This window comes from Sapajus apella, unplaced genomic scaffold, assembly GCF_009761245.1.
Source record: "Sapajus apella isolate SASKATOON/1434 unplaced genomic scaffold, GSC_monkey_1.0 scaffold32, whole genome shotgun sequence".
Taxonomy (NCBI): domain Eukaryota; kingdom Metazoa; phylum Chordata; class Mammalia; order Primates; family Cebidae; genus Sapajus; species Sapajus apella.
This window is the reverse complement of record NW_022436972.1, coordinates 16,976,514-17,262,504: the sequence shown is the minus strand read 5'-3', so window position 1 is coordinate 17,262,504 and position 285,991 is coordinate 16,976,514. Positions and strand designations below refer to the sequence as shown.

Below are 285,991 nucleotides of genomic sequence, written 5' to 3'. Positions count from 1 at the left end.
AAAAAATTAGCCAGGCATGGTGGTGTGCACCTGTAGTCTCAGCTACTTGGGAGGTTGAGGCAGGAGAATCACTTGAACCCAGGAAGCAGGGGGTGCAGTGAGCTGAGATCATGCCACTGCACTCCAGCCTGGGCGACAGAGCAAAACTCCATCTCAAAAAAAAAAAAAAAAGCAAGCCCAGGAATGGTGATCCAAGGATGGTGACACCAAAGTGAATCCTCCTAACAGTGTCTTAAGTTGTGATTTGACTTGAAGATAGATGTTGTCTGTCTTCTGTCATGGTTTCTGAGCAGCCTCCTAAGGCTCTACAACATAAGGCAGGACTGTATTCGTTTTAAGACATTTTCTCTGACACAGATGAAGCTAGTGTTTATCTAAGGCAAGCATTCTTTTATCTGTCCAGATTCTTGGTTCCAAAGGGAAACTCTATACCTGATGAAGAAATCCACGGTGAATTTCCTATGATCTAAAGATGTGTTTTATTGGTGTTTTGAGTTGGACTGCAATGTATTTTCCTATGGACACATGCTCTACTTAGACATCAGGAGTGAGCGTAACATTGGTGCAAGGATCTGAAATTTAAAAATTTTAAGAGCTGCATTCTTATGGGTAAATTTAAAAAAATAAAATAAGAACTGTATAATTTCAAATATTTTGTCTCATTGTCCTTGAGAGTTCTAATATTTTTAGTACTTCATCTTGTTTTAAATCCTGAAGATGTATAAAATTCCTTTGAAAGACCTCATGGTTTGGAAAGTATAGTTAGCATATAATATGATTCAAGAGGGCTTCTGAATGTTGATTTAGCAATGAAGCATTACATAATATCGTTTCTTGGAAAGAATGATTACAAAGTCATGAGCTACTGACTTTCAAAGAAGCATTGTAAAGACATTCTGTTCAGGCTAGGCACTGCGGCTCATGCCTGTAATTCCAGCACTTTGGGAGGCCAAAATGGGAGGATCACTTGAGGCCAGAAGTTTGAGACCAGCCTGGGCAACATAGTGAGACCTCATCTCAAGAAAAAACTTTAAAAAAGATCAGTGTGTGGTGGTGTGCACCTGTAGTTCTAGCTACTTGGGAAGCTGAGGCAGGAGGTTTGCTTGATCCCAGGAGTTAGAAGTCACAGTGAGCCATGATCACACCATTACACTCCAGCCTGGGCAATAGAGTGAGATCTGGCCTCAAAAAATATAGACAATCTGTTCATATAGAGCAGATGAACTGTTTATATATGTCCTCTCACAGCTACCTGAAGCCAGCTTATTAAAAATGCAGATTTGCCACAGGAGGAAGAAAGTTCCCACCTGTGTGTCCTTGATATCTACTGGACAATCCCTACTTTCACAAACCATGTCCTTCCCTTATAAGCTATTTATATGGTATATTTGTCAGAGTTTTCCTGAGAAACAGGATGCAATATATGTAAATACGTAAGAGGAGATTTATTAGGGGAATTGGCTCATCAACTATGGTGGCTGAGGAGTTCCATGATCATCCTTCAAGCTGGAGAATCTGGAAAGTTGATGGTGTAATTCAGTCTGAGTTTGAAGGCCTGAGATTCAGGGGAGCTGGGGAACCTAAATGTCTGAAAGCAGGAGAAGATGAATGTGTGACCTCAAGAAGAAAGGGTGAATTTATCCTTCCTCTGTACTTTTGTTCTATTTAGGCCATCAGTAGGCTGGACAGTGCTCACTCACGTTGATGTGGGCAGTTCTTCTCATTTAGTCTCCTGATGCAGCTGCTAATCTCTTCTGGAAACAACTTCACAGACACACCCAGAAATAATGTTTGAACAGCTATCTGGGCATCCTTTAGCCCAGTCAGGTTGACACATAAAATTAACCATCACAGATGTCTCTTGGGAGTTGGGCAGAACAAGTGGCTTGAGTCTGAAGTCTGCATTTCCTGGGTATTTTTGTCAGCTGGTTTCTGGCTGGGTCTGGCCATTGGAAGGCTTTGGAGAGACAGAAGAGCAAGAGGGAGAAGCAGTGATATTTCTTGCTTCCCTCTTTGTCTTGACAGTGTTTTCACCAGTGGCTGCATCTGTCCACCTTCACAGGACAGGTCTTGAATGGTCCTAGCTTCACTGGCTCCAAGATCTAGGAGCACTATCTCTTTTCTTTGTCCTTCCAACCTAGGGGTGGAGGCAGCTTACTGTTGATGCTAATCTCTGGTTGTAGTTTCACTGTTCTTGTGTTTGATTCTCAGCCTCCTTCATTACTTGTTAACCAGTTTGATGCATTAAATTCCCTCTTTTTTAAATTCTGTGTTTCCTGGTTGGACCCTGACTGACATAGTGTTGTATTCTCTTCTATTTTGTCTGTTTTACCAATAGAGATGAAGTGCCCAAGTGGTGCTGTCCAAGCGGGACAGGAGTGACATGCAGAGGAATATTTTAAGATGTGAGAAGAGTTTGTGGCAAATAAGAACAAAAGTAAAACCGTCAAGTCAGCATTTCTTTTTTTCTCTCCACCCCCCTCATTTTCTTAATCTCTTTTTCTATATCCTTTTTCATCATCTCCCATCCTAATGACTTTGAATATCTGGACTATTGTCTCTCCATTCACCTCTTTTGCTGCTTTTCCCATTCTCCTCCATCCCTAACCTGGCTTATCTCATTCTCCAGTTACCCCTGGATCCTGAAACGTAGGGGAAGGGGAAAAGGCTGTGTTGCTAGTAGATGGGGGAAGTCACCAGTAAAACCTAACCCTTTAACCTCTTTTCTATTTGTTTCCTGATCTGTCTTCTGATGTATCACTGTTTACTTTACTATTTCCTCTGAAGTCTCTCCGTAATTTTAAGGTCAGCATTTTAAAAGAGGAGCTTGTCTGCAGAGCTCAACTGGGTAAATGTATACTCAGCACCTAAGCTACAAGGTATCTTCAAAGTACTGTGAGATTATAAAAGGAAGGGTATATCTTACCTGTAAAGAATGTGCTAGAGGCAGGAGAGACCATTCCCTCCCTCTGTTTTCCCCCAGGCTGTGTTTCTATCAGCCTTCTTGCTGAATTTGCCATTCTGTAAGGGCACTATTTTAAACTGATTGTCCATGAAACCTTACATTTGCAGACCATTTTTAATTTATAGTTAATTCATATTCTGAAGATTTCATCCCCTCCTCACATCCTCTTTAGAATAAGCTGGGCATAAACACATGTTTACCAGTAGCCCCTTCTGCCCTGCAGCCTCTTGAGTCTTGGGACAGAGTGAAGAACACTTTGTTCAGCTCAGAGGTCTTTAGGGGAGCACCTTTCCCTCATGATGCTGATGGCATTATGGGAACAAGTGCCATAACAAGCCCAGCTCAAATATAATAAGTACATTTGACCAAGTAAAAAATTCCTTAGTCCTAACGCATCTCCTCCTCCGTTCTCATACATTGCTCCATATTTGTTTGTAGCAATATTCTCAGTTTCCTCTTAGTTTTTTCTCATTCCCCCGACTGCTCTTCATTACCATATAACGTCAAGAGAAGACTCTGAGACAAAACCATGTAGGAAGGATATAAACTTACTTTTAAAGAAACTCGCAAAGAAGGTTCTAGAAGAATGACTCATCGATTTAAAAAAAACACAATAGAAGTGTTTGTGTAATGATTTGTCTTCTCAAGATTACAAAATTCCAGAGAGATAACCATTCTCCACTGCACAAATCTGCTTCAGTGTTTAACAGACTCCTTACCAGCAGGGGAGACCAGAAAAACAATTCCACAATTACAGAGCTTCTGCTATATTCAAGGCTCTGTACTTAACATAAGGAACACAAAAATGCAACAGTCTGCCTTTCAAAGATCTCCACAATGGACTCCCAATGGCTGGGTGCTGTGTGAATCAATGACCCAGGTCCTGTTTTAGTTTTTTTAAGACACTTGCCATATTGCTTTGTTCAAGACAATATTTATTGATTTTGATTGATTGGATCCCTTCTCCCATAATATCCAATATAAGCTTAATTATTCTGCTCCATAAATATTAATTGCTTAAGCTATTGAATTACAGCAACATTTTATCATTCTAAAGGGCACCCAGATATGGCATTGAATGGTTTAAAAACAAAGACATATGGCTCAATATCTTTATTCGATAAGAAGGAACTACCTTTTTTACTCTCCTTACTGGTTCGTCCTTTATCTCATCACCAGAAAAATATTGAAGAATCTGTTCTTGGGACCAACTCAACTCCATCCCACTGTGCTGCACTCCCAAGTTCTCCACAAAAAACTACCAGCAATCAAACACTCCTGGGTCACAGTTATAGCAACATGATTCTGCAGGGAAGAATCTCGGAGTCACATCCAATACACAGAACACAAATAGGCAGGCTGGCACGAGGCTCATCTGGTTTAGTTTTAACCTATTTAGTGAACACTTGTCCAGCCCACTACTTTTTGGCCCCCAGTTCTTGCTAGATTCTAAGTCCCTGGCCACCGCTGAAAAAGCTCTCACCAAAGATGCTTCCATGGATAGTGAATCCAGAGGAACCTCAACACTCTGCAATGTTGATTTCCTCATAAATGAGGGAATCATTTATGTATTCAGCAATGAGTTTTAGAGCCTTCAGTGTGTACCTTGAGCTATTTTAGGCTTTGAAAGCACAACAATGAATAAGAAAAAGTCATAGCAGAAGGGGTAGTCAGATAACATGCAATGATAATGCTACAAACAAATATGGAGCAATGTATGAGAATGAAGGAGATGCTACTTCAGAAAGGGTTAGGACTAAAGCTCTAACAATGTAATACTGTAGCAGACAGCTGAATGTGTGAGATAGAAGAAGAGTTGATGGGTAGAGATAACTCTGTCAAACAGTTTTGCTGAAAATGAAAGCAGAAAAGGGTACTAGTAGTTGAAAAGGGGTCTGGAGTTTCTGGGAGGATCATTTTAGATGGAAGACACTGTAACTTCCTTGCACACTAATAAGAATGATCCAGTGGAGATGAGAAAATTGATGATGCATGAAAGGAGAAGGAAAATTTCTGGTCAATGTCCCTGACTAGGATTGAGTGGAGGAGGCCTGTGTGCAGGTGGTGGGTTGGCCTTAGACAGGAGTTCCAGTGGGGTGCTTATCTTCCCACCCTAAGAATAGATAGGAATCTCTTACTGAAATTTGTTCACCCAACTGTTTTTAGTTTTTGCCAAAATATCAAAAAAAAAGTGTTATTTTATTGTTTTAACTTGCACTTTCATGATTACTGGTGAAATTGAGCCCTTCTTCATGTAGTTCTCATCCACTTGCATTCCCACTTCTATTCATATCCTTTGTTCATTTTTTAATTGTCTTTCTTTTTGACTAGCAAATAATAACACATTGACGGTTTTGGACATTGCAACTGCTTTCTCTTGGTTGTTTGGCATGAGTTCATTAACTCTATCACAGTGTACTGCGCTAAACAGAAATTTCTAATTTTTACCTAGTCAAATCTATCTGATTTTTACTTCATGGTTTAGGTGTTTTTGAATCACAAGGGTATTCTCCTACATGTACTTTTTATTAAGTTAACAAATTTACCTTTTACCTCTTTAATCTAGTTGAATAACACTTATGTCTATTAGATAAACTAGGGGTTCAAGAAGGTCAAAACAGAGCTTGAAGCATATCTACACATGCACATTTCCAGCTGTGATGGTTAATATTAGGTGTCAACTTGCTTGGATCGAAGGCTGTGAAGATGGCTGTTAAAGTATTGTTTCTGGGTGTGTCTATGAGGGTGTTGCCAGAGGAGATCAGCATTTAAATCAGTGGGCTGGGAGAGAAAAAACTCACCTTCAATGCGGGTGGGAGCCATCCAGTCAGCTGTCAGCGCAGCTAGAAGAAAACAGAGGGAAGAAGGTGGGATAAGTTGGCTTACCGGGTCTTCCAGCTGGATGCTCCCTTCCATTTCTCCTGCCCATGGACATTAGACTCCAGTTTCTTCAGCGTTTTGACTCTGGGACTTTAACCAGTTGCTTGCTGGGGGTTCTCGGGCCTTGGGCCACAGACTGAAGGCTGCACTGTCAGTTTCCCTGGTGCGAGGCTTTTCAACTCAGACTGAGCCACTATGGACTTCTCTCTTCCCCAGCTTGCAGACGGCCTATCGTGGGACTTTACCTTTATCGTGTGAGCCATTTCTCCCTGATAAACTTCTATATAAATATAAGCATTTGTATATATACACACAATATAGCCTACTAGTTCTGTCCCTCTGGAGAACCCTAAAACACTAGCTTTCCAATTGCTACCACACTTGTGTCACTGAAAATAACTACCATCTTAGAATTCTACACTCAGCAAAATTATCCATCAAGAATGAAGTCAAAGTGAAGACATTTTCACACAAACAAAAACTGGGAGAGTTGGCCACCAGGGGCCTCATCAAAAGAAATTCTAAAGTCTAAACTTCATGTCAAAGGAAAATGATTGCCAATGAAAGAAATGAAGACCAAGAAAAATGGTAAATATGCGGTAAATTTAAAAGAATATCTTATAAAACTATAGTGATATTATCATATGATGTTTTAAGCAAAATGAAAAAAGAATTAAAATATTGGTCACCAGTAACATATTGGTCAGGAGAGTTAATGAACGAAGTTTAAAAATCTAAAGTCTTCATATAGTTGAGAAAGGACGATGTTAACTTTAGATTTAGATATGGTAGGATTCATGACATGCTTTCTGGAGTGAAAAACACTGAAAGAATAGAAATGATTGTGTAACTGTTAGTTCAAGTCCACAGAGAAGAAGATGCCAAGACAGGGCTAGAAATGCAATCCTCCCTGTTGGGGAAAATGCCAGGGAAGGGTAAAAGGGAGGGAGTCTCAGAAAATTAGGAGAACCTTAAACCTATGATGCAGGCTGACATCTGTGAAAAGGAGGAAGGAGGGACTGAGTAGGATCCAAACTATTATTTAGGGAGGATGTTCTAGGACAAAAAGGAGCAAATACAAAGTCAGAGAGGAGAGAGGGCTTATGAAACATTTCAAGACATGCAAAGGTTTCAGCATTGCAAGAGCATCATGCAGGGAGCTCTAAATAGCAAGGTAGAAGGAGATTGAACAGATCAGTAAGGGCACTGTTACAAAAGGCCTTGCATGCCATCCAAGAAAGAGTTTGGATTTTAACCTGAAAGCAATGGGAAGTCATTGACTGATAGCTTCTGAGAAAACATTTACTCAACAAGTATCAGAGCATATACAACATCTCAGGCACTCTGTGGCTACCTCAGAACAAGACAGACACAGGCCCTAACTTCCTGCTTCCATCAGGATTGGGAAGCAGGAGACATAGGTTTTGGAGTAGGGCCAATCAGTAGATGCTAATGTGGGGGAACAGCGGGTTACAAAAATGAAGCCATGTAATAAAAGAAACACAAGGTTCAACCAGGGGCAGAGCTCCACAGTGTATCAGCCGGGCTTGGACTAGGGTAAGGCAAGCAAGGTACCCAGGGGTCGAAATGTAATGAGGTGCTTACCCTTAGGCTCATGCAAGTGCAGGATTGACGCCTGAGAATGAGTACCTCCTTATATTTTTCTTTTTTTAATTTTAATTTTTATTTTAGAGACAGCATCTCACTCTGTTGCCCAGGAGATAGTGCAGTGGCACCATCACAGCTCACTGCAGCCTCTACCTCCCAGGCTCAAGTGATCCTTTCATCTCAGCCTCCCAGGTAGTTGGAGGCATGTGCCACCATACCTGGCTAATTGCTGTATTTTTTGTAGAGACAAGGTTTTGCCATCTTGGCCAAGCTGGTTTCAAACTTCTAGACTCAAGCAATCTGCTTGTCTCAGCCTCCCAAAATGCTGGGATTACAGGTATGAGCCACAATGCCCAGCCTTAGTTTTCTTTTAAATAATAGTTTTATTAAGATATAATTCATATGCCATACAATTCATCCTTTTAAAATGTGAATTTCAATTTTTGATATATTCACATCCATCACCACTAGATAACTTCAGAACATTTCCATTACCCCTCCCATACTCCCCCCAAATCTCTGACAACCACTAATCTATTTTCTGTCTCTATGGATTTGCCTATGTGGACATTTCATATAAATGGATTCAGAAAATATGTCTGTCTGGCTTCTTTGACTTAGCAAAATGTTTTCAAGGTTCATCCATGTTGTAGCATGTATCAATTCTTCCTTCCTCTTCATGCTGAATAATGTTCCACTGTATAGATATACCTTTTGCTTATCCACTCATCAGTTAGTAGATGTTCAGGTTGTTTCTCCTTGTGGCTATTATGAATACTGCTACATGAACATTATGGACATGTTTTCACATGGACGTTTGTTTTTATTAGTTTGATGCAAAAGTAATTGCAGTTTCTGCTATTACTTTTAGTGGCAAAAAACAGCAATTACTTTTGCACCAATCTAAATAGCTCTCTTGTATATATACCTAGAACTGCTGGGTCATATAGTAACTCTGTGTTTAGCTTTTTGAAGAACTGCCAAATGATTTTGCAAAGCTGCTGCCCAATTTCACTTTACCACCAGTAATGTATGAGCGTTCTAATTTCTCCACTTCCTCATCAATGCTTTTTATTTTCCTTCTTTTTCATTATAGCCAACCTAGTTGGTGTGAAGTGTTATCACATCATAGTTTTAATTTGCATTTTCCTAATGACTAATAATACTGAGCATCTTTCCATGTGCCCTGAACTACTCACCACCACCCAGCATCTTGGAATCTAAAGAAACGAGGGAGATAAAAGCATCTCCTCAATTATATAGGAAATTCTGGGCATAGAGAGTTCTGTGTCTCTTCTATAGCAACAAGGTGCTTAATTCCTAGCAGGAGTTCAAAACTGATATATTTACCAATATGGAACAAACATTCTTAGGTTTTAGTCACAGGCTCTGGCTTATATCAAAATCGCCCTATAATTTCATTTACTTTACTGGTTAACAGAAGTCTCAGGATTTCTTTAAAAACAGCTTGCTTAGAAAGCCCTTAGAAAGGATGCTTTTTTTTTAACCCTCGTAGTTGGCATAAATTACTTTTTGCTTGCACAAAGTCTCTTCTCAAACACAGGATAATAAACCTGGGCTTTTGTTTTTGTTTTTCTGAGTTGAATTTAAATGTCAAATATTCTTGGTTTAGACAAAAACACTTGCCAGACTATCAGGCTAGCACAGTTAAACTTAAATGTTCACGTGTGATTTATTTGGTAGCAGAGTAAATTATACAACTTGTTTATATCAGCCTTGTCAACAGCAAAATGAAGCCATTTACCAAAAAGCCATATTGATGCAGGATGCCTCTGTGGCACAACACTGAAATCTGACTAAAAGATATCGAGACACACCATCTGTGTTATGATTTATGACAATGCTAAAGAAAGAGGCTGTTAAACTGTTTTGCTAAATACTAAATACATTAAGGGCTAAATGCAACATTTGGTATTGCATTTTATTATTTGAATTCATATTAAGTATATCTTCCTCTGAAATGCACTGCACTTGGGGGAAAAATATTTTCCTTAAATCTGATTTCTTTTGAATGAGGACATTCATGGAAAAGTTAGACATCAGCTTATTAAAAAACTTCAGCCAACATTCAGAACAGTTTAATTACAGAGAATTCTTGCAATTAGACCCTGCAGAAAACTTATCCCTGAATGAAATGTTTCCATATTTTGCTCTTTATTTTTAAGGTCGACTTCATCAGCTATGAATCTATTATGAACCACTGCATTGGAACAAATGTATCCTAAGTAAAAAGAAAGACAGCCTCTTGTAACTAATGAGGTATCAATTAAATTTGAGTTTTGCCTTTTAAAAGAGTTTCATTGCAGTAAGATTTTATATGGAATCAGTAGCATGTCAAATGCAAAGTATAGAATAAGGACAAAAATAAATTCTACATTGAAATGAAATTCCAGCTTACATTTTTGTCTATTATTTTCCCTTTTAATTAAACCATTCAATCCCACATTTTTTTCAGATTTCATTATTTCTATCATTGGAACATGAATTCCAGTTCTCACAAGTAGTAAACACAATTCTTTAAAGATTTTTGTTTATTAACATTGAATTCCTGAATAAATATCTACCCCTAACAAGGTAATACTTATTTTTAATGGTTTGCAAATAAATGTTTCTTTACTTTCTCATAGACTCAGAATAATAAGAAAATTGAAGAAAAGAGTCAAAGAGGGGTCTGTGTGATTGTTCCATGGCTCCAAACCCACCCTTCCATTCTCTGCATTGCAGTGCTGATGCTGGGACCCCACAAACAACATTTCTGCTTTTCCAGCTGCCTCTCTGTCAGATTTTGCCATAAGATTTTGCACTTGAAGGAGATTGCAAGGCTGGAGATGAAGAAAGGACTTGTGCTTTCTGTTCACTTCTTCCTTGCTTCTTGTTTACTTCCTGTTCCTGTGAGCATCACTCTAGCACCTTGGTAACATAGGTCCCTTCTTTTAGCAGCAGTTGAACCCAGCTTGCAATTCTTCCAAAATTTGCGGAACCATCCTCATTATAGCCCCTCAGAGACACTAGTCTCAGTGTCCCCTCCTCAGAGGTGTGGGTTCAACCACACAGAGCGTCTCCTTCAAGTTCAGAGACATCATCATGAGTCAAGCTATGGCCCCATCTCAAAGAACTGAATTCCAGCTCTGAGGGTAAGGGGGCAGGGGAGCTTTTCCTCCAAATTTATGTTTCAGTAATTCCAGCTTCTTGCCTTTGATGCCCTGCCCATAGGGATGGTAGCTGTTGCTGCAATTGGTACCTTCATGATCGATCATTGTTTCTTTGTTGTCTCTTCAATTATCTAATTAGCAATTTAAGACATAATTAATAATTCTTTCTGTTAAATTGTATCTGTTAAAATAACTGGTGTGACTTCCATCTCCTGAGTGGACACCAACTATATGTGAATTTATCCCAGGAATAGTTCCAGGAACAAAAAACATTTAAAACTGTGATTTGGAGATTCGTTTGGTTATGTCTTTGGGCTTGAATGTGACGGTAAACTCCCTAACAATGGAGCATGGGGACTAGTGATCCGTACACTGGCATTACAATTCACCAAATTACACCTGTGGTTGGTTATAATGACGTTTTTAATGAATTAAGTACTTTGGGGGAAACAAGGGATTGCTTCCCTTCGTTGTTTTTATTTTCATTGTTTAGTTTTCTTTTATTATTTTGGCTTGTCCTGTAATCATTGCAGCCAGCTGTCTTTAAAGAAACATCTATGGTTTCCCATTATTATTATTTTTTATTTTTCCATAAGTTATTGGGGCACAGGTGGTATTTGGTTACATGAGTAAGTTCTTTAGTGGTGATTTGTAAGATTTTGGTGCACCTATCAGCCAAGCAGTATACACTGCACCATTTGTAGTGTTTATCTCTCACCTCCCTTCCCACATGCCTCCAAAGTCCATTGTATCATTCCTATGCCTTTGTGTCCTCATAGCTTACCTCCCACATATCAATGAGAACATATGATGTTCGGTTTTCCATTCCTGAGTTACTTCTCTTAGAATAACCGTCTCCAATCTCATCCAGATCACTGCAAATTAATTCATTCCTTTTTATGGCTGAGTAGTTTTCCATTGTATAAATATACCAGTTTCTTTATCCACTCATTGATTGATAGGCATTTGGGTTGGTTCTACGATTTGCTGCTATATTACGTGTGCAAGTATCTTTTTCATGCAATGACTTCTTTTCCTCTGGGTAGATACCCAGTAGTGAGGAATCTCCACACTATTTTCCACAGTGGTTGTGCTAGTTTACATTTCCACCAGCAGTGTAAGTGTTCCCTGTTCATGGCATCCATGCCAATATCTACTGTTTTTTGACTTTTTGATTATGGCCATTCTTGCAGGAGTGAGGTGGTATTGCATTGTGGTTTTGATTTGCATTTCTCCGATCATTAGTGATGTTGAGGATTTTTTTCATATGTTTGTTGACCATTTGTGTATCTTCATTGGAGAATTGTCTATTCCTGTCCTTATCGCACTTTTAGATGGGATTTCTGTTTTTTTCTTACTGATTCCTTTAAGTTCATTGTAGATTCTGGATATTAGTCCTTTATCGGATGCACAGATTGCGAAGATTTTCTCCTACTCTGTGGGTTGTCTGTTTACTGTGCAACTGTTCCTTTTGTGGTTCAAAACCTCTTTAGTTTAATTAAGTCCCAACTATTTAATCTTTGTTTTTATTACATTTGCTTTTGGGTTCTTGGTTATGAAATCCTTGCCTAAGCCAATGTCTAGAAGCGTTTTTCCAATGTTATCTTCCAGAATTTTTATAGTTTCAGGTCTTAGATTTAAGTCCTTAATCCATCTTGAGTTGATTTTTTTATTCTTCTACAGCACCATTTGTTGAAAAGGGTGTCCTTTCTCCACTTTATGTTTTTGTTTGCTTTGTTGAAGATCAGCTGGCTGTAAGTATTTGGATTTATTTCTGGGTTCTCTATTCCATTCCATTGGTCTATGTGCCTATTTTTATACCAGTACCATGCTGATTTGGTGACTATGACCTTATAGCATAGTTTGAAATCAGGTAGTGTGATACCTCCAGATTTGTTCTTTTTGCTTAGTCTTTCTTTGGCTATGCAGGCTCTTTTTTAGTTTCATATGAATTTTAGAATTTTTTAACTCTGTGAAGAATGTTGGTGGTATTTTGATGAGGATTGCATTGAATTTGTAGACTGTTTTTGGGGATATGGTCATTTTCACAATATTGATTCTACCCATCCATAAGTATGGGATGTGTTTCCATTTGTTTGTGTTGTCTATGATTTCTTTCAGCAGTGTTTTGTAGTTTTTCTTGTAGAGGTCTTTTGCTTCCTTGGTTTGGTACCTTCCTAAGTTGTTTTTTTGTTTGTTTGTTTGTTTTGCAGCTATTGTAAAAGGGGTTGAATTCTTGATTTGATTTTCCACTTAGTTGCTGTTGGTGTATAGAAGAACTATTGATTTGTGTACATTAATCTTGTATCTGGAAACTGCTGGATTCTGTTACTAGTTCTAGGAGATTTCTGGAGAAGTTTTTAGGGTTTTCAAGGAAAACAATCATATCATCAGCAAACAGTGACAGTTTGACTTCCTCTTTACTAATTTGGATGCCCTTTATTTCTTTCTCTTGTCTGATTGCTCTGGCTAGGACTTCCTGTACTATGTTGAAGAGGAGTGGTAAGAGTAGGCATCCTTGTCTTGTTCCAGTTCTCAGAGGCTTCCCTTAACTGTTAATGAAATAATGTTAATTACAAGGACTATGGCATTGAATAGATTCTTCTGAGTGCCCTGGACATTCATAGAATGAAAATTACAAGCTCAGAGCTTTACATGCTGTGCTTAAGCAACAGATTTCAAAGAATTTCCATCATAGCCCTAAGATAATCTCGTATTTCTTACAGCCACAGGACCAATATTGTTGAAAGCCAAACTCAAAATTTAAGTGTACGGGCTTCAGAAATACAACATAAATTAAATTCACCCCTCTCTAAGTCTCTCAGGTAAATTGGGCCATTGATTGGATAGGAGTGAGTCTCGAAACTTAGAATAGGAACATCTGCTTGGGTGCAGAAGACCTTGAGAATTTTACACTTTCCTGCCATCCCTGTCATCATTCTGAGATTCTCTTGCCAGTGGGAGGAGCTTGCATTCTGCATGTCTACTTAGACTACATGTTCCTTGCTTAACTACCCTGTAATAATCTCATCTGAGCCAGTGCCTTATAAGGGGACATTCATTGCCCTGAAGAGTTACCTTAACACTCCTTGTTGCCACCAGGTTCATAATGAAGATCAGATATTATCATGCTTAAAGGGGTAAAGGAAATAGTCTGACCTAAGAGATTTGCTTTTTTTTTTGAGACAGGATCTCACTCTATCACCCAGGCTGGAGTATAGTAGCACAATCATGGCTCACCACAGCCTCGACCTCCTGGGGTCAGGTAATTTTCTGACCTCAGCCTCCTGAGTAGCTAGGACTATAAGCACCTGCCACCACGCCCAGCTAATATTTGTATTTTTTGTAGGGACAGGGTTTTACCATGTTGCCCAGGCTGATCTTGAATTCCTGGGCTCAAGTAATCTGCCCACCTCAGCCTCCCAAAATGCTAGGATTACAGTTGTGACCCACTGTGCCCAGCAAAGACTTGCTAAGTATATTTACATAAACCTGGAGCAAATGTGTGAGAATGCAAACTAAAAAATGGAAGATAAGCCCCATGAAATTTCTGATCTAGAACATGTCATCCTCTGAGGAGAAAAACAAGTTGTATCTTTTACCACCTAAACTAAAAATGTGGCATAACACTGGATGTGCCTTTTTTTCAGATTTTTAGAAGGAACTATTTTTCACTTTCCAGTGTGCTACTTCAATTCATTTACCAAATACATGTAAGTCTGTCTGCTTTGAGTGGGGAGCAGAGGAGAAAAAGCTCTAAAGCAGATCTGGACTGGTGTGCAAATTGCTCTTCCAGTGGGTTTTATCACCCAGCATTTACATATAGGTGTAGTATTCCACCCTACAGGCAGGGGAAATATAAGATAATGAAGTTACAGGCCAATTTGTTCAAGAGCTTGGATGCAGAAATTATAAACAAAATTGAGCAAACTGAACTCAGTATGTGTAAAATACTACATGTAAGCTCCATGAAGGTAGTGATTTCTAAGTTTATTAGTACTGTATCCTAACACCTTAAACACTGCCTGAAACATCATAGGCATCCAATATTATTATTTGAATGACTGAATGACCAAATTCAGTATATCCAGGAATTCAAGGGAGGTTTAACAATAGTAAATCTAAAAATTATTTCGCCACATTAATTGATTAAAGAATACACATATGTATTCTTTATTAATACATTAATAGATGCAGTAAAAGCATTTGACAAAACCCATTACCCATTCATTAAAAAAAAACTTATTAGCAAACTAGAAAATAATTTGAAAATAGAAACGACCTATAATGACAAAGAATAAAATATTTAGGAATAAATCTAACAAAAATGTATAAGAACTTTAAGGAGAAAATTGTAACTTATTATTTACAATAATACAAAAGACCTAAGTAAAGGAAGAAGTAGTTTCTCAAGCACAATCTTAAGACTAAATGTGTTGATGGTTTTTTTCTTCTTCTTCTTCCCCAGCATATATTTTCACCCTGGAGGTCTGTTGTCATTCCCATAAACTTGGAGAGGCACAAATGACCCAGTTTGGTAAAAGTGCATTAGCGTCTGTAAACAACATTTTACAAGTCCTTATTGCTCTAACCAAGTCTTTAGTAGCCCTTTAAGAAATGTATACTATGCTTTTGCCATAGGAGCAGAGATTCTGGGGCCTATGTGGTTTTTGTAATGAGACATATTGGAGGAGCAATTAATATGCATGATGTCCCTTCTCTTTCTTTCTTTGTCCCCTTTGAAGGTAAAAAGGTCTCCGAAACAAACAAACAAAAAAAGTCGGTGGAGGTAATTATTCAAGTAATGATAGTATTAATAAGTTAGAAATTCAATCTGACCCATAAGTACCACACATACTACCTTAATAATAATTGCTAACATTTTTTGAGCTCTTACCATGGGACAGATCTTGTGCTAAGCACTTTACATGTATTATTTCATTGAGTCTTTACAATAACTCTGTAAGTAACAGAGGGTGGAAACGGAGATAGAGAAAGAACTAGTTAATTTGAACAACACAAGGGTTAGGGAAAAATAAAATAAATAAAAATTTAAAAAAGAAAGAGCTAGTTAACTCAAAGTCACACAACTAGTATATTAGTCTCTCAGGGCTATCTTACCAGAACCTTGGGAGCTTAAAAGAAACAAACAAAAAATTTATTCTCTGACAGTCTTGGAGGTTAGAAATCCAGAATCAAAATATTGGCAGATTTGGTTTTCTCTGGAGGGTCTGAAGGTCTGAGGGCCAATCGACTCCACATTTCTCTTCTAGCTTCTGGCAGCTGCCTCAGTCCTTGGCTTTTCTTGGCTTGAGGGTATGTAAATCCAGCCTCTGCCTTGACGTTCACATGGCTTTGTTCTATGTCTCTGTCTGGCCCTTTTTCCTCTCTTATAAGGTCGTTTGTCCTTGGATTTAGGACCCACCCTAATACAGGATGGTCTTATCTCAAGAGTCTGACCTTAATTACATCTAGAAACACTTATTCCTGGTAAGATCACACATTCTGAGGCGTCAGGTGGACATTATTTTTTGGGTGCCACAATTTAACCCACTATAGTTGGTGAGTAGTAGGACCAGGGAAACAAACACACATCTGTTTGACTTCCAGATCTCAATCTCACCCATCATTCTAGACTTCTCTTTTTACCAAATCTCATGAATAGTAAATACTCAATAAAAGATTAATGGCTGAATGAGAATTAAAGAGTAAATACAATATTTCGACAGTCTCTTGGATTGTGTTATACTGGAATTTATTTTATAGTCACTTCTCAGAAAACTACTTCTGAGTAATCACACTGTGTATAGTTACTATTCCTTCTACAAAGATGTCACTAACTTGCCACTTCCTCCTTGTCATTATCCTCTTTGATCCCTCACAATCTGTTGTTTTAGCATCAGAAATCAAAGGCAAATTACAAATTCACTCAGGAAAGAATCAGAGAGAGAGAGCCCCACTAATGATGTGTGGTCAGAGAGCCCCACTAATGATGTGAAATCAGTTAGTACCAGGCTTACTCTCCTTGATCAAAAGGCAAAATTAGCAGTCACAGGCCTCTCTCAATGTCTCTGTTCTTAAATCTTAAGTAAATCTTGGACTGCAATGCTAATCTGCCTCTCATGTTTTCTAAGAACTCTACTTGTAGAATTCCTAGAACAAGAAGATAGCAGGGTCATGAGTTGTTTTTAGTTTTTATGGTTTTCTTTCTTTTTTTTTTTTTTTTTTTTTTGTCATTTAACATGATTTGAGCTCCAGGATGTTTCCGAGGTGACTAGTCTTTCAAGTCTGTGTACCAGAAGTATAAGGCTATGGAAAAAATAAGTTTTCCATCTCAAGTATTTTTTTAATTGAAAAATGTGGTGATATGAATGGTGAATAAAATATTTGAGATAAGACTTTTAGTAAATGCTATCACCTCTTTCTTTTAAAAATTATTTCTAAAATCGATGATGAGAGACTTATATACAAAACCATTAATCATGTGAGATTACTTTAGTTTCTATACCTTGATGATGAACAGTGTATTTTCATAGTCAAAAAAGTAAGACCATTTAAAAGTAAATTCAGTGACTATATATATTACTGTAAACTATCTAATTGTAATATGCCAAATATGATCATATTCTTAAATAATGACAACAGAAAAGGATTTTTTCCTATATATTGTATGAAATTAAATTCTTAAAAATTGTCTGGGGCTGGGCGCAGTGGCTCACGCCTGTAATCCCAGCACTTTGGGAGGCTGAGGCAGGTGGATCACGTGGTCAAGAGATCGAGACCACACTGGTCAACATGGTGAAACCCCGTCTCTACTAAAAATACAAAAAATTAGCTGGGCATGGTGGTGCGTGCCTGTAATCCCAGCTACTCAGGAGGCTGAGGCAGGAGAATTGCCTGAACCCAGGAGGCAGAGGTTGCAGTGAGCTGAGACCGCACCATTGCACGCCAGCCTGGGTAACAAGAGCAAAACTCCGTCTCAAAAAAAAAAAAAAAAAAAAAAATTGTCTGATTACCCTATTCACTCCCACAAAAGCAGGGCTGGGGAAGGAAGTGGAGGGCAGAGTTAGGTGCGGGTTGATTGGTTTTATCTATTATGTCAAACTTTCCAGAAACTTTCTATTTCCAATTTTCTCACTGGAAAGTAAATAGTGATATCTAACTTACTGAATGAGAATTAAAGAATAAATACAATATTTGAAAGTTTTTTGGGGGGGATTTATTTTATAATCACTCTTTTTTTTTGAGACAGGGTCTTACTCTGTCACCCAGGCTGGAGTGCAGTGGTGTGATCTTGGCTCACTGCAGCCTCAACATCCAGGGCTTAGGTGATCCTCCCACCTCAGCCTCCCAAGTAGCAAGGACTACAGGCACAAGCCACCGTGTCCAGCTAATTTTTAAAAAATATTTTTGTAGAGATAGGTTTTCACTATGTTTCCCAGGCTGGTCTTGAACTCCAGGACTCAAGCAATCTTCCTGCCTTGCTCCCTAAATGCTGAGATTATAGGTGTTTGTCACTGTGCCTAGCCCATCACTTCTCAGAAGACTACTTCTGAGTAATCATAATGTGTATAGCTACTATTCCTTCTACAAAGATGTCACTAACTTGCCACTTCATGTCTGAAGATGTCAAGACCTACGGGGAAGTCAAGGCCTGTATGATTTTTAGCACTGTGTTCACGTTTTTGAATTAGAAAATAAGGTAATTGGCCAGGCGCGGTGGCTCACGCCTGTAATCCCAGTACTTTGGGAAGCTGAGGTGGGTGGATCATAAGGTCAGGAGATGGAGACCAACCTGGCTAACATGGTGAAACCCTGTCTCTACTAAAAATACAAAAAATTAGCTGGGCACGGTGGCACGTACCTGTAGTCCCAGCTACTCAGGAGGCTGAGCCATGAAAATTGCTTGAACCCAGGAGGCTGAGGTTGCAGTGAGCCAAGATCGCACCACTGCACCCCAGCCTGGGCGACAGAGCAAAACCCAACTCAAAAAAAAAGAAAGAGAAGAAGGTCATCAATTTCACAATCTCACCACCCCAGAACACAGAAAATTTGCTATCCAGTAATGCTGACAGTTTGTGCATTGTGAGCAAGCCCTGGTTCTTATTTAGCCTGAGACCTTCACCTTTCCTCTTCTGGCTCTAATTGTCTTTGAATGGCCTGGATCCTGGGATTGGGCTTCAGTTTAAGTTACCCTAGTTCCAGCTTCCTGTTCATCCTCATCACAAAGTACCATGGTCTCAGGATGACTGATGTCCAAAGTCACTCAAATTTCAGCTTATCCTACTTCATCTCTCTATAGCTTCTGATGATGAAAGAGGTACATTGCTACTTTGATAACTAGTCTTTCAAGTCTGTGTCCCAGAAGTATGAGTATTGAAAAAGAAGGGAGAAATCTACACTCTAATTTTCTTCCAACCTCTTTGTCTATGCATTCTCCTTCATTGAATTCTCTTCCCTAGACAACTCCTTTAGTGCTGATATTCCTCTGGATTCTGTCAGGAGCCCCTGGCTTTCTCAGGCTCCTGTCACAAGCAATCTCATCCAATCCAAAGGCTTAAATCAGGCATTGGTAAAGGATAGCCCCCTGGCCAAATCTGATCGACTCACTGCCTTTGTAAAATTTTATTGAAGTACAGCTACACTCATTTATTTACATATTGTCTAAAGCTGTTTCTACTACTCACCCACAGTAGAGTAGTTAGACAGATCATATGGTCTGCAAAGCCTAGACTACTTACTATCTGGCCCATTATAGAAAACATTTGTTGACCCTTGGCTTAAACAATCACTTCTACATAGATGATTTCAACTTCAATAATTGCACCTAGCTGGATGGGAGACTGGGCAGAAACGAAAGGTAAGATCAAGGTGAAAAATCAATTAGCAGGCAATGAGTTCAGTCCTTGGCCTAAAAATCAAGGCTGAGATTGAGCAGCAAGTGTCTATAGCAGGATGCCACTGGAAGTCACTTGGAAGATTCCCAGGTTTCTTTTTGGCCCTGAATGATGAATAATTGTTAACACTAAAGAAAAGAATATAGGTGGGGAAACAATTTTAACAGGAATGAAAGGTAGAAAGGGTAATGATTGACTTTGGGAATGTTTCCATTGTGGTACCAACGGGACAGCCAATTTATGTCCGGAAAAGAGTCATATGTACAAAGCTGAAACTCAAGAGGAAGGTAAGGAAAGATATTTGGGAATCATCACTGTTCCTGTGTTAGCTGAGTCCTAAACTAGGAATGAGAGATCAACCAGTAAGCATGTGTAAAGTATATTTTAGCAACTCCAGGTAAAAGAGGCCAGGGTAAATTAATATCTTCCTGGATGTAACACTAACTACTAATTTGGCAAATACTATACTGCTTAAGAGAAGAGATAAGGTAATCTGCAGTAAAAGACAAGAGAACTGTGCCCTAAGTGCTCAGTGCTGGGGATCAAATGCTAAAAATCTTCGTTGCTGCAGTAGCGGCTGTTGCTTTAGCCAATCAGTCTTGTAACTTTAGATGGTTTGATAAAAAGATAAGCAACTCTTTGGTGAATTTAATCTGTGTGGACCACCGGTTTAGATAAATCTCAACATTCATTCTCAATAACAAATTCTTTTATCCGAATTACCTGAATAACCATTCTTATCCTCACTACATTTTTTTTAACTAAATAATTGTATTTTGGCAAATATTGTTCAATTAAGATGTAATGTTTACATTTATATGTAATTGGTTTATTTATTAAACAAAGTATTTTGGAATAATTTTAGATTTACAGTAAAATTGCAAAGATAGTACAGAGAGTGTCTGAATATCCCTAGTTTGCACTAATGTTAACACCTTACATTACAGTAGTACAATTGTCAAAATTTAGAAATCAACACTGGTGCATTACCATTAACTAACACTCCAGATTTTCTTTAGATTTTATCAGGTTTTCCACTAATGACCATTTTCTATTTCAGGATGCCCACCCAAGATACCATCATGCATTTAGTCAGAGTGTCCTTAGTCTCCTCAGTTTCTCAGTCTTTCCTTATTTTTCATAACCTAAACAGTTTTGAAGAGTACTGGTGGGATATTTTGCAGAATATACTTCAATTTGAATTTATATTTTCTCATTATTAAATTGGGATTATGGGTCTTGGGGAAGAATACCACATGAGTCACTTTTCCTCACTTTATATCAAAGGATACACAATATCAAGGAGGGAATTCTTTAGAGGGAATTCTTTAAAGAAGATTTGTGTCTTCTTTTCCTTGTATTTGTTAATTCCACCATTTATCTATATCACTATGGGTCAATATATATTTGTTTTCTGTTTTGAGTTGCAATCTATTACTAGGCTATTTCATTTGCTGTTCTAATTATTATAGGTTTGACCATTGGTAGTTCTTTCAGTTGCACCGTGTGTGTGTGTGTGTGTGTGTGTGTGTGTGTGTGTGTGTATTAGAAACATGACAGATGGAAAAACACCTTAACTGAAGTCTAAAATAGAGGATACTAAGCTCTGATTTCAGCTCTGTCAAGAATCTACTCGAAGATGGAAATGGGTAGTCCAATTCTCCCTCCCTCTTTTGAAAACAAGTATACTTTTATATGGCTACTTTTCATGAAAATAATGGTCATAATCACTGCATGAAAAACCATTAGTGCAAACTAAGGGATGTTTTCTTGCTTTCTGGCAAGAAAGCACACACACACACACACGGAACATGTCTCAAGCACCTCTTACATTTTCTCCCAGGAATTACCCACTTTTTTGCTGTTTAAAATAAAGAAAATAGTTTTGTTTTCTAAAATAAAGAAAATGTTAAATGTATAGTTATCATATGACCCAGCAATTCCATTCTCAAAAGAACTGAAGACATACTTCTACACAAAAATTTGTATATGAATGTTCACAGAAGCATTATTATAATAGCCAGAAGTGGAAACAATCCAAATGGCCATCAACTACCAAATAAACAAAATGTGGTATACTTATATAATGGAATATTATTTTACCATAAGAAGGAATGAAACACCAATACATGCTGCAACATGTACAAACCTTGAAAACATTATGCTAAGTGAAAGAAGTCTATCATAAAGTTCACATATTGTCTAATTCCATTTATATTAAATGTCCAGAATAGGCAAATCCATAGATACAGAAAGTAGATTAATAATTTCTAGGAACTAGGAGAAGGGAAGAGGGAGTGATTGCTAATAGGTACAGAGTTTCTTTTGGGGTGATAAACATATTATAAAATTAGACAGTAGCACAATTCTGTAAACATAGCACTGCATTGCATACTTTACAAAATGTGAATTATATCTCAATAAAGCTGTTATTTTAAAAAATAATAAAGTATGTTATGTAATTGTTCTTTGGATGTCTAAAGGTCTTCATCAATATATAAATGTTTTGGTTGGGTGCAGCGGTTCTTGTCTGTAATCCCAGCACTTAGGAAGACTGAGGTGGATGGGTCACCTGAGGTCAGGAGTTCTAGACCAGCCTGGCCAACATGATGAAACCCCATCTCTACTAAAAATACAAAAATTAGCTGGGCATGATGGTTCATGCTGTAATCCCAGCTACTCAGGAGGCTGAAGCAGGAGAGTCACTTGAACCTGGGAGGCAGAGATTGCAGTGAGCTGAGATCATGCCACTGTACTCCAGCCTGGGCAACAGAGCGAGATCCCATCTCAAAAAAAAAAAAAAAAAAAAATATATATATATATATATATATATATACACACACACACACACACATATGTTTTTATGGCTGACCATGGTGGTTCATGCCTGCTATCCCAGGGCTTTGGGAGGCTGGGGCAGCAGGATTACTTGAGGCCAGGATTTCAAGACCAGCCTAGGCAACAAAGCGAGACCCTATCTCTACAAAAACAAAAAATTAGCCAGGTGTGGTGGTACACAATTGCAGTCCCTGCCAATTGCTACTTAGGAGGCTAAGGCAGGAGAATCACTTGATTCCCAGAAATCTGAGGCTGTAGTAAGCTATGATCTTACCACTGCACTCCAGCCTGAGTGAGAGAGCAAGACCCTGTCTCTAAAAAAATTTTGAAGTTAAAAACATTTTTGTACTTTCAAGTAGATAAATAATTAAAATATTGAATGAACATGGCAATAATATGGCTACCATTAATTGAGCATCCACCATATACCAAGCTGTACCACATGAAATTGCTGGTATCTGAAATACCTTTAAGCCTCAAAATGGCAATTTCATACAGTTTAATCTAATTCAAGAGTAAGCCCTTGAATGTATATAATTTAAAACAACAGAACTGTCCCACCAGCTAGTAGCCAGGCCCAAGGAGATTGAATTGCCTAAGGTTACACAGTGAGTACCTGGTAGAAATGGAATTCAAATCCAAATCTGCATACTGTAAAGGCTGAGCTCATTCTGTTTGTCCACATGGGCTCCCATAGTAAATGAGGCTCTTGAATTTCTCATGCAGTAATTATGACCATTATTTTCACTTGAAGTATCTATATACAAGTATACTTCCATTCAAAAAGGGAAGGGAGAATTGGACCACCCATTTCCAACCTGAAATGGATTCTTGGCAGAGCTAGGATCAGAGGTTAGTATCCTCTATTTTAGACTTCAATCAAGGTGTTTCTCTGTCTCTCACGATGCTAATAGTCCTGTCATCTCTAGATAGGCAGGACTTCCCATTTATAAATCCTTGCTTGTTTTCCATGACAATAGAATGAAAGAGGGAGCCCAGGAAGTAACAAACAATCAATGATGCACAAGTTAGCTAAGACTGTTAACTTTGAAATAACAAACTGCTTTTAATCTTACTTGATTTGTTTCTAATTTTATCTCAGGGTTTCTCTACCCTAATCCGGTCTTGCCAAAAATTCTAAGAGTTGGATGTATAAGTGCAAACATTTTAATAACTAGAATTTTTTCTCCTCTGTTCCTTCCCAGTTTCCTCTCTTATTTGATGCTTTCTTATCAATTCTATCCCTGTTTCCTCCAATTTTCTACTTTAAGAGTTAGCACAAGCGTCTTGCTAGTGTTAGTTGCATTAAATGTCACATGAATGCAATGAAAAAATATTACGTTCAGACCATATCATCAAATATACATTTATGAGTTGGGGTTTTTACTTATTGGGTTTTGCTGAGGTTTTGTTTTGTTTTGTGTTTGTTTTTACATTTTTTTCAGAAGGAAGAATGCATGGCCTTACAATGTACAGAGTAAGGACATGTGTGTTTGGGAAAAGATAGAAAGGAAATTACAGCTTCCTCACCCAACCCCCACATTTCAACGTTTACCCTGTTTTATTCTTCTCTTTAGAACCTGATATCATCTGACATATTTACTTATTTCTTTATTTTCTCTCTCCCCACATTCAAAGGAAAACTCCATGAGATCAGGGTTGTTTGTTCTCTGCTCTATCCCCAGTGTTTAGAATACAGCCCATTCTATGGGAGCCTCTCAATACATACTAATATTTGTCAAATAAATAAATGAATGAATAACAAGGAAATAAAATAAACAATTATTTTAAGAAGAATTATAGGCCATTTTCCTCCAAATTTTTTATTTAAAGTTATTACACTATTGTACTTAATAGCAAACAAAAATCAAAGAAAACAATGCTCCTTATTCCTCCTGAAAATGCTTAATTTGAATGTTGACAGCCTTTGTGAGTGTAGCTGACTGGTCTGAAACATGAGAGGAGGGCAGAGATTAAATGATTTACCTAGGGGAGAGGAGCCGCTCTGGGGGGCCCCTGGGCAGAATGACTCGTAAAGTGTAGGCCAGAGAAAAGGAAGCTCACTTGCCGAGAGCATGGAATAAATTCTCTTGCTTTTTTTTTTTTTTTTTTTTTCCCACCTCTCTCTTTTCCTTTGAAGCATAGCTGATTTCTTTGTCTTCAAAGTAATTGTTATAGTTAGAAAAGACATTAATTAAGAACACATTCTGTTTTAAACAGTATGAGTAGATTGCAACCCTGTTTGAAGAAACCTGTGATCTTTGGCTAGGGGAAGAAGTGATTTTGAATGGCTGAGAAAGTCAGGCCATATGTTCAGAGCCAATTAGATTCACTGAATGTCCAAAATTTAGCAATCTCTAATTAAATAATGCACGTTCCCCCCACTAAACAGCCTCACTATCAGTTAAAAACAAGCTCCTTACTGTTGTGAGAATTTTTTTTAGTAACTATAACCTGTCATTCACCAAAATGACATCTTAAAAAGTCAATTTCAAGAATCACCTTGGCTGTCACTCAATCTCATAAATCTTTCCAAATCCCTTTAGAGCCAGCCTTACAGCACAGCCTCATACAATCTAGAATATGTCAGCTACACCTGTTGCCTATAAAATGCAGTTTATTACAACAAACACAATTGTAAACTTATGCCCCAATGCCGCTTTTATGGCAGAAAAGCAAGCACCCCTGACTCTTGTATTTGATTACTAATGGTTGTCTTGAACAATGCACAATGTTCAATAATTCCCAATTTGGCCACTTTTGATTCTGGATTTGGTGGATCATAAACTGTGCTTTTGTGAATTGTGGCTTCCCTAAGATAAACCATATTACGCATGAAATGATTAAAAACTAAACAAAGCTATGACAACATGATCTCTCTAGAAAGACTTGCATTTTTCTCAAATAAGAACACAGGATCTCTCTGACACAAGTTTCCTGACCAGATTACAAATCTACTAATTATTTCTTGATTTCATAAATCTACCCCTTTTCATTTCAAGTGAATGAATTATATTCATCTTATCTTAAATGCTATGGAGATTTGCACTGCACAGTTAAATTGCTGCCATGCTTCTCCCCAGATAGTCACAACAATTTACATTTGTATAACTCCCCACAGTTTGAAATTCCTTGCACATAAATTTTTAAACTTTAATTCATGATGGAATACCGATAAGCTAATTATTATTAATCCCAGTTTTACGGATGAAAAAATTGAGGTATAGAAGACTTTCCTTCACCCATTTTTGCTTCAGAGCTTTTGCCAGTAGCTTCATACCTGTCAGGTTTCTGACCAAGTTAGACAGTATACATGCATTAGGAACCCCAGGTAGACAGTGTACATGCATTAGGAACCCCAGGCAGGCAGTGTACATGCATTAGGGCCTTGGAGTTGGTCTTGCTGCAGACCTGAATTGTTTAGCCCTGGCATTCTGATGCCCTTTGATCTGCTGCTCTTCCTTAACCTCTGCCTCAGCCCTGTCCCAATAACTGGTTTATGTCTTAGTTCTCCCTCTGGCATGGGAGCTGTTGTGACAGCCCAGTTCTGCTTATCTTGGCTTAAGACCTGACAACACACACAGCCCAGGCCAGCTTTATCTCTGTAGGAGCTAAGCCCAGTACTCAAAGTGCTAGCTGGGAACTTGCTCCCTAACCCACAAAATCCCCTTACAATTATGACATGATGAGGCTGACACTCACCTGCCCAGAGCAAGGCATTCTCTAGAGAATCCTACCAAAGTGCTCTAGATACCATATTAGACCTGGTCCAGATGAAACCTATGGAAAGAGGCCAAACACATAAATATCTCTCAGAGAGCAAGCTCCTCCTGTAAAATGCTGAAGAAGTTGACCTTGTTTAAGAGTTGATTATCCGCCAGGCGCGGTGGCTCACGCCTATAATCCCAGCACTTTGGAAGGCCAAGGCGGATGGATCACGAGGTCAAGAGATTGAGACCATCCTGGTCAACATGGTGAAACCACTCTCTACTAAAAATTAGCTGGGCATGGTGGCACATGCCTGTAGTCCCAGCTACTCGGGAGGCTGAGGCAGGAGAATTGCTTGAACCCAGGAGGCGGAGGTTGCGGTGAGCTGAGATCGCCCCATTGCACTCCAGCCTGAGAGCGAAACTCCGTCTCAAAAAAAAAAAAAAAAGAGTTGATTATCAGAATGTAAACTTGCTCTCACTCATTTGATAGGAAAGGAAAAAGCAAGTAAAGAGAGATAACTACCTCTTATTGGGATCCTTCAGACATATATATATATATATATATATGTGTGTGTGTGTGTGTGTGTGTGTGTGTGTGTGTGTGTGTGTGTGTGGTTTTTTAGAGAAGAGGCCCTGCTCTGTTGCTCAGGCAGGAGTGCAGTGGCACAATCACAGCACACTACAGCCTCAAACTCCTGGCCTCAAGCAATCCTCCCACCTCCGCCTAACGACATGCTGGAATTACACGAGTGAGACACCACACCCAGCCCAGACATAAATATAGAGAAGAAAAAACTTCCCTGTATCAGTTAGGATTCGGTTCAACTGTAAAATTAGCACACTCTAATTAACAGTGGCCAAAACACAAAATATGTTATTCTGTTAAAAGTTCAGAATTGGTCTTATAGTGCAGGTATGAAATCCCATAAGGAACCTAAACTACTTCCTGGAGTCAGAACTTTTGCATGTGCTATTAACTAGACTGCAGTTATTTTTAACATCAACTTTACTGAAGGAAGTATTCATGTATTCACCTACCAACAACTAAATCCAGGTGTAGAAAAGATAATAAGAAGGTGTGACATAAAATATTATCTGATGATTTCTTTTTAAAAAGTTTAAATTTCGCCTGTAATCCTAGCACTTTGGGAGGCCAAGGCAGGCGGATCACCCGAGGTCAAGAGTTCAAGATGAGGCTGACCAACATGGAGAAACCCAGTCTTTACTAAAAATACAAAATTAGCTAGGCATGGTAGCACATGCCTGTAATCCCAGCTACTCGGGAGATGGAGAATCGCTTGAACCTGAGAGGCAGAGGTTGCAGTGACCCGAGATCACATCATTGCACTCCATCTTGGGCAACAAAAGCAAAACTCTTGTCTCAAAAAAAAAAAAAAGTCTAAATTTATTCTACCATTTTTAGCATCTCAGAAGCATTTCAGGATATATTTTGTTTAAATTTCTCTTTGGTTTTCATTTATTTCTCCTTCTTTACTGGCTTCTCCCCTCTGCCTGTCTGAGTCCATGTACTGCTGAGAAAGAAACTTGTGATTGTCATAAAAAGTGGTGGAAGTGGTGCAAAGGTCAGATGGAGAAAAAAACTCAAGTTATGGAAAAGGGGATTCTGTCTACCCAAGCCAACGTAGCTGTGCCTATGAGGGAGATTGATGTAGTCCTTGTCAGTGTATGAAATGACAGGAAAGAGCCAGGCACGGTGGCTTACACCTGTAATCCCAGCGCTTTGGGAGGCCGAGGCAGGTGGATTGCCTGAACTCAGGAGTTCGAGACCAGTCTGGGCTACACGGTGAAACCCTGTCTCTACTAAAATACAAAAAATTAGCCAGGTATGGCAGTGTGCATCTGTAATCCCAGCTACTCAGGAGGCTGAGGCAGTAGAATCATTTGAACCTGGGAGGCAGAGGTTGCAGTGAGCTAAGATTGTACCACTGCACTCCAGCCCAGGTGACAAAGGGAGACTCTATCTCCAAAAAAATTTTTAAAAAAAGAAATGACAGGAAGGTACACCGGGCAAAGCATTACATCAGGAACTTGGGGCTCTATTTCTACTTGAAGTGGCAAAAAAGGCTTTCTAAGAACATACAGTATGACAGAGGACTGTCTGGGAATAAAAAATATTAGAAAATCTAAAATACCTAGCGTTCTGAGCATAGAAAAAATTAGCTTATTCCACCAAGCCTTGCTTTTCCCATTAAAAATTTTGGGTGGAGATGTTTTGAAATACTTGCCTATCTTATCAATCCCAAACAAAACATTCACTGCAGTCATAACAATTTTTACCTCAGATCCATTTTGAAATGTTTGCTGATGGTGCAAACGTTCCCTCTTGGAAATATGCTTGCTTTTAAAACAATGCCAAATTAAACTATTTTCTGTGCATATAGAACATTTTATTTTGAAAATACTTGCTGATGTATGCAGAGCCTGTGCAATGTAAAGAAATACATTTAATCAAACATCCCTGGGAGAACAGCTTAGTACCATTAGCCTCATTATACAGATAAGAACACTGAGATCTAAATAGATTAACTAGAGGTTGCAGACTACTTCCTAACAACAGAGTGCTCTAAAAACATGTGTACAGAAGGAAAAAATGTAATCTCTTGTAGGAAAGAGACTACGGAGAATAGCCCAGAGGTGAGGAGAATTTATGTTTTTGTTTTGAAAGCTTTCATGGTTCATGTCAAATAATACATTGTCCTCCTGAGCCATGTACAATTTTCTCATCCAGTATTTTGGGGAATTATACTACTTCATCTCCAGAATTCAAGCAAATTAGATGTATACCCATGGCTTCCCTCTGCAGAGTACAAAGCGCTAAGAAAATTCTGGTTATGTTATTGTTGTCAATATTGTGCATAATCAGCACATTTCTGATGATGCCATATCTCATACAAACCTAATAAATAAATTTCAGGAACATATCAACTCTGGTTTCGTCATTCAGCAAGCATCTATTGAATGACAATTCTGAATCAGTCAATGTGCTAAGCCTGGAGATATAATAATAAATAAGATAGTCCCTACCTTCCAATAGTTTAGTATGTAGAAGAGAAAAAAAAGTGCAACCAAATAATTAAAAGATAAAATGATTAATTAAATTAGAAACACATACAAAGTAACTTGGTAGCAAAGAGAAGATTGCAATGTGCTCTGCCTGGAGAAAACAGCCAAATCATTAGATGATGTAAAATCTGAGCAACATCTTTAAGCAAAACAAGGTGAAAGGCATTCCACACAGATAGTGTCATACATCTAAGGGCAGAGAAGTACAAAGAGGATATTACATGTCCTGGGCACATCAAGTACAGATGGGAAATAAAAATGAAAAGACAGAATGAGATGCGCTTGTGAAGGGCTGCATTCTATCACTAATGAGGAATCAAGGAAGGATCTAAAACAGGGAAGGGACATAGTCACATTTGTGCTTTGAAAAGGCAACTCTGCATGGAGAGTGGGCCAAATGGGGAAGCACTGGAGACAAATGGAGCCAGTTAGGAAATCCTGAGTCTGTGCAGTCGTCCACAAGAGATGGTGAAGGCCCAAACCATTGCAATGGCAGTGAGAGTAGAAAAGTGCCAACAGATTTCAAGAGGTGTTTGGGAGGTGGATTCTACAAGACTTGAAGACCAATACTGGGGGAGGTTACTTGGGTACTACACATGCTGTTGTTATCTAAGTTAGAATTATGGGAGACAGGTCAGGTTTGAGAGAAGATAATGTCTTGGTATTTTACATGTATATGATTTTCTGAGTAAATAGAGTACAGGACGTATAACTGATTCTTTTACTGATTGTCTTAACAATACCTTACAATTATCATCTTGAGATGAAGAGCTTTCCAATTCCATCAGTAATTTATAAGTTTATGAGTTCAGTGGTGCTTTTTTTGAGGTTTCCTTTTGCTTATGAGAGAGAGGCTCTTTATCCCCAAACATCAGCCTTGCAGACCTATTACTTCATTTTATAAATGCTGCTGGAAGTCAGGGTAGCAAAATGGCATGTAAAATGAGAACTGAAAGAGGCAACTCATGACACACCTTAACCATCTTTGTGTTCCCAGCTTGTTGTATAGGAAAGGTATATACACAGTGCTCATGTTTAATAAGTGAATAAGGTTTAAATCTTATTATCATCTGCAAAGGTGATAATAAGATGTAGCAGATCATTGTTGGTGGTCCCGGTTCTGACCATTAGAAACAGTAGCACAGGTTTGGAGATATTATAATTCAGAATATATCTTCAAAAGGAAAGGTTCTTGACACCCTAACCTTGTGAATAACATTGGCCATGAAAGGGTTTAACAATAGATGTCCCTGGGTACCTACAGTCGTGTTTAATAATCTGTCCCAGAAGTTAATGTGGCACCCTTGTTTCTCCCTAATTTTCAATCCAGACTCCACTCGAGAAATTATTCCATCTATAAGCACAATGTAGTGAATTACAGCAGCTGGCCAGAGCAATTAGATTAAAGACAGAAAATGTAGAAAGCCACACAAAGAAGGAAACTATTTCTGGGTAACAACTAATAATAGTGGAAAGCATTTTATAGATCATACATAAGGAAATCAACTTCTTTTATTTATCATTAAAATGACATACTTAAGCTCTGAACAATCACATAAGCAAAAGTTGAGAATTTTGGCAAATAATAAGAGTTAAGTTCTAGGACAGAGCCATCTTAATTGCTCATTTGAGGCTGGGCGCGGTGGCTCAAGCCTATAATCCCAGCACTTTGGGAGGCCAAGGCGGGTGGATCACGAGGTCAAGAGATCGAGACCATCCTGGTCAACATGGTGAAATCCCGTCTCTACTAAAAATACAAAAAACATTAGCTGGGCATGGTGGCGCGTGCCTGTAATCCCAGCTACTCAGGAGGTTGAGGCAGGAGAATTGCCTGAACCCAGGAGGTGGAGGTTGCGGTGAGCCGAGATTGCACCATTGCACTCCAGCCTGGGTAACAAGAGCAAAACTTCGTCTCAAAAAAAAAAAAAAAATTGCTCATTTGATTAAAAATTTAAAATTAAGTGGCATACATACTGAAGACTTCTGTCACTCAGAACCATTCAAAGCCTGCTCTAATTAATGCACTGTCAATACTGACCTACCTGCGTACTCCAATTACCTTCACAGGTATAATCTCATATGTAAGGATACAAACGCAGTCTCTCCTTTCTTCAAAAATTTCCAAATTTTCAAATTTGGAAATTCTCTGTTCCCTCAAAAGTTCAAACCACTCAGTTTGTAAGTCATTCTGTCAAAATCTTAGATCAGCTTCCCTTCTCAAACTGCACACCTGGGCTTCTCAATTCATGATTTTGTTCAAGGACCAAAGCGTTTAGGTACAATTAGACATTCACTGATTACTGTCATATTATTTACCTTGTTGTGAAATCTGTGAAGAATAGCACAAATTGTAAACCTTTTTGTTGACTTTCCTTTGAATAAGCTTGAGAACAAAGGCTGGTTAGGGACAATGAAACATCGACACAATTCCAGTTATTGATCCCAATATGTAATGTGCATTTTAATACTACCAGTCAAATTCAAAGTCCCCTCTCAGTTCAGATGAAAGTATCTAATTTCTATTTCAGTTATTTGGATGTGCGGCCTCTACTTTCTCTCTATCTCTCATGTTGTAAGACAAAATTATCCACCACTACTAATGATATTTTTGTTTTGTTTTATTTTATTCTACTTGTTTACTTATTTACTTTACTTATATGTTACAATATCTAATTATCTTCAGAGAAAAAAGTCTTCATATAAGTCTTTGAAACTAAAATTATCTTTAAAATGTCTTTCAAAAGACAATTGGCTCATATTTTCTAATTCCAAACAAAACATTAATCCATTTAGTAACTTGAATTATATTGTGAGTTCATCAGAAAGCCAATTTGTCTTTAAAAAATATATTCCATGGAAGCATTATTGAGGTTTTTCTTGGCCAAAATATTTCAGTAATGTTTGATATGGAAAAACTTAGGGAATTCAATCATTCAGCCATATTTGTTCATGGGCTCAACAGGACTCACTCTTCCTTGAGGAAAGCCTTTTTCTCTAGAAATTGCTTTTGATATTAAGTCAGTGCCATCCCCAGCTCTTTCTGTAACTTTCCTGTTTTTCCTAATTATGGACTACAACAAATGCATTTCAGGTTAACTGCTGTTTCTATGTAATTAAGTTCTTTCTACTGTAAATTATTAATAACTTTCAGCATATATTCCATTTATTGAATGTGGCTTTACATGTGTCATTTTTAAAATAGCTTGTCCCATTTCAAATGAATAATGTCACAGCAGACCACCTTAAGGGTTACGGCAAGACCAAAGCAAGGAGGGAGCTTTGGTTCTTTTGGTCTGACGAACATAAATGCTTTAACCTTTTAGAAAGAGATTATTATTGGTTAAATATTACACCCACTCACATTTACATCTGTTTTGGGTAATCATATGCAAAGGATTACACTCACAGGTTTTACTTTATGAATACATGCAGACTGATTTTAATATTTTTAGTTTGATATTTGATTTGGAGGAAGGAGTAACTGCAGAGTGTTCTTAATAAGCATCAATTAAAAAAGAAATTATCTTTCCTGGAAAAATGGAGTGTGGTAAAAGGGGACGGTTATTATCCTCATTTCAAACTATTCCTAGAAATGTTTTACCTGAATATTTTGGTCAGTGGGATTAAGGGGAAGAAAGGAATGTACTGAGACTTTGTCCAAGAGAAATAGGAGCCTGGTTATTTCATCTGGAAATTGAGTCATTTTACAGCCATTTAGGCCCCTAGACACAAAAGTGCTCTGCAGTCTGCATCTTTGTTCTCAGTGGCAGGGCAGAGCCCTGTGTTCAGCAGAAGGCGAAGGTGCTTCTGTAACTTGGCTCCCCAGAACAAAAAGAAGCCGTTTATGGCTCAGAGTTTACATAATGCATGTAACTATCCAGTAGGTCTCTTACTCTCACTGAGCTGTAATATGTACTGAAATTACATGAAGCCCATTATCTCTTATAACAAGATAGTTAGATCACCTGCAATTTAGGATTGTAAGTGCCATCTCAAAAATATAATTTGGATTCAGTCAACATCAAAACATATCTATGCATTGATTCTTACAAAAAATATTGTGTTAAATTCACATTTTAGGACCTTTGGATCACTAATGCTTTTATCTTTTCTAACTTGGTATTCCTTCCATCTTACATTTATTCATTCATTCATTCAACAAGTACTTATTGAACCCCTATTCCCTGCATAGTTTTACATTAATACTATAAACATTCAAAAGAAGTATGAGAAAAGGTATATTCCTGTATCCTATCAAATATTTGAATGACACGTGACAAAATAAGATTGAGCACCAAAATAAGTGGGAAAAGGAGTTCAAAAGAGAAATGTATCTGTGTGGGCAGTATGGTTTAAAGTAGCTTCATTTTAGAGTCATCTTAAAGCAAAAATTGTCAGTTAGTTCCATGCCACAGCCTCCTTTTCAGCGTCCCTGACTCCAGGTGCCCACTATCCCGATGTGATCTTTCTCCCATCCCTCCCTGAGTCACATATAAATAAGGCACCAGGGAACCCCACTATGAACTTCTCTTCCCAATTAGGCCTCATAAAGCCTTTTTCTCTCCTTTCCTTTTTCTATAGCTCATCCAATTTTACCTAGACAGCAGAATAACTTCTATCCAGTTTTCTGCTAGGAGACACATATAGTAATTAAAGGTATAAATTTCTGACATATCATATACTTTCAGGACTAATTCAAAGAGACGGTTTGGTGATGATAATACTGAAAGCCTCTTAGGCAGGGTGGTGGTAGTAATATTTTTGACCAGAAGTTCAATCTATGAATCCACATGTTCTGCCAATACAACAGGTCAGTGCATGATGACAGCCTCTGTCTTAAATTGGCTTCCCTGAGAATGGGAAGAGATGAGGTGTTGACTGGAATAGATGAGGTGTTGATTGCAAAACATTCACATGGAGAATGCTCTCAGAAGATACACCTGTAAGGAAGTGAGGAACGCAGTTGGGAGCAGAGGAGCTGACCCTCAAAGCTGTTGCAATTGAGACCTCATTCAATCCTACAAGGAGCTCTGGGGCTGGGATGACCCCTCAAGAGGCCTCTTTTTCCCATACCAGCCAGTCATTGACTATAAGCTGCCTTAGAGGGAGTGGTTCTTTGAACATGGCGGCTCTCTGCAGCAGCATGTAATTTCCAGTGAGAAACGCTGTGAGCTGAAAGCAGCCAATATGCCCAGCAGCTGAGGAATGGCGGAGGTGTTATTTCAAGAGAAGAGAGAATCCGAAAGTGACCAAAGTACAGGTGAGAGATCAGGAGAGCACCTGTTAATGTGAAGGTGAACGTTGAACTCTCAAGTTTCTTTTTTGGTTTTTCTTTTTTTTTTTTTTTTTTTTTTTTGAGATAGGGTCTCGCTCTGTCACCCAGGCTGAAGTGCAATGTCGCGCTCTCTTCTCACTGCAACCTCTGACTTCCAGGTTCAAGCAATTCTCCTGCCTCAGCCTTTCAAGTAGTTGGGATTATAGGTGTGCACAACCATGCCCAGCTAATTTTTGTAATTTTAATAGAGACAGGGTTTCACCACTTTAGCCAGGCTGGTCTCAAACTCCTGACCTCAAATAATCTGCCCACCTCAGCCTCTCAAAGTCCTGAGATTACAGGCGTAAGCCACCATGCCTGGCTAAAGTTATTTTTAAGACTAGGCTCCCCACACTGACAGAGAGGACATTGATATTATTCTTTTATATTTAGCTTACATTTATATTCCATGATTAATAAACTAAGTTCAATTACTCAAGATGATTGTCCCAAACTTCTTAATAGCACTCCTAGCTGATATTAATATCACATAATGAACTCTCTAGGTAGCCCAAATGATGTCATCAGGTTCTGGATCATCCATCTTGCGGGACATAGAAAACATTTAATTTGAGGCTTCTGTGTTATAACTGCAAGAATACCAACATACAATAAGTTAAGGCTTTTAACTTAAATTTCTGCTTTGTCAGCTCTCATGTGTTCAGAAGGAAATCATATTTTGAACTGAAATTCTACTCTTGTAATGAGGCAAGAAGAAGTTTGGTTTTATGAAATCTATACATTTATGCAAATGGAGGGAAAATAGCCCTCTGAACAACCATGATTTTGCAAGCCCTTAATTACTCAAATGATTGAAGATGGAATTTCATACTTTCAATTTGGTACACAGTCTAAATTTTAATTTATCACACCACACTTCTAAATGGGAATATCATGAAGAGAAAGAAGTCTTCATTTCTGAACAGGTAATTTAACATGGTGCTGTTTCATTTGAAATATTAGGACCCTATCTTCCACCAAAAATAACTGGTGTTGACTTCAAAACACATCCCACTGAGCCAAAAATTATATCCTCTAATTATCCAGTCTAAATTTATGGTCATTTCAGTTGAGTCTCTAATCTGCTTAGACATACTCTTTTTTGAATCATTGTACTTTTGACAGTTATTTGAAGTTGCTTTTTGGGACTTTAACATCATTTTAAAATTTAACTTGAACCCCTCCAAGTATCAGTTATATCAAATAATGAGCTCTTTGGCGAGCTTAAAGCTGGATGCCTTTGGAATTGTAACTCAGAAGGTTGAAAAACTATGGGGGATGGCTGGATCCCCGTAAGTATCACACGTGTACCAGTCATAAAAATTGACTTCATGAAAAGGGTATGATCATTCAATTAATTTAACTGGCAATTGTATTAAGACTATTGCCTATTCCCTGAAAAAGAATAAAAAACTTCCCAGTAACTAATCTCTAAAGGTATCTTTGATGACTCTTCCAGGAATGATTATTATACTCACACAAATCTACACTACCATATCATAGTTAAAGGACTTGGCATATGATTTGTGAGACCCAAGCTGTCCTGTATTACCCACTTATTTTGGGGGGCAAGTAGAGCTGCTTATGAGAATATTGTTAAACCTCATTAGCAGAAACTGATCCCTCCAAAGTTGTGCATACAAACAGACATTCAGGAAAAACCTGTAATAAACATTTTTACTAGTACTAAAAGGAAAATTACAGGTTGGGTTTACATCTCTCTCCTACTGTAGATTGGACTGAAATCAAATCAATGGTGGAGGTGGTGGGGGCATGTAGAAAAGATTAGATGGTTTGAAAATAATTTATTCTTCCCAGTTTAATTTGAAATACTAACAAAGACAGGTCCTTTTGTCTTTCCCTTTGAGCTTTTAAAAGGCAGGATGTTCATAACAATGCTTAATACTTAAATAACACCCTTCTTCTTCAAAAAGTTTTAAATACAGTAACTACCTATTAGGATCTGTTCCAAGCAGATCAGGAGAGCCCCTTCACTCAAATCCAATTAAATTGTTGAATGTCACATGTTACAGTACAGCAACAGTGGAAAATAGAGAGAAAATAATTGATCTACAATCACCCTGAACCATGGACAGTGGTGAGTAACTGGTTAAAATCTTGAGCCTTTTTATATCCTTTAAGATCTACTATATTTTTCAATAAAATTTAACATTCTTTTCCCCTTATTGCAAAACAAATATATATTCATTGCAAAACAACAACAACAACAACAACAAAAAAAAAACCTCAAAAATGAAGACAAAGAAAACATTTACTGAATTACGAATCAACTTTAAAGGTTGTGATGGTGACCTCATAACTTCTACCAGTTCAACCTCATAACTTTAATCAGTTCTTTGTTTTTAAAGAGTAAAGTGAGTCACAGTGACATATTGGAAGTTAAACCCAAAAGCAGTTCTAGCATAACTAGAGAAATGCAGCACATCTATCAAGAAATGAGAACTGGCAAGAGACATTTAAATTATGCAGCTTGCTTTTTAAAAAGTCAAAGTCCTCTATTCATAAACAAGATAATTTGGTTTCAATTTTAGCAACCTAAATATTTACTAGAATGTGTTAACCACATTTTGCTATTTCCTTCCTCTGAATCTTCCTTGTTCTTTATTCATGTATTTCTTCATTCAGCAGCTATGAGCTGAGAATATGATGTGTGAACAGCCTTGTGCTGCCAGCGAAAGAGGTAAAAAAAAAAAAAAACGAAAGACTGAGAATCCTGCTCCTATTCCCTGAGTTGGATTCATCTAATTTGTAACATTATAAGAAACTAATACTAATATATGAAAGACTCAAATAAGTACTCAGAAAATAAAAACCGTTAAGGATCTCATATTTCTCGTTTCATTTATAAATGTAACATTTCACGACAGATTCCACATCGAGTTAATTTAAGGGTTTGCTTTTCATACTACTTGAGAGCCTTTCTACTCTCTTGAGAAACTAGTTATAATACCTGATATATAATACTTTGTATAATGTAAGTTTTGCCTCTAAGAGAAAGTGTTTAAATGATTAGGTAGGAAAAATATTATTAAAGGGCATAATAGGTAAAGACGTTCTAGTTCAGTGACCCCCTTTGAAACAGGGAAGGCATTTTTCCCTCTTGTATGCCAGTAAGATCCCTCTTTACCTGCAAGGGTCAAATGGATATCACCCTTTCTAGGAACTTTTTAGGTCATGCTGGCCTACAATGAATCTTTTCCATTTTTTAAATCCTATGGCATTTGTACATGTATTGTGTATGAGACATGCATACAAGACTTTTTAGGCCAGGCATGGTTGTTCATGTCTGTAATCCCAGCACTTTGGGAGGCTGAGGCAGAAGGATAACTTGAGGTTAGGAGTTCGAGACCAGCCTGGCCAACATGGCGAAACCCCATCTCTACTAAAAATACAAAAATTAGCTGGGTGTGGTGGTGCGTGCCTGTGATCCCAGCTACTCAGGAGGCTGAGGCAAGAGAATTGCTTGAACCCAGGAGGTGGAGGTTGCAGTGAATCGGGATCATGCCACTGCACTCCATCCTGGGGGACAGAGTGAGCCACCATCTCAAAAAACAAACAAACAAACAAACAAAAAAACAGAAGTTTTCTTGGTTATCTTTATCCTGCTGTCTGACTACATTTGCCCTCCCAAGCTAGATTATAAATACTTCGAGGGAAGCCTGTATGCCTTACATTTATTTCATTGAATTTTCCCAAAGTGTCTCCCAAGCCACTGTTGTTATATAACTTCAGGGAGTTCCATTTCCCGAAAACCCAAAGACATTGCAGTGCAGTAGCCCTGCTGATCTTCACAGTGATGACTGAACATTACAGTACATGTTTTCTTTAGAACTACATTGTCATTGATTCTTTTAATCAGTGTGCCTTTCTTCTTAAACATATTGATAATGTGTGGCTTTCTGTGTTTAACAGTAGAAAGGTTTTAAGATAGACACTTGTAAAACGGATGGAACAAGAGACAGAAATTCTGCCAGGGAGCCCTCAATTTCAGGCAGGCTCTAGACACCAAGCAAGAGAGTTACCCTAAATCTCCAGCCTCTAAATCTCTTCTAAAGGGGGTTCCTGGGTAGATAGAACCACTGTACCAAAACAGGAGAATGATGAGAATTCAAGTCTTTTTACCCTAACAACAATCACTTTATTGTATATCATGATGTTATATGTCAGGATTTAGGTGGGTCATTCATCTGTCCCATGTAGAGTTGACAGAAATCATTTTGTGGCATTCTGTTGGCCAAGAGCCTGGTTTAGAGGGTCTAAGATGGCTTCCACTACTGACTTGTACTTTGATGGGGATGGCTGGAAGGCTAGACACAGATATGGTAAACACCTATATGTGGCCTTCACAGCATCATGGTCCAGTAAGACTATACCATGGCAACTTAGAGCTCCCAGGGAGTAGTCCAAGAGCTCAAGTGCTTTCTGATGACTTAAAATCTTGTCCTTTTGCTTTATCCTTTCAAAGTGTTAATTAATTAAATAAGATTCTTAGAGAAAATGTTTTATGTTCTTACTATACTCTACTTTTGTTAAAAAGAAGAATTGTTTTTATTTTTGGTATTGTAAAGATCATACAATCACAGTCATTTGGAAATGCAAGCAACATGTAAAATTAAATGACATAAAGTAAAAATCATCTTAAATCCTACCACAGTTAGTTACTGGAGGCTATAGTAAATATTGTTCAGGTAGCTGCATATGTGTATAAATATATATACATGTCTCATATATATACATACACACATACACATATGAATGACTTTTATAAGTGAGATTAATTTATATGCTATTTTATAACAGTTTTTCACTTAACAATATGTCATGGTGCTCTTTTGGTGCCAATCAACATAGACAAACAGCATTCTTTTTAATATTCATATATTACTATGTAATATAAAATAATTTAGCTAATTAATCTCCTATTTGCAGATATAAGACACAATTTCTTTTAATGAAATATTTTCGAGCATCAAGTATTTCAGAGAAAACCCAGTCAAAATACAGCCATTCATTTTACTTCATCAAATAAGTTTACATGGCTAAAGTGTGAGGAGGTTTTAGGTAAGTTTAGGGACAGAGAAGCCAGATAGAAGAGTCTCTGTTTTAGTCAAATAGGTAACTAAATAATAGGCAGTTCTTTAGTTTGTTTTCTGCTATACTAACATAGGTTAACTAATACCCTAGACATTGATGAGGCAAAATAACTATCAGTCAAGGTTTGCGCTATAGTGCAGAAACCTGACAGAGGGAATGAGAGGAGGAAGAGCAGGAAGATAACAAGGAAAAAAAGGAGGAAGAGGAGAAAAGGAAAGAAAGGAAGGAGGGAGGAAGAAAGAAAGGAAGATCTGTCAGAATCTGTTTGAGTGCTAAATTTTTTTTAATTAAAAAAAAAAGAAAGAAAGGGTAACTTAAATGAATCAGTGTTTCATTTTCATTTAGTTACAAGAAATAGCGAAATAAAAAAGCCAGGGTTGGTCAGCAACTCACAATGCAGTCAGGACCCAGGTTCTTTGTATCTTTTCACTCAACCATCCTATGGTCCGTATCACCTTGTGGCCCCAATGTGGCTGCTTCACCTCCCAACATTGTGTCCATGTTCCAGATATGAAGGGGAAGGTGAAAGGGAAAAGGACAAAAACATGCAAACCAGCTAAATCAGTACTCCTTCTAGGGGGTCTTTTTGGACGTCCTATTCAATAATTTCTATTCACAGTTCACAGCTGGGTAATATGATTGCCATTATTTGCAAGAAAGGCTGGGAAATACAGGTTTTTGGTTTGTTTTGTTTTTATGGCTTGTATGTAAGAAGGGAAAAATGGGGACGATCCAAGATGGCCGTTTAGGAACAGCTCAGGATTGCAGCTCCCAGTGAAAGCGCAGAGGGTGAGTGGACGCCGCATTTTTATTGCCCACAGACTAGGAAATTCCCGGGAAGAGGTGCTCCACGGTCGCCAGCGCGGCTGTTTCGGCCAGCGCCGCTGCTTTGCCCCGCGCGGCTGCTTTGTCGGCGCCCCAGAGCCGCGCTTCTCCGTACAAAATACACCGGTCCGGGTGCCCTTTTGGCTGGCGATTGGAGCAACAGGAAGTCGCCCGTACGCCGGTTCAAAAAGGGGACTGAGCAGAGAACCAGGACAGTAGATTCCAGGGGAAAAAAACAAAAAAAAGCGCCACAAACCTCAGTGCCGCTGCTGCTTAAGCCAGCGCAGTGAGTGGCCGCAGGGGAAAACAAACAGACCCCGGCGCCTCTTCAACAGGCGACTGGAACACCAACTTAAAAAAGGCTCTGAGGCAGGGAGCCAGGCGATCAGGCTCGGCTGGTCCCACTCCCACAAAAGAACAGCAACCAGAAACTCTGGATTGAGACTTTCACAGCAAGCGCAGCTGAACCCGGGACGGTCCAGCTCTGTGTGGGAGGGGCGTCCGCCATTACCGAGGCAGCCCGCCGTTGCCAAGGCAACCCACCATTGCTGAGGCAGCCGGCCGTTGCCAAGGCAACCCGCCACAGCAGAGACTCCGCCCCAACAGAGGCGGGCCACCATCCCCAAAGCAGTTCTAACTACACCCATATAAACAGGACTGCAGGGAAGTTCACTCGGCAGCAGGGCGGAGCCCACAGCAGCTCAGCAAAGCTGCTATAAGCCGACAGTGACTAGGCTGCCTCCTTGCTGGGCTGGGCAGGTCTGAAGGGGGAAAAAAAAAAAAAAAAGAAGGCGGCAGCATAACGGAAACTCATAAATAAAGCCCTAAATCCCTGGGACAGAGCACCTGGGAACAAAAAGCAGTTTATGAGTACTGCTACAGCAGACCTAAAAGTACCTGCCCAGCAGCTCTGAATGAACAACAACAGAGCTCGCAGCTCACCGTTTGAGCTCCTATAAAGAAGAGACCGTCTCCTCAAGCAGCTCCTTGACCCCTATATATCCAAAAAGACACCTCATAAAAGAGAGATCAGATTGACACTAGGCGGGTATCCTTCTGGGACAAAGATAGCAGAAGAAGAAAACTGGTAACAACCCTTGCTGTTCAGCAGCTGCTGCAGGTGAACCCCAGGCAAGCAGGGCCTGGAGTGAACCTCAGCAGACCTACAGCAGAGGGGCCAGACTGTCAGAAGGAAACCAAGAAACAGAAATAACCTCATCATCAACAAACAGAACGTCATCTGAAAGATTTGAGACCCAATCTGAAAGCCAACAACCACAAAGTCGACAGGTGGATAAATCCTTAAAGATGGGAAAAAACCAGTGAAAAAAGGATGAAAACACCCGAAATCAGAACACCTCTCCTCCTAAAAGGGATCACAACTCCTCACCAGCAAGGGAACAAAGTTGGAGGGAGAACGAGTGTGATGAAATGACAGAATCAGACTTCAGAAGGTGGGTAGTAAGAAACTTCTGTGAACTTAAAGAACATGTTCTAACCAAATGCCAAGAAACTAAGAACCTTGAAAAAAGATTGGACGAAATGCTAACAAGAATGGACAAAATAGAAAGGAATATAAGTGAATTGATGGAGCTGAAAAACGCAACACGAGAACTTCGTGAAGCATGCACAAGTATCAACAGCCGAATGGACCAAGCAGAAGAAAGGATATCAGAGGTCGAAGATCAACTCAATGAAATAAAACAGGAAGGCAAGACTGGAGAAAAACGGGTAAAAAGGAATGAACAAAGTCTCCAAGAAATGTGGGACTATGTGAAAAGACCTAATCTACGTTTGATAGGTGTACCCGAATGCGACGAAGAGAATGAATCCAAGCTGGAAAATACTCTTCAGGATATTATCCAGGAAAACTTCCCCAACCTAGCAAGGCAGGCAAACATTCAAGTCCAGGAAATACAGAGAACACCACAAAGATATTCGTCAAGAAGAGCAACCCCAAGGCACATAATCGTCAGATTCACCAGGGTCGAAATGAAGGAGAAAATACTAAGGGCAGCCAGAGAGAAAGGTCGGGTTACCCACAAAGGGAAGCCCATCAGACTCACAGCAGATCTCTCAGCAGAAACCCTACAAGCCAGAAGAGAATGGGGGCCAATATTCAACATCCTTAAAGAAAAGAACTTTCAACCCAGAATCTCCTATCCAGCCAAACTAAGCTTCATAAGTGAAGGAAAAATAAAATCCTTTGGGAACATGCAAGTACTCAGAGATTTCGTCACCACCAGGCCAGCTCTACAAGAGCTCCTGAAAGAGGCTCTACACATATAAAGGAACAACAAGTACCAGCTCAACTAAAGGGCAAAACAGCCAGCTAGCACCAAAATGGCAGTATCAAATTCACACATAACAATATTAACCCTAAATGTAAATGGACTAAATGCCCCAATCAAAAGACACAGACTGGCAAATTGGATAAAAAGCCAAAACCCATCGGTGTGCTGTATCCAGGAAACCCATCTCACATGCAAGGATACACAAAGGCTCAAAATAAAGGGATGGAGGAAGATTTACCAAGCAAATGGAGAGCAAAAAAAAGCAGGAGTTGCAATTCTCATCTCTGATAAATTGGACTTTAAAGCAACAAAGATCATAAGAGACAAAGAGGGACATTACATAATGGTAAAAGGATCAATGCAACAAGAAGAGCTAACGATCCTAAATATATACGCACCCAATACAGGAGCACCCAGATACATAAGGCAAGTTCTTAATGACTTACAAAGAGACTTAGACTCCCACACAATAATAGTGGGAGACTTTAACACCCCATTGTCAACATTAGACAGATCAACCAGACAGAAAATTAACAGGGATATCCAGGACTTGAACTCAGACCTGGACCAAGCAAACCTAATAGACATTTACAGAACTCTCCACCCCAAATCCACAGAATATACATTCTTCTCAGCACCACATCACACCTACTCTAAAATTGACCACATAATTGGGAGTAAATCACTCCTCAGCAAATGCAAAAGAACGGAAATCATAACAAATAGTCTCTCAGACCACAGTGCAATCAAGTTAGAACTCAGAATTCAAAAACTAACTCAGAACCGCACAGCTTCATGGAAACTGAACAACTTGCTCTTGAATGTTGACTGGATAAACAATGAAATGAAGGCAGAGATAAAGATGTTCTTCGAAACCAACGAGAATGAAGACACAACATACCAGAATCTCTGGGACACATTTAAAGCAGTCTCTAGAGGAAAATATATAGCAATAAGTGCCCACATGAGAAGCAAGGAGAGATCAAAAATTGACACCCTATCGTCAAAACTGAAAGAGCTAGAGGAGCAAGATCAAAAAAACTCAAAGTCTAGCAGAAGACAAGAAATAGCTAAGATCAGAGCAGAACTGAAGGAGATAGAGACACAAAAAACCCTTCAAAAAATCAATAAATCCAGGAGCTGGTTTTTTGAAAAGATCAACAAAATAGACAGACTACTAGCCAGATTAATAAAAAAGAAAAGAGAGAATAACCAAATTGATGCAATAAAAAACGATCAAGGGGATATCACCACAGATTCCACAGAAATTCAAACAATCATCAGAGATTATTACGAACAACTCTACGCACACAAACTAATAAACCTGGAAGAAATGGATAAATTCCTGGACACTTTCCTCCTGCCAAGCCTAAACCAGGAAGAAGCCGAAACCCTGAACAGACCCATAACAAGGTCTGAAGTTGAGGCAGCAATTAAGAGCTTACCATCCAAAAAAAGCCCAGGTCCAGATGGGTTCACAGCTGAATTCTACCAGACATACAAAGAGGAGCTGGTACCATTTCTTCTGAAACTATTCCAAACAATACAAAAAGAGGGAATTCTTCCCAAATCATTTTATGACACTAACATCATCCTGATTCCAAAACCCGGCAGAGACTCAACAAGAAAAGAAAACTTCAGGCCAATATCCATGATGAACATAGATGCAAAAATCTTCAATAAAATACTGACAAGCCGATTGCAACAGCACATCAAAAAGCTTATCCACCATGATCAAGTAGGCTTCATCCCGGAGATGCAAGGCTGGTTCAACGTACGCAAGTCTATAAACGTAATTCACCACATAAACAGAACCAAAGACAAAAACCACATGATTATCTCAATTGATGCAGAGAAGGCCTTTGACAAAATTCAACAGCCCTTTATGCTAAAAACACTCAATAAGCTAGGTATCGATGGAACATATCTCAAAATAATAAAAGCTATTTATGACAAACCAACAGCCAATATCATACTGAATGGGCAAAAACTGGAAGCATTTCCCTTGAAATGTGGCACCAGGCAAGGATGCCCGCTCTCACCACTGCTATTCAATATAGTATTAGAAGTTCTAGCCAGAGCAATCAGGCAAGAAAAAGAAATAAAGGGTATTCAAATAGGAAAGGAGGAAGTCAAATTGTCTCTATTTGCAGACGACATGATTGTATATCTAGAAGACCCCATCGTCTCAGCCCCAAACCTCCTGAAACTGATAAGCAACTTCAGCAAAGTCTCAGGATACAAAATCAATGTGCAAAAATCACATGCATTCCTATACACCAATAACAGACTTAAAGAGAGCCAAATCAAGAACAAACTTCCATTCACAATTGCCACAAAGAGAATAAAATACCTAGGAATAAAACTAACAAGGAATGTAAAGGACCTCTTCAAGGAGAACTACAAGCCACTGCTCAACGAAATAAGAGAGTACACAAACAGATGGAGAAACATTCAATGTTCATGGTTAGGAAGAATCAATATCGTGAAAATGGCCATACTGCCCAAAGTAATTTACAGATTCAATGCTATCCCCATCAAGCTACCAATGACCTTCTTTGCAGAACTGGAAAAAACCACCTTAAACTTCATATGGAACCAAAAGAGAGCCCACATAGCCAAGTCAATTCTAAGCAAAAAGAACAAAGCAGGGGGCATCACACTACCAGACTTCAAACTATACTACAAGGCTACAGTAATCAAAACAGCATGGTACTGGTACCAAAACAGAGATATAGACCAATGGAACAGAACAGAGGTCTCGGAGGCAACACAACATATCTACAACCATCTGATCTCTGACAAACCAGTCAAAAACAAGCAATGGGGAAAGGATTCCTTGTTCAATAAATGGTGTTGGGAAAGCTGGCTAGCCATGTGCAGAAAGCAGAAACTGGACCCCTTCCTGACACCTTACACTAAAATTAACTCCAGATGGATTAAAGACTTAAACATAAGACCTAACACCATAAAAACCCTAGAAGAAAATCTAGGCAAAACCATTCAGGACGTAGGTGTAGGCAAGGACTTCATGACCAAAACACCAAAAGCATTGACAACAAAAGCCAGAATAGACAAATGGGACCTAATCAAACTCCACAGCTTCTGCACAGCAAAAGAAACAATCATTAGAGTGAATCGGCAACCAACAGATTGGGAAAAAATTTTTGCAGTTTACCCATCTGACAAAGGGCTGATATCCAAAATTTACAAAGAACTAAAACAGATTTACAAGAAAAAAACTAACAAGCCCATTCAAAAGTGGGCAAAGGATATGAACAGACACTTTACAAAAGAAGACATACGTGAGGCCAACAAACATATGAAAAAATGCTCATCATCGCTGGTCATCAGAAAAATGCAAATCAAAACTACATTGAGATACCATCTCACGCCAGTTAGAATGGCGATCATTAAAAAATCTGGAGACAACAGATGCTGGAGAGGATGTGGAGAAATAGGAACACTTTTACACTGTTGGTGGGAGTGTAAATTAGTTCAACCATTGTGGATGACAGTGTGGCGATTCCTCAAGGACATAGAAATAGAAATTCCATTTGACCCAGCAATCCCATTACTGGGTATATATCCAAAGGATTACAAATCATTCTACTATAAGGACACGTGTACACGAATGTTCATTGCAGCACTGTTTACAATAGCAAAGACCTGGAACCAACCCAAATGCCCATCGACGATAGACTGGATAGGGAAAATGTGGCACATATACACCATGGAATATTATGCAGCCATCAAAAACGATGAGTTAGGGTCCCTTGTAGGGACATGGATGAACCTGGAAACCATCATTCTCAGCAAACTGACAGAAGAGCAGAAGATCAAACACCGTATGTTCTCACTCATAGGCGGGTGTTGAACAATGAGAACACATGGACACAGGGAGGGGAGCACTACACACTGGGGTCAGTTGGGGGGAAATAGGGGAGGGACGGTGGGGGGTGGGAAGCTGGGGAGAGATAGCAAGGGGAGAAATGCCAGACGTAGGTGATGGGGAGGAAGGCAGCAAATCACACTGCCATGTGTGTTCCTATGCCACAATTTTGCATGTTCTTCACATGTACCCCAAAACCTAAAATGCAATAAAATAAATAAATGGAAAAAAAAAAAAAGAAGAAGGGAAAAATGTACATTGGGAGGCAACTAACTCTTTCACAATAATTAATGTAGGGTATTTCTTATAATATATAAGTGTATGTACATGTATATATTCCCAAGAAACTTGACCTAAGAGAAGAAAAGGTAAAATGAGTAACACTCTTATTTAACTAAGTTTAAATCTACAAGAGATTGATTTTAAAATAAGTCTGTGAGAATTCTCAATGAAAAGAGAATTTCTTTATTTTCTTTTTTTGAGACAGAGTCTCTCTGCTGCCCAGGCTGGAGTGCAGTGGCACAACCTCGGCTCACCGCAACCTCTGCCTCCCTGGTTCAAACCATTCTTCTGCCTCAGCCTCCCAAGTAGCTGGGATTACAGACATGCACCACCATGCCCAGCTAATTTTTCTTGTATTTTTAGTAAAGACGGGGTTTCACCACATTGGCCAGGCTGGTCTCGAACTCCTGATCTTGTGATCTGCCCACCTCAGCCTCCCAAAGTGCTGGGATTACAGGTGTGAGTCACCAAGCCCAGCAAATTTCTTTAATTTCAATTCAAGTTAAGTACCTAAGATGTAGGTGGGAAGAAAACCACAATGGATAGAAACAGCCCCAATCTTCAGGATCTCACTATAGTGACATCAACTTTTAAACAAACAATTATAACTTCATACCAAAAAACCCTCTATTGCATTGAGAAATGTGTAAAGGACTATGGAAAGAGTGGGAAGGCTTTGGAAAGGAATAAATGTGGAGGAGTCTAGCTGTGTTCTAGGCTTAACAGATAAGAAAAAATGTACCAAGGGAATGAAATAAGAGAAGGACTTTTCAGAGCAATGGAGCAGTAAAATGCAATCTGGTGCTGACTCGTTCCTTTAACACGTTGTATAAGAGGTACATGTGTAGCCCAGGTTTCTCAGAGTTTGGTCTATGAATCATATACACTACGAGTTTGATGCACCACCCCCAGTGATTCCAAATCAATTGAAGCAATAATACCAAACAAACTCTTCAGAATTGGCATACACACCAAACTCTGAGAACCCAAGGTTTAACCTGGTGAAAAGAGAAAATGGGTCAAAGAGACTGTATCTAGCACTTTGTCAATACCTTCTTTCATTCCTGTCTCATGCTAGTCTAACGATACTGCTACAAATATGTTCTAACTATATTTCTGAGTTATGTTGATTTTTTTTTCCCTCTGATGCTCCTCTTGAACACTTCCTCACTGGGGTCCTGGTTCTGATCCATGATCATACCCCTTAATTTAATGCTATCCTAAGGAGCTAACTTGTGCAGAACAATACCAAGATATTGAGGTCCTAGTTCTAGAGCTATAGACTTATTTTTTTTTAGTATGATAAACCCCTTTAGCTATCCAGTAAAGCCTATGGACTCCACTTTGAAAAATAATGTTTTTATGTGCACAAAATAAAATACATAAAACAATACGAAACAATTATATTGAAATACAGTTAACTTTTTTAAAAAAGAAATGTGCTTCTTTACTAATTCTCTAAATAGCAAGCAAATACATATAAATTATAGGCAAAGAAATATTAATGTGAGGGTTATTGTTGCTTAACTCGAATAAGAGTATTAAATAACAGTCTTTGACAAAGCAACAAGTATGCCATATTGAACACGAAGCCACAGGTTTTGTTTTTTCCTTCCAAGTTCATAGGCCTTCTGAAAGCATATGGGTCTCTGCGGACCCCATATTAAGAACCCCAACAAGAAGATCATTTAATAGAGTGGTCTGCAAATGGGGCAGTGCTGTCCCCTGTGGTGCATTTGAGAAATGCAAGGGGGTAATTTTGATAATCAAAATAACTGAGGAGATGCCATTGGCCATTAGAGGCCATGACGTGTAGAGTACCTTTCAAATCCATCAGCTCTGAATTTAATCAGCTTAACTAAAGTCTTCAATAAAGTATGAGTTGATGGAAGAGATAGATATTTCTTATTATGCTGAATCTATCTCATTCTCTTGTTAAAGAGGAAAGACGTTACTTGAAAGCATAAAATTAACTGGAAGTCCAGTAAAGTGTTTTATATTCTTTTCCTGATCAATAATCATTTCATTCTCTTGAAAATAGACCATTTCTAATACGAGGCATCATTTATAGGTCTTTGCCTGCAACTTTTCATGTACTGTTCAATGGAAAATTACTGAAACAATTTTTACATTTCTATTCTAGAAAAATTTCACCTACAATATCCAAATGTCTTTTTTTTGAGATGAAGTCTTGCTCTGTTGCCCAGTGTGGAGTGCAATGGCATGATCTTGGTTCACTGTAACCTCCACTTCCCAGGTTCAAGCAATTCACCCACCTCAGCCTCCTAAGTAGCTGGGATTACAGGCGTGCACCATTATGCCCGGCTAATTTTCGTATATTTAGTAGAGATGGGGTTTTGCCATGTTGGTCAGGATGGTCTTGAACTCCTGACCTTGGGTGATCCGCCCGCGTCAGCCTCCCAAAGTGCTGGGATTAGAGGAGTGAGCCGCCACTCCTGGCTTCAAATGTCATTATTAAGATGAGTACTAGGCAGTCATTCTAAGAACAATTGACTCAAAATGTTTACTTTTTGTTACCTCTGCATTGTAGAGACAAACTATATGCAAAAAGAGTATAAACAAATCCTATCTTCCATTACATGTTATAAATACTTAAATATTTTCTAATTCTTATAGACAAAATGTTTCTTCTTACAAACAAAATATTTTCTTTCTTATAATTTATTAGGCCCTTATTGGAAAAAAGTTATTGGATTTGCCTTTTCTTCACACCAGATGGGTTGCTTTTTTAAATGCCCCTTTCCCAAATAAATTATCGGATTTGAAAGAAAGGTACTACTAGTTTGAAATCCTCTGAGATTCAGTGGAGTTAAAGCCCTAGTTACAATAGACAATCTACATTCAAAGCACAGGCAGTCCCCAAGTTGCAAATGGGTTATATTCTAAAAGTTAATTTGAAAGTCTGCTGTTTAGAACTTGTAGAAGCATTTTGCCATGGAAACAAAGTTATAAATGACAGCTGAATTTCTAGACTAGCCCACAAAAGTCTGTCTAACCCCTAACGTGGCTGAATCCAATTGCTTCAAGGAGAGGTTTGTAATAGAACATAAGAGTTCACTGACAAGCTGAGTGGTGTCCCATTTTACCGGTGTTTCTCAATTTAGCGTTGTTGGCTTGTTGTTTTACTATTTCTTCATTTTATTCCCTAAAGATATATTAGTCAAATAATAATACCTTTCTTTAAAAAGTACTTATTTCATTTCTTATAGGTATGTAAATTATTTTAGGTCTTTATCTTAAAGCAAGGAATAAATAAATATCACTTTTTCCCCTAGGATAAAAATCAGTTTCCTGGCTGGGCATAGTGGCTCACACCTGTAATCCCAGCACTTTGGGAGGCCATGGTGGGTGGATCACCTGAGGTCAAGAGTTCGAGACCAGCCTGACCAAAATGGCAAAACCCTGTCTCTACTAAAAATACAAAAATTAGCCTGGCATGGTGGCAGGAGCCTGTAATCCCAGCTACTCAAAAGGCTGAGGCAGGAGAGTCGCTTGAACCCAGGAGGCAGAGGTTCAGTGAGCCGAGATCACGCCACTGCACTCCAGCCTGGGCGATAGAGCGACTCCATCTCAAAAAAAAAAAAAAAAAAATCAATTTCTTATATAAGATTTTTGTTTGTTTGATGTCTGGGTTTTTTTTTTTTAATTTATACAAAGTTAAAATTCCTTTTCTAATGGCAGTAATCTATAAAAAATTTTTTTAATGTGTTGCTTATTTAAAATGCCTTTGATAACAACCATGGCTTGACAAGTAATAATGAAAAGGGACATTAAACAACAATATCAAATAGCTCTTTCACTTTTGCCATTTTACTCCTTTGACCATTGATTAAAAATAAGTAGTTCCTAAATGTATCATGTGCCAATCAAAATATTTCTCAATCTAGGCCAAACTTCTTTTTCTGCCCTGTATCTACACATCACAAATGTTAGTCCTGGCTCATTTCTTACCCCCAGGCATACTTGGCATTTTCCCACTTTCATACCTTTGTTAGGTTTCCTTCCTACAAGAGTGTTGTACTCTGGTCATTCTATTCTTCAAGGTTCACTTTAAATTTCAACTCTTCTGACCTAACATGAAATAATGTAAAGAGTGTGTTAAGAGTTGTTAAAGAAAAAGGGACTGCTGCAATGGGGTCTTGCAGCGGGGGAGAGAGATAGGACACAATTCCCAGTAAAGTATGGGCAAGTAAGAATTTGGAGCCAAGGAGCAGTGTGCGGGTCAGCAGGTGAGCCTTGACTTTTAAAAACTTTATAGATAACATCAGGGGTACGAGTGATTCCTGCTAAACTGACCCAACAGGATTCTTGCTGAAGACAGGCCAGAATGTTTGGATGTCACCGAAGAGATAGTGGAGGATGAGAAACTTGATCAGATATGAAGGATAATCAGCTACTGAGAATAGGAATTCTTGCTAAACTCACTTAGCAGGGTTCTTTGCTAAAATAGAATTTTACAAGGAAGTGCACAGATGGGCTTACCAGAAGATCTAGAAGTCTAAGGCTTGGCCAGCAATGAATCTTTGTCAGAGTCATACAAGCCTAGGTATGAAACCCAGCTCTGTCACTTTCTTAGCTGTACATATGTGTATGTAAATTTAACCACTCACAGCAATGTTTCGTGTCTAGAGAGTGAGACTAATAGTACTTTGATCACAATGTTGTTTTGAACATTAAATAAAATCAGTTAAAATTTAAAAGCACAATGCCTATCTTTGATCATCTCACAGCAACTGATTGCTTGTCCTTTTGAGCCCTATAGCAAATGTTAGCTGAGCTATTCATGTCAAATGTTATCTCTCTGAATATATTTTTGCATGAATGTATTTTGTCTCCATGACTAGGTATTTTAAATCTCTCTGGTTAAAATATATTAGTCAAAGTCCTGGCTAGGACTTCAGAAATTAGAAACCATGTCATATGGTTGTTGTTTATGTTGACAAGGAGCCACAGCTGACTGGTCCTGGTAGTCTTGCTTTGTGCCCAGGCTGGAGTGCAGTGGTGCCATCTCGGCTCACCACAACCTCTGCCTCCTGGGTTCAAGCAATTCTCTGCCTCAGCCTCCTGAGTAGCTGGGATTACAGGTGCCTGCCACCACAGCCCAGCTAACTTTTTTACATTTTTAGTAGAGACAGGGTTTCACCATCTTGGCCAGGCTGGTCTTGAACTCCTAACCTCGTGATCCACCTGCTTCTGCCTCTCAAAGTGCCAGGATTACAGGCATAAGCCACCATGCCCGGCTGGCACTGTTTTTTGCCCGATAATTTCAGCATGTTTCAGCAAATCTGTAGAACTGGCAGAGCAGAGGAAGAAAAAAACTTATCCTAAGTGAAGAAAGCTATGAAAAGTTTCCTTCAAGATCAATTGCCGAAGGTTAGAGGAAAGGGCTTCATGGAACATGTTATCTATTCCATGAACTCATGCCTGAGTCCTAGAGCAGCAAACAAATTGTATAACTAAATGCTTCATTGTGATGTACCCGGGACTTTTGGAACTGAAGACAATATCAACAGGAGATGATGCCTGTGAAAAACTGTATCTTGGTACAGGTATTAGTGCCATTAAAATTAGGGGTTGGTGGCTGGGTACACTGGCTCATGCTTGTAATCCCAGCACTTTGGGAGGCCGAGGTGGGTGGATCACCTGAGGTCAGGAGTTCGAGACCAGCCTGGCCAACATAGTGAAACGCCATCTCTACTGAAAATACAAAAGTTAGCCGGGCGTGATGGCGGGCGCCTGTAATCTCAGCTACTAGGGAGGCGGAGGCAGGAGAATTGCTGGAACCCGGGAGGTGGAGGGTGCAGTGAGCTGAGATCGCGCCATTGCACTTCAGCCCCAGCCAACAACAGAGAGACTCCAATTCAAAAAAAAAAAAAAAAAAAAAAAATCAGAGGTTGGTAGCCTCAGCACAAACAGCACTGCAGTTGGGGAGCTTTGTTGCCTTTGGAAGCAATAAGAGAAAACAATTCAATGAGCCAGAGGAGGAAGACGGTGAATGAATTAGAGGACTGTTTCTTAAAGTGTTCCCTAAAAGCAAAGGAAATAAGGCATAGAATACCAAGCAAATCCCTTGGAGTTCTTAAGATCTTCTGGAAGAAATCTGAACGTGGATGAGGAAAAGTATCAAAACTCTTTGAGACTTTTACTTCAACCGTATTTTTACTCTTAGTCTTCTGTAGGTTGGGAACATGGGCCATATTTGAATTTCTTCCTGTGTTTGTTTCGGGTTTTTTTATCTTGATGTTTTTTCCCTTTTTTTCCTTATTTTATTTTTTGTTTTTTGGAGACAGGGTCTATCACCCAGGCTGAAGTGCAGTGGCATGATCTTGGCTCACTGCAACCTCTGTCTCTTGGGTTCAAGTGATTCTTGTGCCTTAGTTTCCTGAGTAGCTGAGATTACAGAAAGGTGCCACCACATCCAGATAATTTTTGTCTTTTTAGTAGAGACAGGGTTTCATCATGTTGGCCGGGCTGGTCTCAAACTCTTGGCCTAAAGTGATCCTCTCGCCTTGGCCTCTCAAAGTGCTGGGATTATAGGCATGAACCACCGTGCCTGGCAAATTTCTAATGTTTTAAGCTATTAGCTTCTTGATTTGAATCTGAATATTTATTCAGTAAAGTCTTAGTTCATTATTTTGAAAGAGTCTCTATTTTACCTTCTTTTAGTGATGCTAAGTATTATTAGTAATTAATTTTAGCTTTCATTCTTTTTAGGTAAAATAATTCTGGATTTATGTCATATATACAGTGTAAAGAAAAAAACAAAAGCAAAATACAGATATGCCTTGATTTTTAAAAACTTTATAAAAATTTGAAATCAGTAAAATTTGTATTTTATTTCATTAAAAGCCTTCAATTTATAAGTGATTTTCCTAGTTTTTCCCATTACTATATGTCATTGTCTTCATTTCAGAGATGCCTGTTTCAATTTTACATAATATTTTTAAATAATAAAGGCAATTTGATCTTTATCTGCCATGAATAGATTTCTGTTTTGTCTGGAAGCTTTAAAATGTGATTTGGTTTAAATATTTACCTCTGAAATTTGAGGAAGACCTTTCTCAAGTTTGGTGACTTGTAACTGGATTTAGAAATCTGAATTTTCATTTCCTAACTCATTTAAATTTTATTTTTATTTTGTCCAGATTAAAGTCTTATTGTTATCTTGGTAAAGTAGTGCTCTGGTTTTGAAATTTGATTTTTTGAGGGAAAATAAAAGCCAGGCAGTTGGGGAGAGTTTTTAAAATTCCAAGTCATCCAGTGCCTCGTTATTCTTATAGATGCCTATCTCCTTCTTCTGTCTTTAAAATTGATTCACATGTCATCTGGTTATGCTGGATAATGATCATGGTGTGTTCAACCCCAGGGCTATTATCAAAGCATCCTAAAGTGGTAAAAAAACATCAAAGAGCTGTTGACAGTCCAAAAGACAAATATAGAAACTTTATTTTTTCAGCCTAGAGAAAATCCTTATAATCTGTCTATTATTGTATAGCCCCTTCAGATCCAGAAGCTATTCAAGAAATCCTGGCCAGTAACCAGATAAGTCTTTTCCTTTTGGAAGTAACTGTCTCCAATAGCACTCCTTTGAAGCCATATTATTAACATTGACAAATTTGGACATTTAGGATTATCATTTTGTGATTAGGGAATTCCTTGGTCTTTCCTAATTGGCTTCCCTATAAAAAATACACAATATAAAAGACATGGACCATAGATGTGCAGTTTTCCCGAACACTTGAGTCAACCCTAGTTCAACACTATGTTACAGAGGGAAAACAATTCTTATCTGTGAAAGTTGACTTTTGTTTGAGCTGGTTGCTCTAAGATGCTCAAAATATGGCCCATGGACTACCCTCATCAGAGTCTCCTGGAGCGCTTATAAAATGCAGATTCTTGAATCCAAATTTTGGGGTGAGAAGGGAGTATGTAGTAGAAGCACTGTAGCTTAAACAAGTGCCACAGGTGATTTTTATTCATGGCAAAGTTTAAGAACTACTTCTCAAGGACAATTACTCTTTAGTTTAGGAAAACACTTTAATGAAACATGTTGGTTTTGAAATAAAGCTAAGGTTCCAAGGCTATTCTGGATAAAATTGAGAAAACAAGAAGTCAAATTGCTTTGAGTAAGAATAAATTAACAAGAATTTGGGAATTGCCCTTGGTGGTTTTAAAGAGAGGTCACTTTAGGAGTCCCAGAAATTCAGAAAAAATATAGAGAAGGTTCTTGTTAGAGTGAGGGACCACAGCAATATAGTGGTAGGGTGTGGTCTGAAGAAAATGATAACTGGTGAGAAATTCCCTATGGTGGAAATGGCCAACATTCAATGTGAAGTTGCTTCCTATTCTGTGCCTTGTTTCCTTTGCTTTTAGGGAAGGAGCTGTTCCATCCACAGGAAAGCACAGCGAGGGATGGAAATGGCAACAGGATCAAGAATTCAGAGCAAGTGAGGACCCTGGCCAAGCTCCTTTCCAAGAATCCTTGGAAATGTGGAGGAAGGTTCTGGATTTTCCAAACCTCACCAAATCACAATTAGCTAGGACATCCTAATCATGTAGTTCACATTTATTTATTGAACATCAAGCATATAACAGGCATCTTCATGCATTATGCAATTTAAACCTGCAAAGTAGGTATTTTATCCTTACTTTATAGATGAGGAACTGAGGTCAGAAATGTTGGATAACAAGCCCAAGATCGATCAATCAGTTAGTTAGTAATAGAGCTGCAACTGAAGCCCAAATCCACCTGACTCCAAAGCTTGTCTCTCCTGCCCCAAATTATACTACACCCCTTCTTGGAGATAAAAAAAAAAAAAAAAAAAAAAAAAAAAAAGCTCTGGCCACTTTAAGTGGTGTACCTCCAGGTTAGCCACTTCCACCTCCTTCTCCTCTTTCAGACTTGCACCTGCTCCCTAAATAAAGCAATAGTGTTCTGTCTGGCTCTGTTCAGAGTTAAGGCCCCCAATATTGTTCAGAGAATTCAATCAGCACACTCCTCCCACCACAATCTGCTGTACCATCTCTCCTCTTCATCACCAAGCTTTTTTCCAAGCTTTCTAAATAGTCTCCACTTGCTGTTTGACTTCTTCATCTTAGTCTTTCTCTTTAACCTACTGTACTTTGTCAAGAACTGTGAAGGGTCTGATATATTATCCTCCTTGCAAGCTGATCATTTAACCTGCTATAGTTTCATGGAAGCTGGCAGAAGATGTGGGATTTGGGGGTGAAGGGGATGTATTACTCATGGCACAGCAAGCAGCACCAGTGTCATGTTCAGTCAGTTCCCTTGCCCCCAGGTCTCACCTGGAGCTACATGGTCTGGTTCAGGTGAGTGATACGCCTGCAGTGGGTTTGCCTCATAGCTGAGTAACTCAAACTTAGGAAATCCCCCATCTTTTTATAATAGGCTGCAAGAAAACCTGCTTGACCTTTACCTCCAAAGACATTATCTTTACTATATTGGATGGTAAACAAATGTGCCCCTGCTCTGGGTGGGGTGGGGGACACTATGTATATTTTCCAAGGCTGTTTGCCAAAAAAAAGAAAAAAATCCTTGAATATATGGTCTAAAACAATTACAAAACAAAACAAAAGCTGTTAGTGCCTCTACTCACAAGACATACAGAAATACTAGAGTCCCACAGAGAATTGTCTCCCAACACATTTGTGCTTTTCTTCCCAGTAGTCATACAGAAAGAAGATCGGTCTCTTGAAAATGATCAGTAATACAGTCATACAGAAGATTGCTCTCTTGAAAATGATCAGTAATCTAATTTCACGACCCAACAACCTTCTAGAATTCTGGAAAATAAACTCATAGAACAATAATCATTCAATAAATACGTATTTGGTAGCTCCTATGTGCCAGGCACTGTGCAGGCCCAAATAGACATGGTCTTTGTCCTAATGTGGGGAGCCACAGACATTAACCTAGTAGTTACCATACCAAAATGTAGTTACAAGCTGCAGTAAGTCCTAAGAAGGAGAGTACATGGTGGTAACAGAGCTGACATAATAAGGGATCTTGAATGTATCTGGGAGGTCAGAAATGTTTTTCAAGGATGTCCCTTTCAAGCTGAGAGCTGAAGGATGAGTAAGAGATAGGATAGCAAAGGAGAGAATGGCATGTGCATAGAGGCTTTGGCTGTTGGGATCACAGCGTTTTTGAGAAACTAAAAGAAGACCAGAAAGCCTGCCCGGGAAACAAGGTGAAAATGAGACTGGAAAAGGCAGGTAAGGCCACACCTCGCATGGTCTTGTAGGCCACCTTAAGAACTCTAGACTTAACCTAGAGCAATGAGAAACTGTTTAAGAAGTTTTTTGGAGAAGTGACATAGTCTTATTTGCTTTTAGAAAAGATCATTTTTGCTGCAAAATGGAGACTGACTGGAGGAGCCCACACTGTATACAGTGAGACCAAATTAGATTTGTGGTGATTGGAAATAAGTGGATCAATTAGATTTTAGAAATAAAATTGCCGGGAGCTGGTGCTGCAACAAATATGGAGAATGGAAGAATGGAGGTGAGGGAGACATCAGGGATGACTGACTACTAGATGTTTGATTTGAATAACTGGGGGGATAAGGGATAAGGAAAGCAAGAGTTCATGAACTTAGTTGGACCAAACTTTGCAACTTTGAGCTACTAAGTGGCCATGTCAGCAAAGCACTTGGAATTTGGAGGAAGAGTCTAACTTTGGATTAGTGGATCAGATTTGGAATTTAGAGGAAAGGTCTGGGCTAGAGGCACATATGTGGAGATCACTGGCATATAGATGATAACTAAAGCCATTGGTGTGGGTGATGTTGCTTAGGCCAAGAGATTATAATGAAAACAGAAAAGAATCTAAAACTGAATTTTGAGGTACTTTTATATTTAATAATTAGGGAGAGGAGCAGGAATCTACAAACGAATCAGAGAAGCAGTGCCTAGGAAAGTAAGGAACAAAACCAAGAAAATGCAGTGCCAAAGGAAGAAGAAATGTTTTAGACAGAATAGTGGTCAAAGTGTTGAGTATTGTTGACAGCCCAAGAAAGATGAGGATTGAAAATGGCTCTTATTTTATTAATTAAAAAAAAAATGAAACATTGAGAAGAGAACTTGTTCTAAGCCAACATAAATTCTTGACCCTCTCTGTGTTCCCAGAGAACTCATACTGGTGCATATGCTAGGGTCATTTATGTGTGGGTTTTATTCTCTCCAACGGGCATAAATTCCTCAGTCTTCACTTCACTTCACCTTGCTGCATTGCATATTATTGACTACAAACTCTAGGTCTTCACTAACCTTCTTAAATTATGTGTTAGTCTCCTTCAGAAACAGCTGGTCTTCTTCAGTCTGCTTTTACATGTAGACATGTCCCAATACCACTTTTAATATAGTTTTTAAAAGTGCCATTTCTTGGCCTCTCCCTGAACAAAGGAATCAGAATCTTGAGGGAGTAATTGCAGGATTCTATACTTTCAAAAAGCTCCTGAGTAGGAAAATATGAGGTTAGTGATAAGTATGGAAACCACTAGCTTCGATTCAGATCAAACATAGCTGGGCAGCAATATGGGGAAGCCACCCCATCCACCCACCTCTTATAAAATCCTCATACTTTGAAATAATATACAGTCATACTTCAATTATTCCAAGATCAACTTGACAGCTGTCTGGAAGAGGGCCAAATCCAAAAGTTAAGAAAAGGAGGCAGGGCGCAGTGGCTCACGCCTGTAATCCCAGCACTTTGGGAGGCCGAGGTGGACGGATCACCTGAGATTGGAAGTTCGAGACCAGCCTGACCAACATGATGAAACCCTATCTTTACTAAAAATACAAAAATTAGTCGGGCTTGGTGGCGCATGCCTGTAATCTCAGCTACTCGGGAGGCTGAGGCAGGAGAATCACTTGAACCCGGAAGGTGGAGGTTACAGTGAGCCGAGATCGTGCCACTGCACTCCAGCCTGGGCGACATACTGAGACTCTGTCTCAAAAAAAAAAAAAAAAAAAAAGAAAGAAAAGAAAAGAAAGAAAAGCAAGAAAAGGAAACATCTCTCACAGTGAAAGAACTTCTGATAGTGAAGAGCAATGAAAGTATCTCAAGCTACCACTTGATATAGAGTCACCGCCCTATTTACAGCCAGAAGAAAAGAAATCTCTCATTGGATGCCTGTGGATATAAACATCCCATCAATCTTCACCTCGAGCCGCGGAGAAAACCAGCCAAGGAGAAAAGAGTAAAAAATAAACAGTAAAGCAGCAAGAGTAAAAGGAAGGATCAGAGTGGATACAGGCAGATGAGGAGACGAGAAGCAGTGACAGATTTTAGAAGATGTGATGAGAACATTCCAAAGAGGAAAAAAGGGAAAGCACCGAAGTACGGATTCTGTGCATCCCAGCAATCCTTTGGGACTTAAACGTATGGCCAGGGTATCGGTTTGAGGGTCAGTCATTAACATAGGATTTCATTAACCACTGTATTCTTTATAGAGAATAAGCAAATTTAAAAGAGATCTCTGTGAAAGTTTTTTTTTTTTTTTTAATATAGCTATTTTAAAAGATCACATAATTAATAGACTGAAATAAAGCCCAGACATGCAGCTTGGTTACATCCATCACCATTTTTGAAAGGACAGTTCCTGAGGTAGGACTCCCCGGTCCAAGGACGACCCCCTCCCCAGGTCTTCCGGTGGCAACCTTAAGTCAGTGCCCTCAGGCCTTATTGCAGCGCCCCCCATTGCTTGAGGTTCCAGGAAGTCGCTGCTGCGCTGACTTACAAGTCTTCGCGCGGTTGTAAAAATTGAGGTCGTGGTTTTCCACGCGATTTGGCTGGCGAAGAGACTACGAAACCACCCTCCCACGTTTCAACTGAGTAAATAGCTAAATATTTTTGCTTGCTATCCAGATCCCGGGTTCTAAGTGTTGGGGATTAGAAACCTCTAAGCACATTTCAGAGGCTTCCTAGTCCTGGGGGGAGTGTCTTTTAAAGCACCTGCCAGCCTTAAGTTCGGGTGCTTTCGGAAAGGGTCTGACAGGGTGAGTCTCAGGGGAGCCTTTTGAAATGTGAATTGAGAATTGTGTTAGTGGCTCTAGGAACGTCCATGAACTCCACTTACTGAGTGTGGCTCCGAGCCTGGCCGCAGCGATGCTACCACGAGCCAGGCGCAGACGGGCCGCGGAGGAAAGCCGGAAGCCCGAGAGAGTGTGGGTGCTCCGTGAGCCGAACGCGGCCACTTGGCCGCCACGCTCCGGCGGCTCCGCAGGGACTAGCGTTCCGGTGAGGGGGCCCCGGCGCAGCGGGCGCGAGGCGGGAGTTCGGGGTGCTGGCCGGCTGAGGGCGCAGTCAGCGGGGCCCGCGCAGCCGCACTCGGCGCGCCGATTTCGGGCTCCTCCTCTCGACTCCGTAGTAAGCATGGCGGCTGCGGCGTTCGTGGTCCCTCGGGTGAAACAGAAAGCGGGAGCTACGCGGAGAGGGAGCGAAGAGCGGGGCTGAGGCGGCGCCGTCACTGCCGGGAAACAACCCCAATAGTCAGCGCGCCGGCGGCCGCGGCGGCCCCGAGAGCTGACTCTGCAGCTGAGGTAGAGACAAAACGATCGGGAACCTTAAGAAGAGGCGCCAGAGGTGCCGCCTTCTTCTGCCTCAGAACGGCGTGACTCCGAGGTGAGAGCGCGGGCACTCCCTCCGCGCGAAAGGCGGGGGACGCCGAACCGTCCCAACCCCGTCCCGCCCCGGATCAGGCGCCGCGGAAACCGTTAGGTTGGGACTGAGGGCCCGGGCACTCTCCAAGGCTTGGCCCCGTCGAGGGGCCCGGCCCACTCCCTTATGTGGGCGCGCTGTTGGGCACAGGGGCAGTGGGGCCGGGGACAAGACCCGTCAACTTGTCGGGCACCTGCTGGGGCCGAGCCTCGCCGGGACGCGCTTACGGGGGCGCGGCTGGGGGCGCCATCCAGCCCAAAAGGAGGCGGCTTCTAGCACGAGGGAGGCGTCGCGGCTGCGCGGGCGCCACTCCTCTCCGTCCCCAGCCTCCTCCCCGCGGCGAGCCGCGTAGCTCCTGAGGGCTCGGGGGCGGGTGCGGAATCCTCCCGCTAGGATCGCCCGGCACTCGCTGCGACTTCGGCTTTGGCCGCCCGGCATCGGCCGAAGTTGAATGCTTTTCTGAAGAGAGTTTCCCCCGCTCATCTTGGGGTTAAAACCTCGAAAACCCGCCCTCTGTGTTTGATCCTCCGTGGCTGCTGCCAGTACCTGGCAGTTCGTCTCCCCGGGCGAGTTAACCACCTGTTCAATCGGGAGGTGGACTCCGGGCTGCAGTCCTCGCCCGGTTTAACAGCTTGGATCTTCGAACTTTTGACACGGCTTTGGAGACGACGTCATGTGTTAGGTAAAGGAAAATGAACAAATAATTTCTTTGTCAGATTGCGAGCAGAAGAGGGGCTGTTTTAATGGATGTGGTCGTTAATTGTTCTTTTATTCAACTGTTAGAGTTACAAGCCTTGGGATATTTTAGAGGGGGAATGTGGTTTGCTGGCGGTGCTAGGGATTGTGAATTCGAGGTTTTTTGTGAGATTTTGGGTAAGTTTCTTTGGACACCTTTGTGTCTGACCATCTATTAAATAAGAGCCACAGGCTGATGAGATTTTTTTGTTCTTTTTACAATATAATCCTCATGTGTTCTCTATGGGTTTTAAAAACTGAACAACGTATTTTGCTTCTTACTGTGGTCTGTGCTTTTAGTTCTTGAAACCAAAGTGTGTGTGTTTCTGTATCGTAGGAATCAAATAACAGTTGAACTCTTACTATAATATTTTATCACCATGCTGTTACCAGCTCCAGTACTAAACATATGCCACTCAGGAGTTTGAGCCATATGTTAGGCAGAAACGAATTGAGTTTTGTGGTTCTGATCTTACGTTTGGATAAATGCTTAGTTTTTGTGTATTTACTAACTCTGTAATTCCTGTCATCTTGTATCACCTACAAAAATGTTCAAGTGAGTTGAATCCCCTGCCTTTTGGTTATTTTCTTGGTTGAATTAATTTTTCTTAAGTAATGAGATAAGGTGCTCACTGAGACAGATGGTGGGCCTAACAGAAAACAGTGATGAAGGATTTTTACTATATCTTTTGTAAAATATAACCTAAAATGTTGCTTTTAGCTTTGTAGCCCACTGATAGTTCTTGCTACCTAATAAGACCAGTTAGTGGGAAAAAGGGATGATGACAGGAGAAACATCTTGTTAAAATGTTAATATTAAATCTTATATTTAAATTTTTCAGCACTACCACAATTAATTTTACTATTTTGTCTTATTTCATAGATCATCTGTTAGTTTTCTATGTGTAGGTTAACTGGAAATTTTTAAATTCTAGCCTGGCTGTCGTTAGCCACCTGTATGCTTCTGAATTAACTCCCTCTTTTTCCCTTTTGTCTGAATCCTCCAAATTATTGAATGCTCAGGAAAAATAAAATCCTGTTTAACACGGGTCTCAGTCAAGCATAGTTATAAGGATGATTAGTGTCTCCCAAATTAATGATAAGCATTAAAAAAAAAACTGATTCTAGTATTATCTTCTTTTGGTGATGTCTGTGTCTTCACTTCTCTCTCCGTGTGAGTAATTGAGACCTGATTTATTTTAACACACATTTAATGATTACTCTTTACTAGTCACATTTCTGCAATATAATAAGCATATTTTATTACTAATTTAAAAATTTCTTCCTCTTCTCTGACCAGCCAGATATAGCTAAAGGCTGAGAGATCCTATAAAACCCCATAAAAAAAGAGGGAATGCCTGATTCATATTCTCTTTGTTTTTTTATGGTTTTACTTAGGCAAAGAGCATTTAATTTATACTTTATCCATTTTTAGTAATATTTACTGTTTTAAAACATTTGTATTTTTTTAATGTTCATAACATCCAAGGTTTGTGCATCTTTCAATTTGCTTGTATTTTTAAAATACAATTTAATGAAGTAATCAAAAGGTTTTTTTTTTTTAAACATTCTTAGTGCATGTTTGAATGAAAATGAACCTAGATCATGTCTTTGAGAATGGTGTAGGGATATGCACATTATTTCCAATTTTATTAACCAGATAACTAAGTGATTGGTGATTCTCGTTTTTTGTTTTTAAGCAATGGCTAGTGGAGTTCAAATAAATTCACAATATTGTAATTCCAAAGGTTTAGAATATGGTGCATGTTTATTCCATTGAGACTTTTACTGCTTCAGTTTATCACATTGCAAAACAAGAAATATGGCCCCCATGTGTATTAATGTCAAGAACTACTTGTTAAAAGAAAATTAGTGGCCATTAATATTGAAAGGCAAATTTTGTACTTTTACATGTATTGTGAGCTTTTATAATTTTCTTAATATTTTGGTCTTATTTCAGAGAATTATTCAGCGGTCTCTTTTTATATTTTTCTTCTTACCTTTCTGTCCTCCCACTATCGTGATTTTGCTCGTCTTTAATATATACTTTCAAGTTTGCTGTATAGCCTATGGTCTTCCACCAAGTTCCTTTCTGGGTGTCATCTTTCGATGTTTCCAATCACTTATCACCCATTACCAGTCCTTGGGCTGTTTTTTCCTCCAAGATTTGAGAAACGCACTTGGGAGATGGCATGTGTTTACAGGGTGATGTGATGTTATTAAAGTGGGGATACAAACATAGTGTGATGTCTTCCTTCAAGTAGTTTACAAACTAGTTGATACTAAACTAATAGTATCATTAGCAAAAAATGTAATGTGGTATTATTAAGTTGTGTGATACCAACTGGAATTTAAAGGGAAGTGAAGCCAGTGAGGGCTAGAACAATCTTGGAAGGCATCTGGAGGAAGTCAGAGGAAACTAGAATGGATTTAGATAACAAAGCGAAAGGCATTCCAAAAGAGATTCACAGGCAGAGTTGGAAGTAGTAGTAGAATAAGTAGTCCGATAACATCCAAACACAGAAATTGGGAGGAAGAAAGAAAGAAAGTTAGGTTGAGATGTTAGCTTAAAAACCAGGGCATCAGAAGAGGAAAATAGGCAGAGCTGGACAAGACAGTTTGTATCATTAGAAACCTATCACTAAAAGAACTATACCTCAGCTTTGACATATTAATGGCTTAAACTTTATGTATAATGGATAGCTTATATGTGTTTGTTTATATGGCTTAGATCAGGGGTCGCCCAACTTTCTCTGTAGAGTGCTGGATAATTAAATATTTAGGTCTCTCAGGCCATTTACAGTCCCTGTTGAATGTTCTTTTTTGTTCGTTTTTTATAATCTTTTAAAAATGTAAAATTTTACATTGTTAGCTCAAGAACCAAACAAAAACGAGCCATCTGTGGACTGGATTTGGCCAGGGGGCCTAGTTTGTTGATTCCTAGGTATAATTGGCAAAGTAATTGTCCATATAGCACTTACTGTGAAATGTCTTCCATCATCTTGTCTATATAATTGTTTGGTGCATTGTAGGACTATTGTGTATATATTTTTCCTCACGTTATACTAAAAGAAAATATGCAGAAATAAGTGCTACTGTAATTGTTTTGTGGCCAGACTTCTAACAAGAGCCTAGAATAGGTCTCAGAATTAGGAAGTGAAAGACGAAAAGCCTTTGAGTCAGGCCTTACTGCAGTGAATATAGCTACACAGTGGCTTAATTTAGAATTTGTATAAGGTTAGGTATATCAACTGCCTGTGCTGGTTTTACATTTTTTTAAAACACAGCTGGCAGTTTAAAAACTTTGTCTGGGTGCTGGTGGTCTGTAAGTTACAACAGGGGAGCAAGCTGTAGGGAACTTTGTTTTTAGAAGTAGGCTAGAATGAGTTAATAAAGGGATAAACAGTTGGACATTCTGCACTATTCCAGGAAAAATCACTGTGTTATGGAACAGTCTAATAATTGATATTCACATTGATGAGCTTGGGTCATCAAGAAAAGATTTTATCATATGCACATTAAGACATGGAAGAAAGACCTAAAAATCTCCTTACAAATATTTCAATTAAGATTATTTTAAGATAAGCTATGGTGACTTAAAGGATAAGTATGGGCTATTATGAAAAGTAATTTATATGAAACATCTCTCTGAAGTTTCTAAATATGTAGATATGTATTTCCAAGGCAGTTCTGTTTCCTTCAATGTACTATGTTTCACGTGCCATTACCAGGTGAATAGTGATGCCTCAGACTGTGGCTGCACAAATCGATTGGCTGGGGCTACTCTATTTTTTGTGGCATCTAGAGAGCAAAAATACAGCATTAGAGCATTTTTTCATTAAGCAGGCATTAGTAAGTATGTTCCGTATATCAGGGTTAGTATTAGGTGCAGGAAAAAGTACAGATGTATAAGATGAGAAGCTACCTGGATAAAATCAATTATGTTTCTTTCTTCTTGTTAAAAAGCATTAAGACCAACCAAACAAAATCATGAAACTTAACTTTTATACTTTAATTTGTGATTAGCATTTTTCATACTTGGTAAGTACATACACTACCATACTTTTTAAGGCAATATAAACCTTTTGAACTAAGTAACAACCTTTATAAATTGCTACTTAATACAATTTTTACTTTTTAAATTTTATTTTAAGAAGAAATTCATGCTCTCCCTCTTTTTGTTTTTGTTTTTGTTTTTTTGTAAATGCTTGAAACAGCTTCACCATTCCAGCTGTTTCCGTTTGCTAAACAAGAGATAAAGTACCTTGGATGGTGACTCAAAAGTCTAGTTCTTGGTTCCAACTTCACCACTTATTAGCTATATGATTTTGGGTTAGTTTCTTGCAGTCTTGGTTTTCTAATCATTAAAATAGAGAATAATACCTATTCTGTTTTTCTCACAGATATTCTGAGGACCCACAGAGATGTTGGAAACCATAAAAGCATTAAAGTACATATCACAAAAGTGCTTACATTAATACTGCTATATTGGAAGCAATGCAGCCATTTTTTTTTTTTTTTTTTTTTTTTTTTAAAAAAAAAAGGGACCAGAGTTCAAGCTTTATCCTCCGAAGTTCTGTAAACATAGTATGTTTCCAGTAAACATTGAGTTTACTCAAAAGTTTTAACATCTTTCTTGGCAAAAGAATGCATATAAAAACTTTCCATTCTTATTAATCTTTCAGTACAGTCCATATCCAGTGCCTCTGTCCCTTTTTGCAAGGGAGACTGATCTTCTGTTTCAAACAACTTCAGTTGTTCTTTCCATAGTGGGACAAAAATATGCAAAAAGTGCATTCCGTATGGTTTTCTTTTTTTCAAGGGGAAGACTATTTCTGTATTTATAGTAATAAGATCCACTTGTTGAGCTCATTGAATTTTAGGCCTATACTTGCTTATTTTTAAAATCCTATGCAAACCTACCAGCTATGTGGCAGTATTCTCATTTTACAGATGAACTATACTTCTGATTGACTTCCATATCGCTTCCTCCCTCACTTCTTGAGATCTCTTACATGCTAGTTGCTAGAAATATAAAGTATGATATATACTTTGGAGTAAGCTTTGGTGTAAAAAGTTACCTAAGTTTGATAAATTAGATTGTGTATGTTACTTAGCTTCTATCAGAAATGTTTGAGAAAAAAGTGTTTTATCTGTTTTCTTTCTTCAGAATCCATATTTTAATATATATTTTAACTTTTTAAAAGTTAAATGATTTCACTATCTATTTCCTCAGTGAGGGATTACTTTAATTGGTTTACGTATATTGTCTTCTAAACCTACAGACACATAATTTGGGAGGCAAAAAAATCTTCCTACTTCTCTAGGGGTTCTAAACAGATATTTAAGTACATTTTAAATCACAGTTTAGACTTCTATTAGAAAGTAATTACATGCTTTGCTTCATAGAAGTGTATGTCATATACAACAACTGCTTTCGCTGAGCCATAACTTGAAGGTTAGTCATTTCATTTACTTTCAAATCAGTTCTTAAGATTTGCTTAAATAAAAAGTGAAAACAGTTCATAATTTGTAATTTTGTTATGTTTAAATTTTCTAATTTATTTTTGTTTTCTGAAGACAGATATTCTCCATTATGTCTTTGTTCTTATGACTTGATTTTTTTTCCATGTAATATTTTCATTTGCAGTATATACTTAGAAAGGCCATTTTAGCATAATACCTTCATAGTTTAGGAAGTACTGTTTTGTTTCTTTAGTAACTGTTAGGAACAACTTTTCCTGATGCTTCAAATTGGTATTCCTTAAATGCCATAGTATGTTAGCAATTTTTTTTTAATCACTTGAACCTTAATAAAACTGGCCTAATGTGTGTGACGGAGTAGCCTTTGGGAAAATATAGGGGCAACTGCCCTTCTAACCATCTTTTAGGCTGCTTCCAGGATATTTAAAAAACATGAATTATTCAAATCATTCTCCAGATTCAGAAATTAAAATCACAGCACAATTCCTGCTGCATTAATTATAATCTCCTTTGTCCGTGACAGTCCATACTGTGTTGATATCCTATTATTGTGTCATCATTTCCTACCTCTTTACAACTTTGTAGTATAGTGTAGAAAGCATGTTTCACATTAGGCAGCCATAGGATTGTTTCTTGATTTCTGCTCATACTGGCCGTATAGAAACATGAGTGTGCTACTTTACCTGTATGAGCCTTGGTTCCTTCATTTTACAGTGTAGTAGTAATAGTAGCTGTCTCCTAATATAGGCTATATAAGAATTAAAAGATAGATCCTATTTATCATGACAAGTAAAATCCTTGCCATAGGACATTTATATCTAGAATTTTGACAGACATGCCTAAGTCACTCAGGCGTTCTGCATATCATTGATTTATTCATCTGTTGGTCATTTGTTGAATATTTAAAATGTTCTACTTAGAATATGAATGTCACATTCCCTTCCCTTTAGAAATTTACAGAATGGGATAAGAGATAATATATAAATAAATATCCATTTTAAAATAATTAAAATATCTTGTGTCTTTCCACTTGCGTGAGTCCTTCCTGTCTTTTAGTACTTAACTGCCAAATGTTTCCGTAATACCCGCACAGTATCTGGATTGTATATATCATACTGTAGTGTATATATGTTTTTTACGTCTGAGTCAGCCATTCAACTATGAACTCCTTGGGTTTGACCAGTACTGCAGGAGTCAGCAACTTTTTTAATATAGGAGAAGATAGTAAATATTTTAGGCATTATGGGCCATATGGGCTCAGTTGCAGCTACTTAAATTGTGCTATAGAAGCACAAAAACAGCCATAGATAGATGATAAACAATGGGTACGACCTTGTTCCTATTGAACTTCATTTATGAAAATAGGCAGCAGACCAAATTTGGCCCACAGGCCTTAGTTTGCTGACCTCCACAATGATGCATGCATACCCTGTGCTTGACAAATAAAAGGCACTCAGTAAATAGTATGGTTACTAGGTATTAAACACTTTCTATGTTCTGGGTGCTGTTGCAAAAAACTTTAGATTTATCACTTTACTTAAGCCTTACAACAACTCTCTGCGGTAGATACTAATATCACCAAATGTCATAGAGTAATAGTAGAAGCATTTTCATTAAAAGACAGGAACAGGACATTGGTCCAAAAGTTTAGGCAATACATTAAGAACAAGAAAAATAATTAACGTATAAATAACGGGGGAAAGTGTATCACTATTACTATTTAGAGATAATGTGACTGCTTACAAATACAAATAAATATAATACAAATAACAAAAAAATATAAAATAATCAACCGAAAATGATTTGAGTTAAAAAGTTTTCAATAAGCTGATTGGCTCTAAGATAAACTTAGAAAATTCATTAGCCTTCTTATATATCAATAATAACCAACTATGAAATACAGCAATAAGAAGTAGCAGCCTAAATTATAAAAACTTAAGATTTTAAAATGTGTAATAGCTATGTGAAGGAAACTACAAAAAGATGTGAATGGTTGGAGGAATATTCCTGAATATGTCAACTTAATGCTATAAAAATGGCAGCTTTTAACTAAATTATTCTGTAAAGTCAGTATAGTTCTAATCAAAAATTCAACAGGATTTTAAAAATGGAATTTGATAAACTGATGGTTCAAGTTTTGAGAAGGGAGCATGCACAAGAATGGCTAAGTAAATTTCAAAAAGAAGTATAATAAATGGGAATATCCCCATCAAAGATCAAAACATTATAAAATGACAATTAAAATAAGAATTTGGAGTAGGAACAGGCATCCTGATCAAAAGATAGAATAAATTCAGGAGAAGATTCATGGATAAAGATTTGTAGGATAAATGAGTGATTAATGGAAGTACTAGTCTATAAAGGGTGTGGGACAATTGACTGTCTAATTGAAGTAAAGATAGGTACCCACTTCATGACACTCTCAAAACTAAGTTCCAGGTGGACTAAATGTCGATAAATAAAAAATTTTTGAGTGGAGAAGGCCTTTTAAGTGAGACATCAAACTTAGATGCCATTTAAAAAGGAAGGCAAGCAATTGACTGGGATAAAATATTCCACACATAATAGACAAAATTAATATTCAAGGTATACAATATGAAAAAGATAACTGATAGAAAATGGGAAAGAATGTAAGCAGGAAATTTATAGAAGTAGAAATATCGGTAGCCTAAGTTTTGAATAAATACTGTTGAACTGAGAATAAATAGTATCATCTTTATAGGAGAAAAGTTTAGCAGTATCTGTTCATTTTAAATGTACATTCTCCAGAAGTCTTATTTCTATATGTCTGTAATACAGAAATACTATCATATGTTCATGGAGAGTATTACATGATTATTCCATGCAGAGCTGGGTGCCGTGGCTCTTGCCTGTAATCCCAGCACTTTGGGAGGCTGAGACAGGCAGATCACGAGGTCAGGAGTTCAAGACCAGCCTTGCCAACATGAAACCCATCGCTACTAAAAATACAAAAAACATTAGCCGGGTGTGGTAACGGGCGCCTGTACTCCCAGCTACTTGGGAGGCTGAGGCAGGAGAATTGCTTGAACCTGGGAGGCAGAGGTTACAGTGAGCTGAGATTGCGCCACCGCACTCCAGTCTGGGCAACACAGTGAGACTGTCTCAAAAAAAAAAAGTATTACATGATTATTCCATGCAGAGGAGGAAATGTGTAAAGGAAAACTGGAAGTAATAAGGTCATCATTAGAACAGTTAAATTACGGTGTGCCGTTACACTGCAATATTAGATACTTATGAAAAAACGTGTAATAGATATAGATGTACTTCTCAAGATATTTTACATGAAAGGGCAAGATACAGTATAATACATACACAAAGACAATTCATACACACACATACACAAAAATACACAAAAGCAGAAATTGTAATTTTGTTTATGTAACACCCAATCCCAGGAAACCTAATGAAAAAACATGAAATAGATATAGATGTACTTCTCAAGATATTTTACATGAAAGGGCAAGATACAATATAATACATATACAAAGACACAGTTCACACACACACACACACACACACACACACAAATACAGTACAGAAAAGTGGTATATGTAATTTCGTTTATATAGCACCTAGTACCAGAAAACCTAATATACAGGTAAGTGCAGAGAAAAAGACTGGAAGGGTGCACCACAGTCATTAGCTATAGAAATAGAAGTTGGATTAGGGATCAGGAAAGAGTTAAAAATAATATTTGTATGTATATTTTCAGATATAAGCAAGTACAGCCTTTGTGATATAACAAACATAACAACACATGTGAGGCTTTGTTATGATTGGTCCTGGTTAGGACCATTCCGTCTAGATGGACAGCTTTGATTTATGTCTGTTTTCCCTGTGTAATTTTTAATAGCACTTGCAGAAGCTTCCCAGTTGGTGTCTGAAGTCATTGGTGTTTTTAGAAATAGCAATTTCAGAATAGTATTAGATCTGAAGCTGTGTTAAAGTACGTGAAAAAAGTGAGAATTGTACTAGTGATTTGTAACCTTTATAACCACAACTCAAACAAGACAAAGTGCTTTTTATTTTCAGAGTTTCTGTTATAAAAACCCTTTTCAAGTTATAATATTGAATATAATTGTTTTCAAGACCCATATATCTGGATATTTTGATCCTTACCTTTAATATTAGAACTTAATATTTTAAGACAGTTGATGATAGAGGTCAAGAGAAAAATCAGAAGCTTGAGAGGAAAGTAAAGAGATGGAGGTTTTTGTTTGTTTGTTTTTTGTTTTCGCTTTCTTTTGGGAAGATTTTTTTAAAAAGAAGGTGAGGGAAGATGAGTATGTTTAGAAGTTTTCTGTTGTGAATTTAGTTGCCAGTGTGTTACTGTGGCCAGAAAAAAATACAGAAACTGCAGTTTTAGTCTTCAGTTCAAATTCACACTGGTAGATATAACCAAGAATTTGAAGTTCTACAAGAGCAAAGTTAATCTCTAATATAAAAACTAAAGTTTTATATAATACTTCTTAAAAAAAAACCGTAAAATAGTTGGAGGTGAAAACAGGATTGTCCCAGGTGTAGTTGCCTTTTGGCTCTAAAGGGTAGCCTATGTGCTCCACAGACACTAGGTACCTAAAGCTATATGTGGAATTTAAGAAGATGTTACTTAAAAAGAAAAGGCTGGCTCATGCCTGTAATCCCAGCAGTTTGGGAGGCTGAGGCGGGTGGATCACCTGAGGTTGGGAGTTCAAGACCAGCCTGACCAACATGGAGAAACCTCATCTCTACTCAAAATACAAAATTAGCCAGGCATGGTGGCGGGTGCCTGTAATACCAGCTACTCGAGAGGCTGAGGTCGGAGAATTGCTTGAACTTGGGAGGCAGAGGTTGCAGTGAGCCAAGATCTTGTCATTGCACTCCAGCCTGGGCAACAGGAGGGAAACTGTCTCAAAAAACAAAAAGAAAAAGAGAAAGAAAAACTGATCTAGGTGCACACTATCAGTCCTTTAAGGGATTGGGGTTGGTTTCTTGGAAGCAGCTCTTTCTCTCTTGTTTCCATAGTTTCCTGACTAGAAGTATCTTCTTGATCAAGATTTCTTTTGAAGTCTATTTTAACAAGATTTTCATGTTAGTATTAAGGTATAATTTGTTAGTGGGAGAATGGGGACTGTATCTCCTAAATGCTGAATTAAATTTAAATTTAGTATATCTGACTAAGAAGCTTAAGGACAGTGGCTCTGAATGCTCCCTTCCCTTTTAAACCTTTTTTCACTTAGTAGGCATAAAAGAGTGAGGCCCATCCATCCTACCCACACTACCCTTTCCTTCTTTCCAGTGGATATGGGATTGGAGAAGAATAAGATAAATAAATTATAGTAAATTTGTTGCTAACAGTCTGTGTAAATTATTAATTTCTTTGTAAGTATATGAATACTTTCATTAGGTTAAATTGTTGATATTTTAAAGGTTTCTACCTGAGTGGCAATTTCATATGGTTTGACCTATTACACTATAAAACTATGGCTATAATCTCTGCCCTATATATAAAAATGTTACTGAACTTACACAAAAATATACTGTAACATTTAAATAGCATGCATTTGTGCTTGCTATGGCAGCACATATGCTAAAATTGGAATGATGCAGAGAAGATTAGCGTGGCCCCTGCGCAAAGATGACATGCAAATTCATGAAGAGTTCCACATTTCTCAGACTTTAAACCAACAAAGGTGAAAAACAAAGAAGGACATTACATAATGGTAAAGGGATCAATGCAATAAGAAGAGCTAACTGTTGCACCCAATACAGGAGCACCCAGATTCATAAAACAAGTTCTTAGAGACCTACAAAGAGACTTAGACTCCCACGCAATAATAGTGGAAGACTTTAACACCCACTATCAATATTAGATCAATGAGATAGAAAATTAACAAGGATATTAAGGACTTGAACTCAGCTCTGGATCAAGTGGACATAGTAGACATTTACAGAATTCTCCACCCCAGAGCATAAATTCATGAACAGTATATCACTGATGAAATGTACAACATCCAAGCAAAATTGGAATGTTTATGAATACCTTTAGCAACAGTTAAAGCCAAAAATATTGTTATTGCAGATATGCATCATTATACACTAAAGGGTTACACAACCTTCTTCAGAAACTAAGTTGCGTATGAGAATGATAAAAACCAAAATGTAGTAATTTGTAATTTAAAAGCTTGTACTATGGGTAGGTGCTGTGTGGCTCCCACCTAATAATCCCAGGACTTTGGGAGGCTGAGGTGGGAAGGTTGCATGATCTCAGGAATTTGAGACCAGCCTGGGTAACATAGCAAGAACTTGTTTTTACTAAATAATAATTAAGTAAGCAAGCAAGCCAGGCATGGTGACATATAGCTGTAGTCCCAGCTACTCTGGAGGCTGAGGTGGGAGAATCACTTAAGCCCAGGAGCCTGCAGTGGGCCATGATTGTGCCACTGCACTCCAGTCTGGGTGACTGAGTAATTTATTACTTAAAGTTGTCAGACTTGAAAACCCTAAGTGTTCAGCAAAGTACTGATAAAAATATACATTTAAAGAAAGTACCCAGGGCTGGGAAAGAGCCAACTAAAAACATTGTATAGAGCAGTATCCAAGCTCACACAGGGCCAGAAGAAGAGCCTGTTTCCACTAGCTAGAACAGAAAGCCTGATAATTCACAAGGCATTCAGTAGAGTACTCTGGAGGGTTTTGCATTAGTAGTGGGTAATAGTTACAGATTAAATGCAACTCTGTTTTTGCCTAACCATGTTAAAACCAAGTCCCAAAGGATCAAACTATGTCCTAGTCCCTTAGCCACATCTTAGAACAAATCTTGATATTATTTATAGGAATACAAAAATATCCAATAGCCAAAAAGAAAGTTCACAGTATCTTACATTCAGTTCAAATTACTGAATCTGCAACGAAGCAAGAAAATACAAACCACATTGAGAAAAATTAATCACTTCAAATTGGCCTTTAAATGATACTGATGATAATAATCATTAAAACAGTCACGACTGTTGGAGAAACTAACAAAAAGATTGAATATGTTAAGTAGAGATACTGTCTAGATTAAAATTATGTGTCAAAAATATACTACATGGGATTAATGACATGTTAGACTTTGTCAAAGGAAAGATTAGTGTACATGAACATAAAGCAATAGAAACTATCCAAAATAATGCACAGAAGAAACAGAAGAGAATTTGGAGAACTGAAAAAGCATTTGAAATAATGATCATTTTCCAAAGTAGATATAAACTATAAACCAATAAGCACAACAACCATAAGAAAGATGAATACAACTCTACTAAGGCACATCATAATCAAGTCACTTAAAATAAATGATAAAGAGAAATCTTAAAAGTAGCCAAAGAGAAACAGAACAAAGATAAGGGTGACATCAGATCTCTCATTAGAAACAATGTAAGCTAGAAGACAATGAAGCAATATCTTTAAAACATTTTTTTATAAAAACTGTCAACCTAGGACTTTTTACCCGGTCAAAATATCTTTCAAAAGAGAGGCAAAATAAAGATTTCAAATTTACAAAAGCTGAAAGAATTTATCACTTTCAATCCTGAACTAAAAGACATGATAAATAGAGTCCTTCAAGCAGGAGGAAAATTAAACCACATGAAAGCTTGGTCACAAGGAATTCAGAGTACTGGAAATGGTAACTACCTGGGCAAATATATAAGATTTAGAAAAAAATTATTATATAAATATCTTTAAAAGACAAATGACTATTTAACATAAAAATGATAACAGTTGCCATGTGTGGTAGCCTGTAATCCCAGCACTTTGGGAGGCTAAGGCAGGCAGATTGCTTGAGCTTAGGAGTTTGAGACCAGCCTGGGCAACATGGTAAAACCCCATCTCTCCAAAAAACAAACAAAAATTAGCCAGGCGTGATGGTACGTGCTTCTAGTCACAGCTGCTTAGGAGGCTGAGTTGGGAGGATCACTTGAACCCAGGAGGTAGAGATTACAGTGAGCTGAGATCACCCCACTGCATTCCAGCCTGGGCAATAGAGACCCTGTCCTCCCCTTCAACCCTCTAAAAAGTGATGACAATTATTGTGAGGTTTAAAACATGTAAAGGTAAAATATACAATAATAATATCAAAAATCCCAGAGAAATTGCAGATTTATTGTTATAAGGTTCTGATATATATTCCTGAAGTAGTATATTACTTGAAGGTAGACAATAATAAGAAAAGACACATATTGTAAACTCTAAAGAAATGGCTCAAGTAACAAAGTTGTAGTCTATAAATCAACAAGAGAGAGGAGATGGTATAATAAGAAATAATTGAAAATGAAGCAGATAAAGAGGAAAAAGGGGACAAAGAACATTTCAAACATATAGCAAGATAGTGATGTAAATCCAATCATATCAACAATCACATTAACATAAATAACCTAAACACCACAGTTGAAAGTCAGGGATTGTTGGATTCAATTTTTTAAAATTAAGACCTAAATATATCACATCTACAAGAAATCCAATTTAAGTAAGTTAAAAGAAAGGAAAAAGATAATACCATGCTGACACTATCCAAAATAAAACTGAGATCACTAAGTTAAACCAGAAGTTAGGGTACAGAACAAATAATTATTACCAGGGATAAAGAGGATTATTTCATAATAACAAAGGGATTAATTAAGAGGGCATACAATTCTAAATGTTTATGCATCTAATACAGGAACTTGCCTGGGCGCAGTGGCTCACACCTGTAATCTCAGCTCTTTGGAGGCTGAGGGGGTGAATCACTTGAGTCCAGGAGTTCAAGACCAGCCTGGGCAATGTGGTGAAACTCTGTCTCTACAAAAAATACAAAAGTCAGCTGGGTGTAGTCCCAGCTGCTAGGAAGGGTGAGGTGGGAGGATTCCTTGAACCTGGGAGGTTTAGGCTGCAGTGAGCTATGCTCATACCACTGTACTCCAGCTTGGTGACACAGCAAGACCCTGTCTCAAAAAAAAGAAAAAAAAAAAAGAAGAGAGTGTTTCTTAATGTATGTTAGAACTTTACAGAGAAATATAGATGCTCTTTAATTCATGATGGAGTTATGTCTCGATAAACCTGTAGTAAGTTAATAATATGTCAAAAATGCATTTAATTCACCTAACCTACTGAACATTGTAGCTTAGCCTAGCCTATCTTAAATGTGCTCAGAACACTTACATTATCATATGGTTGATGAAAAAAATCATCTAACACAAAGCCTATTTTATAATAAAGTGTTGAATGTCTCATGTAATTTATCGAAATCTATTGAAAATGGAAAACTGAATGGTTATATGAATACTTGATATATGGTTTCTACTGAATGTTATCTCTTTTGCTTCACAGTAAAGTCCAAAAATTGTAAGTTGAGCCATCATAAGTTGGGGATTGTCTGTACACAAGTATGTAATTTTAGCAGAGATTTTAGTACCCTTCTCAATAATTAGTAAAACAAGTAGAAAGAATGTAAAGCCTAAAACGTTGAAATTTGTTAAATAAAACGTAGGAGAAAATCTCTCTAACCTTTCATTAGGTGAAGATTTCTTAGGTACAGCATCGAAAGTACCATTCACAAAATGACAAATTCATAAATTGTACTTTATCATCATTTAAAACTTCTCTTGGCAAGACATTGGTAAGAGAATATAAAAGCAAGCCACAGGCTGGGAGAAAAATATTTGTAAATCACTTTTCTGGTAAAGGACTGCTATCCAGAATACATAAAGCACTATCAAAATGCGATAATAAGAAAACTGTCTAGTAACTAAATGGGCAAAATAATCCAACAAATATTCAACCAAAAATATACCTGGTTGTCAAATCAGCACATGAAAACAATGTCATTAGTCATGGCAATGCAAAGGCTCCAGTTTACAAATGGTTAGTAGGAAAATTTGAGGGATGACAGGTAAGTTCATTATCTTGATTATGGTTATAGTTTCACAAGTGTATTTATGTGTCAAAATTTATCAAATTGTACACTTTAAACATGTGCAATTTGATATATGTCAGTTATCCCTCAGTAAAGCTATTTCAAAAACCAAGAGTAGTTGACACATTGTATTAGGTTGGTGCAAAAGTAATTGTGGTTTTTGCCATTGCTTTCAATTAAAAGTACCATTTGCACCATTAAAAGTAATGGCAAAAACTGCAATTACTTTGGCACCAACCAAGTATTTATGATAACTACTTGGTGCATGTTTGTTTAATAGCTTTAACTCATTACTCTGCCATTTCCCAAGAGTATTTGACAGTTTCAATTTTTTTTTTTTTTTTTTTGGGAAGGAGTTTCGCTCTTGTTACCCAGGCTGGAGTGCAATGGCGCGATCTCGGCTCACCGCAATCTCCGCCTCCTGGGTTCAGGCAATTCTCCTGCTTCAGCCTCCTCAGTAGCTGGGATTACAGGCACGCGCCACCATGCCCAGCTAATTTTTTGTATTTTTAGTAGAGACGGGGTTTCACCGTGTTGACCAGGATGGTCTCGATCTCTTGACCTCGTGATCCACCCCCCTCGGCCTCCCAAAGTGCTGGGATTACAGGCTTGAGCCACCGCGCCCGGCCCTCAACTTTTTTTAATCTTTAGGAAATAGCAATTTCAATCTGAGGATAGTGTATCATACTCTCCTAGTATATTGATTTGACCATAATATTTAAAAGCAATTAAAAATTCTTCGTTAAACTTGATTCCTTTACAAATACTTTTATCCTTAGGTCAGTATTTTTATCTGTTTCTAGTTCAAGGATAAGAATGTATTCACATCTGGTATGAGTCCTTCAAGAATGAGGTATATACCTTACATTGTTATCAACTAAATCCTTATTATCAGTTAGTACTTAACGTAAAAATTTGTGTAGTCTTAGATTTGTATGGTCCAGAAACTAACTGCATCAGCCTAACCTGGAAACTTATTAGAAATGTGATTTACAGGGCCCCACCACACACCTATTGAATTGAATTGCTGGGTGTGTGGCCCAGGAATCTGTTTTAATAATCCCTACAGGTGATTCTGATACATACCAGGATTTGAAAGTGGTGGTCTTAAGCAACAGTAAGACTTTAGATTTTTAGATACTTATAGTAGTTTCATTTTAAAAATCTCATATGATAGCACACTTACGATTTGTACATTTCTGGTAAAAGGAATTTGGCAAAAAGAATTTTTTAATGAAGATTTGTACATGTCATCATATGTGAACTTTTTTTTTAAAGAACTAAAATATTGAATGCTAGTTGCACATGCCAGAAGTGTTTAGAGGTGAAGTGTACTGATGTCTGCTACTTTGAAGTCCTTTAAAAAAAGATCACTAGAGAATTACATGCAATTAAAACATGTCAATTTTAAAGCCTAGGTGACAAGTATATGGGTGTTTACTGTTCAGTTTTTTCGGCTTTTCTGTAGATTAAACAAATTATCATAATATAAAATCCTTCCATTACCCCTTTTTATATTTTTGATCAAGAGAGTGAAATGTGCTCAGAATGTGCTCTTAGACAAAATAACGGTAGATGGTAATGAAGTTTTAGTATTTTAACAGCAATTATGAGTAAAAATATAGAAAACTGTGTTTCATTAGATGGATAATACATTTGTTAATCTTAGAAATTGGGCAGAGATTTTTCTAATCAAATTAAAATTAGATATTAAAGTGTGATCTTGTTAAAGTTCTTTACCTCCATTGACTGTCTCTTCATATATATAGATGAAAAGATTCATCAGTTATATATGATCTAGTTAAAGTCAGTTTTAAGAACAGATACAAATTACTGATTTTTTCAGACATTAAAAAAAGACTAATGTGGTCTTCAGAAATTAAAAAAAATCACTTACTTTTAAAACATTATTAAAGTCATGACAATCAAATGGATAGTACTTAGATTAAAAGAGATTTTTAAAGACGTGGCAAATAGTAGTGTGCGCATCTAATATGAATCCTGATTCAAACAAATTTTAATAAAAATTAACAAGACAATGCAAAATTTGAATACTGACTACATATTTGATGAATATTTGATGAATTATTAATTCATCAAATATGTACTCAGTATTCAAATATGATAATTCCTTATTTAATAAGGAATTATTAAAGTATGTGTATGATAATGGTTTGTAATTATGTTTTAAAAAGGAGTTCTTTCAGAGATACATAATTGAAAATTTGCAAATGAAGTTTTGGAATGTCCTAGATGTGTTCACAATACTACAAGACAGGAAGTGGGGTGTAGATGAAACTAGACTGATCATGAGTGGAAGCTGGGTGATGAGTACATGGGGTTCATTATATACATTATGTTTACATTGGTGTATGTTTAGAATTTTCCACAATAAAAGGTTTTAAGAAAGGTAAAGGTTAATTTACCTCTTACAGCATGATCTGAGAACTGAATCATTACTTATTACAGTTTTCAGTGGGAAAATATTTTCCAACTATATCCGACTTCAAAACAAATAGTACTAAGGTCTTAATATGTTGCCCAGGCTGGTCTCAAACTCCTGGGCTAAAGTGGTCCTCCTGCTCCAGCTTCTCAAAGTGCTGGGATTACAGTCATGAGCCACTGGCAAGGATCAAAGGCCTTTATACTTATTTTTTTTTTTAAACTTTCAGATATATCTGAATTCTAAAAAAATACTGCAAAACAGCCTATTTCTTAATTGAGGACTGATTTATTTTATTTTACTATTTTTTTTTTTTTGGCATAACACTCTTAGTTGCAGCCTGTTTTTGTACCAAATCTTACACTGTTTCTTTTCTACTTCCAATATCCAAAGAAATGAAAAAAGTGAGCATGAGGGAAAGAAAAGGAACTGGAATAAGCATAAATGTTTTGAATTATAAAAAGTTTTTTTTAAATTTAATATCTGTCATTGAAAATGATTCATAGCACTGTCTTCTTCCCATCCTTCCCCCTTCTTACTTTCTCTACCAGTAAACATTTCTTTTATAAATCTAGAAGAAAAAAGCAAGATTGCCTATTATGTCTTTATAAAATTTCACATTAACATATGAAAATTTAAGGTGAACTGAAATAATCCATATAATTATATTTTTAAGAGCCATTTTTCTGCAGTACAGTTGATATCAAAGAGGGTAATTCAAAGAATTAGTCTTGGCAAAAATATGAAATAACCTAATATCCTATTCTTATTGTTAAATATAGTCTATGAAATACTTGTTTTAGGTTTCTGATAAGAAATGATAGGATAATTTCGCAGAGAGGTTCCCATGACTTTCATCTCAGGAAATTTCACCACAAATTATTTCAAATACCTTTTTTTAGTCTAATATAGTCAAGTTTAGAAGATAAAAAATCCAGGAGTTAAAAATGTTACAGAAGTCTAAATTGGAAAAGTACATTTTAGGATATCAGTTCATGAAAAAAATTAGTAATTTGGATAATGTCCAAGTTCAAGCAAATTTATTTAAATTCTTCTGAAAGGGTATTTAGATGGCTGAGAAGCCAGGTATGTGTGATTGCTTGTGGCTCTTCAAGACTATTAATTTTTAGATCAAAATTTTGATGGTGGTAAATGCCCATTGATGATAGACTGGACAGGGAAAATGTGGCACATATACACCATGGAAGACTATGCAGCCGTAGAAAACGGTAAGTTCGTGTCCTTTGTAGGGACATGGATGAACCTGGAAACCATCATTCTCAGCAAACTGGCACAAGAACAGAAAATCAAACACCACATGTTCTCACTCATAGGCAGGTGTTGAACAAGGAGAACACATGGACACAGGGAGGGGAGCATCACACACTGGGGTCTGGGGGGGCAAACTAGGAGAGACAGCTGAGGGTGGGGAGTTGGAGAGGGATAACATGGGGAGAAATGCCAAATATAGGTGATGGGTAGGAAGGCAGCAAACCACATTGCCATGTATGTACCTATGCAATAATCTTGCATGTTCTTCACATGTACCCCAAAACCTAAAACGCAATAAAATATATATGAAAAAAATTAAAAAAATTGTTGGTAGTATAAATCATATCCATATTACCTTGAGAAATAGAGAAAATTGGTTACCATAATCTCACTGTCTTCTTACAATTGCTACTGTAATTTTAATATTTTTACCTAACATCATATGTATGTTTTTAAATACTCCTAAATTCTAGAGTTAAATGACTAAAACTCTGGAGTACAGTCAGCCTTCCATTTCTGGAGTTCCACATCCATGTAGTTAATCAACCATGGATCGAAAATATTTGGAAAAAAATGGATTGTTGCATCTGTACTAAATATGTACAGACCTTTTCTTCTCATTCCCTAAACAATACAGTAACACTGTTTACATAGCATTTATATTGTATTAGGTATTATAAGTCATATAGAAGAGATAATTTAAATTATACAGGAGAATGTGCACAGGTTATATGCAAATACTATGCCATTTATATAAGGAGCTTAAAGTTTTGTGGATTTTGGCATCTTTGGGGATCCTGGAACCAATCCCCTGTAGAAACCAAGGAACAACTGCATATGATAGGCTTGTGGTTTCAGATATGGCTCTGGAGACCTATAGTTTGAATAGACATGTCAATAAAACCTCATCAAAAGACACTGGATTTCGCCTGGTGGCAGTGGCTCACACCTGTAATCCCAGCACTTTGGTAGGCCTAGGTGGGCGGATCACTTGAGGTCAGGAGTTCCAGACCAGCCTGGCCAACATGGCAAAACTCCATCTCTACTAAAAATCCAAAAAATTAGCCTGGTGTGGTGGCAGGTGACTATAATCCCAGCTACTCAGGAGGCTGAGACAGGAGAATTGCTTGAAGCAGGAGGTAGAGGTTGCAGTTAGCCGAGATCATGCCATTGCACTCCAGCCTGGGCAACAAGAGTGAGACTCTGTCTCAAAAAAAAAAAAAAAAAGACATTGGATTTTCAATCTAAATGTGCATATTTTTCCTATCAGTACTTCAGTTATGCTATTGCTGTAATCCAAAATGTAATCCTGCTTTGCATTTTCCTACGTGTTTTTTAGACAAAAATAGCTTAAGTTTCAAATCCCAGGCCAAGCCTATTCTCATGAGCTATTTATCTGAGTTTTTAGGTCTAAGCTATTGTTATCACATATATAACAAATCTAGGTGGAATTGACAGATATGAATAATAAGGTTAAGGAAAAAAACTAGCAGAATACATGTGTAAGGAAACAAGAACAGATTAAGAATTATGGCAGCAACTGAATGAGAAAGCACCTAATAGTGTTATGAGCTGAATGTTTGTGTACCCCTCAAAATTCATATGTTGAGCCCTAATCACCAATGTGACAGTATTTGGAGGTGGACCCTTTGGAGATAATTTGACTTAGATGAGGTCCTGAGGGTGGAGTCCCAATGATCGGATTAGTGTCCTTGTAAGAAGAAGAGACCCGAGCTCGAATGCTCTCTACCTATGGATAGGAGGAGAAGGTAGCCATATGAGAGCCAGAAAGAGGGCTCTCACCAAAAAGCCAACCATGCTAGCATGATGATCTTGGACATCTTGGCCTCCATAACTTAAAAATCATGTCTCTTGTTTAAAGCACCCAGACTATGGTATTTTGCTATAGTAGCCTAAATTGAGTAAGACAGTAATTGGTACTGAGAAATGGGGAACTGCTACAACAAGTACCTAAAAATGTGTAAGTAGCTTTGGAACTGCATAATGGGTAGAGGCTGGAAAAGTTTTCAGGTGCATCCATTAAAAAAAAAATGCCAAGATTGCTGCAACCAGACTGCCAAGGGCAGTTCCAGTGAGGGCTCACAGAGAAAAGAGGAGAGCTGGAGAGAAAGCCTCCATCTTGAGGGAGCACACGTAAAAATAATCATGAACAGAATGTTGTTTGAAACAAGGGTGATAGGCCAGTTTGATAAGGTCTCAGATGGAAGTGGGAAGCATGTTTTGGATGATGGAGAAAAGGCAATACTTGTAATAAAGTGGCAAAGAATTTGACTGAATTATGTTTATATTCCAGTGTTTTCTAGAAGGCAGAACTTGTGAATTATTAAATTGGGTATTTAGGTAAAGAGATTTCTAAGCCACGTGTTGAAGGAGCAATTCGATTTCTCTTCACTGCTTATGTAGGTTCAACATCACTAGTTTAAAAACCTGAAACCTAAAAAGCTCCAAAATCTGAAACAGAATTCCGAGTTTTGACACAATGCCACAAGTGGACAATTCCATAATGTGACGGATTGCAGTTAAAATAGTCAAAACTTTGTTTCATACACAAAATTATTTAAAATATTACATAAAATTACCTTCTGGATATGTAAGATGTATATAAAACGTTAATGAATTTCATGTTTAAACTTCAGTTTCATTCCTAAATTATTGCATTATGAGTAGGCAAATATTCCAAAATCTGAAAAAAATGTGAAATCTTAAACACTTTTGGGCCAAGCATTTTGGATAAGGAATACTCAACCTATAGTAAAATGTAAGAAGAGAGAAATTAATTGAAAAAAGAATTATTAAGCAAAAAGTCACCAGAACTTAAAGATTTGGAAAATTCTCAGCATGTCCATATTGTAGAAATGAGAAAGAAAATTTGGAAGAGAACATCAAACGTGTGGCTGGCTGACCATTTGCTAAGGAGATTAGTGTTGGTATGAACCATGGACCTAATCAGCCATCTCAACTGAAGCCAGGAATAGAGACGGATTATATTAGCAGAAACACCGCCAGCCGAGATGAAAGGAAATGAACACAGGATGGAATGAAGGAAGGCTGTGATCATGAAAAATCATTTCAGAAAAGGGAGGACTCCAAAGGCAATTCAGAGGTCATCAGGGCTGCTCCTCCCACTACAGATCCAAAGTGCATGGGCTCAGAGGGCAAGGCTGCTTCCATCTCAGTTGTAAAGGGCAGGACTGGCCTGCAGCAGAGCTTCATGAGAAGGTCCCTACGAGAGCAATACATGGGCAGGGCCACCAAGCAGAAGGTACCGGTCACCTCGCTGAGCCATGGGAGTTATGCTGCCATTTCAGTGTCTGGAAGGCAGGACCATCACCCCAGTGGATATGGAAGGCAAAACATTGAATCAAAGATGATGATCTCAAGCCTTAAGATCTAACAGCATTTACCTTGGTAGGCTTTGGACTTGTTTCAGATATGTCATCCCTTTTGTTCTTCTGATTTCTTTCTTTTGGAGTGTGAATATCTGTCCTGTGCCTGTTCCACCATTGCCTTTTGCAAACACTTAACATAACTGGTTTTACAGAAGCTGGAGAGGAATTTTAGCTCAGGATGAATCATACCTCTACCTTCACCCATATCTGATTTAGTTGATATTTAGATGAGACTTAGGACTTTAGAGTTGATACTTCATTGAGTTAAGACTTTGGGAGTTGTTGGGATAGAATGCAAAGGACATGAATTTTGGAAAGTCAGAGGCAGAATATTATAGACTGAATATTTGCATCTATCCAGAATTCATATGGTGAACCCCTAATCCCCAAAATGATAGTATTAAGAGGTGGAGACTTTGGGAGATAATTGTTGAAAATAATTAGGCTTAGAGGAGGTCATGAGGGTGGAGCTCCCATGATATGATTAGTGTTCTTATATAAGAAGAGTAAGTGACATAGAGCTTCCTGTCTTCCTCATGTGAGGCAACAGCAAGAAGATAGCCATCTGAAAGCCAGGAAGAGGATCCTTACCAAAAACCAAATCTGCCAGCACCTAGATCTTAAACTTCCCAGCCTCCAGAACTGTGACAAATAAATATCTGTTGTTTCAGTTATACACTCTGTGTTTCTTTTTTAAATAGCAGACCAAGCTGAGACAGTTTGTAAATGTTTTCTCCCATTCCATAGATTGCTTCTTTACTCTGTTGATTGTGTCTTCTGATGCACAAAAGTTTCTTAAGTTTGATTAAGTCCCATTTGTCTGTTTTTGCCTTTGTTATGTGTGTTTTTGCTGTCATATCCAAGAAATCATTGCCAAATCCAAAGTCATGAAGCTTTTCCGCATGTTTTCTTCTAGAAGATCTACAGTTTGGTTCTTAATATTTGGATCTTTAATCCATTTTGAGTTAATTTTTGTATATAGTGTAAGATAATTCAAATTCATCCTTTGCATGTGACTATCTAGTTTTTCATACATCATTTGTTGAAGAGACTGTTCTTTCCTCATTGAATGATATTGGCACCCTTGTTGAAGATTTATTTCTAGAATCTCTATTTCACTAGTTTGTTGTCTTGCTTTATGACAGTACCACACAGTTTTGATTCCTGTGGCTTTGTAATATGTTTTGAAATTAGGAAGTGTGAGTCCTTCAACTTTGTTTTCTTTCAAAATTGTTTTTGCTATTTGGGGTCCCCTGAGATACTAGAATTTTAGAGTGGATTTTTCTTTCCCTGCAAAATAAGCTATTGGGATTTTGATACAGATTGCATTGAATCTGCAGATTGCTTTGGATAGTATGGAGATCTTTAACAATATGAAATCTTTTACTTCATGAGCATAGGGTGTTTCTGAATTTATTTGTGTCTTTAATTTCTTTCAGCAGTGTTTTGTAATTTTCAGTGAATGGCTTTCACCTCCATGATTAGGTTTATTTCTAAGTATCTTATTCTTTTGGTTGCTATTGTAAACGGAATTTTTAAAATTTCTTTTTCAAATTGTTCATTGTTATATATAGAAACAATGGATTTTTATGTACTGATTTTGTATTCTGCAACTTTGCTGAATTCACTTATTCTAACAATTTCTTATGTGTGTATGTGTGTGCGCGCGTGCGTGCACGCACTACCTATAAGATTATATTACCTGTGAGCAGAGGTAAATATGATAGGGTTTTCTACATATAAGATTATGTTATCTGTGAACAGTGGTAATTTTAATTCTTCCTGTCCAGTTTAGATGCCTTTTCTTTCTTTTTCTTGCTCAGTCGCCCTGGGTGGAACTTCTAGTACCGTGTTGAATAGAAGTAACAAAAGTGAGCAAGCATCCTTGCCTTTTCCTAATCTTAAAGGAAGAGTTTTCAGTCTTCCACCATGGAGTGTGATCTTTCCTGTAGGTTTTTCTTACATGGTCTTTATTATGTTGAGGTAGATTTCTTCTAGTACTAGTTTATTAAGTGTTTTTTATTATGAAAGGGTGTTGAATTTGTCAAACGCTTTTTCTGCATCAATTGAGATGATCATGTGGTAACTTTAACTTTTAAAAATAATTTTTGAAGGATAATATACATAAAGAAGTGCATACATAAACAGTATACAGCTTAGTGAATAACTTAATGGCAATCATGACATAATAGCCCCCCAGGTCAAGACATAGAACAGTACCGTCACCCCAGGTAATGCCTTCATGCTTTTGCCCATGTTCTCATCCTTTCTTTCTTTTCAGAGGCAACCACTGTCCTGACTTTAACATGATAAATTGGTTTTATCTGTTTTTGTACCTCCTGTAAGCAAAATTACGCAGCGTGTATTCTTCTGTGTTTTTCACTCACATTGGGTTTGAAAAATTTATCCATGTTGTTTCCTGTATCACTAGTTCATTAAATTTCATTGCAGTATATAGTCCATTGAATGAAACAATCACAGTTTATTTACAAAGGACATTTATGGCCGTTAACAAGTAATGGCTTCTATGAACCTTCTTGTATCTATCAGGAATCTAATAGCTGGATATATTTTTTTTTTTAATTGCATTTTAGGCTTGGTGGTACATGTGAAGAACATGCAAGATTGTTGCATGGGTACACACGTGGCAGTGTGATTTGCGGTCTTCCTCCCCTTCACCTATATCTGGCATTTCTCCCCATGTTATCTCTCCCCAACTCCCCACCCCCCACTGTCCCTTCCCTGTTTCCCCCCAACAGACCCCAGTGTGTAGTGCTCCCCTCCCTGTGTTCATGTGTTATTGTTCAACACCTGCCTATGAGTGAGAACATGCGGTGCTTGATTTTCTGCTCTTGTGTCAGTTTGTTGAGAATGATGGTTTCCAGGTTCATCCATGTCCCTACAAAGGACACAAACTCATTGTTTTTGATGGCTGCATAATATCCCATGGTGTATATGTGCCACATTTTCCCTGTCCAGTCTATCATCGATGGGCATTTGGGTTGGTTCCAGGTCTTTGCTATTGTAAACTGTGCTGCAATGAACATTTGTGTGTATGTGTCCTTATAGTAGAACGATTTATAATCCTTTGGATGTATACCCAGTAATGGGATTGCTGGGTCAAATGGAATTTCTATTTCTAGGTCCTTGAGGAATCGCCACACTGTCATCCACAATGGTTGAACTAATTTACACTCCCACCAACAGTGTAAAAGTGTTCCTAAGTCTCCACATCCTCCCCAGCACCTGCTGTCTCCAGATTTTTTAATGATTGCCATTCTAACTTGCATGAGATGGTATCTCAATGTAGTTTTGATTTGAATTTCTCTAATGACCAGTGATGATGAGCATTTTTTCATAAGTTTGTTGGCCTCATATATGGCTTCTTTTGTAAAGTGTCTGTTCATATCCTTTGCCCACTTTTGAATGGGCTTGTTTTTTTCTTGTAAATCCGTTTTAGTTCTTTATAAATTCTGGATATCAGCCCTTTGTCAGATGGGTAGACTGCAATAATTTTTTCCCATTCTGTTCGTTGCTGATTCACTCTAATGACTGTTTCTTTTGCTGTGCAGAAGCTGTGGAGTTTGATTAGGTCTCATTTGTCTATTTTGGCTTTTGTTGCCAATGCTTTTGGTGTTTTGGTCTTGAAGTCCTTGCCTACACCTATGTCCTGAATGGTTTTACCTTAAAGCTGGATCATAACTAGATCATAGAAGATGCATATGTTCAATTTTGGTAGATAATGTCAAACTTTTCCTAAGTGATGTTTATGAATTTTCATTTCTGTTCCAAATGAGTTTGCCTCCACAGCCTCATTACCACTTGGTATTGTGACTCTTTTTCATTGCCTTTTGTTGGCCTCTTGCATTTCCGTTTTTTTTTTTTTTTTTTTTTTTTTTTTTTGAGACTGAGTCTTACTCTGTTGCCCGGGTTGGAATGCAGTGGCATGTTCTCAGCTCACCGCAACCTCAACCTCCCAGGTTCAAGTGATTCTTCTGCCTCAGCCTCCCAAGTAGCTGAGATTACAGGTGCCCGCCACCACATTCAGCTAATTTTTATATATTTAGTAGAGACAGTTTTGCCACGTTGGCCATGCTGGTCTTGATATTCTGACCTCAAGTGATCTGGCTGCCTTGGCCTCCCAAAGTGCATGAACCATTGCACCTGGCCACATTTCTACTTTTGTGAAGAATATATCCAAGTCTCTTGTCATTTTTCTATTGTTTTTTTAAAAATAAATTTGTAGGAGGCTGGTATATATTCAAAATATGTGTTGTATATGTTGTAAATATCTTTTTTCAATTTGTGACTTACCTTTTCATTCTCTTAAAGCTTTTTAAAATAAATTATAGCCCTTAATTCTAATGAAGTTCAGTATATCGGTTTTTTTCCTTTATAAGAAATATATTTTATATCCCATTTAAGAAATCTTTCTCTGTCCCAAGGTTATGAAGAGATTCCTCTGTGTTATCTTTTAGAAGATTTTCTTTGGTTTAACCTTTTGTAGTCAGATCTGCAATCTCTCTGACATTTTAAAACAACATTGTTTAATTTGACAGTAATTAAAATATCAGACTTACAAAAAAAGTTGCAAGAATAGTACAAAGGTATCCAGGTTTTTTTCACCCAGAGTCTGCAAATGTTTATTTATTTATTTATTTATTTATTTTGCAAGCTTCCACATGTAGCACTGATCCAAACATTAATATTTCACATTATTACTACATAAATAAATGTTGATATTATCAACAGTGCTATGCCGGAACTATCTTAACTTGTGTACAAAAGTTCATTGTTAAAATTCAGGAATTTGCAGGTCGATTTCTAAATGATTGGTAGTTTGAAGTGGGCTGTGGCAGGGAAGTATTTACTCTGCAGACCTTAACACATGCTGTAAGTTATTCTTTTTAAAAACACATCAAGTACTACATTATAAAAATAAGTGTGTAACTAAAACTAAGAGGCTGTTTGCAGTCACAAGATAAGACTAGAATGTAGAAAGTGAGTAGTAACAAAATTAGAAGTAATTTATTGAAGGAAGAGGCTGACAGTATTCTCTACACAAGGAATGAAAGGAATGTCTGGGTTTCTAAATGCCAGTATTTGAGTTGCAGAGTAAAAGTTTTGAATTTGCAAGCTTAAATAAAACCAACTACTTTGCATGTAGGGTGATAGATATGGCCATTCAAGAAACCAATTTATAAATGAAACTTTAGTGTGTTCTAGTTTTAAAAAGACTAAAATTAAAGATAATACCTTAGGCAAATTGACCAGTGGGTTGAAAATTTTAAAAAGGTAATACCTTAAGTGAAATGGTAATATTGAAATATAGCATGTGGCTCTATACCCAATATCTAATAGCACTAGTATTGGAATTAACTTGAAGATTCAGAAGAAAATCTGTATTTCTATTTGTAAAGCTACCAGTACATCTCTTGAAACCAAACTGGTTGTATCTTCATTGTTACATTTTTCAGTTTAAATAATAATGGTGTCCTGAAGTTTTAGCTAGACACAGTATATAGAATATTGCAATTAGAATAAAATGACAAAATCTAAATGGCTCAGTGGTGTTTTTTTAAAATTTATTAAGAAAATTGAATTACCTACACAATCTCTCCTATTAATCCAAAATTAGTTTCCTAGAAATGGTTCTTACACTAACTGTTGTGAATGCAAGTGGGAGAACTAATACATTTACTCTTTCTCCTAATTGTTTGTGTATTCCACAGAGCATCATTATTTGACAAGACTTAAAGTACTTAGTGATTTTATTGGACTCTAAGTAATATAGCAATACAGGTTATGCCAGAGTTAGATTTGCATTAGTATATATATAAACATTATGTTTAAAGAATGTGCATTTTCATGAGACAGTTAAATAATATAAAATGTCTCATTTTTTATTATCGTGGTCTTAATTATGAAATCTTCAAGTAGATACCTATACTGAATAATTTTTAAAACCTTATAGTAGTTATTATATATCTACATGAAAAATTACTTTCAAGTCAAGTTCTGAGTTTCTGCAAAGATTCAAGACTTTAAAATAAATATGAATTTAATCTCTTACAAGAGTTAACCCTCTTGACACTACTGAATTGTAGAATGTTGTAAACATTCCAAAATGTTTATTTTACTTTTCAATATAGATTCAATTAATTTATGATTATACTCAATTTTCTCATCTTGAAATGTAATTTGCTGATGTTTTATTGATTAACATTGTATATGATAGACTAGTATTGCTCACATTGTCTATTTTTATTTTTTGTCTTTTTGTGTGATAGTTTGTCTACAGTTGAAGATTTCTAAATGTATATATTTTTTCACTGAAATTATTGATTTATTGTAAAATGGGTGTCACTTAGAAAAGAGAAATAAAACCAGAATAAATAAATAATATAAGAACTTGAAACTTCACACTTGATGGTTCTTATCCTAATCCTGAGCAAATTTTTCTACCATTGTATTTTGTCTGAGGAATCAGTGATTCTAATTATTGTTATTCTTGCGGTTTATAATTATTCTTGTGGAGTTCCTATTGACAGATTGGGTCTTCATAATTACCTTATCTGCCCATAGAAAAAAATTAGTGACAGTTGCCTCACTCAGCCACTGTATTTTAGTGCCTATCCCAGTGTTTAGATTAAGTAGTGGTGGTTAAATTAAATAAAATATTATATAGAGATGGAAGGGGTAGAGATAAACAGACATGGAATTTAAATAGAGCCTGCTGATAATTTGCTTTAACATATCATGTAAACTTACTACTTTGACAACAAAATAATTTGAATTGTAAGAAATGTACTTCCTAACTGACCTATTGATTGTGAAAAAGATAAGTAGTCAACTGAGTATTCTAGAATTTCTTTTGACAAGAATATCTCTTTAGGTTAAAGAATGAGACATCTTGAATGTACAGTGTTTTACTATATTTTAAGCATGTTTGTACAAATGCCTATATATGTTTGTTTTTCAGAGTTGGAGCGTTATTCAGTATATTAATGTCTTATTGATAATGGCAGAACATCCACCACTACTGGATACAACTCAGATCTTAAGTAGTGACATTTCTCTTTTGTCTGCCCCTATTGTAAGTGCAGATGGAACACAACAGGTAAGAAAACTGAAGTGTTTCTTTATGTCTAATACACAAATATTTATGCAAAATTTAAAATCACAATAGTGAGTTCCTGTTAATTTATGTTTTAAATTCCCATTCAAAATGTTGTTTCAGTTTTATGAGATGATAAAAATAATGAGACTGTTCTTAAAGTCTCTTCTAAAATGTCTTGCTAATTAGTGGTCAAATTTCTTATGTATATATTTAGTTGCCATTCAAGTTGTTTTTGTTTTCCTTTAGACAAATAATGTGCTAGTTCCTGAGTGTTAACTAAGTTTAGACTTGTACCATAATGATTATTATAAATCATTTCAAATCATCACGGAATTATTATTTTTGCCTATATTATATAATAATAAAACATCGTCTTCTTTTCCTTCCCATTCTCCTCTCCTCACCAGACCCTCTCAAAAGTAAATACACAATTCCTGAAAAGCTGAGATTGTTTTTCCCCAGCCCAGGGCTTTATTTAAAATGTGGTTACACTGATTCACTATTCCCCCAGTAATCCTAGAAGGGATAGGAGTAATAAGCTTTCACAAGTACTTATTATGTGCCAGGCAATGTGCTTAATTTTCACAACTATCTTTCGTGGTAGATATTTTAACAGTAGGTGAGGAAACAAAGAGTAAGAACATAATAAATGATAATGAGGAGGAGAAAGAACAGTTTAGGTGCCCATTATGTAATAAACATTGTGCTAAGAGCTTTATGATCTTATCTAATGCTTTCAGCAATTCCATGAGGCAGGTACACCTGCCCTCATTTTGCAGATGAAGCAAAATGAGTTTCAGAAAGGCTTAAATAACTTGTTCATCATCACACAAAGTTTGTGCTCCTAACCATTACTTATACTACCTCCCTGGGAAAAAGAAAGATTTTCTTACTTTTTAAACTTGGTGTCTATAGTAGGCAATTATGATTTGCTTACAAGATAAAGGGCTGCTATTGAAAAATTAGTAGCAATTGGCTTAGGTTCTAAATTTTTCTACTCTGTGTAACGTAGCAAAAAGTATTGTGTCCTGGTTTTAATTTTTATACATGCTCTGATCCCAGCAGTTTAATTCTACAAACTTACTTTTAATGGTCAAATTGAAGTCTGTTCAGATTTTCTGTTTACAAAAATAATAGATGTGGCAGGTATTCATTTACTTTATGAGGTTCTTTGAGTCTCAGACCAGTCACTGGTTTCAAGGTGCTGATAACCTAATATATAAAAGAATCTATTAAGCTGTTAATTGCAGTACATTGATATAGTTGCTATAGTTGTATATTCTGTTAAGGGGAAGACAGCAGGCTGAAATAACACCATGATGTCATCCCAGGACTTTACTCTCCTTCCCCTAGAAGGAAATCTGATGAGCAGAATTCTCTTGAAATCTTCAAGGCACCATGGCTGTCATGTAACAGTAATGGTGTAGATGCTATAGAGAAAGGATCTGGGAATAGAAGAACCTACTAGCAACGTTTAAAGGAGCAGGTGGAGTTAGGAGGCCTAGGATCAGGTTTTTTTGTGGAGTTAAAGAAAAAAATCAAATAGAATTCAGGAATTGTAGAGTAAAGCTTTGAATTCTAACTAGCAGGTTGCTATGTAGTTCTGTAGGGAGAGAGCTAAACACAAGTGGAAAACACACTGGACTGGCATGATAGATTTGGATTTGATTTTGGTTGCCGAAGACAAGTTATTTAACTTCTCTATGTTTGCTTCTCTAGAAAATGGAGGTAATAATCTCTTAAAGTAGTTATAGCTATGAGGGTGAAATGAGCCTGAAGGAGCTCAGTAAAGGTTTGCTGAATCCTAAGTAAAGCACTCAATAAATGTTTAAAAGACTGAAGAATCTTTAGATATCCCAGTCAGGATTTAAATCAATAGAGATAGTTATAATAAGCAGTGGATCAGAAAATGTGGATATAGTTATGAAGGATGCATATGAAGTACAAAGAGTGAACCAATAGCTATGGCAGAATGTAAGGGATTACATACAAAGTAGATAATAATTAGAAGTGAGAGGGCAATAAGCTTGACAGCAGACGTTTCTTTGTCTTAACACAAGAACTTATTGATATACCAAGTTACAGCTTATCTATGGAGACATGACACAACCTGGTTGATGCCTATTTAGCCACAGACTAAAAGACTGTTCCTGGCAGATGGAACTGTCATGCACAAGCATGATGTTAAAAATTCAAGGTGACATTTTTTGTCCCTTACCTTGACTTTTCTTCAGAATATTATACTATATGAAATGATTTCTCTTCTTCTCTTCTACCTCTTGGGATCAAATTAATTTTCTTATAATTGGCTATGAAGATTATCTGTCTCCTCAATATTTTCTGGTTTAATACAGTAAACATCTTTCCTACTATATCATATTACACTCAGTGGGTCTTTTGGCTTATGAATTATACCAAAGAGAATGTCTCCTGACGTCACTGCTAGTGTTGCTTTAGGAAGGCTGTAAGAAGCATGTATTATTCATCTTGACAAGAAGCTTATGACCCTTTTTTTGTGGTTATGGAATCTGCCTCCCTTTTTCGTTATTATAATAGACTTTATTTTTAGAGCAGTTTTAGGTTTATAAGAAAAAGGACAAAGCTCTCATATACCACCTCTTTTCCACAGTTTCCTCATTAACATCTTATAGTAGTGTGATATATTTGTTACAACTGATGAACCAGTATTGATGCATTATTAGGTAAGATACATAGGGACTCTTGGTGTTGTACAAGAGTTCTTCAGGTCTTAACAAATGGGTAATGTCATGTATCATCATTGCAGTATCATACAAAATAGTTTCACTGACCTAAACATCCCCTGTGCCTCACCTTTTCATTCTTCTTTTACTCCCCACAAATCCTTGGCAACCACTGATCTTTTACTAACTCTCTGTAGTTTTGTGTGTTTTTTAGAATGCAATACAGTATGTAGCCTTTTCAGACTGGCTTCTCCCACTTAGCAGTATGGTCTAAATAATTTCTTTTCACGGTTTAGTAACTCATTTCTTTTTTATTATTGAATAATACTTCATTGTATAGATGGACCAGTTTGTTTATTCATTCATCTGTTGAAGGAAATCTTGGTCACTTCCAGCTTTATGCTATATAAAGTTACTTTAAACATTCATGTGCAGATTTTTAAATGTACATAAGTTTTAACTCATGGATAAATACCTAGGAACATAATTTCTGGATTGTGTGGTAGGACTGTGTTTAGCTTTGTAAGAAACTACCAAATTGTCTTCTAAGGTGGCTGTACCATTGTACATTCTTTATCATATGATTGACTTGAGATATCTTTTCCTGATAGCAGAAGAAAAGCCTGTATGAATGTTTGTGCCCTGTCAGAACCTCCAAATCAGTTTTACAGAACATGAGTTTCAAGTACAAGTGGAATGCTCAGTTCTATTCTCTATTGACACCATCAGAAGAACATTTCAGATGTTTTAGTTTCTTGTGTGGTTCAGCATTTTACTAATTTATCTTCTCTTAATTTCTGCTTATTTAACTTCCAAAAGGATTGAATGCATTTAAAGTTTTTCTTAAGATCTTTAAAAACTTAGCCTGCCTATTATGCTTCTTTATCAGTATCTTCTCCATTGCATTAATCTTTTAAAATTATTTTTATAACTTGTCCTCTCTCATTTTTACTCATGGGATTTTAATTTATGGAAGTAAGTTAAGAGATGGCACAGAGAGGCTAATGCCATTGAAAGAAGATTTTTATTACTTCAGTTTCCCAAAGAAGGGGACATGTCATGTCACACAGGCAGGGCCAAAGGAGAAGCATCACATTTTGGTCAGGAGGCAGAAGAAGATGTAAGAAGAAAGCCTGGACCTAATCCTTTGTTGGGGTTTCCACAGGAAAGGCAAGGCAAGGTGAAATAAATAGTGTTGGATTAGATAGTTTTAATAATTTTAACAGTCTTTGGGCTATAAGGGTGATCTCTGGTTGCCCAGTACCTGGCTCTGGAATGATTTAGGGTAGGGTAAATATTGCCTTGGTGTATAAAAGTTAGATAAGGTGGATAGCACTATAGACTTGGGATTGGATGGTTTGCATATAGGGAGTATGCCCCAGCCAAGCCTTTTGTTATCTGTAAGAATTGGCTATCCATACGAGGGACCATCCCTCCCTGCAAGTGAGGCCACAGGTGCCAGAACATCAAGAATACAAAAAATAAGAAAATAGGGTCAATATAATTGGCCCTGTGCTGAATGGATGCCAATGGACAAATAAAGAATCTAAGAAAACACAGAACATACCCTCACCTTTTAAAAACGTGTTTTAAATGATGAAGTATAACATATATTTATAGAAAAATATATAAAATAAGCATGAAGTATAGCATATGATTATAAAGCATAAATCTTGTAACTACAAGCCAAGCCAAGAGATAAAATTCTGCCAATATCCTAGAAATTGCTTGTGTGTTTCTTCCACATCACAACACCCTGTCTTCTTCAAGGTTACCAATATCCTGACTTGTATGGTAATTGCTTACTGACTTTTCTTTACAGTTTTATCTATGTATACTTCATTATACAATAATAGTATAGTTTTGCCAATTCTTGATATTTACATAAACTTTATTCTTTTGTGACTTGCTGATCTTATTCAATATTTTTTTTAAGATTCCTTTTCACTGTTGTTGAAATTTGTTCTTTATATTTTACTGTGTAAGATTCTATTATGTATGAATATAACTCAATGTATTCATTTATCTGCTCTCTTCTTGGTTTCTGTCTCAGGGGTTTCTAGTTTGGAATTATTATGAATAATGCTATTTTTTCTTTGATTTATCAAACTGTTAATATATATTCTGGCCACAAATTCTTTGTCAGTCATAAGTGTAGTGAATATTCTCTCCTTTTCTCCTGTTCTGGTTGTCTTTTCACTCTCTTTGATGTCTTTTTTTTTTTTTTTAAAGACAGAGCTTGCTCTGTCACCCAGGCTGGAGTGCAGTGGCATAATCTCAGCTCACTGCAACCTCTGCCTCCTAGGTTCAAGCAATTCTCCTGCCTCAGCCTCCAAAATAGCTGTGATTACAGGCATGTGTCACCTCACCAGGCTTATTTTTGTGTTTTTAGTAGAGACGGGGTTTCACCATGTTGGCCGAGCTGATCTCAAACTCCTTACCTCAAGTGACCCACCTGCCTTGGTCTCCCAAAGTATTGGGATTACAAGTGTGAGCTACCAGTGGCTGGCCTCTTTGGTGTCTTTTGATGAACTGTCTTTAATTTTAATGTGGCTGTATTTACCAATTATTTTCTTCTAGAGTTATGTTGTGTTTCTTCTTTGTCTACAAAAAATTTAAAAATTTAGTTGTGTGTGGTAGTGTATGCCTATAGTCCCAGCTACTCAGGAGGCTGAGGTGGGAGAATCACTTAAGCCCAGGAGATCGGGATTGCAGTTAGCCATGATTATGCCACTGTACTCCGGCCGGGGCGGCAAAGCAAGACCTTGTCTCAAACAAAAAAAAATTTAAGGTATTTACGAACAGGACTTCCCTATACTAAGGCAATGAAAATATCTCTAAAAACATATTCTAAAATTATTCTAAAATCTGTACTTTTGCCTTGAACATTTTATGCTAAAATACACTGGAATTGATTTTTGTAAACTATATCAAGCATGGGTCCAATTTGACTATATTTAAAATACATATGTATACCCAATTATTTCAGCACGGTTTATTTAAAAGACTATTACTTTCCTGTTGCTCCACAATGATACTTTTGTCATGTATCTATGATACATTGTTACAGATACGATCAAATATCTGTCACCATATATTTGTAGGGTTGTTTCTGGATTTTTAATTCTCTTTCATTGATCTGTTTTATTATCCCTGTGCCAAGAATACACCAAGTCTTGGTATCTGCTAAGCAAACCATCCCACCTTATTTTTTGAGAAGGTCTTGGTATTCTTGGGCCTTTATATTTACATATAAATGTTAGAATTAGCTTATAGATAGACACACACAACACCTGCTGAGATTTTGATTTAGATTGCCTTGAATCTATAGTTTGATTTAGGGAAGAATTGACATCTTTACAATATTGAATTTTTCATTTGTTGAAGTTGTTGTATTCATCCATTTATTTAGGTCATAATGAAGTTTCATAATTTTTCCCACAAAGGTCTTCAATATGTTTTGTTAAATTTATTCCTGGGCACTTGGGTTTTTATATGCTGTTATACATTGTGTGTGTGTGTTAGTGTGTGAATCATTTTCTGTTGTGAGTTAGAAACGCAGTTTATTTTTGTGTATTGCTTCAATATCCAGCAACCTTGCTATACTCTTACTCATTTTGAGACTTGTTCTTAGCCTCAAAGAGAATGTTTTCAGTATATTATTATTGAGCATGATGTTTATTATAAATTTTTATAGATAATTCTTTTTTTTTTTTGAGACGGAGTTTTTCCCTCTTGTTACCCAGGCTGGAGTGCAATGGCGCCATCTCGGCTCACCGCAACCTCCGCCTCCTGGGTTCAGGCAATTCTCCTGCCTCAGCCTCCTCAGTAGCTGGGATTACAGGCACGCGCCACCGTGCACAGCTAATTTTTTGTATTTTTAGTAGAGACGGGGTTTCACGACGTTGACCAGGATGGTCTCGATCTCTTGACCTCGTGATCCACCCGCCTCGGCCTCCCAAAGTGCTGGGATTACAGGCATGAGCCACCACGCCCGGCCCAGATAATTCTTTATAAGATCTAAAAGGGTAAGCCAAGTGCAGTGGCTGATGCCAGTAATTAAAAGGGTAAGCCAGGTGCAGTGGCTGAGGCCAGTGATCCCAGCATTTTGGGAGGCTGGGGCAGATCACTTCAACCCAGGAGTTGGAGACCAGTCTGTGCAACATAGTAAGACCTCGTTTATACTAAAAATAAAATTAGCTGGATGTGGTAGCACACACGCCTGTAGTACCAGATACTCAGGAGGCTGAAATGGAAGAATCACTTGAGCCTGGGAGGCTGCAGTAAGCTGTGATTGTGCTAATGTGCTCCAGTTTGGGCAATAGAGTGAGACCCTGTTTCGTATTTTCTACATTTCTAAGATAATGATTTTTTTTCTTCAAATTTTGATATCATAACTTACATTGATCTTTGAATGTTTAACTGATTGTATATTTCTGGCTAAACCTAACTTCATTGTGACATGTTATTCTTTTAATATATTGCTGAATTGGAGTATGCTAATATTTTTTCTAGGTTTTTATTTTTAGTCTATGTTCATGAGTGAGATTGTCCTATAATAGGCTTTTCCCTAGTATCCTGAGTTGGTCTCAAAGATGTGCTAACTTCATAAACCAAACTGTGGAGATTGCCCTTTTGTTTCTTATTCTTTGGTTAAATTTGTATCTGTTTAAAATTGTTTCTTCCTTATTTGGTATAACTTATTCAGTAAAATCTTCTGAGCCTAAGTTTCTTTAACTGAAGTACGGAAATGAAGAAACAAATCAGATGTATGCTCTGAATGCTTTCATCCTAAGTTTGGAAGTACATTTTTATAATACTGAGGTAATCTGTGTATATTTGTTATGTAAGTGGTATGAAAATGATTAAGAAAATTTGAGTTTTTAAATACATTTAATAATAACTAAGCACTTATGATCAGGCATCTAATGCATTTAAAATAAAATTTATTAATGTTATTAATGCAGATTAAAATGTTTAAGAAGAGTGAAACCATGGAAAGAAAATATAATAGATGAAAAAACCTGAATTAAAGTTATATTAATGATACATAATTTGAGAAATATTAGGAGGTAAAATTGGCAAACAAGTCATAGAACAAAACTAAGAGAGAGGATAAAAATTTCCCCAGGCTTGTTTTGAAAATGCGAGTGGATAGCAAGACTGTTTACTAAGAAGTCTTATCAGTCAGAATAGGCAAGATTATTTTATGTTAACAACCTCTTAATCTCAGTAGTTTACCAAAAGGTTTATTGCTCATGCTGCATGTCTGTCACAGATTAGTTGTGGCTGTGTGTCACATCATTTTCACTTGAGACCCAGCCTCTATATGGAATGTTGCTGGTATCCTGGTTGCTGTTATACCTGCTGATCTCCATTCCATTTTATTGACCAACACAAAGCATATGGCCAAACTTGCCATCGGTGTTGGGGGTTTATAAGAGCAGCTACTGTTTGAGCCCTTACCATGTGTTTGGACACTGAGGCAAGTCATCCATTATTTCATTTAATCATCATAACGTTAAGTCCTTAGAAGTAGCTTTAATATTTTCATTGTATGGAAACTAAGAATCAGAAAGTCATTAATTTGTTACTAGGTTAAGTAACATAGCATCTGAAGGGCAAAAACCATAATTCAAAGCTAAGTCTTTAAAATTCCTAATCATTAATTTTGGTCTTAATCACTATAAAAATAGCAAATTAATGGATTAAATTTCAGGAAAAAGATGTGATTTGAACCAGGCATACAGAAATTATCAGAATAGTAGGGGTAGTAATAATGAGTTTATTCATACCAAGGGAATTTCGATTTGATGTGGGGTAAAAATGTTAGTAATTTTTGATATAACTAATAGTGAGTAGAAGGTTTATATAATACTACACCTTAACTTGAACACACTAGAGCTTCTCAACTCCCCCGACATGAACATCTTATTCAGCAGCTTTTCCTTTCCAAGTTTTTGGTTAGCTTCTTGTTTTCCCAATTGTTAACATCACCACAAGCAACTGTGATGTTAACCAACTGGCACTGATTGTTTTAGACATGCTACCCAGGGAGAAAACTATTTGTGATAAGGGAGCTGTGAGTTAGGACAAATTGAGACAAGCCCTGGGACTGGGTGTTTCCAGGGGAACTGCCAGACAGGTCAAATATGACAGTTTTGTGGAGATGAGACTTTTATGGTGTTCCAAACCATTCTTTCCCTTCCAGTGGCTGCTAGTTTGCTGGCTTTCATTGCTGCTGTGATTCTGAGACTTGTCTGAGACTTTCCAAACTTCTGTGAAGCTGGAGAGGTGGAGTAGGGAATAGAGCAAATTAAAATGACACAAAGTTCACTGTCCATATCATGAACTAGCTGTTTTCCCTGAGCATACTGTTGCAAGCTTTTGGTTAATTTCTGGAGTTCTGAAAAAAAAAGTTAAGTTTTGACAGTCTGCGCCTGTGTTCTTACTGCTGTTATGGAGGAGTGGATTTTTGGAGGTTAACACTGTGTCATTCTTAATGATATCATCCAAAATGGAGTTTTTGTGGAATAAAAATGCAATATGATCAGAGTAGGGCCAATTCTCTGTGTAATATAACATTTTTCTAGTGTCATTTTATATTTTTATGTTGGCATCTAAACTTTGAAAAACAGTGTTTATTATTTACCAACAGGTACAATGAAATAATTTCTTCATCATATGACTGTATGTATAGAATAAAACTGTGTTAAAAGCCTGCTGGGTGAATAATTGTAAAAAGAAGATTTTTTTTTTAAGTGTGACTCAGATCCTCACTTCAGAAATTTGCAATGAGTAAACCATTTCACAGGTCAATAGGTTTCCTTAGTTGAGGGCCCTCATCATTTTTGTTGATACATGTTAAGCTTTCATGCATAGCAGGCTTTTTAGTTGGACCCTTGATAGAGAATTGTCTCAAAAACATTCAGAGCTGTTTGTCCAGAGGAAACTATAGAGACAAACCAAAAAAAGCAGAGCAGGGTAGGGGAGTAAAGATATTTCTCCCTTTCTACTCTACCTAAAACAAACCTAAAAACAAAGCTCTAAATATCTGTTTCTGAGATTAGCTTTTATAAATGTTACTTTGGATTAAACTTTATCTCCATGGAAGTTGTGTTTGGCTTAAATGGAAATAAGAAGGAAAAACTTTCACTAATAACCAAAAACCAAATATAAAAACTTTAAAAAATGATCACATTTTTAAGTTTCAAAAGTTGTAAATTTGTAAATATATGCATTAAAAAATCTGATAGCTTATATGCTAAGCTATACACATAAACCTTAGCAATGAGATTACTGAGACTGAAGTAAAGCTTATACTTCTGTGACAATAATTTTGTGCCTCAGAATTCTAATCCAAACCCTCAATCATAGATGTTATAGCCCAAATTAGTCATCTTCTAACTACTATGCAGCTTTGTCTAGCAAATAAATAGTGGTTTGCTAGATTTCACATTCTTAGAAGCTTAAAAGCTAGAATTTAAACATTAAACCACTCTCTCTTCTTTCAATTAGCTTTTTTCTCTCACATGCCTGCACCATGCCACTTTCTGTGACATTTCATTAGAAAATCAAATGCTTTTGAAAAATTCTAGTGCTATTGCCCATTAACTTTTCTTTAGACATAAAAAGGCTTATACTTAAGATTCATATCTGAAAATCTGCTTATTTATCACATTTTTGTAAGCACATATTTATTAAAATTGATGATAAAGATTCAACTAGGCTGTCCCGGAAAAAAGTTAACTTCAGGTTCTGCCTGTGTTTAAAATATTGCACTGGTTCTTGTTCTAAGAGATGATAAAAAATTAGACCTACAAATTGGATGTAAATATCAAGACAGTCTAAAGGGAAAAAAGGTTTGTAAAATACCAGTCAGGAACAGAGTTACAAAGAAGGGAAACTAGAATTTAGTTTTTATATTTTGCACAAAATAATAATATATTCTTATTGAATGATTTGAGACCAATACCATTTCGTTTGCTTGTTGTTAAACTATATATGTTTCTAAGAAAATAAAAATTGGTATCTGGACGTGGTGGCTCACACCTGTAATCCTAGCACTTTGGGAGGCTGAGGCAGGTAGATCACTTGAGGTTGGAAGTTTGAGACCAACCTGACCAACGTGGAGAAACCCCATTATTGCTAAAAATACAAAATTAGCTGGGCATGGTGGCACATGCCTATAATCCCAGCTACTCAGGAGGCTGAGACAGGAGAATCACTTGAACCTAGGAGGCGGAGGTTGCTGTGAGCCGAGATCACGCCACTGCACTCCATTCTAGGCAACAAGAGTGAAACTCCAACTCCAAAAAAAAAAAAAATTGGCAAATTATTTTATTTAGTTGAAAAATTATTTCATTTGAAAAGTGGACCATAAAATACTTTCATGTAATTCAAGCTAATATGATGAAACTGAAATATTTTGTAGCATTTTAATAACTATTTTAATATACATTTTTATATACTTAACATGTTTTTAAAACTGTTATGAAAGAAAATCACCAAACTCTAAAATAAACATTTTAAAGAAGTGAAACTTAATGGTCCTGGAATTTTGATAGATTCCTAGTCTAAAAGCATTGATATTCTATTAAACTTCTACATATTCTACAGTTAAGTTTCAAACTCTCTGACTGACTCCAGAGTTAGTCAGCTCCTGTGCCCCAGAATCCTGTAGAAGTTGTTGACTTTTAAGTAATATGGTTTGGGCTAAAGTGAGGTGAAAATAAATAATGACTTAAAATCAGCACTGTATAAACATGGAAATGGATTCAACTAAAAAACAAAGATAATGTTTCCCATTTTTGCATGTGTTGTTACATTAGATTAATATAAAGCAAGATGATTTTTGTCCAAATCGTACAGATGTTAAAGTAGAAATTGAGTTCTGCTTTTTCAGCTTATAACATTTCCTTTCATATAAAAATACAAAAGATTAACAAAACCAAAAGTGAGTTTCTTGAAAAGATAAACAAAATTGACTAGCCATTAGCTAGGCTAAGAAGAAAAAGAGATAGAAAGATAGATAGATAGATGATAGATAGATAAAAAGGAGACATCACCGTGGATACCACAGAAATACATAGGATTATTAGAGACTACTGTGAACAACTATATGTCAACAAATTTGAAAACCTAGAGGAAACGGATAAATTACTGGACACATTCAACCAACCAAAATTGGAACAAGAAGAAATAGAAAACCTAAACAGACCAATAACAAGTAATGAGATTGAATTAGTAATAAAAAGTCTCCCAAGAAAGAAAAGTCCAGAACTAGATGGCCTCACTGCTGAATTCTACTGAACTTTTAAAGAAGAATTAATACTAGTTTCCCTCAAATTATTCCAAAATGTTAAACCAGAGGGAACTCTTCTAACCAATTCCACAAGGCCAACATAACTCTGATAACAAAATAGAACCAAGGACACAGCAGAAGCAGAAAACTAAAGACCGATATATCTGATGAACATAGACACAAAAATCTTCAGCAAAATACCATATAGCAAACTGAATACAACAATTAATCAAAAAGATACACCATGATAAAGTGAGATTTATCACAGGAATGTAGGAATGGTTCAACATACGTAATTCAGTAAACGTGATGCATCACACTAACATAATGAAGGACAAAAACCGTAAAACCTATCAATAGATGAAGAAAAAGCATTTGATAAATTCAGCATCCCTTCGTGATTTAAAACCCTCAATAAATTAGTTACAGAAGAAAAGTACCTCAATGCAATAAAGTCCATGTATGACAAACCCACAACTAATATTATACTGAATGGGGAAAAGCTGAAAGCTGTTTTCTCTAGGAACTGAAAAATAATTGGTTTTGATGAGTTCCAGGTTAGCCAACCCACTTATACTGTTGTTTTTTCTTTCAGTGATCATTTTTAATTAGTAGTAGTTCATGTTTTTTTCCATTTTTCTCTTTGCTTTTAAATGTGATTACGAAAAATATTTTGTTGTCACTACTGATATTTTCTTCAGTGTTTTAAATGGTCTCCTAAATAGCTTTCATGTACTTGCTCCGCATAGATAGATAGAGAAATTATGGCTGTGGGACAAATCATAAATCATTAGATTTAAAATTGGTTAGTTTTCAAATAGTACTTTTCTGGAATTGAAATACAATTCCATTTCATAAGTATTTACCAAAGTAACCACTGTTAGATATAATTTATGTTCCTGAAGATTTGTAATTTAGCATATGACTGAGCTTATGCACACTGGTTTATGACATTATAAACCAATATATGGAAATTTGAACAAAAGTGATTTAGATAGCTTTTCTCATCACTATTGCCTTGGTAATACTTGAATATACTTGAAAATGTATATTCTAATACTTTCTTTTTTCAAGATTTCAGCATGGCTTTAAGCAAGGTATTACATTCTAAAGTAATACCTTTAAAATGTCTGAATAATTTGAGTAATCTATTACTGAAATAAAATACCTGTTCTTTAACTAGTAAGCATAGTACGCATCAATTTCAGTGTCTTATATATGTCTGTAAACATTTTATTGACCACTTAATAGTCTGTATACCTATATAATACAAAAACTGGCATTTACAGCTAAAACATCTGGTAAACTTAACTGATACATTAATGAGTGCCGACTGTTTAAGGAAAGAATTTAACATTAGCCACAAAATTGGCCACAAAGTGCCTGTATATGAAATACTCTATCTTGAGGTGATTAATTGGACTTATCAAAAGTTTGGGGAAAGAAAGGAGATTGGAGTTATGTTCTAAAGGAGAAAAATGCAAATTAAAACCTTAATGAGGTTGTAGATGTTAAGAAACCTGACAGCATAGTAAGGCTTGTGGAGCAATAGGATCCCTCAGACACTGATGGCACAGTCATTTTGAAGAGTGATGTAGCAGTATTTAATAAAGCTGAAAAAGTGTATACCCCAAATTTAACATAAATACCTCTAAATATTTATCTTATAAAAAAATCTTATACATATATACAAGGGCACATGTGCAAAACTGTTCTCTGCATCATTTTGTATTAATGATAGAACTAGAAATAATATAAATGTTTACTAGTAGGGAAATGGAGAAGATTTGAGAGGATTTATATAATGGAATACTAAAATACTGTATATATACCAGTATTTTATTGTATGAATCTATAGTATGGGTAAATCTCAAAAATACAACATTGAGTAAAATAGCAGATTAGAAAGGGATTTGTAAGATGTGATGTCACTGATATAAAAGAATAAAAATAAAAGTTTCAAAAATGGCAGTATATACAAATACTGGATGAATACAGCATGCATATGAAAAATAATAAAACACTGATGAGTGTGATGCACTCCGAGTTAAGAAAAATGATCTGTAAAATTATTTTTCTTTTTCAAAAGAGCATTTGAGGAAAATTCATCAACATAATTCTAGTTGATTCTGGAAAGTAATGGATACAATACTGTCTACTTTTCTGTGTGTTTGAAATATTTTATAATAAGAAAATTAAAGACCTAAGATTAGGTATTATGGATAGGGTAATTGCTAAGAAGTTTTGTTTCATTTTGTTTTGTTCTGTAGTTTTTTTAGACAGGGTCCTGCTCTGTCATCTATGCCAGAGTACAGTGGTATGATCATGGCTCACTGCAGCCTTAGTCTTCTGGGCTCAAGTGAGCCTCCTGCCTCGCTAGAGCTACAGACATATGCTACCACACCCAGCTAATTCTGTTATTTTTTATAGAAACAGAGTCTCACTATGTTACCCAGGATGGCCTTGAACTCTTGGGGTCAAGTGATCTTCCTGCCTCGATAGAAGGTTTTGAATGTTATATTCTAAGTTTTAGATTTGAGGTAGTAAGATATAGGTAGTAAATAAAGCTTCAAAAGTAGATCAGTGAAAAGATGAGAATAACCCTTGAGGACAGTTATTTGGTTAACTACATAGTTAAATGCAATGGAGTGGGGAGACAACAGAGGAAGGACTGATTGGCTTATATATCCACCCTACCAAGCATAACGTGATGTAGGTCTAGAGGATACCAACTGTGAAATTGAAAATGAAGGGGGAAACCTGATCATGTTTTTTTTCAGAGAAAGAATGAGTATGATGAAATTTTGGAAATTCAAAACTGAAAGCATGTACAGAAAAAATTCACATTTTTAATAGATGGACAAACTAAAGTCTCATAGTTAACTAGCTTACACACTAAGTGGCAGATTGGAGACTAGACTCAGTATCATCTGATCCCTCAATCTCAGCCACTTTGGAGTAAGAGGATGTTGAGTTTAAATACAAAATTTGAAAACACTTGGTTCTAGGTAAGTAATGATCCAGTTGATACTAATAAAACAGTTCAGAAATGGTGGCACCTGACTGATAGGAATGGTTAGTAAATGCCTCTCCAACACTGTCTCCTTACATCCAGTAGGAATGCTTACAAGACAGTTGAATAGATACGAAGAAATAAAGAGGACCAGTAAACTAACCAGGTAAATATAAAAGACAGTGTAAATGTATTAAAATTTTTTTGTATGATTTAATTTGCAGAAAGCAATAATTATGCACTGTTGATTGGCTTATAAGGTATAAAAATGTAAATGTTATAACAGAGGATGGGAGAGGGAACTGAGGTTTAGAGGAGTGGTGTTTTTTACAAACAATTGGAATTAATTGGATCAACATTATGAGTTAATTATAATCCCCAGGGCATCTACTAAAAAACAAAAAAAAACCTCAAAAGAATGTAGTAAAAGAATCAACAGGAGAATTAAAATAGAACATCAAAATATGTTTAACATAAAAAGGGCAAAAATGGAGGAATTGAGGAACAAAAAAGACATAATATCATAGAGAAAACAGCAAAGTAGCAAACTGATAAGGTAAATCCTACCTTATCATTAAGTACATTGCATCTAAATGGATCAAACATGACAGTGAAAAGACAGTTTGACAGAATGGATAAAAATTCAGGCCGGGCATGGTGGCTCACCTGTAATCCCAGCAGTTTGGAAGGCCGAGGTGGGTGGATCACCTGAGGTCAGGAGTTTGAGACCAGCCTAGCTAATACGGTGAAACCCCATGACCATCCTGGTCAACGTGGTGAAACCCCGTCTCTACTAAAACTACAAAAAAAATTAGCTGGGCATGGTGGCGCGTGCCTGTAATCCCAGCTACTCAGGAGGCTGAGGCAGGAGAATTGCCTGAACCCAGGAGGCGGAGGTTGCGGTGAGCCGAGATCGCGCCATTGCACTCCAGCCTGGGTAACAAGAGCGAAACTCCGTCTCAAGAAAAAAATAAAAATAAAAATAAAAAATAAAAATACAAAAATTAGCCAGGTGTAGTGTCATGCACCTATAGTCCCAGCAACTCGGGAGGCTGAGGTGGGAGAATTGCGTGAACCCAGGAGGTGGAGATTGCAGCCAGCCAAGATCACGCCAATGCACTCCAGCCTGGGTAATAGAGTAAGACTCCATCTTAAAAAAAATTCATGATGCAACTATGTGCAGTCTGTAGGAGACACTCCTTTTATTTTTTAAGAGGCAGAGTCTTGCTCTGTTGCCAGGCTGAAGTACAGTGTTGCCATCATAGCCCTGAGCTCAAGTGATTCTTCTGCCTCAGCCTCCTAAGTAGCTGGGACTCCAGGTGTATCCAACTTCACCCAGCTAATTTTTAAAATTTCTTGTAGAAACTGAGTCTCGCTTGTTGCCCAGGCTGGACTCAAACTCCTGACTTCAAGCTATCCTCCAACCTCATCTTCCCAAATGCTAGATTACAGAAATGAGCCACATAATGCCCAGCCCAGGACACTCTTTAAATCAAAGACATAAATAGGTTGAAATTTAAAAGATAAGAGTAAGACAGATTGTAACCCAAACAGAAATGAAATGACTATACTAATAATTGACTTTAAGTCAGAAAAATGTTACTAGAGACAAAGAAGGATGTCTTATAATGATAAAAGGGTCAATCTGCCTCTAATAGTCGAGCCCCCAAATATCTGAAATAAAGATTGACGGAATTGATGGGAGAAATAGACAGTTGAACAATAATAGTTGGAGATGTCAATAGGTAGAATATTAACAAGGAAATAGAAGGTATGAATGACCCTTTAAACCTAATAAATAGCTGTGGAACATTCCACCCAACAACAGCAGCATGTATAATCTTTTCAAGTGTACATGGATCATTGTTCATTATAGGTTATATACTAGGTCATAAACCTTAACTTCCCAAATACCTAGGACCACAGATGTGTACCACGATGCCAGGCTAAATTATATGTTTTTTTAGAGCCAGGTTCTACCTGTTTTGCCCAGGCTTCATTAAATTTAAAGAGATAGAAATAATATGAAGTATTTTCTTCAAACTTAATGAAATGAAATTAGAAATCAATAACACAGGGAAATTTGGGAAAATCACAGATATGTATAAAGAATATATTTTTACAAAGCCAGTAGGCCAAAGAATAAATCACTAAGGAAATCAGAAAATACTTTGGTATGAATGCAACCAATGATACAACATACTAAAATTTATGGTATACTTCTAAAGTAACGGTTAAAGGAATATGTATACCCTTAAAAGCCTGTGTTTAAAAACAAAGCTCTGAAATCAGTTATCTAACCTTTTATTTTAGAAAGCTATAAAAGATCAAACTAAACCTAGAGCTAGCAGAAAGAAGAAAATAGTAAAGCTTAGGGTAGAAATAAATGAAATAGAGAACAGAAAAAAATAGAAAATCAAAAATAGAAAAGTTGGCTCTTTGAAAAGATTAGCTAAATTGCCAACCCTTTTAAGTAGACAAATCAAGAAATAAAAAGTGTTGTTAGTATAATGGTGAGCATAGCTGCTTTTCAAGAAAAAAAGATTCAAATGACTAAAATCAAGAATGATCAAGAATGAGAGTAGACATTACTACGGATCTTACAGAAAAGAGACGATTATTAATGAATACTATGAACAGTTGCATTCCAACAAGTAGATAGTCTAAGTAAACTAGAAAAATATCTAGAAAGACATAACCAACCAAAACTGAATCAAGAAAAAATATAAAATCTGAATAGAGGTATAAGAAATAAAGAGATTAAATTTGTACTACAAAGAAAAACTCTCCCAAAGTAAAGCTGAGACCCACATAGCTTTTTTGGTGAATTCCACCAAATGTTTAAGGGAGAATTAACACCAAATCTAAATATAAACCAGATAGAGACATCATAAGAAAACTGCAGACCAATATCCCTTATGAATATAGATATAAAATCCTCAACAAAATACTAGCAAACAAAGTCCATCAACATATAAAATTATATTTTGTCCATCAACTAAGTGGGTTTTATACTAGGAATGTGAAGTTGGTTCAACATACATAAAACAATCATTGTAATAACCACATGGTCATCTCAGTAGACTCAAAAGAAGCACTTTTTAAAATTCAACAGCATTTCTTAATAAAAGCACTCAGTATACAAGCAATAGAAAGTAACTTCCTCAACCTCATAAAAGGCATCTGCAAAAAAACCCACAGCACTGTATGGAATGGTAAAAAACTGTATGCTTTTCCTCTAAGATGAAAAACAAGATATGGGTGTCTTGCTCTCACCACTTGTATTCAACATTGTACTGGACATTCTAGCCAAGGCAAATAAAAAACTAAAGGAATTAAAGGCCTCCAGGTTGGAAAAGGAATAAAACTCTATTCAAAGAGAATATGATCTTGTAAAAAGAAAATCTTAAAGAATTCATTAAAAAACTATGGAACTAATAATTAGTTCAGCAAGGTTGTGGGATTCAATATAGAACACGATATATTGAATACAATATAGAATATATTGAACACAATATATATTCTATGTGAACACAATATATATTCTGTGTACAGTAGGCTTCCTGTCATACATGACTGTATTCAGTCACCATAGCAAGCAAATCAACAAAGAACTGTAGTAGCATTTGCTTCTAGATAATCCAATACATAGGCTATATATTGTGTTCAATATAGAATAATAAATTGTATTTCTATATACTAGCAATGAACAATCTGAAAATGAAATTAAGAAAACTTTTCCATTTACAACAGCATAAAAAAGAATAAAATACCTAGGACTAAGTTTAATGAAGTATGATATGTATACACTGAAAACCATAAAACTCATTGAAAGAAATTAAGGAAGACTTAAATTGGAAAAACATCTCATGATCATAGATCAGAAGACTTAATATTGTTAAGGTGCAATACTGCCAAATTATACATATCCAATAGATTGCCTACCAAATTCCCAACTGGACTATCCACATGTAAAAGTGTGAAATTGGACCTATACTTCATTCCATCTACAAAGCTAATTCAAAATCAATTAAAATCCTTATTTTAAATTAAAATTAAAAATCTTATTTTAAAGAGCTAAATCTTAAGACTGTTAGAATAAGACATATGCGTAAATCTCCGTGATCCTGAATTATGGAATGATTTCCTAGATAAAAAACTTAAAAAGCACAGGAAAGAGAAGAAAAATGACATGTAATATACTTCATCAAAATTAATTTCGTGTTACAAATTTTGTGTTACTATCAAGAAAAATTCACAAAATTGTATGTGTTTATATAATTTAAATGTGATTGTTAATAATCCAGAAATAAGTTATTATAAGACTAAGTATTATCAATCTTTCTTTGATAAATGAGTTAAGTTTGTGGAGTCAGTTTTAGAATTAAAGCGTTAATAGATTATTTCTAGGTGTATGATGTTAGTTTGCACACTGATGCTTGTTTCTTTTATATATATGTATGTATACATATAGTATATATAAACTACAAATATACCGACATATTCCAAGATCAGAGCAAAAACAAAATAACTAAAAATATAGCTTTAAAATAAAACATATTTGTAAGCAGTATACTCTTAAATTCTAACTTGTTAACTGACATTGGATTATCTAGAAGCAGATGCTACTGCAGTTCTTTGTTGATTTGTTTGCTATGGTGACTGGATACAGTCATGTACAACAGGAAGCCTACTGTACACTGGATAATTTGATAGAAAATGAGGTTTGAGGTAAGTATTGATGAGTTTACTGGTAATCAGTTGTACCTTTAATATCCTGTGTCTATGTATATTTTCACTGGGCAAGTGTAAAATGATATAAGAAGCCACCAGAATGGAGTTTGTAAAGGGTGACTTGTCAGACTAAGGACAATATGAGGTCAAACTTCCCAGTGAAAATTACCTTAGTATTCAGTGAATTGAAACAAATTGGAACAGATTGCTGGAGCAGAAACTTTAATCTTACAGCAGCTGTTGATACCTGTAGAAGCAGCAGTTGAATGAAAAAAAATCAGAGAATGCAACCAACAGTAAGTAAAGTGGGTTTTAGAAGTGGCTTTACTAGATAAGCAAGTTTATGATTTAATACTTCAATGAAATTTTATAATTTATACTTAAATCTTGTCTATTTATGGGTCAAGGAGTGAGATCATGTTGCTGTTTTTTAATGTTAAGTGCTGATAGAGATAAGAGCTACAGATTTGCCAGTTGTAGGGTGAACTTAAAACTATTAACCTTTTATCGTAGAATAATTGTATTAAATCAATAGTTGTAGATTAATTTCTAGAAAATACTGTGATTTAAATGAAAAAAATTGTAAAAACCACTTTGTAGTTACAACTGTTAGGATACTAATACTTTAAATATGTAAATTATTTATAAATGAAGTTGTTTTAGCTTATAGCTTACAATTACTGCTAAAATAATTATATTTTAGCATATTATCATGAAGTTAAAATTTGTAGTCTTTAATATGCTGTGTTTTTTAGTATAAAGTTTTTATAATTTGAATATAGAATTTCAGAGTTTATGAATCTGTTAAGAACAATTAGTCCAGCTGCATTCTTTGTGAAATTATAAATGTGGAAATTTTTAGAAGCTATATTATGAAGAAAGCTATTGCAGACTGCTGTAAGACACCTGAAAGAAACATAACTCTTACAGAAACTAATTATCATTCACCTTTAAAGAATGATATTTTATTTAATTTGTTAATATGGTTGAAATTACTATTTCATACAGGTACATACACTTGTCATTTGGGTAATTTGTTGCAGAGTTCAAAATAACAGTATTTGTTATCCATATAACTTTCATCTCAAAACTTCTGAAACTTAGAATTACTTCAATAACTTATTTTGACTTGATCCTATTCCGTTGTAAGATACTATCCTCATTGTTTTAATTCTAAATTGCAATATAAAAACTTGTGTTTTTGAGTATTAATGAGCATAATGAATTGCTTTTGATATAACGATGCAGTTTATATAAGAAAACTTCTTCTGTGAAGAGACTATCAGCATTTAAGATAAAACTTTTACTTTATTAAGATAAGGCAGAACTTTTATTAAAAAGATAAATTTGTTTATTTTCAAATGCAGGCAGTTTATACTGGGTGCATTACATGTTAAAGGGGTACATGTTATTGCTCAAATATAAGCTGTGTGAATGGTGAATTCATATTTTAAACTCAAACCTAAATCCTAAAATGAATAAAGTAAATGAGTGTGAAAGTGCTTTGTTAGCAATAAAGTAAAACACAATTTTAAGCTGGTGATACTGTAATTATCCACTTGGGTAATCTTGATACCCTGGACTTATTCTGAGTATCAGTTTTTAAAGAATGGTAGAATGGTTAAAAGATATGCAAATCCAAATGACACCTGAAACTTGGAATTGATGCTGATATTCTAATTACTGTAAAGTCCTTATATTTTTTTCTTTAAAGTGGAAAGTATTTTAAGTCTAACTTTTTAATAGAACTGGCTTTAGAAAGATAGATTTAATTGTTGACAACCTACACATGTATATATGTTCAATAAGATACATGGCACACGGCCAGGCGCGGTGGCTCAAGCCTGTAATCCCAGCACTGTGGGAGGCCGAGGCGGGTGGATCACGAGGTCAAGAGATCGAGACCATCCTGGTCAACACGGTGAAACCCCGTCTCTACTAAAAATACAAAAAATTAGCTGGGCATGGTGGCGCGTGCCTGTAATCCCAGCGACTCAGGAGGCTGGGGCAGGAGAATTGCCTGAACCCAGGAGGTGGAGATTGCAGTGAGCCAAGATCGCACCATTGCACCACTTCAGCCTGGGTAACAAGAGCAAAACTCCGTCTCAAAAAAAAAAAAAAAAAGATACATGGCACACATGTGCAGATAATGACACTTTTTAGTAGGATTAGTAAGAGAATGAAAAACAGATCTACTTATAAGCCATTCTGCAATAAATGAGAACAGAAATCCTTAGTTGCATATTTACATACTGTATATACATTTATGCAGACATTGTTTATAAATGTGTATGTATGGGATAATACCTCATTAGAATATTTTAAGAGTCTCCTGTATGTCAGGCAGTATGCTGACATACAGAATATATAGAATTTTCCTTTTTAGAAAAGACACTAAAGTTCACAGTTAAAAGCTGCATACCTATTAAAAGTTACAGAGTAGAATTTGAATATAGAATAGTCTGACTCAAAATTCATTTATCTTTTCTATCAAAATGACTTTATTTCTATAGAAACAATTATGAAGACAAATGAGCCTAAACAGGAAAAAAAGTTTTCCAATTACTGCATATTATACCCTGTATTCTGCTTAGTATTGTAATTGCTGTAACTATCTTCCTTACTGATTCATCCTTGTATCCCCACTTCCTCAAAGAGTGCCTAACATATAGTAGTTGCCCATTAAGTTTGCTAAATAAATGAATTAAATGGGCGATTGGTTGACTGTTCCCAATTGTTTGTCTATATGCTGGTATCAAGCATATATTCTTACTTAGATTTAGTTACTATTCATCATGGAACTAAAATCCAAATTCAAATTTATTAGTTTGATAATTTTCTTATCTTTTATTTACAAATCTTAATCTCTGTTTCGACTTAAGCTGAAATACGTTTTATCAGCCAGTCAGTCTACAGATTGACAAGATCTAGCCAAGTATAGTTAAAGCTTAATTCAAAGTTCATGTGATCAAATTAATTTAATAGCACTTTAATATATAAATAATTTAGACATATTTATAAATTGATAGGTTCAAATGAAATAAATTTTCTAGCCTAATTTCTCAGGAAACTCAGATAATTAATTCAGATTTAGACATAGTGAGATGGAGGTGCCTGCAATTTATCAAGGTGAGTAAATACAGAAAATAGTTGAAAATGGAATTTTAAAGCTTGGGGCATCCCAAGATATGTTGTCTAATATAGTAGCCATTAATAACATGTGGCTATTTCAACTATTAGAGTTAAATAAAATTACAAATTCAGTTTCTCATCCTTACTAGTCACTTTTCAAATGTTCAATCGCCACATACAACTAGAGGCTATTATATCAGACAGCACAAATGCTATAGAACATTTCTGTCATCACAGAAAGTGAAGCTGAAGGAAAAGATTTAGGAGTCACTTGGAGATGGACAGTAGTTAATTCAGCAAACATCTATTCAACTTATGTTTTTGTGAATGTACCACTGTAGTCTCTGTAACTACAAAAATAGATTGAGGTCTAAATGTACCACTCTAGTCTCTGTAACTGTAAAAATAGATTGAAGTCTTATGAAAGACTTGTGTTATAGTGGAGGTGACATCATGTAAGCAACTAAATACAATTTAGTGCTAAATGTAATAACAGAAGGATGTACAGAGTACTTTGAACCTTAGAATGGGAATAATCTGACTTTGCTTTAGGATGTCAGAATTTTGAAGGATGAGTAGAATTTTCTGAAGAAGAGATTCTATGTTCACAATCATAATGGTTGAGAAGCCCTGTTTAGGAAAATATTAGCAGAAATCAAGTCCAAACTAATTGTTATGCTAGTGAATAGTAAGTCAGTCACAGACCAGAAAATGAAGGTGAAGCAGTTGACCTTTAGAACTAGATTGAAAGGAGTAGAACAGATGGATATCTGGAAAGCTAAAGGATCAGTATGGGAAGATATGAAAAGTAAGCCGTGATTGTGCCACTGTAGCCTAGCCTAGGCAACAGAGTGAGACCTTGTCCCCCCCAAAAAAAAAAAATTAATTTTTTGTTGTATTTAGAGGTCTGTATTTTTTTTTTTTTTTGGAGACGGAGTTTCACTCATGTTACCCAGGCTGGAGTGCAATGGCGCGATCTCGGCTCACCGCAACCTCCGCCTCCTGGGTTCAGGCAATTCTCCTGCCTCAGCCTCCTGAGTAGCTGGGATTACAGGCACGCGCCACCATGCCCAGCTAATGTTTTGTATTTTTAGTAGAGACGGGGTTTCACCATGTTGACCAGGATGGTCTCGATCTCTTGACCTCGTGATCCACCCGCCTCGGCCTCCCACAGTGCTGGGATTACAGGCTTGAGCCACCGCGCCCGGCCCCGAGGTCTGTATATTTTGATGAATACAATGTTGTCTGCATCCCAAGGTTTTATTGCACAATGTTTTGGTTACAGTTTATGTCTGTTCCTTTTCTGTTTTTCATTATAATTTGTTCCTTGACCTATGAATTATTGAAACTTTTACAAACAGTTTTTGTTTTTGTTTTTTGAGAGCCAGGGTCTCACTCTGTCACCCACGCTGGAATGCAGTGATGCAATCAAGGCTGACTGCAGCCTTGACCTCCTGGGCTCAAAGAATCCTCCCACATCAGCCTCCTAAGTAGCTAGGACTACAGGTGCGTGCCACCACACTCAGCCAATTTTTTTTTTTTTTTACTGTTTTCTAGAGACAGGGTCTTACTGTGTTGCTTAGGCTGGTCTTGCACTCCTGGGCTCAAAGTATCCTCCCACCTTGGCTCCCAAAGTGTTGGGATTACAAGCATGAGCCACTGCATCCAGACTGTAAACATTTAGCTTTTAAAAAATTATTTTAATTGTGCACTTTGAAGATATTTAATACTAACTTCTTTGTAATTTGTGAAACTTGATTTATGGTGTTCTATGTGGCCCATGCTTAAAATTTTTTGCTTCACTTCTTTTGGTGCTTGAAATGAAAGTGTATATTTTAATTGTTAGGTGCAGTGTCCTTTCCAAGACCATTTAGGTCAAGCTAATTGATAATGTTGTTCTGATATTCTGTATCCTTGATAATGTTTTGTCTGCTTATTCTGTTAATCACTGAGTATGAGTCTTCAAGCAGCCTATAATAGTGTGATTGGAATGTGATATCCTTGTAATTTTTTTTAATTCAACTTGATTTTCTCTTTTTTTTAAGTAAGCAAAACTTTGGCCATTTATTTTTCTAAGTCATGAGGTTTATTTATACTCATGATTGCATTCTAAAATTCTGTATAATTTATATTTACAACCCCCTATAAGATTTTTGTATTCTGGATTATTCCTTCACATTTTCTGATATTTGATATAATGATCAACCATACTTCATATGCATTGCCCTCTTCTAACTCAAAAGAGTAAGTTAATACTGTAAAAAAAAATTACAGTTACCTGAAGACTTGATTATTTACTTTAAGATGGCACTAGAGTCAGTTCTTTGTAATGAAATACTGTAAGAGTGAATAATTAATAAATTATAGTATACCAGAAAAGCATATTAACTCTTTTTGAGAACCACCAAATAAAAGTAAAATGAATCCTTTTAAGTAGCATTCTGATTAGCAGCAGACTAATTCCTGTATCCCATCATTCTCATAGTCTTCTGTTAGCATGTCTTCTTCCATTTCTTCTTGGAATGAAAAGGTGCTCAACCTGGTTGGCAGGTGATTCATTCCCACTATTCTGACTCAAAGATAACAGGTTTCGGGTTCAGTGGTTTCAGTGAGTTCATCCAGAGCCTCCTCTACAAGCTGTCCTCCATTAAGATGTGCATCCTCTCTGCTGTCAGAATCTTATTATTTTGTGCTTACCATCAGGTAGGACTTCCATTTTCAATTTTCCAAATTGTTGCTCCAGAGGAAGCTTTCCAGTTTCTTGGATAAAGGATATCTGAGCTTGATTTCTCATTGGAATGGTTAACAGAGCAAGGTAAAGCAATTGCTAAGTTTGGAGGCATAAAGCTGGTAGGCAGAAGTCAGGAAAAAAGTGCTTTTGTTGCCAGGCAATTTTTTCAGTACTTTTTATGTATTACAAACCACTGGGATTTGCGCAAGATTCAAAAACTTTATCCTTCTTCTTGACAATGAGTAAATCCTCAAGATTTGTCAGAATGTATCATCTCTTTCATCTTTCACAGCTATAGATGTACCATATTCCCTGAGTAAAGAGCATGTATTCCTGTCACAATTGAGAGTATCTGCAGAACTCAGAAATTCACTGGCTCTGGCTCTCACAAGATATCTACTTTTTTTCTTTCTTTTTTTTTTTCTTTTTCTTTTTTTTTTTGAGGAGTCTTGCTCTGTCACCCATGCTGGAGTGCAGTGGTGCTATCTCAGCTAACTGTATCCTCTGTCTCCCAGGTTCAAGCAGTTCTCCTGCCTCAGCCTCCCAAGTAGCTGGGACTACAGGTACACACCACCATGCCCGGCTAATTTTTGTAGTTTTAGTAGACACAGGGTTTCACCATGTTGGCAGGTTGGTCTCAAACTCCTGACCTCAAGGATCTACCCGCCTTAGCCTCCTGAAGTGCTGGATTGCAGGCGTGAGCCACCACGCCCAGCCAAGTTACCTGCTTTAATTTAAAAAATCTATGTATTTTGGTGAAGATATAAATTAAACATATAAATTAAACAAATAACCCTCCTGGCATGTGTGACATTTCTACTACTTACTCTGATTGAACAAGTAACATATCTCATACCATACTCTGTTAAATGAGAAGGCAACCAAGGTGAGTCTAGTTCTGTTAAGGATGCTCTTTTTACAATACAGAGTTTTTCCCAAAGTTCTGAAGAGAAACAGAGAAACAACTTTGCCACCAATAGCTTGGACCTCTCGATTTTCAAAAACCCTGTCAGGATATTTTCTTTGTTTTGATTTTGGTAGCACAGCATCTGATTTTAATGACAGTACTTTTTTTTCATTGGCAAATAAATTGTTCTTTTCTTTTGCAGGACAAAACTGGAGGTTGTTTATTACACTTTAGATATTGCCAGAACATACTTGACAGAGCAATTCTAGAGAAGTTTTATCGGGGACAATACTTTTTCCTTCATTCTTGTTACCATCTGAAGTCAGTATTTAATTAAGAAATTTCATCATAATTGTTGCCACAGGGTTGGAGCTAATATTTGAGATAGAACACTCTTGAATTACTCTGGGAAATAGCAACCTTTGGTTATTTCTGTTGAGACTGTCAGAGATTATAAATGTAAGAGGACATCGGCCAGTCTGCACATACTTCCTTAGAACTTCATGTAAAGTATGAGAATCTCAACAGAACTGGTTAGGTAAATCATCAGCCAAAATTATGTTTTTATCATTTCTCAGATCATCTCCAAGCATTTGTAGCTTGCAGTACTTTGTTGCCGTTAGTAGCAACTCTGCAAACTGTGATCTAAGACTGATAGGGAAATCTAAGTCAGCTTGATTCAGGATTAAACATCTTGAGACAGTCTTTTTGGAAGTCTCTTAAAACTGGATTAATCTGCTCTTGTACTTGAATACCATGCTTCTTTGATGGTATTTTTATAGTAATTGTTTTTCCATATCCAGGAGGACTTGTTATGAATAAAATAGTTATACCCTGTTTGGGTTGCCTTTCTAAGACTTGAACTTTTATCCAGGTTTCAACTTCAGTTATCTTCTTATGCACATCAAATTCATGCAGAGTTTCTGGTTTTTATTTATCCATTGTTCGTTTTCAGATAGATATTCTTTTAAATTTTTCAGAGTATAAATCTGTTCTAAGGAAGATAACTTTTTTTCTATGTGGAAATCTGTTACTTTCTAGCTTTTCTTGTATGATTTGAGTGATTCACACCTAATGATGTAGTAATAATAGTGTTCTCTCTGTTCTTTGAAAAATCATCACATGATGAATCTACCCAGTCTTCCACCTTTGTGGAATGAAAACAAAAAGTACCTGAGACAAGTCTCTCTTAAAAAATGTGTTGAATTTTTTTTTATTTCAGTAGGTTTTTGGGAAACAGGTGCTTTTGGTTACATGAATATGTTCTTTAGTGGTAATTTCTGAGATTTGGGTGCAGTATACACCTGAGCAGTATATACTGTACCCAATGCGTAGTCTTTTATCCCTCACCTCCTCTCACCCATTCTCCTGAGTCCCCAAAATCTAATGTATTGTTCTTATGCCTTAAACTGAACATACATTTGGTTTTCCATTCCTGAGTTACTTCACTTAGAATAATAGTCTCCAGTTCCATCCATGTTGCTGCAAATGCCATTATTTAATTTTTTTTATGGCTGTGTAGTATTCCATGGTATTATATATACCACATTTTCTTTAACCACTTGTTGATTGATAGACATTTAGGCTGGTTACATATTTTTGCAATTGCAAATTGTACTGCTATAAATGTGTGTGTGCAGGTATCTTTTTCATATAATGACTTACTTTTCTCTGAGTAGATATCTAGTGGAGTTGGAAGATCAAACAGCAGATTTACTTTTAGTTCTTGAAGGAATCTCTACACTGTTTTCCATACTATAGTGGTAGTACTAGTTTACATTCCAACCAACAGCATAAAAGTGTTCGCTTTTCACCACATCTGTGCTAGCATCTATTTTTTTTTTTTAATTTTTTATTATGGCCATTCTTGCAGGAGTCTCTTGGTATTACATTGTGGTTTTGATTTGCATTTCTTTGATCATTAGTGATGTTGAGCATTTTTCCATAGGCTTCTTGGCCATTTGTATATCTTCGAGAATTGTCTATTCATGTCCTTAGCCCACTTTTGTTTATGGGATTGTTTTTTTCTTGCTGATTTGTTTGAGTTCTTTGTAGATTCTGGATATTAGTCCTTTGTCAGATGTGTAGATTGTGAAGATTTTCTCCCACTTTGTGGGTCGTCTGTTAACTCTGCTGATTACTCCTTTTGCTGTGCAAAAGCTTTTTAGTTTAATTAAGTCCCATCTATTAGCCTTTGTTTTTGTTGCATTTGCTTTTGGGTTCTTGGTCATGAAGTCTTGGCTTAAGCCAGTGTCTAGAAGGGTTTTTCCTCAGTGTTATCTGCTAGAAGTTTATGGTTTCAAGTCTTAGATTTAACTCTTTGATTTATCTTCAGTTGATTTCTGTATAAAGTAAGAGATGAGGATCCAGTTCCATTCTTCTACATGTAGCTTGCCAATTTTTCCAACACCATTTGTTGAGTAGGGTGTCCTTTCCCCACTTTATGTTTTTCTTTGCTTGTCGAAGATCAGTTGGCTGGAAGTATTTGGCTTTATTTCTGAGTTTTCTATTCTACTCCCGTGGTCTATGTCACTGTTTTTATACCAGTACCATGCTGTTTCTGTGACCTGATAGTATAGCTTAAAGTTGGATAATATGATGTTTCCAGACTTGTTCTTTTCATATAGCCTTGCTTTGGCTATGCAGGCTCTCTTTTGGTTCCATGTGAATGTTAGGATTTTTTTTTAAGTTCTGTGAAGAGTGATGGTGATATTCTGATGGGAATTGCATTGAATTTGTAGATTGCTATTGGCAGTATGATCATTTTCACAATATTTCACAATCTACCCAATATTCTACCCAATATTAATATTAATTAATATTAATTCATGAGCATGGGATGTGTTTCCATCTGTATTGGCTATGATTTCTTTCAGCAGTGTTTTGTAGCTTTTCTTATAGAGGTCTTTTACCTCCTTGGTTGAGTATACTCCTAAGTTTTTTGGGGTTTTTTTTTGCAGCTATTGTGAAAGAAGTTGAGTTCTTGATTTGATTCTCTGTTTGGTTGCTGTTGGTGTATAACAGACCTTCTGATCTGTGTGTACTAATTTTGTATCCTAAAATTTTGCTGATGCCGGGCGCGGTGGCTCAAGCCTGTAATCCCAGCACTTTGGGAGGCCGAGGCGGGCGGATCACGAGGTCAAGAGATCGAGACCATCCTGGTCAACATGGTGAAACCCCGTCTCTACTAAAAATACAAAAAATTAGCTGGGCATGATGGTGCGTGCCTGTAATCCCAGCTACTCAGGAGGCTGAGGCAGGAGAATTGCCTGAACCCAGGAGGCGGAGGTTGCGGTGAGCCGAGATCGCGCCATTGCACTCCAGCCTGGGTAACATGAGCGAAACTCTGTCTCAAAAAAAAAAAAAAAAAAAAATTTTGCTGAGTTTATTTACCAGTTCTAGGAGCTTTTGGATGAGTCTTTAGAGTTTTCTAGGTATATGATCATATCAGCAAACAACAACAGTTTGATTTCCTCTTCACAATTTGGATGCCCTTTATTTCTTTATCTTGTCTGATTGCTCTGGCTAGGATTTAGTACTATGTTGAATAAAAGTAAAAGTGGGCATTCTTGTCTCATTCCAGTTCTCAGGGGGAATGCTTTGAAGTTTTTCCTGCTCAGTATAATGTTGGCTGTTGGTTTGTCATAGATGGCTTTTATTACCTTAAGGTATGTCCCCTCTATGCTGATTTTGCTGTCTTAATTATAAAGGGATGCTTTATTTTTTCAAATGCTTTTTTTTTGCATCTATTGAGCTATGATCATGTGATTTTTGTTTTTAATTATGTTTATGTGATGTATCACATTTATTGACTTACATATATTAAACCATCCCTGCATCCCTGATATGACACCCAGTTCATCATGGTGGACTACCTTTTTAACATGCTGTTGAATTTGGTTAGCTATTATTTTCTTGAGGATTTTTGCATCTGTGTTCATCAGGGATATTGGTCTGTAGTTTTTTTTGTTTGTTTGTTTTGTACTTTGCTGGTTTTGATATTAGGGAGATACTGACTTCATAGAATGATTTTGGGAGGATTTCCAGTTTCTCTTTCTTTTGGAGTAGTGTCAATAGGATTGGTACTAATTCTTCTTTGAATGTCTGATAGAATTCAGCTGTGAATCCATCTGGTCCTAGGCTTTTTTTGTTGTTGGTAATCTTTTTTTATTACCAGTTCAGCCTCTCTGCCTGTTATTGGTCTGTTCAGAGGTTCTTCATCTTCCTGGTTTAATCTAGGAGGTTGTATATTTCCAGAAATTCCAAAATCCATCTCCTCTAATTTATACACATAAAGGTGTTCATAGTAGCCTTGAATAATCTTTTGTATGTCTGTGGTATCAATAATTATAGCTCCCATTTTGTTTCTAATTTAGCTTATTTAGATCTTCTCTCTTCTTTTCTTTCTTTCGTTTTTTTTTTTTTTTTTTTTTTTTTTTTTTTTTTTTGGGTTTCCCTTTTTTGCCCCGGCTGGAGTAGAGTGGCATGATCTTGGCTTACTGCAACCTCAGCCTCCTGGGTTCAAGCAATTCTTCTGCCTCAGCCTTCTGAGCCCTGTCTTTAAAGGCATGTGCCACCATGCCTGGCAAATTTTTGTGTTTTTAGTAGAGATGGGGTTTCACCATGTTGGCCAAGCTGGTCATGAACTCCTGAACTCAGGTGCTCTGCCCGCCTTGGCCTTCTGAAGTGCTGGGATTACAGGCGAGAGCCACCATACCTGACCTTCTCTCTTCTTTTCTTGGTTGATCTTGCTAATGGTCTACCAGTTTTATTTATCTTTTCAAAGAACTAGCTTTTTGTTTCATTTATGTTTTGTATATATTTTTTTGATTTCATTTAGTTCCACTCTGATGTTCATTATTTTTCTTCTGCTGGGTTTGTTCTTGTTTTTCTAGTTCCATGGGCTTAATAATCTACCTTCTGAATTCTTTTTCTGGCAATTCAGAGATTTTTGTCTTGGTTTGGATCCATTGCTGGTGAGCTGGTATGATTTTTTGAAGGGTGTTAAAGAATCTTGTTTTGTCATGTTACCCGAATTGTTTTTCTGGTTCCTTCTTATTTGGGCAGACTATGTCTACCAAAATCCAGAGGGAAGATTGGATTTAAGGGCTGCTGTTCAGATTCTTTTGTCCCATGGGGTGGTCCCTTTGATATGGTATTCTCCTCATTCTCCTAGGAATGGGACTTCCTGAGAGCTGAACAATAGTAATTGTTTTTGATTTTCTGGGTCTAGCCACCCAGTGGAGCTACTGGGCTCCAGACTGGTACTGGGGAGTGTCTGCAAAGCGTCCTATGATGTGATCCATCTTCAGGTCTTGCAACCATGGATACCAGCACCTTCTCCAGTGGAGGTAGCAGGGAAGTAAAGTGGACTCCGAGGGTCCTTTGTCCTTTGTTGTGTTTTTGTTTCATGTGCTGGTTTTGTGTTGGTTGGCCTACAGCCAGGAGGTGACACTTCCAAGAGTGTATCAACTGTGGTGCTATAGGGAGGATACAAACTTGCCCTTCTGACAACTGGTTAAGTATTCAGGTTTCTCAGGCAGTGGGCAGGGCCATAGAGCTCCCAAGAGATTATGACCTTTGTCTTCAGCTACCAGGGCAGGTGGAGAAAGACTGCCAGGTGGAAGCAGGGATAGGCATGTCTGAACTCAGCCTCTCCTTGGGCGGGGCTTGCTGTGGCTGCTGTGGGGATAGGGATGTGGTTCCCAGTCCAATGGAGTTATATTTCCACGGGTTTTAGGGCTGCCTCTTCTAAGTCATACAGGTCACCAGGGAAGTGGGGGAAAGCTGGCACTCTCAGGCCTCACCCTGCTCCTGCTCAGCCACAGTCCTGAAGGACCAGTCCCACTCTAATTGTAACCCGCCAACAGCACCAAGTCTATTTCCAGGCACTGCTGACTAGGGCTGAGTACTTGCCCCAGATCACAAGCCTCCCCATAGAGAAAGCAAGCAGACTCACAGTTTTTTGGCATCTCAGGGAGCCTGCAGTGGTGATACAGTTCCTTCAGAGGGTCTGTGGATTCTCTTGGCTTTCTTGGTATGTTCCTGTGTTCGTTCTCGGAGCAAAAGTTTATAACGTGAGTCTCCGCATGTTGCTCTGTCTGAGTGGGAGCTGCAAGCTAGTACTGCCTCCTATCTGTCATCTTAATCCTGAGACAGGTCTCAATCAGTTTAGAAGTTTATCTCATTTACAGATCATGACTCATGACAGCCTCAGGATGTCCTGTGAACAAGTGCCCAAGGTGGTTTGGTTATAGCGTGGTTTGATATGTTTCAGGGAGACATAAGACATCAGCCAGTACATGTGAAGCATACATTGGTTTGGCCTAGAAAGGTGGAGTAACTCAAGGAGTGTTGGTGGGTGGCTTATAGGCATAGGTGGATTCAAATATTTTCTTATTGGTTGAAAGAGTTATTATAAGACCTGGAATCAATAGAAAGGAGTGTCTGGGTTAAGATAAGGGGTTGTGGAGACCAACATTCTTATTATGTAGATGACGTCTCATACATAGCTATGCCCAGTGGCAACAGATGGCAGATATTCCCTGTTCAGACCCTTAATAGGTGCTAGACCCTCAACCAGTCTTTTCAGAGTCAGAAAAAGTCCTGGAAGGGGAAGAATATTCTCTAGAATGTAAATTACCCCCACAACAGACAGCTTTGCAGGGCATTGCAAAATATGTCAAAGAAATATACTTTGAGACTTTGGTTACTTTCAGGGCTCTGTTCTCTGTCATGTGATGCTATACTAGAGTCAGGTTGGAATTTGGTATCTTACTTCTGCAAAGAGTCTGTTCTGTCAGTCTTAGGATCTCTATTTTAATGTTAATCCTGGTCAGTTGTGTGCCTGAACTCCAAAGGGAGGAGAGTATAATGAGGTATGTCTAGTCACTCCTTTCCCAGCCTGGCATGGTTTGAACTAGTTTTTCAGGTTTAGTTGGGTCCCCTTGGCCTAAAAGAGGGTCCTTAGTCAGGTAGGACACTTAAAATTTTATTTTTAATTCACACAAAAATGCCTTTGTCTAAGAAAGTTTTGACATTATAAACTTTAATAGTTCATCTGCAGTATATATTAAAGTATAATTCACCTCCATTAAAAAGCATGTAATGGTTAATGCCAGATTCCTGAAAGGAGACTTCAGAGGTAGAAGATATATTCAGGACTATTCTTGTCAGACCCACTACCACCCCACATATTGCACAGAGTACGTTAAACTTCATTCAGCATAATCTTGTAATCAGTATTGAGCCATACTGAGCATGCATGTCCCTGCTCCAGCCTATGACCAAACAACCTTGGGTACATGTTCTCATAGTGCATGTTTCTGTCCTCTCACCTTTCTTATCCCCAGATGGAATGGGCAGGCTGGGAGGAAGAACAATAAAAGCCCAGGAAGACATGAAGGCAAAGATGGACTCACATCTTTATGATGTATATACAACATAGACATGGTCAAGGTAGCCTTATTTTTCCATAGCAGCATCTACTTATGGGTGGAGAGTAGCTCAAGCCCTGCTTCAGGTGGAAGGGCAGCTACCCAGGCTCAATGCTGAGCCCCTTGGAGGTCCTGCTTCCCAGGGACCCTGTTTATATTTTATATCAATATGTGGATTTATTTCTAGTTTTATTTTTTCTATTCACTCTACTTTTCTGTCCTAGATTTTTTTCTTTTTCTACTTCATTTGAGGTGAGGGTCTTTTAGTGCTAAACATCTTAATTTTTATCTGAGATATCTTTATTTCATTTTCTTTTTGAATTACAGTTTGGAAATATGATTAATTTCCAATTTAATATGATCTTCCTAGGTTGATAGTTTTCTTAAAACTCTGAATATACTAGCACATTGTATTTCACTGTTGCAGTTGAGAAACTTGCTGTTCTTCTTTTCTTTTTTCTTTTTTAGAGACAGAGTCTCACTCTGTTGCCCAGGCTGGAGTGCAGTGGCATGATCGTGACTCACTGCAGCCTTGGCTTCCCGGGCTCAAGGAATCCTCTTGCCTCAGCCTCCCAAGTAGCTGGGAATACAATACACCCAGCTATTTTATTTCTTTGTAGAGATGGGAGACTCTACAAAGAAAAAACTCCTGGGCTGAAGCAATCCTCCTGCCTCAGCCTTCCAAAGTGCTAAGATTACAAGCATGAGCCACCACACCTGACCAGAAATTTGCTGTTCTAATTGTTATTTCTTTATAAGTAACATGTATTTTTTCTGTCCGGAAGCTTTTTTTTTTGTTTTTTTTTGAGACAGAGTTTTGCTCTTCTTACCCAGGCTGGAGTACAATTGGTGCGATCTCGGCTCACTGCAGTCTCTGCCTCCTGGGTTCAAACAATTCTCCTGCCTCAGCCTCCTGAGTAACTGGGATTACAGGCATGCAACACCACACCGGCTAATTTTATATTTTTAGTAGAGACAGGCCTTCTCCATGTTGGTCAGGGTGGTCTTGAACTCCCTACCTCAGGTAATCCACCTGCCTCAGTCTCCCAAAGTGCTGGGATTACAGGTGTGAGCCACTGTCCCTTGCCTGGAAGCTTTTAAGATCACTTTGTTTTGGGTGTTGTACTATAGTATGTCTAGGAGTGGATTTTGATTTCGTTATTCATCTAAAGGCTTGTGCTTCCTGATTTTTAGAATTTATATCACTAGTCACTGTGGAAAAATTCTTGGCTACTTTGTCTTTAAGTGTCTTTTCCTTATTCTCTGTTCTTCTCCTGCAACTCCTATTAAAATGTATTTTTGACTTTCTCATTTTATCTCCTATATTTCAACTTCCTTTCTGTATTTTACATATTTTGTTTTTCCAGTTCACCTATTTTCTATTAGGATTCAATATACTGTTTAACTGTTTCATTGTTTTGTGTCTTTTAGCATCAGTGACCACATTTTCAAATATCAAGCAGTTCTTATTGTTCTTATATCTGCCATCTTTTTATACTTCATTATTATATTTAAAATTTTTTTTATGTCTTCAGATATTTAAACATTTTAATGTTGTCTCTCCTAAAACCTTGTTATCTGATTTCAGGAGGTCAGAACCTACAGTTTGTTTTGTCTTTTATTGATTTACAGTGGACTAATTCTTCATGATTTGTATTTTGGATCACATGTATTCATCATCATGTGATCTCTTTGTGTAGGAATTCTCAATAACTTGGTTTATGGATGTATTTTCAAAGACATTTGTCTTGGTTTTTTCCAAGTACTCAGGCTTGATGAACCAGAAACTAACATGGGGGTTAATTTACATCTAGGGGTTTCTAGATTATGTAGCTAATATAGATTTAGTCCCCAGATTCATTCGAAGGTAAATCAGTGATCTTGAATTCCTGGAAGAGACTTTTGCCCACGGTATGGCATAGGTGTTTTCTTATGTTTTGCTGAAGGTAGAAGGGTTCTAATTATTCTTTTACTGAGTATGTAGTCTTTAGGGGAGCTGGGTTTACACAGAACATATTAATGTAAACTCACTGCTTTGTTTTGAACTACTGGCTTTATCTCCTATTTCTTAACAGGTTTCAAAACGCGTCAATTTAGTTACCAAAGCCATCAGCCACCCCTCGTATGTGAGATAAACTCTCAACTTCTACTTGCTGCTCAGATTTTTCATTTCCTCTTTGTTCTTAGCTCTTTTTTTTTTTTTTCTTAATTTATAAGATTGTTATCTTATACCTTGCATTTTTGGTTGTCTTGTGAGGGATGATTTTTAGGATATCCAATATTCATGTTGCCATTAATAGAAGTTCCCCAAAAGCACACTAACATGTTCTAACATATTTTTAATGGATTAGTTTCTACTTTATTTAATATACTAATAATAGGATTTTAAATAGAATTTTTGTTCTTAACCAATATCAAACTAAGCATATATGGTATCTTGGGTTTAAGAATTAGAACTGCTTATTGAAAATCTGGTGACTAGTCAATTCCATTTTGTTTTAGTTAACTAGTACACTTTCTGATTAAGGCGTTCTCTCCATTCTCTGCAAAATAAAAAGAAACATAGGATTTTGGTAAAATAATATTTTTCCTAAACACAAGTACTATGGACTGAATTGTGTCCCCAAAAAATTTATATGTTGAATTCTTAACACCTAGTACCTGAGACTGTGCCTATGTTTAGAGATTAGATCTTTAGAGAAGTAATTAAGGTGTAAAATTAGGACATATGGGTGGGCCATAATTGCAGTCTAACTAATATCCTTGTAAGAAGAGGAAATTTGGACATGCAGAGACACTAGTAATTTATGCACAAGGGAAACACTCAGGTAAGGACACAGCAAGATGACGGTCTTCCATAAGACAAAGAGAAAGAACCCAGAAGAAACCAAACCTGCTGACACCTTGATCTTGGATTTGTAGCATTCAGAATTGAGAAAACGAATTTATGTTGTTTAAGTCACCTAACCTCTGGTATTTTGTTACGTCATCCCTAGCAAACTAGTTTAACTAGTCATCTTTTAGTATATTGTCTATGGCTTTACTCTTTTCCTCAAGCTAATACTTATTTCATACCATTCAGAGTAATAGTCTTGTAATTGGTAGCTTTGCTTTTGAAATGGTCACTCTTCATTTTTTCAGTACTGCTGTGAGAGCCATCTTTCAAAAATGAAATTTGCACTTAGCTTTCAGTTCCCGGTTTCTAAATACTGTACCCCATAACGGGACCCAAGGTAAGCTACAAAGTGAGCTCAGAACAATTTGTCATGTCAGAAAGTTAAAAAGTACTCACAAACTGATAGATACTTGTTAGGATACAAGTGCCTGTAGATGATTCCATGGAAAAAGAATCGTCTTCAAGAAATGATGATGCAGGACAACTGGATATCCACATGCAAAAGAATGAAGTTGAGCCTCTACCTTATATCATATACAAAAAAAATTAACTGAAATGGATCAGCAACCTAAATATAAAACCTAAACCTATAGAATTCTTAGAAGACAACATAGGGGTACATCTTCATGACCTTGGATTTGACAGTGGATTCTTAAATATGACACCAAAAGCACAAAAACCAAAATAAGACAAATTGGAAATTTTTATGCATCAAAGAACATTGTCAAAGATGTGAAAGACAGTCTAGAGAATGCTAGAAACCGTTTTGTTGTTGTTTGTTTGTTTGTTTTGAGATGGAGCTCTAGCTTTGTTGCTCAGGCTGGGGTGCAGTGGTGTGATCATGGCTCACTACAACCTCTGCCTCCTGGGTTCAAGTGATTCTTCTGCCTCAGCCTCCTGAGCAGCTGGCATTACAGGTACCTGCCACCATGCCTTGCTAATTTTTGTATTTTTAGTAGAGACAGGGTTTCACCATGTTGGCCAGGCTGGTCCCAAACTCCTGACCTCAAGTGATCCTCCCACCTCGGCCTCCCAAAGTGCTGGAATTACAGGCATGAGCTACCACACTGGCTGATAGAAACTATTTTGAATCATGTATCTCTTAGGGGTCTAGTATCCACAATATAGAAATAACTGTTACTCAGAAAAAGTGAGTCCACTCAAAATTGGGCAAATGACTTAAAAAAACTTTTCTCCAAAGAAGATGGAGTGGCCAGCAAACACATGAAAAGATGCTCAACCTCATTAGTCATTAGGGAAATGCAAATCAAAACCAAAAGATACTTTATACCCACTAGGATAGACATAATTAAAAAGTGGAATAACAAACTGGCAAGAATGTAGAGCAAGTGGAATCCTTATACATTTTTTTAGGCACATAAAATGGTGCAGCCACAGTAGAAAAGTTTGGTGGTTCTTCAGAAAGTTAAACGTAAGATTACCATATGATCCAACTCTTCACTGCTACGTGTGTATCCAAAAGAATTGAAAACAAGACATACTTTTGTGAATGAATGTTTATAGCAGCACTATTCTAAATAATCAAAAGGTGGAAATAGCCTAAATGTCCATCATAATTTGCATGGATAAATTGTGGCATATTCATACAATGGAATGTTATTTAGCCATAAAAAGGAAGTGCTGAGGCTAGGCATGGTGGCTCAGGCCTGTAATCTCAGCGCTTTGGAAGGCTGAGGTGGGTGCATCACCCGAGGTCTAGAGTTTCAGACCAGCCTGGCCAACATGGTGAAACCCCATCTCGATTAAAAATACAAAAATTAGGCTGGGCATGGTGACTCAGCCTGTAATCCCCGCACTTTGGGAGGCCGAAGCAGGCAGATCACCTGAGGTCAGGAGTTTGAGACCAACCTGGTCAACATGGCAAAACCCCATCTCTACTAAAAATACAAAAATTAGCCCAATGTGGTGGCACAAGCCTGTTATCTCAGCTACTCCGGAGGCTGAGACAGGAGAATCATTTGAACCCAGGAGGTGGAGGTTACAGTGAGCCAAGATTGCACCATTGCATTCCGGCCTGGGCAACAAGAGTAAAACTCTGTCTCAAAAAAATAAAAAAAAAGTATTAGCTAGGTGTGGCCTCATATGCCAGTAGTCCTAGCTCCTTCCTTGGTAGGCTGAAGCAGGAGAATCACTTGAACCTAGGAGGCGGAGGTTGCAGTGAACTAAGATTGCGCCACTGTACTCCAGCCAGGGAGATAGAGTGAGAATCCCATCTCAAAAAAAAAGAAAAAAAAAGTGCTGTTGCATGCTACAACTCGGTTGAACCTTGTGCTGAGTAAAAGAAGCCAGGTCACAAAAGATCACATATTGTATGATGTTGTTTATAGTAAACATTCAAAATAGGTAAATCCATAAAAATAGAAAGCATTGGTAATTACCAGGGGCTTGGAATAGGGAAGAATGTAGAGTGACTACTTAATAGGCATGGGATTTTCTTTTGAGTGATGAAAGTGTTTTGGAACTATATCTGGAGGTGGTGGTTGTACAGCATTGTGAATGTACCATATGCACTGAAGGTTACACTTTAATATGGTTAATTTTATGTTATATGAATTTCACCTTAATAAAAATGTTAATAGTTACAGAAATTGATTATAACATTGATTTTTTAAAAGAATCCGTGAGTCCATATTGAGACTTAAAAAATATTAAAATTGAAAGAGGGGGCTTGTGTTTTAGAGACAAGATATCACTGTCACCCAGGCTGGAGTACAGTGGCATGATCATAGCTCACTGCAGCCTCAAACTCCTGGACTCAAGTAATTCCGCTGCCCCAGCCTCCTAAGTAGCTGAGACTACAAGCTTGCACCACAATGCCTGGCTCCCCTCCCGTCCTCTCCCCTCCCTTCTTTCTTTTTCTCTCATAGGGTTGTGTTGTGTTGCCTAGGCTGGTCTCAAACTCCTGACCTTACACCTCCCAAGTGATCCTTCTGCCTCAGTCTCCCAGGTGGCTGAGATTACAGGCATGAGCTGCCACACCCAACGGAAGGCTCTTGGAGAAGAATACTGACTAATACTTTTAGAATTTTTTTTTAAGTCACCATTTTACAGTCACAATAGTAATAACTGATTTGGTAATTGCTGAAATCATGTGAAGACTTGCCAGGGATGAGAATATTCACAAAGCCTGAAAGTATCACCATATTGATTATTACTATCAAAGGGAAACTGTGCCTTTCCAATAGTGACAATCTGACAGATACCATCTTAACCAAGTGATCAAACCTTACACCACCAAGGTGTACTCTAAAACCATTTAGCAAAAAGAGTGAGAGTGAGCAAATGTGGCAACATATTAATTGGTGAATCTAGGCGAAGGTTACATGGGTGTTCATTGAGGCATGCTTGCAATTTTTCTGTAGGTTTAAATTTTTTTAAAGTAAGTTGGAGCAAAGATGAAATTTGGATATGACCCTTTCCTGTTTAATAGCCTTGCCTGAAAGTTAACAATTGAACTCCTTAGCCTACTAGTTAAGGATCTTTATGATTCAGCCCGTTTATCTTTCCAGTCTTACCTTCTCCCATCACATTTCTCAAACTAGTTTATTTGTCAGCTATGCCACACTACTTCCTCTTATTCAGATTGTTCAGGTTGTCTTTCACCCTCCATACACACTACGTGTGGCCTCTCCTTGAAGTTTCCTTTTCCTGTCTTTATCTTGTAAACTTCTGTTTGTCCCTCCGAATTCTGTGTAGTTTATCATCTCCTGCAGGAATCTTCCCTGATCATCCTAGGTTGAGTGGATGCTTATAATGCATTGCTCATATTCCTATTATAACACTTGTTACACTTTAAGTTAATTGGCTATTATAACACTTGTTACACTTTAAATTAATTGGCTAAGTACTTGTCTGTTTTCTCCCTAGACTAGTAACTTCTTAAGGCCTTGGACTGTGATTTATTTTTCTTCTTTTGGTGTTCACAGTACCTGCAAGAGTGTGTACCACACAGTAGCTATTTAATAAATTTTTATATAAAAGAATAAAGTTCACCTCCTACTATTTCCCTGTACATTTTAACTTAAGATAGATCTGTTTGTCTTCATTTTTACTTAATATCAGTTTTAAATATGCTGTGTTTGGTTTTCTTAGTTTTATTTCTTTTTCTCAACTTTATATAGTGAATGATTTTGTTACAGGAATTATTAGTATTTTATGGAATTCCACAGTAGAACTAGTACATGATAGGATTTGATCTGATAAGTATAAACATTTCTTGCATAGCTATACTACATTGCTAAACACTGGGGGAGAATATAATGGATGTAAAATTCTGGCAATTTAGACAATGAGCTCATGTTTTCTAACATTAAAGCCAAATCCAGAACTCGTTTTTATACAAATAAAACTTCTGGATTTAGCAGAGATGTAATATGTTTTTAAAAGGAAAGAAACTCATGTTTTTAAAAATGATTTTGTAATATAAAGTCCTTTATAGTGTTGACCTAAAAGGAAGAAACTGAGGCAAAATTGATGTAAGTAGAGCTTATTTGGGCCAGGATTGAGGATTGTAACCCAGGAGCGTGATGAATTCAAGTTGCCCTGAATGTGGACTCCAATTAGCAGCAGTTACAAGTATGTTCTGAAAGGAAGAGAAGCAATTCCTAAATTGTTTCCAAGAAATTACATTAATATAACTTAAGCTATTGATTGGGTATGCATTATTCCTTGTATCACAGATTCCAGGAAAATGAAGATAATGGGTCAGTCAGTTAGTCAGGAACAAAGTATCTTTAAACAATTTCCCCTGGGCATGGGTGCATAGCATGTGACTAAAGTCCCATACTCACATCTCTCTGGGCCTGATAAATTTTACATGCCTTACATAGCTCAGACTGCTCTGAGCTGTTTTTCTTTTCTTAGTAGCATAAAATGAAACCCAGAAGGTATAAAGGAAAACATATCGATAAAATAATAATTCTGCATAAAAATGTAAAACTCTAGTGTAGCAAAACAGATTTTTTAATTTGAAAAACTGGAGAAAATATCTGTTATTATGGCAAAGGGCTCTCACAAATCAGTGGAACAAATTCAAACAACTCAATTGAAAAACAGGTAAAGGACATTAATTAATAGTTTGTGGAAAAAGAAGTTAAGATTGCTGACAAATATAGAAATATTGCCCCATCCCCCCTGCAAAATACCTAGTGGTTTGTTGACCTAGCAAGCAACAAACAAGTATCCACAAAAACACAGGCTTTGATCAATAGAAGTTGTATTATCTATCACAAGGAAAGAGAACACTGAATAGTGTTCAAAGCAGTGTCTTCCTGAGGGAAAGTGACAGGAAGGTCAGTGGAGAAGGGAGAAGATATGTCATCACATGTAGAGGAGGGGTCCCAGTGGTGCCGACACAAGTCAGTCACTATGGCAGCACATAGGTCGCATGTAATGATAATGAAGCTATAGCTCCTCCTGGAGTGGAGACTATATCATGGTGATGTGGAAAGTTCACTTAGGTTCATCTGTATAAGTTGCTGGGGTCTTGTCAATAGCTGATTCCAACCAACTAGATGACCACATAACATATAGGGTTCAGGAAAAAACAGGTGGTGAGGCAGGAGGCCATGAAGCAAGCTGACTGTTCATATTGATTAAATTCTTACAGTCCTGTGGAGATCTTCCACGTCTGCTTACAATATAACGAATGAGTAGGTCTGTATACTGCTGTGGAAAGCTTTTCTGAGTGAAAAAATTCATCATACTTTTCAATTCCTGATTCAAGTTATTTATTGTTGTGTAACAAACTAACACAAGACTTAGTGCCTCAAATCAACAACCATTTCTTTGCTCTATTTCTGCTCTCTGGGCAGAGCTCAACTGGGCAATCTTTCCAGTGGTCTTGCCTAGAATCACTCACCTACTTAAAGAGTCAACTGGAGCTGTAAGCCTGCAATGGGCTGGTCAAGCAGCTCTCCCCATCTTTGTGGGCTCTTCAGCAGAGGATCTGGACCTTCTTTACACGATAGCTCAGAACCCAAGAGGGCACTTTCCAAGAGTCACAGGCACCAGTATCTAAGTGCTTAAGAAAACCAAGTCACATGGCCAAGCCCAGAGTTAGTGTTCAGGACCACGCCATATGTAATACCAAGAGGTGTGATTCACTGGGGCCACCAATGTAACCACACTTCCTGATTTATGTTACATACCTATTTATCTGTTTATTGCCACTTTTCCATTAAAATGTATCATCTGCAACGGGATGGGTTCTGCCTATCTTGTTCACTTATATCAGCCTAGAACAAGATATACTACATTGTTGGATTTCAGTAAATTCTTGCTGAATATGTATATCTAGTAAGATCTTGTGTTTAAAGAAAATGGTGTGTATAAAAATTAGCCAGTTGTGGTGGCATGTGCTTGTAGTCCCAGCTACTCCTACTCGGGATGCTGAAGCAGGAGACTCACTTGAACCCAGGAAGTGGGAAGCGGAGGTTGCAGTGAGCTGAGAGCGCACCATTGCACTCTAGCCTGGGCAACAAGAACAACACGCTATCTCAAAAAGAAAAGAAAAGAAAATGGTGTTTATTAGGGGAGGGAGGTATTTCTGCGTACATAATAAGCTTCTGGAAAGATAAACATAATGGTTTTATAATTAAACATGATGGTTTCTGGACTTGAAAACGAATGAGGGGGCAGAGGGGACCTTTTATTCTGTGTATTTCATTTACATTGTGTATTTCCATGACTATCTCAGTTTTATAACTTAAAAAATTTTATTTTCTCAGACATTTATAGGAAATACTGCAATTAGAGTACAAGGCCAAGCAGCTTGTAAACATGATATAAAGTTGTCTGGCCAGTATGATAGCGTTCTTAAGAACATTCAAGTTTATGCTAAATGAATGTTACTATTCTCCTACTCAACAAAGATTTATTGAGTATATAATAAGTACTACAGTATATTGTTTTGGGTATCTCAGTGACAAGATTCTTTGTTCTTTCAGAGTTCTATTAGTTCAATTGGCAGACCTAGTTGGATGAGTAGAAAAATGCCAAATTATAAATACCTTTGAAAATTCTAAGAAAAAATACTGTATATCTGTATTCATTTGGTTATTAAAACAATCATTTGGAGCCAAGCCTAGCAGATAAGATTTTGGGTCAGAGACAAAAAAATAAAATAGACTTTTTCATTTGTGACTTCTGAACTAACTCTCAAGGCAATCTGGAAAAAAGTAGTTTTAGTTCTTCTGAGTTCTCTAGAGTAGATGTCTCATGCATTTAGTTTATTGTTAGATAATCTAAAGAGTATCTGACATTTATGATGCCCAAGAAACACTTATTGAAGAAATATTTAATAGGCTTCACTTATTGCTGCTTACTGTGTATGTACACACTGTATCTGCGCACTGTGTATGTGCTTTACATATATGTTATCTGTTAATCCTTCAACAGCCCTGCCATATAATCATTATAGATCTCAGTTTTCAGACTAGGCAACAAAGACTTAAGTAGCTCTTAAGTGGTGAAGCAGATTGAAAGCCAAGATCAGAGCTGCTTCAAAATTTATATTCTTTTTTTTTAACTTTTTAAAAATATATACTCTAAGTTCTGGGATACATGTGCAGAACGTGCAAGTTTGTTACCTAGGTATACATGTGCCATGGTAGTTTGCTGCACCCATCAACCCATCATCTACATTAGGTATTTCTCCTAATGCTATCCCTCCCATTGCCCCCCTCCATCCTCAAAGCTTATATTCTTAATGACTATTCCTTTTTGCCTTTCCACCAAACCCATTCATATGAGAATAGCATTATTTTACATCTGTGTATTCTTGCATGTTTATCCAAAAAACAATGTCACTGGTTTTTAATTACCTCAGTGACGACTTTATGGGCAAAAGTGTAGAGGCAGGAAGGTATGTTTGGCTAGACTGGAGTGGCTTATAACAGACATGATGAAATGGGTAAAGATGTAATAAATTGTAGGCCAGGCACAGTGGCTCATGATACTTAGCAACTGGTAAACTTGCTTAGATGATCTAAATATTCTGTGGTTTGACTCCATCTTTGTTTCAGAGTGAAATTTGTTGACTTTTCTTTCCAATGAAAGTGTGTCACTTTGTTTTTTTATTCCCTTGACTTTTGGCTTAAATCTAACCTCCAGAAAAATGAGAAAATATTTTTTTAGCAAACCCACATCATGAACATGTAATCCCCATTTTCCTTCCCAGTTTCATAAGGTTAAATAGCTCACATCTGCTCTGTTACTATTTTTATATTCTGATTTGCTTTTTTTTGTTGTTTTGATTAATACTTCTTTCCCTCATTTTTAAGGTTATTCTGGTACAAGTTAATCCGGGGGAAGCATTTACAATAAGAAGAGAAGATGGACAGTTTCAGTGCATTACAGGTAAGAATGGTAATGAGAATAATCATTTGAGACCAAAAACCACAAAAATTTATGGTACATAATAGTGTATATGCCTATGGTTTCTTCCTTCTTTCTCACTACCACCACACAAAAGCACAAACTCTAGGATATCTTAGCATTTAAGTATTGCAGTATCATTCTTACTGGTCTCTTTGCCCTGGTTTTCTGATTATATTGATTATTCTTGATATATTATGTTGTTCATGTCTCTTCCCTGTTCAGAATCTTTATTGAATCTAGGCCAGGCTCCTTAGTTTTTCAAAATGATTATTTCAACTTTTCAGTCTTGTTCCCACTTCCCCTTCAAATTGCTTTCCTTCGGTTTTTCTAATTGGCTTATTTGCTGTCTTTTGCATCTATCTTGTGCTGTGTGTTTTTTCCCTTATTTAGAATTCACCCTTATCCCGCACCCCCAGCCTATCCTGATCCTACCAGTGCTTCAAGACTGAGCTAGTCCTACCTTTAATAGGTTTTTTGTAAAGTCTTTGTTTAGTGAGCATCTCCTTAGTACTGTTGACTTTTGGGTCAGGCAGTTCTTTGGTCAAAGGGACTGTTTTGGGAATTGTAGGATGTTTAGTGGAATTCCTGGCCTCTACCCAATAGCCCTTACCCTCACTCGTTCATTTATGACAAATAGAAAAGTCTCTAGGTATCCCCAAATATTCCCTGAGGAGCAAAATTGCCCCCAGTTGAGAACCACCTTTTTACGTGAAGATGAGAGCAATAAAAAGGTGATGGCTTTGGAATTAGAGAAAGAACCTAGGCTTAAATCCCAGCTCTGCTGCTTACTAGCTACATGACCTTGTACGTGTTATTTAACCTCTGTAAGTACTATTTTTTTTTTTTTTTTTTTTTTGAGATAGAATCTCACTCTGTCACCCAGGCTGGAATGCAGTGGCTCAATCTCGGCTCATTGCCTCTTGGGTTCAAGCGTTTCTCCTGCCTCAGCCTCCTGAGTATGTGGGATTACAGGCGCCCACCTCTACGCTCGGCTAATTTTTTCACTTTTAGTAGAGTCAGGGTTTCACCATGTTGGCCAGACTGGTCTTGAACTCCTGACCTTGGATGATCCTCCCGCCTCAGCGTCCCAAAATGCTGGGATCACAGGCATGAGCTACTGTACATAGCCCTCTGTATTTATATTTCTCATCAGTAAAATTCTCATCCCTTTCAATAATACACCTTATAAGAGAATTGTGAGGGTTCCTAATATGCATGTAATGTACTCTGAACCATCCTGGCACATATAAGTCACTCAATAAATGGGGTGAGTGCTGTAGTGTTATTGTTAATACAAAGTGATCTCCATCACTTGTGAAACCCCATCATACCAATTATTACACTATTCATTTACCAGATAACCATGCCATCTTGTAATACTTCTTTTATTTGTATTTTTAAAGTTATTCAAATTTTGTATTGTTTAACATAAAATGTTTATTCAGTCTCTCCAAGTAAGGTCTAAGCACTTTGAGGACACATACCATTTCTTACATTTTTTTGTATCCCCTTCAATTCTTGGCCTTCTACATATTGGGTACCTAACTGATAGTTATTGCTTTAGTTTAAAAAGGGAAGACAAGGTGCAGTGGGTCATGCTTGTTATCCCAGTGCTTTGAGAGAATAAGGCAGAAGGACCTCTTGAGGCCAGTAATACGAGACTAGCCTGGGCAGCAGAACAAGACCCTGCCTCTACCAAAAATTTAAAAATTAGGCATCCTGGCACACACCTGCTGTCCTAGCTACTCAAGAGACTTAAGGTTGGAGGATTGCTTGAGCCCAAGAATTTGAGGCTGCAGTGAGCTGTGGTCATACCAGTGCACTCCAGCCTGGGTGACAAAGTGAGACGCTGTCTCAGAATAAAATTAAATTTAAAAAGAGCATTAGAGGTGAGGTGTTCATATACTTTGTCATCTTTCAAACTGGAATACTTTTAAGAGTGAAAGGACTCTAGCACTTATTTCAAGACAACTGATGTAAAGCAAGACTGTCTCGGCCAGGCAAACCTCCTGTCTTTCTTCTATTTTACCTAGGTTGTCCAATCTGTTTAATCAAAGAAGAAATAGACCTAACGCTTTTCAGAAAAGTAATTAGTTCAGTAATTAAAATTAATTTTTCCCCTCTTTTTTAAAATTATACTTTAAGTTCTGGGATACATGTGCAGAATGTGCAAGTTTGTTACATAGGTATACATGTGCCGTGGTAGTTTGCTGCACGCATCAACCCATCATCTACATTAGGTATTTCTCCTAATGCTGTCCCTCCCCTTGCCCCCCACCACCCTCAAAGCTTATACTCTTAAGACTATTCCTTTTTGCCTTTCCACCAAACCCATTCATATGAGAATAGCATTGTTTTGCATCTGTGTATTCTTGCATGTTTGTCCAAAAAACATTTATTAAATAGGGAATCCTTTCCCCATTGCTTGTTTCTGTCAGGTTTATCAAAGACCAGATGGTTATAGATGTGTACACATCTGTAGATGTGTAGACTACAGGTACGTGCCACCACGCCTGGCTAATTTTTCACAGAGTTGAGGTCTCACTATGTTACCCAAGATACTCTCAAACTCCTGAACTAAGCAGTCCTCGCATCTCAGCCTCCCAAAGCACTGTGATTACAGGGATGGACAATTGCACCTGGCCCAATATTTGTTTCAAAAAATACAGTTTTAATATTTTTAAGGAAAAGAAGTAAAAATATCTACATTGTTCTTTTGATTTAATTATTTTTTAATTGTCCCATATCATTCTTTCTGGGTCCTCTTCAGAATTTGATGTCTGTGTGCCCTTAGTTCTTTACCTTATTTCATGTCCTTTTGGATCATGCACGACTCTTAAATATCTAAAAGTGTGTAGTCTTCTGTTTTGCTACTTGTCCATTCTGGTCATTGGTTAGGTCTGTTTATGTTGCCTGGTATGAACCCATACCTCATTTGTTTTTTCTTCTTTAACCACTATACACTGGCTTTAACTTAAATATTTGATTACTTTTGAAATGAGAGTACTATCTTGAGTCTGCCTCAGATTTTCTCTATTGAGAGGTATTTTGAAATGATCTACCTTGTCATGTTTTTACAGTGAAGTGCTTTGATAGCATGTCAACAGATTGTCTTGTATGATGAGAGATTCTATGAAAATTAAGTATTTTTGCCTAGTAACTTGTAATGCATAAATGTAAAAAATTATTGAATGGGGAAAATTTTAGGTTTTATATTGATAGATCTTTGTAGCATGTGCTAAAGACTACCTTTCTTAGTTTTATTTTGTGGAGAGTTATGAAAAATAGGGAATTAGGTAAGTTTCTAAATTTGGGTTACTGGGAAGGTCATAGAAGCATATTTCATAGAGCATATGTGGTAAGCACTAAGAATCCTGTGTAGAGCTAGCTCTCCTGATGACAAATTGATATCCTCCTTTAGATATCATCTGTTTTGTGAAGCCCTTGCTTCAGTTTCTCTTCTCATTTAGCCATAGGCACACATATAGAAACCATTGAAGGCAGATATTTTTTACATGTTTGTAGCCCTAATGCTTTGCATAGCACCCAGCACATAGAGATTCTCAATAAATGTTTAAGGTGAGGGAAGAAGAGAAAAAGACAGATGTTTCTTGAGCGTTTCTATGTGTCAAGCAAGTAGATCTGTTATAGACAACAGTTGTAGCTAAAAACCCTCCTTATAAGAGGCAGATATGACTTTTCTCTTTTCTTCTGTAGTGCCTCAAAATGAATAAGTAGGGCTGACGAGTAAGAATGTATTAGCTATGTAGGCGTTTTGCACTGTTTTGGCACTTCTACTTTGGTGTGATTCCATCCCACAACTTGTAAGAGAGAAAATTATAAAAAGTGAAAAATATAAAGACCATTTATGCTTGAATAATTTTTCTATGCTCTGGTCCCTTCAAATATTATGTTTTAGAAAGACAAACAAAAATATTGTTGATTATTTAATGCTTTTAATCTAATAGGGTGGTAGTTAAGCACAAGGGTACTAAGGTTTAAGTTCAGACTTTGCCACTTACTATTCTATCAGTCAGATTATATTCACTATATATCGTGTCTTACGCTTGTTTATGTAAATAGTGTATGTATGTATACACATCATGTAGGACTTAGAACATAATTTTGTCATAGAGATTATTAGGCTGTACCTTTTTAGATATATTATTTATATCTGTGAAACCATAGAACCCAAGGCCCACATCAGATATACAGTCGCTAATTACACTGACAATGGTTTAACCACATCTACATTACAATTTTTCTGCAACATGGCTTCTACAGTTGCATTTCAGCAAAAACAAAGACCTTTATTCTTCATCCATTCGCTTATTCAGTATTCAGTGAGGGGCAAAAAATGCATAAACAAGCACTCTTTATTTCCTCATACTTATTTGTCAGACTTTCTTATATACCTTTATGGGGAGATGAAATAAAATTTGGTCGTCAGACTGTTGCCAGTCTACAACTTTGTCTCATGTTGTGTTATTCAGGGTTTTGTTCTCTAGGGCTTTCTTTCTGAGCATTTTAAATCAGTACCCTTTTTTAAAAACAAAAATAAATAACATGTTTATGAAATGCTTAAGTGTCAGACAGTTGTTAATGTTGATAATTCAACATTTTGACCTATCAAAAAAAAAGATAGGTCAAAAACAAAGGATAGACCCAGAATGGTGGCTCACTCTTATAATTCCAGCACTTTGGGAGGCAGGTGGGTGGAACACCTGAGGTCAGGAGTTTGAGACCAACCTGACCAACATGTTGAAGCCCTGTCTGTACTAAAGCTACAAAAATTAGCTGGGCGTGGTGGAGCATTTCTATGTGTCAAGCAAGTAGATCTGTTGCAGACAACAGTTGTAGCTAAAAACCCTCCTTATAAGAGGCAGGTACGGCATTTTCTCTTTTCTTCTGTAATGCCTATGTGTCAAGCAATCAGAAATGATCTGTTGTCTATAACAGATCTACTTGCTTGACACATAGAAATCCCAGCTACTTGGGAGGCTGAGGCAGGAGAATTGCTTGAACCCTGGAAGTGGAGGTTGCAGTGAGCTGAGATCACACCACTGCACTCCAGCCTGGGTGACAGAAGGAGACTCCATCTCAAAAACAAAAACCTGATAGGATAAAATTTAATAGGAGTAAATATTAAGTTCTACATTTTGATTTTTAAAATTAACTACATAGGTACTGTAGTACTGTGTATATGTTGGGGTTCCTTTTTTGAAATTTAATCTTGTCTATAAAGCACCAAAGAGTTTAAGATGATGTTGAGACTCCTGTCCCTATTCCTTTTCCTTCCTAATAGCTCAGTCCTGAAGCTATTAGGTAAGGCAGAACAATTTAGACAATGCACTAGTGGGACTGGGAGAGGTGAGCTGCAGTTCCCCAGAGTAAGATGTCAGAGCCCTAATTGAGTGAGGACCATATCACATCAGAGAATAGCCTAGTGTAGGGAGTTAGAGCCCAAGCAGCATGAAGAGAGAATTCACACAAGAAGGCAGCCTGGTATAGGGAGTCAGCATATAAAGCTGAGGAGGGTATCCTCAAGAAGGCATATAGTGTGGCATATAAGAACTTGAGCAGGATGAGGCAGTCATTGATACAATGCTTGGGGATCCAGGATGGGGAATCAGAGCTCAAATAAGAGTGATCTGTGTGGCATGGTAGCCTGACCTGGTTTGTAGGATCCCCAGCATGGTCAGACAGAATACAACCTGGGGATGTATTAGAGTGAAAAGTCAGAGCCTAACTAGGGTAAAAAGGGCATCCACTCAGAGCTGGTCTAATTAGGAAGTCATCATCAATGCCATGATTGTACCCCTGTCCCTTCTCCACTAAGAACTCAGTATTACTTGCTTCTAGCACAGATACCACTTCTGCAATAGGAATGGCGTAACCACCCACCACTGCCGGCCAAACTATCAGCACCTGTAGGAGTGATGGTCTTTACCTCATACCAAGGAGACTCCTGAAACACACAAAGGAGCGTCAGATTCTATGCACTACAATAAATGACAGTGTCCACTACAGTGCAAGAGAAGACAACTTTATGAATAGAACTTGCTTATTTTAGCAGAACTAGAACTGGAGCTAAATATGAGTCATCTATTGAACCACGTTTGCAAAGAGAAAACAAATGAAATCTTGGACTACAAAAATAGAAATGCAAGTTTGAAAAGGATGGTGATATATGCTGGTTTAGATAGTATCCTTTTAACATGTTTATTTGTTGTTGTTGTTGTTTTTGAGACAGTTTCACTCTTGTTGCCCAGACTGGAGTGCAATGGTGCTATCTCAGCTCACCTCAACTTCTGCCTCCCAGATTCAAGCATTTCTCCTGCCTCAGCCTCCCGAGCAGCTGGGATTACAGGCATGCACCACCATGCTTGGGCAATTTTGTATTTTTAGTAGAGATGGGGTTTCTCCATGTTGGTCAGGCTTGTCTCAAACTCCTTACCTCAGGTGATCCTCCTGCCTCAGCCTCCCAAAGTGCTGGGATTACAGGCGTGAGCCACCGGTAAAAGAAGTATTGACAGACTGGGATTGTCCCAAGAAAGATAGCCAGGAGATAGAAGCATGAAATCATCTTTATAAAACACCATAGAAATACTTGACGGATGTTTCATGTAGAAAAGAGGGCAGTGACTTGAAATATGTTACTGCACCTTAGAGAGCAGAATTTAGACATAAGCAGGCGAGAGTTATAAAGAAGCAGGTTTTTTTTTTTTTGAGGTGAAGTCTCACTCTGTCACCCAGGCTGGAGTGCAATGGCATGATCTTGGCTCATTTCAACCTCTGCCTCCCAGGTTCAAGTGATTCTTCTGCCTTAGCCTCCTCAGTAGCTGGGACTCAGGCGCGCACCACCACACCCAGATAATTTTCGCATTTTTAGTAGAGACAGGGTTTTACCATATTGGCCAGGCTGGTCTCAAACTCCTAATCTTGTGATCTACCCACCTTGGCCTCCCAGAGTGCTGGGATTACAGACACGTGCACCACCACACCCCACCAAGGAAGCAGATTTTGACACAGGGAAGAACAGCTATGGCTGTATAAAAATGGAGCTGTTTGTTATACCAGCATCCCATCTTTATATGTGTTCATACACTGGTTGGATGATATTATAAAAGTAATTCCAGCATAGAAAGATAATTTTGATTAGATGAATTCCAACAGTTACTGTAATGAAAGACGCTCTGATTCCAGAATAATCTGTTAATTAAACTGAGTTCTCTTTAGTTAATTCTGGGAATGAGGACTCTGAATGAGAATCTTAAATTTAACAAGTCTGTCTGTGCACAGGCACATTTCATAAAATAATTGAGCTAGTGAATGGTTATTGCTCATAGTAGACCTAGTAATAGTATAACAACTAGTTAATTTATTAATACCCACTACTGATGAAATATATACTTCAGAGAGAAATTTCCACTACACTTCTGAATCTTATGGGGCAGGAATAATGATGCTGTCTTTATTTTGGTACAAAAACCATATTTAGTGGAGTGGAATATTATCTTCCATTTTGTTTCTTTAACAACAGAAATTTCCTCTTTCATCTCTGATCATCTGTACTAAAATAATGCCTTTTGCTTAGTGGGTATTCTGTCAATATGTTAAAATGAACTGCCAAAATATTTTTGTGTACAGTACTTGCTTACTTGGCAACTGTTACATACCAAAAATATACTTTTCATACTTGGGGATATTTTATTGGCTCAGAGTCTTCAATATGAGTATTATTTAAGATTATGTAATTATATGAAAATATTTATTTAAATATGTAAATGGTGAGCCACAGATATCACCTGGCTGATGATCATTTGACCAAAAATTCTGGGTTTATGCTTTTTTTGTTTATTTGACTCTTATGTGTAGAAAAAGTTTCAAGGTGAATTCAAGTTTTCTGTGAGGTGTCGCCTTTCTTTTTTTCTTTAATGCACGAATATTTTTATTTATTTATTTAGAACAGATACTACACTTGATCTTAGCCAACCTTTCTTTTCTCATACCTCACCCTACTTAAGGAAGATGAGAACCTAATTAACAATACTACGATGTGTTGATTGTGAACCTCTTCACCTGCTAGAGTTAGTTTGATCAGGCTCCACCTAGAAGTCCTATTGCCAGCCTTTTGGTTTCAAGTGGCTCAGACCAGCTTCTCGGAAGTTATTGATGTTTTCTCCTCATTGTTGTTGCAGGTATGGCTTTTTCTGCCAGAAGGGTTTATTTATCCTTTCTTCCTTCTAATGTCCCCTCATTCAAGAAGTAACCATCATCATTGCTTCTGGGCAGTATTGTCAGCTCCTTTATCCCATTTTTCTTTTCATTGCTGCTGCTGTTCATTGCTTTGCTGCTCTCACCTGGTCTCCTCAAGGACCTGATCCTAATTCTTCCTGCCATTACTGGGCTTTTTGAACATAAGGGAAGGTATGTCCCAAGGAATAAATAACCATTTTCTCTCTTTCCGTGCTATGGTGCGTATAACCACACAATCCTCAGTCCTGCAATTAGTCAACTTTTTCAAATACTTGTCATCTCCTTTGCAGAAGAGCATTTTTTAGCAAGTCCCTAGACTTGTTTTGTTAAGTGTTTGTTAAGTAGTTTTGAGCCAGTGTTTTGTTAAGTAGTTATAACCCCTGAGCTTCTATCCCATGAATCACAATTCTGTTACCTCATAGTAAGTTATGTGCCCTACAAAAGTTGGAGCTCCTGGCCTTGTCCTTCTCTCATGTTCTAGTGTAAATCCTTATGCCTGTAAGGCATAAGCAAAGCCCTCTTCTCTCAGAATGTCTTTGTTGGGGAAGGGAGAACAATGTAGAGTCCTCATGCAAGTAAGACTCCTAGTAACCTGCTCTGATATCCTGGAATCTCTGAGACACCTCAGCCTCATGACTCTTGATACTTCAGGGCTTTGATACTAGAAATACTTCTGAAATGTATCAGAAGTTGTATCTGTTGCTTTGTATGTTATAATCACTACAACTTTTGCTGCAGTTACTATAACAATAGGCATGAGCTATTTACACATATACCATTTCTTCCTAAATTCACAATAAAACTTTAAACAAATAATAGACTATGTGACAGAATTAGTGGTGCATTGTTAAAGGCACAGGTCTGGGGGTAAATTGTCTTGGGTTCTAGAACCAATGGGTGGAAATTAAAAGAAGACAGAGTTTAGCTTAGCATGAAGAAGAACTTTGTAATAGAGATGTCAAAGGAGGGTTAGGAGTGATGAATTTCCCATCCATCCTTTCTTTTTTTTTTTTTTTGAGATGAAGTCTCACTCTGTCACCTAGGTTGGAGTGCAATGGCCCAGTCTTGGCTCACTGCAGTCTCCACCTCCCTGTTTCAAGCAATTCTCTTGCCTCAGACTCCCAAGTAGCTGGGATTACAGGCACTCACCATCATGCCTGGCTAATTTTTGTATTTTTGTAGAGATGAAGTTTTACCATTTTGGCCCGTCTGGTCTTGAACTCCTGATCTCAGGTGATCCACTTGCCTCAACCTCCCAAAATGCTGGGATTACAGGTGTGAGCCTCCGCACCCAGCCTCTCCCATCAATCTTTGTAGGTGGTAATATGTCTGCTGGCTCTTCACTTAACGGTGGTGTTATAGAATGTGCTTCATTTATTTTGAGGGGATTAAGTTCATGCCTTTTAAGGTTCATCACAAGCCTAAAATGCAGTTTACTTAAATTCTGGCTGATGATGTACACATGCTGAAATGAGGGTGGGCTAGGGCAATTTAGATTCTACAAGTTCCTACCAGCTCTCAAGGAGTTACATATTCATAACTATATTAATTATATGCCATACCTTAATTATTTTAATATGAAAATTGATATAAGAATTTTTTACAATACTAATGGTTATCTTTTGCCCACTGATTTTGCATTACAGCAAATCAGACTGAACTAAGTTCTACTGAAATTATAAGTAACTCAAGTCAAAACCATATGTGATAGATTTTTATTTCCATGACTATTTACTTTTTTCTTAATTAGCAAACTAAACCTTGGAGAAGTTTGTCCTTTGTACGTTACTTAAACAACCTTAACTTCTGTTAGAAAATTCTTTAAAGCATAGGTAACTATTTTTCATACTGGTGGAAATCATGATTATATTTAAAAATTTCCTGTTTATACTTCCCCTTTTAATATGAAAACATCAGTTTCATTAGAGTCACTCAAAATACTAGCTTTGAAACATTAATGAGTCATGTTTGTAGAAATGAATTGTAACAGATCATCCATTCATAAATTCAGCCCATTTCAATTTAAATGGATTACTATGATTCATTCTGAGTACATTGTGTAATAGTCCCAGGCTGTCCCAGAAACTATTAAAGGTTACTTTTTAAGAGAAAGTATGTTGTTTAAAACTTAGTTAAGAGAAAATTGCAATATTTAATGTTTGAAAGAAAAATATAGGGAAATTGAATTGTCATCAATTCTTCATGTTCCTAATAAATAAAATATCACTGTTACAGTTATTCTCTTGGAAGTATAAAATCTAAGCCAGTTTAGTGAATGCTATTATAATAAGCAACAAAAATATTGAATAAAATTTCTTTTTAATGACTGATGACAAAAGGAAATTAAGATCCAAAAAGATGAATGCGTGAAATGTCTTATATTAGCTTTTCAATAAATGTTTATTTTTTGTGTCATTCTTTCTTCCTTTAAAATTTTCCCTTTTAGAAAAAAGCCACTTACTAAAAGTAGATAAGAGCTAGGAAATGAGGAGGCTAGAAAAGCAAATTGACTTGAAATAGGTAAAAAATTGAAAGATTAGATAATTTTAAAGACAAGAAATATGAATTTGGATGTTTTACAAGAGTCAAAAGTTTACAGTCAAAAGAGCTAGAGAAGATTTTCATTTTAAGCAGATTTTAAGCTAATTGTTAAGAACTGCATATCTCAGGCAGTTTCCACTTAGTTTGATTTTAAAAGCTGCCTTTTGAATATCTAATACTAAGCAATTGTAAAATAAATATGAGTAAGTAGAATAATATGGCAACTTTTTTGTTGTTGTTTCTTACTTACTCACTCCATTCTTAACCCCATTACTCTCCCACATCTCTGATCTTTAATAACTGTACCTCTGCTTTTCTAAACATAGCTTTAACCTGCAGCTGTCTGTACCTAGCCTGAACCTAGCTAGGCTGAACCTAGGCTCTCCCACTGTGACTGAACTGAGCAGTTAGTTCCACTGAACAATCATTTCAACTTACTTTTCAAAAATCAGTTGCACTAGTTCTTCCATTCAGTGGATTGACTTGTCTTGGAAATTACTGAGCAAATTTTTTTAAACTTTTTTTTTAATTGTACTTTTAAGTTCTGGGATACATGTGCAGAACATGCAGGCTTGTTACATAGGTATACACATGCCATAGTGGTTGGCTGCATCCATCACCCTGTCAACTACATTAGATATTTCTCCTAATGCTGTTCCTTTCCTAGCACCCCCACCCCCCAACAGGCCCCAGTGTGTGATGGTCCCCTCCCTATGTCCATGTGTTCTCATTGTTCAATTCCTACTTATGAGTGAGAACATGGGGTGTTTGGTTTTCTGTTCTTGTGTTAGTTTGCTGAGAATGATGGTTTTCAGCGTCATCCGTGTCCCTGCAAAGGACATGAACTCACCCTTTTTTATGGCTGCATAGTATTCCATGGTGTATATGTACTACATTTTCATTATCTAGTCTATCATTGATGGTCATTTGGGTTGGTTCCAAGTCTTTGCTATTGTGAACAGTGCTGCAATAAACATACATGTGCATGTATCTTTATAATAGAATGATTTATAATTCTTTGGGTATATACCCAGGAAGGGGGTTGCTGGGTCAAATGCATTTCTAGTTCTAGATCCTTGAGGAATTGTCACACTGTCTTCCACAATGTTTTAAGTAATTTACAGTCACACCAACAGTGTAAAAGCATTCCTATTTCTGCACATCCTCTCCAACATCTGTGGCAGCATGTTTTTTAGGAGGGGGGACATTGGTTGTTTTTATTCATTAGATGACCATATATGTGGTCAATTATCTTTATGTAAAAGTAGTTGTTATATTCTAGGTAATAGATAATAATTTAGAAAGCTATTTTTCTGTAGACAAAGGCATTGCTATCTGCTCTTGATTTCTCAGACATTTTCTTCTCCTTAGAGTGCTGTGATCAGATTTTTATTGGAATCAAATTTTCTAAAGGCCTTGATTGGAGTTAGCTTCATTACTTATTTGCTTAGATTAAGGTTTAGCCCAATAGACATACTATCTTTATGGACCACTGCAAATTTTTCTAATATCTAAACATTTTTAGCCTATATATGTGAACAATTAAGGAAACATTCAATTATAATAGAATTTATTCCTGGCACTATGTAGGCACTTAATAAATATTTGATAATTGAATAAATGATCTGAGTAGATAGATACAGCATATAGGGAATGTCTTATTTTTTCTACTACCTGTGTTTTTTCTCAAAATATTTTTTAAGTTCTACCTTATCATAAAATTACTTGGAAACTGCCATCAAAGAAATCATGTTTGGGCACAGGTTTATTTCACTCAGCTTAACTTCAAAATTCCCATATTATGGGAAAATAATTCATAACAGTAGTAACTATTGTGATCATATACTAGTACTACTTCTAGATTGAATGGTTATTGCACTCTTGTCAAGGTCACCAGTAACCTCTCTGTGGCCAGAATGAGTGGTCAGTTCTCACTTCTCATCATGCTTGACCTCAGTGTATTATTTGAACTAGCAGCATTCAACCCAGTATATTTAACCCGGTGTCTATTTCCTCCTTCTTGGACACTATTCTGTTGACTGTCCTTCTACAGTTTACACTAGCACCTCCTTCTCAGTCTTTTTTTCTTCTTCTTTTTTTCTTTTTTAAGTAAAGACAGGGTCTCACTATGTTGCCCAGGCTGATCTTCAACTCCCGGCCTCAAGCAGATCTCCCGCCTTGGCCTCCCAAAGTACTAGGATTACAGGCATGAGGCACTGCACACAGTAGTGTTTTTTTTGATGTGTATTAATATTTAAGTTCAAAAGTTTGTAGCAGTTAAGTGAAATAAATCAGTCACAAAAGATAAATATTATATGATTTCACTTAAATGAGGCATCTAAAATAGTCAAATTAATGGAGACAGAAAATAGAATAGTGGTTGGGAAAAGTGGGGAGTTTTACTAGATGGAGGGAAAAGTGGAGAGTTATTTAATGCGTACAGAATTTTAGTTTTGGAAGATGAAAAATGTTCTGGCGTTGGGTAGTGGTGATCGTTGTACAACAATGTAAATGTACCTAATATTGAACTATACACTTAAAATGTGTTAAAATGGTAAGTTTTATCTGTATTTTACCACAATTAAAAAGATAAATTTAGTAAATATTTATATTTATCAAAAACCATTTTTAAAGCAGCAGAGACCTAAAGCCAGAACTTAAATAATGTAGTGGGCAAAATTCCAGGATGGTCCCCACAATTGTTGCCTTCTGTTGTACATAATCTACATAATTTCCAGGACAGTGAATATGATGAATTTTACTTTCGTGATTAGATTATATTTTTGATTTTCTATTTTTCTAGGTAGAGGCAGCTCTGATGGCTTCCATTTTGCCTTTCCCACCATGATAGCCCTCACCTTACTAGTCAGGGAGCCAATGTGGGGGTTCTGCCAGCTGCTAAGTATGTCTATGCCAATTATACATTCTGGCATTGGGGAAATGACCACAGGATGAGTCCGAGGACCCACTGGAGCCACTATAAGTCAGACCTGAGCTAAACACCATTAATTACTTGACCTCCACAAGCCCCTACTTTAACTGGAGGACCACAATGATGTTTTGGGTACCCTGGAATCAATGTCAAGCTCAGAACTAGTGTCCAGTAGTCCCTGAAATATCTGCCTATTTCCCTTTCCCCAATGCAGTTACCCCAGTAAAAGCCAAAATCTCCTTGGGAAAGGATGGGAGGAAGATTTACTGCATAATTTGCTGGCTCCAATGCACAGTTACCCTGGTAAAAAGCCAGAGGTCTCCTTGGGGAAGGATGGGAGAAAGATTTACTGCGTAAGTTGTCAGTAATGTAGTGGGGTCCTTCCTCCAGGGGACCCGGCCTCCTCTTCGATCAAGGGGTTGTGGGTCTATAAACTGGCTCAAGTTAAGAAATTGATTGAGGGGCCATGATTCTCTTTTTTTATAATTTAAATTAGTCTGTTGTCTATATGACCTAGAAATTTTCTGTAAATTAAGTAGAATGCAGTAGGCTTCCTATCATTTTCATTTCTAGGAACACCATAATTAATTAGCCAGTGCCAGAGCTCTACGCAAGTCAGACTGTTCTGATTGCCGATTTGCCTGTGCTGTCCATTACACTCGTGATGCCCACCTTGCCTTTGATGGTTGAGTGATGCCATTTGGCCCCTGCCACCTAGGGCTCCAATTATTCCCATTGTATTTAGAGTTTGTAGTTGAGTGACCGTGGTTTCCACTGACATACAGGAAAGAGCAATTAAAGGGCTCTTCCAAGATGCAGGGGCTGCCCTCACAAATCTGTTTCAGAAGGCATTGGTCAAGGATATGTCTTCTGGACCCTCCCAGCTGGGATGAGTAGGTCTAAAGTAACTAATCCACTCCAGCATTTTAATCTCCCTAAGCCTTTGGATCCCTTCCTCTACATTAAACCAGGGTAGATCAGACATTTCCAGCTCACTCACAGTGGGCCATCTTTTAATCAGTAGTTTAGCCAAGCAGGCAAATAAACTATTAGAACCTTTTTTAACTCCCCAAGCTGCAACACTAAATGCAGAGTCCCTACTTAGTGGCCCCAAATCAATTTCAGCCTGATCAAACTCTGTGTTCCTTCTACCATCATCCCATACCCTTAATATCCAGTCCTGCCTGTTCTCCAGGTTTCTGTTTATATAAATTAGAAAACTCAAGGAGTTCTTTTTAAGTGTAGTGCATCTCGTCATGGGTCATACTCTCTAACCTCTAGGGGGCCTGCCGGGACTTTAGTTATAGGTCTAGAAGCAAACAGGGGTGTTGGGAGTGGCTCCTGAGGAGAATCAACATTATCTTGCCTGTCAACTGCCTCAGGGGAGGCCATCACTGTTGCCTCAGGCAGCCCAGGGTTTATCTCCTCAGACAAAGGTGGAGAAAGGCTGATGTAGGGGAGGGGATGTTGCCACTACTGGGGTTGGGGAAGCTGTTTCTTCTGTTTATCAGTTTACACAAGTTGCAGGGACCCATTCTTCTCCATTCAGTGCCCTCACTTTAACAGTAGATACTTGGTGAGACTGTGCATGCACCTTTCATTGCAGGTCAGCCACTGGCATGATAAGAGCTTGTCTGTTTTTCCACAATTTCAGCTTTTTCTCTACTGAAAATAAGACTCTCACTCAGCAATCTTAGCAAATTAGAGGCTTAGTATCTGCTTCGGAAGCCAGGAGACAGAATCCCTTTCATCACTTTGTCCACTGAACTTAGGAGCAACCAGCCAGCTTCATTATGTTCCTTGGTTCTCCACATACTGTCAAAGGAATTATGTATACAGTCACTAAGCTCTTTGCTTCTCATGAGCAATAAATCAGGAGTGTGCATGCATTTATTCTGTATAACTCTCTAAACAGTTTATGCTAAGGACTATCTGTTCTCCATACTATTCGGAGTAGAGTCCTTAGCATTTTGGGTGTGATCATATTAAGCAGCTAATTCCAGAAACCCCAAAACCAATGAAAGAACTCCATCCTTAATATCCTGTTCCTCTAGAACCACTCCTGGTACTAAAATCTATATTAGTCAGGGTTCTCTAGAGGGACAGAACTAATGGAATAGATATATGTATAAAGGGGAGTTTATTAAGTATTAACTCACATGATCTAAAGGTCCCACAATAGGCCATCTGCAGGCTGAGGGACAAGGAGAGCCAGTTCAAGTTCCAAACCTGAAGAACCTGGAGTCTAGTGTTCGAGGGCAGGAAGCATCCAGTATGGGAAAAAGATGTAGATTGGGAGGCTAAGCCAGTCTGTCTTTTTCCATTTTTCTGCCTTCTTATATTCTAGCCGTACTGGCAGCTGATTAGATTGTGCCCATCCAGATTTAGGTTGGGTCTGCCTTTCCCAGCCCACTGACTCAAATGTTAATCTCCTACCCTCACAGACATACCCAAGATCAATACTTTGTATCCTTCAATCCAGTCAACTTGATACTCCATATTATCCATCATACCTGCTTTATACCTTTGTTCACTTTGCTCCTTCTTACAAAAATCACACAGGAGCATGCACACATAGAGGTGAGAGCTTTCTGAATCTTTCCAGTCCTTCAAAACCCAATATTAGTTATATTTATTTTGAGACTCTTTCTGACCACTCCAATGTTTTAAAAAAAAAATAGTGCTCCTTAATTTCCTTTTGTATATATGTCAGGTCTGCATCTCTAATCTGGCATGTTATTTATTGGTCTATATTGTTATTTGCCTTTTTTCTCCTGTCTTAGAGTCCATCTTTAATAATGTAATTATGTGCCCATTGTCTGCCAAGATTGTGTTGTATGCATTGATTGCATTAATCAACTTTAAATCTTAAGAGAGGAACCTGAGATTCATAAAAAGCCTCATATCTAGTTATTGGTGGATCTAGTACTCAAATGAAAGTCTTTTTGATTTCTAAAGAATAATTTTTACCTGCACTAAGATGTCTTAAAGTCAACAGGGGTGTTTAAACATATAGATGTCTAGGCCCACATCAGCCTTTCTCAACTGATTATGATACAAAATCATGATACAATGGTAGTATACTCTTTGTAGGGTACTTTCCCCTCCACTCTCAGCACGTAGAACTGCCCCTTACATATAGGAATTCATTAAATATTTATTTACTTATTTTAGGCATGTAACAATAGAATTGCCTTCATTTTGGCACTTAGTTATTTCTAATTGTGAAGACATTGCCTTATAGATCCTCAAGAAATGAAAAAAGCGAGAGAAAGTGACTTTGTTATTTAATTAGCATATACATTAGCTAATGGTTATTGAGCAATTCCTGTATTAGTTAGTGTGGTAAACACTCTACATGTAATTAACCTATTTAATCCTCCCAGAAACTCTTTCAGATAGCTATTATCTTCATTTTATATACTAAGAAATTGAGACACAGGTTAATAATTTGCCTGTAGTTACCAGTTACTGAATGACTCAGCTGAGACCTGAACTCAGGCAGTCTGGCTGCAGATTGCATACTTTTAACCATTGCCTTACAGTGACTTCTCAAACAGAAAGTACCTAAGATGGTACTCTACTCATAGTTCAACAATCATTAGTTCCTCTAAACTATGTACTTGCTTTCTGAAATATTTAATATACTTATCGCAAAGCCATTTAAAATTGAATGCTGAAACTAATGTCTTAACTTCTAAAGAGCCGAAACCAAATTACTATACCAAGAACTCTACTCATAAATTTATCACTAAACCTCAAGACTATCCGTATCAAAAAGTGCCATTTAGCTTTACATGATTTATATTGCATGATGCTGGGGCAAACAGAATCTCTTTTGCTTTTAATTCCAAGATGTTATTTTTCCTCAGAGCATTGGGATAACATGTTTTATTTCTCTTTATAATTTTTTTTTTTTTTTGAGGAATGATTCCACTAAAAGAATTTTAAGGAGTGAATGATACCAGATTTTATATTTTTAAAAAACACTGAATATGAGAGTTTGAAAAAGGCTCTTTCTTCATTTATACTTAAGAAATACCTGAATTGTATTACCCTAAATGGTTTTTGGAAAGAAATCTTCATCAACTGGTTTTAAGATATTTTTGCTAAAGATGATATTATTAGAGTTAATAACTATAGGCATAAAAATTATGTGCTTTAAACCTTCACCTAAGCACAGAGTGTCTTTGTAAAATACCTTTCTGATTAACTGAAAACCAGAAGCCTTTTTCCAACTTATTTTACTGAAAATATTTACAGAATAAGAAATTCAGCCATGGTAAGCAGAATATACTGAAAATAATTCAGTCTTTTAGGCCCCTAAATCATTAAGTATTACTAATATTGATTGTACTATATAGTTGAAGATTATGTAGAAGATAGAGTTGAATCTAGATTAGAATATGGCCTGGGGGTTACTTTTTAAACCAATTACTTTATGTAAATAATTCTTAACCTAGTAAGTGTAATCACTATTCCAAAACACTGGAGATTTAGTGATAAGTAACATAGACTGTATCCCTGACCTCCATGAAGTTTACAGTCTCCTAGGAAAGATAGAAGATTAAGGAATTCAGTGAAGTGAGAGAAGTGTTGTGATTGAGAAAGAAAAAGAAAAGGCACTATGGAAGCAAATATCAGGAGCATCCAAACCAATCCAGGGACTGAAAAATACTGCCAAGAGGGCACTTAGATGGTGAGCCTGCTGTATTCTTTTTATCTCAAAAATGGAAGAATAAAAAGTTTTCTTAATTAAGGATTTGGTTTAATCAGGACCATTTATTTGATTATATATCATTAAGGATATCAATAGAATTAACTATTTTGTAATAAAAAAAAAACATTACTTTTGCATGGAAAATACAGATGCAAGGAAAATAGTTTTGGCACATTTCCTCCAAGTGTATAGTAGGATTATAAGAGGTTTTTCTTTATACTTTCCATATAATTTGATAATGTCAACATAAATTTCATGAATAATTATATAAGTTGTGTTTTAACCCCTTTTAAATTGTTTAGTCCAACTTTATAAAATGTATAGTTTTTTTTTTTTTTTTAATTAAGACCCTAAGCTCATTCAGGAAAATGATATACCATAATGTTTTTCGTGCAGATAAATGGATTCTCCCTCCCTCACCCCAGACTCAGGAAAATGATATACCATAATGTTTTTGGTGCAGATAAGTGGATTCTCCCTCCCCCACCCCAGACGAAGTCTCGCTCTGTTGGCCAGGCTACAGTGCAATGGCATGATCTCAGCTCACTGCAACCTCCACCTCCCAGGTTCAGGTGATTCTCCTGCCTCAGCCTCCTGAGTAGGTGGGATTACAGGCTCCTGCTACCGCACCCAGCTAATTTTTGTATTTTTAGTAGATACAGGGTTTCACCATCTTGGCCAGACTGGTCTGGAACTCATGACCTCATGATCCCTGCCTCAGCCTCCCAAAATGGTGGGATTACAGGCATGAGCCACCATACCCAGCCAATAAGTGGATTTTTAAAGTAGTAAAAACTAAAAAATCAGACATACTGTAATGATGTATTGATACCAAGCTTCTCAGTACATCATTATAATCCGTCAGTTTTCTGAAAATCAAGGGAGTGGAAGAAAAGAAATCTCTAAATTTGATATCATAACACAGAACTAGCTTAAAGAATTCTGACACTTGGGATAGATAAGAAACCTAGTGGTCCAAATGCAGTGGTGTTTACAACTAATGGATCACATCCAGTTACAGATTTCTTTGTTTCCTTTCCACTCCCACTGCTTCACTTGACTAGCTTAAGAAAATAAAATAAAATAAAATATAAAAGAAACTCAAGGCAGAGAATCTTTATTCTTTGAGGATTTATTTTATTAACACTGTGAAAGAATGTCTAGAAAGGACACCTTCTTTATTAAAAATAAAAACCAGATTCTCCAAAGTTAGCTTCATTAGAAGGATATCCTGGTGAAAAGGACAACTGAATTACAAACATAGAGATTTACCTTAGTTTAGCCTTGTAGTAACTTCTGCCTATTTTTTGATTCAGGGAAGTATGAATTAAGCATCCTAACCCAGGGGAAAACCTTTGTAATTTTTTTCCAGAAGCATAGCTGGGATGAGGCTAGGATGTCCAGAGAATACTTACGTAATGTTATAAACTGCCGTGAATTTATATAATCTCATTTACATGCTTTTGTACCATCTCCAGAGAATGTTCTAGGAAACAGAAAAGATCTTTCCTGGGTCCTTTATTTGTTTGGCAACATGTTGGTTGTGATTTTTAGACGCTACCTAGATATATAGACCTAGAAAAAGGATTCTTCTCCAACTTATCTAGGATTCATTCTCAAAGTTTTTCTCCATTATGGCAACAAACACTAGGCATAATTTCATTTTTCAGAAAGTTTCTTCCTATATCTAGAGAAGTGTGACTTATTCTCCTGACTGTGGTTATGGTCTTTGATTAGAGTACATCCAAATATGTCACTATTACCAATAAGAATCACAAAATAATATAATGATTGCAGGACAGGATTTCTTTACAGGTATGTTATTTTCTCTGTGGCTCCAGAGGTTAAAAGTATGACGCTACTAGAGTCATAATTTTAGCATTGGACTCTTTGATCCCAAAACCCATGTGATACCATTATTTGAAGATGTTCATTCACTTTTAAAGAATGAATTTTAATCAAATCCAGTTTCCACTCTGTGATTTAACAGAGTTCTGTCTTTGACATCCCTTTCCACTTTCTCATGTAATCCTTCAATATTTTTGGAAAATTATTTTATCATTACAGTAAATAGCATCATATTTCAACATTTTAATATTATTTTTAGTCTTAATGTCCTGAAATGTCTCACTTCTTTATGCCTAGTCTTCTATGTTCAGCCACTTGCTTGAACACAGAAAACACAGCCACTGAATGTATGTATGCTCTTTTCCCTGGAGAGAGAATTGATTCTAAATGCCTTTTCCTGTCCTGAAGGACAACTAATTCTTGACAGTTACTTGAAAGATTTAGGCCTTGCCTCACAGCCTAGAAGGACAGACGGAAAAGTAACCCACAGATAAAACAAAGAAGGCAATGCTAAGTGCTATGATGGAATTTATGTGGGAGGCCAGAGTAGGAATACCTGAGCAAGCATAGGAAAGTCATTGAGTACTTAGGAAAAGATGATGCTTGAAGTAGTAGAAGTTAGCCAGAAGGAAAAAAAAATAGAAAAATTATCTTCGAGACAGAAGGAACAACATGTGCAAAGCCCAAGCACAGAGAGATTAGAGGAAATAGAAAAGCTGTGATGAGAGAAGTAGCTTGGTGAAGCTCCTTTTTCATGTACTCACCTCCCATGTAGTCACATGGGTGAGTGTCTGAAAATGAGACTAAAAATACATGCTACTTTACAAATACCATTATATGCCACACTAAAGATTTCACATCTTACCTTGAAAGGAACAGGGAACCACGGAAGGATTGTATGCAGGATAACCAAAACTGTAGTAATAAGAATGAGACTTGGGGGCTCGGTGTGGAGGGTGAAAAGAAACTAGGATGATTTACAAATTTTACATTGAAAAAGAACTGTGAGAACAACTGTCTCGGAAGTTTTTATATTTGTATTCCAGATATTTCTATTAATTGGTTAGCAATTAAAAAACAAACAAAGAATGAGGGAAAGCCCTTGCCTTTTCACAATTTCTTAAAACAGTTTTTATTAAGAAACAACATTGGTTGAGAAAACACCACCAAAGCAAGAGCCTGAGGGTATGGGAAAAGGCCCTTGGCATGTTTTCGTGTTAGTCTGTGTCAGAGTAATGATGACAGAATGAAAGGTTATTAGACACCTCCAGCTTTGATCTCCCCTTGGCTTTCCAGTTCCTCTGGGAAGTGCCAGTCTTAGAACATAAACTAGCAGGAAGGGTAATGCTTTAAGTGTACAAACCTAGTTTCTTTTCAGGAGAAACTACAGCAGAATGTGAACATTCTGTGTCAAGCCTCCAGAAATAAGTTCTGTTCCTGTTATAGTAAAGAAGATTTCCAACTAGGTGTGGGTATGTTTAATTCAGATACTATATTTTGAAACCTTATAGATATGCTTACTCATAAGCCATCTTCTCCAATCCAGCTGTAATCATTAAAAACATCAATATTTTGATGCCCCAAAATACTAATACAGGTTAGAAAATTATAGGCCCAAAGAAGAAATGACTAGTGGGAAGAAGACCCTGAAATTGCAGTGAATTGTAAGGCCATAGTGTAGTGCTCCAAATCTGAATCAAAATGATACTTTATAATGCACAGCATTTTATATAAAATGCTTAATAAATGGCAACATATCTGCAGAAGACAGTTTAAAAAGCCTAAATACAGAAGCCATTTTACAGATAATTCATATGGCCAGTAGAACCTTAAGACATGTTTCCAAGGATTCAGACCTTAAACCACAGAAGCTGTGAGGAAACTTAAATATAGAGCCTGTCGTAGGGGCAATCTATAATTAAAAAAGTTTAGCTATTATAGAAAAAGAGAAGCTAGCGCAGCTCTTTTTGACATTAGCAGTACTGATTTAATGCAGTTTACATGACAGATGACTAGCTTGCTTTGTCACTTGAGCACTTTTTTTCAATCTCTGTGGCCTTAATGTTTGGTCCTGACAGGATTTGCGTCACTGATCTGTATCACTGCCTGTGTGATGTCAAAGTGTGGGTGTTCAGTTATTGAGACATAGTTAACCTAATGTGCTGCAGTAAATCCTAAGTACTCTTTCCTACTTGAATAACAAAGAATGATTCATCATTGTTCACATTAGGCTGATACTAAAAATAGTAATGTTCACAACCTGCTGCATCCATGTACATTAATATCACAGCCTCTGCAGCTTTCTAAACAAGTGCACTAAAAATAATTTGTTTAGAAACAGGTGCTTGGTAAACATATCTTCAAGTTTTCTATTTATATGCAGTTCAATTTATTGCTAAAGGTAGATTCTAACCGTAAGTCATCCTTCAAACTTATTCTACTTAGTGTTTATCACTAATACATCTAATTGTGCTGCAAATCTAATCAGAAATCTTCAGTTACCTATACACAGATAAATGAAGTTATCCACAATTCTGAATCATACTTAGTCCCCTAATTTAAGCATTCTTCTTATACCAAACTTTAAAAAGAATAATTTGCAAGGAAAAGGAAGGTCTCTAAAACATCTAAGCATGAATAATCACCTTGATCTTTTTTCTTTTTTCTGTAACTTGCCTTATTCTGTTCCCAAGTTCTGACTTACCAGCTTGATGAGTTCCTAGATCAACACCTGCACTAATTGCCTGCGTTATATGAATAAATGTTGCCAGGCATTTGATAGCCTTAATAAATAAGCACCCCCTATTAGTGGGGAGTCCTTATATCCCAAATGGTCTAGATAGTTTTGGTCTTTGCCTCTCATCTTGATATCTAACTGGTTTAACTTTTGTCTAAGATTTATCACTTTTAAGACAATATTATTAGTAGTTCATTAAAATAAGTTGTGATAGATTTGGTTGACCACCACTTTGAATTTCCAGCTTCTGCCTTGATCTCTAGTAAGTAGTTCATCCATCTTGAGTTTTCACTTTAACTTGTGGTTAAATCTTAGACAACCAAAATAAATCATTCTCTCTTCTTGACCCTTGACAGAAGCAAGTCTTAATAGTGAGCCAGGTGCAGTGGCTCACGCCTGTAATCCCAGCACTTTGGGAGGCTGAGGCAGGTAGATCACAAGGTCAGGAGTTCGAGACCAGCCTGGGCAACATGGTGAAACCCCATCTCTACTAAAAATACAAAAATTAGCTAGGCATGGTGATGCATGCCTGTAATCCCAGCTACTCAGGAGACTGAGGCAGAAGAATCACTTGAACCCAGGAGGCGGAGGTTGCAGTGAGCCAAGATCGTACCACTGCACTCCAGCCTGGGTAATAGAGTGAGACTCCGTCTCAAAAAAAAAAAAATCAGTGAAAGTGTGCTTAAATTTAAAGGACTGGGGACTAATTCCTTTAAGTTTCCTGGTGGTAGTGGCAGAAGTATTTGATGCTGCTGTCTTTCCTGGCCACTTGGTGTCACCAGGGCACCAATTGGAAGGACCAGTGGGAAGCATATAAGTTACATAAATAAATATGCTGCAAATTAAATCTAAATATTTCTGCCACTGAATATATAAAAAATTGTTTGAATGATTTTTATCATTTATTGTATTGTATGAATCTATAACTTTTTGGTAATACTTTTTTGTTTTGCAGTAAACAAACCCTTTCAGCAATAAATGAGCTCAAAAACAAGGTCTAAATTTGGTGAAACATGCAAAAGAAAAATAAAGACAATACAGTGAGATTTGTAAAAATAGTTAAAGTTTTTATAGTACTTAATATTGTAAAAATATTTGAAGTATTTACACATTTCAGTAAGAAACAAAAAATAGAATTGAGAATATCCTCCACTTGGTAGATATGCTCCCAGCTTACCAGATAGCACCTTAGAAACAGTTTTTCTTAATATAAATATTGTAGTCTTAAAATATTGCAGAAAAGAGTCAATTGACGGTATCAGCAGCCTTAAGTTTATAAACCATAAAATACATTATAAGCAATTTTATTTAAAAAATTAAAATTATTTGAAAGAAGAAATTTTTCAATTAAATACCAATGATAAGGAATTAAAGACAGATATAGCTAAGAAATTAAAATACCTATGTACTAAGAATAATTTTTCTGTTTATATTACTCTAATATTCAGATAATATAAATAATACCTTTAAATGCTCTTTAATGTATACTTCCATATGTGCTTTTTAATAAAATATTTTATTTTTAGATAGATTTTGTTAGAACTTTATCTCCCTCAATGTAATTAAAATATATCAGTCAATAAAGAAATATACCAAATTATGGATGATGATAATATAATTATCCCACCTCTGCCCTGTTTCCTCCTTCTTCCCATCACCAGAGCTCAGTCAGCATGAAATGTAAATCCCTGTCCTTCTTACCACTAAGAGTTATTCCCAAACCCTTATCCATAGATGTAGGGAAATTTAATCAGTCTAGGAAGTGGGAGTAATAAAGATAATGTAGTGATTTTTCATTGTTACATTTATTCACTTAAGACTTTTTTAAAAATTCTGAAAAATCTTTTATAATATGTTGAAGTTACAGTATCCTCTCTTTATGAATTGATGTGACAACATAGGATAGACTTTATTCTGTCTGTTCCTAATTTCTTCTTAACTTTTAATGTCTTTACTTGTCCTAGTGAAAAGCTGGTTAATGAGTCCCCAGAATTTGCTTTGAAATTTTGCTGGCACATAAATCTAAATGTTTGGGAAATACTAACTTAGAACACAGATAACTGTCTGTATTGATCATTTTCTGGCTAATATGTAGCCTTAGCCAGGCATCCTCACTCCTCATATCAATCCAAAACATATTTAGCCTTAGAATGATCCTCACATTGCTTTCCTATTAGCAAGTATAATATAAAGTAAAACTTTTGTTAAATTCACATCTTAGTATAAGTAAAGGGGAAAATTACAGAGAAAGAAGATGATGACTATGTGGTGAGATATGCAGGTTGACTAAGGTCTCTGAACAGGAAAAGAGGAAAAACCTGGGTGAGCAAATGAGAAAGAATTAAAAGGAGAAGAAACAAGGCTTGATTTGTGCCCAAGAGCAAAATTATAGTTTCTAATTATTCACTCCCCTTATCTTCCCTAAGATTTTTTTAAAGCTCAGTCCTTATTTATATTGTTTTTTCTATATTAATTTCCCCTTTTCCTCAATTTGTCATGGATTATGTTTGGTTTTGGTGCTACGTATATGTTAAATTACCTTAAATTGTCTTTTGGAATGGGTTTGGCTACTAGGTAATTCACTGATTGTTTTCCATATAATATCCCTTACTTACTAGAAACAGTTTAGGATCTTTATTTTCAACAGTTTCAGTAGATAAATTTAGGTACATTTCGCTTTGTTATATGTAACTAGCAGATATTTAAGGCCTGTCATGTTAGGTTTTCCATCCAAATGTCAGTGCTTTTTGTGTGCTTTAGGCCATATTGACTCCTACCTTCAATATCCTTCTAACAAAACTTAACAAGACTTAACTTCATACCCCTACTGTTTTCCTGGTTGCAACAAAGTTCTTATGCTCAGTGTTAGTGACATGGTCACTACATTCAAGGACTTTTTGGTTATAGTGAGGAAAAAAACCCAGGGTGCATTAGTGGCATGGTCACTACATTCAAGGATCTTTTGGTTATAGTGAGAAAAAAACAAGGTTACTGAAAAACTTGTTAATTTGAGTATACGCTTCAGTCAAACACTTTTTCTACAGGAATAAACACAGAGGATGCATTGAGAAGATTACAGTTTATAGGAATGTATTATACAGTGACCAGCATATTTTTCATTTACCCATTCTTGTCTAATTATATGACAGTTTTAGCAAACTTAAAAATATACCTGCTTATTTTTATAATATTGTCTCAAGTATTTTGCAGAGAGCTATCTTAAATTAATAGTATGGCATGTCATAGCAATTGCTTGGATTTCTTCATAACATTGTAACAAATTAACTACCATTCCTGAACCACTGATTTTCAAGTAGGCTTGTCAATAACAAGCACTAGCACTGTGCTTAGGTGACACTGCCTAAGCACTTACTGTGTACCAAACACTGTTCTAAGTGCTGTACAAATATGAACTCATTTAATCTGCATAATATCTCTATGAAGTAGAATAATTATTTCCATTTTGCATGTGAGAAAACTAAGATACAAAGAGGTCAAGTAACTTGCCAAGATCTCATACCTATAAGACGTCATTAGAATTAGATGGGCTAGCTCAGAGTTCATGTTCTTAATCACAACCTTATGCTGCCTTATATTTAGGATATGACAAATTATAATAAAATGAATGATAAAATAGCCCAATAATAACAAAATTCCACCTGAAGACATTTTGATCCCAGTGAAAACAAATGTGGTTAACACAGAATTGACAAGGATAGACTGATATTTTACCTGCTTGAGCGGCATCACCCAGTTCATGTGGAAGCATGGTAGGCCACAGTATAGAATTTGGACTTTATCTCATAGGCAATAAAGAATTGTCTGTGGGTTATAAGCAGAGGAAGATACAATGAAATTTGTTTTTTAGATCAGTTTAGCATTAGTGTGAGAGATGTATTGATTGCTGGGGACTGGAGGGGGAAGGAGACCCATTAGGAGAATACGGAATAGTTCTAGAAAGAACCTAATGCTGGTAAGGTAATAGCAGTAGAGTAGAAGAGAACATGGATTTGAGAGATATTTAGGAGATAAAACTCAGAACTTTCAAATAGATGATGTGGAAGTTGAGATGAAGGGAAAATAGAGTCTAGGATTATGCTCACATTTCTGTCTTGAGATTAACTTATCATGACAAACATAGGCAGAGTGACTAAATGGAAAAAATAATTGGTTTTGAGTTTTATGTAAATTAAGTATTATAGATCTAGAGCTCAAGAAAAAGTTCTGGATGAGCTACAGAATTGAGAGAAGGTGTTCTCTTTCAGGTTCACAAGGGAGTGTGGTTTTAAGGGCAAGAACTTCCCAGCACCATGCCCCCCCTCCCGTCTCTCTCCATCTGGGAGATTTAATGGTCTCTGTTTTAATTTTCTTGGGCATGGGAAGAATCAAAAAGTCAATTACTCCAGCGGAAGTTCTGAGGAACTCCTTTCATTGGCCAGAGGTCTTGGAGAAGGTAGGGGTTCCTCCCTTTGGACTCCATGTTTGGGTCCCCTTCCACGAACACTTCCTTTGTGGAAGCCGTCTTTCTGTCTCTTGGATTTCCTCACTGGAGTCCCCTTCCACACTCTCGTGGAAGCCTTTCTTCCCCTACTAAACTCCATCTCTCTCTCTCTGTTCCCTTCCACTCAGTGTGGAAGCTGCTTTCCTCTCCTGGATTCCATCTGTCTGGATTCTCTCACTCCATGTGAGAGTTAGCTGTTTCTTTCTCTCTCCTCCTTTTTCTCTCTCTACCTAAATAAATTACTTTCTACAAACACTTTTGAGTTCAGCATTTACTGCGCACTGCGCCGTGGTCTCCTGTCCCATTTTTTTGTGAGTGATAGACCAAGAACCTGGAGAAATGTCCTCTCAGGGGAACTGAATCCCAACATTGCAGAATGATACTCTTTCATGAGAGTAAATAAGATCATCTTGAGAGGTCATGTAGACTAAGAGAAGTGGACCAAGAGCAAAACTCCCAGGAAAACAAACACTTAAGGAAGAACAGAAGACAAGAAGCCATTTTTAAAGAAATTGAAAAAGTGTGACCAGGAGGTACAAAGGAAAATAGGAGAAACTAGTATTTCAGATGTTAAGGAAGAATATTTAAGAGTTGTCAGCAATGTTGAATTTGGTAAGTAAAAGTTTGATCTCAGTGACTTTTGTGCCAGTGCAGTCTCAGTAGAGTGGCCCAGACAAAACCTGATTATAGTAGGTTGAAATGTGATTTTGGAGACTTCCATTTCAAGTCATTTGATAGAATGGATGCTCTGGGTACCATCCTCTTATTTAAAAAAAAACGAAAAAAGATATTCTATAAGACAATTTTAATTGCATTGTCCTGCCCACAAAAAGTAAGAGACATGTCCTAGGGAGCAACAAACAGTTGCTGGGATATTGGCTATCCATTTCAATTAAAATGGAATCAGATCCTTTCCTCATACCTCACCCCAAAATTAATGCTTGAAGACTTAAAGACTTATGTGAAAGGATAAACATAATCTTTTATAATAATGAGAGAGTATCTTCATGACTACAGAGTAGAGAACGATTTCTTAGGATACAAACACACAAAATGCTAACTATTAAAAGATGAGTAAATTTGACTCCATTACAATTAAGAACTTTGGTATATCATAAAATATATGAAAAATAAATCATAAACTAGGAAGAGGATATTTGTAATCAACGCAACCACAAAGAATTAGTATCCAGAATACACAAAAACTCTTCCCAGTCTATTTTTTAAAAAAGACTACCCAGTAGAAGAATATGTGGAAAACATGGACTGGGTAAGGCAAAATAATATCAAAGTAAGATTGGCAAAAATTTTAAAATCTAAATACCAAGTAATGGTGAGAATGTGAATCAGTGGAACCTTTTATACATGCCTGGCTGAAAGGAATATAAATTAATATTCCTGGGAAAACTATGTGGCACTGTCCTATAAAAAGTAACATTCACAAAGTCCTAAGACCTAGCATTTCCTCTCTTAGGTACATACCTTAAATAAACATTTACACATGTGGGCTGAGAGACATACAGATAGCAGCAGTGTTCTGATCCATGCTCCTATCTAAAGCATTAGATTGTCTTCTTTATCTACTTTAATTCCTTTGCTGATGTCATCCAGTCTCATGGATGTAAAGCCTATCTATGAAAGACTCTGGAATAGTAAAATGAACTGCTTGCTAGGTGAAATCTCCATTTGGATGACTAATAGACATATAAAATGTAACATGTCCAAATTTGAATACCTAATCATCTCCAAATATGCTTCATCTACTTTTGTGCTATTAAAATTAATACTGCTATGGATGTTTTAAATTATATCCTTTGGTTGGTGTTATATATAAGCATTTCCATTGCCCATATACTTAAAAGTAAAATTACTAGATCATAGAGTGTGCATATGTTCAACTTTAGTAGATATTGACAGTTTTGTAAAATGGTTGTACTATATTCTTACCAGAAATATATTTAAGATGATGAATTTTAAAAATATAATTTAGATCATGATTTTTTTTTTTTTTTTTGAGACTGAGTCTTGCTTTGTTGCCAGGCTGAATTGCAGTGGCGTGATCTTGGCTCACTGCAACCTCGGCCTCCTGGTTACAAGCAATTCTCCTGATTCTGCCTTCCGAGTAGCTGGGACTACAGGTGCACACCACCATGCTCAGCTAATTTTTGTATTTTTAGTAGAGACCGGATTTTACCATGTTGGCTGGGGATGGTCTCGATCTCTTGACCTCGTGATCTACCCGCCTCAGCCTCCCAAAGTGCTGGGATTACAGGCGTGAGCCACTGTGCCTGGCCTAGATCATGTTTTAAAATCCAGCAATGGCTCCTATTTTACTCAAAGTCAAAGCGTACAGTGACCTATGAGGCCCCCCAAAAATGTAACTCATTTCCCTCTTAACCACTGTAACCTCAGTCCTTTTCTCCCCTTCACTTGTGCTGCTCTGTTGACAGTGGTGTCCTTGTTAAGTCTTAAACATGCCAGGGCCTTTACACTAGTTGCTCCTTCTCTGTAGAATGTTCTTCTCTCAGATATCCATATGGCCCACTCCTACACTTCTTTCAAGTCTTTGTTGAAATGTCACCTTCTCAGTGAAACCTAAACTGATCTCTGTATTTTAAATTGCAATCTTCAGTCTCCCCTTTTAAAATCCTTTTTACCCCACTGTGTTTTATTTGTTTTGGGAAGGGGTCTCACTCTGTCATCCAGGCTGGAGTGCAGTGGCAGGATCACAGCTTGCTGTTTCTCAGCTTTCTAGGCTCAAGCAAGCTTCCTGCCTCAGCCTCCTGAATAGCTGGGACCACAGGCATGTGCCACCATACCCAACTCAGTTTTTGAGATTTTTTGTAGAAACGGGTTCTCACAATGTTGTCAGGTCTAGTCTTGAACTTCTGGGCTCAAGTGATTCACTTTGGCCTCCTAAAGTGCCGGCATTACAGGCATGAAGAAGCATGCCCAGCCTGTTTTTTATTTTATAGCATTTATCACTTTCAAACATACCTTGTGATTTACTTGAAAACGATTTACTTATTTACTATGTTATTATTTTCTTCCTCTAGTGTCCAGAACAGTATCTGGCACATTGTAGATAATCAATATATGTTTGTTAAGTGAATGGTAAGTGAATGAAAGCAAAAAAACCAAATAACAGAAATTCAAAAGAGCCTAAAAGCTAATGACAGAAGAAACAAATTATAGTTATTTACACAAAAGCATAAATGAAAATGAGGAAATTACAGCTATATGAAACTACATAGATAAGTCCTATAAATAATATTGCACAAGGCAAGTTACGGAAAACTATACACTGTATAATTTTTATAAAACTCAAGCAAATCGGTATTGTTTAGGGATATATGTGATTTTTTGTAGAAAATTAAAAGAAAGGTAACAATAAACTTAAAATTCAGATAATGGAGACAGCATGAGTGGCACAAAGTGATGAATTAGGCGGTGAAGGAGCACATGGATGCAACAGTGTTGGTATGGCCTGTTTCTTGGCTTTGATGGTAGGTTTGAAGTAGTTGCTTTAATGACTTGCACTGTTTTCTTTTGTATTTATCAAATACTACATAATCAAAATTTTATTTAAAATGTGAAAGTGAATGTAGGATCAGAAAATAGAGTCTGTTAATGTTAATTTTTAGAAGTTTGGCTGAGTAAAGAGTGGTAGCTAGATGGTATGGGGCAGAAAAAAGGTGTTAGTAAGAGATGGATGGAATATGTGGTTTATGTGTGAAACTTTACCATGTTTATGGGCAAAGATGGAATGGTTCAAAGAGGTTGAACAAAGGCAAAGATAAAAATACCACACAGGACAGAAATGACCAGTGAAGCCAACTCCAAGTGGAAGATCAGATCAAGAGTAAAATGGGAAAAATACCTTTGATCTAGTGAAGGAACAATGCTGCTTCTGCAAATAGAGGAAAGGAATGAGAACAGTTTGTGACATTGAGTTCAATTTCTTAACTTCAAGAGTTCAGTTCCATGTCAAATAACATTCAGAGTAGAATTTCAAGATACGGTTGAAGGTTGAGGAGGGCTCTTGAAGGGTAATGAGAATCTCTTCTAATCACCTTAGAAAACAGGATAGATGATTGACCAGGGATAGATTCATGAGCAGTGCTCAAGATACTAAATTTATAAACATGTGAGTCTGAGTACCGCTTGATTCCTACAGTTCAGGTGGAAGAGAAGAGAAAATTAATTGAAATTGGAGATTATCAGGGGATGGGGAAGTCAGAGGAAGACATGATGGGAAAGGAAATAAGGCTATGAAGGCAGTGTTGGATCAGGAGAAAAGGGAGATCACTGCGAAGAACAAATGTAGAAAAAAGAAAACTGGAGAGAGAAAAGGATGAAAGAAGGATATGCTGGCCACATGAAAGTTTGAGATTTCAAAGATGAGATAGTGGAGTTCTAAGTAATAACTTCCAGGATGTATCTTTGAACATGGGTTACTGAAAACAGAATGAAAGACACGGGTTCAAGGAAATTTAAGCCTAGATTTTGGACATTAAAGTCATGCTGATGGGAAAGAGTTGGGATGGAGAACAAAATTGAACACAACGCCTAAGTTCATAGTAAATGAGGACTCAGCCTTACAGCATTGAGAAGGGATAGAGGGTTGTGTGAACATATGCTGTGATCTCAAGGAAGAAGGAACTTTAGCATGAAACAGGAACAACAGTGGTGATGGGAAGCAGCCTTGGAGTATATGGAGACTACGAACACTGCTTCAAGAGAGGACAGGAATTCTCTGCTCCTGGGGCCTGCTGGGGAAACTGTTGTAAAGGACATCCAGGCTTCATTTCAAGGCAACACAGGAGCAAGTGTTGCGTAAAAAGGTTGAGGATATAGGGGAATTTATTTATACTAGAAAAAACTTTCTAATGAGCATAATTGAAAGGATTGAGAAGAGATGATAAGTTAAATAATCAGTCAAGAAATGGAAATACAGCTATGTACTCTACTGCAAATGTGAGCCAAAATGAGAAGGTGGGCTGCAGAGGCTTGCTTTTTGTTTGGGGGCCGAAGATCAGAGGCATGGTTGGATTTACAGAGGGGCTGGTTCTAGCATCTATGAGTAGGTTCTATTGAGAGCAGGAGACTCTTTGCTCTTTGGTCTTGTTTTTCAGGGCAACCCTGCCTTTTCATAGGAATTTTGAAGTTAACTATTACCCTTCCCCACTTTTAAGAATAGGCCTTTACTGTCTTATCTCCTCTGGGGTGTCTTACATGTATTTATTAAGACCTGTTTTTCTAGGTTATTCTTTGCCAGTTCTTTTCCACCTTTGTGTGAGATGGGGCCTTTGAACATAGTTTACAATTTTTGAAAAGTATAGCCTTATTATTAGATAATCCTGCTTTTGCCTCACTGTGTGCCCTTGGCAAGTTACTCTGCTTCAGTTTTCTTACCTGGAAATGATGCCCACTTCACTTAGTAGGATTAGGTGAGTTAATCCAAGTAAAACACTCCAAATGATACCTAGTACATACTCTGCACTATGTGATTATTTTTTGAAAACTTACACTGATCATATTTTTACATATTATAACCATTATTTATTGAGTATCATCAACCAGTATACTTGGTACTTTAAATTTATTTAATTTCATTCTCACAACAATGCTATGATTTTGATTAACCTTGTCACGGAAAGGAGAAGAACAGTAAATTGCCCTGCTAATAAATATTGAAACTGTTATTATATCTTTTAATACCAAAATTAACTTTCTTACCACTGTACAACTTGTTACAAACCACTATCATTATCATTACCTGCATTTTTGTGTTAGCTGTTGATAAATTTCCTCTGAAGTTACATAGCACCATAAAGTAATGAAAGAGCTCCAAAAGTTCTTATTCTTCTTTCCGTGTTGTAACTGGACATCTCTGGCCTCTTTTCTGGTCTCTACTTGTTTTTGGATAAAGAACTCTGAATCTGCACCTGGGGCTGTCTTTTCAGATTCATGGATATGAGTAAGAATGCCATCTATTCAGGAGAATTTCTTAAACCTGGGAGGTGGAGGTTGCAGTAAGCCGAGATCATGCCACTGCACTCCAGCCTGGGTGACAAAGTGAGACTCTGTCTCAAAAAAAAAAAAGAGAATGCCATCTGCTGAGCACATGCACTCATGTTCAGGTTAAATCTTAAAATCAGAAAGAAAACCAACAATGAAAGTGGTAGCCTTTATTCTCTTGAGAGGCAAATAGCCTGAAACATAAATCCCTCCCTTCAGACACATGTCTATCACAACTATATTCTGTACACAATTATTTGTGTATTGTGGATATTCCTTAAGGATTGAGTATGGAGAATTATGTTATATATAATTGTCTCTGACATTTATACATGTCTCTGATATTTCAGACTGAATCTTTTAAATTAATAAATATTATTCTCAAATTTTCTAAATGAAAATTAGCGGTAGGCTGCATGAATAAAAAAATAGAAGAAAGCATTTGTGGTGTTATTGAAGTAAAGGGAACACAGAATCATTTTACATCAAATATATATTTCTGAAAGGTATACTTTGAACTTTTGAATTGGTTCATAAGGAAGTCTGAAAGATGGTCAAATTCAGGGCAGCAGCAGTAGAAATCATTTAATTTTTTTTTTTCTCTGTATCAGAAACGCTGCAAGCAGAAAGGTTTGCTGTCTTTTCCCCTTCCCCTTTTCCCGGGTCACTGCAGGTCACGTGATAACTATCACGTGACTCGGTCAAAGGATCTTTTCCTCTTACAGCTTTGCAAAAAAAAAAAAAAAAAAAAAAAGACCGTTTTCCAATTAAAGCTCTTAACGTGTAACTACGCTGTTTCCTTGTTGGATTTTCTTGTTCTCTGCTGCTACTGTAAAAACAAAATGAGTGGTAAGATTTGCTGTTTTTGAACATTCTGTTTTTATTTTAAGACAGCATTGTATTACTTTAAAGTCATGCCGTGTGTTTTTTAAAATAGATGCCAAATATAATCGCAATAAAACTGTTTTAAATAATTGCCATATAATTACAGAAAGGTTATACTATGTAGAGTTACTTTGTAATTTTATATTCCACAGAATATTCCATTCTAGGATCTTTATTTTACTAGGTTTTTCTTTTAGAGCTAAAATCTGAAAATTGGCATCAGATTATTTGGAAGCCATTGTGAAAGCTGGCTTATAAAGAGAATGTGTAGTACGGCAGGAGCATGTTGCATTTTAAGAATTAAAACTCCTGGATAAATTTGTAATTTTATTTTTTTAAAAACTCTTAAATATGAATATATAATAACAAGGAAAAATAAAGAAGAATTTAAGTTATACTAGATGAAATATCTATTTTAAGTCAGTGATGGCACTTTTAAGTAGCTGGGGGGGGAGCTTCTCAAATTTCTTAAGACAATTGGTTAGAATTGTTTACTCTTCTGCAGATTTTTGAAATAGGAGATGTACCCTTATTAGCTCCATGATTGAGGTAAATCATGCTCAAATCACATAAATTATAAAGGAGCTGCTAGGCTGCTAGGTGTATCCACAGTTGTTCAGGTATTGCTACTCTTGTGCCAGGTATACATTTGACAATATGATCTGAAACATATTTAGTTTCTTCCTTGGGACGAAATCTCCGTCATTACATAAAAATTTAAGTCAGTTTGTAGTTAATCTTGTTACTTCCTAAATTAAACAGTATTGTTGGAACTGAGGAGCTAATCAAACATTTACATCATTAAATATGCAAGGCTTTAAGGTTTTGCTGCGATAGACTCAGGAATAACAACAGACATGAGATGCTGTAAACATTGTAATTCTAAACTTTGATACTTGTAATTATTATGTTTATACATTAGGAGTTTGTGTTCTTCAGTGTTGAATGTCACTTCACAACAATATTTTAGGCATTAAATATGGTACCGATAAATTGTCTTTTTTAAAAAAATCTGGCTGTGCATGGTGGCTCATGCCTGTAATCCTAGCAATTTGGGAGGCCGAGGCAGCTGGATCACTTGAGGTCAGGAGTTCAAACCAGGCTGCCCAACATGGCGAAACCCTGTCTCTATTGAAAATACAAATATTAACTGGGCGTGGTAGTACGTGTCTGTAATCCCAGCTACTCAGGAGGCTGAGACAGGAGAATCCCTTGAACCCAGGAGGAAGAGGTTGTAGTGAGCTGAGACTGGGCCACTGCACTTCAGCCTGGGCGACAGAGTAAAACTCCGTCTCAAAAAAAAAAAAAAAAAAAAAAAATCTAACCATGTACCATTTCTGCCTCAGGATTAAAAAGAAAAATGTACTTGCTAGAGTGAAACAATTACTTCATAAAGAAATAAGTTTATAAGTGTTTTTCCTAGACTACACCTATATTTACTGATAGTTTAGGTTACATTTGTTCTGTTTTCAGCATCACACTTAGATGTAATTAAAGAACAAAGTAGAATTTTGATTTGCCAAATTATAAACTATTGTAGCAGCTATCAAAGTATAGCATGGTTTGAATTCTAACTACATGCATATTCATATTTCTGATAAAAGGAGGGCAACTCAAAGCAAGTGTTCGGTTTTACTTTATTTTAAATGTAATTAGCAGTAACTTATTACTCTGATGGCAAAACAAAAACACCTGTTCTAATGATTTGATTTAAGGATTAAATTTGACAGCTTATGAAGGGACCCACAGTAAAAGTGCAATGTTAATGGCCTTTATTAAGATTACAAATATGATTCTCAGTGAATTCTCTGTCAAGTTCTCAGCTGAATTTCACATATTATAAATAATATCTAAGTCACCTGTAAGGATTTAGGAAGTTAGTTTACTGTAGTTTTATATAAATTAGCTAATTAAGGTAAACCAGCATTAGTTTAAAACAGTTCTGATTTGAGTCTAGAATATAGAAGCAAAAAGGTGAGTTTTACATGAAGCTTTACTGCGTAGAGGTATAAAGCAGATCACAAGTTTTATTCAGTAAATTAATAGGTAATGTTTGCTTAAACTTACGAAAATTTTATTCTTTCTCTCATGTTTTTAAGGATGTAAAGACAACAAAGGCCTTAATTTTTCTTAGATGCTTTAGAGCATAGCTCTTAAGCCTCAAATTACATCAGTTGCCAATAATGCGTAGTATTACCATGTTTACTAAAAATGTAGTAAGGATATATTCTTAGAAATAAAACGACCTAGTTTCAAATCCCACTTCTGCCATTTGGGGAGTTTAACCTCTCTGTGCTTCAATTTCCACATCTAGAAAATGGAGATGATGGTGATATTTCCCTGTTAGAGTGATTGTGATTATGAGGAGAAAAAATATGTCAGAGGCCTGGCACATAGTAAGTTAGTATTAGCTATACATAATTAAGATAATATTCTGGACAACCTCCTGTATTTGGTGGGCTTGTTTTGGATGGGAAGAGTATCTTGTTGAAAGTTCTTTTCACAGCCAGATATTAAATAGTGTAATTTAGTAGTCTACACAAACACTTCTTACTTTCCCTCAACCACTTCAGTCTTATCCCTACTTTGTTTTCCCTTCCCCACCCCTTCAGTTTTTTCTCTCCCCTCCGCCTTTCTCCCATTTCTCCACACTGTTCATCCTCCCCCTTACCCTGTTTTCCCCTCCTCTCCTGTTTTCTTGCCTTCCTCTTCACTCTCTCCTTTACTACCTCTTGTCTCCTTCCTTATCCCTCCCTTTTCCTCTCTTACCTCTCACCTCTCCCCTTCTCTCTCCTCTTGCCTTTCTCCTCTCCTTGCTTCCCCCTTTTTTCTCCACTTTTCCCACTTTATTTACCCCTGTTTAGTATTTTCCCTCTTACACTCCCCCTTTTTTTTTTAATATTCTCTTTTCTTTTCCCTAGCTCTCTTCTCTCCCTGGCCCTATACCCATCACCACTGTGTGGTTCTGCCCTCAACCCTTGCATTCCCTAGAAAGGGCAGAATGGCAGTAATCCAGATTTGCTGTGACCTCCATGCCCTTTATTCTGGTTTTCTGAAGTATGTATCTTAACAAAATTAACTGTTTTCTACCCTACAATTAAGTTTTTCCCTCATTCATTTCTTTTATAGCTGACAGTCATTATATAATGGTAGATTATAATTCTGCATATAAAAGAGATCCTTCCCCCCCTTTACATTCCTTATCAGACTTTTGTACTATATGCTCTTAGAAATAAGTAATTTCTTTGAAAATGTTTCATTTCAAGTTATTAAAAACCAGTGGGCACGAGGGGATACTGCAGTGTAAAGTTACAGGAAGAAAGGAACTGAAGGGGTTAAGAGAATTTTTTTTTTAAGTTACATAAAGCAACTAAGATTTTAGTTCCTAGAAAGAATAAAACACCTTCTCCAAGTGCTTCTTTTGTTCCCAGAAAGATTAAAAGAGAAGGTAAACTAGAGATAATAGTTAACAAAAGTTAATTGGAAAACCTAACACTGTAAAAGTGAAAGGAAGTGTAGAATGAGAGAAGCCGAATTTTCTTTTTTAGAACTTCTTAGTGGGAGAAACAAAAAAATTTTTTTTCTTTGGATAAGTACACATATGGCATTTCTCTTTGTTCTTAAGCCCCCATAGACGTGACACACACATTACCCAAGTATTTTAACCCTAACAAAGCAAGTTCCAAATTTCTAACTATTGTTCCTCTTGCTACTTCTAACTCTTGCTTTTATATTATGTCCCTATTACTTTTGAAATTTTTGCCTTTCATATTTTTCGTTTATTTCGTATGTAGAGTTTAGGTTGATTTTTCTCCAGTCAATGTTTCTAAACTTAAAACTATCATAAGAGTCACCTGGGATATTTGTAAAGCGAATATAATAATTCAAGACCCCATTGACTAAATAAGAATCTCTAAGAAAGCCTGTTAATCTTTTAAAAAGACCCCTAGCAACTATTATTATTATTACCTGGCAAGTTTAAAAAACACAAATGTAGGTAAAGGATAATTTGTGCACTTTACAAGACAAATTTTTGTAACAGGTCAATCATCTGAATTTTTTAAATAAAAATGTTACTGTTGGCTTGAGTGTTTAGATGAAGTATTCAAAGTGTAATTCAAATTGTTTTCAACTTTAGCTCGATAAGCAATAATAAATCATTTCTGCAACCCATTCAGGTCCTGCTCAGGTTCCAATGATGTCCCCAAATGGTTCTGTGCCTCCTATCTATGTGCCTCCTGGATATGCCCCACAGGTACGTTTTTATGTTATTTTTCTTTTCATATTTATATAATAGTGATAATGTTATTCTCTTTGACTTTGATTTTGGTGAAAATACCATTTAATTACTGAGGCTTACTCAGTGTTGTATATCTATGATAAATCTATTTATTTCAATTATTTTAGTACATTTGGAAAGGAAGAAAAATTTGTATTGGCAGCACTTCCATCATTTGGCCTTGTCTTTGGGTATTAAGTCACAAAAGAGAATTCATTCTAGAGTTTTATCTCCCTAAATATATGACTAAATAAAAATAATATTTTAGGTTGTAAAGGTGCCTACGCTAACATTTTTTAATTTAGTCATTTGCTTAGATGTAGCCCAAGACAATGCTTCCAACTTTATTCATACCATGAATCTCAGACACTGACAATAATTGTATGGCATATTGTGTTTAATAGAAAAGAGTTTAGATATGCAACCCTAAGGGATGAGGGATCAGTATCTCCATACACCTGTAACCTTTTATGCACAATGGCTGGGAAGCTCTGACCTTAAGGTATAGCTAATTAATGTACACAAGCAAACTAAATTATACTGTGAAATCTGCAGGTGTTCAATACCTTCCACTACTGAGATTCTGTATAGTCTGTACTCATTGCCTCAGTCTGTTTTGGGAAAAATCAATTTCTCTCCCTAGCATTGAATTTACACTTGAAGTTTTCTTCAGGCCCTCTCTTATTTCCTCCCTAATTATGCCAGAGTAGTGGTGGTGGGATATTGGGGTGGATTTTCTGCCTACTCTATGAAGTACACCATCACATGAAAGACAGCAAAAGAAGAGCATGCTGGAAAGGAGTGAATGGAATGAGATTTAGAGTCAGAAAAGCTGAGTCCATGTCTTATGTCAAACCTTTGCTGGCTGCATGGTCTTGGGCAAATCAACTTCTTTAAGTCTCAGTGCCTTCATTATGAGATGAGATCACGTATTGAAATTACCTTGTAAGCTTTTCAGAATGGTCTCTACTAACTATCTCTACTTTTGTTTAGCACACTGACTCCTTGATATAGTCTGCATTCTGCCTACATTATTCTACTAAAACTGCTCTCCACTGTGTACCCAATCCAAAGGCCTGCTTTCTAGCCTGGTCTTTTTTGACCTCTAAAAATTTGGCACCACTGATAAGATTTACGGCAGATTTCCTTGACACCTGATTTTTTTTTTTCCTCCTTCTCTGTTCCACCTTCTCAGTCTTTCTTCTCTTAGGTGAAGACTGTTCTCTATCATAGTTCAGTTCATCATTTATTCAGTGTTACCGTGTACTAAGCTCCGTATTGGGAACTAGTGATATAAAGATGATTAATATGTGTTCTTTCAGTGCACTTACAGGTTTTCTGCTGTTCTTTCATCTTACAGTACTGTTTCTTATTATTTTTTGTGGCAAACTCCTACCCTTTTCATTTCACTTCATTGTGAGCTTCTGGAAGCAGTTTTCCCTGAGCCTTTCCAGGTGCTTCTCCCTTTGGGCTTTCATGGCATATTATTAATACATATATTCCTCTTTTGATAAACTTGTCAAACTGTTTGTTAATCCTCTTTCCTGAGAAGATTATGAATTCTTATAGTTCCTATATTCAAAAGTGTTCCACAAATATGTATTGAGTGTTTATATGTGTCAGGTACTCTGGAGTGCTTTGAATATGTCCATGACTGAAAGAGGCAAAGACTCATGTCCCTCTGTGGCTTATATTCTTATCAGGAGAGGCAAATAAAAAGTGGAAAAACTCAATAATGTCTGCCAGGCGCAGTGGCTCATGCCTGTAATCCTAGCACTTTGGGAGACCAAGGTGGGTGGATCACCTGAGGTCATACTGAATGGGCAAAAGCTGAAAGCATTCCCTTTGAAAACTGGCACAAGACAAGGATGCCCTCTCTGACAGTCAGGCCAGAGGAAGAAGTAAAGGGTATTCCAATAGGAAGAGAAGTCAAATTGTCTCTCTTTGCAGATGACACAATTGTATATTTAGAAAACCCATTATCTCAGCCCAAAATCTCCTTAAGCTGCTAAGCAACTTCAGCAAAGTCTCAAGATACAAAATCGGTGTGCAAAAATCACAAGCATTTCTATTCACCAATAATAGAGAACCAAATCATGAATGAACTCCCATTCACAGTTGCTACAAAGGGAATAAAATACCTAGGAACACAACTTACAAGGGATGTGAAGGACCTCTTCAAGGAGATCTGCAAACCACTGCTCAAGGAAATAATAGAGGATACAAACAAATGGAAAGATATTCCATGTTCATGGATAGGAAGAATCAATACTATGAAAATGTCCATACTGCCCAAAGTAATGTATAGATTCAATGCTATCTCCATCAAGCTACCATTGACTTTGTTCACAGAATTCGAAAAAAACTACTTTAAATTTCATATGGAGCCAAAAAAGAGCCTTTATAGCCAAGGCAATCCTAAGTAAAAAGAAAAAAGCTGGCAGCATCATGCTACCTGACTTCAAACTATACTTCAAGGCTACAGTAACCAAAACAGCTTGGTACTGATACCAAAACAGATATATGTAGACCAATGGAACAGAACAGAGGCCTCAGAAATAACACCACACATCTACAACCATCAGATCTTTGACAAACCAGACAAAAACAAGCAATGGGGGAAAGGATTCCCTATTTAATAGATGGTGTTGGGAAAACAGGCTAGCCATATGCAGAAAACTGAAATTGGATCCCTTCCTTACATCTTATACTAAAATTAAGATGGATTAAAGACTTAAACATAAGACCTAAAACCATAAAAACCCTAGAAGAAAACCGAGGCAATACCATTCAGGATATAGGCATGGGCAAAGACTTCATGACTAAAACACCAAAAGCAATGGCAACAAAAGCAAAAATTGACACATGAGATCTAATTAAACTTAAGAGCTTCTGCACAGCAAAAGAAACTATCCATCAGAGTGAACAAACAGCCTACAGAATGGGAGAAAATTTTTGCAATCTACCCATCTGACAAAGGGCTAGTGTCCAGAATCTACAAGGAATTTAAATTTACAAGAAAAAAAAAAAAAACTATCAAAAAGTGAGCATAGGATATGAACAGACACTTCTTGAAAGAAGATATTTATGTGGCCAAAAAACATACAAAAAAAGCTCATCATCACTGGTTATTAAAGAAATGCAAATTAAAACCACAATGAGATACTCTCTCACTAGTTACAATGACAATTATTAAAAAGTCAGGGAACAACAGATGCTGGAGAGGATGTGCAGAAATAGGAACACTTTTACACTACTAGTGGGAGTGTAGATTAGTTTAACCATTGTGGAAGATAGTGTGGCAAGTCCTCAAGGATCTAGAACCAGAAACACCTTTGACCTAGCAATCCCATTACTGGGTATATACCCATAGGATTATAAATCATTCTACTTTAAAGACACATGCACATATATTTACTGCAGCACTGTTCACAATAGCAAAGACTTGGAACCAACCCAAATGCCCATCAATGATAGACTGAATAAAGAAAATATGGCACATACACACCATGGATACTATACAGCCATAAAAAAGGATGAGTTCATGTCCTTTGCAGGAACATGGATGTAGCTGGAAATCATCATTCTCAGCAAACTAACACAGAAACAGAAAACCAAACACTGCATGTTCTCATAAGTGGGAGCGGAACAATGAGAACACATGGACACAGGGAGAGGGGAACATTTCACACCAGAGCCTGTCGGGTGGTTGGGGGATAGGAGAGGGATAGCATTAGGAGAAATACCTAATGTAGATGACAGGTTGTTGGGTGCAGCAAACCACCATGGCCCATGGTATATTTATGTAACAAACCTGCACATTCTGCACTTGTATTCCAGAGTTTAAAGTGTAATTAAAAAAAAAGAGAGAGAAAAAAAGCTTCAGAAGCAGCAAACTATTTGAAAAGATGATACATAGTTCACACACCAAGATTATGTACTTTACACATAAATAAGCTCCATAGCAATTTCTAGGACCTGTTTGGTTCTTATTTTAGGCAGAAACTTAATGAGCTTTATTATTGCAGTTTATCAAATAAGAAAAGTTTTAAGAAATTGACATACTGCACAGAGGCAAAAATATGTGCCAGTGGAACTAAGTTATCAAATGAGGAAATGAAAAAAAAAAAAAAAAAACTGTTAAATCTTAAACACAAAGCAAGTGCTGCCAGGCATAGAAGGAACTTAATTCACTGGCAAATAGTACTGACTTAGAGTTCCTAAGAGCACTGTATTGCAGGACAGGATAACACTTCTGATATTTCAGTGATGAAGTTAATAACTTATCAAGAGAAGTTTATACAATACCTGAATGGGATTCCTTAAAGGCAACATCAGAAGTTCTTCTGCCTTTCTTTTAATTGCTCCAGCTGTTTTTTATAGAATGTGGGCTGTTATGTTAATGAGAGAGTGCCTAACAGGGAAGGAATTATAGAACACATAACGTGGGGAAGGAACCTGTATTGAATTTAGAAAAAGTTTCAGGTTACTCCTTTGAGCTGTGCTTGCTGTTTGATTTTGCCTTTATGATGGCACACAGCAGTGAGGTCAGTGTGTTTCTCAAAGATTCTGCAAATCAGTCTGGTCTCAGTCTTCTCGCTGTCTCTCCTGGGGAAAACAGCCAAAAGGGATGGGCAGGGGAGTGTGGGAAAATATAAATTGGGGAGACCTAAGAGATTTATTTGAGAATGAAGAGATAGTAAGAACTGTAGAGAAAGGAGAGATTGTGGTCACATACTGATGTGTATGTTTGTAGATACATAAATGTTTGTTGATTGAATGGTCTGTGTTATTGTTTAAGAACTTGAAGTTGTTCAGAGCTTAAAGTTAAACTGTATTATTGTTTAAGAACTTAAAGTTGGAATAGTTCTGGGTTCAAGGTGAGTCCAGAGAAGTAGGTTGCAAAGAGTAGAGAGGAAGCAAAGCTTGTAGGAATTGAGAGTGTCACAGAACCCTAATAGCTTGGTGGTGTTAAGAGAGGGAGAAAGAAATGTAGCATTTTGTTAGAGCTAAAAGAACACATATATTTCTGATCATATCATTCATTTAACAAATACTTTTAGAGCATCAACCTATGTGCCAGATAGTATTTCATCTCCTTGGGGGAAAAAAGCAGTGAACAAAACATTTATTATGGTCTTTATATTCTGGTAAGGAAGATACATAATATCAAATGTCAGATAATATACACAGTGTTCTTTCTCTGCAGCCCTTCTCAATTATGTCTCTGTTCAATAAAGGAAAAAAGAAGCAAACATGTCTTTGCCTACTTAGAAATTAGGTGGCATCTGTGGTTAAGTGGTCAGACTATGCTAATGCGTCATTTAATTATATTTTATTGCCTTGTATTTTAATCTTTATTAATACTGACAAATTTGAATTATATTTTATCTTTTTTTTTCCTTTTAATATCTTACTGATTTTATTGTACATCACAATCAGTATACTGTGTTGGTGTGAAATCTGATGTCTACATGGTGGCCATTTCTTAGCACCTAAGCCTCTGGAGACTTAGCAAATAGTTTTGAAGTCTATTGCCTTCCTCTGAAGTTACTGGCTGCTTGAGGTAGTGGAGTTCACCATGCTCTCTTGGCTCTTGTCTGGCTTTTTCTTTCCCCTCCTCTGTCTACATCTTAGGTTTAGAGTTGTTGGGTTTTTTTATTTTTAATTGTGGTAAAACACACATAACATAAAATTACCATCTTACCTGTTTTTAAGTGTACAGTTTAATGGCATTAGGTGCATTTACAGCATTGCACAACCATCACCACCTTCCCTCCACAGAATTCATTATCTTGCTGAAAACTGAAGCTCTGAACCTGTTAAACAATAGCTCTCCATTCTCCTCTCCCCTAAACTTATCTTTGAATTTTAAATGTTCTTTCTCAGCAGAAAAGTGGTTTTAATTTCATAAATAATTTAGCCATTTATTTTTAATCAAATAAATCTTTTATTGTAAACAACAACAAAAAGACACTAGAAGATGTACGGATTCTATGCCCACAAAGTAAATAAGAACATGGAATCTGAAGCCAAGTTTCCTGGGTTCAAATACTAGCTCCTCCTTCACATTCTACCTATATGATCCTGGGCAAGTTATTTAATATCTCTATGACTCAGTTTCTCCATCCAAAAAATTGAGATAATAATAGTATGTACTTGTATCATTGTTCCAAGGATCAAATAGTTCATATATGTCCCTTGAGAAATTTAACAGTTAAACTTTAGAGTAAGACATATGCATCTGGAAAATTAACATTTCAGTGTTACAAATATCAAACAAGTGATACGTAATAAATGCAATAGAAATTATAGGAGAAAAAGATCACTGAGATTGTAGTGCCTGGGGAAGAGTTCATGGAGGAGCAGTCAGGTGGTACCTTTCACAGACTCTTAACCCCACACCCCCACCAGCATTTGCACATCTGCAGTTATGTGCTCTGCTTTCTCATCCATGCCCACAAACTCCGCTTCTTCATCTGTAACACAGACAGGCTTCCCTGCTCTTGTCCAGACCCGGTTACCCCACCAAGATACTGGAACCCATCCCTTTTTGCCTGGGTAAGGACATTACTCTAGCATTTTTCTTTTCTCCCTTCTGCATTATCAATTTCTTATTCTCTGCTGGATTATTTTCATGAGTATCTTGAGCTTTTTGTAATTTTGCTCACTAAAAACAACAAAACAAGAGAGTTTCTTGACTTCACTATTCCTACGAGCCACCACTCTATTTTTGTATTCCCCTTTGCAGCAAAACTTTTTTAAATTGTGCAATTAGCTCTAATTCTTCTCCTTACTTTCTCTCTTAAGCCCACTGCAGTTGGGCCTTGACCCTGTGACTATATAAAAACTGCTGTCATCAAGGTCACAGTAATGTCTACATTGTTAAATCCAGCGGTCTGATTCTTAGCCTTCCTCTTAACTTGACCTATCAGCAGCATTTGACACGGTTAGTCCTTCCTCCTTGATACACTTCACCAAACTTCCAGACTCTAAACTCTTAGTTTTCCTTCTGCCTCATTTGGTCATCCCTTCGCACTCTTTACAGAATTGCAGACTAGTATATCTTAAGAGTCTACTCAACATTTTCACTAAGTTGTCTTACAAACTCTTCAAACTCACAAGTGCAAAACTGGAAACTCCAAATCTCTTCCCCTGAAAAAAAACTTGTTTTACTCCACAGTCTTCCTCATCACATTGACAGAAGATTATTCTTCCCTGACTTCTTTTTCTGACTTCCACATGGAATCATCAGCTAATCTTTTTCTAAGTTTTTGTTGTTGTTGTTGTTTTGTTTTGTTTTGTTTTGTTTTGTTTTGTTTTTGTTTTGAGACAGAGTCTTGCTCTCTCACCCAGGCTGGAGTGCAGTGGTGTGATCTTGGCTCACTGCAACCTCCACCTTCCATGTTCAAGCGATTCTCCTGCTTCAGCCTCCCAAGCAGCTGGGACTACAGGAGGACACCACCCACACCCAGCTAACTATTCTATTTTTAGTAGAGATGGGGTTTCACCATAGTGGCCAGCCTGGTCTTGAACTCCTGACTTCATGATCCACCCACCTCAGCCTCTGTGAGGTGGGTAGATTACGAGGTCAGGAGTTCGAGACCAGGTGTGAGCCACCGTGCCTGGCCTCTGCTTTTAAATATGCAGAATGTGAGTCACTTCTCATCATCTCCACTGCCGCCTTCGTGGTCTTAGCCATGATCACCTCTTGCCGAAATTACTGTAGTAGCTTTCTGAATGGTTTCCCTGCTATTGTCTTTGCCTCCCTGCAATCTGTTCTCAACTCAGCAGCCAGAATAATTCTGTCAAATACAAGTTTACATCAGAAATTCTCAACCATAGTACTAACATTTGAGATGGGATGATGTTTTTGTTGTCCTCTGTTGTAGAGTGTTTAGCATTTCTGGTGTCTCTACCCTCTAGATGTTAATAGTACCCCCCTGAGTTGTGACGACTGTAAATGTCTATACCCTACCAAATGTCCTCTAAGAGTCAGAAACACTAGATTTTATCACTCTTCTGCCCAGAACTCTATAATGATTTCACATTCCACTAAGAGTAAATGATGAGCTCCAACTCCTTAATAGTAGCCTATGTTGTGGTGCCTGACCCGACCACCCTATCACCCCTTCATTTCTTTGACTTCATCTGCTTCCACCATTTCTCCTTTACACGAATGCTGTCACACCGCTTCCTTTCATTCCTTGGGTATAATCAGCCTTATTTCTACCGTAGGGGCTTTATTCTAACTGTTCCCTCTGCCTAGATCAAATCTTATAGATTTCTGCAGGGTTAATTCCTCCACTTCCTTCAAGTTTCTGTTTAAGCTTTACTTTGCCTTATAAGGCCTACTGTGATCACTATATTTATTCTGTAATCTTATCCCTTCTCGTAACATTTCTGATAGCCCTTACCGGCTCTGCTTTTTCCATAGTATTTATCACCTTGCAACATGCTAAATAATTTACTTGTATTTGTCTGTCTCTGTTAGTATGGGCTCCCCACAAATATTTAATGCATCATTCTAAGGTTTTTCTTCTCTTTAAATTATCAGTTTGTTTTGCTGAAAAATATTGTTTTAAATGAGTGGAGGAGGTAAAGTTAGAGCTAGAATTGGAAGGATAAGATTATTACAGATTATAGGGAAGCAAAGTGAAGAAGAAAAATTGCATAAACCAAAGTACAGGGTATAGAAATGTATAGTCACTGTGAAGACAGGTTTTTTAATTATACCAGCCTGACTGCAGTTAGTGGTTCAGGATTTGTTGAAAAAGAATGATACGACTCAGAAGATAGGTTGGAACCAGGCTGAATGAATATGAAATACAAGCCTATTGGAAATGGGGAGTTTTTTAAGATTTGTGAATTGGAGAGTGATAAAGGTGAAAGGGGTATTGTGACAGATACTGTGATTTGGCTCATTTAAAATCCATTTCAAAGCTCTTCTAATGTTCCTTCCTATGGAAGAGAGGCTAAAAAGTTATTAACAGCTCCTAGATTCCCTTCAGGTAGAGTTCTAGATATTATTTTCTTCCCATCAATCATATATGTTTGCTTGAGACTTAAATTGAGAACTGAGTTAAATAGGGAGAAAGGGGTGTGAGGCATCCACTTTTCTGAAAACAAGACATTATGGTTCTAGACCCAGCATATTAAAAACAGTTAATTCATTTGATCTTCTAGCTTCCTGTTAGACGAGTCATGTCATACTCCAGTAGTTAAGGATAGTTTAATAATCTATTTAATGTTTGTAGTTTAGGCTTATCTATACCAAAATAAGTGTGTTTTCTAGTATACTTATACCTAGCAAGCACATATATATTTATAAAATAATTTGCTATACTTAAGCATAAGAAAACTTTGCCTTCCTGAAAATCAGGATTTGCCTTTAAATTAGCACTTAACATTATGATCATTTTTTGTTTCCTTAAGAAGGTATTAGCCATTTGTTGAACCTTAATAGTTACCATTTAAATCTAAAAGAATAAGGGCTTATTTTAGTGGAGGGATTTCTAATTTTTGAGATAAAGTCCTTTAATTTTTTAGGCTTTCTTGTATGTCTTTGCATCTCTAGTAAGATTCAAAGGGAGTCTTATCATTAAAAAAAAAAAAAAAAAAAAAAAAAAATTTATCCCCAGAGTGTTACTCCTGCTTTTTTGGGGTTTTTTTTTGTTTTTTTTTTTTTATTTCTTTTTTTGTTTTTTTTGAGATGGAATCTCACTCTGTCGCCCAAGCTGGTGTGCAGTGGCTCAGTCTCAGCTCACTGCAACCTCCATCTACCTCGTTCAAGTGATTCTCCTGCCCCAGCCTCCTAAGTAGCTGGGATTACAGGTGCATGCCACCACACCTGGCTAATTCTTTATTTTTAGTAGAGGTGGGGTTTCACCATGTTGGCCAGGCTGGTCTCGAACTCCTGACCTCAGGTGATCTGCCCACCTCCACCTCCCAAAGTGCTGGATTACAGGCGTGAGCCACTGCATCTGGCCTAGTTTGTAATTTCTAAGCCTCAAAGCCACAGATATTTTCCTAACTGGGAGTAAATATAATAATATTTGATATTTGTATCCCTTGAAATGATCAACTGTTAAAATTGTCCTGGTCATGGTCAGAAGAATTTTGCATCTGAATTTTAACATGTCGTTGATTGTCCGATTGAGTCTGGATCCAGTTGTTTTGTTTTCCACTTGGTCTTTCCACAATTTGTTTTCCCCCACTCCGAGACATAACATAGAAAAGGAAATTGATTCCTGACTCTCTTTAAACCAAAATTACTTCATCAGGAAATGTACATAATACATAGGATAAATACCTAGTACACATCTTACTGTGTTACTATTTAGCTTGTCTGATCAGTGTTTTAAGATTTATATTGAATTGTATAACAAAAACTAATTCTTCATTTTGTTTAGTGCTGATTGATAATTAGCAGTATATCCAATAAGTTCTTTTCATGTTGATTCTCTAAAATTTTTAAATTTCTAATGGTATAAAAATTCTTACTCTAACATTTTTATTATTGTTATTATTATTATTATTATTATTATTTTGAGACAGAGTCTTCTTCTGTCGCCCAGCCTGGAGTGCAATGGTGTTTTCTCGGCTCACTACAACCTCCACCTCTTGGGTTCAGGCAGTTCTCTTGCCTTAGCCTCCCAAGTAACTTTGACTACAGGCATGGGCCACCATGCCCAGCTAAGTTTTGCATTTTTAGTAGAGACAGGGTTTCGCCATGTGGCCAAGCTCGTCTCAAACTCCTGACCTCAGGTAATCCACCTGCCTTGGTCTCCCAAAGCGCTGGGATTACAGGTATGAGCCACCATGCCCAGCCTACTCTTAACATTTTTAAAAGAATGGCTTATATTCTATGGAAGAAATTTTAATCTTTTGTTCATTTTGTAGGTTATTGAAGACAATGGTGTTCGAAGAGTTGTCGTGGTTCCTCAGGCACCAGAGTTTCACCCTGGTGGTCACACAGTTCTCCACCGTTCTCCGCATCCTCCTCTGCCTGGTTTTATTCCTGTCCCAACCATGATGCCCCCTCCACCACGTCATATGTACTCACCAGTGACTGGAGCTGGAGACATGACAACACAGTATATGCCACAGTATCAGTCTTCACAAGTCTATGGAGATGTAGGTAAGATATCTAAAAATATTTCACTTTTATTGAATTGGATATTCTTTGCTTGGATATAATAGATGCCATTATCATATCACATAAAAGAAACAGCAAATGGTAATGATATAACAGGCATTTTTCTGTTACTCAAGTACTATATTAGGTACTTCATCCTCATGATCACCCTTCAAAGCAGATAAGTAAACAGAAAATCAAAGAGGGGAAGTAACTTATATCATGCAGCACTATTTAGTGGTGCCACATTCAAACAGGACCCTTCCTCTGGCCTGTAATCTAGGCTGTGAGAAAATTTTCAGCCAGGAATAACCATGTCATTGTTAAATCCTATCAGCTGTGATGCCACTACACAAAGTTGCTAGGCTCTGTGAGGAATTAAAAAACAGGATAAGCCATAACTCCTGCCCCCAGGGAGTTACTAAATATGAGGAAATAGTAGGCTACCACGCATAAACACAAAATAATATCTTATTATTTCTCATAGCTTTAAACACCGCCTGTATACTGACAGCTCTCACATTTATGTCTCTCCTCTAAGCCTCAGACTTACTTCTCTCTTCTCGATAACTCCGCATGGAAGTCTCATGCATTTCAGAACATTTCTAAACAGAAATGTCAATTGTGGATCCCCACAATTTGCTTTTTTTCCTGTCTCTTCATCTCAGTAGATGGTCCATAAGCCACTCAGTTTGGTCAAATGAAAGCCAGAGAGTCAAATTTGATTTCTCCTTTTTTAACCCTTTCATCAATTAGTATCAGTTTTATTTTCAGAACTTTCTGATTTTTTTCTACTACTTCCCCGCTGGTACTCAAATCCAATCAACCATCAGCTCTTGCCAGGACAACTGCAACAGTGGCCTTCCAGTTGGTTTTGTTTCCTTTCTTGCCCCCAATAATCATTTTTAAATATTAATCAGACTGTTTAAACTATTTTAGTGACTTCCCATTGTAATTAGAATAAAATCCTAAACCTTTCCCCTAGACTAAGTTTTCTCAAACATGCCACTATTGATGATTTAGGATGGATAACTCTGTTGTAGAGGACAAAACTCTGCATTGTAGGATGTTTAATGGCATCCCTGGACTCTACCCACTAACTGCCAGTGTGTAGCACAGTCGCAACACACAACTCCAGTATGACATTTTAAATATTCTGAAATCTAACAATATCTCCAGACATTTTCAAATGATCCCTAGGAGCCAGAATTGGCTCTGGTTACAGACTGTCCTTGCAGTGTTCTGCCCTGTGGCCCCTGACTTCCTTGTCCCACTACTTCCCTTTAGTCCCCCTATTCCTTCAGTTTCTCAAAACCTCCAGGTTCTTTCTTGGCTTGGTCCCTCTGTACATGGTGTTCTCTCTGCCAGGAATGTTCTCTCTTTTCTGTAGATTTCCTTTTTCTATTAGATTTCAGCTTTCAGAGAGATCTTCCTGATCTTACCTTGTCAGTCTCTAACACTGAACCTTGTTTGTATCTTCCACAGAACTTAATTCAATTTCTTTATTGTCATTGTTTATTTGTATGTCTGTATCCCTTTTTTGACTATAAACTCCCTAAGAACTGAATCTGTTTTAATCACTATTGTTTCCCTGCACTTAGCAGTGCCTGTCACTTAAACTCAGTAAATTTACAGAAGAAATAAGTTCAAATACAAAATTGAAACTACACAGCATAGCCTGTAAGTAGTGAATATATTGTACATGTCATATATATTTGTCAAACTTATTTCTATTGCCCAAGTAATGCAAATTGATTCAGTAGCTCTGGGTAGTGTTTGAGATTATGCATTTCTAACAAGCTTCTAGGAGATGTTCATGATGTGCTCCAAGGAGTGCACTTTTGTGTACCAAAAGTTTATACTGAAGATTAATCTCATCCTATTTTGTTTATTGCTAATTATGACTTAGTTTTTAAAATACTAGTTTTTCTTATAATCTCAGAAAATTAGAAAAAACTAGTATTACAATTACTACTATTTTGCATTGTTAAAACCCCTTTTTATTCTGTAGAAATATATATTAGAATATGTGGATGTGATCAACATATATTTTCTTTGGAGAAATATCTATTTGAATTCTTCACCCATTTTTAAAATTGGGTTATTTGTCTTTTTATCGTTGAATGGTAAGAGTGTATATATTCTGGATACAAGTTCTGGATATAAGTTCTTATCAGATACATGATTTTCTCCCTTGTTGTCTTTTCACCTTACTTGTATCCTTTGATACAGAAAAGTTTTTAATTCTGATGAAATCTAATTTTTTCTTTGATTGCTTGTGCTTTTGGTGTCTCGTCTAAGAAACTACTGCCTAATCCAAGGTCATACAGATGTGTTTTCTTCTAAGAGTTCTATAGTTTAAGCTCTTACATTTGGGTCTTTGATTCATTTGAATTAATTTTTGTATATGGTGTGAGGTAGAGGTCCACATTATTTTAATGACTGTACATATCCTTATAATACTCATTTCACCTCAGTTGATCCACCTGCCTTGGCCTCCCAAAGTGCTGGGATTACAGGCATGAGCCACTGTACCTGGCCCATTCATATATTTTCTTAAAGCACTGCTTAAAACAAGTTCTAGATACAAATTCCTTTATCAGATATATGATTTCCTCCCATGTTGTTTTTCACTTTACTTGTGGTATTCTTTGATGCAGAAAAGTTTTAAATTCTGATGAAATCTAATAATTTTCTTTGATTGCTCTCGTGCTTTTGGTGTCTCGTCTAAGAAACTGTTGCCTAATCCAGGGTCATACAGATGTGTTTTCTTCTAAGACTTCTATGGTTTAAGCTCTTAGATTTGGGTCTTTGATTCATTTAAATTAGTTTTTGTATATGGTATGAGGTAGAGGTCCACATTCATTCTACTGTTATTGTGCATAACCTTATAATACTCATTTCAAAAATACTGTACTAATTTTCTTAAAGCATTGCTTAATTAAAACTTTACTGAGGTTTTTAAAAACATTTTTCTTGTCACAAATTGTAAATTTAAAAAGCTCTGGGGACAGTTAATTTAATATTTATTGAGCATATTGACTTAATTATGTTTTTATGCAACTTTTATTAGAATGAGTAGATTCTTCTAAATCACAACCTTGAGTTTATAGTATCTAAAGATACATTATATGTAGATCGTTATTGTTAGTCTAACTCATTTCTTTTTGCTAACTTTCTTTTCACTGGAGATTAATAATTATCTGAGAAAAGAAGGAAAGAAATATGTCTGTAAATTTACTTTAGATATATATATATATATATATATACACACACACACACACATATATATACTTATAATAAATTACAAAACTTGGTTCTGATCATTTATGGAGACACAAAGGTTGCTTTGTTGTACACAATTCTAAAGTTTTACGTGATAGATTTATTTTCTGTTCTTTTTTCATGGCATAAACTTTTTTTTTTTTTTTGAAACAGAGTTTCGCTCTTGTTACCCAGGCTGGAGTGCAATGGCGCGATCTCGGCTCGCCGCAACCTCCGCCTCCTGGGTTCAGGCAATTCTCCTGCCTCAGCCTCCTGAGTAGCTGGGATTACAGGCACGCGCCACCATGCCCAGCTAATTTTTTGTAGTTTTAGTAGAGACGGGGTTTCACCATGTTGACCAGGTTGGTCTCGATCTCTTGACCTCGTGATCCACCCGCCTCGGCCTCCCAAAGTGCTGGGATTACAGGCGTGAGCCACCGCACCTGGCCTGGCATAAAATTATTTAGAGAAAGTGATTTTTTTAACATTTGGTTTTTATTTCCTCCTAGATGCTCACTCTACACATGGAAGATCCAACTTTAGAGATGAAAGATCTAGTAAAACATACGAACGTTTGCAAAAGAAATTGAAGGATCGCCAAGGAACACAGAAAGATAAAATGAGCAGTCCACCATCATCACCCCAGAAATGCCCTTCTCCCATTAATGAACATAATGGACTTATAAAAGGACAAAATGCTAGTGGTATAAACACAGGATCGGCAAAAAGCAAGTCTGGGAAAGGGAAAGGTGGTGCACAAGTTGACATAGAAATTGAAGGTAACTGTTTGAAGTACTGAACTCTTCTCATTGATGCTATTCATCATGATTTAACCTACTAAAAGTATATTCTAACCTTTCAGTCATTTTGTCATGGTCCAAGTAAACTGTTACAGGCTACTGCTTTTGACAATTTGGAAAAACTCAATTTTTTAGTAATTTCATCTATATCATAAATTTTACTGATTAAAATTTCTATTTGATAGGAAAACTCAGATAACATTAATCCAGATTCCTTTCTTCTGATTCTGGAAACTACAGGCATGCACCACCACCCCCGGCTAATTTTTTAAGTTTTACGAGAGACAGGGGCTGGCTCTTTTTCCCATGCTGATATTGAACTCCTGGGCTCAAGCTATCCTCCCATCTTGGCCTCTCAGAGTGCTGAGATTACAGGCCTGAGCCACCGTCCCCAGCCTATCAAAACTTTTTATTTCTCCCGCAATCTTTTTGAGTAAACTTTGATAGCAACTAGTTATATCATTCACCAGTCTCTCTATATACTTTATAATTACGATAAAGTATTTTCCATTTCTTTCTTCAAAAGTTCTATTCTCCTAAACTCTCCTTATTACTCTTGGATCCTTCCCCTAACCTCTGACTTCTACTATATGAACTTTGTTTTATTGTTTTTCGTTTGTTTATTTTTGAGACCAAGTCTTGCTATGTCGCCCAGGCTGGAGTGTAGTGGTACTATCTCAGCTCACTGCAACCTCCACCTTCTGTGTTCAAACCATTCTCATGCCTCAACCTACTGAGTAGCTGAGACTACGGGCGTGCACCACCACACCCAACTAATTTTTGTATTTTTAGTAGATACGGGGTTTCACCATGTTGGCCAGGCTGGTCTCCAGCTCCTAGGCCCAAGTGATCCACCCATCTCAACCTTCCAGTATGCTGAAATTACAGGTGTGAGCCTACTATATGAACTTTGAGCACTACTATGAGTATATATTTGAATCAATCTCTGTAAGGTAAAATATAGCTGGTTTAACAGCCTCTTTTTCATATGCCTACATTGTGGAGTTAGTAGCCAGTACTTTTGATTATAATGTTAAGCTTCTAACTACTGCTTACTTTGACTAATGCTGTTTCTTTATGTATGTTCTTTTAGGTTTCCTTAGTATTGACTATTACCTATTTGACATGGATATGCATATGTAGAAATACATAGATATGCATGGTAGACCATGTCAGGTTCTAAAGGTTTCATCAGAAATGACTATGAAGCATACTAATATGTTTCACAAACACCACAACTCTATTAGTCCTTGAATATGCTTATCTAAATTGATTTTTATTATTAAATAGTGTAGGCAATTAATATATGAGTAGGAACTAAAATGCCTCCAACTTTGAGGGAAATATCAAAATGTAAGCCGTGTTAACTCTTTCTACCTTCCTTTTCCTTAAAATTTGTATTCCCCACCAACAAATTTCAAATAATGCCTTAACGTTCATGACTTGTATATTAACAACATTTACATAAATATTCTCCCATGTATTTGAGACCTCCTGATCATCCTTTTTAGCACTAATGTTTCAGAAGAATTAAAGTTAAGTTTTTTGCCTGTCAGTGTGGCTATAAGTTACAGTCAAGCCAATCATATTTCTATTTTGGGAAACCATAAGTAACGCATGTCATGAAAAAATACTCAGTTGGAGGGAAGATCCAAGATAGCCGTTTAGGAACAGCTCAGGATTGCAGCTCCCAGTGAAAGCGCAGAGGGTGAGTGGACGCTGCATTTCCAGACAGATTTTTATTGCCCACAGACCAGGAGATTCCCAGGCGGAGGAGCCCCACGGGTCGCCAGCATGGCTGTTTTGGCCAGCGCGGCTGCTTTGCCCGGCACAGCAGTTCTCCATACAAAATACACTGGTCCGGGTGCCCTTTTAGCTGGCGATTGGAGCCCCAGGAAGTCACCCATTCATCTGATTAGAAAGGGGACTGAACAGGGAGCCAGGCCAGGAGATTCCTGGGCAAAAAAAAAGTGCCACAAATCTCAGCGCTGGCGCAGTGAGTCGCCACACGGGAAATCACACAGATCCTGGCGCCTTTTCAACAGGCGACTAGAACACCTGGGAGAGAGTCTAATGTTCAACTAAAAAAAAAAAGGCTCAGAGGCAGGGAGCCAGGTGATCAGGCTCGGCTGGTCCCACCCCTACGAAAGAACAGCAATCAGAAACTCTCTGGATTGAGAGTTTCACAGCAAGCACAGCTGAACCCGGGACAGTCCAGCTCTGTGGGGGAGGGGCGTCTGCCATTACCTAGGGACTCAACCACTACGGAGGTAGTTCGCCATTGCTGAGGCAGCCTGCTGCTGCCAAGGCAACCTGCCATTACAGAGAGAGTTCACCAATACAGACGTGGGCCACCATTGCCGAGGCAGTTCTAACTACACCCATATAAACAGGACTGCAGGGAAGTTCACACGGCAGCTGGACGGAGCCCACAGCAGCTCAGCAAAGCCCCTGCAGGCAGACAGTGACTAGGCTGCCTCCTTGCTGGGCAGGGCAGCCCTGAAAAAAAAGGTAGCAGCACAACAGAATCTCATAAATAAAGCCCTAACTCCCTGGGACAGAGCACCTGGGAACAAAAAGCAGTTTATGAGTTCTGCTGCAGCAGACCTAAACATACCTGCCCAGCAGCTCTGAATGAACAATGGAGCTAACAGCTCAGCACTTGAGCTCCTATAAAGGACAAACTGTCTCCTCAAGCAGCTTCCTGACTCCCGTATATCCAAAGAGTCACCTCATAAAGGAGAGATCAGACTGACATTTGGCGAGTATCCTTCTGGGACAAAGATAGCAGAAGAAGAAACTGGTAGCAACCCTTACTGTTCTGCAGCTGCTGCAGGTGATCCCCAGGCAAGCAGGGCCTGGAGTGGACCTCAGCAGTCCTGCAGTTGAGGGGCCAGACTGTCAGAAGGAAAACTAAGAAACGGAAATAACTTCATCATCAACAAACAGAACATCCACTCAGAGACCCAATCTGAAAGTCAGCAACTACGAAGACGACAGGCGAATACATCCACAAAGATGGGAAGAAACCAGCACAAAAATGATGAAAACACCCAAAACCAGAACACCTCTCCTCCTACAAGGGATCACAACTCCTCACCAGCAAGGGAACAGGGCTGGATGGAGAATGAGTGTGATGAAATGACAGAATCAGGCTTCAGAAGGTGGGTAATAAGAAACTTCTGTGAGCTAAAACAACATGTTCTAACCCAATGCAAAGAAACTAAGAACCTTCAAAAAAGATTTGACGAAATGCGACAACTTAGAAAGGAATATAAGTGAATTGATGGAGCTGAAAAACACAACACGAGAACTTCATGAAGCATGCACAAGTTTCAACAGCCGAATTGACCAAGCAGAAGAAAGGATATCAGAGGTCGAAAATCAACTCAATGAAATAAAACGAGAAGGCAAGATTAGAGAAAAAATGGTATAAAGGAATGCACAAAGTCTCCAAGAAATGTGGGACTATGTGAAAAGACCTAATCTACGTTTGATAGGTGTACCTGAATGTGACGAAGAGAATGAATCCAAGCTGGAGAATACTCTTGAGGATATTATCCAGGAAAACTTCCCCAACCTAGCAAGGCAGGCCAATATTCAAGTCCAGGAAATACAGAGCAACCCTCAAGAAGAGCAACCCCAAGGCACATAATCGTCAGATTCACCAGGGTTGAAATGAAGGAGAAAATGCTAAGGGCAGCCAGAGAGAGAGGTCAGGTTACCCACAAGGAGAAGCCCATCAGACTGACAGCAGATCTCTCAGCAGAAACCCTACACGCCAGAATAGAGTGGGGGCCAATATTCAACATCCTTCAAGAAAAGAACTTTCAACCCAGAATTTCATATCCAGCCAAACTAAGCTTCATAAGTGAAGGAAAAATAAAATCCTTTGTGAACAAGCAAGTACTCAGAGATTTCATCACCACCAGGCAAGCTTTACAAGAGCTCCTGAAAGTGACTGTACACATAGAAAGGAACAACCAGTACCAGTCACTCCGAAAACATACGAAATGGTAAAGAGCATCAACACAATGAAGAATCTGCATCAACTAATGGGCAAAACAGCCGGCTAGAATCAAAATGGCAGTATTAAATTCACACATAACAATATTAACCCTAAATGTAAATGGACTAAATGCCCCAATCAAAAGACACAGACTGGCAAATTGGATAAAAAGCCAAAACCATTGGTGTGCTGTACCCAGGAAACCCATCTCACATGCCAGGATACACAAAGGCTCAAATAAAGGGATGGAGGAAGATTTACCAAGCAAATGGAGAGCAAAAAAAAAAGCAGGAGTTACAATTCTTGTCTCTGATAAAATAGACTTTAAAGCAACAAAGATCAAAAGAGACAAAGAAGGACATAACATAATGGTAATGGATCAATGCAACAAGAAGAGCTAATGATCCTAAATATATACGCACCCAATACAGGAGCACCCAGATACATAAGGCAAGTTCTTAATGACTTACAAAGAGACTTAGACTCCCACACAGTAATAGGGGGAGACTTTAACACCCCATTGTCAACATTAGACAGATCAACCAGACAGAAAATGAACAAGGATATCCAGGACTTGAACTCAGACCTGGGACAAGGAAACCTAACAGACATTTACAGAACTCTCCACCCCAAATCCGCAGAATATACATTCTTCTCAGCACCACATCACACCTACTCTAAAATTGACCACATAATTGGAAGTAAATCACTCCTCAGCAAATGAAAAAGAACGGAAATCATAACAAATAGTCTCTCCGACCACAGTGCAATCAAGTTAGAACGCAGAATTCAAAAACTAACTCAGAACCACACAGCTTCATGGAAAATGAACAGCTTGCTCTTGAATGTTGACTGGATAAACAATGAAATGAAGGCAGAAATAAAGATGTTCTTCAAAACCAACGAGAACGAAGACACAACATACCAGAATCTCTGGGACACATTTAAAGCAGTCTCTAGAGTAAAATATATAGCAATAAGTGCCCACATGAGAAGCAAGGAGAGACCTAAAATTGACACCCTATCGTCAAAATTGAAAGAGCTAGAGAAGCAAGATCAAAAAAACTCAAAACCTAGCAGAATACAAGAAATAACTAAGATCAGAACAGAACTGAAGGAGATAGAGACACACACACACACACACACAAAAAAAAACCTTCAAAAAATCCATAAATCCAGGAGGTGGTTTTTCGAAAGATCAACAAACTAGCCAGACCACTAGCCAGATTAATAAAAAAGAAAAGAGAGAATAACCAAATTGATGCAATAAAAAACGATAAAGGGGATATCACCACAGATTCCACAGAAATTCAAACCAGCATCAGAGATTATTACGAACAACTCTATGCACATAAACTAGTAAACCTGGAAGAAATGGATAAATTCCTGGACACTTGCCTCCTCCCAAGCCTAAACCAGGAAGAAGTCAAAACCCTGAATAGACCAATAACAAGGTCTGGAGTTGAGGCAGCAATTAAGAGCCTAAAAAAGCCAAAAAAAAAGCCCAGGTCTAGATGGGTTCACACCTGAATTCTACCAGACGTGCAAAGAGGAGCTGGTACCATTCCTTCTGAAACTATTCCAAATAATCCAAAAAGAGAGAATCCTTCCCAGATCATTTTATGAGACCAACATTATCCTGATACCAAAACCTGGCAGAGACTCAACAAGAAAAGAAAACTTCAGGCCAATATCCATGATGAACATAGATGCAAAAATCTTCAATAAAATACTGGCAAGCCGATTGCAACAGCACATCAAAAAGCTTATCCGCCATGATTACATAGGATTCATCCCAGGAATGCAAGGCTGGTTCAACAAACACAAGTCCATAAACGTAATTCACCACATTAACAGAACCAAAGGCAAAAACCACATGATTATCTCAATTGATGCAGAGAAGGCCTTTGACAAAATTCACAGCCCTTTATGCTAAAAACCCTCAATAAATTAGATATTGGCAGAATGTATTTCAGAATAATAAACGCTATTTATGACAAACCAACAGCCAATATCATACTGAATGGGCAAAAACTGGAAGCATTCCCTTTGAAATCTGGCACTAGGCAAAAATGCCCTCTCTCACCACTCCTATTCAATATAGTACTGGAAGTTCTAGCCAGAGCAATCAAGCAAGAAAAAGAAATAAAGGGTATTCAGGCCGAGCGCGGTGGCTCACGCCTATAATCCCAGCACTTTGGGAGGCCAAGGCTGGTGGATCACGAGGTCAAGAGATCGAGACCATCCTGGTCAACATGGTGAAACCCCGTCTCTACTAAACCTACAAAAAATTAGCTGGGCATGGTGGCGCGTGCCTGTAATCCCAGCTACTCAGGAGGCTGAGGCAGGAGAATTGCCTGAACCCAGGAGGCGGAGGTTGCGGTGAGCCGAGATCGCGCCATTGCACTCCAGCCTGGGTAACAAGAGCGAAACTCTGTCTCAAAAAAAAAAAAAGAAAAGAAAAAAGTCAAATTGTCTCTATTTGCAGACGACATGATTGTATATCTTAGAAGACCCCATCGTCTCAGCCCAAAATCTCCTGAAACTGATAAGCAACTTCAGCAAAGTCTCAGGATACAAAATCAGTGTGCAAAAATCACAAGCATTCCTATACACCAATAATAGACTTAAAGAGAGCCAAATCAAGAACAAACTGCCATTCACAATTGCTACAAAGAGAATAAAATACCTAGGAATACGGCTAACAAGGAACATAAAGGACCTCTTCAAGGAGAACCACAAACCACTGCTCAACGAAATAAGAGAGGTCACAAACAGATGGAGAAACATGTTCATGGTTAGGAAGAATCAATATCGTGAAAATGGTCATACTGCCCGAAGTAATTTACAGATTCAGTGCTATCCCCATCAAGCTACCAATGACCTTCTTCGCAGAACTGGAAAAAGCCACCTTAAACTTCATATGGAACCAAAAGAGAGCCCGCATAGCCACGTCAATTCTAAGCAAAAAGAACAAAGCGGGAGGCATCACACTACTGTACTTCAAACTATACTACAAGGCTACAGTAATCAAAACAGCATGGTACTGGTACCAAAACAGAGATATAGACCAATGGAAAAGAACAGAGGCCTCGGAGGCAACACAACATATCTACAACCATCTGATCTTTGACAAACCTGACAAAAACAAGCAATGGGGAAAGGATTCCCTTTTTAATAAATGGTGTTGGGAAAACTGGCTAGCCATGTGCAGAAAGCAGAAACTGGACCCCTTCCTGACACCTTACACTAAAATTAACTCCAGATAGGTCTTGACCTAACACCATAAAAACCCTAGAAGAAAATCTAGGCAAAACCATTCATGACATAGGCGTAGGCAAGGACTTCATGACCAAAACACCAAAAGCATTGGCAACAAAAGCCAAAATAGACAAATGGGACCTAATCAAACTCCACAGCTTCTGCATGGTAATAGAAACAGTCATTAGAGCAAATCAGCAACCAACAGAATGGGAAAAAATTTTTGCAGTTTACCAATCTGACAAAGGGCTGATATCCAGAATTTACAAAGAACTAAGACAGATTTACAAGAAAAAAACAAACAAGCCCATTCAAAAGTGGGCAAAGGATATGAGCAGACACTTTACAAAAGAAGACATACATGAGGCCAACAAACATATGAAAAAATGCCCATCATCACTGGTCATTAGAGAAATTCAAATCAAAACTACATTGAGATACCATCTCATGCAAGTTAGAATGGCGATCATTAAAAAATCTGGAGACAACAGATGCTGGAGAGGATGTGGAGAAATAGGAACACTTTTACACTGTTGGTGGGAGTGTAAATTAGTTCAACCATTGTGGAAGACAGTGTGGCGATTCCTCAAGGACCTAGAAATAGGAATTCCATTTGACCCAGCAATCCCATTACTGGGTATATATCCAAAGGATTATAAATCATTCTACTATAAGGACACGTGCACACGAATGTTCATTGCAGCACAGTTTACAATAGCAAAGACCTGGAACCAACCCAAATGCCCATCGATGATAGACTGGACAGGGAAAATGTGGTACATGTCCACCATGGAATATTATGCAGCCATCAAAAACGATGAGTTCGTGTCCTTTGTAGGGACATGGATGAACCTGGAAACCATCGTTTTCAGCAAACTGACACAGGAGCAGAAAATCAAACACTGCATGTTTTCACTCACAGGCGGGTGTTGAACAATGAGAACACATGGACACAGGGAGGGGAGCACTACACACTGGGGTCTGTTGGAGGAAAATAGGGGAGGGACAGCGGGGAGTGGGGAGTTGGGGAGAGATAGCATGGGGAGAAATGCCAGATATAGGTGATGGGGAGGAAGACAGCAAATCACACTGCCACGTGTGTACCTATGCAACAATCTTGCATTTTCTTCACATGTACCCCCAAACCTAAAATGCAATAAAAAAAAAATTTAAGAAAAAAAAAGAAATTAGGGCGGCATTAAAAAAAAAAGAAAGAAAAAATACTGTTAAGTTTAAGAGGTGTGAGATTGACAAATGAGAACTTTCCAGAGAGAATATTTTTACAACCATCAGTAAAAATATACTTTCTATACGAAAAATTTGGTTCAGATAGATATAGCTATGTCTAAATATATATAGATATGTCTATATATAGTGGTATTATAATTAGTAGTCACAGTTAAGATGGAAATAAAAACTGAAGCAGATGAATGCTGAAGGGCTACAAACTGCTGAGTATGAAAAAAGGAATAAAAGCTAGAAAATAAAAGTCTCAAATACCAACCTAGCTTCAGAAGACATATTTAGGGAGAAGAAGGTATGGTATTGTATCTAAGTTCTTTTTTTTAATATACAGCTTTTTAACTTTTTTTTAGAAAAAGATGAAGAAACTAAAGCATTTGAAGCACTTCTTTCCAACATTGTCAAACCAGTGGTAAGTATCTTATGTATTTTCTTGACATTTATATTTAGTATATTCATATAGGATGTTCATCGATCAAAATACAGTTTTTTCTTTTAACTTTTTATGAAAATAGAATCATACTGTATTCTGTGGCAAGCTTTTTTCACTCACTATGGTATGCCTTAGCAGTCTTTCTGTGTCATTACATGATTCTTTGAAGAGCTACATAGTTTTGTTATTCATTCAGCCAATATTTATTGAGCCCTTAGTATATGCCAATAAATAAAAAACAATGCACAAACAGAATTCTGTGTGATAGTAAAGATTGCTATTATGGAAATGGGAATAATATGATGAGACTACTAGGAGAGGTTGTTAGGTTAAATAGAGCAATGAGGGAAGCTTTTTCTGAGGAGTGAGAAAAAGTACAAAAGTGGAAGGAATGGGAGAGGGAGAACAGATGTAAGTAAGCATGGGGAGTTGGACAGATAGAAAGAACCATTATCACTGGAGTATAGCAAAGGAAATAAAGATGTGGTAAAAAGAAGTAGGCCATAGGGCTTTTTCAGCCAGAATAAGGGAATTTAAGATTGGTAAGAATATTCTTTGGTTCATAAAACAAACAACTCCCTCCCCAACTCTCAGAATCATTGATGGTAAAATGTTTTATGCTAAGTAACCCCCAAAATATTTTGTTTAAGAGAACAAATTAGAAAAGTTTTTATTCTTTTTTTTTTTTTTTTTTTTGAGACGGAGTTTCGCTCTTGTTACCCAGGCTGGAGTGCAATGGCGCAATCTCGGCTCACCGCAACCTCCGCCTCCTGGGTTCAGGCAATTCTCCTGCCTCAACCTCCTCAATAGCTGGGATTACAGGCACGCGCCACCATGTCCAGCTAATGTTTTTTGTATTTTTAGTACAGACGGGGTTTCACCATGTTGACCAGGATGGTCTCGATCTCTTGACCTCGTGATCCACCCGCCTTGGCCTCCCAAAGTGCTGGGATTACAGGCTTGAGCCACCACGCCCGGCCAAAAAGTTTTTATTCTTAATACCATCTCCAAAAAGGCTTTTTAACCTTATCTTGCAATATTTCAGGAAGTTTGAGTAAGCTAATCCCTCTTCTAATAGGCCACTATGGTCCTGTTTTTTTCTGACGACTCCCAAATAATAGATTTGGTTGTTCTACCTTTCATTATTCTAATTTGTTTTCTTTTAAGAATAGAGCATATATATGTAAATAAATGTAAATGTACACAGAATTATTTCATAGTAATGGCTAACACAAATTCATTCGCATCAGTCTTTGTTCAGAGTGCTTGGAATGCACATGTGCATTTTTAATACCTGTAACAACCATATATGTGCTATTTTCCGTTTTACAAATGAGAAAACTGGAGCAACAGTGAGTTTCAATTAATAGTAATAGTAGAGCTATGACTGAAATTCAGGCAGTATCTTTCCAAGAGCTCTCTGTGTCCAAGTGTGTATCACTAGGTTTACAGAAAATAATTTAGTAGCCTTAATAAGATACTATATTAAAAGTGTAATTTTCAGGACAGGTGCAGTGGTTCCCACTTTCCCAGTCCTTTGGAAAACCAAGACAGGTTGGATCAGTTGAGGACAGGAGTTTGAGACCAACCTGAGCAACATAATGAGACCTTGTCTCAACAAAAAACAAATAACAGATACTACAGACATGGGGCACACACCTGCAGTCACAGCTACTTGGGAGGCTGAGGTGGGAGGATCCCTTGAGCCTAGGAGTTCATAGCTGCAGTGAACTAAGATTGTGCCTTTTCACTCCAGCCTGGGTGACAGAGCAAGAAACTGACTCAAAAATAAATAAATAAATGGAAGTATAATTTACATACACAAAAAGTAAATCTTGAAGCAATTCAAATAATTTCTTGCTCAACATTAGGAAAAACATAATTTAGTAAGATAGTAAGCCCTGTATCATAAAAGTTAAAGTAATGCTGATGGTTTTGTTTGCTTTGTTTTGGTTTATGTTTATAGCTTGAATGCCTGTTCCTCTTTGATTAAATTATTTGTGAGCTGCAAAGTGCAGATCAGGGTTTTTGTTTGCTTGTTTTTGTGTGTTTGGTTGTTTTTGCATGCTCTAGTTCCTTTAGAGCAATAAATGTGTTCATTCACTTTTTCATTCCATAAATATTGGACCACTTACAAAGTGACAGATGCTATGCTAAAGCTGGTGATAGAATGGAAAGCAAAGGATACACACGGGCTCTCTGCCCCAAAGCTTAGTTTAATAAACTAAGCATCACACAATGAATGTTTTGTTTCTTTTTTTATTTTATTTTTTATCTTTTATTTTTTTTTAAGACCGAGTTTCACTCTTGTTGCCCAGTCTGGAGTGCAATGGCTCAATCTCAGCTCACCTAAACCTTTGCCTCCTGGGATCAAGCTATTTTCCTGCCTCAGCTTCCTGAGTAGCTGGAATTACAGGACTGTGCCACCACACCCGGCTAATTTTGTGCTTTTTAGTAGAGACGGGTTTCTCCATGTTGGTCAGGCTGTTCTCGAACTCCCGACCTCAGGTGATCTCCCACTTCCCCCACTTTTGGGAGCAAAGTGCTGGGATTACAGGCATGAGCCACCACGCCCAGCCCTCTGAATGTTAAATTGTAACTGTGAAGTGCCAGAACAAAAAGAGAGCAGTCAGTATATAATAGGAGAACTAAACCTTGAGATAGAATCAGGGAAATTTTTCTAAGGAAGGATTATTGTACTGAAATTTGAAAGAAAAGTAGTGGTTGGGCATTATGGACAGGGGAAGAAAGTATGGGAACAGTAGTGCAAAGTGAGCAGCATTTGAAAAGCACTGGGCATGGCACATTTGAGGGGAAAAAAAGGAAAGAAAAAGAGAAAAGATCACTCATGTGACCAGAGTGCAGTGTGTAGGGGAGAATGTGGTACATGCACTAGTCTCACAGTCTCAGCTGTGTACTTAAGAGTTGAGTGACCCATGACAAGTCACCTGACCTTTCTGAATGTTTCTTGTATCAAAAAATGGAGAATAATATTATTGTATACCCTCACATGCATGAAATAATTAACTATGTTGAAAGTGTTGTCTTCTTATTTGTGCTTTTTTGAAATTGTTCTTAGTCTCATTTCTGTGAAAATCTGACATTTATGTCACTGGATTTTATTTCCATTTATTTCAGTAGTGCTTGAAATTAAATATGTCATGCCTTTTACTCATTACCTTCTTACTTTCAGAATCATTACCCCTTCCCTTTACCATTTATGGTTACTAAAAGTACTATCTAACTCCAAGTTTCCTTAGGCTCAGCCTTTGAGTTATCTTCAGAGTTATTCTCTCACCTCCTGAGAGATAAGGATCAAACATTGATATTTATTCTACTTTAATATTTTTGGAAATCCGGAAATTAGATACTCTCATTTCTTTCTTCTGCAATCTTTGTCAAAATTCATACAACCATATATGGCTTTGAACTCTTTTAACAGTTTAGCTTCCTAGATAGATACTTAATTTAACCCAATGGACAGTTTTTCTCAAGGGTAGTTTTGTTCACTGCCCGACAAAGATCACAATCTGCCTCGGAAATTAAAATGTATTGATATAATTCAGCCACTTCCTAAAACAGCTTTTTAAATTTTTTCCTATTACCATCTTTATCAGTTCTTAGGCATATTTTTACACAATCGTATCTATTTTCAGCTACCACCTAAATGTGGATTCAGGGTGGGATCACTGTATAGTAAGAAAAGAACTGAGCAATTCAGGTCCTTGTCAACGGTTCTGTGACCTCAGACAAGTTACTTAACCCTTCTGAATGTGTTCCTTTCATAAAATGAAGATAGTTTAGCCTGTTTTGCCTCCTTTAGGTGGTAGTTGTAAGAATCAAGTGAGATGGATATAAAGACGAATTTTACTTCTAAAGTTAGCATACACCTAGAAGACAGAGTTCAGATTATTTCCAAATCTATATTTTCAATCCTAATTACTCATCTGTTCCTGTAGAACTGTAACCCCTGAGGCATGCTAAAGAATACCCAAATTTGGGCTGGGCATGGTGGCTCACTAGTAATCCTAGCACTTCGGGAGGCCAAGGCAGATGGATTGCCTGAGCTCAGGAGTTCGAGACCAGCCTGGGCAACACGGTGAAAACCTGTCTCTACTAAAATACAAAAAATTAGCCCGGCATGGCTGTATGCACCTGTTGTCCCAGCTATTCGGGAGGCTGAGGCAGGAGAATTGCTTGAACCCCGGAGGCAGAGGTTGCAGTGAACAGAGATTGTGCCACTGCACTCCAGCCTGGTAGAACAGAGCAAGGCTCTGTCTTAAAAAAAGAAAAAAACAATACCCAAGTTTGAATATATCATTAGCAACTTTAGAAAACCAAATTCCTGATGTTCTTGTCTATACTTTTATCATATTCTTCATTCCTCTAGAATGAAGAAGGAATTAGGTTAGATCTCTTTTGTTTCTATTTCCTTTCATTGTTTCCATCAGTAAACACTTATGCATCCAGGTTCTCCTGGGTTTATAGTATCATTTTTATTTTTTCTTTACCTTTCATTCTCTCCATACCAGATTAATACTCCAAGCTTTATTATTTCACTGTACATTTATAGGATCCACTCCTCCCCACTCTCCCTTACCACTACATATCCACACACAATTACTACCTCAGTCTTCACACAGGAATTTTATGGTATCTATATGGAAGTCCACCTCTTTTTCTTCTATGCAACTCTTTATAATTCACCTGAAACCCACAACAGAAAACAGCATTTTTAGAAGATTTTTAAAATACATATGCATATGCCTTGGACTACCAGATTTCAGTTACAAGACTGGGAATATAAATTACTCATTCCTGTATTAATAACCTACCTCTTTCTACCAAATTTTATCTTATCCAAATCCTTTAAATGTTCAATTCAGCATTCACTTATGAAGTTTTCCACATCTTACCCCAATGTAATCACTCTTTTTGTTGTGTCTTAACATTTATGTGCAAGTAATAATATCTTTTTTTTTTTCTTGAGACAGAGTCTTGCTGTTTGCTGGAGTGCATTGGTGCAATACCGGCTCACTGCAACCTCTGCCTCCTGGGTTCAAGTGATTTTCTGGTCTCAGTCTCCTGAGTAGCTGGGATTATAGGCATGTACCACCATGCCCAGCGAATTTTTATATTTTTAGTAAAGATGGAATTCTACCATGTTGGGCAGGCTAGTCTTGAACTCCTGACCTTAAGTGATCTGCCTGCCTCGGCCTCCCAGAGTGCTGCAATTACAAGCATGAGCCCCTGCGCCTGGCCATAAAATATCTTTTTAATAGAATAAGTTAGGACGAAAAGATTTTCTGGAAAAGCAAATTGAAAAAGTTGAAATTGGCCCAGTGCAGTGGCTCATGCCTGTAATCCCAATTCTTTAAGAGGCTGAGGCAGGAGGATTGCTTGTGCCTGGGAGTTCGCAACCAGCCTAGGCAACAATAGTAAGACCCATTTCAATAAAAAATTAATAATAATTTTTTAAGTTGAAATTAGCATTTAAAATGTTTTAAAATTTATTTTTGAAACTATGTTTGCTAAATTCAACATAGTATCCTGGAAGTCTGTTAATAATTAAAAGTATAGTCTAGTTAAAAGCTTAGTTAACAGTATTTACCAATATTAATTTCTTAATTTCGACAAAAGTACATGGTTATATAAGATGTTAACATTAGGGGAAGCTGGGTAAAGGATAGACAGGGATTCTATACTGTCTTCCCAACTTTTCTTTAAATCTAAATCTATTTCCAAATAAAAGGCTTTTAAAAATACTTTATTTGTATAACTCTGGTAAACAGTTCTTCTCACTCAGCCACTCATTTTGTAGATGAGGCCTAGAATCCTAAAAGGTTGAGAGTTGAGTATCACCAGGCAAATTAGTGACACATCAAGCTTCCCTATTTAATATTTTCTCTGCTGCGTATACTCCCCACAAATCCTGATAAAGTAAGCTTCATAAAGTAGGTGCCAGGCTGGGCATAGTGACTCACACCTGTAATTCCAGCACTTTGGGAGGCTGAGGCAGGAAGATTGCTTGAGGCCAGGAGCTCAAGACCATCCGGGGCAACATAGAAGACCCCATCTTTACTACTACTAATAATAAAGTAGATGCCAGTTAATGCTGTTTACTGACTCACCTTCATAGTCCACAACTTCGTGTTGTCAAAGTTTAACACAACTATTATCATCCCATAAAATCAAGAGACACTTAAGGTATACATACACATATAGTAACAGTTTGTTTTAAAAAAAGTAAAAAAAAAAAACAAAACCTGCTCAGTTTCAGGTTAATAGCCAGCTATATACTGGATAATACAAGGAATTATTTTTAAGTCCATTGTAAATGAAACACCCAGTACCAAGACTTTAAGATGGTATTACAGTGAATACAATATTACATTTCCTATGACTTCACAGAAGCAAAATAAATACAGTAATTTTTTTTTTTTTTTTTTTTTTGAGACAGAGTCTTGCTTTGTTGCCAGGCGCCAGGCTAGAGTGCAGTGGCGCGATCTCAGCTCACTGCAACCTCTGCCTCCCAGTTTCAAGCAATTCTCCTGCCTCAGCCTCCGGAATAACTGGGACCACAGGCGTGCGCCACCACACCCAGCTAATTTTTGTATTTTTTAGTAGAGACGGAGTTTCACCATGGTCTCGATCTCGTGACCTCGTGATCCGCCCACCTCGGCCTCCCAGAGTGCTGGGATTACAGGCGTGAGCTGCTGTGCCCGGCCTACAGTAATAGTTTTTTAAATTTATTCAGACTTTAAGAACTTTGAGAAGGATAGAATGTTACAATTGTATGGAGATTACTTATTTTACTTTAATTCAAGATAGGAGTAATTATCATCCTAGTGGTTATTGGTTTGGTTTTAGAAATACTAAAGTAGTCGTCAAACGTGTATGATTTTAAAGCAAACTTTTAAATAAATGTCTACATATAATCTTGTACCCTTCTTAACAATCTTTAAACATTATCTAATCTCTAGATTTTTTTTTTTTTGCTTTATTAGGCTTGTCTTATAAAAGTAACATGTACTCATAAAATTATTCCAGTAGTATAAAAATACACAAAACATAATGGAAACCACCTGTTTTTTTCTGTCACAACTTTCTCTGCATCTCACCACACATACACAAAATCCCCAAAAATAACAGTTGGTACATTTGTACAGTACATGTTCAGACATTTTTGTGCAGTTTTATAAAAGTTAACTGCAGTCAAAATATATGTATTGCTTTCCAACTTCACTTTTTTCTATTACATAGCACCTGTATATTGAGGAAATCTTCAGATGTTAGCACATGTATGTCCACCTCATTCTTTTTTGAACAGTTGCATAAAAATGTGTTCAGAGACTGTATTATGTACCACCATTTAGGTAGTCAGTGCCCTATAGTTCTTGTTTTTTGCCATGAATAATGCTGCAATGAACATCAGGTGCATATATTTGTATTCATATGTTAAGTTTATAGGATATTACCCTGAAAAAAGAAATCCTGGATATAGAATTTCTCAATCAAAAAGTAAACATGTCTTACATTTTTATAATGATTATCTAGTTGCTGTACAAAAGGAATAAACTTATATATACTGGTACCACACGTAGAGTGTGACATTTCTCCAAGTTTTTAACATTAGATATTATTAGCTTTTTAGTCTTCCCCATCCAATAGATGAAAAGGGGGATTTTGTTTTAATTTACATATATTTATGAATGCAATTTTACATATACATCATTTTATATGTTGTCCATTTATATTTATGGTTTCTTTGGATGTTGATGTCTTTTGCTCATTTTTCTCTTGAGGTTTTGTCATCTTCTGTTGTAAAAGCATTTTCTAAGCTAAGGAAATGAACCCTTTTAAATATGTTGCAATGGTCTTTTTAATCCCGTTTTTGTTTTTGTTTTTGTTTTTGTTTTGACTACATATGGTGTCTATGCTAATACTTTTGAAAGGCCTGAACTGGTTTTTAAACTTTTGTGAAACACATCTCATTTGTTCTGGAACCCACAACAAATATCTCATTGACAGTGGGTAGGTTTATATTTGTGAGCCATATTTATCTAAGTATATACAGATATATTTTACTTAATCTTGAAACCTCATTAGCTAGTTCACTGCTCATTGTATACATTACAGTTGTTTCAAAGAACTTTTAAATATTCTATTTTTACAGGCCTCTGACATCCAGGCAAGGACAGTAGTACTTACCTGGTCACCACCTTCCAGCCTGATTAATGGTGAAACAGATGAAAGTACTATACCAGAGATCTATGGTTATGAAGTTCTGATCTCAAATACTGGAAAAGATGGGAAATACAAAAGTGTATATGTGTAGGTATTTGTTGTTTTGCTTTCTCCCATTGTGTAAATTAATAGTTTATCATAAAGAGCTTATTACTAATTTTGCTCTATTTTTCCTTCTTCATGCTTTCATTCTCAATCTTTAAGTTGGCTAATAATAGTGATTTCAATGTAAATGGTCCAAATGTAGCTTGGTGCACATTTCTGTCTACCCTCCTTCAGAATAATCACTTTCATTGGCCACATTCGGCTTTTTTTTCCCCAATAGGCTCCCTAATAGACGGTTCAGTATTCACATATTTTTAATCATATTTTGAAAACTTACCATAGTTCTTTCCTTGATTTAAAAGTATATTACACATGGCCAGCCACAGTGGCTCACACCTATAATCTCAGCACATGGGGAGGCCGAGACAGGTGTATCACCTGAGGTCAGGAGTTCGAGACCAGCCTGGCCAACATGATGAAACCCTGTCTCTACTAAAAATACAAAAATTAGCCAGGTGTGGTGGCACATGCCTGTAGTCCCAGCTATTTAGGAGGCTAAGGCAGGAGAATTGCTTGAACCTGGGAGGCGGCAGTTGCAGTGAGCCAAGATCGCACCATTGCACTCCAGCCTGAGTGACCAGAGCAAGACTCCGTCTCGAGGGGGAAAAAAAAGTATATTGTATACTACGAAGCCTTAGAAAGACTCAGTTGCTAAAATTGTGACATTTATTACTGATGGTTTTGAAATAAATTATTTTTCTGTTCATATTTGTATAAAAGTTAATTATTCTAATGAAAAAGGGTAATGTTGCTGGTTAGTTATTTAATCACCAAGAAGACTGTAAAGGTGATGGTTAATCATTTGAATGATTATAATTAGCACAGAACACTGGCTCCATCAGTCTTGCTTTTTTCAAAACCTAGCTGGTAAGGAGAAGAAAGGAAAGTGAAACTGCCCCAGTGCCTCTCACCTAGTCACATAAGGTTATAAAAATTTCCTGTTTCCTCTCTATTGAGATTTCCTTGTGCTTTATTCATTTTTCTTGAGAGAGACAAGTAAAACTACCTAAGGGGTAAGTAGGGGATAAAGGACTATCAACATAAAGGTTTCTTATTATGTTAATGACTGTTTTCTAGTTAGATATGGCTGCTTACTAAGAGGAATGATTTATTTCCATTTGGAGCCTGACCAGGGAGCACAAGATGGGCATTAGTCATCTCCTGTAAGATCCATCTCTAAGGATGCTGCTACAACTGCCCAGTTCATTAAATGTACTTTCATCCTTGAAACATTCATTTTTCATATTTTCTGGCCTTCATTTGAGAAACAGGATAGCTGGGAGGTAAGGGGTGGGGAGCAGAAAAAATTCCATAAAGTAGAGAGAAGAGAGACTTGGTGGAAGGAAATTAAATAGGGAATCGTGATTTTAAGTTAAAAAAAAAAAGTAGAAAATAATATTCTGTTGTGTATATATACCACATTTTCTTTATCCATTCATCCATTGATAGACACTTAGGTTGATCTATATTTTTACTATTGTCAGTAGTGCTACAGTAAATGTGGGAAAAGCACATCTCTTCAATATACTGATTTTTCTTCCATTTGGAAAAACACCAAGTAGTGGGATTGCTCATTTGTATGATATTTCTATTTTTAGTTTTTTGAGAAATTTCCACATGGTTGTCCATAATGGCTATACTAATTAACATTTCCACCAACAGTGTATAAGGGCTTTTTTTTCTCTGCATCCTCACCAGCATCATTATTTTTTTTTTTTTGTCTTTTTAATAATAGCCATTCAAACTAGAGTAAAATGATTTCATTGTAATTTGGATTTGGATTTCCCCGACTAATGATATAGAGCATTTTTTCATATACCTGTTGCCATTTATATTTCTTCTTTTGAGAAATATCTGTTGATATCCTTTGTCCACTTTTAGTGGGATTATTTGTTTCTTTACTGTTGAGTTGTTTGAGTTCCTTGTATATTCTGGATATTGGTCTTTTGTCAGATGAATAGTTTGAAAATATTTTCTCCCTTTCTGAGGGTTGACTCTTCACTGTGTTGGTTGTTTTCTCTGCTGTGCAGAAGCTTTTTAGTTTATTTCTCTATTTTTCTTTTTTGTTGTTGTTGTTGCCTGTGCTTTCAGGGTCTTAGCATAAAATCTTTGCCTAGACCAGTGTCCTCAAGTGTTTCTTCTATATTTTCTTCCAGTAGTTTCATAGTTTCAGGTCTTAAACATTTAAGTCTTTAAGCCATCTCAAGTTTATTTTAATATAAGATGAGAGATACAATCCAGTTTCATTCTTCTGCATGTGGATATCCAGTTTTCCTAGTAGCATTTATTGAAAAGGGTATCGTTTCCCCAAAGGTATGTTCTTGGCACCATTTAAAAAAAAATCGTTTGGCTGTAAATTTATTTCTGGCTTCTCTATTGTGTTCCTTAGGTCTAGTGTCTGTTTTTATACCAATACCATGCTGTTTTGGTTACTATAGTCTTGCAGTATATTTTTAAGTCAGATTGTGTGATGCCTCCAGCTTTGTTCTTTTCGCTTAGGATTGCTTTGGCTGTGCAGGCTATTTTCTGGTTCCATATAAAGTTTTGGATCACTTTTTGTATTTCTGTGAAAAATGACATCAGTATCTTGATAGGGATTGCACTGAATATAAATTGTTTGGGACAGTATGTTCATTTTAATGGTATTTTTTGACTTCATGAGCATTGGATGTCTTTTCATTTGTTTGTGTTTTCTTTAGTTTCTTTCATCAGTGTTTTGTAGTTTTATCTTACAGAGCTCTTTCATCTGTTATGTTAGATTTATTCCTAGGGGTTTTTTTTTTCTTTTGTAGCTATTGTAAATATGATTGCCTTTTGAGCTTCTTTCTCAGCTAGTTAATTATTAGTGTATAGAAGTGATGTTGATTTTTGTACATTAATTTTGTATCCTGAAACTTACTGAATTTATTTATCAGATCCAAGAGTTTTCTGGTGGAGTCTTTAGATTTTCCTACATGTAAGATCATGTCATCTGAAAAGAGGGACAATTTGACTTTGTTTCTGTTTTTTTTGTTCGTTTGTTTTTTTTCTAATTTGAATACCTTTTATTTCTTTCTTTTGGTTGGTTGCTCTGGCTAGGATTTCCAGGACCATCTTGAATAGGAGCGGTGAAAGTAGGCATGCTTGTTAGTTCAAGTTCTTAGAGGAAAGGTTTTCAGACTTTCCCCTTTATGCCTGATGTTAGCTGTGGTTTGTCATAGGTGGTCTTTATTATGTTGAGGTATGTTCCTTTAGTGCCTAATTTGTTGAAAGTTTTGATCATGACGGGATGCTGAATTAAAAAAAATTTTTTTTGCATCTATTGAGATGATCATACAGTTTTTGTCCTTCATTCTGTTGGTATGGTGTATCACATTTATTGATTTGTCTGTGTTGAACCATCCTTGTATTCCTGGTATAAATCCCACTTGATCATGGTGTATTGTCTTGCATTTCTGGTATAAATCCCACTTAATTATAGTGTATTGTCTTGCATTCCTGGGATAAATCCCACTTGATCATGGTGTATACTGAATTCAGTTTGCTAGTGCTTTGATGAGGATTTTTCTGTCTGTGTTTATCAGGGATTAATCTGTAGTTTTCTTTTTTTTGTTGTGTCCTTATCTGGTTTTGGTTCCAGAGTGATGCTGTCCTTGTAGAATGAGTTAGAATTCCCTCCTCTTCAATGTTTTTGGAATAGTTTGAGGAGAACTGGTGTTCCTTGAAAGTTTGGTAGAATTTGTCAGTGTAGCTGTTGGTCCTGGACTTTTCTTTGTTTGAAGACTCTTTATTACTAATTCAATCTTATTATTCACTATTGGTCTGTTCATGTTTTCTGGTTCTTCCTGATTCAATCTTGGTAGGTGGTATGTATCCAGGAATTTATCCACTTCCTCAGATTTTTCAGTTTGTTATTATAGGTTTTCCACAATAGTTTTTGATGTTCTTTGTAACTGTGCTATCAGTTGTAGTATCTCCTTTTTTACTTCTGATTTTGTTTATTTGGGTCTCCTTTGTTCTTCTCTTGATTAGGTAGTGGTTTCGTTCTACACTGATCTTCTATTTTTTTAGAGATGGGGTCTTGCAATGTTGTCCAAGCTGGACTCAAACTCCTTGGCTCAAGTGATTCTCCCACCTCAGCCTCCCAAGTAACTGGGACTACAGATGTGCATCACTGCTCCTGGCTGTCTGCTCTGATCTTTATTATTTCTTCCACTAATTTTGGATTTGATTTGTTCTTCATTTTGTAGTTCCTTGAGATGTGCTTTGCTAGATTATTTAGAGTCTTTCAGCTTTTTTTATGTAGACATTTATTGCTTTAAGCTTCCGTCTTGGCACTACTTTTGCTGTATTCCATAGGTTTTAATATTTTGCGTTTCCATTTTAATTTGTTTCAAAAAATTTTTTTTATTTCCTCCTTAATTTGTCCCTCTACCAGTGGTCATTCAGGAGCGTGTTGTTTAGTTTCCAGGTATTGGCAGTTTCCAAAGTTCATCTTGTTCTGCTTTCTAGTTTTATTCTGTTGTGTTATTAGAAAATAAATGGTATAATTTTAGTTTTTAAAAATTTGTTGAGATCTGTATTGTATGCTGACATATGGTCTACCCTTAAGAATGTTTCATGTTTCATTTGTTGATAAGAGTGTGTTTTCTGTAACTGTTGGATGAAATGTATTACAAAGGTCTGTTATGTCCATTTGGTGTAATGTGTCATTTAAATCCAGTGTTTCTTTGTTAATTTTCTGTGCAGATGTTCTGTCTAATGCTGACAGTGGGGTGTTGAAGTCCCCAGCTATTATTTTCTTGGAGTCTATCTCCCCCTCCCCCTTTAGATCTAACAATAATTCCTTTATATTTCTGGGTGCTCCAGTGTTGGGTACATATATGTCTAGAATTGTTATATCCTCTTGCTGAGTCAATCCCTTAAGCATTATATAATGACTTTGTCTCTTTTTATTGTTTTTGACTTAAAATCTGCTTTATCTGAGTATAGCTACTCCTGCTCACTTTTGGCTTCTGTTTGCATGGATTATCATTTTCCATCCCTTTACTTTCAGTCTGTATGTGTCTTTACAGTGAGATGACTTTCTTGTAGACAGCATATAATTGGGTCACATTTTTTAATTCATTCAGTGAGTTTGTATCTTTTAAATAGAAAGTTTAATCCATTTACATTAAAGTTACTGTTCATATGTGAGGTTGTATTTCTGTCATTTTATTAATTGACATCTAGTTGTTTTGATGTTCTTTATTTCTTATTGTCTATCCTTATGGTTTGGTGGCTTTCTGTAATGATAGCATTTGAATTCTTTTTCTTCCTCATTTCTGTGTTTGCTCTGTCAGTAAGTTTTATGCTTTCATGTGTTTTCATGACAACAGCTATCGTCCCTTTTTTCTAGGTGGACTCCCTTAAGCATTTCTTGTAGAACTGGTCTAGTGGTGATACATTCCTTCAGCTTTTGCTTTTCTGGAAAATACCTTATTTCTCCTTCCTTTATGAAACATAGCTTTGTTAGGTATAGTATCCTTGGCTGACAGTTGGTTTTCTTTGAGCACTTTGAATATATCATCCCATTCTCTGCTGGTTTGTAAGATTTCTGCTGAGAAATCCCATTAGTCTGATACTACTTCCCTTATAGGTGACTAGATGCTTTTCTCTTACTATCTTTAGAATTTTCTTTGTTTTTTACTTTTAACAGTTTGACTATAATTTCATGCAGAAGACCTTTTTGTATCGTATCTGTTTTGTATCTGTATCAGTTTTATATCTGACTGTCTGAGCGTCCTGTGTCTGGATATCTAAATCTCTTGCTAGACTTGGAAAGTTTTCAGCTATTATTATGTTAAATGTGTTTTCTAACCCTTTTATTTTTATCTTCTCCATTTAGGATACCAAAAATTCAAATATCTGGTTGCTTTATAGTGTCCCATATGTTACATAGGCTTTGTTCTTTCTTTCTTTCTTTCTCTCTCTTTCTTTCTTTCCTTTCTTTCCCTCCTCCCTTCCCTTCCCTTCCCTTCCCTTCCCTTCCCTTCCCTTCCCTTCCCTTCCCTTCCCTTCCCTTCCCTTCTTCCCTTCTTCCCTTCTTCCCTTCCTTTCTTCTTTCTTTCTTTTCCTCTCTCTTTCTCTCTCTTTCTCTTTCTTTCTTTCAATACAGAGTTTCACTCTTGTTCCCCAGGCTGGAGTGCAGTGGCACAATCTTGGCTTACTGCAACCTCTGCCCCCTAGGTTCAAGCGATTCTCCTGCCTGAGCCTCCCAAGTAGCTGGGATTACAGGCGCCCACCACCGCGCCCAGCTAATTTTTTGTATTTTTAGTAGTGGCAGGGTTTCACCATGTTGGGCAGGCTGGTCTTGAACCCCTGACCTCAGGTGATCTGCCCACCTTAGTCCCCCAAAGTTTATCTTTGTCTCACTGGGTTATTTCAAAAGACCTGTCTTCATGTTCTGAAATTCTTTTTTCAGCTCTATCTAGCCTCTTGTTGATGCTTTCAAATGTGTTTTGTATTTCATTTAATGAATTCTTCAGTTCCAGAATTTTTGTTTGGTTCTTTCTTATGATTATATGTTTCTTTGGGATATTTCTTACTCATATTCTAAATTGTTTTTTGGATTTATTTCTGTTGCTTTTCTGTTTTTTCTTATATTTCAGCTGAGCTTTAGTATCATTATTCAAATTTATTATCTGGGATTTCATAAATTTTTCTTTTTTATTGGAATCTGTTGCTGGAAGATTATTTTGTTTTTTTGGAGGTATCATATTGCCTTGCTTTTTCATATTTCTTGTGTCCTTATGTCATTATTCATGCATCTGGTATAAGTCACTTCTTTCCATTTTTTGAGTTTGCTTTCATAGGGGAAGACTTTTTCCTGAAGATGCATCTATAGTGTTGGTTAGGTAGAGCACTTTGGCTTTGATTCAGAATGCATGCAGGAGTTTAGTCGTCATATAACTCCTTCTGCTATAAGCGGTGTTATTGGTGTCTGTGATTTCCACAGTGGCTTAAGGTGCAGTTGTTAGTGGAGGCTGTAGTGAAGTTTTGCTGGGGATGAGGATATGAGGTAGGTCTGTCCTTGGGCCTCAGTGGTGGCAGGAGTAGGCTCAAGCGTGCCTGCCCTTGGGCCCCCAAATGGTGTACATGAGCACCAGTGTTAGCAGATCCAGGCAGGCTGATTCTTGGGCCTCCAGGCAGCTTGCCCAGGTGCTAGTAGTGGCACCTGTGGGTCAGGCAGGTGGGCAGGTGGGTTCTTGGGCCTCTGGGAAGCAGATATGGCTTGAGTGATGGCATTAGCCATGGCAGGACTAACCTCTGGGTTCCAAGCAGCCCATGCTGATGTTGGTGGTGACTATGACAGGCTGGACAAGCCAGTCCCCAGGCCCACAGGTGGATGGATGCAGATGGATGCCTGCTGTGGTGGTTAAAGGCAGGTTGGGTGGGCTCAATCTCAGGCCATCAGGAGTAGTGCTTAGGTGGCACAGGTGATGGACTGGGCTGGGTAGTCCCCAGACCTCCCAGACAGTGCACTCAAACACGGGGGTGGGATACAGAGCCAGGACCTCTCTTCAGGCCCTCCAGTGGTGTTTGTAGGTGCTAACTGTGTTGGCAGGGTAGGTGTGACCCCCGGGCCCAAGGAAGAATGCTGAGGTGGAGCCGCAGTGGCTCTGCTGCAGACCTGCTACCAGGGAGGGCTTTTAGTAGCAGCAGCTGTATGCAGGCAGCTAGGGAATACCCACTTTAGTGCTTTAACCACAGCTGCAGCAGCCCACAGCTGCAGTTGCTGCAGGCAGGAAGTTTGTCCTTGCAGTGCATGAAGATGTGCAGCAGCTTCACTGCTGAGGGCACCAGGATCTTTGCCAATGGCTCAAGCTTCAGTCCTGAAAGCAGCAGCCAGTCACAGTGGTGGCCTGTGGGTAGGAAATGTCAGTGGGGCTCCAGAGAAGTGGAGATGTGGAGGCTGTAGGGCCCGTGGTCGGGATGCAGTATGTTGGGGGTTGTGCTCTCAATTAAGATACCTTACTCTAGCTGCTTAGGGCTTGAGAGGTGTATAGGACCCAACATGAGCTCCCTCTCTTGAGCAATGCCTTGCACAAATCCATGAAGCTCCCTGTGTTAGCTGCAGCCCACAAGGGTCTAGGGTGTTTCTCATGACTAGAATACAGGTGGGAAGGCGGACCACTTGGGGTCACTCACTTACCCTTTCCCCACACTGGAGAACCTTTCTAGGCTCCCAGATGACTGTAGCCGAATAGGTTTACTTCCCTCTCCTTCCTTGTTTTACATGTTTTCAGTCACTCCTGTTAATTCCATTGTTCTCTCATAGGTGATCTGTTCAGAGTGTAACATTTTAAATGAAGTTCCACATTATTTTCTAATAAAATAAAATAGTGGTAGACTATAAAAATTTGGCAATTTTGCTTTTGGCAATACATGTTTTATTCATTATTTTAACCATGTGCAAAATGTATTTTTAAATAATTGATAATAGTTTTGTTTCTTCAGTAAGTTAAATGCCTTCCTTAACTGCACTCCAAAAAAAGAGTCTGGTTTACACAGCTGATTCACTTAGCACTACTTTCTGTTTTAAAGTAGTATTTAGGTACACACGTAAGTTTGGCATATATCCTAACTGCCAAACCCCATATTAGTGGAATCTGAATATGGTTACAGTTGGTAAAGAAAGAAGTAGTTTCATAAAATACTTCATAGTTTATGTAATATACGTCTTTTGAAAATGCTTTATTTACCAGACATTAAAATATTACCCTTTTTTCTCCAGAGGAGAAGAAACAAATATCACTTTAAATGATCTCAAGCCAGCCACGGATTACCATGCGAAGTAAGGAATTCCTATAGATTGCTTTTATATGGTACAGCATAGGGTTTTGTTTTTTTTTAATAATTATTTTCTTAAAAATCTAGAATATATTTTAAACATTGATTTCAGATTAAAAACAGAGTTTATAGGCTGGGCGCAGTGGCTCACACCTGTGATCCCAGCACTTTGGGTGGCCAAGACAGGATTTCTTGAGCCTGGGAGTTAGAAACCAGTCTGAGCAACATAGTGAGACCCCATCTCTACAAAAAATCCAAAATGTAGCCAGGCATTGTGGTGCAGGCCTGTGGAATCGAGGTAGGAGGATTGCTTGAGCCCAGGAAGTTAAGACTGCAGTGAGCCATGATCATGCCATTGTATTCCAGCCTGGCTGCAGAGTGAGCCCTTGTCTAAAAAAACAAAACAAAACAAGCAAAAAAAAAAAAAACAAAAAAACTTCAGACTTCAATTTTTCTATTGTGAAAATTATCAAAATTTTTCAAAAAACAAAAACATTTAACTCATGTTACGGTGAAGGACTAATCATCCTGTTTGTAGACTTTTGAGTTTGGGATGAATCTGTAGAATATGTCTGTAGAATCTAGTTTGGCACTGGAAACTTGTCCCAGCTTTTGGAATTTTTATAAAATAATTATAAATAGTATTTGGTTTACACATTTATTTTTACTACATCCTGTTTTAAGAAGAGTTCAGGATATTAAGACTCTAGAATTTCACAACATTTAATAGGAAGAACTTAGATAATGTTTTACTCTGTGCAGTTTTTTCTAGTGTAATTTACTAAAATTTCATACATTCTAGGGCTTATCCAGCTGAAGCCTAATATAACACATTTAGTTAATTACCCCCATTTTTTAAAAAAAGCATATGTGGTTGGGATTATTTCTGTTAAACTACTTAGTGTTCAAGTGTACTTCCTATGGATAAACTCAAAGTTTTGTCTAACCTAATCTTTTTCAGACTGTAGACTGCAGTCATATTGAATTATTAATTTAATTCTGTGGGTTATATTCAGCATTGTTTTTAAAAAAAAAAAAAAAAAAAGAAATAGAATCAAATAGGATAGAAAGCATCAGTGTATTCCCCATAGTTGATAATGTTGTTTCAGGAAATTTTTTTGCATATGTGTGTGTAAATACATATATGCACACTCACATATCACAATTTTTAATTATTTCTTTGGGTTGCAGTAAAAAAAAAAAAAAGAAAAGAAAAAAACACTTGTCTATCCTTTTTTTTTTTTTGAGAGTCACCTTTTACTTCTGATAGTCGTATTTTCTTGATAGACCTTTTAGTGGACAGCTTCCTAATTTGCAAGTACTTAAAGGTGATACTTTTGAAAATAGGATACAGTGATTCTGAAAGTTAAAATTATTCATTTTATCACCATAGAGTCCAGGCAGAATATAATTCTATAAAGGGAACCCCTTCAGAAGCTGAAATCTTCACCACCTTGAGCTGTGAACCTGATATACCTAATCCACCAAGGATAGCCAATCGGACCAAAAATTCCCTCACTTTGCAGTGGAAGGTAAGAATATTCTGTAGGGTGTTTCCAACTGGACATGTGTTTCATTTCCCTAGTAGTATTAAGTTTCAGTTGTTTCTGGAGACAGAGAGCTCTAATTTGTTCCTCCTCTTTACGTATAGGACACAAATGCCTATTTAATGTATGTGAAAATAACACTTTTAGTGTTTTTTCTTACTAAATGTAAATATAGTAAAAAAGGATGGATTTATAATTAACAGTCCTTATTATATTGCACATGTGATGACATTGAGATTCACCACAGTAATTTTTAACCCATTTCTCCTTTTTGTAAGATTTTGTCATGATGCCTTTATATTCTGAGTTTTATTCTAAAATCAGATTTATAAGAACTAGACTCATAAATCAATATGCTGCCCAAAAGGAGGAATCAAGTTATTCTCAATAGAAAAGTGTATATTTCAATTCATAAATGTTTGGTCCCAGCTACACAAGAAGATACAATGAAGTAGACAGATACCATACATAGAATTAGTCATTCAGATACCACAGACAACTTTGTCATTATGTGATTTTCTGAAATAGTGTGGTCTTGGTGAATTTCTGAAAAAATTAAATGCAGTCTTTCACAAATTGCACATTTACTGCATTTTGAGAAACTCGGTGTCTGTTAAAACCATACAAAAAATAATTTATAAATTGGGATTTGGTTTTTCAACTCTGATAGACATTCAAAAGTCCTAAAGGAAGAAAACAATTCCCCATTGTACTGATTGTCCCTATTCTCCAGGGCTATTAGTGCTCTTGATCTTCACCCCATAACCACCAGACCCTCCCCCCTCCTGCATTATTGTGATCAGGTCAAAAATAGCCCCCACAAAATTTCAAAACATCCCTTAGAATGGGGTACCACTCGGCCGGGCGCGGTGGCTCAAGCCTGTAATCCCAGCACTTTGGGAGGCCGAGGCGGGTGGATCACGAGGTCAAGAGATCGAGACCATCCTGGTCAACATGGTGAAACCCCGTCTCTACCAAAAATACAAAAAATTAGCTGGGCATGGTGGTAATCCTGTAATCCCAGCTACTCAGGAGGCTGAGGCAGGAGAATTGCCTGAACCCAGGAGGCGGAGGTTGCGGTGAGTCAAGATCGCACCATTGCACTCCAGCCTGGGTAACATGAGTGAAACTCCGTCTCAAAAAAAAAAAAAAGAATGGGGTACCACTCCTGTTAGCTTTTGATTGTAGTGAGATGTAACTCTTCCCCTTGAGTTAATCGTCTGTCCTTGCTTCCAGAGCAAGCTCAGGGCTAGCTTTACTTCTGAAAGCTTTTAAAAATGTAAGACCTACTACTTGCTCTGTAGCTTGTTAGTTTCTAGTTCTGTTGGGGATATTGGATACTTTTGTAGTGAAAAAGTGCTATTAACACATGTAAGTCAAAAAGATTTGTATATATACATATATTCATATGTGATAACAAAAAAAAGTATGACTAATTTTATTTTATGTCACTTACAGTAGTATTTTATTTGTGAATATGCTCAGACCCTTTCCTTTGGTAGCACAGTTGGGGTAGCAGCCCATTCTTCTTTATATAGGTTAGGATTTCTAAAATAATTAAAATACAATTTTGAAATGTCTGCCTTTAATAATATTCTAATATCCCTATACAAGATGTAGGCGGTGGTACCTCAGATTACCCACACAGGTTGCCCAGGCTTGAACCTTTCTAGAAATGGCCCTGTATACACACACAATAATCAATATGGTTGGAAAAAGATATTGTCACTGGTTTTGAAGGATAGTTTTATATACCTCAGAGTCGGAAGGATTAAACAAGTAACACCTGAATAGCTCATAGTATAATGCCTGGAAAATAATAAGCATAACAACTATTGTTATTTAATATTAAAAATGAAGAAAAGTCACTATGAGTAGTTTAGTGACTTGAATATTGGTTTTTTGACTCTGCTACCTTACCTAATCTATAAAAGCATTCCTGTGGGGGTTAACATGGGAGGTAGCAGTTGAGAGAGGTATCTTATTAACTGACATTATTTAGAATTGCCAGTACATAGTGATGACAAAAAGCTGACTAAAATTTGTCTTTTTCTATCTTATTGCCAGTCCCCAGACAGACAATCTGAGCCCCTATAGTACTGCTGGGTAGGAACACTGATTTTGCGGGTGGATAGAATGAATTCAGTTCTGCTCTACTTTTAATGACTATGTTATCTAGGATGATTTATTTGGTTCTTTGGAGCCCACATTTCCTCTTTTGTAAAGTTCAGATAATAGTACTTCATAGAGTTGCTCTGAGGACTAAATGAGATAAGGTAAAACACTTTACACTTAAGTTTCCCCTCTAACTTGGAAAACAGCTGGAGGATAACTCTCAGGTTAAGACAGACATTTTAATAACCTCACTAGTAAAAAAAAGAAAAGAAAAATTAAGTAAATGTGAGAGACTCAGCAACTAGACTAGAGCAATCGGGAGTCATTAACACTTGGAAAATATCTTTTTATAACCCTAGCTTCCTGCTGAGACTTTTGGTCTCTCTCTTTGCTTTGGATTCTCTTCCTCTACAGGATAAGAGTTGGAGTTTCTCAAAGATTCTTTCTCTCCCCCTTCACATTATATTTATTTTAACTGCCACTGCTTTCCCCGTCAGTGAGATATTACTCTACCTTACAAGCAAATTCTGGCCATGCTAACCAGTTTAAGATTATGATTAAAAAAAAAAAAATTAAGGCCGGGCGCGGTGGCTCAAGCCTGTAATCCCAGCACTTTGGGAGGCCGAGGCGGGTGGATCACGAGGTCAAGAGATCGAGACCATCCTGGTCAACATGGTGAAACCCCGTCTCTACTAAAAATACAAAAAATTAGCTGGGCATGGTGGTGTGTGCCTGTAATCCCAGCTACTCAGGAGGCTGAGGCAGGAGAATTGCCTGAACCCAGGAGGCGGAGGTTGCGGTGAGCCGAGATCGCGCCATTGCACTCCAGCCTGGGTAACAAGAGCGAGACTCCGTCTCAAAAAAAAAAAAAAAAAAAAAAAAAAATTAATGTAAGATCTGTATTAGTGTTTAACAAATAATTTAGACCTCCATGTTCCTCTGTATTAAAAACTTAATGATCCTTGATTCCCATTTACATGGTTAACAATATTATATAAAAACTGGATAGACTACAAAAAACATCATTTCAAAAATTAAAATTGTTTAATTTTGACCAGAGGAGTCTTAAAGTCAATTGTCTGCAAATATATGGAGTTATAATAAGAATAGGGGTGATCATTTGTTCTGCAAAGAGGAAATGGGCTGAAATTATAGAAAGAAAATTCAGGTGGAAGTAACGTTGAAATTTTTTATTTTTAGAGTGTTAAATACTGAAATAAAATGCCAAGGGAGACTGCATTCTTTTACACCTAAAATATTAACAGATTGCCGAGCCAGCAGTCTCGGGTACCAGCACAATGAGTCTAGAAACAAGGACCCAGACTGCCCTCCCAGAGCTCCTTTCAGCACCCTGGTTCTTCACTCCACCTTGGTTGTATTGGTATTTTATACAATATTCCATTTATTTTGTAAGGTGAGTTTTAATAACAATGACAGGCTCAATCCTACAAACTTAAAGCTGATAAACCTTCTAGAAGAAAAGCAAAATGGCTTTCTTAAAGACTTCTTAAAGTCAAGATATTAATGGTTCTTGCTAGAAGGGATTGTTCAGTGTTCAGAAAGACTTAAGTAGCTTCTTTGTTTTATTTCCTTAAGTTTGAAAAGATTAAAGGGTATACAATACATATATTTTTGTATTTTTTCATGAACATTTTCCCAGGACCAAGTCACAGAGAACATCTGCCACATAAACCAGATCCTTAGATTAGATCATCACAGTATCATTTATGAATGTACTAATTTGTTTTCATTTTTTTTTTTGGCGTTGGTTTTAGGCACCTAGTGACAATGGTTCTAAAATCCAAAACTTTGTATTAGAATGGGATGAAGTAAGTAAAATTTAATCTTTTTAAATGGTTAACATTATGTGCATATCTTCAGGCAGAAATAACATTTTTGTTTGTTTTAATCATTAAGTATATTCTTCTTTGTTTTAATCATTAAATATATGAATGATTTTGTGTGGTGCATGAGTGGATCGATGGTGTTTTTAGAAAACATTCCTAACTTAACTTACCTATTTTCAACTGAATCACCATCAAAACTATTACTTAGGTAATTACCTTGATGAAGGAACTTTTTTTTTCACATCACATTTAAAGACAAGTGTATTCTTTTCCTATGGCTGCTGTAGCAAATTACCCCAAGCCTGATATTAAAACAACACATTACTCTCTTACTGTTCTTGAGGCGAGAAATCCAAAATGAGTTTCTCTAGGACAAAATGAAGGTGTCAGCATGGCCAGGCTTTCTCTAGGGAAACAGGAGAATCTATTTCCTTGCCTTGACCAGCTTCTGTAGACTGTTCTCATTATTTGGTTTGTGACTATATCACATTGCCTTTTCTCCCCCTCTTCCATCATCACATCACCTTCTTCCTCCTCTGTCTTCAAATCTCCCTTTGCTTCCTTTTCTAAGAACACTTATGATTCCATTTGGGTTCTATTCATATAATCCAAGATAATCTCCCATCTCAAGATTCTTGGTCACATTGTATAGCCCCTTCTACCATATAAGGTCATATTCATAGGTTCAGGGGACTAGGACCTTGATATCCTTGGGGGCCATTCTTCAGCCAACCACAGCAAGCATGCTGGGCTTCATAATGTAGTACAATCTTTTGGCTTCCTTGGGCCACACAAAATACTAGATTTGTGCAAAAGTAGTTGCTGTTTATGCCTTTGAAAGTAATGGCAAAAACAGCAGTTACTTTTGCACCAACTAACACTGACAATAGCTAATAAGCTTTTTAAAAATCGCAAAAATATCTCATAATGTTTTAAGAAAGTTAACAAATTTGTGTTGGGCCACATTCAAAGCTGTCCTGGGCCACATGTGGCCCTTGGGCCGCAGGTTGGACAAGCTTGATTTAGTATATTGTTTTTATAATCAGTTACCATGGTCTCTCCTGCCTTATGGCTTGTACCAAGCTAAGAAGAGGGGCCAGAGGGAGTGGAAGAAATTCCATTGATAAGTTTGGAATTCAGAGTAGATTAAAAGAATAACAAAGCACAACCAAGTAGATTTTATTCCAGAAATTCTAAGATAATTTAGAATTAGAAAATCTATTAATATACCACATTAATTTAGAAGAAAAACTATGTTATCTTGGTAAATTAAGGGAGGGTATTTGATAAAAATTAGCATTCATTTTAGTTAAAACTCAAAGCAAATTAGGAATAGAAAGGTAATTTCTTATTTGATAGTTATTTTTGTACCATCACTAAACAAATAAAGGCATTTCTATGCAAAGCTGAAATAAGTCAAGATTGCCAATTATCCCTGCCTTTATTTAACATTATTTCAGAAGTTACACTTAAGGCAGTATGACTTGAAACCAAAGCAAAAAGTACAGTCATGGTGTCTGGGCTGGGGGGCAAAACTGTCATTATTTAGAGATGATATGATTTTCTATTTAGACAACTCAGTAGAATCCACTAAATGGCATTAGAACTAAAAAGAGCATTCAGTAAAGCAGTCAAGTACCGTCTACAGTTTTCTTTGAAGCACAAGTCACCCTAGTCACCCTTTATCTCTAGCAACACAATAAAGAAAAATCGGTGGCAAATGAGAAACTTACCTATTTTATTTAGCATCCTAAATTTCCAAAACTTTTTGGCTGTCCTAACTTTTCTCTCTCCTTCTTATTACCTGTAATTGGGCTGTGCTCTCTACTAGAACTTTTTCATTGTTAATCTAAGCAGTAGAAGCTCTAAAAGTTTTATTTTAAAGAAGCTATCATCTATCTAGTTGGAAGTTTGGGCATGGGTAGGGACCTTTTCTTAAAACCATTTGCTTAGAGCTTTCCATAGGTTGAAGAAAGCTGCCAATCAACCCTATCAAAGATCATCACCCCATTTCTACCACTGGTAGTCTTCTGTGGAGATTATAGAATCCATACCTGAAGAGTTTCCTTTATTAAAGCCAGAGATTTAACATTGGCTAAAAGATGGTACTTAATTCAAGAAGCTATGCAAAGATACTTGCTATCTGGTGTTTGAATTCTGCATTTGATGAACTATAGCATATAAAAGATATGCTGTATCTCAGCCTTCTCTTGAGATCCATGACCTTCAGTATATACTTGCCAATATGTAACTATCAAGAAGGAATTGATGTGGATTTATTTTTTTACAGTAATGTACATGATATATAATAATCAGCCATTTCTTATAGGGAAAAGGAAATGGAGAATTTTATCAATGTTACATGGGCTCACAGAAACAATTTAAAATTACTAAACTGTCACCAGCAATGGGCTGTAAATTCAGACTATCGGCCAGAAATGACTATGGTACAAGGTAAGGTATATTTTATAAAAAAATGTCAATACTTTTAGATTATCGAATCAACTTCAATTGTATAACTATTCACTGTCCAAATTATCTATTTAAAATTCTGCTTAGTTTATCTCTTTGTTGATATAGTTAAGATGTGTTACCAGTCTAGCAAAAGCTGTAAGAGAGGACCTTACATAGGAACTATAGGAAAGATTAAACTTACAACTTTACCAAGGTTTTTAAATATCTGTTAGATTTTTATATGTGACCAAGAGATTTTTTTTGTTGTTGTTGTTCCTCAGCAGATGTGATTTCAATATTTTGTTTAAAGTCAGGTGAATTTTAAGAACATCTAAAATACCTAATTTAAATAGAAAGCCAAGTGTCTTTCAAGAGTCATGTTTAAATTATTTTTATTCTAGAGATAGCTCTGCTAACCTTAATAGGGACAGGTTGGTTTAATTATACAACCAGGAGCTTACATTTTCTATTTTATGTAAATGGCATTATTTGAATTTAAAAGTTAAAACATTTACACACCAATACAAGAGTGTTATTGTTTCCATAAGGTAATGTGTATATTTTTTCATTGACTGGATAAATTATGATATAAAGGCTTAAAAATCTGAACAAAACTGCCGTTTTTTTTTTTAAGACAACCTCACTCTGTCACACAGGCTAGTAGGCAGTGGTGCAATCTCAGCTAACTGCAATCTTCACCTCCCAGGTCAAGTGATTCTCCTGTCTCGGCCTCCTAAGTAGCTGGGACTATAGGCATGTGCCACCACACCCAGCTAATTTTTTTTTTTAGTGAGGATGGGGTTTTACCTTGTTGGCCACGATAGTCTCAATCTCTTGACTTCGTGATCCGCCCACCTCGGCCTCCCAAAGTGCTGGGATTACAGACATGAGCCAACGCACCCAAAACTGCATTTTTAAAAGAACACTAATTCACTGTTTGGTATCTTTCATAAAGAGATCAAACCCAAGATATATTATTTGTATTATAATTCGTTATCAAAAATTGTCGTTTTCAAAAAAAATTACATCTGTCACAAACTTATTCTTTCACTGTAAAAATAACTTTTTCATGCCTTTAAAAAACCATTTGTTTCAACAGTGGTTTTAGTGAAGAAGTCTTATATTACACTTCAGGCTGTGCTCCTTCTATGCCAGCAAGTCCTGTATTAACTAAGGCTGGAGTTACTTGGTTATCCTTACAATGGAGTAAACCCTCAGGAACACCATCAGATGAAGGAATTTCTTACATTTTAGAGATGGAGGAAGAAACTTCAGTAAGTACAAATACAGATTTTAAATAGTGTATTTAAAACATTTTCAGCTTAAGGAGATTTGGGACTGAGATGATGGGGTTTTCTAAATATACAATCATGTCATCTGTAAACAGAGACAATTTGACTTCCTCTCTTCCTATTTTATTACCCTTTATTTATTTCTCTTGCCTGATTGCCCTGGCCAGAACTTCCAATACTATGTTGAATAGGAGTGGTCAGAGAAGGCATCCTTGTCTTGTACCGATTTTCAAAGGGAATGCTTCCAGCTTTTGGCCATTCAGTATGATATTGGCTGTGGGTTCATCAAAAATAGCTCTTACTATTTTGAGATACATTTCACCAATAACTAGTTTTAGAGTTTTTAGCATGAAGCGGTGTTGAATTTTATCAAAGGACTTTTCTGCATCTATTGAGATAATCGTGATTTTCTGTTTCACTGATCCTGTTTATGTGATGGATTACATTTATTGATTTGTGAATGTTGAACCAGGCTTGCATCCCAGGGATGAAGCCTACTTGATTTTGGTGGATAAGCTTTCTGATGTGCCGCTGGATTCAGTTTGCCAGTATTTTATTGAGGATTTTCACATTGATATTCATCAGGGATATTGGCCTGAAATTATTTTTTTGTTGTGTCTCTGCCAGGTTTTGGTATCAGGATGATGCTGGCCTCATAAAATGAGTTAGGGAGGAGTCCCTCTTTTTCTGTTGTTTGGAATAGTTTCAGAAGGAGTGGTACCAGCTCCTCTTTGTACCTCTGGTATTATTCAGCTGTGAATCTGTCTGATCCTGGGCTTTTTTTGGTTGGTAGGCTATACTGGAAACCATCATTCTCAGCAAACTAACACAGGAACAGAAAACCAAACACCGCATGTTCTCACTCATAAGTGGGAGCTGAACAATGAGAACACATGGACACAGAGAAGGGAACATCACACACTGGGGCCTGTTGAGAGGGTGGTGTAGGGGAGGGATAGCATTAGGAAAAATACCTAATGTAGATGATGGGTTGATGGATGCAGCAAACCACCGTAGCATGTGTATACCTGTGTAACAAACCTGCACATTCTTCACATGTATTCCAGAACTTGAAGTATAATTTTTTAAAGATCAGAAAAATAACATTTTAGTATGGCATTAATCCTAATACAATAAACATTGCCACAGTAGTTAGCTCATTTCCCAGTCCTTTGAAGCCTTGGTTTGTTATTGTTTGGGAGAGGTTGGGCATGATGGAGAACGCAGTCATTTTTTTTTTTTTTTTTTTTTTTTGAGACAGGGTCTTGCTCTGTGCCCAGGCTGGAGTGCAGTGGCACAATCTTGTTTCACTTCAGCCTTGAACCTTGAACTCCTGGGCTCAGGCAGTCCTTTCACCTCAGCCTCCCAAGTAGCTGGTACTACAGGCACGTGCCACCATGCCTGGCTAATTTTATTTTTGTAGAGACAGAGTTTCGCTATGTTGCCTAGGCTGGTGTCAAATTCCTGGGCTCAAGTGGTCCTCCCACCTCAACTTTCCAAAGTGCTGAGATTACAAACAAGCCACTGTGCCTATCCTGAAAACTCAGTCTTTTGTTTTGATGTGAAAGGGGTTTTGTTTTGTTTGTGTGTGTGTAAGTGTATGTCTGTCTGTGCTTTGGAAACACATAGGCTACACTTTAACTAAATCTGTTTTAGGGGAACTAGGGAGAGGGGAAGACCACCACAGCCTTCTTGACTAAGAAGCTTTAAAAGATGAGAAAATATTGTGTCTGCCTTTCTCCAACTGTATTTACACACTGCTTGCCAAAGTGTCACAGAAGATTTTTTTTTAAAGTCTCCCGTGTAGTGCAGCCTGAATCTAGTTACCCATCATTTACATCCTATTTGCTAGAGCCTAGCTGACTAGGAGTTAAGGTGTATTCCATTATTAGATCTATATATAGTTCATAGATTTTCAGTGCTACTTTGAAGGAATAGGGTCAAAAATAGCATCGGTTCACCCCCTAAGTATATACCTAAGAGAATTGAAAGCACATGTTCATACAAAAATTGTACACAAATGTGCATAGCAGTCTTAATCATAATAGTCAAAAAGTGGAAACAACCCAAATGTTCATCAGCAACAGATAGATGGAAAAAAAAAATGTGGTATATCCATACAATGGAATATTTTCAGCCATAAAAAGAGTACCAATATATGCCACAACATGAGTCAACCTTGAAAACATTATGCTAAATAAAGAACCCAGTTATAAAAGACCACATATTATATGATTCCATTTATGTGGATATAGACAAATCCATAGAGACAGGAAGTATGTTAGTAGATAGAAGGAGGTGGGTTATGACTGCTACCCAAAAAAGGACAGGCCTTTTCTGAAATTAGAAATTAGGTGAGGATTGCACAACTTTGTGAATATACTATAAGCCATTAGATTTTATACTTTCAAATGGTGAATTTTACATTATATGAATTATATCTCAATTTTTTTAATTTAAAAAATGATTACATTCAGGAAGGTTGTAAAGCATTGTCACTGGTACTGGAAATAGCCATCCCAAACCTAAGTGACACATCCTCACCTACCAGCACAACTAACCCTTAACTTATTTACTTAAACAACTGTGTGTTTAGGGCAAGTTAAATATGTTAACTACTTACAGTTCTGTTCAGCTCTTGCACAATATCTCTGGGAAATCCCTGTTCGTGGGATAGCTTATTGATGGCAAAGTTACCATTGGCTCCAACTCTGACATCTCTTCCCTCAACACAAAGATCTTCTCTTGGCTACTATATTTACTGAGACTAAGTGGTCTGCTTCGTCTTTTACCAAATGTTCAATAAGCATTTCCAGGTCTACTCACTGAATATAGAAGTGTCAAGGTGAGGATTCCACTCAACAGAGCATTAGTCTTATTGCACATAGTAGAAGACGAGGAGAAACCTGGGTCCTTTCACATATTCATTATTGCCCATATTTCTATTGTTAGACATCAAATGAAGACTTTGTTTTCCTTTTCCAGGGATATGGTTTTAAACCTAAATATGATGGAGAAGATCTTGCTTACACAGTGAAAAATCTCAGACGTAGTACTAAGTATAAATTTAAGGTAAGCTTTGAAAACCCTTAAAAGATTTGTTCCTTGTTCCTATTCTTACTGGTGTAGTTGGGTTTTTTGTTTTCTGTTTGTTATTTGTTGTTGGTTTGTTTTTTGAGACAGGGTCTTACTCTGTCACCCAGGCTGCTACAATGGCATGATCACGACTCACTGCAGCCATGACCTCCTGGGCTCAAGTCATCTTCCTGCCTCAGCTTCCAAAGCAGCTGGGATCACAGGTGTGTGCCACCACACCTGGCTAACTTATTTTATAGACACAAGGTTTTACCATGTTGCCCAGGCTGGTCTCAAACTCCTGGGCTCAAGTGATCTTCCTGCCTCCCAGAGTTCTGGGATTACAGACATGTGCCACTGCACCCAGCCTCTATCCTCTATTCTTACTGTTTTAGAGCCAAGTATATACTTCACTCCTCATTTAGATCTTAAATAACGTTGACCTTTTCTAGTGAGCTTTTTTTTTACTTTCTTATTATATAGCGGTACTTCTCAAACTTTATATATTTAAAATAAGTAATTTATATGACTCTTATTTGCATAATGTGAACAAACTTCTTTTAAAATATGAATGTTAGAACATACTAAGTATATGCTTTGTTGGCAGGGATATCACAGAAAATAATGTATTTTTCTCAATGTATCATATCAAGTTGTATATAATTTCAATTTGTCTTATTACTGGTAGTCACTTGATAAAGCCTGTATCTACTATATTCTTCTCATATTTATAGTAACTGTAAAGTTATTCTTTTTTCTTTGTAATTAGTATTTTGTAAATACTATGTACTCTATGAGCATCTTGTTCCTCATCAAACTTTTATCCATAGTTTTAACACCTATTAATGATTCTTGCCTAAATCAAGTATTACTATGATTGATGATGCCAAGCAGTGATTTTTTAAATTTTGTCATTTTTTTCTGCATTCATAAGTTGGCATTATACTGTAAGGAAAGAAGGACTTTCTCTTCTTCCCATTTATATCAGTAGGTACTCATGGAAGTCTGTTCAGTAGGTTATATTTTGTTACTTTGATTATTGTGAGGCTTAAATTGTCCCAGATTTGGGATCCCCTACATGCTGGCTTCTGAATCCTTTTGACATATCTCTCATCATTCTTTGAGCCCTTCCTACTGGGTACATGCTGCTGCCTCCACCCAACACATCTCTGTCCCCAGCACAAAGGCTTGCCTTACTCAGCTCACCTATTGGCCTTTGGACTGAATTATTTCACAGGGGGGATGGGGAGACAACACGTCATTCTTGCTCAGTTGAGGCAAGCTTTGAAGATTGTTCTAGTGTGGAGACTCCTGAAATTCTTACTTTTCCTAGTATAGTATTATTCAAGGATACATTTTTGCTCTTTGAGTTGGTTATTATTTACATTGCTATTTCTTGGCAGACAGTGCTTGAATTAGTTAATATAAGCCAGACTGTATTTGCATAGAAGTTTTCCCAAGAATATAACAGGCTGCTCATTGGTTGATAAATTCAACATTTAAATTTTCCTGCCAGTGTTTATTTGATCAAACCATTTCAAATTAATGATAAGAGCCACTGTAAATCACTATTTTCACTATTGAAAAGCAAAGATAGATTTTGTTACTCCTTGAGAACCTTAAATCTTTATGGGAAATTTGATTATATAGTACATAATAATTGTTATGCTTTATTTTATGCTATTAGCTTCATTTAAAAACTTATAATAATGCTAGGTCATTTTAATTTCTAAATATGGTTTTCATATTTACAAGATTTATAAAATATCTGAGAAATAGGCAGATCCATCCCAGTTTTGTGATGATATTGGATTGTATTTTTGCTTCATTAATGAAGCATTCCAGCAGGTCCTCTAAAGAGAAAGTTGTTAATGTCTTAGTAATTTAAGTTTATGAAAATCCTAGAATTCTACTACCATGTAACACCATGGTAATGTAGGGGCCAAAATGCACACAAGTATACATATGTGTTAAATTCCTTAGCATTCTACTGTATACAAATCAAATTTCTATTTAGGCCAGGCATGGTGGCTCACGCCTGTAATCCCAACTACTCTGGAGGCTGAGGCACAAGAACTGCTTGAACCTGGGAGGCAGAGGTTGCAGTGAGCCAAGATTATGCCACTGCACACCATACTGGGCAATAGAGCGAGACTTGCTTCTCAAAAAAAAAAAAAAGCATCCAGGCATGGTAGCTCACACTTGTAATAATCCCAACACTTTGGGAGGCTGAGGCAGGAGGATCACTTGAGCCCAGGAGTTCGAGGCTGTAGTGAGCTATGATCATGCTACTGTACTCCAGCCTAGGAAGCAGAGCAAGACCCCATCTCTTAATAATATTAACTAATTAATTAAACTGTGTTTCACTATGGTAGTCACTTTCAAATTTCAGGGGAGGGAGAAATATACAGTCAGAATCTCCAAGGAGACAGTAGGCTGTTGCACAAAATACTCCCCAATAATAAGGTTGGGAATGGGAAAACAATATGTCTAAAAGCCACCTCTTTACACATCACTGGATAATAGGAAAGGAGCTATATTCTGGCTTATTAAGATGTAGAGCAGTAGTTCTCAAAGTGGTCAGCAGGCCATTTTGTCACTAACACCTGAGAACTTGTTAGAACTATCAATTATCTGGCCCCACCCCTACCTACCCCCATCTACTAAATCAGAAACTTGGGGGGCTGAGGCCTAGCAATCTGTTGTGGTATACTTCAAAGTAATTCTGATGCTTGCCAAAATTTGGAAACAGCTGATCTAGAAGAGGGAAAAAAAAAACAGGAAGTGGAAAATGATGCCTGTGTGAAGTTCTAGGCGCTCAGACACTTGTTTTAAATCTGCCATGTGCAGGGAACCCAGCTGAAGGCATTTTGAATCATTAAATCCTATTATGTCTCACTCTGTCTTTTCTAGCTAGATACTGCAGACTCTTTAAAACAATCATATCAAAATAAAATCTTAATATTTTAGATAGATCTTAGAACACTTTGAGAAAAACTTTAAAAAAATATATTTTTAAAATATTTAAAATATAATCCAGGAAGTAATGACTAGGTAGCATATTATTATTCTGAAGAAACAATAAGGATATTAACATAAAATGAACTACTGATATGACCAAGTTTACCAAATACTAGGGTCTACACTAAGGACAATTCTGGGATAATCAAAATACTAAAACAAAATTAGAACAGTGAAAAAAAATTAGATGATAAAGAAGAATGAAAATAAATTTATTTATTTTGAGATAGGGACTCACACCACCACCCAGGCTGGAGTGCATTGGCACAATCATAGTTCATTTCAGCCTCAAATTCCTGGGCTCAAGGGATCCTCCCATCTCAGCCTCCTGAGCATCTGGGACTATAGGCACGTGCCACTACACCTGGCTTTATTATTTTTATTATTATTATGGAAATAGGGTCTTCTATGTTGCCCAGGATGGTCTTGAATTCCTGGACTCAATCCTTTCACCTCAGCTTCCCAAAGTGCTGGGATTACAGGCATGAGCCACCATGCCCAGCCAAAAATAAAATTTTAATGCATAGCAAAGCAGTCAGAATTCTTTAAAATTATTTAAAATTAAGAGTGATAGGCCAGACGCAGTGGCTCATACCTATAATTCCAGCACTTTGGGAGGCTAGGGTAGGTGGATCATGAGGTCAGGAATTCAAGACCAGCCTGGTGAACATGGTGAAACTCCGTCTCTACTAAAAATACAAAAATTAGCCAGGCGTGGTGGCGGGCACCTGTTAATCCCAGCTATTCAGGACGATGAGGCAGGAGAATCACTGAAACCCAGGAAGCGGAGGTTGCAGTGAGCCAAGAGCATACCACTGCAGTCTAGCCTGGGGCGACAGAGCAAGACTCCTTCTCAAAAAAAAAAAAGTGTTAAGCAATTCTAATTTCATCAAATGGTTCACTGAAGGCTGGGCCAGGACCTGGTGTCTAATTTTTTTTTTAAAGGATCAAAGGCGTCAGAGCCTAGTTGTCAGTCCTATAACCCTAGGCCACTAGTAAACAAAAAAAGTTTTTCAAGCAGCAAACTTTCTGGGATTTTTTTTTTCCTTTTTCTTTTTTTCTTTCCAATCTCCACTTTGGATATAGCAAGGCCTCTAAAGGTCAAGTTCTGAGCATCTTGAGCCAAGAACCTTTAGATACTTTCACTTTTAGCTTATTCCTTGTTTTTGATGTCTTTTGATAGGTAAAGAGAAACCAAAACAGCTTGTATCTGGCTCCATCAACTACTTTTATGTTCCATCTTTGAAATTCACTTATGTCAGCATCTATTACACTACATAGTATGTAGTCATGTTTTCTTCCTCTTATCTTGTCTGGTGTCATTTTATGATTTGTATGTCTTTTCTGCCCTAAGTGTGCCCTAGCTAAGTCCTTAGGTCTTCTCGGTGTATCCCTCTTTAGCTTGGATTTACCATCTTTTTGCTTTATGTTAGCTGCCATTTCTGTCTTGAAGAATACTGAATCTCCAAACATGTTCTGTATATAACTGCTTTCAGGTTCTTTTTTCACCTTCCAATCCAAGTTCTCTTCTATAATTAGATTAATCTTTCTGAAAAACAGCTTTCCCTCTTAGAGACAATTTCCTTAGTTGATATAAGGTTCTTTATATTTACTTTCAGTTTTTAAAATGTACTACTTTCCAGTCCATACTTGAACCAGTTCCTCACCAGATTACCTACTCATCTTTCCCTGAGCAGGGAAATGCACAGGAAGAGCTCACTGTTTACTATTCAGTCCTGCTCGTATGTGTAAGACTTTCTGTTTTTTCTCTTACCCAAGCGTCCCTTTTCATTGCTGTTGCCGGGGAAGACTACACAACATTTCCATTTCCCTTTTCAAAGCCTTCCTGAACCATTTTAGGCCTTAGCAATCTTTCTTCTCCTGCCCAATTCTTTTGATACGCATATTGCTTATCTTCTGCACGAAGATTCTAAACTCCCTGAAGGTAATAACTGCTTACACCTAGGGTTCCTAGCACCGTGCTCCTTATGTGGTAGGCACTAAATGAACATTGTGATTATTTGTAAAATCTGTGTGGGGAGAGATTACCTTTATGACTAGAAGGTGCTTTACGGTAGACAATGTTGAAATACAGAGCCTTAAAAACATAATTAAGTGAATCTTCATAGTTTTTAGGAAGACTACTCTTCTGGTTAAAACGTTTAAGTAGATTCTGTGCACAACATTAAGAAGTGTTTTAAACCAATTTGCAGTCTCATTTGTAAAGCAGCAGAGTAAAAAAACATATCTTGGAAATTCATGTGACTGTGTGAGAGGACTGAGGAAGCCTGAGCAAAACTGAACAATTGGGCTAAATTTTACTGAGTGCTAATGGGCTGTATAAGTTTTTTGGGTTAGTAGATTTACTCAGATCCTTGTGTTTGGTGTTACCTCACATCATAGTCCTCATCTACGAGACATTCTTTCAGCCTATAATTGTGGAGCATCTACTCTCTGCTAAGCACTGTTAATAAACACTAAGACTCCAGCAGTAATTTAAAACAGCTGATACTCTGATGAGGGGAATGGACAATAAATAACCGAACAAATAGACTGTGGTAAGTGCAGTGCAGGTTAATTAAAATAGAATGGGTAAGAGAGAATGACTGGGTAGTTAAGGAAATTTTCTTGGAAATAGCATTTAAACAGATCTGAGTAACAAGGAGATAGCATGTCAAAATCAGAAAAACATTCCACGGGTAGGAAATAACTGCTAGCACAAAGACCCTACAGTGGAGTTTCAAGAGGTAGTTAAGGATTAAGTCACATAAGGCCTTGTAAGCATGGTATGGAATTTAGATTTTGAGTAAGATGGGAAGCCATTAGAGGGTTCTGAGCTGAGCAGTAATAAAGTCCCTCTGGCTGCGGTATAGAAAGTAGGTAGGGTCAAGGGCAGGAATATGTACCTGGAAACTAGTTAGTGGTTTAATTACAGTCACCCAGAAAAGATACGAAAAAGGAGGCTTTCACTAAGGTTGACATAGTTGTAAAGAACAGTGAAGTGGAGGTAGAGTTAATGGGATATAGTAAGAGAATTGATGTGGCAGTTCAGAGAATAATCAAGGATGTCTCCTTTTGGCTTGAGCAACTAGGTAAATGGTAGAGCTTTTTACTGTGGGGAGAGGAAAAGAGGGGCAAGTTTAGAGAGGAAAAAATTCTGATTTGATACTGGACTTGACGATCTTTAAGTTCAGTAGAGGAGACAAGGTAAAAATATAGGTATACATTTCTATAATAGAATAATCCCTAGATTGGAATTATATTTCTCTATTACTTTATAACAAATTATCCCAAAATTTAGCAGCTTGAATAAACAAACTTATCTTACAGTTTTTGTGGGTGGGTCAGCAATTGAGAACCAGCTTAGCTGGGTAATTCTGATGCAGGGTCTCTATGAGGTTGTAATCAAGATGTCAGCTGGAGTTGCAATCATCTCAGGGCTCTACTGGGACTGGAGTCTGCTTTCAAATTCACTCGCACAGTTGTCACCAGGAACCCTCAGTTCCTCACCACGTGAGTTTTTGCATAGGGAAGTTACACACACCATCATTTCTGCTATATTCCATTTGTTAGGGTGAGTCATTAAGTATATCACACAAGGGAAGGGAGAGTAGACTTCACCTTTTGAAAAAAGGAGATTCAAACAATATATGGACATCTTTCTAAACTCACAAAGAATATTAAAAGAATAAACAAAGCAAGCCTAAAGCCCATCAAGAATCACCAGATTATAGTTTGTTCGTTTGATTCCTATTTAGTATCAAAATGTTAGGTTTTACACTTATATTCCCACACTTATATTCCCAGGACTGATTCTAAAAGGGGAAGTACAGTTGGATACTCTTCATATATGCCAAGTCTCTATTGAAGACAAGCAATTCTCAAAGAACAAGCCATTCCAAGCTAAAAATGTATTTATCATTTGATTGAAGCTGTTTGTCTTATCACTTTGTTCATTAAGCCAGTATTATTAGGTTTCAAATGTATTATTTTATGTCTTTGTGCTCTCATCACAGGTTATTGCTTACAACTCAGAAGGTAAAAGTAATCCAAGTGAAGTAGTAGAATTTACTACTTGCCCTGATAAACCAGGCACACCGGCAAAGCCTTCAGTGAAAGGAAAGATACATTCACACAGTTTTAAAATAACTTGGGGTAAGATATTATGCATATTTATACATGATTACTTTTGTGTTGGATTAATTTGAATATGAAGATAATTTTTAAGATATTTGAGTAAATTTGTTATCTCAAGCCAGTCCAAAAAAAAATGGGAGCATCACTCATTAGAGATCTTTTTTTGTGGAAAACCTTATACAGAGAAACTTGGGATCCACTGTAAGATTATGAGCAGCGTAGCACTGTGTGAAATGAAGATTACTGAACTTGCAGCTAAAGTCACCTGGGTCATCTGGCTCTCATGAGAAATGAAAACCATTCATTTGAAACAAACATTTATCAAGCACCTGCATACATACATAATGGAAAAACAAAGATTCTATAAGCTTGATCCTTGCCTGAAAAATCCACACCAATAAAAATACTTCAGTGATATTTCTAATATTAAAAATTTCAAACAACCTTAACATCTAAAGTAAATGGAGGCCTAGCATGGTGGTCCACACCTGTAATCCCAACACTTTGGGAGGCCAAGGCAGGCAGATCATCTGAGGTCAGGAGTTTGAGACCAGCCTGGTCAACATGATGAAACCCTGACTCTATTAAAAATACAAAAATTATCTGGGCGTGGTGGTGCTTGCCAGTAATCCCAGCTACTCGGGAGGCTGAGGCAGGAGAATCACTTGAAACCAGGAGGTAGAGGTTGCAGTGAGTCGAGATCACACGGTTGCATTCCATCGAGCCCAGGCAACAGAGCAAGTCTCCATCTCAAAAAAATAAAAATAAATAAAGTAGATGGAATATCATGCACCCATTAAAAATTGTTATAGAGAGCCATATTTTAAATATGGAAAAATATGGTAAATTAAGTGAAAAGCAGATGACAACAGCATGGAGTTAATTGGGTATTGGTATTAAGTCACTGCAGGTGATTCTTTAAAAAAAAAAAAAACAAAAAGCGGTCCCAGTTTGGTAACTGCTTATTAGGATTTTGTAATCATTTTGATGTTGTTATATACCTTGCCTAAAACCACTTTGCTTCTTCGGATAGATCCACCAAAAGACAATGGCGGAGCAGCCATCAATAAATATGTAGTGGAGATGGCAGAAGGTTCTAACGGTATGAATGGATATTAAACACTGATAGATTTATTCCAGGTAGTCTCCTTCTATTCTTTATGGCTTTATATTTTATGTCGTATATTCTCTTTCTTCTTGCTTTTCATAAGGTACCATAAAAAGATGTTTACTTCACTTTGGGCTGTCCTGTTTTTTTTTTTTTCTTTGTTTGTAGCACTTAGGATTTTGCCTTTTATGACCCACTTTAAATTGTAATCTCCAGAAATACAGTGAATCAAATGTAAGAGTGCTGTACATCTATATCAGTACATTTACATCTTCTTTTTGTTCTCATTTGTTTACATTGCTCAGCCTCTGTACACCTAGACCAAGTTATTAGATACCATGAAGTCTTCTGAAGGTTAATTTATTCAGTTAGATTTATATGCAGATATATTAGGGAAAGATTAACTTCCAAAATTTAGCTCACATCATACTAGTTTTAGTAGTAGGTTTTATGACTAGTGAACTTTATTCTTGAATCACACATTTAGCAGTTTTATTTCTATGAAATGACCTATTTCCTGCAAAAAAAAAAAAAAAAAAAAAAAAGGATGTCTTTTAATTAGGACTAGACTTCCTGTGATACTGGTTTTTTGTACTCTTTGTGTGCTATAATGTTATTACTGGACCAGTAAACACATTTAAAATGCTTAATTAAAAGTAAATTATCAATCTAGGCCAAAGTCTGTGCAGAGTTATAGAGATATTTCACTTCCACAAAGCCATGCAGACTCGTCTAGGAAGCTGCACACATAAAGAAAATTAGATCATTTCCAGGAAACTGAAGGAAGCCTAAATTGTTGCTGACAAATTACATAAATACTTACTTTGTGAAACTAGGATACGTGATGTGTCCATGATACCAAAATGTTAAACATTACCTAGTATCTGATTGAACACAATTCCTCACCTTACAGGAAACAAATGGGATATGATATACAGTGGCACTACCAGGGAACATCTTTGTGATCGACTAAATCCAGGCTCTTTCTATCGCTTACGAATTTACTGCATCAGTGATGGAGGACAGAGTGCGGTAATGCTTATATGTAGATTCTTTTTTGTTGTTGTTAAGTTTGGCCAAATGGACTAGGATCACCAGATGCCACTTCAAATATTGAAACATATCCACAAATGAAGAAAAGTAACTTCTGTAACCTGGGTGGTTAATTTTGTAGTGACCAGAATATTCTAATATGCTACTTAGCTCGCAGTAAGTATTCAGTATATATCTATTGGCTGGTTGGTATTCAGCTTTGGAAAAACAAATACATGAAAACATTGGAGAAAATTTTATAAAGATAAACTTGGGAATCATGCTCGATAATCATACTACGCAGAAACAAATAATTATAGGCTGATTTACTGCTCCATAAATTATGTATGTGAGGATAAATCATGAAACAGCATTTACTGTTTAAATCTAGTTTCTAATATTTACTTATTTCAAAAAAGTTGGCCATTATTTTATTAGACTCAGTAACCAAAATGAACTTAAAGTGTACCATTGATATAAAGACATAATGTTCTAGGGACGTATGTTTATTAATAATAGTAATTTTTTTTTTTTTGGAGAAGGAGGCTTACTCTGCTGCCCAGGCTGGAGACTGTAGTGGCACAGTCTTGGCTCACTGCAACCTCCACCTCCCAGGTTCAAGCAGTTCTCCTGCCTCAGCCTCTCGAGTAGCTAGGACTACAGTCACCCGGCTAATTTTTGTATTTTTGGTAGAGACAGGGTTTCAGCATATTGGCCAGGCTGGTCTCGAACTCCTGACCGTGTGATCCTCCCATCGTGGGGATTACAGGCGTGAGCCACCGCACTCGACCAAGTGATTTGTTTTTTAATGAATTAAACCAAGAATGCTTTCTTGGATCATTCATAATTGCTATTCTTTTTCAAAATGGAATTTGATGCAATGAAAGCATTCTTTTCTAAAAATGAAATATAGGCATTTTGTTGAAAATGCAAGTAATGTGAAACTGAGTGTGAGTCCTGCCCAACTGACTTGTGCTCCAATTGCTTCATTTTATCCAGTATGAAAATCTTCCTGGATTTAAGAAAAACAGCCACACATACACATGCACACAATCCTTTTCTACTACAGCATTTTACAGCATTTTTTTATAGGATAGCTTTCTGATAAAAAGATGATCAAATATTTTGTATTTCAAAAGAATGTAATATGTTGCAGGTAGGGAATATGGGACTGAGTTTGTGGCACTGTTTTTAACAGAGTGTCTTTGGAAATAAAACAAAGGTTTTTAAAAATATAAATATAGCATAGAAACTAAAAGCAATACCAAATACCTAGAAAGATGCCAAATACCTGGAAAATCTTACTGATTTTAGAATTATTTTTAGGTGGAAAGGATGAAGGAAAGATAATTTTTTAATATATATGTTAAGCCTGGTGCAGTGATGAATGTGAATAGTCTTAGCTACTCTTGGAAGTGGAAGGACTGCTTGAGCCCAAGAATTTGAGTTCATACCTGTGAATAGCCACTGCATTCCAGTTTGGGCAACATACCAAGACCTCATCTCTAAAAATAAATAAATAAATAACTCAGTGTTTAGGTTAAAAATACAGTCTACAGTAGTAAAGTAGCCAAAATATTCTAAACCTGACAATAAGACAAACAGCATATACAGTATATTAAAACATCTCTCCTTAGAAGAAATTTATGGATACCTTTGGAGAAGATCAAAAATATTGCCCATTAAGTTGTGTTGGAAGTTGTTTTTTTCTTTAGTTATGGAAAGAAAAGGAAAGGAATGATCCATTGAAGTTCTTTTTCAGTAACTTGCTTTGTATATAGTAGTTGCACAGTACATGTCCTTTGTCTATGAAAATTTTGAGTTTTTATTTAATTGAATTTTGTTTTTTCACAACTTTATTCCTTTTTAGTTGATAATCAAGTACAGTTTCAAATTATCGGTGCAATATTTGTGTTTATATTATTTTTCTTTACCACAAGCAATCTGATTATTTGGGGCATTTTTGTTTTCTTTTTGCTTTTGTTTTGGCAGGTCTCTGAATCTTTACTTGTGCAGACTCCAGCTGTGCCTCCTGGCCCATGCCTCCCTCCCAGATTACAGGGTAGACCCAAAGCAAAAGAAATACAGTTGCGATGGGGTAATTTCCATTTTGGTAATAAATTATAATTAAGTTAGAACGAAAAGTATTTGCCTTGTTAAAGTGCATCAATCTTTCCACCTTTAGGACCTCCTCTGGTTGATGGTGGATCACCCATTTCCTGTTACAGTGTGGAAATGTCTCCTATAGAAAAAGATGAACCTAGAGAAGTTTACCAAGGTTCTGAAGTAGAATGTACAGTGAGCAGCCTTCTTCCTGGAAAGACATACGGTTTCAGACTGCGTGCAGCTAACAAAATAGGGGTAAGAAGACTGTGCTGGTAGAATAATAATCACAGTGGTGATATATGTTTCATTTTAACATATATCATCATATCCATTATTTGACCATTTCGCTTTCAACATAATGATTCCAAATTTTACAATTTTTAATAAGTCTACATTGATAAATACAAGAAAAGTCAGTATATTCTGTAACTTAACTGTTATGAAATCTCAGTATTTTTAGGTCCCACTTACAGTTGGTGACACTTTGGACTTCAGCTGGGCTAGAGTTTACCTTTTAGGCAGTGTTAATAGAGTTTACTTAGTCAATTTAAGAGTAGAAGTAAGATCATAATTACTGAAGTTTTTTGAGGCTTTTGAGTTTTTTGAAGCTGATTGAAGTTTTTTAAGGCTAAAGTAGATTTACTTTCAGTTGGCAACTAATTATGATTCATTTTTTGCCCAAGTGAAAAAAAAAAAAAACTTGTGCTTTAAACTACTCTGGTTTTGAATGTATTGTTTGAGATATTATTTATGTATTTAATATATAACTCCAAAAAATGGACAAAGTAGGTAATATCTCCATTTCACAACTAAGGAAACTAGGGCTCAGGAAAGCTAAATATTTTGCCCACAGTCCCACAAAACTAATAATTGATAGAAGTAAGCTACAAACCTGAGTTTGTCAGACTCTCAGAGCCAAAGCTCTTTTCACTCAGCTATGTATGACACCTCTCATCTCTCTGCAGTAAAGCAGGTTCCCTGAGGACAAAGCAGTAATTTCCTACCTCAGCAAATCAGTTTCTTTGAATTATTCCATAATTAAAATTTTATAAAATTTAACTGACAGTTCTCATTTACCCTTATTTTAGTGAACTATACTATATTTCATATCTTGTCCAACAGTTTTATATTTACTGTTTTATATTTATATTTATAATTTTTATAATTTATTTTAAATTTATTTCTGTTTGTCTTTTTGAAAACAGGATCTCACCCTGTCGCCTAGGGTGGAATGCAGTGATGTGATCTTGGCTGCAACCTCCGCCTCCTAGGCTCAGGTGACCCTTCCACCTCAGCCTCCCAAGTAGCTGGGACCACAGGTGTACACTACCACACCTGGCTAATTTTTTCATATTTTTAGTAGAAAGGGGGGTTTTATCATGTTGTGCATGTTCGTCTAAAACTCCTGGGCTCAAGAGATCTGTCCACCTTGGCCTCCCAAAGTGGTGGGATTGTAGGCGTGAGCCACTATGCCCAGCCTAAATTTCTTGTATGTCAAATTTATATACTTTGGTAGCTCTTACACAAGTCATTCCTTTCTATAAGAAGCCATCTTGTCAGCCTCACAAGGCTGCAACACACTAGATCCCATCTATAATACTTATGTCTTCATTTATATTTTCAGGTTTGTGATAATTTGTCAAAATCTCCTTAAATAAATATTTGCTTTCCATATTTCCAGAAAATATACATTTTAGACCTTTCTAAAGCTATTCCAGATTTTAAGATAAAAAAGCAGTAGCTCATGACTGTAATCTCAGCACTTTGGGAGGCCAAGGCAGGCAGATCACCTAAGGTCAGGAATTTGAGACTAGCCTGGCTAACATGGTGAAACCCTGTCTCTACTAAAAATACAAAAATTAGCTGGGTGTGGTGGCGGGCGCCTGTAATTCCAGCAACTTGGGAGGCTGAGGCAGGAGAATCATTTGAACCTGGGAGGTGGAGGTTGCAGTGAGCCAAGATCATGCCACTGCACTCCAGCCTGGGTGACAGAGTGAGATTCCTTTTCAAAAGAAAAAAAATTATGCCTCTCAGGGAGCAGTACTGATAAATAATGTACTGTAAATACATTATTTACAATTTTATTTTAAATAAAAGCCATTCAGCATGCTAGAATGGTGAAACTTTGTCATTATTTTATTGTTGATATGAATTGACCTTGCTCAAAAAGGGGGGCTCAAAAAATGACATACATCATTAAAAACTTTTTTAAATCCCTATAGGACTTGAGGAACAGAATCCTTCAGTTATTATAAACAGTTATACTAAACCTCAAATGTCTATCATCTAGTTGCCCTCTCCATGCTCTCCATGAATTAAACTGAATTATCTGTATGACTGACATGTTTTACTAGGTCACCTTCTAACATGTATAACAGTACTCTTTATTTGTAGATACCTTTGTGTGTATGTGTGTATATAGACAGATAGACAGATTTTTTTTTTTTTTGAGACAGGGTCTCTGTCATCCAGGCTGGAGTGCAGTGGTGGATCATGGCTCATTGCAACCTCCATCTCCCAGACTTAAGTGATCCTCCTGCCTCAGCCTCCCGAGAAGGAGGGACTACAGGTGCACCACCACCATGCCAGGATTGTGTTTTACTTTTTTGTAGAGACAGGGTCCCCTTATGTTTCCCAGGTTGGTCTTAAACTCTTGAGCTCAAGTGATTCCCCCACCTTGGCTTCCCAAAGTGGTGGGATTACAGGCATGAGCCTCTCCTCTTAGCCTTTTATATTACTTATTATAAATCATTTGCTGCCACTGGCAGTCTGTAAGTCTAAACTATTAAATGACATATTGGGCAGACATTGTGGCTCACGCCTGTAATTCCAGCACTTTGGGAGGCCGAGGCAGGTGGGTCACTTGAGGTTAGGAGTTTGAGACCAGCCTGGCCAACACAGTTAAACCCCGTCTCTACTAAAAATACAAAAATTAGCTGGGCATGGTGGCACATGCCTGTAATCCCAGCTGCTCTGGAGGCTGAGGCAGGAAAATCTCTCAAACCTGAGAGGCAGAGGTTACAGTGAGCTGAGATCATGCCACTGCATCCAGCTTGGGTGGCACAATGAGACTCTGTCTCAAAAAATAATAATTAATAAACTATTAAGTGACACATTTATGTTTGGAATTATGGCCGGGCATAGTAGCTCACGCCTGTAATCCCAACACTTTAGGAGGCCGAAGCTGGCAGATCACATCCGGCCGGGAGTTCAAGACAAGCCTGGCCAACATGGGGAAACTCTGTCTCTACTAAAAATTAAAAAATTAGCTGGGTTTGGTGGTGCCTAAGCCTTTAGTCCCAGCTACTCAGGAGGCTGAGGAACAAGAATCACTTGAACCCGGGAGGTGGAGGTTGCAGTGAGCTGAGATCGTGCCACTGAACTCCAGCCTGGGTAACAGGCTCTTTCTCAAAAAATAATAACAACATATTTGGAATTTTAATTTTCAACTAATCGATCAGGTTTTCAAATTTATTGTTTTAAATTAGTAACTTTTGAACTACTAATAAAACTGTCTTCCATAATTCACTGATTTTTACGTGATATATTTATTTTCAAGATGATCTCAAGATTACTTTTAACAAAGCAAGTACATTATATCACCATTTGCTCTGCTTTGTAAATTTGCCATCTAGGATTTTTGGGTAGTATTTATGTGAAATGAAAGCATATTCTCTAGTAGTTTCTTCTATAACTAGAGGTTTTTGTTTTGTTTTGTTTTGTTTTTTGCCATTGCTTCTAACAGGATATAGTTACTATGAGTCCATTAAATATAATGGAAATGTGAATAAAGAATTTACTACACGGAAGACTTTAAACATTTGATTTTAAACAAAAATATGAATATGATAGAAACCAGTAGTGTTGAGCAGTGCAAATATTTGAAGTTGGTGATTTGTGAAATAGCCCATTATTGCCTTAAATAAAATCACAGTCCACCTTGTTTTATACATGTGATAGTATAAAAGGTTTCTTTTTTTATTTTCCTTTTTCTGAGATTTATAGATTAGTGTATAGCTTTAAATTATATAAAGTATTATGGTAATTTTTTTACATGTTAATAAAAATTTTAAAGTTGATATAAAGTGAACTTATCTTGTGTTTATAAAATGCAAGATCCCTTAACATTTATAATTATGTAGATGAAATAGTTTCTGTAAGGAAGTTGGAGTTTTGATTTTACCCTTTATTGATGTTAGATTGTGCAGATTTGTCTGTATTTTCTCACCATATTCAATGATACTTTTTTCGTAAGATTGGTCTTCAAGAGCAGTATTATTTGTAATAACTGATGAGTATATAGATTAATTTTATTCACCGTATTTATACTGTGGATTTATGGCCAGAGGTTGAGGTTATTTCAGGAGAGTTGATGACCTTCATTTAAAGTCTAGCTGAAATCAATGCTGTAAACAGAAGGAAACATATACATTTGTTTCTGTTTGCCATGTATTTTATTTGCCTTGATTTTTTACTTTACTATAAACAAGTTACATTCACAATCTTAGCCTGATTTATTAATGACTTGTGATGATACAAAATGATGTATATTCCCTGTGCAATCAGATTTGGAGGAAAAATGAAGCACTTAACATTAACCGAAGTCACTAATACTCTCAATAAGTATGGTCAAGGGGTGAACTATTTTCTTTTGAAAAAACTTTTTTAAATTTTATTTTTAAAGTATTATACTGTTATTTTTAGGGCTAATGGTTACATTGAATAGTTGCTTTCACCTTCTTAAGGTTTGTTACCACTATGCATGAAACTTGACACATTAAAATCCCTCCTGTTTGGTAAGTCTACTGTTATTAATATAAACATATTTATGGGTGATTAATACATGTTTTTTCTATATTAAAAATGATGTAAATAATTTGGAATAATTTTAATGTTAAGTCTTTGTTAACAACTGAATGTTTCCATAGAATTTTCTTAGAAGATGAGTTTCCTAAAGAGTTTTCTTATCTGTCTGGGCGCAGTGGCTCATGCCTGTAATCCTAGCACTTTGGCTCAAGTGGTCCTCCCTCTGAGACAAGAGGACAACTTGTGCCCAGGAGTCTGAGAGTAGCCCGGGCAACATGGTGAAACCCTGTAAAAAATTTTTTTCTATTTTTTACAGGATTTCACCAGTCTCTGTAAAAATTAGAAAAATTAGCCCAGCATGGTGGTGCACACCTGTAGTCCCAGCTACTTGGGAGGCTGAGATGGGAGGATGGCTTGAGCCTAGGAAGTTGAGGCTACAGTGGGCCATGATTGCACCACTGCACTCCTGCAGCCTGGGTAACAGAGCCAGACCTTGTCTCAAAAAAAAAAAAAAAAAAAGAAGTTGACCTAGTTCAAATTGCCTGAACTTGTGCGGTGACAAGTAGGTTTATTTCTGATCATTATAATGATGTGCCCCTGTTAAGCGAAAATACCAGCGTATTAGGGCTTTTCTTTTGCTAATGAGCTTTAAAAAACTGATGACTAGAAATTTCTGTAATTGTTCTTCTGTATATCAGGGGGAGGAATTTGCCAATACTGAATAAAATTTTTTATATTCTGGGTAATGTATGTTAAAAGTAATTATGAGAGAGTGATCTTTTCAGCATGGAACAGAAAAAAATCTAATTATGGTATAAAATAAATTTATAGAACAGTATGTTGGTAAATTTGATATGGAATATAATGCCTAAGAAAGATTCAGGAAGTATTAAAAAAATAAAAATAATTTACACCTACCATCTCCCATGCTTTTAATTAGTATCAGTTTCTTCACTCCTTATATTTCTTCTGAATTATTCCACCCACCTAATTCCCTAATGCCTGCCCTTCTTACAAAAACCAGTTCCTGAAGAAATAAGGGCAGAATAAAGTATAAGTAAATGAAACTTTAAATTTAATTTCTCTCACCTTTACTTTCATGATTATTAAGTCTTTTTAGCTTATGTGAATAATTACAGAATTATGACCAAATTCATCTTGAAACATAGGGAAAAAGACTTTAATTATTAGTGAATCTTTATGCAGTTCTGTGCAATCAGTGGGAATTTAAGGGTGAAAGATAAAAACACTAGTTATATTTGTTTTTCTAGTTTGGACCATTTTCAGAAAAATGTGATGTTACAACAGCCCCTGGGCCACCAGATCAGTGCAAGCCCCCTCAAGTGACATGCAGATCTGCAACTTGTGCACAAGTGAATTGGGAGGTATTATAATTTCCATTGACTTATGTCTACTTTCTTAAGTGATTAGAATAGTTCATATGAAAGAATAAAGATACTGTTCATTTTTACCTCCTATATTATACAGAGTAAGTCCTAGTTTAATTCACATGAGAAACAGCGACTTCTTTTTCCTCTTTGAAGAATTTGAGTAAGGTGTATTTGCATTACAAATATTTAGACTCCTGTTCATTATGTGTTTTGTATTTTTATGAAAGACTTTGTCTCAGTACTGAGATATTTCAGCCACTGGTAAGTTTAATGTTCAGTACCAGACATGTATAGGAATTAGTAAATACTATTTCTCTTATATTTATCCAGTACACATCTCCAGTGTACTTACTGTGGATAGTAATAATCAGTAATGATAATTGTGTTTTCAGTTTCCCTTGAAATTTAACAATGAACATGTTGGTATGGTTTTAACATTTCATATTACTTAATAGAATTATTTTGAAGTGTATTTACCTTAAAATACTCTTTCTAAGTGACTTAGTCATATTTCTACTTCTAATTCAAAACAGTTATATTTTTGACCAATCTTAAATTCAGATAGTCTTAATGAATAAAAAATGTAAAATTGAACAATTTTGATTGTGGTTAAATGTTTTAAAGAAATTCAAAAGCAATCTAGTTTTACATGTGCTCAGGTAAAGAACATTTTTGGCCCAAAGCTATTTAAACAACATCAAGACTAAGACCTTTATTCTTTTCTGAATTTAAAGGTTCCTTTGAGTAATGGAACAGATGTCACTGAATATCGATTAGAGTGGGGAGGAGTTGAAGGCAGTATGCAGATATGTTACTGTGGACCTGGTCTCAATTATGAAATAAAAGGACTTTCACCAGCAACTGCCTACTATTGCAGAGTCCAGGTAAAGATGATCAGTACCTTGTCACTTAATCCAGAGTTTTATATTTCATTGGCATATTCACAGTCATGACTTTGTTAACTTGGAGGCTCTGTTAATTTATAGGCTCTGAGTATTGTGGGTGCAGGTCCTTTCAGTGAAGTAGTAGCCTGTGTGACTCCACCATCAGTTCCTGGCATTGTGACCTGTCTTCAAGAAATAAGTGATGATGAGATAGAAAATCCCCATTATTCACCTTCCACATGCCTTGCAATAAGCTGGGAAAAGCCTTGTGATCATGGTTCAGAAATCCTTGCCTACAGCATAGACTTTGGAGATAAGCAGTCTTTAACAGTGGGAAAGGTTACAAGCTATATTATCAACAATTTGCAGCCAGATACAACATACAGGTATACTCTAAAAATCATGTTGATTTTTTTTTTTTTTTTTTTTTTTTTGCCTAGACCAGAGAGACACTTTAAATATAAAACAATCATAAACCAATTTTTTTTTTTTATGTGGCACTTAGAATACGAATTCAAGCCTTGAATAGCCTTGGAGCTGGTCCTTTCAGCCATATGATAAAATTAAAAACTAAGCCTCTCCCTCCTGATCCACCTCGTCTGGAATGTGTAGCCTTTAGCCACCAAAACCTTAAGCTGAAATGGGGAGAAGGAACTCCAAAGACATTGTCAACCGATTCTATTCAGTACCACCTTCAGATGGAGGATAAGAATGGACGGTAGGTTCTTTAATTGCTTCTTTACATAGTTTGTTAGGTCTTAAGTATATAATTTCTGTAACTGTTATAAGTAGACCAAGTGTGGTGGCTCACACCTGTAATCCCAGCACTTTGGGAGGCTGAGGTGGACAAATTGCTTAAGCCCAGGAGTGCAAGACCAGCTTGGGCAACATACTGAGACCTTGTCTCAAAAAAAATTTTTTTTAATAAAGTAAGTTTTCAAAAACAAAGTCAATATTGTCATACAAAAGTGTGTTATTTTTAAAATATCAGAAAACACAATGTAGATTTCCTGTTTATAATTTGTGAGTAGAATACCAAGAGAAAAAATTAAGTGGGCTACTCTGGTTGTTTAACCTGTTGTACTGTCTTCATGGTAGTAAAGACACCTAATCTTGGATACAAAATTAACTCTTCAATGTTTATTTCTAACAGGACACAATTTTTTTTTTTTTTTTTTTTTTTTTTGAGAGAAGGTGTCACTCTGTCACCCAGGTTGGAGTGCAGTAGCACTATCTTAGCTCACTGCAGCCTCTGCCTCCAGGGCTCACACCATCCTCCCACCTCAACCTCCCAAGTAGCTGTGACCACAGGTGTGTGCCATCACACCTGGCTAATTTTTGTATTTTGTAGAGATGGGGTTTCACCATGTTGCCTAGGCTGGTCTTGAACTCCTAGGCTCAAGTGGTCTTCCCACCTCAGCCTCACAAAGTGCTGAGATTGTAGGCATGAGCCACCATGCCTAACCAACACAATTTTATAGTAAATGATTGTGATTGGTTTCAGGCCTCTTGAGATCCTTGAAGGCAGACATTGTTTCAGTCTTTTCCACACCCCTGACATGGGGCCTGCACACTAATTGAATACAGTTGTTTTTCACTGTGTGATCTCAGATTCTATAAGTTCCTTTGCTAATCTCTGTCTCATTCAGGTTCTTTTCTGTGCCTCTTTTATATCTTCATGTACATGTTGTATTATTTCCTATATAATGTGCCATATACTGTTGTACTAAATCATGTATTTGAGTTACAGTGTTAACTCTCAATATTTGTAATATTATTCAAATGCCAACTAGGGGCTATTTATCACGTTATATTCCATATAAGCAATGCCACATACCTTCCGCAGCTGTTAATCTTTTAAGAATTTTGTATTTTGCCTTTCTACTTTTCACTGAATATATTAGAAACAATTTCCATATCTGATGAACTCAGAGTACTAGCACTAGTACAGAATACTAATACTCAGAATACTGGCCAAGATTTACTTTTTTGTGTTGTTTGTATCTTAGCTAGGTATTCAACAGTGGAATATTTATGGTGCTTGTACATAAGTACTCTGTATCAGAAATGCTTAATACATTTTAAATAACATATGGAATAGTTTTATATACTGTATTACCAGTAAGAACATTACACAGAACAAACACTAATGATTATTTCCTAAAATCTATGTATCGATGAAGTTAGCCTTTGTTCTTGGCAGATCGTAGTCTTTATAGTCGTATCTCTACAAAGAGATTATTTGCCTTGTAAAAATCTTTGGTATAGCCATTTATCTTTAATATATGTTATTATTACTGGGCAAGTTAATTGTTTAAATTATTTTCCTCCCCTTTCTGCCATATATTTGGGGTAGTGCAAGAAGGCTTACTGGAAACAGGTCTAATTACTGTTTGGTTGAAAGATAATAAAGATTCTATTAAATATAAATTCTATTATATTCTGTTCCAACTTAATTATTCAGAGCTTCCAACTTAATTATTCAGCTAGCATCTAAAGAATTGTTATAGGATATGAGTATGGCTCATGGTCTTTGGTAGTAGAAAATAAATTAAAACATTTTATGATACTGTTAAGTTTAATGCACACATTTCAGAAATTAATGTCCTTGATTACTTTCATTACCTTTGATTTTCACAACCGTATACACTTGCTGTGGGATAGTATCATAATGATACTTTAGCTGTTCCCTGATCCAGATTTTGTCATTGTTCAGCTTTTTTAAACAGCAGTTTTACCACTATTTTTTTCCTATCATTAAAAAAAAAAATAGGATTGAAAAGACAAGATTTATCCAATTACTGCCTCTTGGAAGTACTGTTTCTTCCTGTCATTAAATATTTCTTTATTTTTAACTTGACTACAGTTTTCAGACTGTTAGCATCGAATAAACATTCATTATTCATTCTCTGATTTCCAAAAATTTTAGAAACGTCCAATCAAAAATACTGGGATGCGTTCAACTTACAGATAACACATTAGGAGACATGTATATGGTATTCAGCTTCATTGAACAGTTCAAGTAGATAATGTATTGGAAATTATATATTGTCATACTGCCTTTGTAAATCTCTAGAAAAACATCACCAAGTCAACTAAAATTATGCCTGAGAATTGAGAATTCTCTTTTTTCCAGATACAGACAAGGAAGATTAAAATAGAAACAATCTCATAGCTTAAGTCAATGCCATACTTGACAAATTATATCAATATGACTTTACTTAGGAATAATTCATAATGAAAATTGTGATGTTCTTAGCATCTTTTAAAATGTACATTAAAAAACCGTATTCAGAAACAAAGCTAAACCAGAAGCCTGAAAAGAAACAGTTACGATGGTCGGACACAGAATTTAGCAGCAGACTTTCAGTAAATCATGTCAAATTGGGAAATTTACCAAATAACCTGTTTTTCTTTATCTGATGAAAAACAGATTTATTTGAAGTGACAAAGAGTTCCTGGCATCAAGCTTTTGGGGGAACTTAATACTCCTAAATAATGTCCCTAACTGTGTTTTTATACTAGTTTTAAAAACATTTTTCACAAGGTAGTATCAGTCTTATCTAATAGTTATTTCTGTTTTAGGTTTGTATCCCTATACAGAGGGCCATGTCATACATACAAAGTCCAAAGACTTAATGAGTCAACATCCTATAAATTCTGTATTCAAGCTTGTAATGAAGCTGGGGAAGGTCCTCTCTCCCAAGAATATATTTTCACTACTCCAAAATCTGTCCCATCTGCCTTGAAAGGTAAGTTACACATCCTGAACTTATTTTCTTTTATAATAAATTACTTTTAGTGTATTTTCATAAATGCTTTGTTTACTGATACTAAAATTTAGCATCCAATATATGTCCAACAGTTACACAAAGTCATACAGGCAAACCCAGCTCTACTGAGAGTTCCACTCAGTAATAAAAGCTGTTTTATCTGGCACTTTCATATTCAGACAAGTACTGGCTTTTGTCACTGATGTTTTTAATAATCTAACATAAAAATACTAAATTGAATAGGTAAGCTGGTTTTCTCATAAGGTCATTTGCTTAAAGAAAAAAAATCAAAGAAACTCTGGTTGTTTAAATGTTTTGAGTTGTTGATATTACATTAATTTGGATTTTGGAAGGAAAGCCTGGTCATCTGTTAGGCAAAACAAATTCTTCATTAATGTGAATTTTTCAATCAAATTTACACGCATGTACACATATTTACACACATTTGTATATATATTTATCTTTTAATTTTAGAGGGGTTCTTATTTTAAAGTGACTCTGGCAAGGGCTGTACTCTATTTTTAGCTAAACAGTCTATAAAGTTCATTCCTCTGAAGACTAATCACAGAGACTTTTAGAGCCGTATCCTGGATCATGTACCTAAACATATCATTTGTTAAGCAGCAGAACTCTTCTTGAATAATCTAATAATATTGAGAGTTTGACTGAGTCATTTTTCTGTTTACTCATCAAGTTTAGTGACTCTTAGCTTTAAGAAGAATGCTGACTGTAGGCAGGGCCACGCCTGTAATCCCACTGCTTTGGGAGAATGAAGTGGGAGGATTGAGGCCAGGAGTATTGAGACCAACCGGGGCAACATAGTGAGACCTGCGTCTCTACAAAAAAAATTTTTTTAATTAGCTGGGCATTGGTAGCATGTGCCTGTATTTATAGCTACACAGGCAGCTGAGGCTGCAGTGAGCTATGATCGCACCGCTATACTACAGGCTGGGTGACAGAGTGAGATCCCATCTCTTAGAATACAAGAGTGCTGTATCTGTGTGCAAATTTCAAAAATTCATTGATACTTATTTCAAGTTTACAAGTGGATTTTAAAGATTTGTTGATTTTGATTAAAACAAGTGTCTGCATAATGTACCAAGTTAAAAATCAAGTAGAACATTTGTTTACATTTGTTTCTTACAGCTCCCAAAATAGAGAAAGTAAATGATCACATTTGTGAAATTACATGGGAGTGTTTACAGCCAATGAAAGGTGATCCAGTTATTTACAGTCTTCAAGTTATGGTAGGAAAAGATTCAGAATTCAAACAGGTATGTACCAAGATAATCTGTGGATGCATATTTTTACCCTTTTTTAATTTTTATGTATTTTCAATGTAAGATTTGGCCATCTTTCCCTTTCCAGTTCAAAAACATTTATTCAATATATATTATGTTCCAGAGATCTCAAGATTCCAGATCTTTTCAGTGTGAACTACACTTGAACAGACTATTCATTTAAGTATTCACTGAACTCTGTGCCAGGCACTCAGGATATAGCACTGAACAAAAAGTCTTTGCCTCCATGGAGCCTACATTCTGGTGGAAAAGGAGACGCTATAAGCAAATAAACATGTCAATATATTGTCAGATATAAGTGCAAAGGAGAAAAAACAAAATTGGATAAAAGGAATAGGGAGTAGTAGAAGGGAAGGGCATTGAGTGTTATTTCATTTGGGGCAGTCAGCTGACATTTCAGTGCTTCCCAAAGGAGATGACTGTGGGGAGAAGAGTGTTCTAAGATGTGCTGTGGCAGGAGGATGCCTGTTAAATCTGATGTACATAAAGGAGCCAATGTGACTGGGGTGGAGAGAGCAAAGGGAAGAGTTGGTAAGGTCGGGTAGTTAATGCTAAGGAACCTATAGGTGGTATGGAGTGATGTAGGGCATAATAGGCCATACTGTGGCTTTTACTCCATGTATAATGTGAAGCCAATGAAGGATTTTGGCCACGGTATTCATGTGATCAAACATAAGGTTATATTGACTATAGTGTTGAAACTACGGTAGTACAAAGGCAGAACCAGAAAGACTAATAAGGAGGCTTTTACAATAATAGTATTAATAATAGTCATAATGCAGTGCTGTAAATATGACATTAGGCATGAAGTTATCATGGGAACCTAGAGGAAGTGTCACCTTCCTACCTAAGAGGTTTCAAAGATAGCTTTCTGGTAAAGCAAGAGTAGCAGTCAGATAGAGTAGAGAGTTGCCAATGTTTGTTACAACTTTTATAAAGCATAAGCTTTTATACCACTGCAAAGACTAATTACCTATACATTTCATCTGATTTTCCCTTTTGACTGTAATCTTAATTTTGAAGACTTGTAAGCTCGGTTGTTTTCATTGTGTCTTATATTTTCCTCTTCCACTAAAAAATTGATCATTCATTTGTTTTATTCCAGTGTTGTGCTATTATAACTATTCTGTGTAATATCTTAACTGAAATTACAAAAGATCCAAAGAGTCAGATTAAATTTGGCATGTATTGTTTTTCTTTATTAAGCCGTCTGCAAATTGGCATGATAATTAGATTTGAAATGTAATTTAGAGATAAGTAGGTTTCCTTCTAAGGAGGAAGCAAAATTAATATTAAAGAAAATATAATTGTATTACATGTTTAAAGGAAATAGGGACTCCACTTGTGAGTAGTATATGAATAAGCTTGAGGCTTGTTTGAATGACTTTTCTTGGGTATATAAACCTTCTTAAATTAGCGTGAAGAGGTTAATCTGTTTTTGTCAGTCCTGTATCTACAGCTACCTATGTCTCTTCCTAATTAGATGTCCTCCCACATCTGAAATATAAAATTGAAAACCTGATTCCATCATCTTCCCTCCCAATCTCTCCTCTCCATCATCTTTACTTCATCAGTGTCATGGACACTAATATCATCTTGGTCTCCAAGCTTTAAATTCTTCGATGAATTTTTTTTCTTGACAACTCTTAATCAGAAGTTGTTTCTAAATCCATAAAAACTACATCAGGACCTCATCACTTTTCACATGTACATCAAGAGTCCCTGTCCCGCTTAGCTCACTTCAGTCCTTCACACAGCCTCTGGATTAGGATTCTGTAAACACTGTTTTAATGTCACACACCTACAGTGGCCTCTTTTGAATTAATGTAAATTTTCAACTAGTGTAATTAGCGTATTCTTCCTCTCTGTACCAGATCTTTTCATTTATCACCCTCATGCCATTTGTTGAGGTTTTTCTTCCTTAACCTAATACTGCCATACTCATGGAATGGTATATGAAGACACGTGGAAAATATTAAGACAAAAATCATCCATTATATCCATAAGACAAATACATATTTTTAATTTTTACTAAATTTACTTCAGCGTATGTATACAGTTTTAAACTACTGTCTCATACAGCATTCTGTTTTAAGTGAATTGTTTTACAGGTTGAAGCATCCCAAATCAAAAAGTCCAAAATTCAAAATGTTCCACCCAGAATCTGAAACTTTTTGAGGATTGACATGACACTCAAAGGAAATGCTCACTGGAGCATTTCAGATTTCAGATTTTGGGGTTTGGGATGTTCAACTAGTAAATATGCAAATATTCCAAAATCAAAAAAATTGAAATGCTTCTGGCTCCAAGCATTTCACAGAAGGGATACCCAACCTCTACTATCTCACAAACATGGATCATTTCTACATTCTACTCCCTGAAACATTATGCATCCTTAGAACTAATGCATAGTCACCATTTTCTTTCAGATTTATCTTAAAGCTTCTTTCAATAAGTTCCTTTATATATTGTATCAGCATCCACATTTTTATTTATTGTCAACAATTCACTAATTTAATGGCCTTTTATTAAGTACCTACTATATGCTGGATTCTGGAGATAGAAAAATGAGACAGAGATCTTACTTTGCTTCTTTGAGAGCAAAGAAATATGTAAAAATTTAGATTGACAACACAGGTACAATTGAGGCATCTAAAAGTACTTAACAGCTCCCAAATGCCGGTTCATCTGACTTATAGCCCAACAAATAGCTGGAGGAACTCAACTGACAAGTCATTTAACCCTGTGAGCCTTGATTTTCTCCATTACAGAATGAGTGGTGGGGGCTGCTCATTATTGGAAACGATAGCTTCTACAGATTGAGCAGTAACTGCATGCTGAGCACTGTGCTAAGTGCTTTAACAAGCATTAGTTCATTTCATTCTCATAATTATCATACATTTTAACTACTAATATGCCTATTAAGGTAGTTGGTTTAAAATCACATCTGGAGTTGGAAGTGGTAGAGCAGAATTTGGATGCCAGGGGTGAACAGTTCCAGTTTATAGCTTCTTAAGCCATTTATTTAGTGTTCCATTATTGGCACGCTAAGCTTGTGGGAGTCATTTATTATCCAGCTCCTCAGGGTTATCGCCAAGGTCTGATTTTTCACACACAAAAAGAATTTGCAACCTCTGGCACAAATGGGTTAATTACTAGCATGTTCCCCTGAAAATACATGGAATTTCATTCTTTTTATTCACCTTGTAAGGCATGGCAAAGGAGGTCCTATTCTCTGATTCTAAGTGATCTCCCCTCTCTGGAGTTTATACAGTGATTTTCCATAGGCACCTATAGAAAGCTTGCCTTATTCATTTGCCATTTCATTCAACAGATATGTTTGAAATTGTATGGAAATTTATCAGTTATACAAAGACATAATGGGGGAAGCAAAAGTAGACACTATCCCTTTTTTTTTTTTTTTTTTTAAACTCCATCTCTACTAAAAATACAAAAATTAGCCAGGCCACTATCCCTTTTTTATGGAATGATTTCATTTAAAAATGACTTCTTACATTTGAGGAAAACAGGAAAATGCTTGAGGATTGATTTTGCATGTTATCTAGCTGCCCTGGGGCACATCTGCACTGCTTAACTCATCTGTGAATCCTATAAAGGTAGATCTCACATCCTCGCTTTTCAGATTTCTCCTGCCCCTATGCAACAGACGGATAAGTACTTTAATGGATAGGTATTTTTAATATGTCATTTGAAAGATAAAATCAGTGACATTCACTGGCTTTCACATCAAAAACAATTCTAACACTAGCCAGTTGTAACACATTTTCTGTCCAGCCTTCACATGTAATTCTTCCTTCTAATATTTTATTAACAGATTTACAAAGGTCCCGACCCTTATTTCCGGTATTCCAGCCTTCAGCTGAACTGTGAATATCGCTTCCGTGTATGTGCCATTCGCCAGTGCCAAGACTCTCTGGGACACCAGGACCTCGTAGGTCCCTACAGCACCACAGTGCTCTTCATCTCTCAGAGGACTGAACCACCAGCCAGCACCAACAGAGACACTGTGGAAAGCACAAGGACCCGACGAGCACTGAGTGACGAGCAGTGTGCTGCTGTCATCCTTGTGCTGTTTGCTTTCTTTTCCATTTTGATTGCCTTTGTCATTCAGTACTTTGTAATCAAGTAAAAATATAACTTTATTTTTTAACTCTATTACATTTTATTTTGTCATGTACTAAAATTATTTCTGTATTGCTTTTATAAAAAACAGTGGCATTTAGCACTGGCATTGAGACTATAGCACATCATTTTTGCCATTTTCAGTGCTTATATTGTTAGGTAGAGGCTGGCACTTTATTAGAATGCAAGCCACAAAAATATCAATTTTTGTTTTTTTGTTAGGGTGGGTCTTTTTCTTTTTCCTTTTTTCTTTCTCTCTCTTTCTCTCCTTTTTTTTTTTTTTTTTTTTTTTTAACATGCCTTCTGTAGAAAAACTTTCTAAGAGACAACAATTTAGGAACGGATATTTTGACCAATCGGCATGAGTGTAACAGTGATAACCTGATCTGTTTGTTTTAAAGATTATTACCAAGTGAAAAATTCAGAATGAATAGAATTTACACTAACATGCTATATAAATGTTAAAGTCTGATGCTGTGAAAGCAATCTAGTGCTATATTTCTACCTCCTCATTTGTCTTAATTATTTGGTAAGTGGGATTATGATGAGTAGCTGGAGGGGCTTAGAAACAAAAACTGGATATGCATGAAGAAAAGCTTTGATAAATGTGGAGTTCTTCATTATAAATATATATTCAGAATTCACAGATAAGTACTTAAAGAAAGCACAGACAGTTTACTTGGCCTAAAAATATTTTGATGTTTACTCAGAAAGTTCCTCTTCAGGTCTTGAGAACATAGAAAAGAACCTGAGGGCTTTTAAATACTTTTTTAAAAGTAATCATAAAAGTAAACAATTTCAAACCTATCTGGCTCTGTTTTGTGAACCTTTGAACCATATGTACATGTATAAGTGTATACATGTACATAAATGGCATATATATACACACACACACACATACCAATGTAGAGATACATATTACACACATACACTCACTTCGTCTGGTATAGGCTAATTTTGAAGAACTCCCATAAGTTTTTGCTGCTTCTCCCATAACTGCTGCCACCACCATCAGAATTCATAATCAAACCTAACCTTTTTGTTTGGGGCACCAAATCTGAAGACAAAATTCATTTGCACCAGTAAACTTCAAGCTGCTTTCTTTCTTAAAAACTAACGTTTAATGTATAATGTCTGTTTGGATACTGTTCCAAATTGTTGGTTGCATGTGGTTAATGTTGCATTAGAGCACTTTGCAATTGCATAATTCATTAATGTTTTGTGAGCTTGCATTTGTGAGCTTTTGGATGATCAGACTGAATTTTGTCAAGTGTCACATTGTACTTCTTGCCTAGATGTCCATGACTGCCAGTAATAATACAGTTTATAATGAAACTATCTACAATTCTTTGTTTTAGCACATCTGTTATCTGTAAAACACCTGTAACTAGCTTTTTTAATTTATTATTCGAATTTTAGGATAGTGAATCACTAATTTTTAGTTGCTGAAGTTGGCATTTTAGTGATTATTAAGCACTTCTGTCAGTCTTTGAAAAAAGAACGTATGTTTTGTGCTTTGAAGATCTCTGAAGAATTTCTTTTATAATAGAATGGGCATGTATTGTAACTGTTTTATGTCAAATGATCTGTGCTGTAGAAAAACATTAACCCTTGTTCAAAAAAGAAATGGATAAACTTGGCCTAAGTGGTAAGAATGACCTGTCACTATAATATACTGTATGTTTACATTTTATTTAAATTTAATCTCTTATGTATAGGGTGATAACCTTCCCCCAAAACAACAGTGATTGCGATTGTTTTCTAGAAACTTCTTTAAATTGCCACATTTGGCAGTACAAATGAGTCTGAGTGTAATAGCCCAGAGATTTATATATAGTTGAATGTCTAAAAAGGTAAAATGTGCCACTGTGTCAAGTTAACAGTGGCTTATGTTTTTCATAGTAATTCAAATGAACCTCCTATTTTTGATAGTAAATGTCATTTAATAGTATACTTGCCATTTGAGCCTCACTGCAAAATTAGTGCAGAGGAGAAAACAATTTTTAATGTAATCTTGATTTTACCTCATATACTGTACATTCCAAAAACTCTAAACTTTTTAAAGATTATAGATACACTACCAAACATATCACCTTAAAATTGTATAAGGCTGAACTTCATAGAAATGAAAAAAAAATCTCATAAAAATACGTAAACTGTGTAGCAAAAGCATCTTTAAAATCCATGGAAAATAAAAGTTGTATCATTCTTTTTTGAGATATGTTTATTGTATTCATATGCATTCATTATTTACTGCCTGTTTAAGAAAATGAAATGTTACAGTCCCCCCCTTTCAGTGAGCTTAAAGCATTTTTCCCAACAGTATACAAATCTTCAACATGAGAGGATGCATATTTATTATATAAAGTCCAGTAAATAATGAAATTAGAAGTTTTATCCTAGTGACTTGATTTTTGTGCAACTCATGAAAATTTCCATCCCAAGGACTTCCTCCTCAGGGCAGGGACTCAGTGCCTTTTTTTTTTTTTTTTTTTTTTTTTTTTAATAGGTAAGCTAGCAAATTTGATGTTACAGATACTTTACCACAATAAAAAAAGATCATTGAAAAATTACCTGAAGAAGCCAATATGGAAGAAGAACTCAATGTTTAAAAAAGCCAACTTTTTTTTAAATCAAGACATAAGTACATAGCTCCAAACTCAAGGTCTAGGTTGAGGACAATCATTCTAAGTCCTATTAAAGGATAACCAGTTTTAAGAACACTGTCAGGCAGGCTACCATGTAGCTCTCCTTTACTCCATGCTTAGCTCTTGCAGCCTTCCCAGTAATGATGAAGGATCACATTTTTGTTCAGCTTTGCCCATTGCTGTCATTCATAACAGATGAATGAAAAGTCCCAGAAGCCTGTTATATTTGGGAAGGTTTTCTTCTGTTCCACGCTTCGATGGTTAATATGCTTGACAAATTTCAGTCTTTCTCTGCAGACCAAGCCAAGAATTGCTTTTTGAATTCACCATTAGCAGCTCTTCATCTTTGGCAATGTAAGAAGTAAAACCACCATATTCTGGCTCCCAGCCTTCACAGCCATAGTGGAGAATTAAGTCTAGGGCAAAATCAGCCTTGCTATGGTCACAAATTAAAGTACGTGACTAGTCTTCCAGTGCCTCAGTTCCCTTTGGCATGTGGGAATTCTTTGTTTCATTTTCCTGTGGCTCTGAGTCTGTCTGGTCATCACTGTTGACTGTTGTTGCTGATGGCTACCTGATTATTCTCTGGCTCAGGAGGGCTATGGCCAGTCCCTTCCTTAGTTCTATCGGCAGCAGAGTTGCTACTTCCTCTTTTTTGTCATCTGTCTCATCTTTCAAAGGGGCCAATAAGTGAAGCGTCAGGCCTGTGAAGTTGGAGAGCAGCAAGAACAGTGCCTCAGAGCAAAATACCTTCATGCACTCCTTCAATATACTGGAAAGCTTACTTCCTCAGCTTTCTCATAAAACCTGTTGTTGGCCGGGCGTGGTGGCCTGTAATCCCAACACTTTGGGAGGCCAAGGTGGAGGATGACCTGGCATCAGGAGTTCAAGACCAGCCTGGCCAACATGGTGAAACCCCTTCTCTACTAAAATACAAAAATTAGGCCAGCATGATGGTGATGCCTGTAATCCCAGCTACTCGGGAGGCTGAGACAGGAGAATCACTTGAACCTGGGAGACAGTAGTTGCAGTAAGCCAAGATCATTAAAAAAAAATAAATAAAAACCCTTTTGTTTGTTAGTGGGGGGGGTCTCGGCTGCTCCATTCCACATCTCCGTTCTCCAAGGCCTCACAGACCTTTACAAATTTATCAGGCTTAAGAAATTCCTTCAGGAGAATTTCAGAACTTTCTTCAAACTCTTCTTGAGTTTGAACTTGGTAATCCATATCCAGATAAGTTTGATTCAATCATACAAAGAAAGATTTCATGATCTTGTGGGATATGAGGGCTCCAAGGTATGAGGGGTTCAAAGTAGCTGGGAGGCCTAGTCAATGAAGGACCATGAAACTGGCCGCTTGTAGACAAACATGACTATTCTTCAGACAGGACTTCAGAAACCTGGTGAAAGGACACTGCAGATACTTCAAAGAAAACCGGTTTGTTCTATGAAGGGGTAAGAGATTTGACAGTCTGCTTCAGCTGAAAGTGTTCATCAGTGTTGTACTGGTCCAGGGTACCCCCCAGGCTCCTGTTCCAGGAATGAACCAGGTACAGGATAAAGGCAATCCAGCGCCCTTCCAGCTCACCATCATGGCACAGCAGGGCATCAATGAATTCATATTTGGCACAGGACACATCAATGGTTGATTCCAGGTAAATTTTAGAAATAACAGAAAGCCAGGACTGGAAATTTTCAAACAGAATTTTCCTTAAAGCAGAGATGTGAGGCCCTCTTCTGCTGCAACTTACATAAATCATTATACTTCTCATGGAAGTCCCAAGTTCCTAAGTTTCTTCTGAAGCCCTTCTAAGAAGTAGGCTTTAGATGAAGTTTGAGATCATGCAGTGAAGAAAGGGGTCCATCTCCATGACAATGACTGAACGGTGTCCTGCAGCTCCAGGCCTCAGCCACCTGCATTTTCAAAGCTTCTTCCATGACAGCATCCAAAAACTCTACCATGACCTCCTTTCCCTTTTTCCCCACCCGGGGCGGGGCAACGCTGGCCCTTTCTCATTCATCTCCTCACAAGGTACAGAGCCACACCAACTCATAGATTTCTTAATTGCCACAGCTGCGAATACTATAATAGAGTTTAAAATATTGGGCTAGGGAAGGAGAGTCTGGAAACAGAAACATCACAGAAGCAGCTAAGTATGAGTCCAGCCTTGAGTAGAGTATAATACTGATCGACAGTATTATTGTATGTCACCTCTTTTTTCTGTAGACTGGAAATAGGAGTTTTAGGCATCATGTCTGAGCATTCCAAGGGTTGCTTTCCAACACAAATCCCTTGCTTCTCCTCATTACAAGATTATTTCTGCAGGAAGATCCCATCCCATAGTGGCTCAAGGAAGCAAACAGGCTTTAAAAGAAAATAGTTCCCCCAAACTTAAGCAGTGATTCTGTAACCTAACTACCAAAAAAAATGATGCCTCACATTTTTAGAGAGTTTTTAAGTGTTCTATTTACATATATATTTTGTAAGTGTATGCTCTTGAGAATATGTATCCCTTTGGTTATCATTTTCTCTCTGATGCTCCTAAAAGGGAGAAAAAACTTGGAGAAAAAAAAGGAAACAAAAGAACCAAGATTTCAATAAGGTGGTCATCAAATTCTGTGTCCAGAGTGGTGCCTTAAAATGTTGAAATGCTCTAATGGCTATTTTTTGTCTCCTAAACAAGGTGATTGTGCTGTTTCTACTTGCTATGGGAAATTTGGCAAGAGAAAAGGGTTTCAAAACTGAACAGATTTTGAAGCCACGTGGCCCATTCAAATCATTATGGCTAGGATCTGTTGACCACTTAATGTGTCCTAAGCAATATGTTCAGTTCTTTACCTTGGGCATCTCATACAGTCCTCTTAATTGCTCTAGTAAGCATTATCTGCAGCACACAGAAGTCGGGCTCTTTGCCACAGGTCTCGTGGTTAATAAATGATGAAGCTGGGGTTTGGTGATTGGTCTGGTGCTCCCACACTTGATCACTATTCTCTGCTGTCTGCCCTAAAATTTGCAAACTCCAGGAAATCAAAATTTATATTAATTGACTTGAATAGTACATTTATGATAGCATTTATTGAGTACCACCTGTTTGCTAGACATTGTGCTAAGCACTTCCTCATATGCAAAACAAACCACAGCCCTCTAAGGATTGAACAGAAAGAAATCAAATAAGAAGAATCTGGTACGAGAATAACAGACTAAATAAGAAATCCTAATTTCTTTCCTCTTGAATTTCATCCCCTGATACTTTTACCACCATTTTGAGCCCACACTCAGTCTCTAAGGATAACCCATCTTAAATATGCATCCAAGGATGAAAATGCCCTTTTTTACCACTTAACACAACTGAGACATGCTGACATGTTCAAAAATGAGTATCGCTACCATGTGGACCAACCTCAAAAACATGCTACGATCAACGAAGCCAGACACAGAAGGTCACATATTGTATGATTCCATTTATATTAAATGTCCAGAATGAGTAAATTCATAGTGACAAATTAGTGGAGGCCAGGGCTGGAGGGAGGAGGAAATGGGGAGGAACCACTCAGTGGGTACTGAGGTGATGGAAATGATTCAGAGCTACACAGAAACAGTGGTTGCACAATGTTCAGAATGGTTAATTTTATGTGAATTTCACCTGAATTTTTAAAGAGGGAATATAAAACCTACAAACTGATACACAGGTAACATAAGACTAGAAAATCCTGGGCATCAAGTCCATAAAACTGACATAGTCAATAAGTTCCTTTTGCTAAGGACACAGGCCAACTTCTGTATTCCTTCTCAGATGCTACCACTCCTTTCAGCCTGTGGCATGTGCCTGGTTTACAACTGAATATTTTATGGATGTCCTTGAGAGCGATTAACCAATTTGGCCTGCCTAGACCCAAGTTATCAGCTCTATCTCACTCTTAATCCTTCTAGGGTGACACAGAGGACTTAGAGAAGAAATTACCTTTTCAGTTTCACAGTTTACTAATGGCAGCCACTGTGTAGTAATAATGTATGTATGTAGTAGTATAAGGCCTATATCCTCTTCCCACCCACGCTCCCAAGGGCTTGCTCCCTCTCCACCATTCCCCTTGGTAATCGTTGCCACACTGAGCCTGTCTGTCTCTCAGGAGAAACTGGAACCAACAGAAAACCGCTAAAGCAATAGCCACAGAGTAATAGGAATCTGCACTCCACAAAAGTCTTGCCTAAATTTGCGTGTCCCTGCTGTGTAAAGAGAAAACCTAGGAAAGACTGAGCCCCTGTTCAATGTGGTGGTCAGGTCCTGGATGGAAATAGCTGGTTTTGATCTTCTCCACCAGGAGCCCCCCTTCCAGGGCCAGTTTGCCATTTCTTCATTTTACTAAAGAAGATACCATTTCCTGGCATCTGGGGTCTAGAGGAGCCTAGTGGGTCATGTGAATGAGGAAGGGGCTGAGTGTGAAGCCACAGATACCTTGTGTGTGGCAACAGCTGTTGGGTGCCTGGAGAGTGGCGCCCGCTTATAGGCTGCAGGTGGCAGCCTTTGGGGAACATGAGCCCAGAGCTGCCACAGCTTCCAGTTTTGCAAGACAATGCTTCCTTCTCAAACTCCCACACCTCCCTGGATGTTACCATTCCTTTCAGCCTGTGGCATGTGCCTGGTTTACAGCAATATTTTATGGCTATCGTTGAGAGCTCTTAAAGAATTTGGTCTGCCTGGGCCCAAGTTGTCAATCTGGAACTTCACATGAAATTTCCCAATTGTAAAAGGTTGGTTCAAAACATTATGAAATGGCTGGGCTCAGTGGCTCACATCTGTACTCCCAGTACTTTGGGAGGCCTAGGAGGACAGATCACTTGAGCCCAGGAGTTCATGAGCAGCCTGGGCAATCTAGGGAGACCCTGTCTCTACAAACTTCATGCCCTGCTCTTATGTGGGGAAGAGTGTAAATCCTGTGGAGTGTTTACAAGTTTCCACAAGTAAACCATTATACGAGTTATGGATCTATTCTAATGCTCCTCACACCCTTCCAGATTCTTTCCAGATTCCATGTGCCCATAAAATCTGGTTTCTGGAATACAAACTGGAAGGCACTTTCCTAGCAGAATCCAGATCATAACCTAGCAGTCTCTGCAACTGATGGTGCTGTGGTTTATATAGCAAGAGGCCACCCAGCACAGTGGTTATGCCTGTGGACTCTGGAAGTGGACAGCACCACCCTTACTGGCTACCCCAGTGACCTGGGGTCTCTTCTCTGTGCTTTGCTCTTCTCATCTCTAACATAAGGATACTAAAAGGACCTGCTGCCTTGGACTGCTGTGAAGGATTAAATGCATTCAGATATGTAAGTACTTGGAACAGTGCTTTGCACACAGCAAGCATTAGCTTTATGTTGGCCTCCAGCCAGGGACCAAGAGCCTATTCATGACACCAAACTCTTGCCTCCGGGGACGCAGGCCATAGATGGGCCAAACTTAGACCCAGTCTTGCCCCACGTGAGCTACACAGGCAGAATAGAGAAGAGAGATGCCCATGCTTCTGGTCTCCTGAGAACTTTCTATTCCTCTCGTTAATGAACTATGAAGTCAGGAAGCTGGCAAATGTCTACAGAAACACAAAGTAGAAAACAGATTTGGTCCCATTCCTTCCTAAAACATTGAATGCCAATTCATCATAAGGGCTCAGATATGTTCTAAGGGCCAAGTTACGTTTGAACCTCAGCTTAGCAATGTTATCAAAAAAGCCCACTGGGTCTCCACCTCTCCATATCAGTATTCTCTCTTAAGCTGGAGTATCAGTGAATACACTGAACTCCCACTACAATCAGAGCACTGTTCTTAACTGCTAGGAATTGTAAAGAAAACAATGGTACCTGGTTCTGCAGAAGCTTATTCATTCTCCAAGTTAACAAATATTTATTAAATTCTCACTTTGTGCCAGACACTAAGAGCAATGAACACAGTAGATTAAAGCGCTGCCTTCTGGTGCACATAATGTGGGGAGGCAGAGGTAGATAATAAACAAATAGCTAAGTAAATTAAATAGTATGTCAGTTGATAGTAATCAATATGGACAAAATACAATAGAGAGGGAGTACCTGAATGGAGGTAATTCACAACAGCCAGGACACTGACTGCAGACACAGTGAGCCTACCCCAGTGCCACCACAGTGGGTGGGTCAAGGAGTAAGGGAACCTTTAGCAGAGGCTGCAGTAGCCCATCAGGCCATGAGCAGACGGGAAAAGTGAAAAGAGACTCAGGGATCTGCAGTCCATGAGAGCCATGGGGAAGATGTCAAGTGCTCCTGGGAGCATCATCCGAGTCAAAGAAAGCAGCCACCTCTTCACCAGCCACAGGCCTCTGCCTCCAAGGCTAGCAGAGCCACTGGTAACCAGGCAGGAAGGGGACATGGAAATGAAGTCTAGTGAATGTCGGCCCCAGGCACCCCAGGAGCCTGCACCGAAGCTTCATAAGGACCGCTCCCTCTAGCTTTAAGCCACTGACCCCTCTCCCCATACACCTGGGCCACCCTGGGGAAAGGCACGATGTCTGAGAGAGCTGAACACTGCCCAGAAGGGCCAGTTAACTGATTCGCCTGGACCATGCCTTACCCGGGCTACAGCATTCATTTCTCTTGTTGAGAGCACAGGGGAAAATCAGATCAACTATAAACGAAGACATTACATTTTCTCTGCCTAGGGGGAGGAGACAGGGAGGAAGAAAAAGTGGAAACAGCGAGCACAGCAACTATTTTGAAGAGTTTTGCATGAAAATGATCCAGAAGAGAAAAACCAATGGAGAGAGAAAGAGAGAATTGATACAGTGATGCCTGGAGGAGGAGAAAGGAGGCCTGAGGGACAGAGCCAACTTCAGCTGCAAGTACCACCAACTGTCCCAGGGGAGCAAGAGCGGAGGTGTGGGGTGTGGCAGTTATCTTCAAACCGCTGCTTTTTTTTCAGAGAAACAGGGTGCAAGGTCACCAGCTGAAAAGCAGGGGGTGGAGATGGAGTCTGAGAAGAGAGGAGAGGGTATAAAGCAGTAGCCTGGGGGTGGGGGAGTGAATGAAGTCAGATGAGAGTCGGGAGGGCCCGGCCGGAGGAACCAAGCACCCAGCTAGCGGTGGTGCCGTCAAGTGAAACAGCGCGATTTGCGCGATTTGAGAACGCGCAAGGAGTAGGTAGGGAATTCGGCCTCACCAGGGCTGTGGTGCTCTTGGCGGATGGACGAGGCTGACAATGGAGAAAAGAGCGAGGGAAGCGAGGGCGTCTGTGTGGGAGTGATGGCGAGTGCTCGCAGGCAAGGGACCTCCACGGATGGAGGTCGCAGTCGGTTGACGGATTTACCGGAACTGAGGTGCTAGGGGAAAGGAGCTAAAAAGAGAGCAGGCTAAAAAGAGACCTAAAAAGAGGTCAGAAAGGGGGCTGACCGAAGTGGAGGTGGAGGAAGGCTGGCAGGCCCTGGCGACCCTGAGGCGTAAGGTCCGTCCACAGGCGCGGCTGAGATCCAGTGGAGTGCAAGGTGATAGGTAGAAAGGAGGTCAACAAACTGAGGGGCCAAGGCATTGCAAGACTTGCCAGGGATGTGCACCATCGCAGATGCAGTGCTTGAAAGAGAGCGCAGGCACCTAGTCCTCAGGGACTGCGGTTGACCCTGGGGGAAGGCACTGGAGAGGGAGGGGTCCGATGAAGTCACACTCAAAGCTAAATTTTGGGACTGCTGGAAACAGCAGCGATGAGGGAGGCAGCAGGTGTCCCTCCTCCAAGTCCACAGCCTGCAAGTGAGAGAGAACTGCAGGAGATGGTTGTCCCTAGGCAAAGCCAGGTGTCAGGTCCAGAAACGATGTTCGAGAGAAGAGGTTAAGAATTTAAGCCACCAAGCGGATGGAGCTGTGCAGTGAGTCGGCTGTCAGGCTTGCAAGATCCGGGATTAGGCCGACCAGAGCCCACATCCCAGTCCCGCCTCTTACTGCCCATTTGATCTCAAGTGAGATCGCTTTGTTCAGGGGCGAAAGGAGGGCCCCAGGCCATGAGGATTAAATGGAGAGCACAGGGCCAGATCCATCTAGATTCTCAGTAAGTGTTAACTATTGTTATTAAGACCACACTGAACAGACGCTTCCATTTGTTTTAGCCCTTTTCCCCAATTTTAGTTTTTTACGTTTATAAAACATGTACATAAGAACAACATATCACATGTGAAAGCACTTCTACTGTCCATGTAAATGTATGTCCTGTACTTTATAATGAGTAAACATGCTCACGGATCCTTGAAATTATTTGGTCACGGCGGGCACGATGACTCATGCCTATAATCCCAGCACTTTGGGAGGCCGAGGCAGGTGGATCACCTGAGGTCAGGAGTTCAAGCCCTGCCTGGTCAACATTCGGAAACCCCAACTCTACAAAAAAAAAAAAATACAAAAATTAGCCAACCGTGGGCGTTCCTGTGCTCCCAGCTACTCAGAAGGCTGAGATGGGAGGATTGTTTGAACCTGGGAGGTCAAGGCTGCAGTAAGCTGTGATCGTGTTACTTACACTACAAGCCTGGACGACAATGAGACCCTGTTTCAAGAAGAAAAAAAAGAAAGAAAGGAAGAAAGAAATTATTTGGTCAATTATGTGGTCAGCTCCCTCCGCCACTCGCGAATTTACAGAAGAGGACAACTGGGCTGGGCAAGCACAGAACTAGCCCAAGATTACACAGTTACTCAGTTGTAGAGCAAGGGTTAGACAGGAGAGGCTCTAGATTCCGGTCTAGACTCCCCTCCTACTATTTAGCATTATGACTTTCTGGGGATTACCGTAAGCCCTCCTCCACCATCATGCGGCAGCACCCAGCCCACATCCCTTCGAAGGTCTTCTGTGTACCGGACAACCAAAAGCGCCCGCACAGTGCTGGGGCCAGTAACCAACGCTCTCTAGAGTGCAGACATCATCGCTCACCGGACGGGGCAGGGCTCGTGCGCTACGGGAGCTGGGTATTCCAGTTGGTGAAGAACGAAATGCCCTGGAACTGCACGGACCCGGGAGAGGGCGCGGGAGCAGGGCTGGGGCGGGCCGTGGCCGTGGGCGGAGACTACGCGCAGCCAGCTCGGGAGCTCCTTGGAGCCCACCAGCAGAGCTGATTCCCGCGCCCCGAGGAGCAGCGCTCGGCAGTCTGACCCGACGCGCCTGCAGCGCACGCGGGCTGGGAAAGGAGGCGCTCACCGAGCGGGACCACGGGCCAGACTCCCAGCCCCACCCGGGGCGCGGCCGCGCAGGGAAGCTATGGGCAGCCCCTGGAATGGCAGCGACGGCACCGAGGGTATGCGGGAGCCGCTGTGGGCCGCGCTGCCACCTTGCGACGAGCGCCGCTGCTCGCCCTATCCCCTGGGAGCGCTGGTGCCAGTGACCGCCGTGTGCCTGGGCCTGTTCGCCGTCGGGGTGAGCGGCAACGTGGTGACAGTGCTGCTGATCGGGCGCTACCGGGACATGCGGACCACCACCAACTTGTACCTGGGCAGCATGGCCGTGTCCGACCTATTCATCCTGCTCGGGCTGCCCTTCGACCTGTACCGCCTCTGGCGCTCGAGGCCCTGGGTGTTCGGGCCGCTGCTCTGCCGCCTGTCGCTCTACGTGGGTGAGGGCTGCACCTACGCCACGCTGCTGCACATGACGGCACTCAGCGTAGAGCGCTACCTGGCCATCTGCCGCCCGCTCCGCGCCCGCGTCCTGGTCACTCGGCGCCGCGTTCGCGCGCTCATCGCCGCGCTCTGGGCCGTGGCACTGCTCTCCGCTGGGCCCTTCTTCTTCCTGGTGGGTGTAGAGCAGGACGCCGGCAACTCCGTGGTCCCGGACCTCAATGGCACCGCGCGGCTCACCCCCTTGCCTCCCGCCTCGTCGCCGCCCCCCTGGCCCTCGCGGGTGCCACCGCTGTCCCTGCCGTCGGGGCCCGAGGCCGCAGAGGCCGCAGCACTATTCAGCCGCGAGTGCCGGCCGAACCCAGCACAGCTGGGCGCGCTACGTGTGATGCTGTGGGTCACCACCGCCTACTTCTTTCTGCCCTTTCTGTGCCTCAGCATCCTCTACGGGCTCATCGGGCGGGAGCTGTGGAGCAGCCAGGGGCCGCTGCGAGGCCCAGCCGCCTCAGGGAGGGAGAGAGGCCACCGACAGACCATCCGCGTCCTGCGTAAGTGGTGCCACCTCGGTTCCAAAGACGCCTGCCCGCGGTCGGCAGGGCCGCGGACCGCGCAAATGCTGGGTCCCCTTCCCCTCCTCGCCCAGCTCTGGGCGCTGCTTCCAGCTCCCTTTCCTATTTCAACTCCAGCCTCCACCCGCCTGCACTTTCTGTCTCCCCAGAAAACTACCTCCTGTCCATCAGGAGCTCCGGGGGACTCCAGGGCGCTTCAAGGGTGGGATTCCCGGATCGGATTCAGTAGCTAGCAATGCTTTTCCAGAGCCTCTGAGACCAGGAGGGGGAGTTGGAAATGCTTAATCCAACCACCTGTTAGATGCCACAGATGAGGAGTCCTCACAGTGCCCTTGAGAAGACGAGGGAGATTTCATTAAGCTAAAATTTTTATTGAACCTTAAATAATGCTGAAGGCTAAGTAAACCGTGCTCATATCAAAAAGTAAAGATTGTGCAGACCTGTTGTAGAATTCTTTTCAACAGAAAACTTGTCTCCAAAGTGGGTTTGTGGAAGGAAGATTGCCAAGGCGGCTTGTTTAGAGAAATTGCTCCTTCTGGTTTATGTCCAGCCTTGATAACACATATACGAGCCTACTATGCCATTTTAAAGCAAATATCCATGCAGCCTACAACCTGGTCGTTTGATCTGGGGTGAAGATCTGGCTAGGCAGAAGTTTTTTCTTATTTGGCTGTTACTTATTATTGCAGACGGTTCCTTGGGGCGGGGGGAGGGGCGCACCCTTATTTGCAGCCCAATGCTTTTGTTAATCCCGGTGCTGTGTCTTATGTTGCAGTGGTGGTGGTTCTGGCATTTATAGTTTGCTGGTTGCCTTTCCACGTTGGCAGAATCATTTACATAAACACGAAAGATTCGCGGATGATGTACTTTTCTCAGTACTTTAACATCGTCGCTCTGCAACTTTTCTATCTGAGCGCATCTATCAACCCAATCCTCTACAACCTCATTTCAAAGAAGTACAGAGCAGCGGCCTGTAAACTGCTGCTCGCAAAGCAGTCCAGGCCGAGAGGCTTCCACAGAAGCAGGGACACTGCCGGCGAAGCTGCAGGGGACACTGGAGGAGACACGGCGGGCTACACGGAGACAAGCGCTAACCTGAAGATGATGGGGTAACCAGCACGGCCAAGCCAGGCTCTACCCGTAGTTCTAAGACTTCGGCGGAAACAGGTGTGTAGAGAAGTAAAGACTGAAAGTGAGGAACAGATGCTGATAGGAAGAATGGAAAGGGGTTGCAGTTGTGCCAGTTGGTTAAGAGACAGACTGTAGGATTTATTTAACCAGCGTATGAAATGTAACTGTGCCAACCTTTCTAGTTTCCTTCCCACGTACCTCCTAAGGGATGTCCATTTTACCATCATGAAATCCCACATCTCAAAGTGTCCTCTGTGTGCTGGTTCAGTGAAGTCCTTATTCTCCTACTCTTTAGAAAGATGACTGTTCATTTTACAGTTAAGTGATACAGAGGGATGCTGCCCCAAAACTGCCACCTCTGAGATCAGGAGCATATTTTGCTTTTATATTTTGGATGTCAATGTAACAGTGCATCTACAAGGAACCAGGATAATGACAGTTTGATCCAAGAAATTATTTAATACCTGTATATGGCTGCAAAAACTTTTAGAAGTAAAAGGAATTCTGGGTAGACTCCAGTATTCAGGGATCCCATCTCTCTCCAGATCACAGCAAATCATAAAGTTTAGGCATAAGAATACCCTCTTTCAGAAGTACTCAGCAACTGTGTTGCAACCCACTTCTCCTTGAGACTGACTGCCCATGGATTTTCCCAGTGCCACTGGCCATGGGGTAGCAAATTTTGGGCATCAACATTTGAGAGCAGAGCTCAGCAGGATGTGGCTTTCTCCAGTGACTACAAATGACATTTGTAAAGAGCTATTTAATATGCTTTATCTCGGCCAGGCACAGTGGCTCACGCCTGTAATGCCAGCACTTTGGGAGGCCGAGGCGGGTGGATCATGAGGTCATTAGATCGAGACCATCCTGGCCAACATGGTGAAACCTCATCTCTACTAAAAATACAAAAAAATTAGCTGGGCGTGGTGGTGCACACCTATAGTCCCAGCTACGCTGAAGGCTGAGGCAGGAGAACTGATTGAAGGACAGGAGGTGGAGATTGCAGTGAGCCGAGATCACGCCACTGCACTACAACCTGAGTGACAGTGCGAGACTCCATCTCAAACAATATATATATGTTTTATCTCACCTCAGCTTCGTGGGGTGAGTGTTGTCGTCAACATTCCTGTTTTACTAGTGATGGAAGTGAGTCTGGGATTGCCCGAACAGGAACAGGTGAGCCAAAGTCTGAATCTAGTGTTTAAGATGCTCACCCACTCCCACGCCGAGATGCTGTCCTTACTGAAAAACGCCAGTCAATGGATTCACTCAAGAGTGAAAGAGAACTTGCTGGACATTCTGATCAACAACTCTGTAACTTTGTTTTGTTTTTTACGGTTTAAAACACAAATATTTTTAGAGGGCTGCTGCTGTCACTCAGCTCCAGAGGGCTTCTCTCACGCCCCTTCTGTATGAATGGCACCCCCCAAATGTGGGCAGGGTACAACTTTCACAGTTGTACTTGGGGCCTTTTTGGGGGCTTTCAGATTAATAAATTCAAACCTAAATTACAATAGAATCTTGATTTTTATGAGAAATTTGTCCTGAGACCTTCATGAATCTTCAAATCTATAAACACCAGAAAAGCGACAAATGCTATTAACTTCAGAGTTATAATGACAAACAGACATAAAGTAACATTGAGACTTGGAGGCTGGAGAGACAGCTCCATTGATTCACTGACTTCATGTCTCTGCTTCACAGCCCACAAAACAGTTTTGGTGGCCTCGGTCAGTGTCTAAATTACTTCACACCACAGGCCACCATAGTCTCTTTTGAATAGTTAAAACTACAAAAGACAAATACATAAATAGCAAGGGTATGCCCGACATGCAAAGTTCTGTTGCGTTCTCATTTTCTTAGCCAAAGCCCTAGCTTAGTCCTCAGCCCCATCCACAATTTGCGGAGGCATGAAGTCTCTCATTTGCTTTTTCTCCCAGCTAGTGGAAGAAGCAGATTGTAGTCACTTAAGGTAGCATTCCCTAAACTGTGTTCTGCAGATTTGCAGAGATTATTGGAAAAAATGGTTCTGGGGTTAAATATGGCAGGAAAATAACACATTGTGTTCCCCCCGCCACACCCTCAACATTTAACACACATAACATAGCATGTCAGAGCCTCTGAGAAGTTGTCTCAACCAACATTTCCTTGACTTATTTTATCACAGAGCCAACTCCCCATCTTCCCTCCCTAAGAACACTTAGTAAAATCTCATGGAGTGAGGAATACTTTGGGGAGCTCTGATGGAGGGTTTCTGACAGTGGAGGTGCCAGCCTTGGGCCTCTGTACCTCTCTGCTTGGTAGCACTGAGTACAGCAGCTGCCGCAGTCCTGCTCATGGGAGCTCCTCTCTGGAGCAGTCAAGAGTGGCCACCTCTCTAGGGAAGATCATAGCAAAGAACCTTATTGAGATGTATATAATATTTTATTTTATTTTTTTAGAGTCAGGATCTCATCCTGTTGCCCCAGCTGGAGTGCAGTGGCACAATCATAGCTCACTGTAAGCTTAAATTCCTAGGTTCGAACCATCCTGCCACCTCAGCCTCCCTGGTAGGCAGGACTACAGGCACGCACCACCATGACTGGCTAATTTTTTAATTTTTTGTAAAGATGAGGTCTTGCTGTGTTGCCCAGGCTGATCTCAAACTCCTGGCCTCAAGGAACCTCCTACCTCAGCCTCCCAAAGTGCTGGGATTACAGGCACGAGCCACCACACCTGGCTCATGTATAATATTCTAAAGTAGAAGCAAAGACCTCTCCTTTGAGCTTTCTTATTCAGACTCTAGAAAACAAGGATTTACATGACACTTTGTTGGGACTTAAGCATGTTTCCAGGTGTGGGCATGGGGAGGATCGCCCTTCCCTTTCCAGATGGTCCCTGAGATGGAGGGCCTGAAGGCCATTTCTTTCCACAGGATTCTTGTGTGGTCTCAACCCACTAGTGGACTGTGAATCAGTGAGTGTGTCACATTTTTCTTTGTGAAACAAAGAAAATGGAACAGCATGGACAAGAATAGAGTCCATTGTACATTACATGTAGTAAGGTAACTTGTGCTGTGAAACTTGTGTTTCAATTATGTTTTGGTTGGTATCTTTCCTGGTTCACAAAATAAAATGTATTCTAGCTGAGGGTCATGGTGGAAAATGCTTAAAAAGTTGTTCTAAGATCTAAAGTTTTTCTCTACCCCAGCAGAGAGTGGCCTATTCTTACACTGACAACTGGCTATGAAAAGCAGGGGCCAAGTCAGCGAATCACTGGAGCAGGAGAATCGCTGAGCTCTGGTTTCCAGCCCTGGGCTCCCTACCCACCTGACCCAGGGTGGGAATCATGGAGGCTGTGGGCCAGCCACGCCTTCCACCCCAACAGAGCCCCGTGCTGGCATTCCAGCCACTTCTCCGTGAGCCCCCTTTCCCTTCTGCAGGCGGAACCACTTTTGTTAGGTGAGCTGCCAGTCTTGGGAGAGGGTTTGTATTTCATTCATTCCCATGGCAAACATTTACCAAGAAACTGCTAAGTGTGACGAGTATAACAAAATACACTAGAAAAATTAGTCCATGTGACGATGTCAAAATCAAACAACTTTCTACCGGCATTCTCTGTTTGAAATGTGTATTGTGTCTTCCAGACTAACATGGATTCACCATTTAGATCAGATGGAAGTGCAGAACATCAGGTTTGTGCTATCTGTCTGGATATTCCTTCTCTTTTTTATGTGAGACATTTCCACTTCTGAAGGAAAGATTCAAAGAGCTATTGCACAACATCCGCTAGGATCCAAGAGTTCCCTGTGCCAGGTTCTCAAAGAGACACACAGGCAACGTGCTAATGGTGTTTAAAATTCAAACACGCCCTCTCCTGACCCTTTCTACTCATGTCATAATGACATTTACCAGTATATGGCAGCAAATTTCAGTGGTTGCACAGGTCTAGCGTTTTGTGTTTTGTTTTGTTTTAGAGACAGGGTCTCCCTCTGTCGCCCAGGCTGGAGTGTGGTGGCTTGATCATAGCTCACTTCAGCCTTGACCTGCTGGGCTCAAGCAATCTTCCCACCTCAATCTCCCACGTAGCTGGGACTACAGGCATACATCATCATCACACTAGCTAACTTTTTTATTTTTTATTTCTACAGATGGGGTCTTACTATGTTGCCCAGGCTGGTCTCCAACTCCTGGCCTCAGCTGATCCTCCCACCCCAGCCTTCCAGGGTATTGGGATTACAGGCAGGCGTGAGCCACCATGCGCAGCCTACGTTTAGTATTTTAAAAGTGGCATTATTTAAACATAGATGGGATGCCATATTTAATTATGAGCCCACTTTCTAAGGATTCCAAACTCTATTACAGAGCTCCTAGTCTTCTGTGAGGAGCCTTCAAAATCAGTGTTTTCTCTTCTGAGCGCACGGGGCATGCACAGGCTCCAGAGAAATGCTCTGTGGTGATCACTCAACCTGTCCCTTGCTGGTGTATGCTAGAGGAGGGGAGAGAGGCTGACTCGACTGTCTGCCTTCTTAGGAAAACACCGCACACGTTTGAAATAGTGCACACCTGTGTATTAAGGGCTAAAAGACTTTTTATTCCCCATGCTAATTCTCTGGGCCAGTGGTTCTCAAACTTCAGCCTGCACCAGAATCACCTGGAGGGCGTATTAAGACACAGATTGCTGGGCTTTTCCCAGAGAGTTTTGGATTTAGTAGGTCTGGGGTGGGGCCCAAGAATCTGTATTTCTATCAAATTCCCAGGTGATGCTGGTTTATTTCCCAGGTGGGACAGAGCAGGATGGCATAAGATTTCATCACACTACGCAGGGCATGCTCAACTGAAAACCTAACAATTGTTTATTTCTAGAATTTTCCATTTAACATTTTTGAACCATGGTTGACCACAGGTAACTGAACCCTCAGAAAGTAAAACTACGGATAAGGGGGAGTACTGTACTTTGCGGTTCCAAAGAAGCCACCCAGCTGGAAAGGTTCTGTTGTTGCACTTTCCACAGGCTCCTGCAAACAGGTCCCGATGGTCAAATACTCTTTTTTTTTTTTTTTTTTTTGGTGTTGTTGAGACAGGGTCTCACTCTGTCATCCAGGTTGCAGTGCAGTGGCCCGATCACGGCTCACTGCAGCCTCAACCTCCTGGACTCAAGTGATCCTCTCACCTCAGCTTCCTGAGTAGCTGGGACTACAGGTGCACACCACCACACCTGGATAATTTTTGAATTTTGTGTAGAGATGAGGTTTCGCCATGTTACCCAGGCTGGCCTCAAGCTCCTAGGCTCAAACAATCTGCCCTCCTTAGCTTCCCAAAATGTTGGGGTTATAGGCATGAGCCACCGCGCCCAGCCACTCAAATACTTTTAAGAAATGTCGCAATACTATATAAACTCTTTTTGACCATACAGTCTTTTCCCCTCTCATATATTAACATTGCCCAAACTACCCCTCCTTGAAATTCTAGAGAGACGTTTGGGTATGAATTCAGGGGTCGCCATAAAGATATGGGTGGCAACAGCATGGAAATGATCATTTTATCCAGTGGCTCAAAAACTTTCGCTTGCATCAGAAACACCAGAGGGCTTCTTAAAACACAGATTTCTGGGTCCACTCCAGAAGTTCTGATTCTGTAGGTCCAGGTTAGGGCCTGAGAATTTGCATCTCTGTGTAGTTTGCAGGTGGTGCTGCTGCTACCGCCAACTCCAGGATCACACTTTGAGAACCACTGATTTAAGTTATAGAAATAGATGGCCCTGACAAGGGGAAAGCTTACCGAGATCAAAGCAGAGGCAGAGGGATGCCCTCTAATGATCCCGCCCTGGCTGGAAGTCGCCAAAGCAGGCAGAAGAGCAGAAAAGGAAAAGCACATGATGCATGTGATACAACCTGAAGGAAGAGTGTTTCACAGAAGGTTGGAGGCCATGGGGTCACACACCATGGGGAACACAAAGAGAAGTAGGGTTGCCAGATGAAATTCAGATCATGAAACTAAATTTGAATTTCTGATAAACAACATATATTTTCTGTATAAGTTTAGATAGTATTAGCAGGACACACTAAGGGCCAGGCGTGGTGGCAAACGCCTGGAGTCCCAGCACCTTCAGAGGCCGAGGCAGGAGGATTACTTGAGACCAGGAATTCAAAACCAGCCTGGCAATACAGCAAAACCTCATCTCCACCAAAAAAGCAAACAATGTTTTTCTTCATTAGCTGGGCATGGTGGTGTGCACCTGTAGTCCCAGTTACTCGAAAGGCTGAGGCGGGAGGATTGCTTGAGCTCAGGAGTTTGAGGCAGCAGTGAGCTCTGATCACGCTACTGCACCTAAAAAGTATGGCATACTTATTTCTTATGTTTTTAAATTATTTATTATTTATTATTTATCTAAAATCCACATTTAGATGGGCATTCTATTTTTATTTTTTAAATCTGGTAACCCTAGAATACAGACAATGGAAATACCACAGAGTTTGGCAAAAGGAACCTAGCAAGTTCCTTTCAAGAGAGCGCTGGGCCAGGAGCCGAAAGATGGTAAGTTGAAAGGAAATGGCCACTGAACAAAGGCAGGCTAGATGGTCCCAGCCTTGGGGGCCTCCTTGTACAGGGTGCTCAGCAGTTGGGTAAAGGACTTTGCCACTAGTCCTGTCCTATACTGACTTTTACCCCTGCCCAAGAGCCAGCCTCTCCTGCTGTGTGGCTTGTGTCCTAGCTCCCTAGTTAGGAAAGCACCTACCACCCCTGTGCTAGCATCTGCATTGCACACTGGGTAATTATTTGGATTTTTCCTTTTTTAATCACAAAACTGAAGAAAGTGTCTCATTCAATACTTCCTGGAATATAATATGTCATGAAAATTTGTCAAACTGAGCAAGTTTCATTTGTATCTAACCTGTTCCTAGGTGTTTATGTACACTTAGGCAATTTTTGAAGACTTTATTTTCTCTTTCTGCAAAAGGGATCGAATGAAATAAAATTTGTTAAATAACTAATTAATTCACAATGAGGGGATGGTTCTTTTTTTCCTTTTTTAAGACAGGGTCTCACTCTGTTGCCCAGGCTGGAGAGCAGTGGTGCTATCACAGCTCACTTGCAGCCTCCACCTCCCAGGGTCATGCGATCCTCCCACCTCAGCCTCCCAAGTAGCTTGAAGTATAGGCACACACCACTACACCCAGCTAATTTTTGAATTTGTTTTTTTTTTTTTTTTTTTTTAGATGGAATCTTGCTCTGTTGCCCAGACTAGAGTGCAGTGGCGTGATCTCAGCTCATCGCAACCTCTGCCTCCTGGGGTCAAGCAATTCTCCTGCCTCAGCCTCCTGAGTAGCTGGGATTATAGGCACCCGCCACTTCGCTAGGCTAATTTTTGTATTTTTAGTAGAGACAGGGTTTCATCATCTTGACCAGGCTGGTCTCGAACTCCTGACATTGTGATCCACTGCCTCGGCCTCCCAAAGTGCTCGGATTACAGGCGTGAGCCACCATGCCCAGCCTAATTTTTTAATTTCTTTGTAGAGACCAAGTCTTACCATGTTGCCCAGGCTAGTCTTGAGCTTCTAGGCTCAAGTAAATGCCTGCCTTGGCCTCCCAAAGTGCTTGGATTATAGGCATGAGTCACTGCTCCCAACTAGGTGGTTCTTATTCTTAAAAAAAAGTAACTCTATGTAATGACTGAGGCCATGAAGGATACTAAAGTAATATTTAAATCTGTGTAAAGCAACTAGCATTGTGCCTGGTATTAATAGATTTGATAAATACTATTTAAATGTAAATGGAGGATATAGCAACGTTTTGGACAGGGAAAAAGACTGATTTCTTAAAAACTAAGTTCATTGCAGTATTATAATGCATTATAGTGAAGTGTTTAGTTATATAACCATTGCAATGTATGTATAACATAGAATAATACAAGGTACTTAGTACACCATCTGGCATGCAGTCATCCTCAGTAAATGTGGACTAGCATTTTTGTCCTCAGTTCATATCATATTAACTATCACTTGTTAGGTCTTTTTGTTTTGTTTTTAAAAACAGGAAACAAAAGTACTGAACATTTATTTTCTAAAAATCCAACAACTCATAAGAGGTGTATCCACTTCATTACTTAGCTTCTTAAGGGACGTCATTGGCATCTGACTCCCAAAGGATGCTTTCTTTCACCAAACGTCTTCAGCTAATTTTTTGTATTTATAATAAGCCCATTCATATGATTCTGAGTTCTCCTCCAGCATGCATTTTTATAAACTGGATTCCTGTGGCTAATGCAAGCGTCTGGCTTCCTTAAATAAAGATGAAAATGGCCAGGTGCACTGGCTCGAGCCTTGTAGCCCCACGTACTCAAGAGGCTGAGGTGGGGGCTACTTTCTTAAGCCCAGGGGTTCAACCTGCAGTGAGCTATGATCAAACCACTGCACTCCAGCCTGGGCAACTGAGCAAGGCCCTGCCTCTAAAAATAAATAAAAGGAAAATGCATTTCATAAACACATTTCCAAGTAGCAATTCCTAAGTCAAATTCTTTAAATGTTCATTTACTAATTTACATACACATTTTGATTTCCTTTGCCAAGAAAAAGATACAGAGCATATTTTGTGTTTAAGTTGTTAGGCTATGCATAAAAATGAATAGGCCTGTAATCCCAGCACTTTGGGAGGCCAAGGTGGGTGGATTACTTGAGGTCAGGAGTTTGATAACAGCCTGGCCAACATGGTAAAACTCTGTCTCTACTAAAAATACCAAAAAAAAAAAAAAAAAAAGCTAGCCAGGCATGGTGGCATGTCCCTGTAATCCCAGCTACTTGGGAGGCTGAGGCATGAGAATCACTTGAACCCAGGAGGTGGAGGCTGCACTGAGCCTCTGAGATTGTGACATTGCACTCCAACCTTGGCGACGGAGTGAGATTGTCTTAAAAATAAATAAATTAATTAATTAAATAAAAATAATGGGACCAGGACCCTTAACCTCAAGATTCTGCGCCTTTTCAGGATGGAAAAAAATGTATGTAAATAAGTATAGATGTGATTTAATAAAGAGCAGGGGAATTTACAGAAACTGTACCAAGCATTAAATGTATTATTTTTAGTAACCAGAAATTCCTTCTATGGATGTAGTTAAGATTTTATAGTGTTTGGGAAGCCAAGGCAGGAAGACCACTTTAAGCCAAGAGTTCAAGAGCAGCCTGGTCAACATAGTAAGACCCTGTCTCTACAAAAAAACTAAAAAATTGGCCAAGTGTGGTGGTGTACACCTGCAGTCCCAAGCTGCTAGAGAGGCTGAGGCAGGAGAATCACTTGAGACCAGGAGTTCAAGGCTGCAGTGAGCTATGCTTGTACCACTGCACTCCAGCCTGGGTGACAAAGTAAGATCTTGTCTCAAAAAATAAAAATAATAAAATAAGATGTTACAGTGATTCTTGGCTCAAACCATGCAAACTCTGCTGAACATGGTTTATAAACAATAACTTTCCTGCCAGGTGTGGTGGCTCACACCTATAATTCCAGCACTTTGGGAGGCTGAGGCGGGCGAATCACCTGAGGTCAGGAGTTCGAAACCAGCCTGGCCAACATGGAGAAACACTGCCTCTAGTAAAAAATACAAAATTAGCTTGGCATGGTGGCGGATGCCTGTAATCCCAGCTACTCAGAAAGCTGAGACAGGAGAATCACTTGAACCCAGGAAGCAGAGGTTGTGGTGAGCCAAGATCACACCTTAGCCTCTGGAGTGGCTATTACTACAGGTGCACATTATCACAACTGGCTAATTTTTTAACATGTTTTGTAGAGATGAAGTGTCACTATGTTGCCTAGGCTGGTCTTGAACTCCTGGCCTCAAGTGATTCTCTGGCTTCAGCCTCCCAAAGGGATGGGACTATGAGCACGAGCCACTGTACCCAGCCCTCCTTCTGTTGATTTCTAATGTGTCTAATTAGAGAACTTCCATAGGGATGTTGATTCTGAAATATCCAAACCCTGGTGGCCCTACCTGACAGTCCAGAGGTGCCACACAACCAGAGACCCAAAATAAGCTAGGACATTGACTGTGCTGCCCAGGCCCCTCTGCCGACCTCCTCTCAGCCAGCCTTTTGGTAGAGAGCTTGGGAGAACAAGGGAAAGTGGGCTTGCTAGTCCTTCCCACCTCATGGGAGCACAATTTGCAGGGCTGCCTGAACATTTGTACTCCATAGCACATTAATCTCCATGACACCAAGTTTACTTTTCTAAGAAGACCATTTGGGACAATATATGGAAAACCTGAGAAGTCATTTCTCTTTGGCAGCACTGCTTCCCATAATCAAGCACATGTTCCTGAAGGGCATCTGGATTTTGTTTCAGGTTTCTCTTTGCTTCCTCAGGGTTTAAGTGATGCTAGGAATGGCCTTCTGAGAACTGTTTAGGAAACCTTAATTTCCGGATTCAGGATGGTAATAATCACATTTTTACCCAAAATGACCAAATTGAAACCATCCCCACAGGGTTGACAATAATGGCATGCTGAGTTCTGGACAGAAATACAGTTATAATTAAGAACTAATCAGCCAAGTGTGGTGGCTCACACCTGTAATTCTAGCACTTTGGGAGGCCAAGGCAGGTAGATTGCTTGAGCTCAGGAATTCGAGACTAGCCTGGCCAACATGGTGAAATCTGGTCTCTACTAAAAATACAAAAATTAGCCAGGCATGGTGGCACGTGTCTGTAATCCCCACTACTCAGGAGGCTGAGGCACGAGATTCACTTGAACCCAGGAGGCAGAGGTTGCAGTGAGCCAAGATCATGCCACTACACTTCAGCCTGCCTGGGCAATAGAGTTAGATTCTGTCTCAAAAAAAAAAAAAAAAAAGAACTTATCAGGCTATACTTCAGCCCACTTCCTCACTGCTAAAAGACACTAGATCCTGACCATTTTCATTCCCATTGTACCTAGAGATAGGATTTCTGATGTTAGGGTCATGATGGAGACAGGAGGCAGAGAAATTCTAGGCAGAGAGGGGCAGGTCCCTGGCGAAGCCCCATCCTCAAGCCAAAAAGCCTGAGACTGCAGCCCAAAGTGAGAGCTTACATCCCCGTTTTACTGCTCAAATGTTTCCTTTTCCACAGCCACATGGCCTGCCCTGTCCCCCATCCTGTGCTTATAAAACCCCAGACTCAGCCAGCAGAGGAGAAACAACTGGACATCAGAGACTATGGCTTGACGTTGGAGAGAAGTAGTTTGACTTCAGAGAGACAGCTTGATGGTATAACTTTGGAGAATCTGGCCAGAGACAGCCCGACTTCAGGGGAAGATTATTTACCTAAGACTTGGAAACCCCCTCCAACTCAAAGCCAGCCCATCCCTATTTCAGCTCCTCTTCCAGCTGAGAGCCACTTTTAATCAGCAATAAAATCCTGTTTTTACCATCCTTCGATTCATTCATCCAAATTAATTTCTCCTGGATGCCAAAAAAGAGTTCAGGAGCCACAAGTGCAGATGCAAAAGTCTGTCACCCTGGCCCTTTGCCCTCACTGGTGGAAGGCAGCTCCCTCACCTGAAAAGGCAGAGGGTCTGCTGAGCTGTTCACATTTACTCTGTCTGCAGATGGCAGAGCTAAAAGAACACTGTAACACTCCCTCTGAGGCTTCAGGGGTTGCAGGCACCCCACCAGACACTGTCCTGGGGCATGCAAGGAGTTTGCTCCTGCTGGTGCCCAAAAGTGCTCACCCTGGCTCCTGCGCCTGCTCACCTGGGTGCTCCCTCCCATAAGGGGTAGAGCACAGTGGGTCCAAATGAGTGGAGTTCACTCCTGCTGGTGATGAAGTGGCCAGCTGATTCCAGGGCTTGTATACTCCACTTTCTGCCGCATTTGCTCATGAGCACCCTCCCGCGAGGAGTTGAGAGCTGTGGGCCGAGTAAACAGTAAACACCTGTTGCAAGTCCTGCAAAAGGGGTCAGGGAAATATCCTGCTTCAATAAAACTGTTTTAAAATTGATTTGCATCCCTTTTATTCCTATAGAGATGATCTCTGACATTAGAATCATAAGGTCTTTGTTTAAGGATCACTTAAGATTTTTTCAGACCCAAATTTCAGCAACCAGTTTGGAGGCCCCCACAGAAGAACTGGATCACCAAGAAAACACAGCTGCTTCACCTCCCTGTCCCATGACTTCACCCTGCACTCTTCAACCAGTCAACACTCTCCATACTTAGGCCCACTCCAAAGCCCTAAAGACTGTAGCCCCAAACTCGTCAGACAGATAGATTTGAAGTTCCCTCACATTTTCTCCTTTGGTGACCCTATGGGTAAATCCTTTATCTGCTACAACTCAGTGTCTCCGGCACTGGTCACAGAGTGCCTTCTCACACACAAGAGCAAAACTGAGTGTGAGCTACGTTTTATTCCACAAGCACCACTGGCATCAGCAGATCCAGCTACAGATTTAGTGCCTATAATCAATGTCACAGACCATCAGCTTGCTTTGTTGAGAAGATTCTATCCTAATAAACACACTGTTAAGACTAACATTCCCAATCCACAGGACCTAGAGTAAAAGAAAATTCAGGCTACTATAGAGAATAGGCAAATGAAAGATGAAAAAAGGAGGGACAGTCATTAGCAGTATTGAGCACCTGTGCTTTGCCAGGCACTGTGCCACTTGGGATCATGCAGCCTTCATGAAAATTTGTGATAAGTATTATCATCATCCTTTCCTTCCTTCCTTCCCTGGCACCTTCCTTCTTTTCTCCTTTCCTCCTTCCCTGAGTCAATCAAAAAGCCATCTGACAACCTCCCTTTCTCTCCCCTTCAAGGGAAAAGGGGCTTTTACAGCAGAGGCAGAGGAAGAGGCTGGAAAGCCAAAGAAGCAACTAGCATGCTAGGGAGATGAGTCACATACAGGGGAACTGAGGGCGGAAAAAAGAAAATGATAGGCTGCTCCTTTAACCTGGATCCCAGGGCCAACCACAGGAGCAACGGCAAGAAACATGAGTAGAAATTAACCTTTGTTGGGGCAAGCCACTGAGATTACATGGTCATCTGTGTGAAAGGAAGATAAATCTCGAGGTCTCAAAATCACAAGCTAAAGGGAAAAGTCAAGCTGGCAACTGCTTAGGGCAAACCTGCCTCCCATTCTATTCAAAGTCACCCCTCTGATCACTGAGATAAATGTATATCTGATTGCTCTTGCGGAAAGGGAAATCAGAAACTTGAAAGAATGCGACCATTTGTCTATTTACCTATGACCTGGAAGCCCCCTCCCCACTTCAAGATGTCCCACCTTTCCAGAACAAACCAATGTTCATCTTACATATGTTGATTGACGTCTCATGTCTCCCTAAAACATACAAAACCAGCTGTACTCAGACCACCATGGGCACGTGTTGTCAGGACCTCCTGAGGCTGTGTCATGGGTGTGTATCCTTAACTTTGACAAAATTAACTGTCTAATTTAAGACCTGTCTTAGATTTTAGGGGTTCACACTGGTTACCCACAGCAAGCTGGGTCTAAACTGACTAATAAAGTAACTGGTAAATAATTTCTGTGCTTTGAGTGTGAATACAGCCTGTCTATCTCATATCAAAGCTCATGCTCTTTCCACTTGATATATAGAATTATTTATTGACTTAAAAACCATTTTATTGATGGTCTTTTTAGAATTCAGCTGTTCCGAGCTTGTCCACTTCTCAGCACTTAGGGAGACTTTCACCTTGTCATCCTTTTTAGTCCTCTTACTCCTATTTGCAGCAGAATGATTATTCCACCAATACTGTGGATAAGGTGGCCTAGTCTGAAAAATATTTCAACTACAAATACTTAAAAATGCAGGATAAAATATGGCTGAGCTAGCAAGAAAGTAAGAGAGATAATCCAAGAAATTTAAATTGCTCTGAAATACTAAAGGACTGAAAATGGAATGAGACCAGGAACCCAAAGAAAGGTTAAATAAAATAAAATAAAGGTTAAATCAAATAAAGCTAATGACTGTTTGAAGGGCAGGGCAGATCTAGACTGCTGGGGATTAAAGATACACAGACACATGTGTGCACACACACGCACACACACAAGCATACATATATACACACATATAACATATACAGGTGTACATATACCTATTTATTTTGAAAGTTTAAGACTTAAAGTTGCAAAAATAATACAGAGTTCCTGTGTTACCCTTCACCTAGTTTCTGCAATGATAATGTCTTACATATTCATAGTACTTTGGTAAAACCAGGAAACTTGATACTGGTACAATACCGTTAATACAGGTATAGATCTTATTTGTGTTTTACTAGTTTTGAATGTACCATTTTGTGTTTTCGGTGTATAGCTCTATGAATTTTATCACATGTATAGATATGAGAAATTGTCAACACAAAGAAACTCTGTTGTGGTACCTCTTAAGAGTCATGCCCTTGTCCCAACCATAACACTTGGCAATCATGGATGCGTTCTTCATTGCTATAATTTTTGGGGGGGGCTTTGAGAATGGTATCTAGATGGAATCATAAAGTATATAACCCTTTAAGATTGGCTTTTTAAAACTCACCACAATGCCCTTGAGATTCATTCAAGTTGTATGTATCAATATCTCTTTACTTTTTATGGCTGAGTAGTGTCCCATGGCATGGATGTACCCAAGTCTGCTTTCTATCCACTCACTAAGGACTGTTTGGCTTGTTTACAGTTTTTGACTATTAAAACTAAAGCCACCATGACATTCATGTACAGAATTTTGTTTGAACATAAGTTTTGGTATTTCTAGGATAAATACTCAGTAGTGTGATTACTGGGTGATACGATAAGCATACGTGCAAATTTATAAGAAACTGTCAAACTGTTTTCTAGAGTGGTTATGCCATTTTATGTCCTACCAGCAATGTATGAGAGATCCGGTTGCTCTGCCTCCTCACCAGCATTTAGTGCTGTCAGTACTTGATATTTTTGCCATTTTAATAGGTGTGCAGTAGAATCTCATTGTGGTTTTAATATGCATTTCCCTAATGGCTAATGACACTGAACACCTTTTTACATGTTTATTTGCCATCTGTATACCTTCTTTGGTGAAATGACTATTCAAGCCTTTGATCCATTTTCTAACTGGACTGTTTGCTTACTTACTCTGAGTTTAGATGGTTCTTTATATATTCTGGATATGAGTCCTTTGTTGAATACATGATTTACAAATATTTTCTTCTAGTCAATGGCCTGTCTTTAAGCCTTAGTGTTAATTGCCATGAAGGCACCGTGAATGTCTAGACCTCAGGAAAGGTGCAGAATGGGGTCCTCTGGATATAGCCAAGTCATCTGAAGAGCTTTACCCTCAGAACAGGAGAGCTAGAAAAAATTCTACACAGCCAAAGAAATAAATAGCAAGCTGAAAGACAGATCTGAAGAAGTTAGCCAGATGTGGCTCAGAGTAACAAAAAGATGGAATATTTTTAAAATAATAATTTAAGGCCAGGCACAGTGGCTCACTCTTGTAATCCCAGCACTTTGGGAGGCGGACATGGGTAGATCACAAGGTCAGGAGTTCGAGACCAGCCTGGCCAACATGATGAAACTCCATCGCTACTGAAAATACAAAACTGAGCCAGGCGTGGCGGCGGGCGTCTGTAATCCCAGCTACTTGGGAGGCTGAGACACGACAATTGCTTGAACCCAGGAGGCAGAGGATGCAGTGAGCCAAGATCAAGTCACTGCACTTGAGCCTGGGCAACAGAGCTAAACTCAATGTCAGAATAATAATAATAATAACTTAAAACCTCAGAAGGCTTAACCTGTATCTAACAGGAATTCCAGG

The 285,991-nt window shown here is 37.8% G+C and overlaps 2 protein-coding genes, 1 long non-coding RNA gene, 1 other non-coding gene and 2 pseudogenes across 13 annotated transcripts; 3 read left to right on the top strand and 3 right to left on the bottom strand.

Moving 5' to 3' along the window:
* Nucleotides 1-60,274: 60,274 nt before the first annotated feature.
* Nucleotides 60,275-258,678, top strand: FNDC3A (fibronectin type III domain containing 3A). Of its 9 annotated transcripts, none has more exons than XM_032294626.1 (27): nucleotides 90,840-90,974; nucleotides 106,099-106,159; nucleotides 110,962-111,023; nucleotides 136,133-136,208; nucleotides 174,852-174,928; nucleotides 185,855-186,092; nucleotides 189,863-190,132; nucleotides 199,019-199,077; nucleotides 207,275-207,432; nucleotides 216,206-216,265; nucleotides 217,655-217,793; nucleotides 221,699-221,752; nucleotides 224,100-224,224; nucleotides 225,324-225,498; nucleotides 228,502-228,588; nucleotides 235,629-235,767; nucleotides 236,783-236,851; nucleotides 237,771-237,889; nucleotides 239,882-239,987; nucleotides 240,075-240,250; nucleotides 246,073-246,186; nucleotides 246,927-247,076; nucleotides 247,179-247,462; nucleotides 247,582-247,794; nucleotides 250,662-250,828; nucleotides 251,996-252,123; nucleotides 255,986-256,300. In XM_032294626.1, the coding sequence occupies exons 3-27, from the start codon at nucleotides 110,994-110,996 to the stop codon at nucleotides 256,298-256,300; spliced, it is 3,528 nt and encodes a 1,175-aa protein (XP_032150517.1). In that variant the 5' UTR covers nucleotides 90,840-90,974; nucleotides 106,099-106,159; nucleotides 110,962-110,993. The 9 variants fall into 9 exon arrangements, with proteins under 9 accessions (XP_032150513.1, XP_032150514.1, XP_032150517.1 ...); XM_032294624.1 differs by having other exon boundaries at nucleotides 90,843-90,974; nucleotides 106,096-106,159; XM_032294622.1 differs by lacking the exons at nucleotides 106,099-106,159; nucleotides 110,962-111,023 and adding an exon at nucleotides 60,275-60,543 and having other exon boundaries at nucleotides 90,837-90,974; nucleotides 255,986-258,678.
* Nucleotides 72,365-72,471, top strand: LOC116562560. The gene has a single exon (XR_004274014.1). It is a non-coding gene; the product is annotated as a U6 spliceosomal RNA (small nuclear RNA).
* On the bottom strand, nucleotides 116,305-124,898 carry LOC116562201 (annotated as a pseudogene).
* Nucleotides 144,086-144,454, bottom strand: LOC116562416. Its single transcript, XR_004273929.1, has 2 exons — nucleotides 144,226-144,454; nucleotides 144,086-144,149 (listed from the first exon to the last, which is right to left on the bottom strand). It is a non-coding gene; the product is annotated as an uncharacterized LOC116562416 (long non-coding RNA).
* LOC116562414 lies at nucleotides 256,567-260,934 on the bottom strand (annotated as a pseudogene). Its single transcript, XR_004273928.1, has 2 exons — nucleotides 260,027-260,934; nucleotides 256,567-259,758 (listed from the first exon to the last, which is right to left on the bottom strand). The product of XR_004273928.1 is annotated as a prolyl 3-hydroxylase OGFOD1-like (transcript).
* A 6,905-nt stretch (nucleotides 260,935-267,839) lies between these two features.
* Nucleotides 267,840-271,092, top strand: MLNR (motilin receptor). The gene is made up of 2 exons (XM_032294635.1): nucleotides 267,840-269,088; nucleotides 269,885-271,092. Exons 1-2 carry the CDS (start codon nucleotides 268,188-268,190, stop codon nucleotides 270,220-270,222), a joined length of 1,239 nt encoding a protein of 412 aa, XP_032150526.1. The 5' UTR covers nucleotides 267,840-268,187; the 3' UTR covers nucleotides 270,223-271,092.
* Nucleotides 271,093-285,991: the final 14,899 nt, after the last annotated feature.

Excerpts from the sequence above, each read along its gene's own strand:
- FNDC3A (XM_032294622.1), top strand. The coding sequence starts at position 90,876 with ATGGCAGAACATCCACCACTACTGGATACAACTCAGATCTTAAGTAGT. Across the intron at positions 237,890-239,881 it reads GTGATGGAGGACAGAGTGCG|GTCTCTGAATCTTTACTTGT; the intron begins GTAATGCTTATA and ends TTGTTTTGGCAG. Across the intron at positions 252,124-255,985 it reads AAGATTCAGAATTCAAACAG|ATTTACAAAGGTCCCGACCC; the intron begins GTATGTACCAAG and ends TTTTATTAACAG.
- MLNR (XM_032294635.1), top strand. The coding sequence starts at position 268,188 with ATGGGCAGCCCCTGGAATGGCAGCGACGGCACCGAGGGTATGCGGGAG. Across the intron at positions 269,089-269,884 it reads ACAGACCATCCGCGTCCTGC|TGGTGGTGGTTCTGGCATTT; the intron begins GTAAGTGGTGCC and ends CTTATGTTGCAG.